Raw genomic sequence first — 288,358 nt, 5'->3', positions numbered from 1 at the left:
CTCTCACCATTACGAATAGTCACTGCCCTGGTCTTCAGTATCTTAAAGGAAAATGTTTAACCCTACATATGTGTCCATTGAGAGATGACAGGATAGAAGATATGGTCTGTGCATGTATACACATATGCATATACATATAGACATGTGCATATACACATGTGCATGCTTACTCAGTCAGGTCCGACTCTTTGTAAGCCCATGGACTGGAGCCCACCAGGCTCCTCTGTCCATGTCCACTCCAGGAAAGAATTCTGGAGTGGGTTGCCATTCCCTTCTCCAGGGGATCTTCCTAATCCAGGGATCAAACCTGGGTCTGCACTGCAGGTAAATTCTTTACCATCTGAGAAACCAGGGAAACCCTCCCCCACAACCAACACACACACACACAATGAAATATTGTGTACATGTGTGCTAAGTTGCTCCACTCTTTGCGACCCTATGGACTATAGCCCGCCAGGCTCTTCTGTCCAAGGAATTCTGCAGGCAAGAAGACTGGAGGGTGTTGCCATGCACTCCTCCAGGAGATCTTCCTAACCCAGGATCAGATCTGCGTTTCCTGGATTACAGGTGGATTCTTTACTGCTGAGCCACCAGGAAAGCTCCAATGGAATATTACTCAGCCATTAAAAATATGAAAGTTTTGCCATTTACAACAACATGGACGGGCCTAGACAATATTAAACTAAGTGAAATAAACTCAGACAAAATCAAATACTGTATGATTTAAGGTATTTGTGGAATTTAAAAAGAAGAATGAATGAATAATCATAACAAAGCAGAATCAGACTTGTAGGCACAGCAAGCAAACGGGTTGGTAGCCAGAGGCAAGAGGAGTGGGTGGATGGGTGAAATACGGGAAGGGGATTAGGAGGTACAAGCCTCCATTTATAGAATAAATAAGTCAGAGGGATGTAATATACAACATAAAGAATATAGTCACTAATAGTGTAATAACATTGTATGGTGACAGTTGGTAATATGACTTATTTTGGCGATCACAATGTAGATAATATATAAAATACAGAAGAATGTATGAAATATAGAATCACTGTGTTGTATGCTTGAAACTAAAATAATATTGTAAGCCAATTATATTGTAATCAAAAAATAATTGTGTCAGGACCACAAAACACTTGGATTCATGTAAATGAAATATGCAACATATATTCAAATCTGTTCTTGCTCTGGTCTTAATCATCTCATTTTACTCGAATATGAAAATTCATATAACCCTAATAACAAAATGCTCACTTGGTGTTATTCTTGCCGGGTCATGTATCATGTATCAAAATCAGTAGCCAATAATTCTGCATAAACAGATTTCATTACTCCAACATTCTCAAATTTAATGAGCCATTAATTTTAAAAAATATGACTAATATTTATTCCTGTGCTGTTTTTACAGAACCCTACTGAGATCTTACTCCATTTGGACTTGACAATTTGATCAGAGTGATGTCTCTCTCTTGCCGTGAGATTCAAATATCTTGACCATTCTATGAATGTCTGAAAATAGACCCTATATACCAGAATTTACCTTTTGCCTTGAAACATCCTGTAAAACTTTATGATGTACCAAAAAATATAAGTGGAAGGATGAAGATTGAGAAATCAGTTATTTTATAAAACAATGTGCAGGAGAAAAACTGCCAAGGACCTACTGTATAGGACAGGGAACTATACTCAATATTTTGTAATAACCTTTATGGGAAAAGCATCTGAAAAAGAATGCATATATTATTCTTATATACATATATGTGTATATATATGTAAATGAATCACTTTGCTGTACACCTGAAACCAACACATCATAAAACAATTATACTTAAAATATAATAAATTTTAAGAAGATGCAAAAAGCATAATAAAAAAATAAAAATTACTGTACAGTATTCTTCATTCACATTTAATCATATTGAAAATCAATTTAGACTAGCTTGGATACCAAGGAAATTCATACATTTGTTGTTCGGTAGCAACCCAATATTAGAGAAAATATTGAACTGAGAAGCTTGGGCCCACGAATAACCTTGCCTCCTCAGCTGGGAATCCTACAAAATTCCAGAAACATGAGCTGATATTTTAGTAACTATAACAACGTTATCAAATACAAACATACAAGGCGTTCTTTTCCAAAGTGAGTCTACAAACATTGGGGTTTCCTCCTAAGACTGTTTTCATTGGAGAGAACTTCAACAGGGTGAAAAGTTTAAACAGTAAGAAGCAACACAGAATAGGATTCTGAAGTCTGAGTATCACAGTCTCAATATCACAAAGTTTTTCTTTTCTTACTTAACTTATTTATGTAGTAACTGACTTATTTTACGATGTAGTGACTCATTTGGCCTCTTCATGCCTCAGAAGGCAATACTTTTGTTGATTTGGTGTTCTATCTTTGTTTATTTTTGAGGTTCACTACCAGAGGCAAAGTACTAAAAAAAGCCATATTGAATAAGATATGAATTTGTTGTTGTTCTATTTATGGGAAACCTTTGAGTGAGTGAGAGTTGCTCAGTCGTGTCCAACTCTTTGTGACCCCATGGGCAGTAGCCTGCAAGGCTCCTCTGTCCATGGGATTCTCCAGGCAAGAATACTGGAGTAGGTTGTCATTTCCTTCTCCAGGGAATCTTTCCAAACCAGGGATTGAAACTGAGTCTCCTGCATTTTATAAGAAACCTTTAGAAAAGCAAAACTGTGGAGACAGAAAGCACTTTAGTAACCCCTGGGGTTGGGGGTGGACCAAGAGTTACTGAAAAAGGGAAGCAGGGACCTTCCTTCAGGGATGGAAGTGTTCCCAGGAAGGTGAGGAGTGTACTGCACAGCTGCATAACTGCACCAAAGTCCACTGAACCCTATCCTAAGAATGCGGAAAGTACTCCTTGATGAAGAAAGAAGCCATCCTCTTGTGTTCCCCTTCCCTCATTGTTAAGGCAAAATCTTCCCCATGGTCCCCAAGTCCTGGCATGATCTCGTCCCCTCCCTGCCTCTCTGAGCTCTCTCCTCTTTCCTCACTCACCCACTCCCTACCCCACAGACCTCCTCACTGCTCCTTCATCATCCCAGGCACCTCCCTGCTCCAAGCCTTTGCACTGGTTGTTCCTTTCACCTGGAACACTCTTCCCTGTGTATCTGCTCCTTCACTCAGAGAAGCCCTTCCAGGCCATTCTACATTGTTACTTTATTTTTTAAAAAATTATTTGGCCTTGCCATTCACATATAGGGGGCTTCCCTGGTGGCTCAGAGGTTAAGGAAACTACCTGCAATGTAGGAGACTCGGATTTGATCCCTGGGTTGGCATCGATTCCCTGGAGAAGGGAATGGCAACCCACTTCAGTATTCTTACCTGGGAAATCCCATGGACAGAGGAGCCTGGCGGGGTACAGTCCATGGCGTTGCCAAGAGTCAGACACGACTGAGCAGCTAACGCTTTCACTTTCATTCACATATGGCTTAGTTCCCTGACCAAGGATGGAATCTGTGCCCCATGCAGTAGAATCATAGAGCCCTAAGCACTGGACTGCCAGGGAATTCCCTAGACTACCCTATTTAAACTACAACCTCAACCTCATACCCAATCTCCCTCATTTATTGCCCTCTTACTGAAAAGTATTTCTTTCCATGGCCTTATTGCCATCTGACCTGCTATATATTTTTATTTACCTTGCTCACTGTATCTTTACTTTCACTGGTGGCTCAGATGGTACAGAATCTGCCTGCAATGTGAGAGAACTGGGTTCTATCCCTTGGTTGGGAAGATTCCCTGAAGAGAACGGCAACCCACTCCAGTATTCTGGCCTGGACAATCCCATGGACAGAGGAGCCTGGTGGGCTACAGTCCAGGAGGTCACAAAGAGACGTGACTGTGTGACTAACACTTTCACGCTTGCACTTTGCTCACTGTGTGTGCTCGTCCCCCTTCCCCTGCCTCACCCCTGCCTTCAACTAGAGCAGAACTCCAAGAGGGCGGGGCCTCTGTTTTGTCATGGCTGTATCCTCAGCATTAGCACAGGGCCTTGCCTGTGGCAGTGGATCCAGACACTTTAGCTGAAGGAATGAATGGCAGGCCTCTGGGCCCTGTGTCTGGGCTTCTGGCTACAGGAGAGGTTGGTGCTGCTGCTGACTGTGGACAGAGTGGTGATTAAAACACCGATCTTGCTTTTGGATCTGTATGTCCAATATCAAACCATCCCAAGGAACCTCTGCTCAGGGACCCACGAGGGCTAAGAAGCAGCTGAGAAAGCTGAGGGCTAGGCAGGTGGCCAGAAGGCGGCCTGACTTTCCCGCACGTCCTCACGGTGCCAGGCAGAGGCCAGGAGGCAGGCAGACTTTCCAGCAGGTCCCAGCTGGCTTCCAGCATCCACCCTCAATTAGCATCAGGGAGTTCCAGCTCAGCCCAGCCTCTTGCTCTCCACAAACACTGAGCTCTTGCTTTGCACACAACCCTGAGCTAGGCAGCGCTGGGGACGCGGTGCTGACAAAGACGGCCTTTCTGGGGCACCTAGGCCAGTGGGGAAGGCAAACTGGTGCCCGCTAGTGGTAATGCCAGGTGGGCTGGGCTGGGTCAGGGGAGCCGGGCAAGCTGTGGGAGCCCAGAGTTGGCACTTGACCCAGTCTGAAGGGCTCAGCTAGGGCTTCCGGGGGAGAGGACGTCTGACATCTGTAGTTATCAGTCAGGTAGAGGGGGGATGATGGGAAAGACTGAAGGCAGGAGGAGAAGGGGATGACAGAAGACAGGATGGTTGGATGGCATCACTGACTCAACGGACATGAGTTTGAGCAAGTTCTGGGAGACGGTGAAGGGCAGGGAGGCCTGGCACGCTGCAGTCCATGGGGTTGCAAAGAGCCAGACATGACTGAGCGACTGAACAACAAGAGGGGAGAAATGTGCAAGGGTATTATGAGGAAAGGGATAGTAAGTCACATTCCTGGAAATAAAAAAGATCCTCCCCTAGTCCAGTGGTTCTCAAACAGGAGTGGTTTTGACGCCCAGAGAACATTTGGCAATGTCCGGAGACATTTTCAGTTATCACAAGTGGGGAGAGGTATGTGTGCTACTGACGTCTAGTAAGCAGAGGCCAGTGATGCCTCCCAGCATCCTGCAACTCATAGGACAGCCCCCCATTCCCTAAACAAAGAACCCAGGTCTCCCTCATTGCAAGCGGATTCTTTACCAGCTGAGCCACAAGGGAAGCCTGAACAAAGAACTCTCCAACCCCAAATCTCAATAGTACCAAGGTTCAGAAAGCCTAGCCTAATCTCAGGAGGAATCCAATTGTGCAAGGCACGTGCTGTTGTTGTGCTGAAGAATTTGTACTTTATCCTGAAGGCAGATAGGCTTGAGAGGTTTTAAGCAAAGATAGGGCAAGAAAAGATCTAGGTGTGTGTGGACACTCAGAGCCATCAGGGCAGCCTGAACCCTAGGCTCTCTGACCCTACCAGTCCCTACCCCCCACCAAGCTCCTACAATAAACAACAGAAATTCAGAGAAAGAAGGACATTCTTTGCATGACTAGGAAGCCCCTGAAGACAGGGATAAGCACCAAGGTGATAAAACATTTCTTGGGTTGCTTTCAGGCCAGGCCCAGGGACCAGATATGCTGGGCTCTTTCACACCAGTCTCATCCCAGGTGACACTGTTTTTCCTTCCTCTGGGCTTTCACAGGCTTCTGTCACCACTCTAGTCATCTAGGACTGTGAGTCTGTTTATACCCATCTCTTCTACTGCACTGAAGGTAGGGACAAGGCCAGAGCCATCTTTGTGGCCCATCATAGGGCTGGACTTCCTGTCCAACCCCTCCACTTACCACTAGAGATGTGAATTCCCAAAGAGGGAAGACGTGCCCAAAGTCACATACAGTTAGCTTCCGCATCATCCCCTGGGCTGCCTCCCCTGTGGCAATGACATCCTAGAGAACGGTCCTGTCATTCCACTGATTCTAGGTGCCTGAAAGGTGGCTACCTGAACTGCCTCATGTGCTCTGCAGCCTCGGTTTTGTTGAGGAGGTGCTGCTCAGAAGTCATCAGCCCCTGGCCTAATGTCCCCATAGGACTGCTGCTGCTGCTGTTGCTGTTGCTAAGTTGCTTCAGTCATGACCAACTCTGTGCGACCCCATAGATGGCAACCCTCCAGGCTCCTCCATCCCTGGGATTCTCCAGGCAAGAAAACTGAAGTGGGTTGCCATTTCCTTCTCTAATGCATGAAAGTGAAAGTGAAGTAGCTCAGTCGTGTCCGACTCTTAGTGACCCCATGGACTGCAGCCCACCAGGCTCTTCCATCCGTGGGATTTTCCAGGCAAGGGTACTAGAGTGGGGTGCCATTCTCTTCTCCACCCCATAAGACTAGTTTATGCTAAAAGCATACACAGCCCTGAGCACCTTGGGTTGGGGATGTCTGGTAACTTGCACAAGGGATGGACCCCACACCTAACCTAGGTGGCTTTCTGTAAGCACCTCCCCTTGGTCTCACTGTTCCTTGGCTTCTCGTCTATAACACAGGGCTACTGGCCTTCACCACCCGTGTCCTTCCCCATGATAATTACCTGATGTCCCCAGAACTAGAAAACTCCTGCTTAATCATTGTGTACACCTCTGGCCCTGCAAGCAAGATCCTGGATGCCAGACTGCTCAAAGAACGGTCTTGGAACTTGGAATCTCTGAGTCAAGACCCAGGATGCCTGGGTACAAGTCTGGTCCCCTTTGTGCCAGTCTCCTCACTCAACAAAGAGCAGAGTCACAGCCACGAGTGTGCAGGGAGCTCCGGAGCATGTGGGGCCCTACTCTCTGCCCTGCCAGCTTCCTAGGCCCAGAGCCCAGAGCCTGGGTTTGGTATGCAAATTCCCTCCAAACAAGATGACCCACTGCCCTGGTATTCTGTGCAAAGGGGCAGGACACACCTGTGGGAGGCCCCAGGTAGAGAAGAATCCCTCAGGCCCACCTCTGCCTTTGAACTGCCTTAACTTGCCCAGTTGGCCAACTTTCCATATTATGCTGTTGTTTAGTCACTAAGTTGTGTTTGACTCTCAGTGACTGCAGCATGCCAGACTTCCCTGTCCTTCACCATCTCCCAGATTTTGCTCAAATTGATGTCCATTGAGCTGGTGATGCTATCCAAATCTCTCATCTTCTGCCACTGCCCCCTTCTCCGTATTATGTACACTGAATTAAAAAAAATAATAATCTACATTGAGAATAAGGCTGTTGGATTGTTTGTTAAATTTCTGAGGTGCCATTCATTAAAAATAAGTCATCCTGTCTAAATTTTAAAATAAAGAGACTTTTCCTTGAGCAGCAATTGATAACGAACAACTCTTCAGAAGGTCCTAGCCAGTAACCTATTCTAAATTTTAACTTTTTGTTATCTACTATTAATAAAGCACCTACGAAATAATTCTCACTGGATCCTCACATGGTTCCACAAAATGTCAGGATGGACAATGTCATTTTTCTCATTTGAAAAACCAAGGATTTGAAGCTCATGAAATTTTGCAGGTTCAAACAACTCATAATGGTGGAGTCATGACTACAGTCTAGAATCCTAACCTTTAAGTGCTCATAAAATAATAAAGATCTTGAATTCTGCAGTCAGAGAAAATGAATTAGAATACTGGCTGTGTTTTACTTGCTGGCAGACCCTGGACAAGTTATTTTACCTCTTCTCTAGTAATTTTTTTTTTTAATCTTTAAAATAGGGATAATAGGGTCCACTTCATACCATGGACATAAGAATTAAATGAATGCTTACATAATGCTTGGCTTGTAACAAGTACTCAATAAATGCTTGTTAATGTAATAAGCCCTGTCCTAGCCTATGGAGGCAGCTTCAGTAACGTGGTCAAAGCTTGGCTTTGGAATGAGCCAGATGATTTCTGTTCTATCACATGACCTTTATGTGATAGACTGTAGACTCCCTGTAGACTCTTCTGGCCAGTTTTTTCTTATGTAAAAGTGTAAGGGATACTCTGAAAATTAAAGTCTTGGTCTGTAGACGAGAAGGCTTAAAAATTTATTTTATTCCACCTTGAACCTCTGCCAAAAAGTTTACTTACCAAGTATTTATTTCTTTACTCTGCATTTTGCCCCTTGTTTATACTCTTTATTAGGCATCCAATAAATTCATGTTGAGCTATGTAGCTCATGCTGCAGGAAAGAGAACTCTCTGCAGCTCATGATGGCCAGAGAAGACTTCAAGAAGGAGATGACAGGATTTAAGTGGATGGTGAGTAATGTTCATGAGAAATGCTGGGCTGGCAGAAGCACAAGCTGGAATCAAGATTGCTAGGAGAAATATCAATAACCTCAGATATGCAGATGACACCACCCTTATGGCAGAAAGTGAAGAGGAACTAAAAAGCCTCTTGATGAACGTGAAAGTGGAGAGCGAAAAAGTTGGCTTAAAGCTCCACATTCAGAAAACGAAGATCATGGCATCCGGTCCCATCGCTTCATGGGAAATAGATGGGGAAACAGTGGAAACAGTGTCAGACTTTATTTTTTTGGGCTCCAAAATCACTGCAGATGGTGACTGCAGCCATGAAATTAAAAGACGCTTACTCCTTGGAAGAAAAGTTATGACCAACCTAGATAGCATATTCAAAAGCAGAGACATTACTTTGCCGACTAAGGTCCGTCTAGTCAAGGCTGTGGTTTTTCCTGTGGTCATGTATGGATGTGAGAGTTGGACGGTGAAGAAAGCTGAGTGCCAAAGAATTGATGCTTTTGAACTGTGGTGTTGGAGAAGACTCTTGAGAGTCCCTTGGACTGCAAGGAGATCCAACCAGTCCATTCTGAAAGAGATCAGCCCTGGGATTTCTTTGGAGGGAATGATGCTGAAGCTGAAACTCCAGTACTTTGGCCACCTTATGCGAAGAGTTGACTCATTGGAAAAGATTCTGATGCTGGGAGGGATTGGGGGCAGGAGGAGAAAGGGACGACCGAGGATGAGATGGCTGGACGGCATCACAGACTCGATGGACGTGAGTCTGAGTGAACTCCGGGAGATGGTGATGGACAGGGAGGCCTGGCGTGCTGCGATTCATGGGGTAGCAAAGAGTTGGACCCGACTGAGCGACTGAACTGAACTGAACTGAGTAATGTTTGGAAAAGATGGTCACCCCTGTGTGAATGGAGAATGATATTCAGGAGACCTGCTCATGATAACAAGCAGCCTATAGAACCTAACCTTCAAATATGGGCAAAAATGATGACTCTTGTAGAAGCTCTAGGGGCAGTATTCTTCAAATCTGACCCAAGAGATATTGAGAGGTCCAAGAAAGAAGTGATACATGGGGCTTCCCTCGTGGTTTGGTGGATAAGAATTCACCTGCCAATGCAGGGGACATGGGTTTGACCCTTGATTCATGAAGGTTCCCCATCCTGCAGAGCAACTAAGCCCTCATACACAACTTCTGAAGACCTAGAGCTTATGCTCTGCAACAAGAGAAGCCACCACAATGAGAAGCTCAACACACTGCAACTAGTAGCTCCTGCTCTCTGCAACTAGAGAAAGCCTGTGGATAACAACAAAGACCCAGAGCAACCAAAATACTAGTAATAACAATAAAATAAATTTTAAAAATAAAAGAAATGATCCATATCCTGGAAGGAACACAGGGAAAAGCGAGTTTTTAGTGGTGGTTTTAGAAATGGGAAAAAGCAAAACTTATCTTTTTCATGTTTTGAAGGTGGTGGAAGAATGGTTTATTAGACTGCATTCATAATTCTGATTTCTGATATAATACAATTTGATCAAAGCCAGTTTTTCTTCCATACGTTTTCCTTACTTTGATTTTAACTTCTGTGTGCATTATAATTATTCCACTGATGTCAACATTATTCTAACATCATTCCAACATTATTCTTTCAACATGTATAGAAAGAACCCTTGGAAACATTGCTATCTTGTAACTATAGGCTGCAACACCATCAGGAGATAGCCTTTTTCAGTTCAGTTCAGTTCAGTTCAGTCGCTCAGTCGGGTCTGACTCTTTGCGACCCCATGAATCGCAGCACGCCAGGCCTCCCTGTCCATCACCAACTCCCGGAGTTCACTCAGACTCATGTCCATCGAGTCTGTGATGCCATCCAGCCATCTCATCCTCGGTCGTCCCTTTCTCCTCCTGCCCCCAATCCCTCCCAGCATCAGAATCTTTTCCAATGAGTCAACTCTTCGCATGAGGTGGCCAAAGTACTGGAGTTTCAGCTTCAGCATCATTCCTTCCAAAGAAATCCCAGGGCTGATCTCCTTCAGAATAGACTGGTTGGATCTCCTTGCAGTCCAACGGACTCTCAAGAGTCTTCTCCAACACCACAGTTCAAAAGCATCAATTCTTCGGCGCTCAGCCTTCTTCACAGTCCAACTCTCACATCCATACATGACCACAGGAAAAACCATAGCCTTGACTAGACGGACCTTAGTCGGCAAAGTAATGTCTCTGCTTTTGAATATGCTATCTAGGTTGGTCATAACTTTTCTTCCAAGGAGTAAGCGTCTTTTAATTTCATGGCTACAGTCACCATCTGCAGTGATTTTGGAGCCCAGAAATATAAAATCTGACACTGTTTCCACTGTTTCCCCATCTATTTCCCATGAAGCGATGAGACCGGATGCCATGATCTTAGTTTTCTGAATGTTGAGCTTTAAGCCAACTTTTTCGCTCTCCACTTTCACATTCATCAAGAGGCTTTTTAGCTCCTCTTCACTTTCTGCCATAAGGGTGGTGTCATCTGCATATCTGAGGTGATTGATATTTCTCCTAGCAATCTTGATTCCAGCTTGTGTTTCTTCCAGTCCAGCGTTTCTCATGATGTACTCTGCATATAAGTTAAATAAGCAGGGTGACAATATACAGCCTTGACATACTCCTTTTCCTATTTGGAACCAGTCTATTGTTCCATGTCCAGTTCTAACTGTTGCTTCCTGACCTGCATACAGATTTCTCAAGAGGCAGGTCAGGTGATCTGGTATTCCCATCTCTTTCAGAATTTTCCACAGTTTATTGTGATCCACACAGTCAAAGGCTTTGGCATAGTCAAGAAAGCAGAAATAGATGTTTTTCTAGAACTCTCTTGCTTTTTCCATGATCCAGCGGATGTTGGCAATTTGATCTCTGGTTCCTCTGCCTTTTCTAAAACCAGCTTGAACATCAGGGAGTTCACGATTCATGTATTGCTGAAGCCTGGCTTGGAGAATTTTGAGCATTACTTTACTAGCATGTGAGATGAGTGCAATTGTGTGGTAGTTTGAACATTCTTTGGCCTTGCCTTTCTTTGGGATTGGAATGAAAACTGACCTTTTCCAGTCCTGTGGCCACTGCTGAGTTTTCCAAATTTGCTGGCATATTGAGTGCAGCACTTTCACAGCATCATCTTTCAGAATTTGAAACAGCTCAACTGCATAACAACAGGAAAAAGTACAACGGTGTTGGTATTCTAGATGGTTATGTTGTCACTGGAGGTGTCAACAGGTGGGGATCTTAGCTGGGGTGATAGACAAACAGCTTCAGATATTTCACTGAGCTTTCAATCTGCCAGGCTCCTTGTCTACAGGTACAGTTACCTTATTGCTAAGTGAAGGCTATGTTTGGCAGGAGTAAAGTGCTAAAGACATGGAAACTGTGGATGTGCCAGAGGTTTCTCAAGGGTGTGGGTCCATGTGTCCTGATTTTGAAATATACTTCTGAGGCTCCCTCCTACAGTGTGAGAGGACAATGATTGCTTTCTCTGTTTGTTCTCATGCTTGAACTAGAAAGGGATGAGGTCTAAGAGTTTCAGGTGCCATTTTGACTACTTGCTTAAAAAGACTCTCTCTATTCATACGCTCTCTTCTTTATTTCTTTTGTAAAAGCAACTCATTTCCAAAGATCACCCTCTAGACCTTGTCACCATAAAGAACTTGAAATCTTCAACTCAGTCATTCTACTCTCTGGTGACAATATCTTTGTCATTTACACTTCCATTTTCTATTCTGGGATTTTCAGAGAACTTGGGATTCCAGGACACTTTTCCTTTATCTTCACCTATCAGTTTTTCTCCCAATAATTCAACCTTCCCCTCCATCTGATTACATGATTCACATTCTAACGTTTCTTTTACTGATAATCTACATCCCAATCTACTGTTACCCCTGCCTGTGAAATTCCAAGCATGGATGAATATCACGTTTCCAGCATGCACCAGCAAAGTAAACTTCTACTCAATGCCTCCCCAACTTTCCCCTTATTCTTAGAACATTTTGAAGGATATATATGCCATCAAATAAGAGACCTCTTACCATCGTGTTTAAGTCAAAATATTCATCTGCATCCATACTCACTTTTCTCTTTTTCTTCTCTTTTAAAGAAATGGTTTTCCTCTTTTTAAAGTTCATCTTTGTACCTGAGAGGCCTGTGCTTCTTCACCTGTTAATGAGCCACCTCTCTCCTATCACATTTCATTCTGTCCTTCCTATCAGTTTTAATATTGCTTCAAGCTCTCCTCTTTTAAGATCAACAAAAGCTTCTACTCATCTTTCTTTCCTAGTAAGTACATCTCTTTGAATGAGTGACCTACTCTCACCACTTCCAACAACCCCTTAGTCTTCATACTTTTCTATATGGCTTCTGCCTCTACAAGTCTATTATAATACATTCATTCTAAGAATTAGTGATTTCTTATAGTTAAATTCAATGGTTAATTACTATTCCATATAATTTTCAGTAGCATTGAACATTGCTCCTTGTTCCTTTCTCTTGGAATCTTTCTTTCCTGGATACTGTGCTATTACATTCTCCTGTTTTCTCTTTTTTTCTCTATTATTTTCCTTGCTGATTCTTCTTAAGCAGTCCATTTCGCCAGCTTGCCATCTGTTGCCTATTTCTTAAATGCTGGTGTTTCCATGGGCTTTATCCTTAGCTGTCTTTATTACAGATACTCTTGCCAGTCAATCTCATTAAGGTCCATGGTTCGATTTTCCATCCGTATGCTGATGACTCCCAAATCCACAGGTCTATTCCAGCAGCTCTTCTGAGTAACAGATTCATGCACACAGCTCCCCTTGTATTTCCACAGGGACGTATTTGCCTTAGTCTGCTCAGGCTCTCATAGCAAAATAGCACTGAATAGCTGTTTTTAAACAATAGACATTTATTTTCTTATAATGGTAGAGGCTAGAAGTCTGAGATCAGGGTGCCTACGTGATTGGGTTCCAGTGGACTCATCTGCTGACATCTTTTCACTATGCCCTGGGTGGTCTATGATGGTGGTCTAGGGAATCTTTTTCCTCCTTTTCTTATAAAGCCACAGTCCTTCAGATTAGGGTCCTACCCTTATATTCTCATTTAACCTTAAACATCTCCACAAGGGAAAGGCCCTATCTCCAGATACAGCCACTCTGGAGGTTGAGCTTAACATATGAATTTGGGTGTGGGGGAGAGGGGGACAATCCAGTCCAAAACAATGTCCAAGACTGAACTCATCAGTTTCATACTAAAATCTGATCCATTTCCTATGTTCTCAATTTTAGTGAATTGCACCAGAGATGGTATAATGCAGAAATAAAGAAGTGGGTGCTAGAGTCAGTCTTCTTGGGCTCAAATCCAGGTTCTTATCTTTTACTAAAAAAATTGCCTTTGGGCCTCATTTGTTTTCATCCATGAATGGGATTATTTTATAGTATCTGTCTTATAGGAGTATGATGAGCATTAAGTGAGTTATAACTGCTCACTTGTAGCATTAAGTGAGTTGATATAATCCTTGAAACAGAGCCAGGCACCTGGATATAATTACAAAATAGCACTCAGGGCTTCCCAGGTTGCTCAGTGGTGCAGAATCTGCCAGCCAATGCAGGAGCTATGGGTTCAAGCTTCCCAGGTTGCTCAGTGGTGCAGAATTGCCAGCCAATGCAGGAGCTATGGGTTCAGTCTCTGGTGTGGGAGGATTCCACATGCAGCAGAGCAATTAAGCCCATGTGCCACAGCTATTGAGCCTGTCCTCTAGAGCCTGGGAGCTGCAACGACTGAACTCACGTGCCACAGCTGCTGAAGTCTGCATGCCCTAGAACCTATGTCCTGCAACTAGAGAAGCACCACAATGAGAAGCCAGTGCCCCCCAACTAGAGAGTAGCCATGCTCTCTGCAGCTAGAGAAAAAGCCCATGCGGCAACAGAGACCCAGCACAACCAAAAATGAATACATAAAATGAAAAGTGCTTGGTAAACACCCACTATTACTATTATCATTGACCTAATGGATTAAACCAAATGCCTGGCTGTCATCCTTGACCTTTACCCCTCCTTTCTCTCTGTTGTTCAGTGGCTAAGTTGTATCTGACTCTTGGCAACCCCGTGGACTGCAGCACACCAGGCTTCCTTGTCCTTCACTATCTCCTGGCCTTTGCTCAAACTCATGTCCAGTGAGTCGATGATGCTATCCAACTTTCTCATTGTCTGTCGCCCCCTTCTCCTCCTGCCCTCAATCTTTCCCTTCTCTAGTATTTATTTTTTCCCTCTAGCATGTCCTTAATTTCTGGGTTCTATAGTTTCTATCTCCTTAACATCCTGGAACTGATTCACATTCTTCATCACCTTACCTTTGTCCCTGTCCAGGAACCACTACTCTTTCCTGAGTTGCTATGAGAGCATATTGACCAGTCTTCCATGGCTGACCTTCCAATCTAGCCTCTCACAGCATACACAGTGTATTTTCAAAAATGCAAATCTCTTCGTTAGTTTTTTGCCTATGTCTATTAAATCATTCCTCCCAAATCTTTCTCATGATTTACAGACCTTTCATGATGTTTCTGTGCTTTACCGTTGGTGTCCTCATTTCCCTCTACTCATTAATTTTTACTCCACACGCTAGCTACAACTTAAACTATTTCTTTGAAGGCAATACTTCCCAAGACATTTTATAATACCCAGATAATTCTATTGTATGTATGGCACATTGTGGTGAACCGACACGTTTACTTGTGTCTTAGGACAACTGGGCTGAGATCTCATCTAGAACCCTCAAGGGCAGGGAATCAGGATTTAAACGTATCTGTAACTCTTTCACAATGTAGCAACATAACTAGGGTACATCAGCTTGAAAGCTGGGTCTAATTACAGATTGCCACACCAGGGCCATGAATTCCACTGTCCCTTCCTAGAGTCTAGTGTGTGCGTGTTTGTGTTTGTGCACTTAGTTGCTCAGTCATATTTGACTCTTTCTGACCCCATGGACTGTAGCCTTCCAGGCTCCTCTGTCCATGGAATTTTCCAGGCAAGAATCCTGGAGTGGGCTGCCATTTCCTCCTCCAGGGGATCTTCCTGACCCAGGGAATGAACCCGTGTCTCCTGGATTGGCAGGTGGATTCTTTACTACCGAGCCATCGGGGAAGCTTCCTAGAGCCTAGAGCCACTACCCAAACTCCTCTTAAGTGCAAACTAATCTTCCCATCCCTCTTTAGAGGGCCCTTCCTCTTGGAGCCCTCATTGCCCTTCATGTTTGTTTTTTTTGTTTTGTTTTGTTTTTCTTCCTGCTCCAAATAGCAGCTATGTATTCTCTTCCATACTGTTGCTATTGTTCAGTCATTAAGCTGTGTCTGACTCTTTTGTAGCCCCATGGAGCCCACCAGGCTCCTCTGTCCATGGAATTTCCCAGGCAAGAATACTGAATTGAGTAGCCATTTCTTCCTCCAAGGGATCTTCCCAACCTAAGGATCAAACCTGCATCTCTTATGTCTCCTGCATTGGCAAGAGGATTATTTATCACTGAGCCACCTGCGAAGCCCATCCCCTTTCATAGCTTGTACAAAAACAAGTTCCTGAGGAACTTCCAACATATAGTAATAATTTTATAACAGTTAAATGTGTAGGATCCAGTGGGAACATAGAAAAATGTGCAGAGAGTTTGTAAGAATCTGATAGTAGTATAAAATTAATTCTCAACAGTGCCTAAAAATTCTTACTAATGCTGTTACTTTCTGTACTTAATTAGGTAGATTCTTCACTGACATGATAAAACAAACACTTTTTACATAATAAAATAATTCCCATTTTAGCCAATGCAATTGCCTACAGTACGTACCAGCATAAACAAGCAAGATAATTGATTTCCTGAAATAAGGCAGATGTAGCTCTGGCTAAGCCTGGTTTTTGGCAGCAGCACCAAAGTGAATCTAACTAAAAGGTAGATATTTACACTGTAGGTTCATTTTTTGGGGCAAATCTAAATGATTCAAAGCATCAGAATCTCTATATACAAATAAAAATTCCATGATTATCTTCCAGAAATAAAGGTGTCTTAAATGCATGATTCTTTTATTGTTTTAGATTCTTGATTCTAGCCTATGTCAAACTCTGTGAATAACTAAGAATTAACTTGACATTTTAACATCTCTGTTCTTGGAAATAACAATGGTTCCACTAGTCCCAAAATGCTTTTTAGAGATAACTCTGTTTCTTTAAATTTCATATCTTGTTGCATCTTTGGGACTAATAATATAAATACACAAACATAAATGAATCCCTGTTCTTCCTTTAAGCTAATTTACCTGATTTTTGAATTACAACCTATTTTAAAATAAAACTTGAACTTAAGAGGAATATTTGTGGTAGGAGAAAAGTGGTTATAGGAACTTAAGATTATAAAGATAAATTCTTCAAAATGAGATAGGTTGGGCTTTCTACTAATATATATCAAAATAATTTCTTTAATGGACACAAATTATACAAGTAACAGCACAGGAAATTTTTTTTAAATTTAAATTTATTTATTTTATTTGGAGGCCAATTACTTTACAATATTGTTTTCGTTTTGCCATACATGAGCATGAATCCACCATGGGTGTACATGTGTTCCCCATCCTGAACCCCCCTCCCACTCCCTCCTCATACCATCCCTCTGGGTCATCCCAGTGCACCAGCCCCCAGCATCCTGTATCCTGCATTGAACCTAGACTGGCTATTCATTTCTTATATGATATTATACATGTTTCAATGCCATTCTCCCAAATCATCTCACCCTCTCCCTCTCCCACAGAGTCCAAAACACTGTTCTATACATCTGTGTTTCTTTTGCTGTCTCACATACAAGGTTATCGTTACCATCTTTCTAAATTCCATATATATGTGTTAGTATACTGTATTGGTGTTTTTCTTTCTGGTTTACTTCACTCTGTATAATTGGCTCCAGTTTCATCCACCTCATTAGAACTGATTCAAATGTATTCTTTTTAATGGCTGAATAATACTCCATTGTGTATATGTACCACAGCTTTCTTATCCATTCATCTGCTGATGAACATCTAGGTTGCTTCCATGTCCTGGCTATTATAAACAGTGCTGCAATGAACATTGGAGTACATGTGTCTCTTTCAATTCTGGTGTCCTCGGTGTGTATGCCCAGCAGTGAGACTGCTGGGTCATAAGGCAGTTCTATTTCCAGTTTTTTAAGGAATCTCCACACTGTTCTCCATAGTGGAAAATTTAAGAAAACTTATTAGGTAGAAAATTAAAGCCAACTAACTAGTTAACAAAGTAGATGTGAAACCTTCATTTCCGTTATTGGCTGCACCACACAGCTTGTGGGATCTCAGTTCCCCAGGGAACTGAACCTGGGACTTGAACCTGGGCCATGACAGTGAAAGTTGACTCTTAACCACTAGGCAACCAGGGAATTCCCCAAACCTATTGTTGCTTTAAGAGTCTGATTTGGGAGTTTCCTGTGGTCCAATGGTTGGGACTTGGAGCTTTCATTGCCATGGACCCTGTTTCAATCCCTGATCTGGGAGCTAAGAGCATGTAAGCTGTGTGGCACAGCAAAAACAAACAAACAAAAACTGGTACTTCCCTAGTAGCTCAGTCAGTAAAGAATCTGCTTGCAAAGCAGGAGACTTGGGTTTGATCCTTAGGTTGGGAAGATCCCCTGAGGAAGGAAATGGCAACCCACTCCAGTATTCCTGCCTGGAAAATCCCATGGATGGAGGAACCTGGCTGGCTACAGTCCATGGGGTCACAAAGAGTTGGACACAACTGATCAAGTAACACTGATCCTTGAAAAAGAATATTGACCAGATGACATTTTGAGTCTCTCCCAGAGTTGTTCTCTTGGTTTCCATCTCCCTTTAGGAAACTTTTCTCTTCACCTATCCTTCTTGACACCATATTTGCCTCTTTGCTGACTTTCCCCTTAGCTGCTAACATATACAAATGACCCAATCATCAAATAACAACAAACAAACATTCCTGGTCCCTACTTCCTGTTCTGGTCACCAACCCATTTCCCTTTTCTCCTGAGCCACACTTACTAAAATGGCAACATTTCTCAGTCTTCTTTATCTCCTCAAATTTTCTTTAATTTTCCACATGCTACAGTTTGCCTTTCGCCTATTTTTTTTCTGCTGAAACTGTGGTCAGTAATTTAAATGGACATATTGCTATTATTAGCTAGGAAATTTATCTGAATGCTCTTCTGCCCTCCGCAGCACTTGATACTATGAATAACATCCCTACTTCTTGATTTTGGCCCTTAAAATGGTAAAAGGCAATGCATCTGGATTCAGGCCCATCAAAAATGGCAGGACAAACAGTTGCTGATAAAATACCACACTCAACTGGACAGAGGACTGCAGTGCCATTTGTCCTGGTACATCCAAGCCATCCCTCTCACTCTCCAGTTGAACTCATGTTCCTGAAGGAGAGAACATGGAAAAGAGAAAAGAGACCCTGGCAGAGGGAAAGGAAGCAAGAAACTGTCTGTGTGTGATTTGTGAGATTATTTTCTCTTCTATTTATTTATGGGTTTCCCTGGTGGCTCAGATGGTAAAGAATCCACCTGCAATGTAGGAGACCTGGTTTCAGTCCCTGGGTTGGGAAGACACTCTGGAGAAGGGAATAGCTATCCACTCCGGTATTCTTGCCTGGAGAATTCCATGGACAGCAAAGCCTGGTGGGCTACAGTCCATGGGGTCACAAAGAGTGGGACATGACTGAGCGATTAACACTTTCACTTTTCACTTTGTATTCTATTTATTAGACTAGCCTGAGCCAAGGGTACACTCAGGTGCCGGTGGAATGCCCAGGGCCATGACAGATGCTTCTACGGCCCCCATCGCAAAATCATGGAAACTATGTAAAATTATACTACCTATGACCAAAGACATTGGATTAATCTTCTTTAGTAAATTTACTGCCACTGCTGAAGACCTCCTTCTGTCCAAGAATCTCATATGATTTATTCAAGCCTGTGTCATTTTTGACACCTCATTTAAATATTTCTTGTAAATTGAAGGGCTTGACTTTACATTTGAAACTGACAATGATCGCAACCTATTTCTCCCAGTACTTTCACATACTCCTTTTTTTTTTAATTGTAGAAAAATTGCTTTAAGTTGTGCTTATTTCTGCTGTACAACAACATGAATCAGTCATTATTATATATATATATATAAATATATATATATAGCCTCCCTCTTGAGCCTCCCTTCCCTTCCCTCATCCTACCACTATTCTTTCTAACTTTTCCTTAAAGTGTTAGTTGCTCACTTGTATCTGACTCTTTGCAACCCCATGAACTATAGCCCAGCAGGCTCCTCTGTCCATGGAATTCTCCAGGCAAGAATACTGGAGTGGGCAGCCATTCCCTTCTCCAATTCCTGACCCTGAGGTTGAACCTGGGTCTCCTGCATTGCTGGTGGATTTTTATCATCTGAGCTATCTAAGGAGAGCCCAACTTTTCCTTAATCATCCTTCATTTTTCTACTCATTAAATATTAGTGTTTTTCTCAAAGTTCCTATTATTTTCATCTTCTCTTTTTCTTTCTTTGTATCATCAATCGAGGTAAACTCATTGTTTTTATTCTGATTTTATGGATCCACCCCAGATCTGTCTTTCAAACTTCAGGCCCAGATAGCCCACTAAATATTAAACATATCCACTGTATGTCCAATGGAGCCCTCAAGTAAACATAGCCAAAAAGACATCCTGTATTTTTGTCTCTGATAACACAGCAGTCTGAGTTAGTAGGAAACTCTCTTAATTAAAAAAAAAAAAAAGTATGGTATAGAATATAAAAACTACGTCATCATACTCTATACACGACTGCTCAAAACAAATAAAAAGAAAATCCAAGAAATGAAAAGAGCATTCACCGTCAGTAATAACAGGCTCACGCCTTTTCTACTATGTCCTTAGAAGATCTTGAATCTGAACATTTGCTTAATGTCTAACTAGCTGTGATTTTAATGTCTATGAAGAAAGCAGGGAATTCCTGGCAGTCCAGCAGTTAGAACTCTGTGCTTCCACTGCAAGGGGCCTGGGATTGATCCCTGGTCTGGGCACTAAGATCCTGCATGCCCAATGGTATAGCCAAAAGAAAAAAGAAAGGAAGAAAGAAAGAATGAAAGCAGATAAAGCCTTGAACCTGCATGAGGCAAGCAAACAGTTGAAAATGAGATGTCTGCCTAAAAGCAGGATTCTGGAAAGAGTACCGCGTTGATGAGAAAGGGGACAGAGCAGAAAAACACAGACACACGTGGGAATTGTAAACCTGCCACGTGGAACACAGATGGTGCAATAGTACCTCAGCTGAGCAGTAGTAAAAACTGGTTCCAGAGCAGCAAAATAAGGAAAATATCGCAACATTCAAAAACTAGGGGTACCTTGGATTCCATAGGAAACAATTCCTATGAAAGACAATTTCGCTATATAAGTAACAAACCACAAACTTGTGACTCAGGGATTCAAGATTCATCTATCTGGAAATACTACCATCGTTAAGAGTCTTTTCTTTTAACTGGATGGACAAAAACGAGAGTGGAGAAAGTATTTGTTGTGGTTGTTTAGTTGCTAAATCATGTCCAACTCTTTTGCAACCCCAGGGACTACAGCCTGCCAGGTTCCTCTTCTCATGAGAATTTCCCAGGCAAGAAAAATGGCGGGAGTTGCCATTTTCTTCTCCAGGGGATCTTCCCGACACGGAGATCAAACCACAACTCTTGCATTGGCATGCGGATTTTTTTACCTCTGAGCCTTTTTTAAATTACCTTGGACTAGACTGACACGTAACTTTTACTTATATTCCATGGTGAGAATTCATCTTACTACACCACCTCGACACTTGTACCAATGTTTAACAGTGTGCCCAGAAGAACATAATGGTTTTGTAAACATATAGCGATTATTTCAGCAGTGGCCACAGGACTGGAAAAGGTCAGTTTTCATTCCAATCCCAAAGAAAGGCAAGGCCAAAGAATGCTCAAACTACCACACAATTGCACTCATCTCACATGCCAGTAAAGTAATGCTCAAAATTCTCCAAGCCAGGCTTCAGCAATACGTGAACTGTGAACTTCCTGATGTTCAAGCTGGTTTTCGAAAAGGCAGAGGAACCACAGATCAAATTGCCAACGTCCACTGGATCATCGAAAAAGCAAGAGAGTTCCAGAAAACCATCTATTTCTGCTTTCTTGACTATGCCAAAGCCTTTGACTGTGTGGATCACAATAAACTGTGGAAAATTCTGAAAGAGATGGAAATACCAGACCATTTGACCTGCCTCTTGAGAAACCTATATGCAGGGCAGGAAGCAACAGTTAGAACTGGACATGGAACAACAGACTGGTTCCAAATAGGAAAAAAAGTATGTCAAGGTTGCATATTGTCACCTTGCTTATTAACTTATATGCAGTGTACATCATGAAAAACACTGGGCTGGAAGAAGCACAAGCTGGAATCAAGACTGCCGGGAGAAATATCAATAACCTCAGATATGCAGATGACACCACTCTAATGGCAGAAAGTGAAGAGGAAATAAAAAGCCTCTTGATCAAAGTGAAAGAGGAAAGTGCAAAAGCTGGCTTAAAGCTCAACATTCAGAAAATGAAGATCATGGCATCCGGTCCCATCACTTCATGGCAAATAGATGGGGAAACAGTGGAAGCAGTGTCAGATTTTATTTTTTGGGGCTCCAAAATCACTGCAGATGGTGATTGCCGCCATGAAATTAAAAGACGTTTACTCCTTGGAAGGAAAGTTATGACCAACCTAGATAGTATATTGAAAAGCAGAGACGTTACTTTGCCAACAAAGGTCCATCTAGTCAAGGCTATGGTTTTTCCAGTGGTCATGTATGGATGCGAGAGTTGGACTGTGAAGAAAGCTGAGTGCCAAAGAATTGATGCTTTTGAACTGTGGTGTTGGAGAAGACTCTTGAGAGTTCCTTGGACTGCAAGGAGACCCAACCAGTGCATCCTAAAGGAGATCAGTCCTGGGTGTTCATTGGAAGGACTGATGCTGAGGCTGAAACTCCAATACTTTGGCCACCTCATGCAAAGAGTTGACTCATTGGAAAAGACTCTGATGCTGGGAGAGATTGGGGGCAGGAGAAGGGGACAACCGATGAGATGGCTGGATGGCATCACTGACTCGATGGACATGAGTTTGGGTGAACTCCGGGAGTTGGAGATGGACAGGGAGGCCTGGCGTGCTGTGGTTCATGGGGTGGCAAAGAGTCGAACACGACTGAGAGACTGAACTGAACTTTGCCACATTGTCCTATCAAATAGATCAGTAAGAGTTATTGTCTGCCTTGGATATCAGCAACTGATCCATCTTCTTTTCCTTCTCAGTGTTTTCAAGCTTGTTTAGGCTATCGTCCTCTTTCATTTGGAATACTGCAATAGCCTCCTGACTTGTTCTACGACCTGTTTTTCCCTATCACTGTTAGAATACTGTGGCTGTAAATAATACTAGCTTTAGGTAACTTTGGAAAAATTGGGAACTAATTATACAGGGCTCTTTATTTAATCTTACGGATCCTGAAGCAATAATAAAGCTAGGTCCAGGAAAGTTCTGGGAAAAGAAATTGAAAGGGTGTCAGGATTGCAACCAATAGTCAGGTATTTCCTGTCAGCCTTTATTTCATTTGGCCTCTCTTTAAGAGAAATTTTTTTCTCCCAATTCACAGTGGAGTTTCCTATCTTTTGGGGGGGCCACACCGCAAGGCATGTGGGATCACTATTTCCCGACCAGGGATCAAACCCATACCCTCTGTTGGAAACACAGACCCTTAACCACTGGAATGGCAGGGAAGTCTGTCTTAACATTGCAAAAAAATATTCAGTGTCTTTTCCATCCTCCCTTATGGCTCAGCTGGTAAAGAATCCTCCGGCAATGCTGGAGACGTGGGTTCCATCCTTGGGCTGGGAAGATCCCCTGGAGAAGGGAAAGGCTCCCCATTCCAGTATTCTGGCCTGGAGAATTCCATGGACTGTGTAGTCCATGGGGTCACAAAGAGTCGGACACGACTGAGCAACTTTCACTTTCATTTTTCCTTCCATATGCTACCATTCATAGACAGCTTTGGGGTGAAAGTATTTTTTTTTTTTTTTTACGTCTGTCTTCTGTCTGCAAGGGCTAGGACCAATCAAAGACATCTACTCCTTTTTATCACCCATGGATCTGACCCTGATGTTTTATGCAATCCAGGCAGAGTGATTGTTCAATAAATATTCAACAAATCAGTGAATGACCAACAACATTATTCTATTTTATTCCACTCAACATATTGTTAGCCACCTGTAATCTAAGAATTATTCTTCTGATTCAGTCAAACTTTTCATCCCTCAAGAAAAATTTGTCATGATGACTAAGCCTCAAAAGAAGGACAATTGCTCCTTTATTTTCTTGATTTTATGCTTCAGGACTTGTCTTATCTGGCTGTGGCATCATAAATCGTCTCCATCTTGTCCTGTGTTCGTTCACCTTCACGGACAGGTTCTGTGTTTTGTCTTTCTTGTAGATCTCTATTAACTTGGAGCTTACTAAATACTTTTGCTCCACATGCACATAGTAATTATTCTGATTTTCAAATTTTTCTTGTAAAAAAAAGGTAAAATATGAATAAAATTCAGCTTATAGATAATTGTATAGTGTCTTAGGAACTATTTGCATCAATAACATGCATTTGTTCTCTGTTTGTTTTGGTTTTACAAAACAGCCCCATAAATAACTAAGGATGGAACTTTTTCCCCAAAGCATTTTCTCGTTAGTATTATCTCAAAGCCCAGATCTGATTTTGTTGCCAAATCCCACATGATTTTGTTATCAGATCCCCTAGGAGATGACTGTCTCAGGTAGCATTCAGTGAAACAGTTCTCTTGGAAGCAAAAACAAATGTCGTCAAGAGACACATGGACTGCAGGCAGACCCCTGGTCATTGAAAAGTGGCAACTGCTGTGCAGCTGAGGCCATTTTAAAGGCCACCCTGGGAAAAAGAAAGTGTCGCGGCATTTAAGGGCGGGGATTTGAGCTGAACTTTTCAGTGCCCTTGCTGATAAAGGGGAATCCTGACCATCACTGTCTCATGAAAACCTTCTCATTAATGAGTCAATTCGGGGGTATTCAGAATTCAATATGAGTATATGAGTCTGTCCCTCAGGAGATTCTGGTCAACCTGTCGTTCAATTGGACAGTTTCTCATCTGTGAACTAAGTGATTTTGAAGAATCAAAGGATAATACAATACCTCTTTTATATCGAATTTTAGCTCATTTCTTGCATGAAACTAAGGATAATATCCGAAATACACTTCTAAAAGGGTCTTCAGTTGCCAAATGCAAATCTTGGCAGACAATTTAGTGGAAGAAAGCAAAAGGTCCCTCCGCTAGGGACTGAACCCAAACCCTCACAGTGGAGGTGCAAAGTCCTGACCAGTGGACTGCCAGGGAATTCCCAGAAGGAATATAAACCTTGACTGTTGTAATAAACTTTTAAGAAACATAAAAAACAACAACAAAAGAAAAATGGATTGTAAATAAATGGTATGCCAGTTTTTATAAAAAGAAAAAAAAATGGAGCATGGTTTACAGGCAACATCAGCTGGTGGTAACAATTCTGAGGCTAAAACCAGATTGGTTAATTTATCTATAAAAATGGCTATAATAATAGTACCTACTTCAGAGTTTCACAGTTTGTTAAAAGGATTAAATTAGGTAATGGATGAACAGTATTTGGTAATGTGTTTAAGTTCACAGTAAACACTTATGCCCACTGGAAAGGCTGAATGGGTATGGGTATAGAGCCCAACTCTGGACCCATGACACTAGAGTTCAAATCCCAGCTCTACCTTTTACTGTCTATGCCACCTTGGGCAACTTCCTTAAATTCTCTGTGCTTGAGTTTTCTCATCTATCAGGGATCACAGTAGTATCTACCTCATAGAAGTGTTGTATAGAATAAATGAATTAATGCCTGGAAAATGCTCGGTAAAGTTATTATAACTGAAAATTGCTTCTTGTTTGGGGAGACGCTCAAGATATTTTCCAGGGTTGAGTACTCATTACAGGTAAGCCTGACCAGTTTTATTGCTGTTTCCTTTGCAGTTGGCAAGTTGCTATGTGTGTATTTAAATAAACTCCAATGTTTTCAAATAAATTTATCATTTTTATTGTTGACATTTATTAAACTCCAATTAAAGTTATTGACCTTACTCTAAGCAAAAAGAAGGTACAGAAAGAAATCATCAATGACTAAACTAGCATTCCATATAGAGCTACTCACCTGTTCAGTGGGAGTGGCTTTTGTTACTAGAAACCAACATTTTCCTATTCTTGAAACTAATATTTTGGTCTGGGGTATCAGACAGGTACAGGTTGTTGCACCCCAGATTCACTCAAACCACTCCAGACCTGGTGTTTCTGTCCTTTTATTGCCTTTTATCAGTGTGCTAGGTAGGTGGACAGATGTTTGTTACCCTGGGGGGTTAAATATAAATAGATAGATGGACAGATTTTCAGCTCTGCTATTTTATTTTAATTTTTGCACATGCCGGTTCTTCACTGCGGCGTGCAGTCTTTCTCTAGTTGTGGTGAGTAGGGCCTACTCCCTTGCTGTGGTGCGCGAGTTTCTCATTGCAGTGGCTCCTCTTTCTGCAGAGCACCAGCTCCAGGTGAACAAGGCTTCAGGAGTTGCAGCTCAGGGGTTCTAGAGCCAGGCTCAGCAGTTGTGGCACATGGACTTAACAGCCACGCAGCACATGCAATCTTCCTGGACCAAGGATAGAACCTGTGTCTCCTGTATCGCCATGCAGATTCTTATCCACTGTACCACCAGAGAAGTCCTTCAGCTCTGTTACTGAACAAAGCTACTTATGCCAGTTAAATGCATGTCCTCCTTTCCCAAATAGTTTTCCAATCGAAAATATAAATGCAAAATTTTCATTTGAATCTATGTTACACATTTATCTGGAGTACTGAAATATTGTCGTATAGGTCCATTTACAAACAAGTGCTGCTTTGGGGGAAGTAATCCTTCCAGAGATTCAGGTTAATGTAAATTAAGTTTGCAGTTATATAAATCATTTTTGAGATAAGGTCTTTCCTTCTATTGTTCTTCCTCTCTTTCCCCCTTTCTCTTTCCCTGTTTCCTTCCTTCAATCTCCACTCAAGTCACAATAACCTCTTTCCTCTTCCTGGAGCACACTAGACATGCCCACTTAGTTATCTATTTGGTTAACTCCCTCACAACTAAGACCCGGCACATCCAAAGAAATAAACAAAAATAAATAAATGTTTTTCAAAATGTATTCTTTTCTTTTCTATCTTTGCATAATCAAAAATAAGGCAGAGACTAGGCAATAAAATTCCCTTTAATGAAAAAGGAGTCCTTGCTAACAAATGCAGTTCCTGACTTGGAAAGATAGTGGGAAGTTGGTTGTTTCTTGCTGCTTATGTAAGACTTAAAACTCAGCACTCAAAAAACTGAAATCGTGGCATCTGGTCTTATCACTTCATGGCAAGTAGATGGGGAAAAACTGGAAGCAGTGATAGATTTTATTTTCTTGGGCTCCAAAATCACTGTGGAATGTGACTACAGCCATGAAATTAAAAGACACTGTTTCTTAGAAGGAAAGCTATGACAAAGCTAGACAGCATATTAAAAAGCAGAGACATCACTTTGCTGACAAACATCTGTATGGTTAAAGCTATGGTTTTTCCAGTTGTCATGTATGGATGTGAGGGTTGGACCATAAAAAAGGCTAAACACTGAAGAACTGATACTTTTGAACTGTGGTGCTGGATAAAAGCCTCTTGAGAGTCCTTGGAGTACAAGGAGATCAAACCAGTCAATCCCAAAGGAAATCAGTCTTGAATATTCATTGGAAGGACTGAAGCTGAAGCTGAAGTTCCGATACTGTGGCCACCTGAGGTGAAGAGTCAACTCACTGCAAAAGACCCCAATGCTGGGAATAAGTGAAGGCAGGAGGAAGAGTTGGACATGAGTTAGCAACTGAACAATAACAACAATAGGCTGATTGCAGCCAGACTCTGAGCTGAAGGACTGTATCTTTTCCTATCTTGCTCTCTGGGCTCAGTAGGCAAGCCATCTATCCTGAGGGATCTTAAGAACCACATAAAATGATGAAAACCAGTCAGGACTTTCAGCACAGAGCAAGTACTGTGAGATCTTGCACTCTGAAGCTTGAAAGGAATCTTAGAGTAATTTAGTGAAAGTCTCATTTTTCTGATAAGGAAACTGAGATCCAGAGAAGGTAATGAATTGCCCTCGGCCACATGGAAAGTATGTGGGCTGACATGAGCCTAGAGGCCAGTTTTCTTCTCTGGAAGTTAGTCTTCTCCTCGTTTGCCATTTTCGTTTACTCATCATCTGTAAGGATCTATTGCTGGTTCCGTAATTGTGGAAGACTGAGCTCTGAGATCAGCAATCATCCTTGTATCTATTGGAAATTCAGATCTTTAGCCAGGCTGGCAGAGTGGAAACTATGGATTTTAGAGTGAAATTCTAGTGCTGCTTCTTGCTAGCCATGTGAGTTAGGGTAAATAACTTTATCTCTTTAGGTTCAGTTTCATCATATGTAAAATATAAGCATCAGAGTATCGTTTCCACCAATCCTGAATATTCAGTGTGATTTGGTTCCTTCCCTTGCTTTGTTCAGAGAAGGCAATGGCACCCCACTCCAGTACTCTTGCCTGGAAAATCCCTTGGACAGAGGAACCTGGTGGGCTGCAGTCCATGGGGTTGCTGAGAGTTGGACACGACTCAGTGACTTCACTTTCACTTTTCACTCTCATGCATTGGAGAAGGAAATGGCAACCCACTCCAGTGTTCTTGCCTGGAGAATCCCAGGGACGGGGGAGCCTGGTGGGCTGCTGTCTATGGAGTCGCACAGAGTCGGACACGACTGGAGCGACTTAGCAGCAGCAGCAGCAGCAGAAGCGACTTAGCAGCAACAGCAGCAGCTTGCTTTGTTTCCCTCCATGAAGTTCCATGTCTTTTGTCACAACTTGTTGAAACAAAACAAGTTAATGTTATGAATATACTACTTTAAATGGCTGCCCTTGGGTGTAAATCTAAGGGGAACTATACTTATAAATAATCATTTAATAATTAATGCACGTTTTCCTTTTAGACAAGGCAGAAAGAAAACATCCCTGCTGTATTTTTCATTTGAGTCTGTAGTATTAGTGACCTCAAGTCTAGTTATAAAAGGCAACTGGAATGGTTTAATAATTCAGGTATAAATGCAAGACATTGTCTGCTGCTGCTGCTGCTAAGTTGCTTCAGTCGTGTCTGACTCTGTGCGACCCCAGAGATGGCAGCCCACCAGGCTCCCCCATCCCTGGGGTTCTCCAGGCAAGAACACTGGAGTGGGTTGCCATTTCCTTCTCCAATACATGAAAGTGAAAAGTGAAAGTGAAGTCGCTCAGTCGTGTCGGACTCTTAGCGACCCCATGGACTGCAGCCCCACCAGGCTCCTCAGTCCACGGGATTTGCCAGGCAAGAGTACTGGAGTGGAGTGCCATTGCCTTCTCCAAGACATAGTCTAGATTTTTCCTTTAATAGGCTCCTATGTTTTAGGAATTTGTGTTATTTTTTTCAGAAAAAAATGCCAACATTAAGCAAGTTGAAACTTTAGGCATACCTTTTTTTTTTATTATACTTCCCTTTATTGCATTAAAAAAAAAATAAATCAAAGGTTTCTAGCAACCCAGAGTTCAGGATGTCTATCAGTACCATTTTTCCCACAGCATTTATTCATTTCATGTCTCTGTCATATTATGGTAATTTTCAAGCTATTTCAAACTTTTAAATTATTGCTATTTTGTTATGGTGATTTATGGTTAGTGATATATGATGTTAATGTCATCAAAGGGACATCACATACTACACCCAATTAGTATTGGGTGCTCCACCCAATTAACTATTCCCCCATCTCTCTCCCTCTCCTCAGGCCTCCCTAGTCTCTGAGACACAACAATATTGAAATTAGGCCAGTTAATAACCCTATGATAGCGTCTAAGTGTTTAAGTGAAGGCAGGAGTTGTATGTCTTCCACTTTAAATCAAAAGCTAGAAATACGATTAAGCTTAGTGAAGAAGATGTGTCAAAAGCCTAGCTGGCTGAAAGCCAGGCCTCTTGGGCCAAACAGGTAGCCAAGTTTTAAATGCAAAGGAAAAGTTCTTTAAAGGAGATTGAATATGCTGCTCTAGTGAACTCATGGATGATAAGAAAATGAAATCATCTTATTGCTGATATGGAGAAAGTTTCAGTAGTCTGGATGGAAGATCAAACCAGTCACAACATTCCCTTAAGACAAAGCTTAATTCCAAGCAAGGCCTTAAATTTCTTCAATTCTACAAAGACAGAGAGAGGTGGGAAAGCTGCAGAAGGAAAGTTTGAAGGTGGTAGAGTCTGGTTTATGAGGTTTCAAGGAAGAAGCCAATTTCATGACATAAAAGTATGAGGTGAAGCAGCAAGTCCTGTTGCAGAAGCTGCAACCAATTATCCAGAAGATCTGACAAAGATCCTTAATGAAGAGGGTACACTGAACAGATTTTTCAATGCAGATAGAACAGCTTTACTTAGAAGAACATGTTGTCTAGGACTTTCATAGCTAGAGAGGATAAGTCAGTGTTTGGCTTCAAAAAGTTTCAAAAAATAGGCTGACTCTTGTTTGGGGTGAATCCACCTGGTGACTTGAAGTCAATCCTCATTTACCATTCTGAAAATCCTAGGGCCCTTAAGAATGATGCTAAATCTACTCTCCTGTGCTCTATAAATTCAACAACAAAGCCCGGATGACAAGCATACATGTTTACAACATGACTTACTATTTTAAGCCCGCTGTTGAGACCTACTGCTCAGAAAAAAAAGAGGTTCTTATCAAAATACTTCTCATTGACAAGGCACCTGATCACCCAAGAACTCTGACAGAGATGTACAATGAGATTAACTTTGTTTTCATGTCTGCTGACACAAAGTCCACTCTGTAACCCAAGACGAAAGAGTTGTTTCAATATTCAGGTCTTTTAATTAAAGAAATACACTTTATTAGGCTATCACTGCCATAGACGGTGATTTCTCTGATGGATCTGGGCAAGTTCAGGGGAAAACCTTCTGGAAAGGATCCACCACTTTAGATGCCATGAAGATCATTTGTGATTCATGGGAAAAGGTCACAATATCAACACTGACAGACGTTTATAAGAAGCTGATTCCAACCATCTTGGACTGGGCTCAAGATTTGAAAGGTTTAAGTTTTCAGTGGAGGAAGTAACTGTAAATGCGGTAGAAATAACTGGAGATCTAGGCTTAGAGTACAGCCTGAGGATGTGACTGAATTGCTGCAATCTCATGATAAAATTTGAATGGATGAGAAGCTCCTCCTTATGGATGAGTAAAGAAAGCAGTTTCTTGAGGTAGAATTTACTCCTGGCGAAGGTGCTATGAAGATTTTTGAAATGATAACAAAAGATTTAGAATATTACATACACTTAAAGCAGAAGCAGTAGTTTGAGAGGCTTGACTCCTATTTTGAAAGAAGTTCTACTGTGGGTAAAATGATCTCAAACAGCATTGCGTGCTATAGAGGAATTGCTCATGAAAGAGTCAATCAAGTGGCAAACTTCATTGTTGTCTAATTTTAAGAAACTGTAACAGCCACCCCAACCTTTAGCAAACACCACCTTGATCAGTCAGCAGCTGTCAACATTAAGGCAACACCTTTATGACTTGCTAAAAGCTCAGATGATGGTTAGCTTTTTTTTTAGTAACAAAATATTTTTTAATTAGGTATGTATATTGTTTCTTAGATGTAATGCTATTGCATACTCAATAGATTGCAATGCAGTTAAACATAAACTTTTACGTGCCCGGGGAAACCGAAGAGTTCATGTGATGAACTGCAGTGACCATTTGAGCTCTGTGGTCTGACACTGAACCCACAATATCCCCAAGGGATGCCTGAAGGTCTTGCGTGCCTCTTTGATTGTAAACACTGGGTACTCATTTATTGTTTCTTGATTTGAAAGGAATGTACAGAATGCAATCCTTACTTGTTTCCACTCAGTTTCTGTTTCTTAAAAGATACTGTCACTTATGTCTTAAGGCTTTCCTCTGTCTGGCTCCATCAGCTGGCCTTTATGTTTTCATCTTCTTTCTTCCCCTTTGCCAAGGAACAGGTTAACTTTTCTTTTAATCTAAGCAAAAATAAAATTAAGACTTGGCTTTTTTTCTTTCACACACCATTTATACATCATCTTTTTCATGTCCTTCCCTTGTTTTTCCTACTCTGAAGTCCATTAATACTCTAATCTCAGCCTCAAACCCTCCACTAAACTCTGCTTGTCAGGAAGACATTGCTATTGTCAATGAGTCTCTCCAGTCCAGTTACAGGTTGGTTTCTCCTTGTGCATTTGACACTCTTCCCTTTCTCTTAATTTTTTTTTTTAGAAAGTTTTTCTTTACAACAAAACCCCAAATCTCATTTTAGAAAATATAAAGAAGCAAAAAGAAACAAAGATCACCAACATTCCATTACCTAGGACAAACTACCCAAAGCATTTCACTATGAGCAAACACACACAGACACACACACCCCACCTTGTACATTCTCCTCCTCCGCCCATGAGAATATGCTATTTATTATATTGGTATTGTTTTTTTCATTAATGTATTGCAAACTTTGTTCCATGTCAAAAGACCTAATTATAATGTTATCAAAGTTTTAGAAGTTATTTTAAACTTTTGTTTATTTGTTTAGTTTTGGCTGTGCTGAGTCTTCATTGCTGCTGGAAGGCTTTCTCTAGCTGCGGCAATCAATCAGGTGCTCGGGCTTTTAGTGAACTTTTTGTAAATACTTTATGTAGTTGCGGTATGTGGGCTCGGTTATTACAGCTCTGGGCTATGGAGCACAGGCTCAGTCGTTGTGACGCACACACGGGCTTAGTTGCCCTGTGGTATGTGGGATCTTCCCAGATTCGTGATTGAACCCACGTCTTCTGCATTGGCAGGTGGATTCTTTACCACTGAACCATCAGGGAAGCCTTTAGAAGTTATTTGAAAATGAACCAAATAAATCTAATGAGTAGTTTCTTACACATTTTTTAGCTGATTGCATACAATGATATGCAAACAACAACACAATAAAACCAATATAGCTACATTAATTTTACATCAGATAAAATTCCATGATAAAATAATACTAGAGATTAAAGTTCATTTTATAATGATTAGAATCAATTTCTTGATTTATTCCATCAGAAAAATGTACTAATATTTAATTTTCATGCTAAGCAAACTGTAACCTTAACAACAGAAAAAGCAAAGTCAAAAGTACAAAGAGACAGAAAAATCCGCAACCACAGTAAGACATTTTAACACATTTCTCATAGTATTTTGTAAAACAAACAGGCACATACAAAAAAATCAGTATGGAGATACAAGATTTGAATAATAAAAGTTAAAAATTACCTACTGAACAAATATGGAACACTGCACACAGTGCAGAATAATGTATGTTTTGTAAGTACACATAAAGTACAAAAAGTTCACTATGTTCTAGGTCATAAAAGAACCTCAAAATTTCAAATATTAAAATATATCCTCTGACTTCATATTAAGCTATTGATATAGTTAATAATAACTATTTTGTAATACCCACATGTTTGGAAATTAACTTATAAATCAAGCATGAGTCAGAGGCAACTGCAAAATAATCACAATAAGCCTGCTGCTGCAGCTGCTGCAACGTCGCTTCAGTCGTGTCCGACTCTGTGCGACCCCATAGAGGGCAGCCCACCAGGCTTCCCCATCCCTGGGATTCTCCAGGCAAGAGTACTGGAGTGGGTTGCCATTTCCTTCTCCAATGCATGAATGTGAAAAGTGAAAGGGAAGTCGCTCAGTCATGTCCGACTGTTAGCGACCCCATGGACTGGCAGCCCACCAGGCTCCTCCTAGCTACCATTTATCACTAGACTTCCCAGGTGGCGCTAGTGGTAATGCAGCTGCCCAAGAGATACGGGTTCCATGCCTGGGTCAGGAAGATCCCCTGGAGGAGATCATGGCAACAAGATCCAGTATTTTTTCCTGGACAGAGGAACCTGGTGGGCTACAGTCCGTAGGGTCGGGTCACAGAGTCCAAGAATTGAAGAAACTTGGCATGCAGGTAACACTCATCATCAAGTGAGAATGAGTGCTAGTCACTCAGTTGTGTCTGACTCTTTGCGACCCTGTGGACTATAGTCCTCCAGGTTCCTCGGTCCATGGGATTCTCCAGGCAAGGATATGGTTACAATTTTTCTTTTCTCTTGTGATAAGGACTTTTAAGATTTATTCTCCTAGCAACTTTCAAATATGCTGAACAGTATTATTAACTCTGGTCACCATCCCCCTCACCATAAAAATGGGAAGAGGAAGAGGAGGGAGTAGGGGGAAGAAGGGGTGGGGGAAGAGAAAAGCGGAACTGACAAGATGATTTGATTTCCTAGAGTTTCCCAGGCTGGCTCTCCTATTGGACTTCTCAGCTCTATAACTCAATAAATCCCCTTTTTAAATGAAGCCAGTATTTCTTTTCTTTTCATTTTCATTCATTTCTATGCATATTTTGATTTCTTGTAATTAGCCTCCAATCAAAATAAATACATTTAAATTAAAAAAAATAAAAAAATGAAGCCAGTTGAGCCAGGTTTCTGTCACTTGCAAACAAAAAGAGCCTTGACCCACTCAAGTGTTAAAGGCACAAAGCAGGAAGTGAATAAGAACTCTCTGCTCTCCAGCCTCATGTCTTCTGTCTCTCTTCTGTTTCCTGCATTGGCAGGTGGATTCCCACCACTAGAGCCACCTGGGAAGCTGTATTATTTTTATAGTGATTATTTCAAAAATAAACAAAGCTTGGTATACATAGATATGGCAGTGTACTGCCACAAAAGATCCAATGTCTCAAAGCAACAAAAAGAGCATAGATTCTCTCTTGTCTTTCCAGTCTGATAGAGGGAGGGAAAATGATTCCACACCCATGACATTTAGTTTAGAATCACATGATAACTTAATCTTTTTGAAGAACTTATCTATCTTATGAAAAAAATTCCTGTTAATACCTTTTACCCATAGTTTTATTGAGTGCTTGTCTTTATTATTAAATGAATTCTTTCTATATTCAGTATTAAAGATAACAATCTTTTATATTGCATGTTGTAAATATTTTAATTGTCATTGATACTTTTGATGTATAGTGTTAATTACTCATTTGTTTGTGTGGATTTCTGCAGTGTTGTGACAATGCAGCATTTTAGAAGTAGGTTAAAAATATTAAGCAAATATGCCAAAGTTTAGATTGAGATTGGGTATGAAAAGACAGAATATGTAATAGATAAAGTGCTCTGCCAGTTGAGTGTTTTAGGCATTCCATCAGTGATTCTAAATAGGGAGATACTGCGTGTGTAAAAGCATTGAACTGAGAGTCAGAACTGAGTCTCAGGTCTGCAATATGCTTGCTGTGTAACTTGGCTTGGTCAGTGCCTCTCCCCAGTGCCTTGAAAATTGCTACTTACAATTTAGGGGTGTCCCTGGGGCTCCAGTGGTTAAGACTTTGCCTTCCATCCTTGGTGGGGGATCTAACATCCCACATGCCTCCTGGCCTAAAACAGACAAAAAAATCAGAAGCAGTATTGTTACAAATTGAATAAAAGACTTTAGAAATGGTCCACTTAAAAAAAAAAAAACCTTAAAAAAATATAACTAAAGTCTCTAGTTTATGTGGTCTTTTACCTCTTTAGAAAATAATTTCACTTGAGATTCAATCTGTAGAAAACTTAGAAATGTCAATATTACCAGTTGCAATGCAATCTTAATTTCTCACCTGTATAAACAATGACTGTCTGGAGCATTCCTTTCACTAGATGGCAAATTTTTCCTGTATAACTTATCTTTCCCTCAGTATCTACACAACTTACTTTTCAAGAAGAAGCTAGCTAAAGCTAAAACAATGGCTATTACACCAGCAGAAGTAAGGAATTTCGAAAATTATGGTCTTAATCTATTAATATCTGTCTGCATGTACGTGTGTGTTCTGGTGCACACACACGTGTGCATAGTTGCTTTTATTTTTTAAATAAAATTAACTTTGTTTCTTTCTTTACTTTTGGCAACTAGACAGGAACTTGAAGCCTGGGCCCTCAAATTAAAAGGCTGATGCACTACCTGCTGGAGCTAGCCAGGCTATCATACTCATTTTAGATGTGTGGAAGGATTTAGAATTTCACCTAAATGCGAAACACAGACACACACACACATCTATCAGATAATAAAGGTTTAAAGAGTTTAAAGAGTCTTTTTAAAAAATGTATACATGCAAGACGTGTTTCTTCTTACAACTCAAAGACCTAAGTGCCATAAACCAGAGCTAGAGCTAGAGTTCTTAGGTGCAAAGTTAGAGGGTGTTTTGTAAAGTACTAACTAAAAACAGGAAAGGGAAAAAATACAGAAAAAAATAAGAAAAAATATTACTAATATTACACGAACTCTTTCAGATAATAAAAGATAATCGGGTAGTATTTCCTAGCTAATTTTGTGAACTCTGTGTTATTCTGATACCAAAAGTGTTGAAGACATTACAAGAAAAGAAAAATTATATAGTAACATTTCTTATAAATATACAAACAATTCTTAATAGAATATAAGCAAATCAAATATAACGACAGAGAAAAGGCATAATACATTGTTGGTTTAACATAAAAGTTCAACAAGTTATATTAATTAAGAAGAAAAGTTATATAATACAACAGATGAAGAAAAAACATTTGTCAAATTTCAGCTCTAAATTATGATAAAACTCTCTGCAAAATAAGAGTAGATAAAACATTCTCAGAAAGGCATATATAAAAATTTCTAATATCATTCTTATTGATTAGATATCAGATGCTCTTCCTCAAACATAGGGAAAAGGCATGGGTAGCCACATTTTTGTTTTAAATAAGGTAGTTTTAGGCTTACAGAAAAATTGAGGAAGCTACAGAGACACATATACCCCTGGTGCTGACTGATGCACAGCCTCCCCTATTATCAATACCTCCCTCCAGAAAGCTATATCTGTTACAATCCATAGACCTATGATGACACATCATATCACCCAAAGCCCATGCTGTACATCAGAGTTCACTCTTGGTGTTGTACATTCTATAGATTTTGATAAAAGTATAATCACATGTATCCATCACTGTAGCATTGTACAGAATAGTTTCATTGCTAAATATCCTCTGTACTGGACTTCCCTGGTGGCTCAGACGGTAAAGCCTCTGTCTACAATGTGGGAGATTTGGGTTCGAGCCCTGGGTTGGGAAGATTCCCTGGAGAAGGAAATGGCAATCCACTCCAGTACTATTGCCTGGAAAATCCCATGGACAGAGGAGCCTGGCAGGCTGCAGTCTATGGGGTCGCAAAGAGTCGGACACTCTGCCTATTTATCCTTCCTCCTTTCCTAAACTCCTGGCAACTACTGGTCCTTTTAATGTTTTGATAGTCTTCCTCTTTCCAGAATGTAATATAGTCTGAAGCATATACTATGTAGCCCTTTCAGATTGTCTTCTTTCATTTACCAATATGCATTTTAGATACCTCTATGTCTTGGCAACCCACTCCAGTACTCTTGCCTGGAAAATCCCATGTATGGAGGAGTCTGGTAGGCTGCAGTCCATGGGGTTGCTAAGGGTTGGACACGACTGAGTGAATTCACTTTCACTTTCACTTTCACGCTTTGGAGAAGGAAATGGCAACCCACTCCAGTGTTCTTGCCTGGAGAATCCCAAGGATAGGGGAGCCTGGTGGGCTGCCGTCTATGGGGTCGCACAGAGTTGGAAACGGCTGAAGCGACTTAGCAGCAGCAGCAGCAGCATGTCTTTTCATGGCTTGAGCATATTTCTTTTTTGCACTGAATAATATTCAATTGCACAATAATATTCAACTGTGATTCAATGTATCACAGTTTATTTATACACTCATCTACTGAAGGACAAGGGCATCTTGGTTTCTTCCAAGTTTTGGCAATTATGAATAAAACTGCTATAAACATTCTTGTGCAGGTTTTCATGTGGACATAATTCTCAGCTCATTTTGGTGAATGCCTCAGAGTGCAATTACTGGATCATATTAGTTTTGTAAGAAACTGCCAAACTGTCTTCCAAAGTGACTGTACCACTTTGTATTCCCACCAGCAGTGAATGTGAGTTCCCATGGCTGCACATCCTCAGCCTATATTATGGGCATATAATATGCCTATAGGTCTAATTGTTTTAATTTGCAATTCCCTAACACCATTTGATGTTAAGTTCATATGCTTATTTTTCATCCATATATCTTCTTTGGTGAGGTGTCAGTTGAGGTTTTCTGTTTATTTTTAAAGTGAGGTTTTCATTTCCTTATTGTTGAGTTTCATGATTTCTTTGTATATTTTGAATAATAGTCCTTTATCACATACATCTTTTTCAAAATTTTCTCCCAGTCTGTAATCTGCCTTCTTAGTCTCTTGCAGAATGTCCACTTTTATGACTTTTATTTAAAGTTGTAATAGAGGTCCTATCTAGCACAAGAAAAAGAGATAAAAGACATACAGATACAAAAGGAAACAACAAAGCTGTCTCTCTGGGTGACATGATTGAACTTGTAGAAATTCCTGTGTAATCTATACAAAGTCTACTAGAACTTATAGGTAAATTTAGCAATATTTTAGTATCAAAGCCAATATGCAAAACTAAATTCTATTTTTATGTTTCTAACACTGGAGAGTAAAATTTAAGATAGCATTTATAATAACTCAAAATTATAAATACTTAGGAATAATGAATTGTAAGACTCAACATGATTAAAGGTACCTCTGAGCCACCAGGGAAGGTGATTAAATGTACAGTTATCCTCAAATTGTTCTATCGATTTTTTTTTTGCTGTATCAATTTATTTTTTAATATAAATTTATTTATTTTAATTGGAGGCTAATTCCTTTATAATATTGTATTGGTTTTGCCACACATCAACATGAGTTTTTTTTTGACAAGCACACACTGCGTTATTTACCTGTGGTTGCACTGGGTCTTTGTTGCTGCAGTGGGATTTCTCCAGCGGTGAGAAGGGGTTGCTCTCTAGTTGCAGTGCACAGGCTTCTCATTGTGGTGGCTCCTTTGGTTGTGGTGCATGGGCTCTAGAGCACAGGCTCCAAGGTTGTGGCATACAGGCTCAGCTGCTCTGTGGCATGTAGAGTCTTCCAGACCAGAAATCGAACCTGTGTCCCCTGCATTGGCAGGCAGATTCTTATGCACTGTACCACTGAGAAAATCTGGTCTATTGATCTTTGTAATCACATTGTTAGCGGACTTTTTTAAAGTAGCAGTTGGGAAGATAATTGTAAAAATTTGTGTAAGTAATTCAAAGAACCTAACAGAAGCAAAAATTATTTTTAAAATAAATGGTGCTAAAACCAGTGGGTATCCATGTGGGGGGAAAAAAAAGCAACTTGACCTTTACCTCAAGTCATATGCAAACATTAATTTGAAATGAATGATAGTCCTAAATGCAAAAGCCAAAACTATGACGCTCCAAGAAGAAAAAAGGGGAGTATATTTGCAAGTTTGTATTGAGTAAGTATTTTCAGAAATGACACAGAAATAAAGCTAAATTTAAAAGAAATAATGATAAATTGAATGTTAATATTCAAAATTTCTGTTCAGCAGGAGACATCACTAAGAAAATGAATATACACACCATAGGCAAGGAGAAAAATACTTGCAACACATATATTTGAGAAAAGGACTGGTATTCAGAAAATAGAGAGTTAGCTACATTTCAATAATACAAAAATAACCCGCTCAGTATAAAAATGACTAGCAGACTTGCAGATACTTCACAAAGAAGGTATACAAATGATTAATAGGCACATGAAAATATGTTCAGCATCTTTAATCATTAGAAAAATGCCAATTAAAACTATCATGTGAAATAATTACATGTAGCCACTAGAAAGGCTGGGCTTCCCTGGTGGTTCAGACAGTAAAGAATGTGCCTGCAATGCGGTAGACCCAGGTTTGATCCTTGGGTCGGGAAGATCCCCTGGAGAAGGGAATGACCACCCATTCCACTGTTCTTGCCTGAAGAATTCCATGCACAGAGGAGCCTGGTGGGCTACAGTTCATGGGGTCGCAAAGAGTCAGACTAACACTCACTCACTCAGTCACTCAGTTCAGTTCAGTTGCTCAGTTGTGTCCGACTCTTTGCGACCCCATGAATCGCAGCACGCCAGGCCTCCCTGTCCATCACCATCTCCCAGAGTTCACTCAGACTCACGTCCATCGAGTCCTTGATGCCGTCCAGCCATCTCATCCTCGGTCGTCCCCTTCTCCTCCTGCCCCCAACCCCTCCCAGCATCAGAGTCTTTTCCAATGAGTCAACCCTTCCCATGAGGTGGCCAAAGTACTGGAGTTTCAGCTTTAGCATCATTCCTTCCAAAGAAATCCCAGGGTTGATCTCCTTCAGAATGGACTGGTTGGATCTCCTTGCAGTCCAAGGGACTCTCAAGAGTCTTCCTCAACACCACAGTTCGAAAGCATCAATTCTTTGGTGCTCAGCCTTCTTCGCACTCCAACTCTCACATCCATACATGACCACAGGAAAAACCATAGCCTTGACTAGACGGACCTTAGTCGGCAAAGTAATGTCTCTGCTTTTGAATATGCTATCTAGGTTGGTCATAACTTTTCTTCCAAGGAGTAAGAGTCTTTTAATTTCATGGCTGCAGTCACCATCTGCAGTGATTTTGGAGCCCCCCAAAATAAAGTCTGACACTGTTTCCACTGTTTCCCCATCTATTTCCCATGAAGTGATGGGACCAGATGCCATGATCTTCGTTTTCTGAATGTTGAGCTTAAAGCCAACTTTTTCACTCTGCTTTCACTTTCATCAAGAGGCTTTTTAGCTCCTCTTCACTTGCTGCCATAAGGGTGGTGTCATCTGCATTATCTGAGCTTATTGATATTTCTCCCGGCAATCTTGATTCCAGATTGTGTTTCTTCCAACCCAGCGTTTTTCATGATGTACTCTGCATATAAGTTAAACAAGCAGGGTGACAATATACAGCCTTGACGTGCTCCTTTTCCTATTTGGAACCAGTCTATTCCATGTCCAGTTCTAACTGTTGCTTCTTGACCTGCATACAGATTTCTCAAGAGGCAGGTCAGGTGGTCTGGTATTCTCATCTCTTTCAGAATTTTCCACAGTTTATTGTGATCCACACAGTCAAAGGGTTTGGCATAGTCAAGAAAGCAGAAATAGATGTTTTTCTGGAACTCTCTTGCTTTTTCCATGATCCAGCGGATGTTGGCAATTTGATCTCTGGTTCCTCTGGCTTTTCTAAAACCAGCTTGAACATCAGGGAGTTTGCGGTTCATATATTGCTGAAGCCTGGCTTGGAGAATTTTGAGCATTACTTTACTAGCATGTGAGATGAGTGTAATTGTGCAGTAGTTTGAGCATTCTTTGGCATTGCCTTTCTTTGGGATTGGAATGAAAACTGACCTTTTCCAGTCCTGTGGCCACTGCTGAGTTTTCCAAATTTGCTGGCATATTGAGTGCAGCACTTTCACAGCATCATCTTTCAGGATTTGAAATAGCTCCACTGGAATGCCATCACCTCCACTAGCTTTGTTCATAGTGATGCTTTCTAAGGCCCACTTGACTTCACATTCCCAGATGTCTGGCTCTAGGTTAGTGATCACATCATCATGATTATCTTGGTCATGAAGATCTTTTTTGTACAGTTCTTCCATGTATTCTCGCCACCTCTTCTTAATATCTTCTGCATCTGTTAGGTCCACACCATTTCTGTCCTTTATCGAGCCTATCTTTGCATGAAATGTTCCCTTGGTATCTCTAATTTTCTTGAAGAGATCTCTAGTCTTTCCTGTTCTGTTGTTTTCCACTCAGTCACTAGAAAAGCTAAAATGAAAAGACATAATCAAATGTTGATGAATGTGTGAAGCAAATAATAGAATATTGTTGGTGGAAGTGTAAAATGATGTATCTATTTTGGAAAACTGGTAGTTTTTGAAACACTTAAACATACTTCTGCCCTATGATCCAGCAAGTCCAGTTTTATTCAAGAGAAAGAATAATATGTCTAAGAAAACTTGTACAACAATATTCACAGTAGTTTTATTTTTAATAGGTCAAACCAGTAAACAGACTAGATTTCCATTAATGGAAGAATGGATAGACAAATATACAATGGGATACCACTCAGCTATAAAAAGGAATAAATTACAGATGCACACAGCAGTATTAGAATGAAAGAATCCTGACATAAAGAAATATATATTGGCATAAACTGGTAGTACAAAAATATTTTTTGATGGTGATAAAAAATCTGACCAAAGCTATTCCTGCTGAGAAGCAATTGACTAGAAAGAGGCATAAGCAGAATTTTCCAGACCCATAAAAATGTTCTATATTTTGATAGGGTGTAGATTACATGAGCTTATCCATTTGTCAAAACTGTATCTTTGAAGTATATCTACTTCACTACAGTAAAATAAAATCTCAATAAAAAAGGTTTAATAGCACAAACCAAATACTAATGGCAAACTAACATTCACAATACAAGATAAGTTTTTCTGTAGATATTCTACTAGGCAGGCAAGCTGTCATAAAGAACTTTCCTTGACCTTCCCTAGGTGGCTCAGTGGTAAAGAATCCGCCTGCCTATGCAGGAGATGCCAGTTCGATCCCTGGTTTAGGAATATCCCCTGGAGGAGGAAATGGCAGCCCACTCCAGTATTCTTGCCTGGAGAATCCCATGGACAGAAGAGCCTGGCAGGCTACAGTCCATGGGTTCGAAAAGAGTTGGATATGACTGAGCACCCTGCAAAAATGCTTGACTTTCCCCATTCCAAACTTTTCAGGATTTGTTTTCCTCTCTTCTTGCCCAGTATGAGACCTACGCAGAACAGAGTACCTCTGACATCCCCACTGGAGGTCAAGATATAGTCAACTTTAGTGAGTCAGTGGAAATGCGAGGAGTACGTCATTTGTTCATATTGTTTTCTGATTCTACTAGTCTATCATTACAGGCTAACTTCAACTCTGACTCAGCACACTTCTATTATATTACAAAGTATAGTTTCCCAATATGAGCCAGGGATTGGTCACTGACTCTGCTAAGACACATTTCTTCCTGGTCCGTAGATTCCTATTCTTTCATGATCACAGTGGTCTTTGACATGACATTTCTTTTGCCGGAAACTTTAAGGTCACAAAACATATGTATAATTTGTGATGCAGGTTTTTGTTATTAATAGAACAACTTGTTCTTGTTACTTTGATCCAGCGGTATGCAAGGAGAAATGAACGGCAAGCTTTTCATTTCCTGGATTACAATAAAAATTCGACTTTAGTACACTCTCACATTTTTTATTACATTTTTCATGTTATTATTTACTCATTGTGTGAGATTGATGGAACAGTACTAACAAGTAGCCAATAGCACCATAAAAACTGTGCCCTAGGTTAATGGTATATATGAACTCTGGCTTGGAAAGTCTAAAAGTGTTTTGTTTTTTTTTTTTTTCATTTTGCACAGATCTAGTCTATAGAGAGAAGATTAGGAATTTGATTGCTGTAATTTCTGAGCATATGCATTGATAAAAGAGACCACATTTCTTACTGGATAAGTTTGACTATGGTACCAAAATGCTCAGTATTACAACAGTTTCCAGGAGGCATTTCTTGTCTTTAGTGTGCTAGTTAATATTGCTTAGGTTTTCAGTATGTGAGCAAATATTTGGAGACCTGAATTGTTTTGGTTACACAGTTAACAACCAGATAAATGAAGTGAGTTTTAAAGACTACTTATTCAACTTCCTGTGAGAATAAAATGTTTGAGAGGTTCTTGTCTCCTGGCAATTCTTGTATTTATGAGTCTTTGGAGAGAGAGAGAGAAAAAAAAAAAAATCACTGAATAAACTCAGGTGTAGCTGACCTGCTGTGATGACCTCTATTAGAGACCTAGCTGGGGAAATTAGATTTGCCCGAAGCTTAACCTCTTGGGAATTATATGCTTGAAAGTTCTGGAACATATTTTCCATTTGACACTAAACACTATGGTTATTATTATCTTTTTAATATTTATGTGTCTGGGCAGCCAAAGCCTGATGAAACTGACTCTCAAGTTGTCTATAGATAAGGTTGGGTGAAAGACGAGTAATTCAAACTTCACATCATCTATCCCATGAACTCTGTTCCATGCCTTTCCTCAGTCCATGCACCCCTACATTTTGTACATATTATTAGATTTCCACTAGCTAATATGTTGTATTTATTTTTATAACAGTTTTTAGATATAATTCATATGCCATAAAATTCACTCCTTTAGTGTGTACGCATGGTGGTTTTTCATACATTCTGAGAGATGTGCAACAATTACTAGAACCTAACTTTCAAACATTTTAAGCATCCTGGCAAAGAAACCCCATTACCCATTAAGTAGTCATTCTCCATGTTCCTCTTCCCCTCCAGCCTCTAGAACTACTAATCTAATTTTGGTCTCTATGTATTTGTCTATTCTGGACACTTCATCTAAATGAAATCATATAGTATTTGGTCCTTTGTAATCAATTTCTTTCCCTTAATATATTTCTAAGACTCATACATGTTGTAGCATGTATCACTTCACTTCATGTTCATTGCTGAATAATATTTCATTGTATACCACTTTCTGTTTATCCATTTATCAGGTTGATGGGCATTTGGGCTGTTTCCATGTTCTGACTGTAACAAATAAAACTAAATATGTATGAACTTTATGAATGAATGCATATGGATATTCATGTACAAGTCCTTTGTGAACATCTTAAAAAATTTCTCTTGGTAGATACCTATGAGTGAAATTGTTAGGTAATATGGGAACTCTGTGTTTAATATTTTGAGAAACTACCAAATTGTTCTGAAAAGGGACTGCCTCATTTTACATTTCAGCCAGCATTATATAACAGCTCTGATTTCTCCACACCCTTGTCAACACATGCTGTCATATTCAGAATTGGAAAGAAGCCGTAAGTTTGAGTGAGGACGGTGAGGAAGAAAATAGCAGTTAAGAAGGCTAGAGCTGAGGTGATCTGGACTTAGGCCATTCAGAACTTCCTAGAACATGTCAAGGAGTCTTCTCTTTATTTGAAAAGAAATGTATTTTTTGAAGAGTTTGCCAGAGTGAGATAATGTGATGAGATTTATATTTTAATGAACACCTACAGATGGCTGGATCAATGGGAAGAGACATCTTACCACCCCCATCTCCATCTTACCATCTCCCCACAGATGAGGGGATCGATGGTAAGAAACAGAAACTATATGGAAAACCAGTGGCTACTCTGGGAGACCTTGTTTGAATTACAGGTGATGACAATGGAAAGCAAGAGAGGTGTACATGGATTTAAGGGATATTTTTAGTTATATCAACAGACCTGATGATGGAGGTATCAATGGTGACAATTGTCAAGGATGACAATCCAATGTGTATGTCATTCACTGAGAAAGGTGGCACTAATCAGGTATGAGACAAAAGTTGTGGTTTTAAGTGTTGTCACACTGAGTTTGAGGTACCTTTGAGAGATCTAAGAGATGTAAAGTAAAGCAGGATACATAGGTCCAACTATGTATCTAAAATTCCAAGTTGGAATTTTAGATAGCTTGAAAGGTAACCTGGGGGAAAGAATTTTAGTCTATAAAATCTTATAAAAAGAAAAAAAAAACCACCCTGCTTATTACAAAGAGTATCTTATAAAAATTAAGTACAAGACCATAGTCATTTGCAAAGTTGTAACAAATTTTCTATGCTTTCATGTGAGGATGTAAGAATAAAAGAAGACTATTACAAATTAATACCTAACTCCTTCAGAGAGCTTGGTCAAACTTTTTGACCAAGTTTGGCTCAGTCACTTTCTTTCTTTTTTAAACTTTTAAATTTGTATTGCAATATAGCTGATTAACTATGTTGTGATACCTTCAGGTGGGCAACAAAGGGACTCAGCCTCATATATATGTGTATCTATTCTCCCCCAAACTCCCTTCCATCCAGGTTTTGGCTCTGTCACTTTAATCACCCCTGTAGACAATTCCTGCAACTTCTCTTCCCAACCTGCTAATTTTTTCCTTGTCTGATGGTCAAGTATTTTTGTGATGCATTCCAGAGCTGTGGTCATTTATGAGTTTGTGGGGTCATGTGTGTTTCTGTTTGTGTTTTTCACACTTTTTCCTTCTATTATAAACTGGAGTTTAGAGTAGCAAAAGTTGTTATTTACTAAAGAAATTATGTAATCATAAATAAGCAAAAGACCCCTGAGCAAAAAATTAGAATTTCTTGAAGTAAAACAGGTAAACAGAAAATCCAACAGGTTGTGTATCTCAAGAATCTTTATAGTTATATTACTATTGTACTTAGACTATCTGTTCACTCACTGAACTCAGTTTGCTTTCTGGTTTCCAAAACATCAGTAAACCCTTACTTACCTTATTCTTTGTTAGGTTCTAAACTTCTTGGGAGGAACAGTCCCTTTCAAAAGATTCCTTATCAGCTCAGAGCCTCTGTGGGAGTTTGAATAGGAAGTCATAACTCATTTTAAATTATGTCATTTGGATTTACGAATGGAACTCTTGACAGGGTTCAACAATAGGAAATTTCACAGGAAGCCAGCATTTTAATTCAGCCACAAGATGCTAATAGAGTGTTCTGTTAAACGTCAATATTTGGTAATTTGGAAGGATGTTTTTATTTTATACTGCACACAATAACTCAATTTCTATACTTTAAAAATAAAACAGCTAAAAGGAAGTTGCTGTGGAAATGAAGTAACAAGTAAGTTAGTCTGAATCATTCAGATAGGGTGAGAAAATCTAGAACTATATGTCAGATCTTCATTCTTGATCTAAAGCTGTTTCCATAATGCCAAACAGTTTCAATAATTAGTAAGACTGTGGTATAAAGACTAGGAGCTGTGTATAAATGTGTTAGATACATCCCTACACAGTGCATCAGAAGCTACCATTTTGTATTCTCGCCACTGCTTCTACCAGTCCCCAAGCCCTTTCACCCAAACTACGTTTGAAATGTCATTCTATTTCATTTCTTTATACTCGTTTGTATCTTTTAAAGGAACCTTCCTACACTGTTGATAAGAATGTCAACTGACACAGCCACTATGGAGAACAGTACGGAGGTTCCTTAAAAAACTAATATCGAACTATGGTGTGATCATAGTTCACCTGATTCCACTCCTGGGCATATATCCAGAAAATAATTATTATTTAAAAAGATATATGCACCCCAATGTTCACTGCAGCGCTATTTACAATAGCCAAGACATGGAAGCAATGTAATGTCCATCAACAGATGAGTGGATTAAAAAAATATGATATATTTATATGATGTAGTATTACACAGCCATGAAAAGAATGAAATAAGGCCATTTACAACAACATGGATGGATCTAGAGATTATTATACTAAGTGAAGTAAACCAGACAGAGAAAGACAAATGCCATACAGTGTCACTCATATGTGGAATCTTACATATATGTCTCTGTGTATATGTATATACATGCTGCTAAGTCGCTTCAGTCATGTCCGACTCTGTGCGACCCCATAGACGACAGCCCACCAGGCTCCCCTGTCCCTGGGATTCTCCAGGCAAGAATACTGGAGTGGGTTGCCATTTCCTTCTCCTATGCATGAAAGTGAAAAGTGAAAGGGAAGTCGCTCAGTTGTGTCCGACTCTTAGAGATCCCATGGACTGCAGCCTACCAGGCCCTCCGTCCATAGGATTTTCCAGGCAAGAGTACTGGAGTGGGGTCCATTGCCTTCTCCGTGTATATACATATATGCACACAAATGAACTTATTTACAAAAGAGAAATAGACCCACAGATGGTTACCAAAAGGAAAAGAAAGTGGGAAGGGATAAATTAGGAGGTTAGAAGTAACATATTTACAACATTACTATATATAAAATAGATAACCAGCAAGAACTTACTGTATAGCACAGGGAGCTATACTCAGTATTTTGTAATAACCTATAATGGAAAATAATCTGGAAAAAATGAGCATATATATATATATATATATATATATATTTTGTGGAGGGGACTGCAAAGGGTCTTCGTTTGTGCTCTAATTGACGTGTATGGGCTTCGTTGCCCTGGTGGATGTGAGATCTTAGTTCCCCAATCAGGGCTCAAACCCACAGTCCCTGCATTGCAAAGCAGATTCTTAACCACTGGTCAACAGGGAAGTCCCCAAAAGTATATATTTCTTGATGCAAATACTTTCAGGAATGGTAATCATGGCTTGGTAGTAAAGAGTCCACCTGCAGTGCAGGAGATACAGGAGACACGGGTACAATCTCTGGGTTGGGAAGTTCCCCGAAGGAGGAATATGGCCTGAAAAATCCCATGGAAAGAGGAGCCTGGCGGCTACAATCCAAAGAGTCTCAAAGAGTCAGGCACGACTGAGCGACTGAGCACATGCAATCCTCCAAATACACTTTTATGTGACTCTCTGAGCACCGAAGAATTGATGCTTTTGAACTGTGGTGATGGAGAAGGCTCTTGAGAGTCCCTTGGACTGCAAGGAGACCCAACCAGTCCATCGTAAAGGAGATCAGCCCTGGGTGTTCTTTGGAGGGAATGATGCTGAAGCTGAAACTCCAGTACTTTGGCCACCTCATGCGAAGAGTTGACTCATTGGAAAAGACTCTGATGCTGGGAGGGATTGGGGGCAGGAGGAGAAGGGGACGACCGAGGATGAGATGGCTGGATGGCATCACTGACTCGATGGACGTGAGTCTGAGTGAACTCCGGGAGTTGGTGATGGACAGGGAGGCCTGGTGTGCTGCGATTCATGGGGTCGCAGAGAGTCAGACGTGACTGAACGGCTGACCTGAACCTGAACCTAAATAAATCAGATAATATCCTCATGGAGTTGTTTGGCCACTAGATGGTAGAAGAAAAAAGTGTCTACTGGGGTGGTGAGGAAGCCAGATCAGAGAAAGAGGCACCATGAATGAGGAAAAGTGCCGAGGGGATCAGGCGACTGGAGACAGGCTTCTTAGTAATCTTGCCTGAAACCAAGGCTTTACTTTTCTTATACAGCACATTCCTCACAAATCTTTTAATCTTTTATGGATTTCCATATTCCAGGACCTCCAGATAAGAGCTGTCTCACAGACAACTCAATTCATAAAACAAATACAGATAAGCTCTATGCAAATATCTCTCACTATGACCTCATATATCATGTCGGATGAAACATCCTTCCACTTAAGAAATATAGGACATTTTGAGCAGATATTATGAGAGGAAATCACAGAGAACCAGAGGTCTTACCCTTTGTTTCTGTTCCCATAACAGATTTGGTAATGATGGAAATGTCTTTAAGCAAATGAGATTTTATACATTCAGACTAATTCTCCAAGCCAGGCTTCAACAGTACATGAACTGTGAACTTCCAGGTGTTCAAGCTGGATTTACAAAAGGCAGAGGAACCAGAGTCAAATTGCCAACATTCATTGGATCATTGAAAAAACAAGAGTTCCACAAAAACATCTACTTTTGCTTTCTTGACTATGCCAAAGCCTTTGACCATGTTGACCACAACAAACTATGGAAAATTCTGAAAGAGATGGGAATACCAGACCACCTGACCTGCCTCTTGAGAAATCTGCATGCAGGTCAGGAAGCAACAGTTAGAACTGGACATGGAACAACAGACTGGTTCCAAATCGAGAAAGGAGTACGTCAAGGCTGTATATTGTCTCCCTGCTTGTTTAACTTATATGCAGAGTACATCATGAGAAATGCTGGGCTGGATGAAGCAAAAGCTGGGAACAAGATTGCCAGGAGAAATATCAATAAGCTCAGATATGTAGATGACACCACCCTTATGGCAGAAAGCAAAGAAGAACTAAAGGGCCTCTTGATGAAAGTAAAAGAGGAGAGTGAAAAAGTTGTCTTAAAACTCAACATTCAGAAAACTAAGATCATGGCATCTGGTCCCATCACTTCATGGCAAATAGACAACAGTGAGAGACTATTTGGGGGGCTCCAAAATCACTGTAGATGGTGACTGCAGCCATGAAATTAAAAGACGCTTGCTCCTTGGAAGAAAAGTTATGACCAACCTAGACAGCATATTAAAAAGTAGAGACATTGCTTTGCCAACAAAGGTCTGTCTAGTCAAAGCTATGGTTTTTCCAGTAGTCACGTATGGATGTGAGAGTTGGATTATGAAGAAAGCTGGGCACTGAAGAATTGATGCTTTTGAACTGTGGTGTTGGAGAAGACTCTTGAGAGTCCCTTGGACTGCAAGGAGATCCATCCAGTCCATCCTAAAGGAAATCAGTCCTGAACATTCATTGGAAGGACTGATACTGAAGCTGAATCTGCAATACTTTGGCTACCTGATATGAAGAACCGACTCATTTAAAAAGACCCTGATGCTGGGAAGATTGAAGGCAAGAGGAGAAGGGGATGACAGAGGATGAGATGGTTGCATGACATCACTGACTCAAGGGACATGAGTTTGAGTAAACTTCAGAAGTTGGTGATGGACAGGGAGGCCTGGCGTGCTGCCGTCCATAGGGTCACAAAAAGTCAGACACGACTGAGCGACTGAACTGTGCTGAACTGATCTGATGATTTAACTCTTCATCACTGACATGTGAAACATGTTCAAATATTAGAAGGATGAAATTAAAGAGAAAGTAGAGTAGATAAAAAATATTCATCTCTCTAAAAAGAAATAATACAAATTAACTTAAAAAACAGAAACAGACTCACAGACTTAGAGAAGGAACTTACGGCTGCCAGGGGGAAGGATGGAGGGAAGGGATAGTTAGGGAGTTTGGGATGGACATGTACACACTGCAGTATTTAAAATGGATAACCAACAAGGACCTATGGTATAGCACATGTAATTCTGCTCGATGTTATGTGGCAGTCTGGATGGGAGAGGAGTTTGGGAGAGAATGGATACATGCATATGTACAGCCGAGTCCCTTTGCTGTTCACCTGAAACTATCACAACATTATTAATTGGCTATACCTCAACACAAAATAAAAAGAAAAAACTTTAGTCATCTGGAGTCACTGATGGCATTATTGTTAAATAATTTTTTATTTGTTTATTTTTAAATTTTTATTGGAGTACAGTTGATTTACAATGTTGTGTTAGTTTCATGGTACAGCAAAGTGAATCAGTTATACACATAGTATATCCTCTCTTTTTTAGATTTGTTTCCCTATGGCCGTTACAGAGTACTGAGTAGAGTTCCCTGTGCTATAGGGTAAGTTCTAATTAGTTATCTATTTTATATGTAGTAGTGTGTATGTGTCAGTCACAATCTCCCAATTTACCCCTCTCCTCTTCTCCCCATGGTAACCACAAGTTTACTGTAAATAATTTTAAAATAATTCCAAATGATCAGTAATTTCTGAGCTGGAATATTCAGGATTTGCCTAGTGTCTTTCCACATCTCAAAGTTGACCATAGCCATTGAGTAAATAATACATTAATAATACATTTTTACTTACTCATAGTATTATAAGGTCAATAATACTATACTTTATAGTGTTATGAAGTTTCTGCCTTATTTTTTAAAGAGATTCCTGTTGATTGTTTCTGAATTGTCTTATTGTTCTTTTCCTTACTCCTCTTCCCTTTCTTCTCCTTCCAATTTACTCCCTCTCCATTCCTCCTCTTTTATCTTGAACTGATTTACTCTTACAATCACACTATGTCAAGTTATTGGTCTATTCATAGATTCTTGTTTATTTTTTCCCCTTCTTGTGTGTAGAAAATATTCTATGTGCAAGATAGTAAAATAGGAAAACATCTTTTATTTTTATTACAGCTTTATAAAAAATCATGAATATTCTTATTTCATGAGTCTTCATGTTACAATGCAAGCAAGGATATTATTGTCTAATGAGTTTGTAATACTTTAGCACAATCCATAGATATATATTCTACAAGTAGTACATGATAGATCAAGACAATTTTAATTGCAATATTATATAATTATTGCATGATATTCAAAGCATAGAAATGTAGATCATAGTGCTGGACTTTGGTCAAAGTGAAAGTGAAAGTGAAGTCGTGTCCGACTCTTTGTGACCCGTGGACTGTAGCCCACCAAGCTTCTCCGTCCATGGGATTCTCCAGGCAAGAATACTGGAGTGGGTTGCATTTCCTTCTCCAGGGGATCTTCCCAACCCAGGGATTGAACCCAGGTCTCCCTCATTGCAGGCAGACACTTTAACCTCTGCACCACCAGGGAAGCCCAACACACCTGCAAATCTTGTTGAGTATCAAAGAGTGACAAAGACTAGTTCATTCCAGTCATTTTAACTTGTTACCAGGTTATTGTTTTAAGGACAATTAGACTGAAGGAAATGTGTAGAGATTTTTCATGCATATAAGATGTTATTGCTCTGTTCATTTTTATTCATATTTACCAGCTCTTCTCCACATTATCTTTAGGACTGTAGATATCCATATCCCCAGATTCACACCAAAGACTCCAAGCTGGCCAGTGTAACTAAAGATGCTATCACGTTTACTGAGTTCAATTAAAAAATATTTTAAGACAATATCTCTCATGCTGTTTTTGTGCTTGCCGGGTAAGATTTTATCTGCTTGATGACATTCAATTTGTACAATTTGAACTGATTATATTTTTGGGAAATCTCTAGACACAGCTATAATGTGATAAAATTCCAAGAATTCTCAACTTCCTCTACATTTCAAATCCCTTTTCTCCTTAACCTTGGCTTATAGCAGACACCATTTCAAGAATATTAGAAACTCTTGAGTCTGTACTCCTAAGAGTTCTATTACATTGAGTATTATCTTTTAGAGACTTAGAAGGATATTTGATTCTTGGATAGTTACCTAATACTGCAGACCTTGAAGATTATCAACTCAATTTTATTTAATTAGTCTTTTCAAGTATATTAGTTTTGTAAAATGTAGGCGATTTCATTAAACTATACAAAATTACAAATATTTAAATATTACAGTGTATAAAAGCCTTTCAGCCTCCTCTGTCCATGGAATCCTCCAGGCAAGAATACTGGAGTGGGTGGCTACTCCATTCTCCAGGGAATCTTCCTGACTCAGGGATTGAACCCTGGTCTCTTGCACTGCAGGTAAATTTTTTACTGTCTGAGCCACCAGAGAAGGCCACATAAATATAAGCATATATATTATGTATGTATTTTACATATGTATATAATAAATATATACATAATAAATGTACACATATTTCCAGTTTTATTGAGATATCCTCAAAGAAGATGCTGTTAAAGTGCTGAACTCAATATGCCAGCAAATTTGGAAAACTCAGCAGTGGCCACAGGACTAGAAAAGGTCAGTTTTCATTCCAATCCCAAAGAAAGGCAATGCCAAAGAAAGTTCAAAGTACTGCACAATTGCACTTTTCTCACATGCTAGCAAAGTAATGCTCAAAATTCTCCCAAGCTAGGTTTCAATACTGTGTAAATCGAGAACTTCCAAGTGTTCAAGCTGGATTTAGAAAAGGCAGAGGAACCAGTGATCAAATTGTCAATATTCGTTGGATCAGAGAAAAAGCAAGAGAATTCCAGAAAAACATCTATTTCTGCTTCATTGACTACACTAAAGCCTTTGACTGTGTGGATCACAACAAACTGTGGAAAATTGTTCAAGAGAAAGAATACCAGACCACCTGACCCACCTCCTGAGAAATCTCTATGCAGGTCAAGAAACAAGAGTGAGCACAACAGTCTGATTCCAAGTAGTGAAAGGAGTACATCAAGGCTATATATTGTCACCCTACTTATTTAACTTATGTGCAGAGTACTTCATGCAAAATGCCAGGCTGGATGAAGCACAAGCTGGAATCAGGATTGCATGGAGAAATATCAATAACCTCAGATATGCAGATGACACCATCTTTATGGCAGAAAGCAAACAAGAAACTAAAGAACCTCTTGATGAAAGTGAAAGAGGAGAGTGAAAAAGTTGGCTTAAAACTCAGCATTTAGAAAACTAAGATCATGGCATCTGGTCCCATCACTTCATGCCAAATAAATGGGGAAACAATGGAAACACTGAGAGACTTTATTTTGGGGGGCTTCAAAATCACTACAGATGCTGACTGCAGCCATGAAATTAAAAGATGCTTACTCCTCGGAAAAAAAGCTATGACCAACCTAGACAGCATATTAAAAAAGCTGAGACATTACTTTGCCAACAAAGGTATGTCTAGTCAAAGCTATGGTTTTTCCAGTAGTCATGTACAGATGTGAGAGTTGGACTATAAAGAATGCTGAGTGCCAAAAAATTGATGCTTTTGAACTGTGGTGTTGAAGACTCTTGAGAGTCCCTTGGACTGCAAGGAGATCCAACCAGTCCATCCTAAAGGAAATCAGTCCTGAATATTCACTGGAAGGACTGATGCTGAAACTGAAACTCCAATATTTTGGCCACCTGATGCGCGGCACTGACTCATTTGAAAAGACCCTGATGCTGGGAAAGATTGAAGGCAGGAGGAGAAGGGGACGACAGAGGATGAGATGGTTGGATGGCATCACCGACTCGATGGATGTGAGTTTGAGTAAGATCTGGAAGTTGATCGTGGACAGGGCAGCCTGGCGTGATGCAGTCTATGGGGTCACAAAGATTAGGACATGACTGAGCCACTGAAGTGAACTGCACTGAACTGAAATCACTGCAGGTGGTGACTGCAGCCATGAAATTAAAAGATGCTTGCTTCTTGGAAGACAAGCAATGACAAACCTAGACAGCATACTAAAAAGCAGAGACATTACTTTGCTAATAAAGATCAAGATAGTCAAAGCTATGTTTTTTCCCAGTACTTCTGTATGGATATGAGAGTTGGACCATAAAGAAAGTTGAGCGTTGAAGAATTGCTGCTTTTGAACTGTGTTGTTGGAGAAGATTCCTGGGAATCCCTTGGACTGCAAGGAGATCAAACCAGTCAATCCTAAAGGAAATCACTTCTGAATAGTCATGAGAAGGACTGATTCTGGAGCTAAAGCTCCAATACTTTGGTGACCTAATGCGAAGAACTGTCTCACTGGAAAAGACTCTGATGCTGGGTAAGATTGAAGGCAGGAGGAGAAGGGGATGGCAGAGGATGAAGTGGTTGGATGGCATCACCCACTCGATGGACATGAGTTTGAGTAAGCTCTGGGAGTTGGTGATGGACAGGGAAGCCTGGCGTACTGCAGTCCCTGGGGTCACAAAGAGTCAAACACGACTGAGCGACTGAACTGAACTAATAGCTTTAAGCTGTACAACATGGTAATTTGGCTACATACATCATGAAATGATTACCACAATAGGTTTAGCGAGCACCCATCATCTCACATAGAAACAACATCAAAGAAATAGGAAAAAAAATTTTCCCTATGATGAAAATTTTTAGGATTTATTATGTTTTAATATAAAATAAATGTACCATGCAACATTAAAATTATTTATTAAAAATTGTTCTTTGATTGCCTTCTGGAGTCTAAACAAGCCCACACAGTTGAACAGTGGAATAAAATAAAAAGGAATATAAATAAATGAGAAGAAATTATGAAACATGGCTGGTACATCAAAAGAAGAATTAAATTTAGTTAGTTAAAAACATATTGGAACTTCCCTGATGGTCTAGTGGTTCAGTTCAGTTCAGTTCAGTTCAGTTCAGTCACTCAGTCAGTCGTGTCTGACTCTTTGCGACCCCATGAATCACAGCACGCCAGGCCTCCCTGTCCATCACCAACTCCCAGAGTTCACTCAAACTCACGTCCATCGAGCCAGTGATGCCATCCAGCCATCTAATCCTCTGTCATCCCCTTCTCCTCCTGCCCCCAATCCCTCCCAGCATCAGAGTCTTTTCCAATGAGTCAACTCTTCGCATGAGGTGGCCAAAGTGCTGGAGTTTCAGCTTTAGCATCATTCCTTCCAATGAACACCCAGGGCTGATCTCCTTTAGGATGGACTGGTTGGATCTCCTTGCAGTCCAAGGGACTCTCAAGAGTGTTCTCCAACACCACAGTTCAAAAGCATCAATTCTTCTGCGCTCAGCTTTCTTCACAGTCCAACTCTCACATCCATACATGACCACAGGAAAAACTATAGCCTTGACTAGATGGACCTTTGTTGGCAAAGTAATGTCTCTGCTTTTGAATATGCTATGTAGGTTGGTCACAACTTTTCTTCCAAGGAGTAAACGTCTTTTAATTTCATGGCTGCAATCACCATCTACAGTGATTTTGAGTCTAGTGGTTAAGATTCCAAATTTCCTCTGTACCTGGCATGGTTTTGATCCCTGGTCAGAGAACTGAGTTATCCCTCACGCCTCATGGCATGGCTTTAAAAAAAAAAAAAGAAAGAAAAATCAGTGATCACTGACTAATTAGGTTGGAGTCACCACATAGTCCATCAATTTGTTTTCTTCACTTTATTACACTATTAATATAACAACAAAACTTGAATGGAGAGGAAGTTATTACAGGCAACACATGTAAACACATACACAAGAAATGCCCCAATAAAGTGCCTACCTGGCCTAGATTGCAAAATGCTGGAAGATACTGATGATGTAGTCTCTTTATATTCCTCACTTGCCCTGCAGACCAAAAGAATACTTCACCTGGGATATATCCTAAATCTCCTTTTTGATGGCATATTTGAGGAATGTCAGGAGAGACTCTCTTATCTTTATTGAACTCAAAGGGAATACATTTTGTGTTTTTTTTTTAAGATATCAAAATATTAAGAACTCTAAGAAAAAGGTATCAGGCAAAAATAGTTTTTATCATTGTTTCTTGTATATCTTATTCAAGATAAAATTAAGAATAATTGTCAAACATCACTTCTACTTCTTCCTTAGCTCTCTGACTATGAGGTTGCTTTCCTTATTGGAAAGATTTTTTGTTTTTTTCCAACCAGTTATAACTTTTCTTTCTCATTTGGGATTCTGAGAGGCAGGCCTCTTCTTTTCTCCCATAGAAATATTAGATCAATCAGTGACATCTTGCTGTTCTCCTCTTCTTCCATGTGAAAGAAGAAACTTGTATAGAAAATGGCCAAGACCATTGGTATAGATGCACTCGGTGGAATTTTCTAAGGGTCTTCTGGAATATCTCCCAATGCAGAGTTATGGAGACCAGACATTCCTGAGTAGCAATGTTGTGAAATAACTTGTTCACTTCCAGCCACTGCTCACATCGCCTTGATCTGTCCTCCACGAGGGAAGTTTTATTCATTCATCCATCCATTTATTTATTTATTTTTAATTTTCCCTGAAGCATAGTTGATTTACAATGTTGGGTTAGTTTCTGTTGTATAGCAAAGTGAATTTGTTATGTATATACATATATCTACTCTTTTAAATTTTTTATATTTTTATTTTATTCTTTTTCAAATTCTTTTCCCATTTGGGTTGTTACACAATATTGAGCAGAGTTCCGTATGCTCTACAGTAGATCCTTGTTGGTTATCCATTTTAAATATAGCAGTATGTATGTGACAATCCCAAACTTCCTCCCCCCATCCCTTCCCCCAATAACTATAAGTTTGTTCTCTAGATCTGTGTATCCACTCTTTTTAATTTTTTCCCATGTAGATCATTACAAAGTATTGAGGAGAGTTCCCTGTGCTATACAGTAGATACTTATTCATTGTCTGTTTTATGTATTATTATAGTGTGAATATGTCAATCTTAATTGAAGTTTTGAAAATAACATTTCTGTCCCTTTGTACTAACCCTTTGGGACAAGATGCTCTTCTGAGTGTCTGACATACGCCAGTTGGGTACCTGCGACATTTTTCCAGTCATGGGATCATACTGTTAAAGGCAGGTATCTAGTGTGGCCATGTCTTTATTCCTACTGTTACCACCTGGTCCAGCCCCTTATTTCTCAGATGGAATACTTTAACATTCTGTAAATGAAAAAATATGAGTATTCAAGGACACACAGATCAGGGAGTGCTTTGAAATGAGAGCAGATTTTGGATTCCTTCAGCTTAAACTCCTTAGGGCAGAAGAAATAGCGGGGTTGAATGGAGAAGAGGGAGGCGCTGGCATAGATGAAACTTAAAAAATAAAATTATCTATTTGGCTGCGCCAGATCAAAATCTTTAGTTGTGGCTTTGGAACTCTTAGCTGCAGCATGTGGGATCTAGTCCTCTGACCAGGGATCAAATCTTGGCCCCTTGCACTGGGAGCTCAGAGTCTTAGCTACTGGACCACTAGGGAAGTCCCAGCCCAGGTGAAACTTGTGTGTAGTCATTAACATCTTTCATTCTAATCCCTTTGCATTCCACTTTTTATTGCCTACAATGACTTTTCAAAGAAGGGGCCATCTGTGGATTACATTGGTTACTCGTAAAAGTGAAGAGATTGATGAGAATGAGTGCGTGTTCTTCTTTACTTATTGTCAGGTTTACTCCTCTTTCCTTAATGAGAGATGAGATTAAACTGTGTGGTCCTAGTGGGTTTCTAAAAGAATAAATACTGCTGAAGTTGAGGGGATAATAATGAATAGGAGTTTGGAGAGCCTTTAAAACAAACATCTCATTTGAAAATTTTGCTCATTGCTGTTTGTTGTTAACTTTTGGAGATAAAAATAATTTTGTCGGGCTCTTCTGAGACAATATCGTTGAAACCATGGTGTGAACGACAAGTATCCAAACTCACTGATGTGAGTATCATAAAATGTGCTGGAAATGAATAAGCCACATTTTTTCCAAAATAGTCTATAAATTAAAGTATTTACGAAAGCGTACCAGAGACCCCATTCAGAACAAGGGAGCTGCCTGCACAATTATTCTGAGTGAGGTTTTCCTACTCAGTATGTTGTCAGAGGACTGGGTTCTAGTAACAGGATTTTGCAATTTGGTAATTCCCTTGGAAAAAAGGAAATAATAATGTTGTTACTCTTTAACCATGGACAAGTTTTGAAATGATTGAATAGAGCATTCAGAAGCATAATCAACTATGCTGTTTCAAGGCTGGACACGGTTATTACGCAGTCATTTTCTGAAGGGTATACAAGGTTATTCACACCATTGCCTCTTGATTACCTACTCTCCCTAGCCCCTGGTTGTTGTATTTTAACCAATATCTACATTGGACACACATAAGAGTGGAAATTTTTAGTGCGATATCAGTGCTTTGAAATAACTAGTTTCCAGCAACGTGTACATAAATCACCCAGCATGTGAACTTTCTTTCAAACATATAATGAATCAATTTGTCATTATAATATCACCAGGCACCTAATATTTTACTTTCACAGTTTTAGGTCTTATCATCTATGTTGAATACATAGAAAATATATATTGCTTAGGTTGACTGTATGTATATAGGTAGATTATTGGATGCAAAGGTAGGATAAAATTAAAACAATTTTGCGCCATACTTACAGATTCCTTTTCTTTGGAAATATTCACCTTTGTTCTGTAGAGAAGCAAAATTTGCCACCGCAAAATATCTTTTCAGTATGGATAATTTTTGAGCTGAAAATAATCAAGGCCGAAAAAGAGAAAGAAACTTTGATCTCTCCCCTAACTGCCTAGAAGAATTTAGAAAGAAGGCCTATTCCTCAAATAGAACTACCACCAGATATATTTGCCAAGAGTTGGGTTAAATGGGCTTCCCTGGGGGCTCAGTGGTAAAGAATCTGCCTGCCTGCCAATGCAGGGGATGCAGGTTCCATCCCTGGGTCGGGAAGATCTCCTGCGGAAAGAAATAGCAACTCACTCCAGTATTCTTGCCAGGGAAATCCCAGGGACAGAGGAGCATGGTGGGCTAGAGTCTATGGGGTTGCAAAAGAGTTGGATGTGATGGTGAACAAGCACCACCACCACCAACACAGACTAAACACGGTGGGGGAAACTTTAGGTAGGGCCTGGAGACCAGAGGCCACTCTGTGTCTCATTGTCTCCCATGGCTCAGCATGCATTTGTTTACCAAACATTTGTTTGTCCACCTCCATGTAAATTACCTTCCTCCTACTTGAGGTTCCAAACCACTACTCTCAACCTCCTCTTTTGTATTTAGCTGAAGGTAGTATTTAAGTGAATTGCTTAGCCATTTTAGTAACTTGCTCCATCCTGGGGTATCTTTCTCATAAATACATCTTATTAAGCTTCTGTTAGTTAATCTGTCTCATGTCTTTAAAAAAATAATTTTATAGATTGATTGATTTTATTTTTGGCTGTGCTTGGTCTTCATTGCTTTGTGCAGGCTTTTTCTGGTTGCGGTGTGAGGGTTTCTCATTGTGGTGACTTTCTCTTGTTGCAGAGCACGGGCCAAGTTGCTCCAAGGCATGTGGGATATGTCTTGGACCAGAGATCAAACCCATGTTCCCTGCATTGGTATGCAGATTGTTACCCACTATACCACCAGGGAAGTCCCTATTTCATGTCATTTTAATTTTTAGACCTGTCAAAAGAACCTAGAAAGAGAAGAATTTCTCCCTTCCTGATTATTTAAAAGTTCATGCATTATACCAATCCACCCCTGGATCCAGATTGCCTGGCCCACTTGAGGAGGAAAATAACCAAGCTGACGAAAACTGCTTCCACAAAGTACATCATGAGAGGGTCAGAGCTGTGTTTATCTATTAACGCAAAAGACATTAAGTAATTAACTTACTTTCTACATTCTGTTAAACACATGAGTTGCTAAAGTTGGTTGAGTTGCAGTCATCTGGGGGAATCAGTAGTTAGTGAGGACAATTGCCCAGATCCTAGCTGTGACAACAGAGAAAGCACAGCCTAGTGTCCTGGTTTCCACTGATGCACAAAGTGAATAGGAAGCTGCTGCTGCTGCTGCTGCTAAGTCGCTTCAGTCGTGTCCGACTCTGTGCGACCCCATAGATGGCAGCCCACCAGGCTCCCCTGTCCCTGGGATTCTCCAGGCAAGAATGCTAGAGTGGGTTGCCATTTCCTTCTCCAATGCATGGAAGTGAAAAGTAAAAGTGAAGTCGCTCAGTCATGTCCGACTCTTAGGACCCCATGGACTGCAGCCTACCAGGCTCCTCCGCCCATGGGATTGTCCAGGCAAGAGTACTGGAGTGGGGTGCCATAGCCTTCTCCCATGAATAGGAAGAGTGCAGGCTTTTCCCTCACTAGCTCCTTCAAATAGCTTTTTCCCCCATGAATTTTTTTAAGACTTAAAAAAATTGCAGGGTTGGGAAGAAAGCTAAATGCTGAAGAATTGATGCTTTTGAACTGTGGTGTTGGAGAAGACTCTTGAGAGTCCCTTGGATTGCAAGGAGATCCAACCAGTCCATTCTAAAGGAGATTGGTCTTGGGTGTTGTTTGGAAGGAATGATGCTGAAGCTGAAACTCCAGTACTTTGGCCACCTCATGCGAAGAGTTGACCCATTGGAAAAGACTCTGATGCTGGGAGGGACTGGGAGCAGGAGGAGAAGGGGATGACAGAGGATGAGATGGCTGGATGGCATCACCAACTCGATGGACGTGAGTTTGAGTGAACTCTGGGAGTTCGTGATGGACAGGGAGGCCCAGAGTGTTGCAATGTGGATAACTGAATCACTTTACTGTACAACAGAAATTAATACCACTATAAATCAGCTATACTTTAATAATATTTTAAAAATAAATTTTAAAATAAAGTTAAAAAGAAAAAAATTGTAAGGTGTTTTATGAGTGAGTGAAGTCGCTCAGTCCTGTCTTCTCCAGCTGTTTTATATTTGCCTCTAAATAAGCATTTAAGGAGAAGGCAATGGCATCCCACTCCAGTACTCTTGCCTGGAAACTCCCACGGACAGAGGAGCCTGGTAGGCTGCAGTCCATGGGGTCGAGCGACTTCACTTTCACTTTTCACTTCCATGCATTGGAGAAGGAAATGGCAACCCACTCCAGTGTTCTTGCCTGGAGAATCCCAGGGACGGGGGAGCCTGGTGGGCTGCCATCTATGGGGTCGCACAGAGTCAGACACGACTGAAGCAACTTAGCAGCAGCAGTAGCAGCAAGCATTTAAAATTTCTTCTTCTTTTTTTTTAAACAATTAAAAATGACAAAATCTCCTAAATCCATCTGTTCCTCACTCACTCTTTACCAGACATGATACACTTGCCCTGACTGTGTGATTCTTTACCAGCTTCCCATATGATATGTTGTGCCAAGATGAACTCTATAGCATGAATTGTGTCTCTTAATCCTTGACTTAAATTCTATTGAGGAAAACTTTGCTTATTTGTTCCAACAACCACTATTCTAAAGTTCTTCTATAGTTACGGTCTGTAATGCTCCATATCACTTGAGGAATTCTATAGTTTTTCCTGGGCTGACTCTGATTTTTTTCTGCTTTTTAAAAAATTTATTTTAAAGAATGAGAAATTTGCTTTAATTCTGTTTTAAAATGAGTTGATTTTTGTGACAGTGATTAAAAAATAGGACATGTTTGTAAAATATATGCTGAGAATTTTAAATAATTTTGTTGCAATATTGTGATTTATAAGAAATATTTATATTTGGTTATATATGTGTGTGAGTGCTGTGTACTCAGTAACTTCAGTCATGTCTGACTCTATGATCCCATGGACTGTAGCTTGCCAGGGTCCTCTGTCCATGGGATTCTCCAGGCAAGAATATTGGAATAGATTGCCATTCCCTTCTCCAGGGGCTCTTCTTGACACAGGGATCAAACCCTGGTCATATATATATGTATATATATTTGGTTAAATATATTTCTCATATATATTTTGTTTTCATCTATAGTTTCTGACTCATAGTTCTCAAAACCTTTGAAATTTCCTTAAAAATAAGAGTATCTTTGGGAGTATCTTTGTTATAATAATTGCTCTCTTATGCTCAGTTTCTGAAAATGCTTCTTTGATGCAAAGGTGAAATGTGTAAAATGGGTGTTTTGCTATTTGCAACAGGCTCAAAATAAGCATTTTAAATTTGTGGGGTTTTTTAACAATTAAAATTTAAAAATCTCTGAAAGCCATCTCTTCCTCACTCATTCCTTATCCAGTCATAACAAGTTCTTATAAGAATACTTCCATGTACCACTGTGTCAGGCCCCATGCTCCACAAGGACAATGCCTCCTTGTGTGGGACCCCCTCCCCACCTCCTTACCACTCTATGTTTCCCTTTGTCTGGCTAGCTCATATCCTTTGTAATAAATCAGTGATTGAGTGAGTGAATGGACTTTCTTGAATCCTGTGAGCCATTCTAACAAGCTAATGAAACCCAAGGATGGGGTCATAGGAACCTTTGATTTATTACCAATTGGTCAGAAGCACAGGTAACTAGTTGGACCTGAGATTGACATCTGAAGTGGAGTGAGGTACGGTGGAACTGAGCTCTTTTCCAGTGGAATCTGACTCAATCTCCAGTTAGATAGGGCCAGAAATGGATTGAGTTCTTGGACACCTTGCTGGCATCTGAGAACTGCTTGTTGGTTTGGGAGAGCCCCGCCACACCCCACCCTGCCCACACACAGGAACTGAGTCCAGGAACACAATTTATTTATGCAGCAATATATTGATTTTCTACACAAGTCTAGAAAGATAGTTCTGAAAACCATAAGGAAACAAGAGATCAATGCTGCTGCTGCTGCTGCTGCTAAGTCGCTTCAGTCGTGTCCGATTCTGTGCGACCCCATAGATGGCAGCCCACCAGGCTTTTCTGTCCCTGAGATTCTCCAGGCGAGAACACTGGAGTGGGTTGCCATGTCCTTCTCCTATGTATGCACGCATGCTACGTCGCTTCAGTCGTGTTCGACTCTGTGCAACCCTATGGACCGCAAAACTTTCCAATGAAATTCTTCCAGGACAGCTGTGACTCTTCTCATTCTATTCCCTTCTAAAATGACAACCCACTCCAGTATTCTTGCCTAGAGAATCCCTCTGTCCACGGGAATTTCACTGGAAAGCTTTGTTCATTCCAAGATCTCTTCTCCAACTGCAGGAGCTTACAGGACGCCAAGAAGGCTGGTGAAGTGACACCCCCTGCTGACCTGTGAGAGAATGCTATGTCATTTCCCTACGTTTCATCTGACAGGCCTTCTTCCTGAATATGATGATGATGATGGAGGACTCATTATGTTCCATCCTCCCAGGTTAGAATGAAATTCAGTAATTGCAGGAAAGTCTAGAGGTTGATTTGGGACTTTTGATCCTTTATTCTAATATTTAGAGTCTATGACACCAAAACTGTCCTATAATTTGACTCGTTATAGCCAGGAATGTGCCGTCTTGGAATTCGACTATACTGACAGCTCTCAGGTCAGTTCAGTTCAGTTCAGTTCAGGTGCTCAGTCGTGTCCGACTCTTTGCGACCCCATGAATCACAGCACGCCAGGCTTCCCTATCCACCACCATCTCCCGGAGTTCACTCAAACTCACGTCCATTGACAGTGATGCCATTCAGCCATCTCATCCTGTGTCGTCACCTTCTCCTCCTGCCCCCAATCCCTCCCAGCATCAGAATCTTTTCCAATGAGTCAACTCTTCGCATGAGATGCCCAAAGTACTGGAGTTTCAGCTTTAGCATCATTCCTTCCAAAGAACATTCAGGGCTGATCTCCTTTAGGATGGACTGGTTGGATTTCCTTGCCGTCCAAGGGACTCTCAAGAGTCTTCTCCAACACCACAGTTCAAAAGCATCAATTCTTCGGCACTCAGCTTTCTTCACAGTCCAACTCTCACATCCATACATGACCACTGGAAAAACCATAGCCTTGACTAGATGGACCTTTGTTGGCAAGTGACGTCTCTGCTTTTGAATATGCTATCTAGGTTGGTCATAACTTTTCTTCCAAGGAGTAAGTGTCTTTTAATTTCATGGCTGCAGTCACCATCTGCAGTGATTTTGAAGCCCAAAAATAAAGGCAGCCACTGTTTCCACTGTTTCCCCATCTATTTCCCATGAAGTGATGGGACCAGATGCGATGATCTTAGTTTTCTGAATGTTGAGCTTTAAGCCAACTTTTTCTCTCTCCTATTTCACTTTCATCAGGAGGCTTTTTAGCTCCTCTTCACTTTCTACCATAAGGGTGGTATCATCTGCATATCTGAGGTTCTTGATATTTCTCCTGGCAATCTTGATTCCAGATTGTGCTTCTCTCACCCCAGGTTTCTCATGATGTACTCTGCATATAAGTTAAATAAGCAGGGTGACAATATACAGCCTTGATGTACTCCTTTTCCTATTTGGAACCAGTCTGTTGTTCCATGTCCAGTTCTAACTGTTGCTTCCTGACCTGCATATAGATTTCTCAAGAGGCAGGTCAGGTGGTCTGGTATTCCCATCTCTTGAATAATTTTCCACAGTTGATTGTGATCCATGCAGTCAAAGGCCTTGGCATAGTTAATAAAGCAGAAATAGATGGTTTTCTGGAACTCTCTTGCTTTTTCGATGATCCATTGGATGTTGGCAATTTGATCTCTGGCTCCTCTGCCTTTGCTAAATCCAGCTTGAACATCAGGAAGTTCACGGTTCATATATTGCTGAAGCCTGGCTTGGAGAATTTTGAGCATTACTTTACTAGCATGTGAGATGAGTACAGTTGTGTGGTAGTTTGAGCATTCTTTGGCATTGCCTTTCTTTGGAATTGGAATGAAAATGGACCTTTTCCAGTCCTGTGGCCACTGCTGAGTTTTCCAAATTTGCTGGCATATTGAGTGCAGCACTTTCACAGCATTATCTTTCAGGATTTGAAATAGCTCCACTGGAATTCCATCACCTCCACTAGCTTTGTTCATAGTGATGCTTTCTAAGGCCCACTTGACTTCACATTCCAGGATGTCTGGTTCTAGGTGAGTGATCATAGCATCATGATTATCTTGGTCATGAAGATCTTTTTTGTACAGTTCTTCTGTTTATTCTTGCCACCTCTTCTTAATATCTTCTGCTACTGTTAGGTCCGTATCATTTCTGTCCTTTATCGAGTTCATCTTTGCATGAAATGTTCCCTTGGTATCTCTAATTTTCTTAAAGAGATCTCTAGTCTTTCCCATTCTGTTGTTTTCCTCTACTTCTTTGCATTGATCACTGAGGATGGCTTTCTTATCTCTCCTTGCTATTTTTTGGAACTCTGCATTCAGGGGCTTATATCTTTCCCTTCCTCCTTTGCTTTTCACTTCTCTTTTTTTCACAGCTATTTGTAAGACCTCCCAGACAGCCATTTTGCTTTTTTGCATTTCTTTTCCATGGGGATAGTCTTGATCCCTGTCTCCTGTACAATGTCACGAACCTCATTCCATAGTTCATCAGGCATTCTGTCTATCAGATCTAGTCCCTTAAATCTATTTCTCACTTCCACTGTATAATCATAAGGGATTTGATTTAGGTCATACCTGAATGGTCTGGTGGTTTTCCCTACTTTCTTCAATTTAAGTCTGAATTTGGCAATAAGGAGCTCATGATCTGAGCCACAGTCAGCTCCTGGTCTTGTTTTTGTTGACTGTATAGAGTTTCTCCATCTTTGGCTGCAATGAATATAATCAATCTGATTTTGGTATTGACCATCTGGTGATGTCCATGTGTAGAGTCTTCTCTTGTGTTGTTGGAAGAGGGTGTTTGCTCTGACCAGTGCATTTTCTTGGCAAAACTCTATTAGCCTTTGCCCTGCTTCATTCCGCATTCCAAGGCCAAATTTGCCTGTTACTCCAGGTGTTTCTTGACTTCCTACTTTTGCATTCCAGTCCCCTATAATGAAAAGGACATCTTTTTTGGGTGTTAGTTCTAAAAGGTCTTGTAGGTCTTCATAGAACCATTCAACTTCAGCTTCTTCAGCATTACTGGTTGGGGCATAGACTTGGATTACCGTGATATCCAATGGTTTGCCTTGGAAACGAACAGAGATCATTCTGTTATTTTTGAGATTGCATCCAAGTACTGCATTTGGGACTCTTTTGTTGACCATGATGGCTACTCCATTTCTTCTGAGGGATTCCTGCCTGTAGTAGTAGATATAATGGTGATCTGAGTTAAATTCACCCATTCCAGTCCATTTTAGTTTGCTGATTCCTAGATTGTGGATGTTCACTCTTGCCATCTCCTGTTTGACCATTTCCAATTTGCCTTGATTCATGGACCTGACATTCCAGGTTCCTATGCAATATTGCTCTTTACAGCATCGGACCTTGCTTCTATCACCAGTCAAATCCACAACTGGGTAATGTTTTTGCTTTGGCTCCATCCCTTCATTCTTTCTGGAGTTATTTCTCCACTGATCTCCAGCAGCATACTGGGCACCTACTTACCTGGGGAGTTCCTCTTTCAGTATCCTATCATTTTGCCTTTTCATACTGTTCATGGGGTTCTCAAGGCAAGAATACTGACGTGGTTTGCCATTCCCTTCTCCAGTGGACCACATTCTGTCAGATCACTCCACCATGACCCGCCCATCTTGGGTGGCCCCAGATGGCATGGCTTAGTTTCATTGAGTTAGACAAGGCTGTGGTCCATGTGTTCAGATTGACTAGTTTCCAGTGATTATGGTTTCAGTGTGTCTGCCCTCTGATGCCCTCTTGCAACACCTACTGTCTTACTTGGGTTTCTTTTACCTTGGACGTGGAGTATCTCTTCACGGCTGCTCCAGCAAAGCGCAGGTGCTGCTCCTTACCTTGGACGCGGGTTATCTCCTCACAGCCGCCCCTCCTGACCTTGAATGTGGAATAGCTCCTCTAGGCCCTCCTGCGCCTGCGCAGCCACTGCTCCTTGGAAGTAGGGTTGTTCCTCTCGGCCACCTCCTAAATCATTTAGGCCAGTATTATTAGATCAGTTTTACAGAACAAGAAACTAACTTTTAGCAAACAAGATAGATAAAATGGTATAGTGTCAAGTCTAGAGAAACGAGTTTTCCATTTGTTGTTTTTTCTTTATTAGACTATCTAGATTTGTGTGGTTGTTATTCACTGATGTCTCCATAAGACCTAAAAATCTTCTATTTTCCAATGGCTAAATGCCTATTTTCCAAATGCTCTCTTACTAGCCACTTCCATAGTAGAATATCTGCTGAACAATCCGTCTTAATAACTCTTGCCTTAGAATTTGAGCAGGCTTTGGGTTTTCTTTTAATGGTTTTACATACTTTAAAATTCTTCCTTTAATACTCCAGCACCCCAAAAGTTAGTGATTTGTATTATGCACCACAAAATAGCACACCTTGGACTAGAGTCTAATTCTGAGCTTAAATAAATTTCTTAAGGATAGGAACTGGGTCTTCCTAAAATTGCTGTAACACCAAGTAGGCATAATTCTCTTTAAAATCCTCTGTTAATTGTTTTGCCAATGGGAGAAACTGGTGCTAAGAACTGGGGAAATTTCATTCTACTTACAGTCCCACAAAAATATTGATTTATTACAGTTTACCAGTGTGTATCATTTGAAAGTATATACTTTAGATCTCAAGTTACTGAGAGCAATATGACAAAGCTATAGTAATCAAAATAGCACAGTACTGGCATAAAATCAGACATACAGATTAATGGAACAGAATGGAGAAGCAGAAATAAACCCACACAGACCAAGCCAGTTAATCCCCAACAAAGGAAGCAAGAATATACAGTGGAGAAAAGAAAATCTCTTCAGCAATCAGTGTTGAGAAAATTGTACAGCAAAATGCAAAAGAATCAAACAAGATTGCTTTCTTATTCCATGCATAAAAATAAACTCAAACTGGACCTAAATGTAAGATCTAAAACCATAAAGCTCCTGGAAGAAAACAGGCAGCACATTATTTGGTGTTGATCTTATAGTTTTTTGGATATATATTCTCAGGCAAGGGAGACAAAAGCAAAAATTTTAAAAAAACTAAAAAGCTTTCATACAGTGAAGGAAACTATCAACAAAACAAAAAGGCTGCCTATTGAATGAGAGATTTTTGCAAATGATATATGCAATAAGGGGTTCATATCCAAAATATACAGGAAACTCATATAATTCAACATCAAAATAACAAATAACCTGATTAAATAATGGGTAAAAGGAATGAATAGACATTTTCCCAAAGAAGACACACAGATGGCCAACAGGTACATGAAAAGATGGTCAGCATCACTAATCATCAAGGAAATGCAAATCAAAACCACAAAGAGATATCACCTTACACCTGTCATAATGATTATTATCAAAAAGTTAACAAATCACATGTATTGACCAAGATGTGGAGAAAAGAAAACTCTTGTACGCTGTTCGTGGGAATATTGGTGCAGCCACTGTGGAAAACAGTAGGAAAGTTCCTAAAAAAATTAGTTTGCTGTAGTCCCATTTGTTCATTTTTGCTTTTGTTTCCCTTGCCTGGGGAGATATATCCAAAAAAGTATTGCTAAGACTAATGCCAGAGAATCAGTCCAGCCAGTTGATTCCTGGATATTTATACAAAGGGAAAAAAGTTCATTCTAAATGATACATGCCTCGCTAGGTTCACTGCAGCTTTATTTACCGTAGCCAAGATATGGAAAGTAACTCAGTGGCCATCAGTAGACACATGGATGAAGAAGATACAGACTGTATGGTTTCAGCCAGGAAACAAAGAGTCTTGCCATTTGTGAAAACATGATAGATAGATCTAGAAGGTATTATCTTAAGTGACGTAAGTTTAACAGAGAACGACAGATACTGCATGATCTCACTTACACATGGAATCTAAAAAACAAGACAAAGGAACAAACATAACTAAACAGAAACAGAATCATAGGTACCAAGACCAAGCCAGTGGTTGCCAGATGGGGGAGGGTGGGGAGATGAGAGAAACAGGTAAGGGAGATTAAGAGGTACAAACTTCCAGTTACAAAATGAATGATGGTTATACAATGTACATTATGGGAAATATAGCCAATACTTATACAATATCTTTGTATAGTGACAGATGCTAACTAGACTTCACATGGTGATCATTTTGAAATGTATAGAAATATTGAAACACTATGTTGCATAGTAGGATCAAATATAGTGTTGTAGGTCAATTGTAAGGCAAAAACAAACACAACTCATAGATAAATAGGTCAGATATATGCCTGTTGATGCAGGAGATACAGAAGACATGGGCTTAATCCCTGGGTCAGGAAGAACCCTTGGAGGAGGAAATGGAAACCCACTCTAATATTCTTGTCTGGGAAATCCTGTGGACAGAGGAGCCTGGTGGGCTGCAGTCCATGGGGTTGCAAAGAGTTGGACACAACTGAACATGGACACACATAGTTACCAAAGGTTGGGGGTAGGAGGTGGGAGAATTGGGTGAAGGTGGTCAAAATGTATAAACTTCCAGTTATAAGATAAACAAGTACTATGGGTGTAATGTACAACATGATAAATATTATTAACACTACTGTATGTTATATGACATTTAAGGGAGCAAATCCTAAGAATTCTCATCACAAGGGGAAAAAAATCTGTATTTTTTCTATTTCCTTAATTTTGAATCTACATGAGATGATGAATATTCTCTACACTTTTCATGATAATCATTTTAGGATGTATGTGAGTCAAAACATTATGCCATACACTTCAAACTTACACAGTGCTGTATGTCCATTTTCTCAATGAAACTGTATGGGAAAAGAGTTACTGAGAGCATTTACTGGATGTGTTTTGTTAAAAAGTATTATATTCTTCCACTTTGACACATTTAAAATTCTCACTGAAGTAAAAATGACGTCACATCCAGATGTAAAATAACTCAGTGCTTAGAATAGGTCCTGGCAAATAGGAAAAGTCCATAAACATCAGCTATTATCAGATGTTCTAAAGCAACAGTACTTAGGGGTCGCCCATCCCATTAAGAAGTCTATAAGGAGAAACATTTTCATCACAATGCTAGGGTAGTAATTGCCCATTATTCATTTAACCGTTGTGTTTAGTCACTAAGTTGGGCCTGACTCTTTTGCAGCCCCCTGGACTGAAACCTGCCAGGCTCCTCTTTCCATGGGATTTCTCGGGCAAGAAGACTGAAGTGGGTTGCCATTTCCTTCTCCAGGGGATCTTCCTGACCCAGGGATCTAACCAGCATCTAGTGCATGGCTGGTGGATTCTTTACTGCTGAGCCACCAAGGAAGCCCTATTTAACCAATTTTAGAAGTCACTGTACTCTTCACTGCTAGTGCTGCTGCTGCTGCTGCTGCTGCTGCTGCTGAGTCGCTTCAGTTGTGTCCGACTCTGTGCGACCCCATAGACGGCAGCCCACCAGGCTCCCCCGTCCCTGGGGTTCTCCAGGCAAGAACACTGGAGTGGGTTGCCATTTCCTTCTCCAATGCGTGAAAGTGAAAAGTGAAAGTGAAGTCGGTCAGTCATGTCCGACTCTTAGCGACTCCATGGACTGCAGCCCACCAGGCTCCTCCGTCTGTGGGATTTTCCAGGCGAGAGTCCTGGAGTGGGGTGCCACTGCTAGCACTAGTACTCATTATAGTCACGGAATCCTTTACTACCATACAATCTCAGTTAAAAAAAAAAAAAGCCAGTATTACTGAAAAATGCCCTTTAAGAAGTTGTAAAATATAGTAATTTTGTTATTAATAAACTCAACTTTTGAGTATATTCCTTTTTAATATTCTGTGTGATACAAACAGAATACATAAAACCATTCTATTCCCTGAATATGATGGTGTCTCAAGGAAAAAGCTTGTGTACAGTTGTCTGAGCTTTGAGCTAAACTAGTCACATTTTTAAGAAACTACCATTTTTAATTGAAAGGCCCACTGGTTGACAGATTATGGTTATTTCGGCTTTAATTTTTGGCATTCACTCTCTCAAAAATGAATGAAGTGAGACTGTCACTTCAAGGAAAACAGCTAACAGTGTTTGTTGACAATAACTCTTGAAGTTTCATATGAAAATCAGAATTTTGGAAAGCTTATATCCAGCACTGTGAGCTTGACAGTTTCCAAATACCTAAACACTTTTCTGATGAGATAGGTAGTAATATTAACAAATGTGACCTTTCGTTTTCTATAATGAAGTGTGCCAATGTTTTAAAGAGTGTGTGACTCAATCAACCAATATTTTCCAAAGACAAACACATTTGCCACAAAATCATGCATGAGTAAAAAAATCTATTCAAGCTTAAGACAAGCCAATGAATTTGAACATAAAAAAAGTACAAAAAGTTTATTGATATTTGGTTTCAGAGTCCACATTTCAACTCACATTTAAGAATATTATAGTGTGGTGTGGTAGCAAAGGTAATTGTTTAATTTCATTTATTTATGTGTTTTTGGCTGTGCTGGGTCTTTGTTGCTGCATATGACATTTCTCTAGTTATGCTGAGCAGGGCTATTCTCTAGTCGCAGTGTGCAGGCTTCTCATTGTGGTGGATTCTCTTCTTGCAAGAGCATGTGCCCTAGAGAGGGGGTTCAGTAGTTGTAGCAGAAGGGCTTAGATGCTCCATGGCATGTGGAATCTTTCCAGAGCAGGGATTGACCCCATATCCCCTGCATTGGCAAGTGGATTCTTAATCACTGCACCACAAGTGAAAGTGAAAGTGAAGTCGCTCAGTCATGTCTGACCCTCAGCGACCCCATGGACTGCAGCCTTCCAGGCTCCTCCGTCCATGGGATTTTCCAGGCAGGAGTACTGGAGTGGGGTGCCATTGCCTTCCCCGATCTTAATCTTACTGCTACCTTATTCTTCAGTTTCACCTTAGAGACAGTTGACTACATCCTGAATTAATCCTTTCAGCACAGAATTTTTCAATAGTCTCAAATGTGTGAGGGATTTACAAATGTGATTAGTAGTAATAGTAGCCAGAATCATAATGCCCATCACCAAACCATGGCTGTTTTAATAAAAGCCATATATATAAAATACTTCCTTGTCAAGAACACATATCTGTGATTTTATTTTATTTGTAACACCCTGTAAGATACGCTGTTTTTAGCACATAAGCAAAGCACTAGGTTTATACTGTTCTGTAACCTAAACGGGGTCTTCTTCTTGCCAACCCAGCCCAGAGATAGAGAGATTTGCTTCAGGAAAAGGAAACAAACAGCAACTAACATTCATGTGATTACTAACAAAACTAAAAGAAAGGTCTCTTCACAATGATGCGCACAAGCTATGCACAAGGAAAAGTGAAGTTCAGTGTCATTTAAGCTAATCTCTATTCAAACCTCAGAGATAAAACCATTTGAACAGTAATTTAGGACTGAATTAACTTGTTTTTTCCCTCCCTGTCTTTGAAGCTTTCATTATTTAAGTGTTTCTGCAAGAAGCAAGGTCCTCTTCTATTCAGAAGCTGATGGTGTATAGTAACCTCTGCACAGCTCAGCTTATCCCAGGCTGATAATCAACAAACAGCCAAATACATACCACATCTGACATACAACCTTTTCCCCCAAGACTGTCCCCAAATACTCCATGATAATCAAGTGTTCATATCACTGAATTTTGTGCTACAAAGCCTTCCAGTAGCAAAAACTGAACTCTGCAGAGGCAGTATACCAGTTGAGGGAAAAAAATAAATAAATAAATAAGAGAAGAACTGTGGCAGATATTCGTATCAGATAAAAGCTTTGCAAAGAATCCTTCAGATAACAAGTTTAGCAGTTAGACTGAGAAAGATTTCATTTTTTTTCTTAAGCCAGTAACAATTCAACCTGGATGTAATCAACTAAAATGCAGCAGCCTTGATAGAGGGAGAAGCCTGTGTTTAGAAAGGCAGTGCTGCTCCCAAAGCCAACACTAATGTTAGCTAATAAAGACCTGGGCTTCCCTGGTAGCTCAGCTGGTAAAGAATCCGCCTGCAATGCAGGAGACCTCGGTTTAATTTCTGAGTTGGGAAGATCCCCTGGAGAAGGGGTAGGCTACCCACTCCAGTATTTTTGGGTTTCCCTGGTGACTCAGCTGGTAAAGAATTTGCCTGTAATGAGGGGGACCTGGGTTCAATACCTGGCTTGGGAAGATCCCCTGGAGAAAGTAACTGCTACCCACTCCAGTATTCTGGCCTGGAGAATTCCATGGACTGTATAGTCCATGAGGCTGCAAAGACCTGGGTTTTAGTGCACTTCCTTCCGGCTCCCTGGGGTAGGAACTTCTTAATAACTGACACAGCACCAAGAGCATGAGCACGAGTTGCTCCTCTAAGGCTGTGTCTTTTGGAATCTTCAGAGAGGCTGATCTCATGTGGGCCAAGTCACCAGTTCCAGACGAAGCCCCCTGACTCTGACTCTTCCAAAGTCTTCAACTCCTCAAGGCTTAACATTTTGACCAAAAACCTTAACTTAGCCAGCTTGTAATTTGTTAATTCAATTATACTGTTTTCAAGCTATAGTAAATGTCCGTATTCCAACACACACTGCCAAACAGGCATAATACACTTTCAGCACTCTAAGGTTTAAATTTTTCATTAAAATATTGGTGATAATATCTACACACTGTGGCTTACTGGAAAGAAATAGAGTCATGTCTACACCTGTAAAGCAGAAAAAGAAACGTCTGTGTCGGCATACATTTTAGATAAGCACATATTAGTTAAACTGGAAGATGCAAAGGAAAGAGATTTATTCTCAAGGTGGGCAAGGGGATTCAGCCGTTCTACAATTATAATCCAAAAGAGTTAAGAGAAAAACTGAACAGAGAGCAGATTTATACAAAGGCAACCAGCTGAAGGCTGATCAGTGGAACCACTTTCTTCCTCACTTTCACTGGAGAATCACCAGTCTTCCAGTCTCATTAGGACTGGGCTGAAAAGTAATAAAAAACGAGGGAAGTTAGAGAAGGAGTGAAAGAGCAATTGAGGAAGGAACAACCTAAAGACAAAACAGTGTGGATTCTGAATCTGGTGCGAGGAGCAAGAATGTGAGATCAGGCTTTCTGCTAGGGCAGTGTTATGATCCTGTCCAGGAAAAAATTACAGCTGCGGTTGCTGTTGTTTAGTCGCTAAGTCGTGTACAACTCTTTTGCAATCCTGTGGACTGTAGCCCGCCAGGCTCCTCTGTCCATGCGATTTCCCAGGCAAGAATACTGGAGTAGATTGCCATTTCCTTCTCCAGGGATCTTCCCAACCCAGGGGTTGAACCCATGCCTCCTGATTCTTAACCACTGAGCCACCAGGGAACCCCACAGCTGTGGAAGGTGGACTTAAGTTCTGACTCACAGAGGCTGGGAGTAGGGAAATCAGTAGGGAGCTTCTGCTAGTAAAACATGGTGTGGAGAGGATGTTGAGGCGTCCCGAAAATATAGTAGAGAAATAATCAGCCCCGTTTTATCCCATATTGTTTCTGTACAAGGGTGAAAGCTAAGGAAGAGAAAAAGAAGACTCCAAATTTCAGGGCCTTGGAGACTAGGATGACCAAAGGTAATTGTTAAAGAGTTATTAAAATATTTCTTTTTTCCCAATGGCATATCTGAGTGAAGCTGGATTTTCTTTGTACACTTTAACTGAAGCAATATATTGCAGTGGACAGACCAGGGACAGTATATAGACATCCTCTCTTCAGTGAGACAGTACAAAAATTTGCAAAAATGTCCAATAATGCTATTCTTCCCACTAATTTTTTTTTTTTTGCTGGAGAATCTTATTTATCCCTAAAATATATTTATGTTCTTATTAATGAAGCTATTATTCTTATTTTTAGATGAAGATATAGATAATTGTCTTAAATGTTTCTGTTTTAGTGGCAAAGGCTTTGGTTTCCTCATATGTAAAATAGGCAGGGTAATATCATCCATTTCACAGGATTATTGTAGGATCAAATAAGAGAATGTTCCCTAACAATGGTAAATCTCCATAAGAATGTTGTTGCTATTGTTATTATTATTCTCATCACTATTATTGTCATTACTTTTTTAAATGCATATATGTATTTTTATAGCCCCAATTAGATTACAAGCTTTTGGAAGGAAAGTATTGAGTCATTCTTTACTTCAATATTCCTTCTTGGTTACTGGTATGTAATAAAGGTTTGCATAAGGCTTATTGAATGCATGAATAAATTTTTACAAAAAGGGAATTAAGAGGGCTGTGGCAATCCCCAAATACACTTTTGTTTTGTTAAGAGAAAAAATACAGGGTGGCAGCCTAGCAATGTGAAGATTACACTGCTTTCACTGAGAGATTGCCTCATAGTGATGAAAATAGTCTTACTACTGAAATCTTTCGAGCCACAAGAATTTTTAAAAGATTCCAAGATTAATAATTTATAGCTCCTCAAGGGAGACTGAGGTCAAAATTCTACAGGAAAAAGGATGAACCAAAAAAGAAGAGATTTGAGTATGAATCAATATGAAAAATAGAAGTATAACAAAAAATGGTGGTTCTGGATTACTTGCTAAATCATCTCTGACTCTTGCGATCCCACGGACTATAGCCTGCTAGTTGCTGCTGTCATGGAATCTCCAGGCAAGAATACTGGAGTCCTGCACCCAGGAATCAAACCCAAGTCTCCTGCATTGCAGGCAGATTCTTACCGACTGAACTATGAGAGAAGCCCATGATATAAAATAAGTTTAGCTAAATTCCGGGCCAGTAGTTTACCTCTTACACAAGATAATGGAAAAGAGATGAAAGTCATCTATATCAGTGGTGCCCAGCCCTCTAGGCACCAGGGATTGGTTTCACAGAAGACAATTTTTCTACCAACTGGAGAATGCGGGCAGTGCTCTTGGGATGATTTTCATGTGGAGCATGCATTCTAGATCCCTCACAGGCGCAGTTCTCAGTAGGTTCAAGCTCCTGTGAGTAGTCTCTTCTGCACTGGCTGTTGGATTCTTTCCCACTAGTGCTACCTGGGAAGCCTGGTCTATATAGTTAAGCTCTTAATAGTCAATCAACTGAATGATTGGCAGGTTATATGAAGAAAAGCTATGACCAACCTAGACAGCATATTAAAAAGCAGAGAAATTACTTTGCCAACAAAGGTCTGTCTAGTCAAAGCTATGGTTTTTCCAGTAGTCATGTATGGATGTGAGAGTTGGACCATAAAGAAAGCTGTGCGCTGAAGAACTGATGCTTTTGAACTAAGCTGTTGGAGAAGACTCCTGAGAGTCCCTTGGACTGCAAGGAGAGCAAACCAGTTCATCCTGGAGGAAATCATCCCTGAATATTCATTGGAAGGACTGTTGCTGAAGCTGAAGATCCAATACTTTGGCCATCTGATGCAATGAACCAACTCATTAGAAAAGACCCTGATGCTGGGAAAGACTGAAGGCAGAAGGAGAAGGGGATGGTAGAGGATGAAATGGTTGGATGGCATGAGTTTGAGCAAACTCTGGGAGATGGTGAAGGATAGGGAAGCCTGGCATGCTGCAGTCCATGGGGTTGCAAAGAGTTGGACACAACTGAGCAGCTGAACAACAGCAACAACAATGAGGGATTATGGTTCTATAAGGAAACCAATGTTAGATGAATACACTTTCAGTGCTTTCAGAATTACAAGAAATTCTCTTAAATTTCTAATAAGAAAATACCATCTTGAGTTAATATAACTAAAATTAAATTCTGATCCAATGAGAATATTCAAGGTTAAGATCAGTCTTATAAGAAAAAGAGTACAGCACCATACATGTGTAAGTGGGAATAGAGAAGAGCAAATGGACCTCATAAACACAGGGATCAAATGAGTATGGTCCAACCAGAGGATGCACCCAAGAGGATAATATCTTGCCTGTCTCCTTCTCATTTCCTTTTTCCGAACTTTATAGCTGGGCTTTTTTGACACCTACGGGCACTTCTTGGCTCTGCTTCAGACTCTGGAACCAAATCAAGGAAAACATAATAAGCACTAAAATAATAGTTTGTTAGCTCAGTCTCCAGCAAAAAATGTTGCTAATCTCTCTCTGACTTTGAGACCTACCTAGTTCTCATCTTCTGCCTCTTACTATGATTGAAGTGACCCCTCCTTTGTTTTCTCTATAGCTAAGCCCTGGCTGAGTTGGGGTCTTATACAGTAACATGTTACTCTTCACCACTTATCTGTCACAAACATCACTGATTCTTCTAAATCTGGGGTCTTTTTGCCTTCTACACAATATGGGAAAATAAATTACAGAACTGTAAACAAGATACATTGAAAAAGCACCTAAAATATTACAAATCTGCTTTTCGCCTATTGAGGAAAGAATGGAGTTTCTATAATAACAAGTAAGAGAAAGCTAAGAACAGTGGGCCTTTGATGTTTTGGTGCTGAACCAATGAGACCCACAAGCACAGCCATCTGGGTCAATTCCACTAAGCAAGCACAGTCCAACTCTGTGACAATTCCATGGACGCCAAAGCAGTGGATCCAGCACTTCAGCGTCACAGCCTAAGCTGTTGGTGGAGTGAAAGAGCTAAGCTGTGCCCCACAACAACCTTTGGAAACATGATTAATTTATTTTGGTCTTCAGTGACATTGAAAATAAATTCATATTCTAAAGCTAAGATAGTGAGTTGTGTTAAGGGACAAGGATAAACATTAGTAAGTTTGGCTGAATGATGACAACTAAATGTTGTTGGCTAAAGTAGAGGGGTCAAATTGCTGATTTAATAAAGTATGAGTTAAGGGTTGAGATAGGTAAAATAATGGATGATCTTCAATTATAGGCTTATGTGGATCTAGGGACTTGTATGGCAACCAGTGGGGCAGATCGAAAGAGAAAACTAGAAGTGAACTGAAAGCGAAGGAATCTTACTGGCCTTGAGAATCTGGAGAGCAGGAATTTATGGTCAGCTGATAGAGATACTCATTCATCCATTCATTAATCTTATATTTACTGATAATTTACTATGTTCCAAAGAATGGTCTGGGCAGTGAGGGTAGGAGGAGAAGGGGACGACAGAGGATGAGATGGCTGGATGGCATCACCGACTCAACGGACATGGGTTTGGGTAGACTCTGGCAGTTGGTGATGGACAGGGAGGCCTGGTGTGCTGCGGTTCATGGGATCGCAAAGAGTCGGATGCGACTGAGTGACTGAACTGAACTGAACTGAACTGTGGATGCAACAGGGAGTAAAACAGACATGGCTTTAAACCTCATGGAACTTACACCTTAGTGGAAAGAGTCAGAAACATATAGTAAACACATGGGAAAAAAATACCAGATAACAATTGCAATGCAGAAATTAAAGTGAATACTATGAAAGAGACTGAGTTTGAGGTTTTCTTTTAAATCTGGAAATGGGGAAGGGAGGTGAGTAGGGGAGGGCCCTTTGAAGATGTGATATTTAAGCAAAGACCTGATGTCAAGGAGCCACACACATATACTGAGTGATGTGTGGCTGAAATGAACTCATCTGGTGGAAAAATTTCAGCAGACAGACTAATTCCAAAACCCTGGGAGGCCAACGTGGCCAAGAAGGAACAGACAAGAAACAAATGGCTAGGCAAGCATGGTAAGGAGCCTGTGAGGAAGGATCTCAGGAACTTAAACCACGATTCTGAATTATACAGAAGCAGAGAAGCAGTTCAGAGAGAACGTGTCCAGAGCTGGGTACCGGGGTAAGTGTGGGATTCAGTCACAGACAAAGTGGGCAAAGTTAGAATTCAGTACAGTTTGCTATAAGTAAGGATGCAGAAGTTAACTTGGATCTGAGGCAGTGCTTTCTGGTGGAGATCTTTATAATAATAATAACCACACTGACAACCACATTGTCACAGTAATCGACCCATATACCCCTGACAGCCTTTTGTTCTCTCTTTGCCTTCATAACATTAACTCATTTTTGCCTATTGATTGAAATCAGGTGTCCCATTCTCTTGACCCAAATTTCAAAGTTTTAAGCATGCATTTATTTATTCATTTGGCTGCATCGTGTCTTAGTCATGGCACGCAGGATCTTTTGTTGCAATGCCTGGGCTCTAGTTGTGTCTGATGGGTTTCAGAGCACACAGGCTCAGTAGTACTAGCATTTGGGCTTAGTTTCTCTGGGTATGTGTGATACGAGTGATTTTAGTTCCCTGACCTAAGGGATCAAGGCTGAGTCCCTGCATTGCAAGGTGAATTCTTAACCACTGCACCACCAGGGAAGTCCCTCAACTTTCAAATTTTAGCTGAGTTTAAGAGTCTACCCTCAGGGATCCACCAATGCACAGTGTACCACTATTCTCACACAGGTGTATTGCTTTATATTTATATTTTTACATTTTGATACTATGTGAGTTTTTTCAGGGTGAGGGATTACATTTTATTCTTTATATTACAAATAACTGACATAATGTCTGACACAAGGAAGTGTTCAATATATTTGGTTAAATAAATGAATTTAAAAATGAGTAGATGATGGCTTATTTAAATCCTTTGTGAAATCAGGCAGGGCAGATATATAAGACAGTAGCTATAAAAAGTGTGAGTGTGTTTAATGCATGCCAGGTGCTATACCTGTGTTGTTGCTCACATGCGACTCTTTGCGACTCCATGGGCTATAGGTTTCCCTGTCCTTCACTGTCTCCTAAAGTTTGCTAGAACTAATGTCCATTGATTCAGTGATGCCATCCAAAAATCTCACACTTTCATTATGTCTGTTAATTCTCACAGCAAGTCAATGTGGTGGAGAGTGAAATCATTTACAAACTGCAGCTCAGAGCAAATAAAAAGCAGCAGGAAAGTCATACACCTGATGATGGGCAAGGCTGGGAAATGATGTCTGGGTTCTTTCCACTGCTGTGCTTATCTTATCCAGTTAGCCCAAGATCCCAGCAAGGATGGTGTTGAACGCACAGACATGTGTGCAAGAAGGGGAATTTTCTGTCCAGGTGCAGATAGTTCCTGATTGCTATGGATGTTTTCATTTTACTAGGCAATGGAGAACTATTTAAGATTTTAAGTGATACAATAACATGTAATATGCTATGATGGAAATGATCCTTGAGATAATAATTTTCATTGCTTTGGCTACTTTGTACAGGCTGACCCAACAGAGAGATCAGTTGGTGCTTATCACAGATCTTCTACATGAGGAATTATGGAGAATTAGAATTGAAGGTGTAGAACTAGAAAAGAAAAGAATAATATAGGAGATGTTGAGTAGGGGAAAAAAAATGACAGAATCTCATTAAATGTAGGATAACATGGAGAGAGTTCTTACAAATTTAACTCTAGGAATATGAGCCTATGGCTCTTAAGAGCACTAGGGAATTTGGAATAGAATCCAATTTTAGGAATGTGCTAAGGGCTGCTTAAAATTCATTATATTTTTAAGGTATCCTAAGGGTTCACTTGGGCTTCCCCAGTGGCTGAGTGGTAAAGAATTTGCCTGCAATGCAGGAGATGCAGGTTTGATCCCTGAGTCAGGAAGACCTCCTGGAGAAGGAAATGGCAACCAACTCCAAAATTCTTGCCTGGAAAATCCCATGGACAGAAGAGCCTGGGTGGGGGTGGGGAGGCTATAGTCCACAGGGTCACAAAAGTGCTGGATATGACTTAGTGACTAAACACCAAAATGATATCTTTAAATATCATGGACTGGGTGAATGTAAATTAGAGCAATTCATATCTCAGTTCCTCATATTTGAATTGACGAGAATTTTCTTAGTTGATTTTGAAGGTCATTGTCCCCTAAATTTGTAAGTTTCTTGTGAATTGAAGCAGTTTCCTTCTTTTACATTCCCCTCCCCTTCCTTCCCTCTTTTTATTTCAAAATGATGGTCCTGAAAGTGACCATTATCTGAATGAACAAATATGTTTAAAAACAAGTATATAATCTGAAATCTTTCCCAGGTTCTACACACAATAGTGAATTTTTTTAGTCTGCAAGGCCTGAAAATGTTTGCGATTGATTCTTCTCTTCAGTAAGCATTGTTTCACACAACTGCCTACCATTTTTTCTTTTTTAAAATTTAAACAACATTTAAAGTTTTAAAATTTATTAATATTTATATTTAAATGACAACTTAATCCATAGTTATGAGATGGTCTTCTATTGTGGTTTCCTTTTCCTCCACAGTAATTTTTTGACAAAATGCTTTTCCTGTTGACTTTCAACCATTTCACCATATCACACCTTCAGAAATGACAAAGAAGCCCTACTGCCATCAATCATTCAGTTGAGGTATGTTGCAGAGTCTTAAGACTTCACTCTAGAACCTTAATATGAGAAATAGAAGCATACTAGCTTGTGTTATTACTGGTCCTGTATTCATTGCAGCTTATCTTAAAAAAATTAAACCAGAATTTGGGAAGCATAACACAGAATTTGGTAACACAAAGAAGAAATGTTACAGGAAAACATGTTATTATCATATATTAAATGCAGAGCAAACAAAGATCATGGCATCTGGTCCTATCACTTCATGGGAAATAGATGGGGAAACAGTGGAAACAGTGTCTGCATTTATTTTGGGGGGCTCCAGAATCACTGCAGATGGTGACTGCAGCCATGAAATTAAAAGACGCTTACTCCTTGGAAGAAAAGTTATGACCAACCTAGACAGCATATTGAAAAGCAGAGACATTACTTTGCCAACAAAGGTCCATCTAGTCAAGGCTATGGTTTTTCCAGTGGTCATGTATGGATGTGAGAGTTGGACTGTGAAGAAAGCTGAGTGCCGAAGAATTGATGCTTTTGAACTGTGGTGTCGGAGAAGACTCTTGAGAGTCCCTTGGACTGCAAGGAGATCCAACCAGTCCATTCTGAAGGAGATCAGCCCTGAGATTTCTTTGGAGGGAATGATGCTGAAGCTGAAACTCCAGTACTTTGGCCACCTCATGAGAAGAGCTGACTCATTGGAAAAGACTCTGATGCTGGGAGGGATTGGGGGCAGGAGGAGAAGGGGACGACAGAGGATGAGATGGCTGGATGGCTGACTCGATGGATGTGAGTCTGAGTGAACTCCGGGAGTTGGTGATGGACAGGGAGGCCTGGCGTGCTGCGATTCATGGGGTTGGAAAGAGTCGGACACGACTGAGCGACTGAACTGAACTGAGTAGAACCTTGGAAAGTCGGATACTGATTTATCACATTGTCTCTTGAATGAATTAAGATCAGTTATTGAAACTAAAAGAATAGAAAATAATCTGACAAAAGACCTGAGAAAGCTAAGCAGAGAGAATTCATTCATTGAAAATATTTATAGAGTTAATTAATAAATTATTGAGTTAACTTAATAAATAATTTAATATCAACTTATTTAGGTATCATGCTTTACATTGGTTCTATCAGTCAGTTCAGTCACTTAGTTGTGTCCGACTCTTTGCGACTCCATGAATCGCAGCACGCCAGGCCTCCCTGTCTATCACCAACTCCCGGAGTATACCCAAACTCATGTCCATTGAGTCGGTGATGCCATCCAACCATCTCATCCTCTGTTGCCTTCTCCTCCTGCCTTCAATCTTTCCCAGCATCAGGATCTTTTCAGATGAGTCAATTCTTCACATCAGGTGGCCAAAGTATTGGAGTTTCAGCTTCAGCATCAGTCTTTCCAATGAATATTCAGGACTGATTTCCTTTAGGGTGGGGTGGTTGGATCTCCTTGCAGTCCAAGGACTCTCAAGAGTCTTCTCCAACACCACAGTTCAAAAACATCTATTCTTCGGTGCTCAGCCTTCTTTATAGTCCAACTCTCACATCCATACATGACCACTGGAAAAACCATAGCCTTGACTAGACAGACATTTGTTGGCAAAGTAATGTCTCTGCTTTTTAATATTGCTGTCTAGGTTGGTCATAACTTTTCTTCCAAGGAGTAAGTGTCTTTTAATTTCATGGCTGCAGTCACCATCTGCAGTGATTTGGGAGCCCCCAAAATAAAATCTGTCACTGTCTCCACTGTTTCCCCATCTATTTGCTGTGAGGTGATGGGACAAGATGCCATGATCTTAGTTTTCTGAATGTTGAGCTTTAAGTCAACTTTTTCACTCTCCACTTTCACTTTCATCAAGAGGCTTTTTAGTTCCTCTTCACTTTCTGCCATAAGGGTGGTGTCATCTGAATGGCTGAGGTTATTGATATTTCTCCCAGCAATCTTGATTCCAGCTTGTGCTTCATCCACCCATCGCTTCTCAGGATGTACTCTGCATATAAGTTAAATAAACAGGGTAACAGTATACAGCCTTGATATACTCCTTTCCCTATTTGGAACCAGTCTAACTGTTGCTTCCTGACCTGCATACATATTTCTCAAGAGGCAGGTCAGGTGGTCTGGTATTCCCATCTCTTGAAGAATTTTCCATAGTTTGTTGTGATCCACACAGTCAAAGACTTTGTCATAGTCAAGAAAGCAAAAGTAGATGTTTTTCTGAAACTCTTGCTTTTTGATGATCTAACGGATGATGTCAATTTGATCTCTGGTTCCTCTGCCTTTTCTAAATCCAGGTTGAATATCTGGAAGTTCACGGTTCACATACCGTTAAAGCCTGGCTTGGAGAATTTTGAGCATTACTTTACTAGTGTGTGAGATGAGTGCAATTGTGTGGTAGTTTGAGCATTCTTTGGCATTGCCTTTCTTTGGGATTGGAATGAAAGTTGACCTTTTCATTGGTTTTACAGCAGAGCACAAAATAGACAGTTCCTTTGCTCCACAAGAGTGTAGTCCAGAGCATGAAACTATAGGGAATGTAGGCACTGCATAATAACTTGAAGTTTTAAGATGGAGACACCCTGGTGAAATAGAAGGAAAAGGGGAGAAGCCTGGTTTTTCTGGGCAGAAGAAGGGAAGTGTTGACCTGGTTAAATCTTTTCGGAAAAAGTAATGTTTAAATTGAACATTGAAATTAACTAGATGCCAGCATGGCAGAGATGATGAAAAAGAAATGGAATGCATGGGATGATAATTAGACAGTCCAGAGTATGAGATATTCTTTGAACTGAAAGAAGTCTACGTAGACATGGAGCAAACAAACAAAAAAACCTACAAATAGAACTGTCGTTATGACTCAGAAATCCCATTGCTGGGCATATACCCTGAGAAAACCACAATTCAGAAAGGCACATGCACCCCAGTGTCCACAGTAGCGCTACTTACAATACTCAGGACACAGGAGCAATCTAAGTGCCTGTTGACAGATGTATGGATGAAGAAGAGGTGGTACATATATACAATGGAATACTACTCAGCCATGAAAAGGAATGAAATTGACTGATTTGTAGAGACAGGGTGAAGTCAGAAAGAGGAAAATAAATATATATTCATGCAACTATGAAAAACAGATGATGATTATTGGGTCAAGATATTCTGAGATGGTGTCAAAGAGAATGGGTAGCATCCCAAAGGAAGTGGGGAGCCACTGAAGGAAAGTGACAAAAGATATGTGTACCCCAGTGATCGTGATCTTGTTGGATCCTATTGGAGAAAGCTTTGGAAGGAAAATGAATGCAAGCGGGGAACATACGTATGTATATCTATATGTGCCTCTGGGAAAATATGTCTACCAGATAATAAGGTAGATTGTATTAACTACAGCAAAAGCAAGAAGAAGTTTGGTATGATGATTTATGCAGCCTGGGAAGTCTTCTTTCTTGATGACAACACTCATTGTGAGATTTTAAATGTTTGTACTGCTGGAAGCATTTTAAGAAAGCAAGATTTTCTAGCCTTTCTGGAGAGGGTTCAAAATTTTTGGTTCTCAGACCTTTGGATATCAGGGATCAAAAATTACTTCCCTCTCCCCTCCAAAAAACGAAACAAAGCAATAGCCCCAATAAAAATTTGGATTGCTATTTTTAATTTTAAAATTTTTTAAAATTTATTTTGTTAATCATTTTTATATTGAACTATTTTTTGCCACATCCCACAGCATGCAGGATTTCAGTTCCCTAACCAGGGACTGAACCCACACCCCATGTAGCGCATGCATGGGAGTCCTAGACACTGGATGGCCAGGAAAGTCCTTAACACCAAATTCAAAGAGCACATAATCTTACAGTAAATGGCAAGGCTTTTCATTCCTGTGAAAGGACAGTTAATAACATTTTTGTGTATATTATTTTTCTAGTTATATAGTTCACAAAGCTATAACATTTTGTCTTATTCACAATGGCCCAAAAACTGAATTTGTGTATGCCTCTGCCCTGGGATTTCTTTGGAAGGAATGATGCTAAAGCTGAAACTCCAGTACTTTGGCCATCTCATGCGAAGAGTTGACTCATTGGAAAAGACTCTGATGCTGGGAGGGATTGGGGGCAAGAGGAGAAGGGGACGACAGAGGATGAGATGGCTGGATGGCATCACTGACTCGATGGACGTGAGTCTGAGTGAACTCTGGGAGTTGGTGATGGACAGGGAGGCCTGGCGTGCTGCGATTCATGGAGTTGCAAAGAGTCAGACATGACTGAGCGACTGAACTGAACTGAACAGCTCTACCTACCAGAGAGACAGGATAAAAACCCAATGTTGCCTTTACTTGTGAATCAAACATACCCTAAGTCACTTTAAGGGTTTGACATATACCTTAGGTCCACAGCTGTGTCTTTGGCTTGGGGTTTCCCTGGTGGCTCAGGCAGAAAAACCTGCCTGCCAATGCAGGGAATGCGGGTCCGGAAGATCTCCTGCAGAAGGAAAAGACAACCCACTCCAGTATTCTTGTCTGGGAAATCCCACGGACAGAGGGGCCTGGTGGGCTATGGGGTTCCAGGCCATGGGGTTGCAAAGAATCAAATATGACTGAGCCACTAACAACATCAACCAGGGGATTAACCTCTCTTACCCAGAAAGCAATATTAGTTGCTTATTCATTGAAAGAGAGCAGATGTTTCTGAGTTTTCCTTTGTTTGATAGCTACTAGATTTGTAAATATTCCCCTAGAAGACACAACACAATTCTGATGAGTCATCATGCTTTCATTCAAGGGTGCTGAAAAGTAACCCCAGAATAGGAACAGAAACTTAAAACCTCTTAAGACTTCCGTGACTTGTGGCATTTTTCTAAGGAACAGACACCTAAAATAGCTGCATATATATTAATTTATATTGAAAATGTTTAGAAAATAAAGATCCAGTGAGTGAGCATCTCTAAAAATGTTTATCGACATTATATTTTCACTTTCCTTTTATTCTTAACTAAAATAGTTCATCTGGGGGAAAAGAGCTTTGGAAACATAAACATGTAATTTTCGTCTCTATATAAAGCAGGCTTAAGAAGGTCTTTGTGTTTAGTCTTCACCTGGAGAGGAACATGCAAGCATGCCTCTACTAGCCCACCAAGAAGAGTATTTCCAGATATTTGAACTTCCTGCTTCCTTCATCATTTCTTACATATTTTAGAGCAGAATAAATGCTATTATTATTAGCTAAAATCTTGCCTATGTACAGTGTTGGTCAAACTTGTTTTAAGTTATCCACTTTAAAAGAAAGAAAAAAAAAGCAATTAAAAAAGCCATGGGCTTTGAAATCAGGAAAACTTGAATCTGGATCTCTGCTCTAACACTTACTAACTTAACCTTGGGCAATTTAGGTAAACTGTGCCTTAGTCTTTCATTTATATGCGAATATTATTAATTATTAATTAATGTGGATAATACCTTGTCACAGTGCAGCTGAACATGAATGAAAGAGCATCAGTATGTTTTCTGGACCCTCAATAAATGGTTGCTATTCTCTTCTCAAGTTCATTCTTCCAGTTCTAGTGTACAACGCTTCCTTTCTACTTAGATCCCTTTGAATATATAGGATGGTGGACATCCATCTGCCTGATCTAGAGTGTTCTCCACAAGGATACATGCAAATGTTAAATTTCCTATTGCTTCTCAAATAAAAGCTTGCCTCTTTGATTAATTCTTTATTTCAATTGAGTTTTAGTTACAAAAAATTTATCAGAGCATTATTTATAACAGTGAAAAGTGGGAAACAGCATATCCTAAAATACTTATCCTTTAAAAAAAATTCTAGTGTACCATATATTGTAATTCTACACAATTGTTAAAAATTGCATGTTAAATATTTCCAACATGCTCTGAATAGGGAGAAATAGAAATAAAACAATGTATACAGTGTAATGATATGGAAAATCACATGCATATGCATAGAATAAAAAACCAGAATGACAATACAACAAATGTTAACCATTGTTAACTCTGGGTGTTACGGTGTATGATTTCTATTTTTTTTCTTCTATATTACTAGGCTATGACTTCTATAAGCCAGGATGTAAGAAATACCATATTTCTTCTATTTTTCTAGTCAAAGTTAAGCTGTTCCCAGTTGCCACCTGGCTAGGACATTTAATTTCAAATACTGTTGAAACTTATTTCCTCTTAAAATTCTCCAAGTTTGTGCAAATGTCCTGTGGATACTGTAACGTTCCAAACTTTCAAATAGAATCTTCAGCTTTTGGCATATTCTCATCATCCATGATAAGCCCAGCATGCCTTCAAATCTAAGAATTGTTCTCATGCCTCTGTGCCAAGCTTGAGTCCCGTGAACTCCTGCAGATATAGTCCAACGTTTACCCTGTCATTGTACATTTTGTAATCCCAAATCTCTTCATGCTTCCTCAAATTTTTTTTCTCATTTCTTTTTTTGGTGGTGCCACATGGCATGTGGCATCTTAGTTCCCAGACCAGGGATCGAACCCATGCCCCCTGCAGTGGAAGCCCTGGGATGGTGGAGTCTTAATTACTGGACCACCAGGGAAGTCCTGTTTTTCTCTTTTTCACATGGTAAAAGTGGTTCTCACTAAGAATAAACTGGCTTTTTTGTTTAAGAATTAATTCATGATGTGTGTAAATTTAAAGATGAAATCTAAAAATACGTGATCAAATGCATACTATTGTGTATCACTGTGTACTACTTATGTACTACCATAATATCATAGTAATAATAATATCTATTACTTACTATGTGAAAGCCGCTAAAGTCCTTAATTCTAAATGGAATCTCTGAACCAGCAATCCTACACAAATTATCTTCTGTTATGTGGCCGGGTAGCCATTCTGCAGAAGTCTTGTTACCTGCTCTTTATCTGAGGCATGGGGTTACCAATTCTCTGTAAATACACAAATCACCTGGATCCCTTCTACCTTGTCTTCATGTTTGTTCCCTTTCATAATTCCCTACAAGAATTTGTGCTTTTCAAACATAATTGGGAAAAGACATGGAGGAAAGCGGGGAGTCCACAGTAGTAATCCCCATGCTTTCTGGTGGTTGCTTTTACTTCTCAAAAGAGTCTTTATTAAGGGAACACAAAATCATGACTTGGAATAAAAAGAAAAAAATACCCACAATCATGAGGGATAAACAAAGAAGGATGGCACATACATTTTTCTAAATGTTCAACAGTGGAATTGTTACCTTTCTAATGTGAATTAAAAAAAAAAAAGTTATCAGGGAACAAAGCAAGCAGCTGTAGACAAAAACTCAGAAACGTTCCCATTTCCTATTTATTTGGGAGCTTTTTCTTTGACTTCTAAGGCTCAATTAATTTATCTGGGAATTTATTTTGTTCAGTCTCTAAGTTGTGTCTGACTTTTTTGTGACCCCATGGACTGCAGCATGCCAGGCTCCTCTGTCCTCCACTATCTCCCAGAGTTTGCTCAACTTCATATCCACTGAGTCAGTGATGAGCTATTTAATCAAATGTGAACAAGCAATGGGAAATGGCTATAGATATGTAATTTGAGGTCAAAGGTTTGGTTAAACTTTGATGTTCAATTTTGGGTACATCTTCTACTTTACAAGGTTGGGGTAATGCTGCAAAGACCCCCCCCCTTAATCTCAGAGTTTACACTCCATCAGAAGACCTCAGGATACTGGGGTGTTAAAGAAGAGTTTCTTCTTTAAGCAATCATGTCTGCCCCTCCTCTGAGGACTTAAAAGCAGAGGATACATTTTATAATCCTAAATCTCCTTTTCCTCTAAATTGTTTTTCACAACTTTCAGATGGCAAAACTGATCCCAACTAAGAATAAACTGACTTAACTTGTTCAGACATAAATATATGAAGTAAGAGGCAATTTGGAGATTATATCTTCAGTTGCTCAGTTGTGTCTGACTCATTGCTTAATTCTTAATAAAACACTGTTAAATACATACCACGTATAAGTCATTAAGTCTCTAGATTGAGTGTTTGAATCATCCATCTGATACAGATTATCTTCTCATATCAAATGGCCTGGTTTATTCCTGTAGCTGAGTTTTGTCAAATTGCCTCAACCTAGTCTTTCTCATTTTGATAATTCTCCTCCCTTGGGAATTGACCATTCCTTTTTGACACAGTAATAATTCTGGGTTTCCCTTCCCCACAGGGAAGTCTCCATTCTTCAATCTCTGCCAAGTTAATAATGTCATTCCTTTACTAGGCCAAGAAACCAACACCCATCTTTGACAATCAACTACCAAATTCAAAACAAATTAGTGTAACCAACTACTTCCATCATTTGATAGCTGAGAAATTTCTTTTTTTCTTTTTTTCGAATTTGCCACATTCATTTATTCTCTTTGTAAAAAATTTTTGTTGTTGTTGAAGTATAGTTGATTGACAGCTTCTTGGCTAGTTTCAAGTGTACAGTAAAGTGATTCAGTTATACATGTATATCGACTCTTTTTCATATTATTTTCCCTTACAGATTATTGCAAAATATTAAGGATAGTTCCCTGTGCTATATAGTAGGTGCTTGTTGGTTACCTATTTATATGTGGTAGTATGTACATGTTAATCCCAAACTCCTAAATTATCCCCCTTCTTCCACTTCGGTGATACCAGGGAAGGTTTCTTTCTTTCTTTTTTTATTAATTCATTTTGGACTGTGCTAGGTCTTCATTGCTTTCATGAGGGCTTTCTCTAGTTGTGGCAAGCAGTGGGGTTGGGGGGAGGCTATTCTTCCTTATGGTGCATGGGCTTCTTATTGAGGTGGCTTCTCTTTTCCCAAGCACAGGCTCTAGGGCGCTTGGCCTCAGTGGTCATGGATTGCAGGCCCTCAAGCTTGGGCTTAGTTACCCCTCAGCATGTGGAATTTTCCTGGACCAAGGATCAAAACTTGGTCCCCTGTGTTCCCTGCATTGGCATGTGGATTCTTATCCACTGCGCCACCTGAGAAGTCCAGGAAGTTTCTTCTTCATCACAGGAAAATGTCTAAATTCCTCCATCTGTTTTTCATGAATTTTTAAAGTCTGACCCTCAGTGTACATTTCTGAACTGCTCTCTTCACAAGCTCTTCTCTTTTCTTAGAATTGCCTTTAGACTTCCTCTCAATTGTTAATTCCTCCCTTTACCTTTGCTGCTTAAATTGATCACAGCTACTCACCAAAATCCAATCCTAGTTTCATGGCCCAGTTTGGACTTCAGGTTTGATTTGGTGCTTTCTTGTCTTTTCCTTACTGTCATATTTCCTGTTCAAGACACTCGTAATTGCTTTTGGTCATATACGTCTTTCATGGTTCATATGATGATCCAGGTTTCTATGCTTGTACTTGTTGGTTCTGTCTGAAACTTTCCTCTCACATGGTTTCATGGTTGGTTGGCGTATTCTCATTTTTCAAGTCAAAATGTATCCTCAGAACAGCCTTTTCTGGACATGTTTTTATTTTTTTTGGTCATTATCATGTTTATCTTGCTCCTTGTCTCCTGCCTGTGCTAGGATGTAACCTCCATGAAAATATGAACATTGTTCACTCTCTCCAGTGCCTAACCATATGCTAGGCACAGGGTAAGTAGGCAAGACCTCTGGGGACTGGCTGTATGGAGCCCTTGGTAAAGTTGGGTTATGTTTCCAGGAATTCTCAGGCCCAATCTTGGCATAGAGGTAGGGTAAACGAGTCTTATTTTCAAGTGATTAAGTGACTTGGCCACTTCAGTAGTAATTCTGTGCTTACTGAGTTTAATTTTTGCTTCCCCAAGTATATTACAAAATTTGTAAAGGATTTCCTAGCACGGACATTTAAAAACTGTTGTGAATGAGGGACCAAATGAGTGAATCATATTAATTGGGTGAACTGATGCTGTTTACTAAACACACATTAAATCCAAAGAGAATGATGTATGAGAGTTGGTGGAACATTCCAAAATAATGACGATGTATAACATAAGTCGTGGGTTTATTACAAATAGCAGAATGGCTGTTAAGGAAAGTAAATAGAACCATCTAGAGAGCCAAATGAAAAGGAGAATGTTTTTCTAGAACTATAATTTATAGCAAAATAGTTGTACCTTCTTTCTTCCTATTTTAGTGATAAAGGAAAACATTATCTGATATTTCAATGCTTTCTTTAAATTTAGCAATTTATAAGTGACAATGGACATACAACTGTTTAGGATATTAGTCTAAAATTTTATTTTTAATTCAATTACTGGACCACTGCTATTTTCAGGAAAGCAAAAATACTTCAGTAGGGTATTAATTAGGGAATGTTTAAATTTGTTGCATCAGCACTGTTTTCTTTAATAGTCCTGTCTATATGTAGAAAACAGTTGGATCATTTTGTTAATTTGGAATGAGTTAGATTAGCAGAAATTTTTTTTTATAACTTCTGGATTTTTGTTATTGTGGTTATAAATGATCAAATTTTACTCTATCTGAAAAAATAAAGTTGGAACTAACTGGACTTTAAGGCTAAATTATAAAAGTAATGAAATTAAAATTTGTTATGTGACTATTTTTGTTATTTGGGTGAAGATCAAGAGTTGTCTTTGTTGTATTTCCAATCAGAGAAAGACTATATATATATAGATTCTATATATATATATAGATTCATTCTTTATATATATGTAAAGAATGAATGAAAACATATTTTTCCAAAAAGAAAATGTTGGTCTTGACAATATATTTAAAAAGTCAAATAGCAAAAGTGCTTTTGAGATGCTTAGTCACAGGTTTTATAAACATAAATATAGAAATGCTGTTACCATTCTCTAATGGAAACCCTCTACTGACATCATCAGAGCTCAGTTAATTGAGGAACTCTGGACATTTGCTTAGCAGTAATTCTTCCTAATCAAGATTACCTTCAAAGCAAAAGACATGGATTCAACCTCTTGCATGACTGCCAGTACATTTAAATTCCAGAGGCACAAGAATTTTTAAATCCCTATAAAGTGTCTGCAAGTCAGTTTCTGAGCTGTGTGACTGGGTTTGTGCCCATTCTGACAGAAAGGCTGAAATTAGACATAAGCTTACTTTACCAAATTTAGTGGGATCTTGAAGAGAAGAAAATAGCTTGTACATTATTGCCACAAGTAAGTCAAATGAATTAGGATGACTTGGTTTTGTCAAAAGTTCCTGAACATGTTCTACTGTGTATTAAGTCATATTAATCACTGAAAATATGACTCCATTTGTACAACATAAATTTGTAAGTCAGGGGTTTCACTGACTTGGAATAGGCTGAAAACATGGTCAAACAATACTTGCTATAAGAGATGGCATGATACACTGAAATAATTGTCAGACAGGCTTGGATTGAAATCCTGGCTTCACTACTGATTTTGTGTGCTTAGGGTTCTAAATAAGGACAATAATGCCTAATTTAATATGGTGGTTAATGATAGTGCAAGTGTAGTGATGAAACAAAGCACGTGGCCCAGCACTGGCTCTAGATAAGGAGCAACAATGATATGACTGCTGCTTTATCTGGTGGTGTTGTTGTCATTCAGTTGTTAAGTCATGCCCGACTCTGCAACCACATGGACTGTAGCATGTCAAGCTTCCATGTCCTCTCCCAGCTCCCAGAGTTTGCTCAAACTCATGTCTATTGTGTCGGTAATGCAATACTATTATCTGGTATAGTCCTCTGAATATATTTTAAAAAACCATTGAGGAGGAAAGTTTCATAAAGTAGTAATAATCTCCCTAACGTGTTCAATTAAAAAAATAGTAATTGAGAGAAAAATATCACTTCCATTTTTTAGGTCAAAATATTGATGCAAACATGGGTACAGTAAATGTACATTGAAAGTATAGATGATAACCTCTAGTAGGTATTTAGCTATTAAAATAGAGTTCTTATTGTTCATAAATATACTCTCCCTAGATCTATGCTTTCATCATGACATTTAATTTTTATGTATTTTTAAAAATACTGATTTATTTTGGCTGCACCCTGCAAAGTCTCGGTTCCCTGACTAGGGACTGAACCCAGACCACGGTGGTGAAAGCTCAGAATTCTAACCATTAGGCAATCAGAGAACTCCCATGATATCTAATTTTTAAATTAATTGTAAATATATATTTAAGTAGGGTTCATTTCATCCTTGTCTCTGATTATCTTCATATTTCCAGGAATTTTATTAGTGTGTGTGTGTGTGTGTGTGTGTGCGCGCGTGCGCACGTGGTGGGTGGTGGTGGGGGACATAGGGCTTCCCTGGTGGATCAGCAGTAAAGAATCTACCTGCCAATATAGGAGACACAGGTTTGATCTCTGATCAGGAAGATCCCCTGGAGAAGGAAATGGCAACCCACTGCAGTACTCTTGCCTGGAAAGTCCCGTAGGCAGAGGAGCCTGGCCAGTTACAGTCTGTGGGGTCACAAAGAATCAGACATGGCTTAGCAACTAAACAACAACAACGTAGGGGCATTAAAAAATTAACATTTTCTTCTTTAATAATGATGAAAATGGCAGTGACAAGTAGGGTGCTAATTGGGTGTTAGGTTTAAGACGTCTTTGAACCTAATACCATCAATAACAAATTCAACAAACATCCTTTGAGCTCCTAATATGTTATAGACTTTGTGTGGAAAAGGGGTTTACTAAAGTAAAGGTCTGTTTCTTACCATCATAAATATTTTTTATGAGCATATTTTACCAGCATAAAATATTTTTTCTTAGACAGCCAAGTGTGATGCAAATTTATAGTGCTTTAGTAAGTGTTCATGTTGAAATTGAAAGAATAATTCTGCTGGAAAGGGGAGTGGGTAGAGAAACTTTTCAGACAAGGTATAATTGAGGTAAGCCTGGCAGAATAAGTAGGATTATTTTAGTAGAGAAAGTTGTGCTAGGAGATTAGTTTCTGTGGCAGTCTGAATGAAAGATGGGAGTTAATTAGCTGGATGCCAAAAAAATTCACAAGTGAGAATTACTTTCATTTTCTTTGATTGGGGTGTCTTATTAACTTGATTTTGTTAATACATAAAGAGAGGAATGACTCATTAATTATATTCACAGACAGATAAACAGTGACAATACCAATTTATTGTTTTACTATCACTATTGTTACAATATGGAGTAGAAGACCCAAGTGAAGCAGTATACGAGAGGGACATATTATTATAAGTAAATTGGTTCACTGGTGACGATTTAGAACCTTCTCTATTCTATCTGCAATCTGTATTAGAGTCCTCTATTCAGGTCTCTCTAAAAGCATCCTGTGTTGGCTAACAATTTTCATTGGATGTATGGATTAAACTATCATATAGTACCTATTCCTCAAGCCCAAGGTCATGGGAGACTGATCATTTTCATGTGCATAGAATATAGGAAAGGTGAAGTAGAAGTCGTGAAAAAGAGAATAGAAAGCGACTGCGCATTAAAGGAAGAAAAATCAGTCATGAAAACATCAGTCTTCTTTTCTGCTTTTAAGCCATGGATTTTGATAAGTAACTACTTTCTTGTAGTTAATTCAGCAAGTTCTTAGGCTGTTCTTTTTGTTTACTTATCTAGTGATTAAATTACCTTATTATCTTCTGTCTAAATTTTTCAAAATTTCCATAACTAATGGTAAAGGATCTGAAACTTAATGACTAGTAATAATGCATAAGGTGGGATTGGACTTAAAGAGGCTGCTACATACAATATTGCTCAGTTTCAATATATTCCTATATTCCTTCTAACAAACCTATATTCCTTCTAACAAACCTTGATGGGCAGGCCCAGTACATAGGATGAATAACAGTCTTCACACCTAATTCATCCTATATATTGAGACAGGCTATGAAAGCAGGGACTGTATTACCTAAGGTGGAGATTCTTGGAACTAGTAGGCTAACGGAAATATTTTTGGAGGAACTAGGACAAAGTGAGGATAGCCAATTTGAATAGGCATCATTCATCAAAGAGTCTATGTAAACAATGAGATCATAGGTAGGGAGCCAAACTGAATAGAATGTGGGCAATGGGAGGTGATCTGACATCCATTCCAGAGAGGAAGAGACATATCTGGAGTAGATTATTCACTATAAGGATGGAGTTAAGTCAGCCTGATTTAGTAAGGGTGGAAAGAGGCAAACATCTGCCCATACATTAAAAAAAAATTAATTTATGTATTTTAATTGGAGGCTAATTACTTTATAATATTGTAGTGGTTTTTGCCCGTTGACATGAATCAGCCATGGGTGTACATGTATTCCCCATCCTGAAACCCCCTCCCACGTCCCTCCCCATCCCATCCCTCAGGGTCATCTCAGTGCACCAGCCCTGAGCACCCTGTCTCATGCATTGAACCTGGACTGGTGATCTATTTCACATATGGTAATATACATGTTTCAATGCTATTCTCTCAAATCATCCCACCCTCGCCTTCTCCCACAGAGTCCAAAAGTCTGTTCTTTACATCTGTGTCTCTTTTGCTGTCTCACATAGAGGGTCATCATTACCATCTGTCTAAATTCCATATATATGCATTAATATACTGTACTGGTGTTTTTCTTTCTGACTTACTTCACTCTGTATAATAGGCTCCAGTTTCATCTACCTCATTAGAACTGATTCAAATGCATTCTTTTTAATAGCTGAGTAATATTCCATTATGTATATGTGCCACAGCTTTCTTATCCATTCGTCTGCCACTGGACATCTAGGTTGCTTCCATATGCTGGCTATTGTAAACAGTGCTGCAGTGAACACCGGGGTACATGTGTCTCTTTCAATTCTGGTTCCTTGGTGTGTATGCCCAGCAGTGGGATTGCTGGGTCATATGGCAGTTCTATTTCCAGTTTTTTAAGGAATCACACACTGTTCTCCATAGTGACTGTACTAGTTTGCATTCCCACCAACAGTGTAAGAGGGTTCCCTTTCTCCACACCCTCTCCAGCATTTATTGTTTGTAGACTTTTTGATAGCAGCCATTCTGACTGGTGTGAAATGGTACCTCATTGTGGTTTTGATTTGCATTTCTCTGATAATGAGTGATGTTGAGCATCTTTTCACGTGTTTTTTAGCCATCTGTATGTCTTCTTTGGAGAAATGTCTGTTTAGTTCTTTGATTTTTTGGTTGGGTCATTTATTTTTCTGGAATTGAGCTGCATGAGCTGCTTGTTTATTTTTGAGATTAATTCTTTGTCAGTTGCTTCACTTGCCCATACATTTTGTTTGCTTGTTTTGCCATACTGTGTAGTATGTGGAAGCTCCCCAGTAAGGGATCAAAACCGTGCCCTCTGCAGTGGAAGCACAGCAGTTCAACCACTGGACCACCAAGGAAGCCCTCCCCATATGTTTTAACCCTAATCATAACATACCCTGAAATTCTCTTTAAAAGCATTTAATCAAAACTTTTTTTGATTAAATGTTTTTAAAGATGTATGGATGTGAGAATTGGACCATAAAGAAGGCTGAGTGCCAAAGAATTGATGCTTTTGAACTGTGGTGTTGGAGAAGATTCTTGAGAGTCCCTTGGACTGCAAGATCAAAACAGTCCATCCTAAAGGAAACCAGTCCTGAATGTTCATTGGAAGGACTGATGCTGAAGCTGAAGCTCTAAAATTTCGGCCACTTGATGCGAAGAGCTGGCTCATTAGAAAAGACTCTGATGCTGGGAAAGATTGAAGGCAGGATGAGAAGGGGAAGACAGAAGACAGGATGGTTGGATGGCATCACCAACTCAGTGGACATGAGTTTGGGTGAACTCCGGGAGATGGTGAAGGACAGGGAGGCCTGGTGCACTGAAGTCCGTGGGTCGCAAAGAGCCAGCCACGACTGAGCGACTGAACGACAGAATCAAAACTTTTATCTCTAACAGGTTACACACTGTTGGCTATCCCCTCCAAATCCTGAAGTACAATTTTTTATTATCAAACTGATCTGAGCATGGTGAAGCTGTTTTTCAGAGGAGTCTTTCTTCACAAGAGTCTTAGGATGTATGCCATGAAAAACATACTCTTTTTTTTTTTTACCTTGGGAAAAAGGTAAAAAAGAAAAAATAGTAGTGTGCTCTCTGTTCCTCTACTTAGCATACTTAACCTTCAGAAATTCAGAATCTTCTTTGGAAAGAAAAAGATCTTGACTTTCTGAGACACCACAGACCTTTTTTTTAGGAAGGATAGATTGATGATATAGCAGTTTGAATTTATGGGAGAAAATCAAGACAAAAAGAAGTTGGATCTTGGGCTACAGAAAGCAAATAATTTTCCAGAATATTTAATGATGGCATCTACAGAAGTTATATTCTTTGGAAATGTTTTAAAAGAGTGTGCTCAATATGAAAGATAAAACCTAGAGCTTGTTATACCGAGTGAAGGAAGTCAGAGAGAAAAACAAAATTCATATACTAACGCATATATGGAATCTAGAGAAATGATACTGATGAACCTATCTGCGGGGAAGCAGTAGAGACACAGACATAGAGAAAAAGCTATGGACACAGTGGGGAAGGACAAAGTGCGATGAACTGAGAGAATAGCACTGAAACATACATACTACCATACGTGAAATAGATAGCTAATGGCAAATTGCTGTATAACAGAGGGAGCGCAACGTGGTGTTCTGTGACAGCCTCCAGGGGTGGGATGCAATAGCCGGTGGGAGCAAGTTTCAAGAGGGAGGGGACATATGTATACTTGTGGCTGATTCACACTGTTGTATGGCAGAAACCAACACAACATTGTAAAGCAATTATCCTCCAATTAAAAATAAATTTTAAAAAGACCACATTAGAAGATCCCGTGTTTGAAAAGCAAGATATACTAAATGAATAGGTCAGTCTTTAAAGACACTAATTGATTCTTATGGAATTTGGATAAATTTAATCTATATACCTTCTTTGTTACAGTGACATCAGGTATTTGAATTTACTTTGCATATTTTTTATTTAACCTGATTTGATTTTTTCCCCCCTAAATCTCAACATCTGTATTACACTTCTTTGGTATGTCTTTAACCTTAAAGTTACAAACACGTGGTTATGAACTGGCCTTTGGTGTTTGGGGAGGAAATATTTAAATGGATTTCATTTTTAAAGTGGTCTAATAGTTCATCTCCAAAATGTGTAGCCTATATTTTAGGATCATTATAAACTTTGCTTTTGTAAAGAGGAAAAAAAAATGCTCTGGGTTATTCATCTTTTCAATTGAGTTCTTGTTTAGAAAAAAAAGGAGGAAGCAGTAGCTACTTAAGGACAAGAAGTGTTTTCAAACACACACACGCGTACACAGCATCCACGAAATTTAGAACTGGTTAACTTACATTTTACTTGTGCATGTTGGCTGACTTCAGCCTCCTAGTTCTAAACAGTAAACGTTTACATTTAAGATGTTAGCTCCTCCAAGAACAGCGCTTTCCCTCCCTTCCTTTTTAATTCCACCTTAAGGCATCTGCAAAGACGAAAGGAAACCAGCCCACATTTTAGCCCCTCCTACCAAGGATAAGACTTGAACTTCTCTGTGGTCCCGGGCTAAGAAAGGATCCCGACCGAAAACTAGAGGCGTAAAGGAGCCCGAAGGATCTCACTGTAACTCTGGGAACTGTAAGCAATCTATTTACTCTCTCCCTACTCCCACCCCCGCTCGCTCCAGGTCTCTCTCCCACTCTCGCTAACTTTTAGTTTCTACCTTGCTTGGAAGGAAGAAGGGACGGAGGGAAGGCTAGGAGTCATCGCTCTCTCGAAAGTCTGCATGCCCTCTGCCTTTTGCAATGAGACACAGATCGGGGGACCTTAATTTCCTTCTAACAAATGCCAGTTTGCTTTCCGAGGGCTAGATGCGCTGTGGAGTCCGAGATAAGGCGTTTCCTTCTTTTACAGCCCGGAAAGAAAGCTAACGTTCAGAACCGCGGCGAGTGATTCTAGCTAGAGCTCCACGTGAGGTTGTGGCCAATGCCCATCCTCGAGCAACCTGCTGTTTGACAGCCCTGAGGATCTTTAGCGAAGGAATTAATCGACTCATTTAAGGTTTAATTGAAAAATGGTCATTTCGGTTACTTATGCAAAGCGTACCCGGGTATTTAATGTGTAGCAGTGTTACGCGAAAAGACGGACAACATTGAAAAACTAATTGTACAATGACTGGCCTTCTGATTCGTCCTTCTAAGTTATTGGACATGCCAAGAGGGCAGAGCTTGAAACTAGATGTGGAAAAGATTTGCTCAAATAAGAAAGTTAAGTTTTGAGTGTGAAACTATTTTAGTAATTTCGTATTGAAAGCATTCATTAAAAAAAATAAAAAAGCCACTTGGATTTGAAATGATAGTGGTTTAACTTATTTAAGTCTCCTATACTGTATTCATTTTAGTCTTAGAAATGACCTCAAAAAGTAAAACAAGAAATGGTCTTCAGGTTGGTTGATGACGTAAGCACTTATTCATCTAAGGGAGATGGAGCATACTGGAGGCAGACCATTTGGATGTATGTCAGTTTCAACCTATGATATTTGCATGCATAACCTTTTGGATTCAAGGGGAATTTCTGTTTTGTTTGATTTCTGTTTGTTGCACAAATTTGAAATTGTGGCCTAAGAGAGGTTTGCAGGGAAGAGTAATGAAGCAAATCTTGCTTAAGAGTTTTAAAATTATATTCCAGATATCTCTAAACCTTGCTGATCAAATTGAATATTGGGATTAAACAACAGGTATTTGGTTCTTTCATTGTGCAAAGAAAGAGTTAAATTTTCATTTAAGCAATAATTGTGAAATGCACAGAGAAGTGTTTAACCTGCATTTGCTCAAAACTGCTTTACAAACTTCCTGTAGGGGAAGCACATTTCATGGGTCAAGAAACTAAGAAATCTATTTAATAATTTTCCTTTTCTCAATTAAACATAAATGAAAAATATCTCAAAAGTGACTTGCAATGTTAATTTTTTCTTTTTTTTTTTTACATTTTACATTTATCAGCTTCTTGCTAACAGTACCTGATAAAGCTCATCCCACAGAGGTAATTTGCCTGTGTTTTTAACCTATCAGTATCATTCCTAGTGTCTGCTTAGAAAGCAAAGTCATAAAGACCAAATTGTTTGCATATTAAAAAAATATGTTCCAGGAATAAAAAAGAGGAAGACAGAATTAGCTGTGGTTCCTTTTCCTCTCTTATGCCTTTCATTTACCATTAGTTTTTTTCTTCCTCTTGCTTTCAGAGTTAAGCTTTAGTCATTCTCAACTTCTTTTTTATTTTCACAGACCCTTTTACAAATCTTATGAAAGCTATAGACCCCTTCCCTGAATAATGACATACGCTCCTCTAAAATGCACAAATTTTTAAATACCTTTAGGAATTTCAGATTCTCCAAATGATTCATGTCATGTGAAAACATAGTATTTCATAGAATTTTGGAGTTTTCTGACAGTATAAAATAATTAGCAAATTATTTCCCTTATAAGTAAAGAACTGCCTTATAGTGAATATTGCATTTATTCAGTTAGTGTTTCAGAACTCTAAATAATTGGTGTAATGGAAAAACTACTTGCCTGGAAATCAAATGACCTACATTCTAGACTCCACCCCAATAGTAATTAGCTGTACAATCTTAAGCTTGCCATTTTTCTGTAACATCTGATATTTCTTATCGCCAAATGCAATCAGTAAAACATAATAGGGAAGTAAGATACATGTTTTTTTTTTTATAAGATTGTAGGGCATCTATATTTGCTACTTTTGCTCCAAAATTCTTAATGACATTTCCCAGCATAAGTATGTTTTATCATATTCTTATTTATTACAAAGATAATTCACGCTTATTGGTTAAATCTTGTCAAATATAGAAATTGCAAAGAAGAAAAGGAAAACTGTACATACAGTCCCCCTAAGGGGTAACTACTTTTAAAATGTCATTTATTCAATCAGAAATATTTATTGAGTAACTAGCATGCATCAGCGTAGAGACAAGGAATTCAAGTATATACATCTCTTTATATTATTAGACGTTTTTCTATAATACATTTATCCATATGTAGATTTCACAAAATGGTGTTGCACTTGTTAAAAGATAAACTGAGGCATATTAAAAATATTTGAGTTTATTTCAGGAAAAAGTGATTGGCATGAGGCAGTGCCCAACCAGAAGTGGTTAGGAGTGGTTAGTGTGGAGGAGAGATTTTATAGAGGAAAAGCTGAAGCAGAGTAAGGAATTTATTGATTGGCTACAGCTTAAAGCTTAGTTGGCTGTTTCTGAATGATTGTCCTTAGTTTTCGATTTTGTAACTTTGAGGCATTTACTGGCTTAAATTTTGGTTTGCTGATGCAGGTTGTGGTGGCATTAGGGTCACCTTAGTCTAATGACCTCCATGTTTAATTAATTTAATGCACTGTTCTTGCTGTTTTGTAACATGCTTCTCCTCAGTCATGAAATTTTCTCACAAGACATTTTTATAGTCTTTAGTTTTTCTTTAATATTCATTCATATAGTAAACAAATATTAGTGAGCCCTCCTATGGGTCAGGCACTATGCAAGTGATGGCAATCCAGCCATGAGCCAGAGAGTATGGTTCTAAGATCTAATTTTTTGTCGGTGGAAATTCTGTATTAGCTGATTATAAATTACTAGATCTTTACATGGATGAAAATTTTCTGCTGTTATTAATAGTGTTTCACTTAGGACCTCTTAAAACAAATGTTTGTTGCATTTGGATAGATTTTCACAACTCTATTTATTTATTTGTTTTCGGTTGTGCTGGGTCCTCATTGCTGTGTGCCAGCTTTCTCTGGTTGCAGCGAGCAGGGACTATGCTTCGTCGCAGGGTTTGGGCTTCTCGCTGGCGTGGCTGCTCCTGCGGAGCACGCTCTGGAGCACGAGGGCTCAGCAGTTGCTGCATTGGGGCTTCAGCAGTCATGGCGCACGGACTTAGTCGCTCCGTGGCATGTGGAATCTCCTGGACAGGGATCAAACCAGTCTCCCCTGCGTTGGTAGGTGGATTCTTATCTCCTGTGCCACCAGGGAAGTCCTGGATAGATTCTCAACGTGTATTTTTCAAGTTCTATTAAAAGTTCTCCTAAGTACAGGTGAGATTGTTACGTCAAATGCTTAATCAAAATGTTCTTTTGTCAACTGTAAAAGGTTAATAATAATATTTATTGAGTATCTAGAGGATTTAAAAAATATTCAGCAAAATATTGCGGAGTGCTAGTTATTATTTTTGCCATTTTTCTGTTGATAAATATTGTATCCATGTATAAATAGAATAAGAGTATAATTTCCTTAAGCCAACATGATGTTAATATTCAAACAGAACAAATAACAGCAAATCAAAAAGCTGAGACAATTGTTATATGAAAATGGTATCTTGTTTAAATTTGCATTTCTTTCAGAAATAAGGTTGAACAGTTTTCATGACAGCCCCTTCTGTCTCTGTGTTTATGAATTGCCTCTTTTAATGTGATTTTTTTAAATCTTTTTTTCAGTTTTAATTTCTAACATGGTAAATATCAGTGGATATAACTTATATAATCAAAGGCCCTTGCAGGTCCTCAATAATTCTGAAGAGTGTTAGGGGTCTTAACATTAAAGGTCAAATTTTGAAATAGAAATAGAAATTCTGTAAACATTGCTTTTTTCGAGTTTAGAGGATTTATTCATATTGTTTCCTGATAACTTTTCTTAAAAAGTGGGTGAGATGCATAGAAAAATGAAAGCAAGTTTTTTTATTCTCATAGACTGTCATTTTCTACAAAATCAGGGAAGTAGAAGAGGTTTCCGAGAAGAGGGCCAAAACTTTTGTAGAATCTCCCACAGCTTTAAGAACGTCCAGACTTGCTTAATGCAGAGAAGATGGAGACAGGACTAAGGGTTACAGATAATTCTTGCTAAAGGCTTTGTAAGAAAAATGGTGTCCATGTTTGTCAAGAACTAACTTAGAGACAATGAATTTAAGCTTTAGCTATTCATCGTCTGCTCCTTGCCACTAGGGCAGTGACAGTTGGGAGAACCAAAGAGTTGGTTCTGGAGTTCTTTCCAAAGAAACCAGTGCAACAGAGCTGATTTTGTTGCTGTCTTTTGATGCTGCCATACACCTGAGAAAAAGAGATGCGCCCAAATTTTGCTACCCTTGCCAGTGTGTGATTCTCACTTTTTTTTTGGATTCTCTTTGATTCCTGGTCCAGCCTTAGAACATTCTTTGAAAATATAATTTATTTCTCCATCATACAAATATAATATAAGCTTAAATAATTCAGTGCTCTCCATAAGCCAATTTATGAAGCTGCACCACCAGTTTGATTGCTTATTGAATGAGCTGAAATAGCTTTAGTGAAACTCAGCAATAGTCTGTAAGTGATCCCTGTCAGAGTTTAATAACCACTGAGTCAAAGATGAAGGACTGGGACCACATTGCACTCATTTCCCTTGCTTTCCCTTTTTATAGGGAGGAGAGTGCACTTGTAAATCAACTGCACCCTTTTCCTTAATATTCCTCATTTGCTTGACTTCTGAAGTCTGCAGGGAAGTTTATGCATTTTAGGTAATAGTCTGTTCTGAGTTAGAAAACAAATATCCATAATATGTGTGATTTCAGTCTTCCATAATATGAAAAACTCATTTTTGTAACACTGAGCTTTGTTTTTCATTTTATTTAATTTGCAGTCTGTTTTCTGATTACCTAGTTTGAAACAAAATATCAGAGGGACAATAATACCTTTTGTTTACATAGCATTTTGTGGTTTATAAAGAGACTGCTTAAGAACTTTGTTCACATAATAACCATGTAAGTTAGCAGAGCAGATATTCACATTTTACACATGTGAAAGAGGTGTGGTTGGACAGTTAAATACCATAAGTCCCTGATATACAAACCTTCAAGTTGTAAACTTTCAAAGATGTGAACATATGTTGCAGCCCCTGTATGCCAGCGTTATACCATACTACTGTACATTTCAAAGTACTGTACTGTAAGATTTAAAATGTTTTATTTTTTGTGTTGATTTTTTTAATGTATATATTATTTGTGTGACAAATATTATTAATATAAACCCGTGACAGTACAGTATTATATAGTCGCTTGTGTTAATTGGGTACCTAGGCTAACTTTGTTGGACTTATGAATAGCTCTTGGAACAGAACTAGTTCCTATGTTGGGGACTTGCTGTAGCTTATTTAGTATCCAAGTCTTATGATTTTCATTTTGATGTATTTTGTATGCTTCAATTGACTAATTGATTGGTTTATATTTCCAGTTTTGGTGCATGTTATTTAAGACTGTCCACCTCTTCCTGTTTGTGTTAACATCAGAAAAATTATAGGGAAGAACTAGAAAGTACACATCCCAACAGTTCCCCTATTCACTATTCTGTTCTTATAATGGGATTACTGATCGACATAGTAGAGGAAGTTGCATAAACATTTAAGAATGATTGAAGAAATAGTATATGATATATTTATTTGTTGAATTAGCTCCTTTTTAATGAAAAAAACTTTTTTTCTTTTTTTTTCCCATTTAATTAATTTATTTATTTTTGCCTGAGGCACCACAGGGCATGTGGAATCTTATTTTCCTAACTAGGGATTGAACTTGCACCCCTTGCACTGGAAGCACAGAGTCTTAACCACTGGACTGCCAGGGAAGTCTCAAGAAGTATTATATAATTTAGAATTTCTTACTTTGTAACTATTTAGCCTTGTATAGAGATATATGCTACTTTAAGAAAATAAGGTATATGAAGTTTAATCCAAAAATACAAAATAGACGTATTATGAGTTGTACAGAAAACACTAATTCTACTGAAGGTTTTACTTTTATTTGGTAATAGAGCATTCTTTTAGAATATTCTGAGTACAACCTGCAGAGCCTATGGTTCTTTTGGCTTCATTAATATTGGTGGTTAGCTTAAAGCATTTGTATCGAAATAGTTACTCTGACTTTGGATTTATCATTTGTATGAAAACCTCATCATTATTTTACCTTTCCAAGCAACTCAGTAGCTTACCTAAACTAGATTTTTTTTTTTTTCTGGAGTAAAGTCAACTTTAGTTATAGAATGGCTTATTACACACATATATAAAACTCCATCATAAATAATACACAGTAGGTCAGGTTTGACTGCTGGATGAAACTGTGCCACTTGATACATTAGGTCAGCAGGTAGCTTCTGAATTTCGGTCAGTAAACTGACACACTTCCTATTTGCCCCATACTTTTATGTCCACAGCTTCGACAAGATGAGTGCCGTACCTCAGCAGTAAATTGAGATGTTAGACCCTTTATGTATTCTTGCGAGATTCTTGCATCTGTAATCGTAGAAGAGACAGTGTCTGCCTGGGACTGTTTAAGGGGAGATAACTGGTGTCTGTAAGTTTTCTTCAGCCTCTTCCTGGCATGCTGGATCTTAATTCCCCAATCAGGAATCGAATTGATGCCTCCAGCAATGGAAGCGTGGAGTCTTAACCACTGGAATGCCAGAATTGTCCCCAGGCTCTCATTTTTTATTTCTTGAAACAAAAAGGTAGTCCATTTTATGGTCTTTTTATATGTAGTTGATGCAATATTATGTGAGTAGTAAGAAAAGTGCATGTGTGTACACATGCTCAATTGCGTCCAACTCTTTGCAACCCCATGGACTGTAGCCTTCCAGGCTCCTATGGCCATGGAATTTTCCAGGCAAGAATACTGGAGGGAGTTGCCATTTCCTCCTCCAGGGGTTCTTCCCAACCTGGGATCAAACTCATGCCTCTTGTGTCTCCTGCATTGGTGGGCAGATTCTTTACCACTAGCGCCATCTGTCCAGTAAGGAAAATAACTTAGAGCAATTAAGTAGGAATTTCTAGAGGAGCATCCTGGGAGAAAGTATCTAAAGATGCATATGGCTTTGAGGACATACTAGATTCCTGCATTTGTAATTAAGATTTCTTAGTATCCATCAATCCCTGTTATTATCTACCTCAAACAGGTATCAACTTCCTTTCCATGCAACTGTCATGAAGAAGTGGCAGACAAGTTTAAAGCTGGTTGAGGTTGTATGAACTTAGATATCAAAGAGACAATGCTACGGCATTTCTGTAGTTCATGGAATAGTTTTCAAAATCATTGCTTTCAGTGTACAATGGGAATTCATGTTCAAATATGACTTCAGAATATCATTATATCATTGATAAGTGTGCCCTTAACATATTTTAGGATGATTTCTCACAGCAAAAATTCTCGTTTAAAAAGATTTCTTAATTAAAAATTTAGTTGCAAAATATTAAGATGTGTGGTGCTTATTTTTTGAGGCAGTGGCAATCAGGGGTTTATATTTAAACTATATAAATGTTCACAATGTTTATATGAGATTTTTTTCTTATTTTTATCACTAATGACCCCTCTGTTGTCAGTGAAAAGCAATAAAAGAACCAGTTTTTTGAGACTTATTCAGTGTTTGCAGAAAATTTTACTGTCTGCTTAAATTATGTGTTATATTGATAAATTGGCTTGGTTGATTAATACCTTATGAGCTATTGTCACAATGAAAAGCACACTCTTGTAGAAATTATAATTTTCTGTGAAGAAAAGAATTTCTAGATACTGTTCATGAGTATGATTTTATCCCTGGGTTGGGAAAATCCCCTGGAGGAGGGCATGGCAACCCACTCCAGTATTCTTCCTTGGAAAATTCCAGGGAAGAGCTGGAGCCTGGTGGGCTACAGCCCATGGGGTGGCAAAGAGTCGGACAGGACTGAAGTGACTTAGCACACACATGCATTCATTAATATATGTAACATGCTTAAGAAAAGAGTAGGAAACATACACCTTTTTAAAATTCTTCAAAGAAGAAGAGGTATTAGAGAAAGCATATTAGATAGTCTGTACTCACTTTTTCACTTAAGAATTTTACCTGCTGGGTCAAGGAAATAAAAAGGCAGATGCTAGTATTATCCAGGAATGTTTGATCTCTGGGCTATGCACATTTTTTCCTTCATGAATTCAGTATGTTTTAATTAATACTAACTACATGCTAGGCACGGTGCTACGTTTACAACATACCTGAATAAAGAGTTAATTCCTTCTTGGAGGAGAGAGATAATAATTAAGCAAATAATAAACAAATAATAAGAGGAGCAAATGGACTTTATTACTACAGGCTAACCTGGGGAGGTGAAGGAAAGGTTTCCTGGGGAGGTAAAATTTAAACTGGGATGTGAAGGTTGAGAAGCCAGGCATGAAAGGGGAAGGGATTGAGGGTGGTGAAACTCAGATGGGAGCTTCAGACAGAGAACAGCATTTGCAAATAAGCCTGCAAAGGAACAACCAAGAAATCTGATGGAAAACCAGTAGTTAGGATGATGTCATGGAACCAAAAAAGCAAAGTGGTTCCAGAGAAACAGGATAGGAAAGTTGACAACCATGTTTGAAAACTTGGAAGTCATTAGTGGTGTTAATAAGAGCAGTTCCAGTGGAGTGGTGGGGATTCGATAACACGGCAGAGGGGATGGGAGGTGAGGACTCTGAGGACATGAATAGATACACTGGGAGCAAATGGCCCTTTCAAGAAATGTGTCCAGGAAACACAACATAAAAATGGAGACATACTCTTGGCAGAACCTTGAGGAGTTCAGTTCAGTTCAGTCGCTCGGTCATGTCCGACTCTTTGCGACCTCATGAATCGCAGCATGCCAGGCCTCCCTGTCCGTCACCAACTTCCAGAGTTCACTCAGACTCACGTCCATTGAGTCCGTGATGCCATCCAGCCATCTCATCCTCTGTTGTCCCCTTCTTCTCCTGCCCCCAATCCCTCCCAGCATCAGAGTCTTTTCCAATGAGTCAACTCTTCACATGAGGTGGCCAAAGTACTGAAGTTTTAGCTTTAGCATCATTCCTTCAAGAATACCCGGGACTGATCTCCCTTAGGATGGACTGGTTGGATCTCCTTGCAGTCCAAGGGACTCTCAAGAGTCTTCTCCAACACCACAGTTCAAAAGCATCAATTCTTCGGCACTCAGCCTTCTTTATGGTCCAACTCTCACATCCATACATGACCACTGGAAAAACCATAGCCTTGGCTAGGCGGACCTTTGTTGGCAAAGTAATGTCTCTGCTTTTGAATATGCTATCTAGGTTGGTCATAACTTTCCTTCCAAGGGGCAAGCGTCTTTTAATGTTGGGCATCTTTGGTACTGATGTGGTCACAGAGTGTAGAAGTGGGAGTTTGTCTTTTGAGAGACCCCAGACATGTTCATTGATGGAAGAAGGGGGTGGAAAAATACCAGGGAGAGGCCAGTCTTTGACACTGGAAAACAGGTTGGAAGGGATTTTTTTTTTTTCAGCTTTATTTGGTAATTTATTGATATTTTAATAGTAACCATAACTGTTTTTCTAGTCGTTAAAGCAAGTGAGTGGTGTCTTCCTACTATTTTTTAAAAAATGGAAACATGAAGGGAAAAGAAATGTGAAGTCAGGGGGAGACTAACACAGTTTGCCAATCAGATGATCTAGTAGAAAGTAAAGTTTGATAACTTAGAAAAGAAAGGCATGGCCATTAGAGGGAAGTACCTGAGGAAGATAGAGGGATTTTGTGTCTAGAAGCCTCCCATGGGTCGCAACAGGAGGAGGAACTCTGCCTCCTTCATGACAGGGAGAAGGAGAACCCGAGTGCCTGGGCAGAGGAGTTTGCAGAGTCGCTGGTGGGAAGATGGGGGAACTTCTGTCCGCTGCCTTCTGTTTTTTCAGTGAAGGGAAATGAGGTCACAGCCAAGAGTGAGGGTGGGGTCAGGTGAGAGACTTGAAGGGGAGAAGAAAGTCTTTCTAGCGTTGGCATACAAGGGCACCAGAACAATTTAGAAAGATGCTATGTAGTCGTGAGAGCCTCTCTGAGATTTGAGAAAGTGAACCTAAGATTAAAAACCAGTTTGCCAGGTTAGGTGGTTTTTCTCCAGCTATGTTTAAATGCTAGGAGCAAACCTAGAGAAGCCAAAATGGCTTCAGTTTTTCTGGATAGCTTTGTTTTGTTTTGTTTCAGCAGGAGTGAAAGAAATCTAGAGAGAGTGAAATCTTTAAAGAGTGAAAGAAAATCTAGAAATCCTTAAAATAAACCACCAAATACACAAAGAAAAAGAAAAAAACACCTAAAACAAAAATACATAGACATTCATGAGCTTGTAGAATACACATCCTTTTTTCCAGGGTAATTATTAACTAGTAGGGAGTAGTCACAAATTAGCTTGATTTCCAGCATCTGATTGGCAAGGATTGAGTCTTTGTTCTTTTATACTCTTGGCCTCTGGGCTTAGCCAACTGGTAGGCCTGGTTCTATACTTCAGTGGCCCTCAGTGCCTTTACCTATTTCCAGGAGCCATCCTGCTGGGCTCCTTTTCCTTCCTAGTTGATAGATTGTTAAGTTCTAAAAGTTTTAACTCTTGCCATGCCTACCTTTCTTGGATGTCTAGCTGGGTTCTAGTGTATGGTTTATATCTTACTCCTCAACTCCTGCAAGCTCCTAAGGCCACCTCAGTGCTCCCTAGAAGGCAGTGGTTATAGACTTGGAACCATTACAACTGCGCAATGTGAAGAGAGCTGAAACATTAAGTGATTGTAATCCACTACTGAAAAGAAGGGTCTTTTCATGTACACACTGCCATATTTAGAATGGATAACCAAAAAGGATCCGCTGGACAGTACGGGGAACTCTGCTCAATGTTATGAGGCAGGATGGGATGGGAGTTGGAGGGAGAATGGATACATGTATATATATGGCTGAGTCCCTCCACTGTTCACCGTGAACTATCACAACGTTGTTCATCAGCTATACCCCAATATGAAATAAAAAGTTTTATAAAGGTTATTTAAAAAAAGAAATACTGACTCTTGTATTTCCTCAAAGTTAAAAAAAATCTTGTTTTAATAAATTTTTGATTCAATAGCCATTTTTCATAAATACTTTTATTGAAGCGCTCTGGTTTTTCACTGTTGATGGCCAGGTGATTCCATGAATGGAAGCAGTGAGTCTGTGTGTGTCAGGCTGGGCAGGGAGGTATGGAGAGGAAGCTCGTTGTGATCAGATGAACTTGAGTGTGCTTCTGGCTCAGATGTTTCTCAGATGCCCGGCCTGGCACTCAGGAGATGCCTCTTTGTCCTCCTTTCTTCCCTGTTTCAATGACACATGTCTAACATGTGTTGGAAAGTCATCCTGGACTTTATTCCTGGTGCTGCCCAAATTTCCTTAGGCTGTGGTTTAGTTATCAAACTTTTTCCTGTCCAAAATGAAGAGAAGAGTGTAACTTTGCTTTTGGTAATTTTGCATTTTTGCAAACCCATTGAGGCATAATATTTCATGTGTGGAAGCTCAACTGAAACATTATTATAGGTTTTGTTAATGTCCTCGTCTCTGTTCTCTGCTGTTGATCAAAAGTTGAGGAAATGTAAATTTCATAATTTGGAGCAAATGAGTATTTCTAGTTCATTTTAACCTGTGCTTATTATGTGTGTGTGTGTTAGTTGCTGAGTCATGTCTGACTCTTTGTGATCCCATGGACAGCAGCCCTCCAGTCTCCTCTGTCCGTGGGCTTTTTCAAGCAAGAATATTGGAGGGGGTTGCCATTTCTTTCTCCATGTGCTTATTATATGTAACCCCTAAATATTCAGGTTGGGTTTACATGTTTATTACAGTGCTAGCAGAGGGAACAAAAGCAATTTAGTTTTCTATTGTTTTACCCCTTACAGTTCTGTAAGTTCTTCTGTCTTCAAAAGTTTTACATTGAACTTTAGAATTATCTGGGTGTATTCCACAGAGGTAGCGAGAGAAAATGCAAGCCTTCAAAGCATACATAAATACCATTTAAGAGGTCTACTATACTGCATAGATTCTATGTATTTCAATATAATTGGTTTCCTTTGTAGCCCAGTGTTTTCATTTTAAGAATTTTTCAGTGTCAGACTATATCATGGGGTCTGTAGGCTTCACCAGACTGCCAAAGAGATCCAAGACACAAAACATATTAAGGGCTCCTGAGAATTCCTCCTCAGATGCACACTTCCTATGAACAGAGTTCTTAATCCTGCAAAAGACTAAATTTCTGGATTATTTCAAAAGTGAATTGTCATCACAGTGTTTATAAGCCCCTTCTAAAACTTCTAACAACCTGAAAACAGAATGGTGAACTTGAACCCATATTAAATGTTACACAACCCAGGATTTGTAGAACGCTCATGTCATGCTTCGTGGTTTAGCTTCCCAGTAACCCATGAGATGGGTGGGTATACTGAGCCTCTGATCTTCCACAACTCCTGCTATTTTTTCTTTCATTTTTTTCCACTTCAAGATCATAGTCAGCATCCCACTTTTAATTATGAGATCAACCTCAGTGGCTGCTTTAAATAGTTACAGTGTGAGTTGAAAAGTAAAACTTCTCCAGAATGTTATAACTCATCCAGTAATAAAATGGCTTTCATGAAACACTGAAGCCAGCATGACGGTTTTCCTGGGGGTTTTCCCTGGACTGTTTTCTTTAGAAAAAGATATGGCTTTCCCTGCTGTGGCAATCTTGAGTACGTCATAAAAAGAGGCATCAATTAAAGAGGGAGTGGAGCCCTCAACAAAACACAGATACACTCTAGGGGGACATATTTGCAAACCGTCTGGTCTGGAGAGAGAAAATTGTAGAAATAAATGCACTTTTCAAAACCCATTCCTTTCCCTGGCATTTTGTGCCACGCTGTTAGGTATAGTTAAGAAGCGTTAATACTGATTCCTCTCCATGATCGGTTTCTTTTAAATAAAAGGTGGAACATTTTCTGAAAATGAGCGTAATATAGTTTGTTCAGTGTCAGTGAGACATTATTCCATAGTGGTCCGTGTGGGGAAGAAAATTTTTAAAAACTTTTTTTTTCATATTTTATTTTTGGAATATAATTGCTTTACAATATGATACTAGCTTCTGTTGTACATCAAAGTGAATGAGCTGTATGTACACAGGTGTTTCTTCCCTCTTAAGCTTCCTCCCCTCATCCCACAGCTTAAGATCATTACAGAGTACCGAGTTGAGCTCTCTGTGCTACACAGCAGGTTCCCATTAACTGTCTGTTTTACCCGCGGTAGTGTATATATATGTCAGTGCTACCCTCAATTCATCCCATCCTCCCCGTCCCTCTCTGTGTGCACACATCCGTTGTCTACATCTGAGTCTCTATTCCTCACCTGCAAATAGATTGATCTGTACAATTTTTCTAGATTCCATATATATATAAATATAAATATATGATGTTTTTCTCTTTCTGACTTACTTCACTCTGTATGATAGACTCTAGGTCCATTGTGAGAAGAGGAATTTTTAAAAAACCATCCATGTAGGATTTATAAGTCAGCGTCTAAAAACTATGATTCAAATCTAAAAAAGTATAAAAGGTGAAAATGGCTCTTTTCCAGCTTTATTTAACCAATCACAGAGAGAAACTCAGTTATTCCTTTCCTTCAGATTCATATCTTAAGCCTGCTTCACACCACCAAAACATAGCTTAGCAACTTAAAATAGTGGTCAAACTAAGTTGTATACAAATGCTCTTCTAATTTTGGCTCTATTATCTTTTTAGCCTGAGTGTTTCAGGGGAGTGGAGGGAAAGGAGAGGAAGGGATGCTGAAAGGGTGTAAAGAAAGGGCCCCAGCTTGAGAGTGCAAGATGAGTTCAGCTGTTTCCGAAGCTGGGTGAACTCTAGGTTTGTTTATATCTTTAGACCTCAGCTTACAAATGTGCACAAGGTCTGTCTAGGTGGCGATTATGACTGCTTCTTTTTTGTGATCTTAAAATAGAGCCTGAGTGGCTCCTTATTTTTTGCCACCAAAGTGGTGAAACAATGGAAAAATAGCAGCAGACTGTGAGGACACATTATTGCTTTTTTGTAATGCAGCGTGTGAAACTGGGCTAGCCAGTTTTCTGGTCCTTAAAATAGTTTTGTACTTCCCAGTCATGAAGGGGTAAAATAAACTACACTGTGTGTGTGTGCGCGTGCGCACATATGCACATGTGCACGTATGGGGTGTGGTTTTGTTGTGCCCAAGTCGCGAAATCTCCCAGTGACCACCAGGGAGCCGATATCCAATGCAAAAGCAAGAGAGTTTTTATTACCAAGCTCGAGTTGGGGCTCCCACTGATACTGACACAGCGGCTATAGGGAGGAGCCCCGAGTTCTAGGTTACATTGCTTTAGGGTATTCTCATGTGAGAAATTTGAAAAACAGGAGTTTCCGAGTTCGGAGACATCTGATTGGTTACCTTCTGTGGAAGGGTTAGGTGTTGGTTTCTGATTGGTTTTTATTTTCCCAGGCTGGCCCCGGGTTCTGATTGGTTCCCATTACCTAGGTAGACTACGTTAAGTCAGGAGATTTTGGTCTGGGGTCTGATTGGCTCGAGGGTGGTGGGGTGAGGTCAGGGGATTTCCAAAGGCTCTTGGATTTTCAGAGGCTCTTTTCCTGGAACCTTACAAAATGGAGTTTTTCTGTTAACAAAATGGAGTAGCTTAGGTCCTTCATTCCCCACTTCTCTAGGATCCAGGACAGACCCAATCATGGGTCAGGGGTCAGCTCTACATTGTCTCCTGCTAAGGGGGCCGTTTGTAGGGCCGCTTATTGGGATCTGAGTACCATGAGTTGCACCGTGTTGATGTGGCTTTTAATGAAGGCCACCAATTTGTTTAGTAAGCGTGACCCGAAGGTGAGCAATAGTAACAAGATAATCAGGGGCCCCACCAAGGAAGATATGAGAGTTGCGAACCAGGGGGATGAATTGAACCAGGATTCAAACCAGGTTTGAGACATTTCTCTTTCTCTTTTTCTCTGACTCAGCCCTTCTCTTATCTTGGCCAGGGACTCTTTGACTACCCCCGAGCGATTTACATAAAAACAACATTCTTCTCCTAACGCAGTACATGGGCCGCCCCCCCCCACCCCGCCCCATGGAGAAAAACCAAATCTAATCCCCTTTTATTTTGCAGTACCACTTCTGCCAGAGAACTCAGTGACTCTTGGAGGTGGATGATTGAGCTTTCTAGTCTTTCGATATCAAGATCAATGGCTGCTCTTAGGCTAGAATAGTGTTGATTTTGCACTATTAAGGAGGATATCCCAGTTCCTGCCCCGGCTGCCCCTAACCCCAGTAGGACTGTGAGGGTTAAGGCCGAGACTGGCTCTCTCTTGGACCGGTGTGAAGCTTCTAGTTTCGGGAGGATTTCATCATTGGAGTGATAGAACAGTCGGGGGACTAATAGTACCAATACGCAGAAATCTTTGGAGTCATTTAGCACCTGCCTGTGAATACAAGGGGCTAAGCCTGTGGAGCAGGCCCACCAATTTTCCTGGGGAGGCACCAGGTACCTGGTTGTCGCTATAGAATCTGTAGAATTGCAGAGGTGTTGGTAGGTTTGGGGGACATCTCCTATGCAAAGGCCCTGCCCGGTTACTCATTGGAGGGTTAATCTGGCATCTCCTTTCTGCTGCCATTGGCAAGTTTTGTGGTTTTTGGTTTGAATGTAAACTCCCGGGACAGCTATACCTTCATAATAGGCGGGGTTTGATGTCATAACATAACCAGCAACTGCCAGTCAGGTCCAGGCGAGTGGAATTTAGGACCCGATAGGAGTTGATTATCATATTAAATAACGGGTCCTGATCGTCTTTAATGTTAGGTCCCATAAGGCTAACTTGAGGGGAGTTGCTTGTGTTAGTAACGTAGGGCCCGGGAGGCGTTTGGTTAGGTTCTTGAGCGGGGATGTGGGCGGGCCGAGTGGGGGCATGGGTAGGCTCTCGTGGCACTAGGACTGAATTGGGCCCTATGCCCCGATTTGGACCAATCTGTATGGTTCCTACTTTCAACCTGACGGTGAACGGCAACCCATTGTCATATCCTGGCTGATATAGCCGGAGGCCCCAGGATTGTCCGGCTTCCCAACCGGGGAACTTTTTTCCTTCAGTTGAGAATTTGAGCCTCACCGGATTGCAAAGAAAGTTCATACAAGGCCCAGTTATGAGGGCCCCCCCTTCTATGTCCCCCAGTTGACTCAGTGGGCCCTGGAACGCGACCCAAGGTAATCAAATCACCACGAACAGGGGGCTCCCAATCAACCGTCCCCGTTGACTTGCATCCCCAATCGGGGCAATAAAATTTATCAGCCCCCCCACAGTTATTGATGGTTGCCCAGTCCCGTCTCCCTCCTGGGCACACATAGAAGGGCATTTCCCGCAAGCTTGCCCGTTGGATGTAGTGGTTGCATCCAGGCCCTGAGTTAGTGGGGGGCCGAGTATTACACCTATCAATGCCAGCCCCACATTTGGGCTTGCCGGGCATCTTTACCTCCTATTCGCCAATGTCCCACGATCCCGCAGCCAGAAGACAAAGGTCGAATTCCAAGTCTGGCCACCAGGTGTTTTGGGGATGAATGGCCGAGGTGGAGTTAATTACTTCTGTAGTTGCGCTTAGAATCATCCAAGTCAGGTTCATTGGTTGATGAGGGTTAGCGGCAGCACTAAGCCATAGAGACAACAGTATAAACAGTACTTTTATTGTCTTTGTAGCTTGAGTTTGAGTGGATTTGTTTTGTCCAGCTTGGTCTTCCATTGGGGGAGGAACTCTTCCCTTAGGGCGAACAGGTCCACAGGCCGTACGAGGGTGTAGTGAACCCAAGTAGATATGCCGTCAACCTTGAGAGCAGTGGGTGTCGTCAAGACAACTAGGAAGGGCCCTTTCCACCTGGGCTCTAGGGTCTCTTGACGATGGCGGCGCACGTACACCCAGTCTCCTGGCCGGTAGCGGTGGGGTTCAGGTGGTGGGCCTGTTTCATATAATGCCTTGAGCCTCTTCCACGTGTCCACATGGGAGTATTGTAAGGACCGGGGACAAAAGAGTAATCTTTGATCATCTATCTCTTTTAGCCCCTCTGTTTTTAGGTTAGGAATTATTGGGGGAGGTATCCCATACATAATTTCGAAGGGGGTAAGTCCCAGTTGGTAGGGAGCATTTCGCACCCGGTATAGGGCAAAGGGGAGGAGAGCCACCCAGTCTCCGCCAGTCTCAGCAACTAGTTTTGTTAATGTTTCTTTGAGTGTTCTATTCATCCTCTCTACTTGTCCTGAGCTCTGGGGCCTATAAGCACAATGCAACTTCCACCTAGCCCCCAAAGTCCGGGCTACCCCCTGGCTTACCTGAGATACGAAGGCTGGCCCATTGTCCGACCCCACCTGTGCAGGAAACTCAAACCATGGCAAGATGTCTTCAATCAGCTTTTTGGCCACCACCTGTGCTGTTTCTCTTTTGGTGGGGAAAGCTTCTACCCACCCTGAGAAGGTATCTATGAATACCAGTAGATATTTGTATCCATATTTACCCGGTTTTACCTCAGTGAAGTCCACCTCCCAGTATGCTCCTGGTCGACTCCCGCGTTCTCTAGACCCGTGGTTGGCTGGGTGACGGGCAGTGTTGGTGAGCTGGCAGGCTTTGCAGGTTGATACATTTTCTATCGTCGATCTGACGTCTCTCATGGTAATCTTGGCATGTCTAATCAGGTCCTGCATCTTGCGGGTTCCCAGGTGAGTGGCGTGATGCATCCTCAGTAACACCTGCTTTCCTAGTTCCTCCGGGACGATCAGGGAGCTGTCTGCTGCCCGCCACCACCCAGCCAGTTGTTGGGTCATAGGCAAACTTTTTATCCAGTCTAAGTCTCTTGGTGAGTAGTTGGGTAAAGCTGGCAGCACAGGGCTCCCGGGGTTGGGCAATTGAAGGGTGGCTTCTATCACGGTGCCCTGGGCTGCATCTCGGGCTGCTCTGTCTGCCAAATTGTTTCCCTCTGAGGTCAGGGTGTCTGACTTTTGGTGTCCCGGGCAGTGTATTATGGCTAGTTTTTTAGGCAGCCATAACGCCGCGAGGAGGGTTTTTATTTCTTCTTTATTTTTGATCGTTTTACCCTCGGCCGTGAGGAGGCCTCTCTCTCTGTAGATGGCCCCGTGTATATGGGCAGTAGCAAAGGCGTATCAGCTATCCGTAATGATGTTAAGTTTTTTGTCCTTTCCCAACTGGAGGGCTTTTGTTAGGGCGATTAGTTCAGCCCTTTGAGCCGAAGTGCCCGGAGGTAGTGCTTCCGCCCACACGATTTGGGTTTCTGTGGTTACCGCTGCCCCTGCATACCTGAGCCCATCTCGGAGGAAACTGCTTCCATCCGTATACCAGGTAACTTCAGCATCTGCTAGAGGGCGATCTTGCAAGTCCTCTCGCGCTCCATGTACTTGGGCTAGTATGTCGCTGCAGTCATGGATCGGGGCTTCCAAATCCGGGTTGGTAAGCAGTGTAGCCAGATTGAGAGCAGTAGGCTGCAGAAAGATGATTCTGGAGGGGTTTAGCAGCAGTCCCTGGTAGTGGGTCAGCCGAGCGTTGCTGATCCACCTATATGGGGGTTGTTTTAGGATGCCCTCAATGGCGTGGGGGGCGGTGATATGCAACTCTTGCCCCAGCGTCAGTTTATCTGCATCCTTGACCATTAGGGCCACTGCTGCAATCATGCGGAGGCATGGGGGCCAGCCTGACGCCATGGGGTCTAGGCGTTTAGACAAGAAAGCCACCGGCCACTTCCAAGGTCCCAGGTGTTGCACCAGTACCCCCTTTGCTACTCCTTGGTTTTCATCTACGTACAGGAGAAAGGGTTTTTTAACTTCAGGCAACCCTAGGGTGGGGGCTGACAGCAGGGCCGTTTTAATAGTCTTGAAAGCGGTCTCCATCCGCTCCGTCCGGCCAGTTCCGCATAATTTGGGATCCAAAGATGGCAGAACCCAGGGGACCCCAAAAATTCACCCCTCGAGGTGAATCTGGGGTAGGGATTTTGAGTACCGTCTCCTTTCGTGCCTCTGACAGCCATCTCTGTCCCTCCTTTAATACATACCCTAAGTAGGTGACCTCTGGTTGGCATATCTGAGCCTTTTTGGCTGAGGCTCGGTACCCTAATTTTCCAAGGGTCCGCAATAGTTCTCGGGTGCCCATAAGGCAAGTCTGTTGGTCCTTTGCTGCAATTAAGAGGTCATCTACATATTGTAACAAGGTTAGTTGGGGGTGTTGCTGTCTGAACTCACCCAGATCCTCATGGAGGGCCTCATCAAAGATGGTAGGAGAATTCTTAAATCCCTGTGGCAGCCGGGTCCAGGTCAGCTGGCCGTTGATTCCTTCTTCTGGGTCAGACCATTCAAAGGCAAAAGGGTCCTGGCTCTTGGACTCCAGGGGGAGGCTGAAGAAAGCATCCTTTAAATCTAAGACCGTATACCAGTGATGGTCCGGTGGGAGAGAGCTCAGGAGGTTGTGTGGGTTCGGCACTGTAGGGTGAATATCTAAAACTCGGCGGTTGACTTCTCGTAAATCCTGCACTGGGCGATAGTCACAAGAATTTGTTTTTTTGACAGGGAGCAAGGGGGTGTTCCAGGCCGACTGGCAGGGTCTCAAGATTTTCTGGGCTAGGAGCCTGCAGATATGGGGGGTAATCCCGTCGGGCCTCCAGGGTCATGGGGTATTGTCGGACCCAGACGGGGTCAGCCCCTGGCTTAAGATCTACATATACAGGAGGGCGGTGTTCGGCAAAACCGGTTCCCCCTGTCTCGGCCCACGCCTCGGGGAATTCATCTAGCCATTTTCGAATGTCTACCGGAGGCGGTATAGGTTTCTGGTGCAGCCGATATTCATCTTCTAATTGAATGGTCAGTACTTGGATCGGTCTGCCCGACTGGTCGAGTATTTTGGCTTCCCCTGGGAAGAAATGAATCTGGGCCCCCATTTTGGTCAAAAGGTCTCTTCCCAACAGAGGGAAGGGGCATTCTGGAATGACCATGAAAGAGTGGGATACCTGGTCCGCACCCAAGTCCACTGATCTTTAGGTAGTCCATTGGTATTGTTTCATTCCAGTAGCCCCCTGCACCCAAGAGGTCTTTCCGGCCAGTTTTCCCTGGGGCTCTAGCAAAACTGAATATTGAGCCCCTGTATCGACAAGGAAGTCAACTGGGGTCCCCTCCACTCTTAGGGTTACCCTGGGTTCGGGGAGGGGCGCCAAACCCCGTCCTCCCTAATCGCTCAGTTCTTCGATGGCCAGGATGGGGGTCTTTCGTGGTCCCCTCTTTTTCTTAGGGCATTGCTTGGCCCAATGTCCTTCCTCTTTACAATATGCACATTGGTTTTTTCCTAATGCTGGTTGCGTACGGGAACGGTTCTTACCTTCAGCAGCCAGGTGGCATAACTGGCGCTCCCTCTCTCCCGAGTCAGGAACTGTTGCAGCCAGCAGGATGCGTGCCATGTTACGGGTTTGGCGATCTGCCGCTTTGGCTTGTTTTTCCTCGGGGGTTTCTCGGGTGTTGTAGACTCTTTCTGCTACTGTTATTAAATCCTGGATACTCTTTTCACCCAGGTGTTCAAGTTTTTGTAACTTCTTCCTAATGTCAGGAGCCGCCTGGTTGACAAAATGCATTATCAAAGCAGCCTGAGTGCCTTCTGCTTCTGGATCCATGGGGGTGTATTGTCTAAAGGCCTCCATTAGCCTCTCCAGGAAGGCTGCTGGACTCTCGGTGGGGCCCTGCTGAACATCTCCCACTCTAGCTAGGTTAGTAGGTTTCCGTGCAGCTGCCTTAAGCCCCCCCAAAAGAGTCTGGCGGTAGACCTGGAGCCTCTCCTTACCTTGTGCCGTATTATAATCCCAGGATTGATGAGGCTGGTTTCCTGCCTCATCGGGGGGGCTGGCCACTCGTAAGGGGAGGACAACAGTTGAGTCTGCCGGCCCCTCCGGGGACCTGGCTCGCCAATGGCGAGTATTTTGTGCGGGTCCCCCTAACCCTGTGTTTCGTCCCTGGGTGAAGGAATGGCGGGGGCTGGTGGCGGTTTCGGGGGGTTGGTAAGGGGGAGGAAAGAGAAGTTCTTCTTCTGTTCTCCCCTGCAAGATAGGGTATAGCGGCGCCGTTGGTTCAGATTCCTTGGGATTCTTCAGGTTCTTTCCTACACATGTCACCAACACCTGAGCGGTAGAAAATTCCTGTGGAGGCAAAAAAGGTTTTACCCAAGAAGGGGGGCACAATATGATATTTTCCCATACTATTATAGGGAACTTGGTCAGGGTGTCCGATCCACGGTCGGAAGATGATATCCTGGACTCGGTGTACAGTTCCCAAATCGAAGGTGCCTTCTGAGGGCCAGCCTACATGGAAAGTCGGCCATTCTGTGGTGCAAAAAGTGATTAATTTATTCCTTTTAATTTCTACACTGAGGTCATAAGTGCATATCTTGACCTCCTTAAAGTTATCAGTAACCAAGGATAGAGGTGTGGGGCTAGAATGGTGTTGCCCCATCGTCCCGGGATTAGTCAGATGTTGGTAAATTAACACAGACAATATGAACAGCCACACAAACAGACAGAGAGGCAGGAGAAATACACCTCCGGGAGTCCGGAGGTAAAACCGAACGACGGCTTCCGGCCGTTCAGCGGGAGCGACCCGCTATCGTCTACAGAGAACAGGGGCACTCCGCGTCCCCCCATGCTAGGGTCAGGGACGTCTCCCAACGACCCTCACCAGTGACTCTGCGGCGCGTCCGCCTGAGTCGTATACCAGTCTCAGAAACCAGGCCCTACCAGGAGTGAAAAGAAAGACAGAAAAAAGCTTACCGGCTGCAGATGACTCTCCGATTGGTCTTCCCGTGGAGCTGGTGGGAGATCCCGGAGGAGCCCCCAAATGTTGTGCCCAACTTGCGAAATCTCCCAGTGACCACCAGGGAGCCGATATCCGATGCAAAAGCAAGAGAGTTTTTATTACCAAGTTCAAGTTGGGGCTCCCACCGATACCGACGCAGCTATAGGGAGGAGCCCCGAGTTCTGGGTTACATTGCTTATGTAGGGTATTCTCCCGCGAGAAATTTGAAAAACAGGAGTTTCTGAGTTCGGAGACATCTGATTGGTTACCTTCTGTGGAAGGGTTAGGTGTTGGTTTCTGATTGGTTTTTATTTTCCCAGGCTGGCCCCGGGTTCTGATTGGTTCCCATTACCTAGGTAGACTACGTTAAGTCAGGAGATTTTGGTCTGGGGTCTGATTGGCTCGAGGGTGGTGGGGTGAGGTCAGGGGATTTCCAAAGGCTCTTGGATTTTCGGAGGCTCTTTTCCTGGAACCTTACAAAATGGAGTTTTTCTGTTAACAAAATGGAGTAGCTTAGGTCCTTCACTTTCAAAATAACCAGATGAGGGAGGCTGGTCTATCTAAACAGTGCTGTGCTCTCTTCTTTATCTCCTCCCAGTCCTAGCTGAGGTGCCCATTTTATGACTTCTGGACCTCTCTGCTGGTTACTCCTCCCTTCTCAAATGCCACCCTTTTCCATTAACAGTTGTATGCCTGTTTATCTGTTGCATTTATATTACTGAACTGTGATGTAGACTAATTTGTGCCCCTCCCCATTCATATGTTAAAGTCCTAACCACCCCCACCCAGGCCCTGAGAACGTGACTGCTTTTGGAGATTAGGTCTTTAAAGAGACGACTGAGTTAAACGAGGCCCTCAGGATGGGCCCTCATCAAACTGACTGGTGTTATTATGAGAAGGGGCTTCCCTGGTGGCTGAGACGGTAAAGAATCTGCATGCAATGCAAGAGAGCTGGATTTGATCCCTGCATCAGGAAGATCCCCTGGAGAAGGGTATGGCAACCCACTCCTGTATTCTTGCCTGGAGAATTCCATGGACAGAGGAGCCTGGTGGACTATGGTTCATGGGGTTGCAAAGATTTGGACGCTCAAAGAAACACCAGGGGAACATGGGTACAGAGGAAAGACCATGTGTGGATTCAGGGAGAAGATGGTATCTTCAAACCAAGAAGAAAGGCATCAGAAGAAGCCAAACCTGGGACTTCCCTGGTGGTCCAGTGGCTAAGAATTCACCTTCCATGCAGGGGTCATGGGTTCAATCTGTGGTTAGCGAGCTAAGACCCCACATGCTGTGGGGCAAGTAAATCTGTGTACGGCAAGTATTGATCCCTTGCGGTCTAGAGCCCCTGCGCCACAAGCGAAACCAGAGCTACAACTAGAAACTCTCACGTACTGCAACTAAGATACAGCAAAGCCATAAAACCCCACACCTGCTGGGCATTTTGATCTCAGTCTTCTGGCCTCTAAAACTGTCAGAACATAAATTTCTGTTGTTTAAGCCATGTAGGTTGTGGTGTTTTATTCCAGTAGCCCTAGCAAGTGAATACAAAGTGTCCCCTCCACTGTGTCCCCTTTCTCTGCCTGTGCTGTGGGTTCTTCTGTAGAATGGCAGAATGATGTGGAAAGAGAATTTGGCATGAGTGAGAGGGTCAGGATTCTAGGACCAGCTCAACATTTGAAGCCGGACGAGCTGGGAAACATTTCTTAGTCTTTCTGGAAGTCAGTATTCTCTTGTAGAGTATATGAGGGCCCATCTGCCTCAGTTTGAGTTGTCAGTGATTTTTAAACTGATTTTAAACACTCACCCTTTATTTCTAAAATGGCAATAGCAATCCCTCTCTTATTATGAAGACAAAACAAGATGATATATAAAAATCACTTAGCACAGCATCACTGGCATCTAGCAAATGTTTAATGTGAACTTTGTAGATTAAGTATTTAAATTAGTAATTGCTGAGATATTTTCCAGCTTGTCATTCCAGGTTCTATAATTAGGTTCTACTTCTCCTTACCTGTTACTCAACACAGAACCTCATCTGTGGTCTAATCAGTTTCCCCCTATACTCCATACAAATCCCCAAGTTTGTTCATTTATCCTTTAATAAATATTAGTTGAGTGATCACTTGAGGTCCAAAAAGAATACAGGAAGAGGGAGACAGAATTTCCCTCTTGTTGCTCACAGCTTGAGGAGACATACCCTCTAAATCATGGCAGTAGAGTACATAATGCTGTGGTAAGAGATATCTAGGAGAAATACAGGGTCCTAACCACGTAGATAAAAGAGACAGTTTACTTCAGAGAGTGAGGTTATACAGAATCCTGAAGGACAGGCAGAGACTCTGCTGTGCTGAAGGCATGTGGGGGAGGGAGTCCTTGGTAGTCCAGTGGTTAAAACTCTGTGCTTACACTGCCAAGGGCCCCGGGTTTGAGTCCTGGATCCAGGAACTAAGATCTCACAGACCATGCATGGCAAGGCCAAGAAGGTATGTGGAGGGGGTAGGAAGGTTTTGGGCGGCATTTTGGGGTGGCTGAGTAGCACCGATGAGAGCCTGGGATGGGATGGACATCTCCACTGTGGCTGTAGCTTGCTATTTATGACCTTTTCCCACAGCACATGTTTTCATCCTCCCCTTTCTAGACATTTGGGCCCTTTCCTGGTTTCAAATATCAGCTCAGTTTTTTGCCTTCTCCAGCAAGCCTTGTCTGTTTTAAACCACAGATATCTTTCTCTGTTCTGAAACTCTAGGAGATTTTCCGTATAAACTTGTCTGAATAAATAATGAACTCTCAATAATGAAATTTTGAGAGACAAAGAAACAGAGTCAGTGGTCTAGGAATAAAAATAGAGTGGAAAAAGTCAATTCAAAAGGAATATTGTGGATGAACATCAGTGAGGGAGCCAGTATCTCACTGCAGGGCCCAACAGGCACAAACCATACTCTTCGTTTCCTGGCTTGAGAAATAGACCCAGTTCATTAATCTGTGCCTTTGTATCTGGTGGCATGCTTTTCCATTTCCTTGGAAATGGGAGAGTTATTTTAACAGATTTTGTGCGTGTGTGTGTGTATGTTTATTTATGTAATTTTGGGCTGCACGGTGTCTTTGTTGCCACACAGGCTTTCTCTTGTTGAGGGGTGCAGGGAATACTCTCTGCCTGTGATGAGGGGCCTTCTTGCAGTGGCTTCTCTCGTTGCAGAGCACAGGCTCTAGGTGAATGGACTTCAGTAGTTGTGGTGCACAGGCTTAGTTATTCCAGCACATGTGGAATCTCCCTGGACCAGGAATTGAACCTGTGTTCCCTGCATTGGCAGGCAGACCGCTATCCAATGTACCATCAGGGAAGTCCTTGTATTAAAATTAGGGTTCAGCCTAAGAGACAGGCTTCCCAAGTGGCTCAGTGGTAAGGAATCTGCCTGCCAGTGCAAGCAATACGGGAGACACAGGTTTGATCCCTGGATTGGGAAGATCACTGGAGAGGGAAATGGTAACCCTCTCCAGTATTCTTGTCTAGAAAATCCCACGGACAGAGAAGTCTGGAGGGCTACACTCCATAGGGTTGCAAAGAACTGGACATGACTTAGTGACTTAGCACACACACAGCCTGAGAGACAGTTCTAACTTAAAGCAGCTCATTTACTTAATTCTTATTGTTTCTTCATTCTTCTGTGCTTGTTGGTGATGTCTAACTCTTTTCTTAGCCTAGGTTTTAGGAAAGCAACAGCAAAATAATTTAAGGATTTAAAACTTTACTGATGTCTTAGTAACTGTGTGTGTGTATTTATATTTATGGATGATGATGGAAACAGTAATGAACTACCCTTAGTGCTTTTAGAACATGTTTTTATATCCAGAATAATGGAGAAAGCTTTGAATTTGGAAGCAGATAAATCAGAATTATATATATATATATATGTATATATGTATACACACACATATATATGTATGCATATGCTGCTGCTGCTGTTGCTAAGTCGCTTCAGTCGTGTCCGACTCTGTACGACCCCACAGATGGCAGCCCACCAGGCTCCCCTGTCCCTGGGATTCTCTAGGCAAGAACACTGGAGTGGGTTGCCATTTCCTTCTCTAATGAAAGTGAAAAGTGAAAGTGAAGTCGCATACACATACATAAATTGCGATGGATCAGAAATAGCAGTACTTTTTAATCTCCATTAAAACTCATTGCTGAGTATTGCAAATACACAATCTTTATAGAAAAGATGTTCATCAACCTTGCCTACTTGAGTTTCTTAGAAATCTTCATAGAGCCAAATCGATCTCAGGAATTTGGGAGAAAGCATCAGTTTCATAACTAATAATAACAAATGATAAGTGTGTATACTTATGACCTCTTAGGTACCGTGCATAATTATTGACATACATATCTTCAGTTCATCCTCCCATTGCCTCTGTGAGGTGTGGGAACCATTTCTCCCATGTTACAGATAAAGCAACTACTATCATTGTGTGGAGGCTCCACAAACTGCACCCATATAGGACAGTAAACTTGGTCAGTATTGTGTGTGTTCTGAAGACTCTCTCCGCTCTGTCCCTCTCATCAGGTCTCTTTAGTCCCTAAGACACAACAATCTTGAAATTATACTAGTTAATAGGCCCTACTGTGGTCTTTAAGTGTTCACATGAAAGGAAAAGTCACATGTCTCTCACTTTTAAATAAAACACTAGAAATAAGGTTAAGCTTAGTGAAGAAGGCCTGTTGAAAGGTGGGATGGGCCGGAAGCTAGGCCTCTTGTGCCAGAGTCCGCTGAAGTTGTGAAATGCTCAGGAAAAGTCCTTGAGGAAATTAAAAATGCTACTCTAGTAAGCACATGAACGATAAGAAAGCAAAACAGCCCACAGCCTTACTGCTGATATGGAGAAAGTCTCAGTGGTCTGGGTGAAAGATCCAATTAACTACAAAATTTAATTCAGCTAAAGCCTAATGGTGAGCAGGGCTGTAACTCTCTTCAGTTTCATGAGGATTGAGAGAGGTGAGGATACTGCAGAAGAAAAGTTTGACTCTAACAGAGCTTGGTTCTTGAGGTTTCAGTAAAGAAGACACGTGCAAGGTGAGGCAGCAAGTACCCGTGTAGAAGCTACAGGGAATTATCCGAAGGCTCTAGCTAAGGTAATCACTGAAGGGGGCTGAACAATGGATTTTCAATGGAGATGAAGCGACCTTCTATTGGAAGAAGATGCTATTTAGGACTTCAATAGCTAGAGAGGAGAAGTCATTGACTGGCTTTAAAGTTTCAAAGGACAGGCTGATTTTACAGTTAGGGATTAAATGCATCTTGTGATTTTAAGTTGAAGCCGGTGCTCATTTACCATTCCAAAAACCCTAGGGCCCTTAAGAATCTACTCTGCTGTGATCTATAAATGGAACAACAAAGCTTGGATGAAAGCATATCTGTTTACAACATAATTTATTGAATATTTTAAGCCTATGATTGAGACCTACTTCTCGAAACAAAGACCTTTCAAAATATTACTACTGTTCATTGACAATGCAATTATTACCCAAGAGCTCAAATAGAGATGAAATTAATGTTGTTTTCATGCCTCTTGACACAGCATCCATTTATTTGACTCAAGTCTTGTTCTTTAAGAAGTACATTTTATATGGCAATTGCTGCCTCTGATTGGTCTGGGCAAAGTCAACTGAAAACCTTATAAAGGATTCTCAATTCTGGATCCCATGAAGAACATTTGTGATTCATGGAAAGAGGTCACAATATCAACATTCACAGAAGTTTATAAGAAGTTGATTCCAACCCTCACGGATGACTTTGAGGGGTTCAAGATTTTGGTGGAGTAAATAACTGTGGTGGAAATGCTGGTAGAACTAGAACTAGAAGGGAGCCTGAAGATGTGACTGAATTGCTACAAGTCTGATTGATAAAACTTGAAAGGATGAGGAGGTGCTTCTTATGGATGAGCAAAGTGTTTTCTTAAGGTTGTATCTACTCGTGGTGAGGATGCTGTGAAGACTGTTGAAATGACAGTAAAACAACTAAGATATTACATAAACTTAGTTGATAAAGCAGTAGCAAGGTTTGAGAGGATTGACTCCAGTTTTGAAAAAGTCCTACTCTGGGTAAAATGCTCTCAAATAACATTGCATGCTACAGAGGAATTGTGCTTGTGAGGAAGAATTAATTGATGCGGCAACCTCCATTGTTGTCTCATTCTAAGTAATTGCTACACACACACAAAAGAAATTGCCATAGTCAGCCCAGCCTTCAGAAACCACCATCCTAGTCAGTCAGCAGCCATCAACATTGAGGTGGGACTTTCCACCAGCAAAAGGTTATGACTCACAAAGGCAAACTATTCAATATTACAGTAATCAAAGTATGTGCCCCAACCACTAGTGCTGAAGAAGCTGAAGTTGAATAATTCTGTGATGACCTACAAGACCTTCTAGAGCTAACACCAGAAAAAAATGTCCTTCTTGCTCAGTTGGTAAAGAATCCACCTGCAATGCAGGAGACCCTGGTTCGATTCCTGGTTCGGGAGTATCCACTGGAGAAGGGATAGGCTACCTACTCCAGTATTCTTGGACTTCCCTTGTGGCTTAGCTGGGAAAGAATCCACCTGCAATGTGGGAGACCTGGGTTCGATCCCTGGATTGGAAAGATCCCCTGGAGTAAGGAAAGACTACACAATCCAGTATTTTGGCCTGGAGAATTCCATGAACTGTATAGTCCACAGGGTCACAAAGAGTTGGACACGACTGAGTGACTTTCACTCTCATCATAGGGGACTGGAATGCAAAAGTAGGAAGTCAAGAGAAACCTGGAGTAACAGGCAAGTTTGGCCTTGGAGTACAAAATTAATCAGGGCAAAGGCTAACAGAGTTCTGCCAAGAGAATGCACTGGCCATAGCAAACATCCTCTTCCAACAATACAAGAGATAACTCTACACATGGACATCATCAGCTGGTCAATACCAAAATCACATTTATTATATTCTTTTCAGACAAAGATGGAGAAGCTCTATACCATCAGCAAAAACAAGACCAGGAGCTGACTGTGGCTCAGATTATGAACTCCTTATTGCCAAATTCAGACTTAAACTGAAGAAAGTAGGGAAAACCACTAGACCATTCAAGTATGATCTAAATCATATCCCTTATGATTATACAGTGGAAGTGACAAATAGATTCAAGGGATTATATCTGATAGAGTGCCTGAAGAACTATGGACAAAGGTTCGTGACATTGTACAGGAGGCAGGGATCAGGACCATCCCCAAGAAAAAGTAATGCAAAAAGGCAAAATGGTTGTCTAAGGAGGCTGTACAAACAGCTGAGAAAAGGAGAGAAGCTAAAGGCAAAGGAGAAAAGGAAAGATATATCCATCTGAAAGCAGAGTTTCAGAATAGCCAGGAGAGATAAGAAAGCCTTCCTCAGTGATCAATGTAAAGAAATAGAGGAAAACAACATAATGGGAAAGACTGGAGATCTCTTAAAGAAAATTACAGATACCAAAGGAACATTTCATGCAAAGATGGGCACAATAAAGGACAGAAATGTTATAGACCTAACAGAAGCAGAAGAAGAGGTGACAAGAATACACAGAAGTATACAAAAAAAACCTTGATGACAAAGATAGCCATGATGGTGTGATCACTCACCTAGAGCCAGACATCCTGGAATGCAGAGTCAAGTGGGCCTTAGTAAGCATCACTACGAACAAAGCTAGTGGAGGTGATGGAATTCCAGCTGTGCTATTTCAAATCCTCAGTGATGATGTTGTAAAAGTGCCACACTCAATATGCCAGCAAATTTGGAAAACTCAGCAGTGGCCACAGGACTGGGAAAGGTCAGTTTTTATTCCAATCCCAAAGAAAGGCAATGCCAAAGAATGTTCACCCTACTGCACATTGCACTCGTCTCACACGCTAGCAAAATAATTCTCAAAATTCTCCAAGCCAGGAATCAATAGTACATGAAGAGAGAACTTCCAGATGTTCAAGCTGATTTTAGAAAAGCTAGAGGAACCAAAGATCAAATTGCCAACATCCACTGGATCATAGAAAATGCAAGAGAATTCCAGAAAAATCTACTTCTGCTTCACTGACTATGCTAAAGCTTTTGAGTGTGTGGATCACAACAAACTGTGGAAAATTCTTGAAGAGATGGAAATACCAGGCCACTTTACCTGCCTCCTGAGAAACGTGTATGCAGGTCAAGAAGCAACTGTTAGAACCAGACATAAAACAACAGACTGGTTGCAAATTGGGAAAGGAGTATGTCAAGGCTGTATATTGTCACCCTGTTTATTTAACTTACATGCAGAGTACCTCATGTGAAATGCTGGGCTGGTTATCCAGCACTAGCTGGAATCAAGATTGCTAGGAGAAATATCAATAAACTCAAATATGCAGATGATAAGACCCTAATGGCAGAAAGAGAAGAAAAACTGAAGAGCCTGTTGATGAAAGGGAAAGAGGAAAGTAAGAAAGCTGGCTTAAAACTCAACATTCAGAAAACTAAGATCTTGGCATCTGGTCCCATCACTTCATGGCAAACAGCTGGGGAAACAATGGAAACAGTGAGACTTTATTTTCTTGGGCTCTAAAATCACTGCAGATGGTGACTGAAGCCATGAAATTAAAAGATGTTAGTTCCTTGGAAGAAAAGCTATGACCAACCTAGACAGCATATTAAAAAGCAGAGACATTACTTTGCCAACAAAAGTCCATCTAGTCAAAGCTATGGTTTTTCCAGCAGTCATGTATGGAAGTGAGAGCTGGACCATAAAGAAGGCTGAGTGCCAAATAATTGATGCTTTTGAACTGTGGTGTTGGAGAAGACTCTTGAGAGTCCCTTAGACTGCAAGGAGATCAAACCAGTCAATCCTAAAGGAAATCAGTCCTGAGTATTCACCGGAAGGACTGATACTGAAGGTGAACCTCCAATACTTTGGCCCCCTGATGCGAAGAACTGGCTCGTTAGAAAATACCCTGATGCTGGGACTGATTGAAGGCAGGAGGAGAAGGGGATGACACAGGATGAGATGGTTGGATGTCATCATCTACTTGGTGGACATGAATTTGAGCAATTTCCGGAGTTGGTGAAGGACAGGGAAGCCTTATGTGCTGCAGTCCATGGTGTCGCAAAGAGTCAGACATGACTGAGCAACTGAGCTGAATTGAAAGGCTGAGATGCTAGTTAGCAATAAAGTATTTTAAATTAAGGTTTGTATATTGTTCTTTGGACTCAATGCTACTGCACACGGAATAGACTACATTACAGTTTAAATATAACTTTACTATGCACTGGGAAACCAAAGCATTTTTTGTGCTTAGTTTTATTGAAATACTGCCTTTGTGGTGGTGGTCTGGAACCAAACCTGCAACATCTCTGAAGTATGTCCATGATTGGGCTTCCCTGGTGCTAAGACAGTAAAGAATCCACCTGCAATGCAGGAGACATGGGTTTGATCCCTGGGTCAGGAAGTTTCCCTGGAGAAGTAAATGGCTACTCACTCCAGTATTCTTGCCTGAAGGATTCCATGGACAGGGGAGCCTGGAGGGCTACAGTCCATGGGGTCCCAAAGAGTCAGACACGAGTGAGTGACTAACACCTTCAGTTCACCTTCACATGTCCATGATAACCCCTTATTTTCCTGTTTCCCATAATTCTAGGCAGGGAAAAGTGTTAGTCAGTCCTGTGTCTGACTCTGCGATCCCATGAACTGTGGCTGGCCGTACTTGTCAGTCCATGAAATTCTCCAGGCAATAATACTGGAATGGGTTGCCATTTCCTTCTCCAGGGGATCTTCCCCACCCAGGGATTGAACCTGGATCTCCTGCATGGTGCAGATTCTTTTAACCACCAGAGAGAGAAGCAGAGAATGACAAAACCTTCTAGTCTGTGGGTATTTTTTTTTTTTCACCTTCCCAAGAGAAGTCCATCTCTCCTGCCAACATGACTAACAGGGTTTTGGACAGACCACACACTATGAAGCATTTGCTGAAAGCCAACAGTTACATCGCACAGGCAAGTGTGTGTTGAAAAGTGTATCTGCATTTCCCCCTCATTAGTGTTCAGGAAGTATCTAATTACAGAGGAGGGGGAGAAGGTAAAGAATAAAAGAAACTATGAGCTTCATATTTGTTGCTTCAGACTTAAAAGACTGTACACTCACCAAGATTGGTTATTCAGCGTAATTAGTAAAAACAACCCTCCCCTCCACCCTGCTCCCCCCTATCCCACTCCAAACTGTTGTTTTATAAGCATTCATGATAGTGGTTATGCAAACTAGTTGCAATAATGTTTCCAGGCTATGCTAGTTGCAAGGGGTGCAGTGGTGGGGGGGAGGGGGGAGGGAGGAGGTGGCATTTTCTCAGTGTTTAATGTGGCTGGGTGGACAGAAATGTCATAATTCCACAGAAACTGAAGATATCTATTGCTACTATTAACAGTGTAGGGAGGTAAAATGATGAATGGGTGCCTATTTGTAACTGGAATGGAAAATGTCATCACTGTCTGGCAGTAATAACCAATGTTTTTTTTCGGAAGAAAGTGAAACTTACCCAACAGTTTTCCCATATGACTGATGTTGCTTCTCTAAGTTTGGAATGAAAATTGTATGTATAAATTGCACCTATTCACATATAGTGGACTTTTAAGATATATTTTTTATTTTGAAATAATCTAAGTCAAGAAACAGCAAAAATTGCCATTTCCATATATTCATTACCCAGATTTCCCCAATATAATATCTTATATTGTTCAGTTGCTAAGTCGTATCCGACTCTTTATGACCCCGTAGACTGTAGCACAGCTGGCTTCTCTGTCCTTCACCGTCTCCCACAGTTTGCTCAAACTCATGTCCATTGAGTCAGTGATGCCATCCAACCATCTCATTCTCTGTCCTCTGTTGTCCCCTTCTCCTGCTTTCAATCTTACCCAGCATCAGGGTCTTTTCCAATGAGTCAGCTCTTCACATCAGGTGGCCAAAGTATTGAAGCTTCAGCTTCAGCATCGATCCTTCCAATGAATATTCAGGGTTTATTTTCTTTAGGATTGACTGGTTCGATCTCCTTGCTGATCAATGGACTCTAGAGTCTTCTCCAGCACCATCGTTTGAAAGCATCAGTTCTTCGGCACTGTCTTCTTTATGGTTGAACTCTACATCTGTACACGACTACTGGAAAAACCATAGACCTGGGCAGTTAGCTATTGTATGCATGTTGCCTACTTTTGGCTTTAATATGGAGAGAGCCTCTATCTAGGTCCTGATGCAGGACACAGTAGTGACAGAAGTGGTGAAGAGTTAGGTGGTAATCACAGGGGTTATAAATGGAGTTGCTAGAAATGGAAAGAGGAAATAAAGTTACTGAAACCAAACTTTGGGCACCAGCAACAAATTTCCTCTAAACATTTGGAGTACTAGCCTCACTCCTCGGATTTCACTTGTTCTGATTTTTTTTCTTTTAAAATTAGAGATGGATATTTAACATCCTTTTACATTAAGAATAGTTAGGAATGAAAAAGAGGGAAATCAAAAGAGAGTACCCAGTACTATTCTGTGAATTTCCTTCATACATAAACCTGAAATTATGTAATATTTATCCATCCATCCACCCATCTATCCAACAAATATTTATCCTCAACCTATTATATTTTGGGCACAGCACCAGGCAATAAAGATGGATAACTCTCTGAACAAGATAAATATGGTCGCTGACTTTATGCGTCTTTAGTTCTCTCAGGGAAGGCAGACATTGTATAAGTGGAATGAAAGACTTGAAAAAGAAGTACAAGGTACAAGTGAAACCGGGAACAGGCAAACCAAACATACTCTGAACATCATGAAAGTCTTCTCAGAGGAGGTGACATTTAAGCTGAGTCTTGGAGAGTGGCTGAGCTGTATCTAGGTGAATAGTTGCTTCCATAGCCTTGCATGATCTGCTCCTCCCCATATTTCCAAACTCATCATGAGCCACTTTTGCTCACCATTCACCAGCCAGTGTTTTCTCTCAGTTCCTCAAACGGCCTGCCTGGAACTCTAAATTCACCCTCAATAGTTGCTCCTTCACTGAGACCAAGTTCTCAGTTGTTCTCTAGTTTCACTTGCTTGTTTCCATCATTTTGTACAGCACTATTTCTAATCACTTAAACTTTCATTTAATTGCTTTCAAATTAAGCTGGAACTTTAGAATGAACAAATCATTTATTTTAAATAATCAGCATTAAAAGTTGAGATTTAACATGAATATGTGTTTAAAACTCTTAACACATAGCTAAAATGAAAACATTCCTTTTTTAAAATTGTGAATGTGTGTAGTACTGATCCAATTAAGAAAACAAACCGTAGCAGGTGGCTTTTTGATTATAAATAGTACCAAAATAATTTTAATTTTCCATAATTGCAATAAATTTCTCATGAAGTACTTGGGAAATGCAAAAAAAAAAAAATCCTGGAGTTTCCTAATAATTACTCACAGAATAAATTTGAACAAATATGGAAAGTAAGCAGTAATAGTAGAATATGTTTATCCTTTTCTAAGTGATGTGTGTATACCCACAAGTATAAACAATTAAGGAGCTCAATCTGCACAAGTCCCCTTGGGTAGAATCTTACTTCCTAAGAGTCATATCCATCATCATTTAAATCTTGTAAATGCATCCAAGAAAAGGCTTAACAATAAGGACTGTTTATTTTGTAGGTTTTAAAGAAGCTAGAGTGCCAAAGAAGACTTTTGAAGTGTGAAGAGATTTCTCGTAATTGAAACCAACATGTCATTTATAGATCCTTATCAACACATTATAGTAAGTCATTTACTGCTTATATATTCTTCTGGGAAGGGGTCAGACATACTTTTGTGCGTGAGTATCGCTGATGTTTCTTGTTAAGTGTCAGTTACAAATTGGCACTTGCCATGGGCACTTGCCGTCTACCTACCTCTACAAGTATTAAATCATGTACTTCTGCTGAGACTTTCAACCACCCCTTGAAAGGAGTTTAGGGTAGAGAGTATACATGAACCAGGTAGAGAGTCTAAATGTGCTGGAGGTGGGTGGGGGTGGGTGGGGGGGAACTGGCAGAATAGGTCTTTAGATAGATATTTTCAGGAGCCCATTTTATGAGCCTGATTCTTATATCTTCCATGTCTAGAAAAGCATTAAAATCCTTCATGGTGACAACTGCTCCTTGTGACTAACAACACCTTCACAAGACTAGTAGAAACCTTCTGGAAAATATGTGCTTGATTGCATGTATTCACCCTTCACCAAAATCACATATACACTGACCTCTTTGGAGCAGATTCTTAGAGCTATCTGAGGTTCTGTCTCCTGGGTTGCAATCCTCATTTTGCCCCAAATAAAACTTAACTTGCAGCTTTCTTTTAAGTGGACAAAAATATAAAAATCTATGAAAAGTCTTACATTTTTAAATGAAAATTATGTGAACTTACTGTGGTTCAAATAAGGTAGAATCTGTAATAAAACTAACTCATCTCTTCTTTTTATCACTGTAAGTTTCCAGAAAAGAGGGATGCGGAGGGGAAAATGCCAAAATATCTGAAATAGTATTGAATGTTTATGAAACAATAAAACGTGTAGTTCAGTTCAGTTCGGTTCAGTCACTCAGTCGTGTCCAACTCTGCGACCCCATGAACCACAGCACACTAGGCCTCCCTGTCCATCACCAACTACCAGAGTCCACCCAAACCCATATCCATCGAGTCGGTGATGCCATCCAACCATCTCATCCTCTGTCATCCCCTTCTCTACCTGCCCTCAATCCTTCTGAGCATCAGAGTCTTTTCCAATGAGTCAGCTCTTCACATAAGGTGGCCAAAGTACTGGAGTTTCAGCCTCAGCATCAGTCCATCTAGTGAACACCCAGGACTGATCTCCTTTAGATGGACTGGTTGGATCTCCTTGCAGTCCAAGGGACTCTCAAGAGTCTTCTCCAACACCACAGTTCAAAAGCATCAATTCTTCGGCACTCAGCCTTCTTTATGGTCCAACTCTCACATCCATACATGACCACTGGAAAAACCATAGCCTTGACTAGATGGACCTTTGTTGGCAAAGTAATGTCTCTGCTTTTTAATATGCTGTCTAGGTTGGTCATAACTTTTTTTCCAAGGAGTAAGCATCTTTTAATTTCATGGCTGCAGTCACCATCTGCAGTGATTTTGGAGACCCCCCCAAAATAAAGTCTGACACTGTGTAGTTTTCATTTATCAATTGTCAACCTGCACTCTTCATATGAAACGACAGAGGGAGAAAATAATTATTGCATTAAGGACTATACTTTGGTATGCATTTTCAAGGTAATTAATTTTGTAAACTACCCTTTAGTTAGATATATTGTGTGTGCTCAATCTCTCAGTCATGTCTGACTCTTTGTGACCTTATGCACTGTAGACCACCAGGCTCCTCTGTCCATGGGATTTTCCAGGCAAGAGTAATGGAGTGAGTTGCCATTTCCTATTCCAGGAGATCTTCCCAACCCAGGGATTGAACCTACACCTCCTCTATCTCCTACATTGGCAGGCAGATTTTTTACCACCAGCACCACCTGGGAAGCCCAAGATATATTTAAACAAATTCTTTCATGGTTGGGTAATTTTTAGTAAAATGTTGAGTATTTCAGATTTTAGTGTGGAACTTTCCAAATTCCATTAGAAGTGTACTCTCTCTTCTGATCATAGAAGCAGAGGAGAAAAAATTTCTTTGCTAAGTTTAACACTTGAGATCCAGTTAGATTTATATGGAATAGAAATAGTTTTTATGGATATTAAGGAATAATGCAAAGCCTCATTTCTATTTAAACTGAACCATTCTTCTCTTACCCAAAGCCTCACAAGCTGCCATCCTCTCTCTCCTGCTTGGATAGCAAGGATTACTGTGCTGTAACTTTTTGTAGTTCTTTCTTCCATTCACAACTTGAATCATTGAAAACTGTATTCAGCTTTTCTACTTCCCAAAAAGGTCTCATCACCAAGGACCTCTTTGCTGCTGAATTAAATAGACTTTTCAGGTACCCTTCACCCCCATCTCTGCTGGTCATTTTCTCTTCTTAAAACTCCTGAAAAAGTTTTTTTTTTTTTTTTTTTGCAACCTTCTTTTAATGTTTGATTTTTTTTAAAGAACTGAAACATAAGATATATAATGTGAATAAATTTTAATTGTTCAGCTTGATGGATTTTTGCACATGTATTTCACCCATGAAACCATCATCCAGATAAAGGTATGCATTATAAGTACCCTGAAAGAGTTGCTCATGTCCCTTCCAGTCCGTAAGCTCCACAAAACTAACCAGCTATTTGTCTTTTATTACCAAAGATCAGTTTTCCTATTCTTGACCTTCATTAGATGCCTGCATTCCACTCTTTGTCTGTGAGATTCGTTCATGCTGTTGTGAGTAGCAGAATTCCACACTTTTACATTGCCGTGTAGTATCTCATTATTTGAATACTTTGCTCATGCTTGCCAAGTCTATTCATTCATATCTGACTCTTTGCCACCTTGTGAAAGGTAACTCACTAGGCTCATCAGTCCATGGGGATTCTCTAGGCAAGAATACTGGAGTGGGTTGCCATGCCCTCCTCCAGGGGATCTTCCTGACCCAGGGATCGAACTTACGTCTCTTAAGTCTCCTGCGTTGGCAGGTGGGTTCTTTACCACTAGCACCACCTGGGAAGCCCTGAATACAGCAAACTTATCTAGTCCACTGATAACCCTCATGCCCTCACTAAATGGCAATGGTACCTTTGCTAATCAGGCGATGTCTGATTTGGTTTCTTTTCAGTTCTATTGGTCTTTGTTTGCCCCAATACCAATCCACTTTAATGTCTATGGCTTTGAAATAGTAGTGCAAATCCTCCAACTTTTTCTTCTTTGAGATTTCTTGTCTTTTTTTAGGGTTCTGCATTTCCATATAAGTTTTGAAATCACTCTGTCAACTCACACACACACCACACATATGCTGGGATTTTTATTAGAACTGAAATTATTTTGTAGGTCATTTAGGGGAGAGATGACATGATAATAATATTGAATCTTCCAATTCATTTCCAATGCATGAAGCGTTAGTCTCTCAGTCATATCAAACTCTGCGTGACATTATGGACTGTGGCCCACCAGACTCCTCTCTCTGTGGGATTTTCCAGGCAAGAATATTGGAGTGGGTTGCCATTCCCTTTTCTAGGGGGTCTTCCAGATCCAGGGATCGAACCTGGGTCTCCTGCATTGCAGGCAGATTCTTTACCATCTGAGCCACTAGGGGAGCTCTCAATGCATGAAACTAACGTTAAACTAATGTTCAACTAGAAACTAAAATACTAATGTTGCATTTATAGGGAAATAATTTTTGCAGATGCAGTGAACTTACTAAATTTCTTTATTAATTCTAATAGTTTGTAGGTTCTTTTAGATTTTTAACTTGCACATTCCTGCTATTGGTGAATAACTCATTTTATTTCTTCCTTTATAATTTTTAATGTTCATTTATTTTTCCACTTTACTGATTGTAGATCATCTATTTTAGGTATAGCTTACAAGTTTGAAAATATTTTATTTTCATAATTGTTCAATTAAAAGCATATTCTAAATTTTATTATTATTTTTTGACACATAGATTAAACATTTATTTCTTAATTTTCAAACATTTGGTAATATTTTTGTTTCTCTTTGTCATTAATTTCTAATCTCGTTCCTTTCTGTTCAGAGAATGTACTCTATAATTTTTGCTGTTTCAGTTTTTACATGAGACGCCCTCACACATTGTCTATTCTGGTAAAGGTTCCATATACAACAATGTGTTTCAATTCAACTTTTGCTTTATGAATTTTTAAGATATATTATTAATGCATATAAGTTTTGTATTGTATATATCTCTGTTTAATTGATGTTTTATCATTATAATAGGTCTTTTTAATCTCATTATTAGAGACTGAATTTTTACTTTGTCTTTTACTAAAATAATCCCTTTTAATTTCTTTGATAAGTGCATCCTTTCACTTTCAATTTATATTTTCCTTATATTTAATGTGTAGTTCTTGTAAAAAGCATGTAATCAAGGTTTAATTTGAGATAATCTTTGTTTTCTGAAACAATATCCTACATTCCTTCCAGCATTATGGTTTTTTATAGATGAATTAAAACAATGAAGGTAGGTTCTTTTTCACTGGTTTTTCATAATGATGACATTTCTATGTTTTTTGTGGAAATTAGTTTTTTTCCTCACTCTACCATCTCAAGATATATGGATAGTTTCTGTAACTCAGAGAATACAATCAAAGTGTTGACATGAACACTTTGGCACTTGAATCTGAGAAGAAAGATAAGGTTAAAGTGTATAACCCTGAGCTTGAGACGAAGACCAATGATAATTCTAAATCTTAACATTTGGACTTTGAATTCACTCTGACTCCAAATCTATTTTAATATATATTTTTGTCAGAACACTTATCATCATTTATTTTATTTTTTAATTTTTATTTTTTTGGTTGCAGCTTGTAGGATCTTAGTTCCCAGACCAGGAATTGATCCTAGGCCCTTGGGAATGAGAGTGTGGGGTTCTAATCACTGAGCTGCCAGGGAATTTCCTTTATCATAATTTATTGAACGCCCATTGTGTTCTAGTCCCTGTCAGTAGGCACTGGGAATCAAAATAATCCCTGAATTGATCTTATAGTGCTATATTGGTGCTCAGTCACTTAATCGTGTCCAGATTGAGCTTATATCTGGCAGACAAACAATCTATAATAATCGTAACGACTCTGATAGGAGACGATGAAGATTACTCTGGAGATATACAATGTGAATAACTAATAACAGGAATCCTTCTGGAATTCCCTGAGAAAGTGACATGTAAGCACAGATCTGGAGGTTAGGAAAAGAGTGAGAAAATGACTGGATTGGAAAGGGCAATGTGTGACGTAAGTAGTCTGGAGGTAACAAAGTACATGCCATTAGGCAATGAAAGAAGTTAGGTATGGTTGGAGGATAATACGTTTTGAAAAACATTAATACAAATGACTTTCGCTTTTCTACCTCATTTGACCAGGACTTGCTATTAACGCCTGTGCAGACCCACAGGTCTCATGGCAGTTGCCCATATTAACTGGCCATTTAGTTTCTCTCTTTTTTTTTTTTTAACAAGGGATAACATATTTAAAATCAAACTGTATCTGGATAGTTTAAGGCTCATTTCTGTCGTCTTTCCTTGCAGATTTTGTTAACTATAGCCAAATATGTAGGTCATAATAATTCTTTCTCTCTCTCTCACTTAGTCGTGTCTAACTTTGTGACTCTGTGGACTGTAGCCCACCAGGCTCCTCTGTCCATGGAATTCTCCAGGCAAGCATACTGGAGAGGGTTGCCATTCCCTTCTCCAGGGGATCTTCCTGACCTAGGGATCATACCCAGGTCTCCCATATCGCAGGTGTATTTCTTGCTCTTGGAGCCACCAGGGAAGCCCAATAATTACCTATATGGCACCTTAATATGATGAAATGTGCAAAAGCCACATATTTGTATCACATTTTTCTTGACCTTCCCCAGCATCAGAATTGGACGCCCCATCAACATTCCAGTGTATAGCCCTTTTCTTTTTAAAAAACTTTTTATTGTATATTGAAATATAGCCAGTTAACAATATTATGATAGTTTCAGGTGGACAGCAAAGGGACTCAGCCATACATATACATGCATCCATTCTCCCCTCAAACTCCCCTCCCATCCAGGCTGCCACATAACATTGAGCAGAGTTCCCTGTGATTGCATAGCCCTTTCAAAACAGAGGATCCTAAGAGCTTTCTGGTATTATTCATGCTTGTTTTTGTTACGTGTTTTTAAAAAACAAACAACTATGTACGTTTGTGTCTGTATGTAAATTGCTTTTGTGACAAAATTTCCTGCTTTAGTTTTCACAGAAAGATACTTTTCACAATATACAGGTGAGTGCACTCAACACAGAACAATTTTATTAAAAAGGAAAGATGTGGAAAGCCAAGCCAACTTACCTGTAGTGAAGGGTGCCAGATGGGCCAACGCAGTTTCAGCTGCCTCAAGGCAATGAAGATTGGACTCATCTTCACCATACCTGTGATGCAGGGACATGTTGGAGAATCCTGTGGGCTGATGCAGCAAGTTCTCATTTTCAGTGGTGCCAACTTTTAAGAATAGAAGAGAAAGTTGAGTAACACATCTATAACAGAATGCAATGTCACAGGTCTAGAGCTGTTCTGAGGTTCTGTCCAACCTGAAGGGTCTTTATGTCTCCACAGTCTATTGAAGTTGTCCTGGATCAGGAAAATATCAGTGTTACAAAGATAGATCAAGTATAAAATATTTATTAAAAAATTTCTGTCTTTTTACTCTGAAGGGATGAGTCACTTCCCTGGAGTGAAAAAAATCCAGAGCTCTTCCCACCACCTATTAGCAATGGAGGGCCAGGGCCCCATATCCACAGAAAACTGAGGTTGTGTCCACACTGAGGTCAACCACCTGGGTATGCGAGCATGACTGCCTGCTAAAATACAGGGACCTTTGAAAAAGGTCATTGTAGGATGACTGGAAATGTTACCAAAAAAGTACAAAGCTATTATTCTAGATTATTATGGTAACATGGGGGGGTGGGGTGGGGGAAACCACTGAGTAGGTCATCAAAGAACTAGTGTTTTAGAGCCAATTTCAGACTTCGGTTACGTGCTTTTGAGCACTTAAACTTTTAGCTGCTTCACATGTAATATGAATAGTACCTGTATGTCTGTTCCGCAGGGCTTTGTAAATAATAAATTGTTATGTACGTAAGTGTTCTTTAGAAACTTAATGAGGTAAGATATTTCCAGAGAGCAGCAGGAGGTGAGATACTGCTGCTGGGAAATCAGAAATATAAAGGTGACAAAACTATTACAGAAATACAAGTACAGTGCACAGAGGAATAATGAGGCTTATGGCAATAGCATATTTTTAGTGAGCACTAGCCAATTCTAGCAAAGTGAGAAAGAGGACGGTTAATGATAAGCTTCTGCTGTTTTTCTGATACCAGCCGTTCCCTGCCGCAAGCCTTTCATTTGAGGCAAAAGTATGTGCATTTAAAGTAATGTCCCTATTTCTGCTTCTTCACCACAGAGCACAGGCTGGGAATCCCTAGAAAGTCACCAGGCTTACTTCTTGGTTCTTGAATTTTGATTTGGTTCTTTTTCAAAACTTCTGAGACTTTTTAATATATATATATAGTTTAATATAATCATACTGAAGTTTGACTTCAATTTCCTTAAACATGGTCAGTGTAGTTTCACTGTTTCATGGAGAGGACTATTTCTGTGTCTGTTGATTAACTGTGCTGGTTTGTAGTCTTGGTGTGATACCTCCTCGTGTTCCTAATTACCTTTGATTTTGCTGAACATCATTATAATGAAAAATCATCTCTAGAAATAATTCTTCAGAATTTTATCGGTTTTCATCAGGCTCCTCGGGAAACTAGCCGTCTGGGATAAAGGTAATCCCAGTTTCAGGTTACTTGTTCTCTGGGTTTCCCGAAGGACACTAAATCTGGCTGACAGTACGGGGCAGGGGGCGTTGTACAAAGTTATTCTGTGGAGTTTTAGGCTTGAAACAAAGGAGTTGTTTACTAGGTTATTTATCCCTAGATAAAGGGCTTCCCTGGTGGCTCAGATGGTAAAGCGTCTGCCTGCAATGCTGGAGACCCAGGTTCGATTCCTGGGTCAGGAAGATCCTCTGGAGAAGGAAATGGCAACCCACTCTCGTACTCTTGCCTGGAAAATTCCATGGATGGAAGAGCCTAGTGGGCTACAGTCCATGGGGTCGCAAAGTCACACGACTGAGTGACTTCACTTCACTTATCACTTATCCCTAGAAGGCTCCTAATCCCTCAGTTTCTCAGCCCCCTCCTCTTTGGATCAGCAAACGTCCTGTGGTCAAACTGTGCTCATCCCTGTGTTTCTCTGCACTTCTTGATCTCTCTCATGGGAATTAAGGATTCCTATCTTGTTAGTTCTTTGTTACTGTAATAGTCAGGATCTCTGATTAGAAACAAAACCAAAATGAGATAGATAGAATGTCTTAATTTGTTTGGGCTGCTTCCCTGGTGACTCTGATGGTAAAGAATCTTGCCTGCAATGCGGGCGACCTGGGTTCGATCCTAGTATTAAGAAGATCTCTTGGAGAAGGAAATGGCAACCCACTCCAGTATTCCACTTTAGTCTTCCACTCCAACCCACTCTAGTATGCTAATATTCTTACCTGGAGACTCCCCATGGACAGAGAAGCCTGGCAGGCTACAGTCCATGGAATCGCAAAGAGTTGGACACGACTGAGCGACTAATAACAGGCACTGCACAATGCTACAGACTGGTTGGCTTATAAACAATAGAAACTTATTGCTCACATTTATGGAATCTGAGATGTCCAAGACTGAGACATGAGCGTGGTTGTATTTGATGAGGGCCTGGTTTGTAGCTGCAGTGTCCACTTTGTGGACGGGGCAAAGCATCTCTCTCAGTTCTTTCATAAAGGCACTTATCCATTCATGTGTTTTTTTTTTTTTTCCTTCCCAAATGTCCCATCTTCTAATACCACCATCTTTGAGGGTTTAAATGTCAACAGGTATTTTGGGGGGACACAAACATTCAGACTATAACAGATTGATCTAGCCATGGAGATATATTGCGAAGAACTGTCTTATGAGGTTATGGAGACTGAAAAGTTCCATATCTACCATCAGCAAACTGGAGATCCAGGACAGACAGCAGTGTAATTCAGTTCAAGACAGGAGATAAAATGAGATGTCTCAGCTCAAGCAGTGAGATAGGAAAAAAAAAAGGCAAATTCTTCCTTTTATTCTTTGCAGGCTCTCAACAGATTGGATGATGCCAACCCATTGGAGATGGCAATTTCCTTTCCCACCTCCAGTGATTCAAGTACTCATCTTATCCGCAGACACCCTCAGAGACACACACAGAAATGATGTTTAATCTGGGCACTTTGTGGCCAAGTTGACAAATGAAATTAAACATCAGAGTTACTTTTAGGAAAATGCTTACTTACCTTGTAAAACCTCATTCAGTTTTTATTTATTTTCTGTGGGAAGTGGTAACTCAGATTATTTAGTCTCCCACCATCACAAGTGGAATTTAACGTCTTCCTTTTACTCTAAATCCGTGTGCTTCTAGATAATTCCAAGAAGATAATCATCTTGTCTTAAAAGATTTCCACAGATGGTAAAATTATCCCCCAAACTTGACATTCAATATTGCCGTGTGTGAAATTCTAATGTTGGAATCTGGGTTTGTAACAGGGGACCCTTGAGAAATCCCAGGTAGTTGGTAATTTTATAGTTGCCATTTTACAGATGAGGAAACCGAGGCTGCAAGGGGTTCCTGGACCTAGTTCCAAGATGTGTGTGAAGGCTTCTCCACATCAACAAACAATTCTTGGACACTAGCAGAGTGACCAAGAATTCAACTCAATTCTATGATTATAAAATGCATGATTATATAATTATAAAATTGTTATGATGATATATGTATATTTGATTATCTGCATAACCAAATATATATATATTTCTTATAAATCAGCACTGCAGGGGTAGAAAATGAAGATGGAAAGGACAAAACACTATGTTATAAATACCTTTCTGACTTTTGCCTGTGTCTTTTAGATATTAATCACTTTACAATTAATGCTTAAGGGAAAGAACAAGTAAGACAAAGAGGTTTTTAACAAGTCCCTTAAAATAAGGGTATATTATCCAAAATAGTATCTGTAAATATATTCATATTTTCAAGTCTGTTGGGTCTACTAGACTTAAAGTTCACCTCTGAAAATCATCAGTGCAAAGACATCTTAGATTTGAATGGACATGACATATCCCCTAGGTCAATAATTCTAAACCAAATTAGTATCTGACAGCCAAGGACTTTAAGGACTTATGGGGAGAACTTTTCACATGCTGCTTCCTGTGCTCTAGTGAGCCCCTCCAGGAGGGAAAAGGTGTATCTATACTTCACAGGCCTTAGCTTTGCGGTAATTACTCCTAGGAGAGTGTAGATTTTTTTCAGGATTATTGTTACCTGAAAACTGGGTGAATGTTGAACCAAAAGACACAATCAAGCAAAAGATCAAGAAAAGGAAGGATTTACTATTTGCGGCAAGTAAGGAGAATGCCAGTCTTCTTTCCCAAAATAGTGTTTCCCAAACTGCAAAATTGGGGAAGTTTTAAACTAAGGGTACATGCATCTTCATGAAGGGGCTTGAGCCTTTAGTTTGGCATAATTGCAGCAAAGATTGTTGACTTAAGTCACAAAGGCTAGAAACAATGCTGCTGCTTCTGCTGCTAAGTCGCTTCAGTCGTGTCTGACTCTGTGCACAAGTCATATTTCTGATTATAATTTTCCTTAATGATGTCTGCTGAAGTTAAATTTTGTTGCCAAATTTGATGTTTTGGACGTTAGGGTAATTTGTACATACAGCCAATCCATGACTAGTAGTTCTTAAAGCAAGTTTAGATAGAACTGTTGATTTTAAATAAACTGATTGCTCTTTTCTTTAAAAAAATGTAGGAGAATAGTGTACAAGGTCTGTGTCTCTTAAATGTATTAGAATGAAATCACACTAGAATGTGACAATGAAAATAAGTATTTTATCTAAACAAGCATCTTGACTCTTGGATGACATCAATGCAGTGATTCTTTTCAAAATTGCTGAGATCTGTTTGAAGTTGCCTGTGGCTGATTATGGTGATCACAATCTCTGTGTTCAGTATTGAGATTCTGTAGTCCTGATCATCCTAACAGCCTTTAGTTTTAATTTCAGTTAAAATTAGGCAATGGCAGTTGAACAGGAAAAAAAAAAAAAACGTGTGTGTGCAGAATCTACCTTTTCTTCCATCAGATTTCTTTCATGATTGTTCTTTGCTTCTTCTTTGTGACTGTAGAACTTTCAACAGATTAGGATAATCATCAAATTGATTTTGTATAAACTGATTAGTTCTTTTTTCCCAATCATTTTAGTTACAGATGTCAATATAATTCTCCAGGATGAATTTAATGCAGTAGCAGTTTTCATGATGACTTGGGAATTGTAGTTGTGGGGAAAAAAAGGAGGGGGGGGGTCATGATTTTCACTATGAAAAAGATTTTAGATAACAAAAGACACTCAGAGTAAGGTAATCCAAGACCTGAAGGCAAGGCTTAACCTTGGTGACTGAGTCAGGGCATTGAGCTTATATTTGACATCTCACTTGAAATATGGCCTCTCTTTTGTCAACTACCAAGTAGCACAGTGCTGAGTCATTAGGTTCCCCACCGCACAGCAGGGAACACTGGTTTTGTATTCAATAACATTATTTCCTCTGTCATTATTCCTGAGACATAACCAAAAGTCTCTTATCCAAGTTAGAAGCTAGCCTAGTCCATACTAGTTTGAAATTATATGTGATACTGGCCCCAGGAAACATGGCTCTTTACAGCACTTAAAAAGAGCATAATTTTGACACTCTTGTTTTGAAGGTGATTTACTGGTCATTTGAAGATTTGTGATGCCTCCAAAATTAACTTATAAAAACCAAGAAAGTGGTTGCTCCTTATCTTCTGTGAGCAGTGTGTAAGTTCATATATACAAGTTCTGATTGTAGTTAGTAAGATAGAATTGAGGCCAATGGAAATAAAAACAGATTAAAATGGAGAGTTGAATGATAGAGAAAATTACCCAGTTACTAGAGAGACTTTAGATTAACTTCAGATATAATAGACTAGATTGTAACTATCTGTAAAACTTTAATAAATGGAAGTAACCCTTTTTTACTATCAGGAATCAGTGTTGGTATTATTATTCTCTATAAGTAAAGGGATATAGAAAGAATAAAGACACTGGGGACAGGAAGACTGGTTTCTAATTCAATTTTAGCTTTTATTGTCTGTGAGATATGGGAATTACTTAATATCTCAGAATCTCACTTACTCATCTGTAAATATATATAGTAGCATCTATTTTGTAGGATTATTGGGAAACAGAGTTTGCATCTATTAAAATATTTGACATATGGTTCATTCTCAATGAATCCTTATAATAACAATATCATCTCTTTGCACATGTTATTAATAAACATTTGACATGAGTACATATGTAGCAATTTCAAAAATTGTGTTAAATAATAGGTGAGTATTGATAATCATTTTTATCTTACAGGAAAGGTTTTAGACATTTGAAAAATCTTGTAGTATTAAAAGTTCTAGGATATGCAGTCTAAGCACAGAGTCCTAACCCATGGACCACTAGGGATTTCCTTTGATTATCTTTCTCTCTCTCTTTTTTTTTTGGTGGGAGGAGTGTGTGTGATTTTTGGTAGTAGACAATATGCGTATTTTTAGGCATTCATTTTTTAAGTGTGATAATTTCATTTATGTGGAATAACTTTGGCTCTTCAGAGCTCTTCTGAATATGGAAGGTATTTCTCTTTGACAAGAATCTTGAATAAGAATTATCTTGAAAGATTTTATATGCTTCTGTCTTTTTAAACAAGATATGCTTATTCATGACTTCATCTCATCTGCCTCCTTGTTTTTAGACTCACTTCTCAGTATTGTCAGTTTCTTAGCTTCTTTTAATTAGTTATGGACTTTTCAACCAGTTTAGCAAGTCTATTAAAATTATGAAAAGTAGGAGTAACTTGGGTTTCCCAGGTGGGTCAGTGGTAAAGAATCTGCCTGCCAATGCAGGAGACATGGGTTTGATCCCTGGGTCGGGAATAGCAACCCACTCCAGTATTCTTGTCTGGGGAATCCCATGGACAAAGAAGCTTGGTGAGCTACAGTCCATGGGGTCACAAAGAGTTGGCTATGACAGCATGATGCATGCACATGTGTGCATACACACACACACACACACACAGTTCAGTTCAGTTCAGTTCAGTCGCTCAGTCGTGTCCGACTCTTTGCGACCCCATGAATCGCAGCACGCCAGGCCTCCCTGTCCATCACCAACTCCCGGAGTTCACTCAGACTCACGTCCATCGATTCAGTGATGCCATCCAGCCATCTCATCCTCTGTCGTCCCCTTCTCCTCCTGCCCCCAATCCCTCCCAGCATCAGGGTCTTTTCCAATGAGTCAACTCTTTGCATGAGGTGGCCAAAGTACTGGAGTTTCAGCTTTAGCATCATTCCTTCCAAAGAAATCCCAGGGCTGATCTCCTTCAGAATGGATTGGTTGGATCTCCTTGCAGCCCAAGGGACTTTCAAGTCTTCTCCAACACCACAGTTCAAAAGCATCAATTCTTCGGCGCTCAGCCTTCTTCACAGTCCAACTCTCACATCCATACATGACCACAGGAAAAACCATAGCCTTGACTAGACGGACCTTAGTCGGCAAAGTAATGTCTCTGCTTTTGAATATGCTATCTAGGTTGGTCATAACTTTTCTTCCAAGAAGTAAGTGTCTTTTAATTTCATGGCTGCAATCACCATCTGCAGTGATTTTGGAGCCCAAAAAAGTAAGTCTGACACTGTTTCCACTGTTTCCCCATCTATTTCCCATGAAGTGATGGGACCAGATGCCATGATCTTCGTTTTCTGAATGTTGAGCTTTAAGCCAACTTTTTCATTCTCTACTTTCACTTTCATCAAGAGGCTTTTTAGTTCCTCTTAACTTTCTGCCATAAGGGTGGTGTCATCTGCATATCTGAGGTTATTGATATTTCTCCCGGTAGTAACTTATAAATGTGAGTCTCTCCTAAAACAAAAATGATTGAACTTTTAGATAAAGACTGTAATCTTTTCAGTTGCTCAGAGAATTTTGTGAATTCCTGCTTTCCCATTCTGCTTTGGTGAGTAGAGTTATTTGAGAACTAATTTCCAGTTAGGTGTTTAATAAAGTGTTTAATTAAGTCTTCTTCTACTTCTTAATATTTCCTATGTGCATACAAGCTATTAGGCTAATAGAAACTTTGGACTTTGTCATGTATAGTTTTAACAGATATGTTAAAGTTAAGTAGTTTGCTGGTTCTTGTTTTACATCCAAAGAATTCTGAAAACTGCTCTGGAAATGTTATACCAGAAAAAAGAGTTTTATTGAACAGTAACAATAAAAACAAGCAAATTTAGATAATGCAAACATCTTCCTCTGCACTTCACCTTTCTAAGGCAGGTCTTACTTATCACCCAGTACAAAGCCTGATTGTACACCGAGAGAAAGCCTGCAGTCCTTATTTACATTTTTCCTCAGGGCTTGATAAACCCTGTAAAGTAGGGACTGCAAAGCTGTTCTAGCAGTCAAGCTGTAGGGACATTTAAAGCATGATCTAAACATCTCAGTCATCTGTGCTACAGAGAGGAGAGGATCAAAAAAGGAAGAACCTCAAGATCGAAGAATCAAAGAATGTTTCTGGTATGCATGTTACTTCCTTTCAACTGGAATATTTTTGATTTATCTCAAGGAAGCAATGAGAACAATCTGCTTGAATCCTATATTTCAGGCTTGTTTGAAATTCATTATTGTTTATTTTCTTCCAGGTGGAGCACCATTATTCCCACAAGTTCACAGTAGTGGTGCTACGTGCCACAAAAGTGACAAAGGGAACCTTTGGTGACATGCGTAAGTTCTCTTACTTGCTCTTCTGTTGAAAATACATAAATATGATTCACTCTTCAGTGGCTTGAGTTCCTTGACAAGCCAGGGGCTGTCCCTTCTTCAGATGTGATTATCTTTGTCTACAGCTTTGAATGGTAACATTTCGAATGGTTCTCTGATGCTCTTTTATCTGTTGGAATAGTGTTCCATGTTGACGTTACATCAGTTGTGAGTTCAGTTCAGTTCAGTTCAGTCACTCAGTCATGTCCGACTCTTTGCGACCCCATGAACTGCATCACTAATTCCCTGTCCATCACCAACTCCTGGAGTCTACCCAAACCCATGTCCATTGAGTCGGTGATGCCATCCAACCATCTCATCCTCTGTTGTCCCCCTCTCCTCCTGCCCTCAATCTTTCCCAGCATCAGGGTCTTTTCCAATGAGTCAGCTCTTCACATCAGGTGGCCAAAGCTGTGAGTACTTGGAGTCAGATAAAATGACATACAGAGTTTCAGATTTCAAAGACATTTGTATTCTCCTTTGGAAAGAGGACTGAGTCAAGAATTTAAGTTACCTGCATCTGTGAGATATTGTGCCTATAGGATTTTTTTTACAATGCAGTTTATCTAATTCTTACTCCTTTAAGCTGTGTTTTTTATGTGTGAAAATAGCTATAGAAACTGGTGTGGGACAGTTTGAAATGATGTGAACAAAAGTCTGAGGATAATTTTGAATTAACTTGTTGGCAGCATCCTTCTCTATGTTTTAAAATGCAGTTTTCCTGGTTAATCTTACCATTCAAATGACTGGGAGTCATGGATGTGGGAATACAAAGAAAAATGAATAAGTACTGTGATGCTGAATTGGGTAAAGTTAGTTGTAGATTATTGCTAAAATATGGAAATGGCAGTCTACCTCTCAGAACGGGTTCTGAGGAAAGATGGAGATTGCCATTAATCAGTCTGGGAAACAGGGAAGTCTTTCCTGCTGAAATGGCATTTGAACTGGTACTCGAAGGAAGAGGATCTAGTGCGGAGAGCAGGGAGAGTCTCAGGCAGAGAAAATAGCATATTCAAGGGCGAGAGAAGGGCAGAGTACTTGTGAGATGGTGAGCTGCTGGACACACAGCAAAGGTGAAGGTGAATGAGACTAATTCAACAAGACTGCAGTTTTATCAGAAATGCAGCAGGAAGAACTTGATGGCATTTGAGTCACAAGTCACATGATTCGCCCTTTATTTTAAAAAGTATTTGTTCTGCTTATGGTTGCTGGGGGAGGGGGGAAGGATGGCGGGAAACGATAGTTAAGGAATTTGGGAGGGACATGGGCACACTGCTATATTTAAAATGGATAACAAACAAGGTCCTGCTGCATAACACAGGGAACTCTGCTCAATGTTATGTGGCAGCCAGGATGGGAGAGGGGTTTGGGGGAGAATCGATACGTGTATAAGTGTGGCTGAGTCCTTTCGCTGCCCGCCTGAAACTATCACAACACCATTGATAGGCTATACTCCAACATGAAATAAAAAGTTAAAAAAAATGATCTTGCCATAGTATGTTAAATATATTTGAGGTGACTGTAGGATATGCTTTTTATATTTAAAAATAGGAGTGACTTGAGCTTGTTGATCACAATGAAAATGGGCCACGAGAGAGAGAGAGAGAGAGAGAGAGAGAGGTTAAATACTAAGGAATGAAGAATTTGAGCTCAAGCCTCCAGTGATTGAAGAAGAGTGTCCAGGAAGTTAGTAAAAGTTGGAATAAGGGAATGACCAGGAGGTGGATCTGATGAGCAATGCTTCTCAGGAGACATGATGGAACAAGGACAATTTCTTTACATCTAATCTGATCAGAGATTTATTTTCTAAATTTTATCTCATACACTGATACACTTCAATTAATCATGCCTCTGCCAGTGTTTTTATTGTTATTCTTCTTTTGCTTTTTATACTACTTTGAATTTTCATCAATTCAATGAGAGTTCACTAGAAGAAAGGTATCTGTGAAAAAGAAGCCAAATCAGATGCCATATTTAAAATCTGGTAGCCCTGTGACCTTGAGAAAAGCACATGCCTTACAACTCTAGATGTACTGTTAGTTAAAAAAGCCATTTATAATCCGACTAAAGGCTGTGTCAGTGACTCATCAGCCATGCAAGTTACTGACCTAATTTGACTTTAAAAATTTTAGTTATCTCTTATACAAAGTAGTGTGGGCTTCCCAGGTGGCTCAGTGGTAAAGAGTTCACCTGCCGAAGAAGGAGACACAAGAGACGTGGGTTCAGTCCCTGGGTTGTAGTTCCGTAGGAATTACTTACCTTGGAGTAGGAACTGGCAACCCACTCCCATATTCTTGCCTGGAAAATGCCATGGACAGAGGATCCTGGAGGGCTACAGTCCTTGGGTTTGCAAGAGTCAGATGCAACTGAGCACAGACATATAGCGTAGCAGCATCCTTTTCTGTTATATCAGTGCAGAACTCTGTCCTAGAGAGACAAGGATCTTTATTATGCTTGAGGTGAGGTCACCAGCCGTTTAAATTCTACTCTGAATCTCTTCAACTGGTATGGATCTGATTTCTTAGCAGTCAGTACTTTCTCCATAATCCTCAGGCACTTTGGCGGTGCTTATTTATTGTAGTTCTGGAGAAGGAAATGGCAACCCACTCCAGTATTCTTGCCTGGAGAATCCCATTGACAGAGGAACCTGGCAGGCTATGGCCTATGGGGTTGCAAGAGTTGGACACAACAGTAACTAAGCACACACACACACATTTATTGTAGTTAGGACTGGAAAGAGAGTAATGTCACAAATGTCGTTTTAAACCTACTTGAGTTGATATTGCTAACATTGTTCAAAAATAAACATGAGACATTAATTCATCTCACAAACTAGCCAACAGGTATGTTTTGGATCCCCATAGTGTATACAGCACAGGTTGCACTCCTGAATTCCAGAAAGCTTGTTATTTATTTATTTACTTATTTATTTGCTGGCCATGTCAGGTGCCTTGTGGGATCTTAGTTCCCTCACCAGGGGTTGAACCCAGGCCCACAGCAGTGAAAGCATCGAGTTCTAACCTCTGGACCACCAGGGAATTCCCCAAAGCTTCTTTTTTAAAGTGAAGGACCCATGAAAAGAATAGTCACCTGACATTAATCACTACTGGAGAAAGGATTGTGTTGTGAGATTCTCTTAACATTTTTAAACAGCATTTGTCATTTGACTTTATCTTGCTTGAGTTATCATCTTTTTTTGAGGGGGAGGAATTGTTGCCACCCCTTGATGTCACCTTGATGAGTTTACAGAAAGAGAGTCTTAGAGAAATAAATTCAATAATAAGGTTGGTAAGAAAAAGTAGAGGGACAATACACAGTGCCAAACTATTTTCGAGAAATTATAGGTGATTATTGTGAGAAAAGGCATGGGCCAGCCTGAGCTGTCACTTAAGAGTTTTGATGGCGTTGCTTGGTGAGCTTGATCCATACAAATTACCTAGTAAACAGAGTTTGGCATGTTTGTACATAGAAGTTCTTTAAAGATAGCTGAAGATAGAACTATAAAAAATGTCCTAAGATCTGCAAAGGATGACAGGAAACTATGCCCACTTCTGTTGTTGATAGTGTCTACATTTATTTAAAAAGGCAAATTTCCATATAGTTTTGCATGTTGGTAGAGAAGCATGACGGAGAAGGCAATTGCACCCCACTCCAGTACTCTTGCCTGGAAAATCCCATGGACAGAGGAGCCTGGTAGGCTGCAGTCCATGGGGTCGCTGAGAGTTGGACACGATTCAGTGACTTCACTTTCACTTTCATGCATTGGAGAATGAAATGGCAACCCACTCCAGTGTTCTTGCCTAGAGAATCCCAGGGATGGGGGAGCCTGGTGGGCTGCCGTCTATGGGGTCCAGAGTTGAACACAATTGAAGCGGCTTAGCAGCAGAGAAGCGTGGCCGATTGCTATTGGATTTTCCAGTTTTTCCTGTGCATGTGGCAGCTGCACAAATAGCTGACACCTCACAAAATACCCATATCTGACTTTTTAAAAAATCTAATACTAAGATTGTATCTATTTTTTATTTTGTCCCTTGTAAAGCCCTCCTATTCTAACTAGCTTCATTTCAGAATACCATCCCGTGTTGCTAAAACATCATCATACCATCAAGAGCACCCCACAATCTCTCTTGAGGGAGTAAGAGCTGACATTTGAATCATAACATCTCACTCATTTCCTTTAAAAAATTTTTTTTAACCTCAGAGCACTGGGCCAGCCCCTTCCCAGACATCACTGTTAATCTCGGTTTGTTCAAATGTATCATTAATACCCAGGGCTTCAGGGCCAGCCTTTCCCGGCCTTCTTATGCTCATGCCATATGAAGAAGTAGTTTGAAGTTCAGATACGCACCTGACTCACCATCTGTTGCTCAGTTGCTAAGTCGTGTCCGATTCTTTGTGACCATATGGACTGCCGCACGCCAGACTCCTCCGTGCTCCACTCTCTCCTGGAATTTGCTCAAATCCATGTCCACTGAGTCAGTGACTCACCATAGACTTATTTTTTAAAGAGTAGTTTGCATTAATTTGACCTGACCAGGAGCCAGTTGTGCCAGTGCAAGCGTTGATTGGATTAGTTAACATTGTATTAAATATGATATTAAACTCTGTATTTTGCATTGCTCCTTTCCTCTTCTAACAGAAGGTATGTATTTGTAGAATGAGCACAGCAACAGTACAATTTCAGTTGGTTATTTAGTTTCCTTTGTGCATATATGAAACAAAGCACACAGCCCTGGCCACAAATCTCATTTTATAACCAAATAAGACAGCTGGCACAAAGGCTGTAGCTCCTTCCGTGAATTTCTGTTCCTTTAAAGAAGTTGGGGAAAACAGATCATGTATGATAACAGGTGATAATGGAGGCTTGTCTCAGAATTCAGAACTAGGTCGATGAAATCATTGACTAAGATGAAATCCCTAAGGATGATATCAGATAATAAATATCATAGTGTTCTTGAAACAATAAAATGCCTTATCAATGCTCAGTGTTTTTAATATCCTAATTATGCACATGTACTGAGAATTCTTGTCTCCTTGGATGCTGAACTCTTTACAAAATTAGCACCGTAAACACTAGGGCTTCTAAGGACAGTTATAGAAATGCAGATAGATCTTCTTTCAGCATTCAGGAGACAACAAAGCTTGATGCCAACATTTAAACTCTATGAAGAAAATAAAAATATTTGGGTGAATTGTGAACTCATTGTATTTAAACCAATTTTTACAAATTCTTCCTGGTTAATATTTTAAGGAAACTTTTCAAGGTTCTTTTTTTTTTTTGTTTTAAGTATCCCACACTTTAATTTTTCATAATGTCTTTGTCTATGGGTAAAGTGTATTTTATTTCAGAGAAACTCAACAAGATCTGCATAAAATTCTTCATTTTTAAATAGCAGATCTGAGGCTGACCTAATCTCTCCAGATAGTGCTTCTCAAACTTTAATGTGGCTATGAATCAGCACAGGATATTGTCCAAAATGCAGATTCTGATTCAGAAGGTCTAGGGAGTAGATTCTAGCACACAAATGATGCAGACATTGCCCATCTATAGACTGCATTTGGGGAGGCAAGGTCTAGGCAGTTTCTTTTATGTTTGCTGATTCTGAGTCTGGGGCTTCTCAGGTGGTTCAGTGGGTAAAGAATACACTTGCAGCGCAGGGGGTGTAAGAGACGGGGATTTGATCCCTGGATCAAGAAGATCCCCTGAAGAGGGGTGTGGCAAGCCATTCCAGTATTCTTGCCTGGAGAATCCCCACAGTCCATGGGGTTGCAAAGAATCAAACACAACTGAGTGACTAACACACACACATCCCGAGTCCACAGTGCTTAAAAGCTCAGAGAAAAGAAAAAAAGATCGAAACTTTAAGTATTCCAAAATGGGCAAAGAGTCTGATGTTTTGGGGTTTCTGCTGATTTGCCTTTTCTTAAACGAAATAACCATGAACACTTTAATACAGTTTATTTTTAAAATTCCTATAAAGGATTAATTACATGGCTCAATATATTATCCTTGAGAAAAATGATAGAAATAAACACAAACATCTTAAACGTCCACCACAATTATATTATGAAATTCTGAAATTTACAATATAATTGCATGATCATTCTAGATGAAAGCAATGAAGAGAGTAAGGCATCTATTTTTTCCATTTCAAAAGGTCAGGTCAGTTCAGTTCAGTCACTCAGTCATGTCCGACTCTTTGCAACCCCATGAACTGCAGTATGCCAGGCCTCCCTGTCTATCACCAACTCCCGGAGTCCACCCAAACCCGTGTCCATTGTGTCAGGGATGCCATCCAACCATCTCATCCTGTCATCCCCTTCTCCTCCTGCCCTCAATCTTTCCAAGCATCAGGGTCTTTTCAAATGAGTCAGCTCTCTGCATTAGGTGGCCAAAGTATTGGAGTTTCAGCTTCAGCATTAGTCCTTCCAATGAACACCCAGGACTGATCTCCTTTAGAATGGACTGGTTGGATCTCCTTGCAGTCCAAAGGACTCTTAAGAGTCTTCTCCAACACCACAGTTCAAAAGCATCAATTCTTTGGTGCTCAGCTTTCTTCACAGTCCAACTCTCACATCCATACATGACTACTGGGAAAACCATAGCCTTGACTAGACAGACTTTTGTTGGCAAAGTAATATCTCTGCTTTTTAATATGCTGTCTAGGCTGGTCATAACTTTCCTTCCAAGGAGCAGGCGTCTTTTAATTTCATGACTGCAATCATCATCTGCAGTGATTTTGGAGCCCAGAAAAATAAAGTCAGGCACTGTTTCCACTGTTTCCCCATCTATTTGCCAAGAAGTGATGGGACCAGATGCCATGATCTTCGTTTTCTGAATGTTGAGCTTTAAGCCAACTTTTTCACTCTCTTCTTTCACTTTCATCAAGAGGCTCTTTAGTTCTTCTTCACTTTCTGCCATAAGGGTGGTGTCATCTGCATATCTGAGGTTATTGATATTTCTCCTGGCAATCTTGAGTCCAGCTTGTGCTTCCACCAGCCCAGCGTTTCTCATGATGTACTCTGCATAGAAGTTAAATATGCAGGGTGACAATATACAGCCTTGACATACTCCTTTTCCTATTTGAAACCAGTCTATTGTTCCATGTCCAGTTCTAACTGTTGCTTCCTGACCTGCATACAGGTTTCTCAAGAGGCAGGTCAGGTGGTCTGGTATTCCCATCTCAGAATTTTCCACAGTTTATTGTGATCCACACAGTCAAAGGCTTTGGCATAGTCAATAAAGCAGAAATAAAGGTCAGAGTACACACTTTAAGTGAAATGACCAAACGTATGGAAGGTACTGTATACCTGTACAAATATAGTGCACTCTTTCTCTCATGTACATCAATATAGTCTCCCTGTCATATACACAAATATATTCTCTATAAATATTTTAATATGTTTTAATGCTCAACTTAGTAATCTGTGATTTTATTTAGGACATTTCTAAGAACCCAGGCAGAGTAAATTTAGGTACTCTGCTTTTCATTGCTATAACATTGTGAAATACTATTTCTCTCTCTGCAAAGAACTTTGATTGAGATGTGTACTCAAAGTGTGTTGACTGCAAGAAGTTTGGATAAAAGCTTATCATTACTGAGAACTTGGCTGTTCTTCACAAAAGAAGTTTCAATTGTCATCTTTCACTTATTGTCAAAGAATATATAAAAACATGGTGATTCAAAAGGAATGGAAGACTTTTAAAATATTCTGGACCCCCTGACTTCTTGTGGGGATTCTGGAAGAATGTTGGGTTTGTACCCTTTGGTCATCTTGCGGAGAGAGGAAGCACACACACTTGGGGCTTTACTCCTACTTTCTAGGGTGGCGTGGAGTTGAGGGTCAGCAACAGTACTGATGCAGGGCTTGTGATCTGAGGCATGCAAGTGGGGCATCTTTAGATGGTCTGAACTAAAGGCAGACGTTTGTTTACACTTAGTCATATGTAAAATAGGCATCAAGTACAGACGCTCACTCCTTGGAAGAAAAGTTATGAGCAATCTAGGTAGTATATTCAAAAGCAGAGACATTACTTTGCCGACTAAGGTCCATCTAGTCAAGGCTATGGTTTTTCCAGTAGTCACGTATGGATATGAGAGTTGGACTGTGAAGAAGGCTGAGCGCCGAAGAATTGATGCTTTTGAACTGTGGTGTTGGAGAAGACTCTTGAGAGTCCCTTGGACTGCAAGGAGATCCAACCAGTCCATTCTGAAGGAGATCAGCCCTGGGATTTCTTTGGAAGGAATGATGCTAAAGCTGAAACTCCAATACTTTGGCCACCTCATGCAAAGAGTTGACTCATTGGAAAAGACTTTGATGCTGGGAGGGATTGGGGGCAGGAGGAGAAGGGGACGACCAAGGATGAGATGGCTGGATGGCATCACTGACTTGATGGACGTAAGTCTGAGTGAACTCCGGGAGATGGTGATGGACAGGGAGGCCTGGCGTGCTGCGATTCATGGGGTCGCAAAGAGTCGGACACGACTGAGCGACTGAACTGACTAACTGAACTGACTAATTGTTTGCAAGTGTTCAATTCCTTTTGAATCATTCTGTGCTGCTTTTTATGTTTTTCAGTCCTATGGAGTAATTACTCTGAGAGTTCACTCATCTCTGTGTAGTGAAACGACTATTCTCCATGCTAATGAAGTCCGTAAAATTTCATCTTTTATGATTTTTCTAAATCACATTAACTTTGGCTCTGAGCCCCTGGGTCACAGATTAGGTGGCAGATTAAGGGTGATCTCCCCCTCCTCAGGGTCCTTGAGGTATTTTAGTCACTTAGTGCCTAGTTTCTCAGTCGTGTCCGACTCTTTGCGACCCCATGGACTGGAGCTCACCAGGTTCCTCTACTCATGGGATTCTCCAGGCGAGAATCCTGGAGTGGGTAGTCATGCCCTTCTCCAAGGGATCTTCTTGACTCAGAGTTCCGATCCGGTCTCTTGCATTGTAAATGGATTCTTTACCCTCTGAGTCACCAGGGAGGCCCTCAGGCACTTAGAGTTGCCTGTAAATTAGGAGTGGGGCCTGCCATAGGCCTTGGTGGCTGCTGTCGTTGGTATCAAACCTTCAGCTAAATGTTGTTTGCATGGATCCAGGCTTTCCCCTAGGACAGGCGCTAGGACGTCTCAGAGTAGTCTTTCTGGTGATCACACGCCACACCAGAGAGAGACTCCACTCCTGTGCTCAGGGCTACAGTGCTTACAGACCAGACTCCGTGACCATCCCATAGTCATCACGCTGTGCACAGAACAGCAGAAGCATGACTTTTCAACTCTTGTAGAAACTGCAGAAAATCGAAACTCTTTTGAGCTTTAGGACAGGTAGCCCTCTTGTCTCTCCAAAGCAGCAGTCTGAATTCTGTCACCTCTAGACCATCCAGAGGATTAAACTTCTTCAAAGGATGTGACTCCCAACACAGTGTTAATAATTCCCTGGGAAAGGCAGTCAGAACTCATCCTTCCTATTTCTAAATGTTGGGCCGAGAGGCAGGGTGTTGGGTCTGTATGTAGAGAAACATCACCTATTCAATCTTTTGACAATCTTCATTAGAAGCAAGGGCAATGTAGAAATTACTATGAAAATACATTATCCTCTCCTATAGCCATTTTTTTTTTCCACACCATAGGGGATCTTAGGTGAGGTGAAGTCACTCAGTCGTGTCCGACTCTGTGACCCTGTGGACTGTAACCTACTAGGCTTCTCCGTCCATGGGATTCTCCAGGCAAGAATACTGGAGTGGATTGCCATTTCCTTCTCCAGGGGATCTTCCCGACCCAGGGATCGAACCCATGTCTCCCGCATTGGAGGCAAACGCTTTAACCTCTGAGCCACCAGGGAAGCCCATAGGGGATCTTAGTTCATGACTATAAGAGATCTTGGTTCCCAAACCAGGGCTTGACCTCAGACCTCCGATAGTGGAAGAATGGATTTTTAACCACTGGACCATCAGGAAAGTCCCTTCCTCTAGCTGTCTTTGAGTTCCACAGTGATCAGAATCTCCAGAGAGGAGGCAGGATGTATTTGTGAAAGAAAATGGTCTTCAGGGGCAAAACGCTACTCAGCAGTCTTGTGTCTTCAGGCAAGTTTCCTGTTTTTTTTTTTTTCTCCTCATCTTAGAGATGCTGAGAGAATTCAGTGAGCTAATACATGTGATGCATTTACATGCCTCATGCATAGTAATTACTCAATGAATATTATATATTATTGTTAAAATGATTTTGGATATGAATGTAAGAAGACATTAATTTCTTATGTATAATCTTTATATGAATCAAAGAATTTTCTGTTTAGGTAGATTGTTCACTTGACATAATTTTCAGTTTTTCATCTTGGAAATAGGAAATTTCCATTCTGAATTTCTGTGTTGAGCAGATGATTGGATTCTTGCCACACACCCTCCCACCCCGCCCCCACCAACACTCTGGTCTTTTTTTTTTAATTAATTTATTTTTTGATTGAAGGATAATTGCTTTACAGAATTTTTTCTGCTTTTTTTTCCCACTGTCTTATTGATACTCTTGGGCACAATTCACTCCTTTGCTGCCTTGACAGCTGTCCAGGCCTCTGTTTAACACTTATCACATGCAGAAATTCCCTGGTGGTCCAGTGGTTAGGACTCTGTGCTTCCCCTGCAGGGGACCAGGGTTCAATCCCTGGTCTGGGAACTAAGATTCTACAAGTCACATGGCATGGCCCCCTAATGAAACAAAAACAGTCCCTTCCCGCAAAATACTTGTCACATGTACTTGTAAGGCAGGGGCCTCTATCTTACTTTTTAGAAAATAAGCACTTGAGTCTGGAAGATCTCAGAGAATTTTGGGTGAATGAATAAACTGCATAAATATATATAACTATACCTTTCTTCTTGGATATTATTTCCTTTTTTGCCTCACTAGAGAGAGAATTAAAAAAACAATTTCATACTGCATTTTTATAGATTATAAACACTTCTGCTATTTTTATCCATAGCTATCCAAAATTTTCATAAGTTTCAAACTTGTAACACCTTGGATTGATTTATAACATAATTAATCTTTTCTTTGATTAATTATGGAATTGCAAATACTTCTTTTTATAAATGGCACTGCTGTTGTCATCTCTTCTGAATCAAACTTCTCCCTAACATCAGTTGTGATTGAACATGAATTTTGGTTTACTAAATATTTTTGTAATATTTTTGAGTTATCCACCCATGACTCTAAAAATTCTGAAATATTTCCCAGTGGGCTTTTTATGGAAAATAATTTCAAGATGAGCAAAGTATTCTGGAACACACACATCTGTCTCTTATCTCTTATCTAGTATTTTCTATGTGGTAGGAAAGTAGAAATGTACTAGAGAGGCTTTGTTGTTTAGAACTTAATTAGAATGTCATGCAATTTATTAAGTTGTCAAATGGTTTTGTGAGTATGGTTAGTCTTTTTCCTCTCTATCTAAATTTCAATGGATTTTTTGTTTGTTTACAGGTATATATTTGTGTGTTTTAGGTAAATGTAGTGAATGATATTATTTTATGATATTTTGTTAACATCAATGGATCCTTGGTGGATTTCACCACGTTTATTCAATAAGATAAATGGAGCTATATTCCAGTGGTATATTTGGCAGCCATGCTTTTGTGAGATAATTTACTGGCAGGTTCCTGTCAAGGTGAAGAGTACATTACCAGTAGTAGTAGGGACACAACCCATGTGTTCTCTTCTTATTTTTTTAAGACCTATCAGTAGTGGATCCTGCTCACCTAGTCTTCCAGGGAATTCCCTCATTTAGTTCTTTATTGTATATATATCTTATACTTGAGCTTCTTCATCTTAAAAACACTTTTTATGTTTTCCATACATGTTATTTAACATCTCAGTGTTCTACAAAGTATCTTTAATTTTCTAAAGTTAAAGGAAAAAAACCCTAATTTTTAAAACTGTTTTTACAGCTGAGTGATGATAACCTTCTTGTTATGTGCTAAGTAGACACTCTTTGTCCAAAATGATATACCACTTCTATTAATATATTGAACCACTGTGATTAGTATGTAGTGGAATTAAATTAGAAAACAGGTTAAATGTTTCTTAAATTTCCAAAGAAAAGCATACTGTTAAAGTTTTCATTTCAAAGAGAGTGGCTCTGCTAGTCTAAAATTTATGGGAAGACACTTATCATATATATTATTTTAGTATATTTTATATTTTAACTTTTTTCTTAAAAAGAAAATTGTATGATGCAGAGATTGAAATGACTAGTTAAAATTCACTGAGATCTGGTATGAGGGGTTTTGTAGATTTTGCTACTCTTTGGAAGCACTTTTACCTTCTCACTCCTCCTTTGATGTATCAGTACGTTTTTCATAAAATGTTTTAGATAAAATCCTAGACAAAATTATTTTAAGTTGGTGTTCAAAGCGTAATCTAAACTTCCAGATGCAAAATGAAATAACAGTTCTGAAATTTCAACTTTGGAAAAGAAATGTTACACATAACCCAGTACTTATCCCAGCATTATTAATGTCATCAATGCATGCTGAATCAATTATGCGCATGCACACACACACATATATTATTTTTTCAGATTCTTTTCCCTTATAGGTTATTACAAACTGTTCCCTGTGCTATATAGGAGGTCCTTGCTGGTTATTTATTTTATATATGTTAATGGTAGTGAGTTTATGTTAACCTTAAACTAATTTATCCTTCCTCCCTCCTAGACTTTTTTTAATGAGGATTAAATGAGATTGTGAAATGCTTAGAAAAGTGCTTGATGCATAATGTACACAATGTGTTTTTTAAATGAATAAACAAAAATGCTAAGCAGAGTTCTTAGGATTTTATATTTCATATACCCATTTCTGTAGCACTGTGAGATATGTGATGTTGTTAATTCTACCAATGTAGGGATTTGTTTAAAGACATTAAATGAATAGCCCCAAATCACACAGCTGTTCTGTTTTGGGGCGAGAGCTCAAGCCTGTCTCATGCTGATGTCTATTCGTGCAGCAGCTTTGCCTTTGAGCTATTTATAACCTAGTTGGGAAGATGAAACGAGTGTAAATAGCTCAGAGATTGTGTGTTTAGATTACACAGTATTACTAATTTTGAAAAGTGTTGACAGTAAGCTTCTGAGAAGACTTTACAGCTTGAATAGAGGTATAGATGGGTTTTATAACTTAAGTAGAGTTTTAATGTCTGGAATGGATATGGATGTGGGATATTTCAATTTGGAAAAAATATAAGAAAATATTTAAAAAATAGGATTGACATAGCCCATTCAATTACACTGCTTAGGGAATTTGGCTAATTTCTAATGATTTATCCCAAGAATAAATATCAGATAGCAAGGATAATGCCCTCTAGAGCAGTGGTTCTAAACTGGTGATTAGTTTTGGCCCCAGCCACATGGGGAAATGTCTGGAGATATTTTTATCTTGATTTATTTTTTATTTTATTTTTAAATTTATTTGGCCACCCTGTGAGGCATGTAGGATACTAGTTCCCTGACCAGGGATCAAACCTGCACCCCTTGCATTGGGAGCATGAAGTCTTAACCATCAGACCATCAGGGAAGTCCCTGGAGACATTTTTACTTGTCACAATTGGGAGATCCTCCTGGCTTCTAGTGGTTAGAGGTCACAGATAGTGCCCCAGAGCAAAGGATTATCTATCCTCAAATGTCAGTAATATCAAAATTAAGAACTCCTGTTTTAATGAAAAATAATTATTCTTGTACAGAATGGAATTATATATACATATAATATATTGATAAATCCACATAGCTAAAATTAATGATATAAATATATTAATATGATTTATAATACTACAGAAGAATTTCTAGAGATTTACTCTCTCCAACCTAAAGGGATTCCAAGAAACATCCCTAGTTTATGAATCCTTAAAACATTCCAAGCAGAAATACTGATAACAGAAATATTTTTGTTTTCTTCCAAAAAGGCATCATAGAGATTTAATTAAGAGGGCAATGCAGGCAACAGCAAAACTTGCTGTTCTGTTTAAGATCTATGTTTAGCTTTCTTTGGGTCATTTTCCATGTATCTTTCTTCTTTCATCGACACCAGCATTCTTTACAGTAAGTTGTTTTTGCTGTACGCGAGGTGGTAACTTACTTCGTTACTCTAGTAAGTCAGTTAGTACAAAATGTACCAAGTCAATTGTGGGTAGATGTTATTGGGCTTTCTTTCTGACATCCATTTGGCTGATGGTACATTCTGATAGTTTCACGTTCATTTCAAAAGGAAACATGTGACGCTGAGAAGACACCATGCAAGATCAGAGGCTGTGAGAAAAAAGGAAAATGAAAAATAGGAGGTGTTCAAATTGGAGACTCTGCCTGATAAAGGGATCTCTAAACAGTGTTAATAAAATGGCTTCATAATTTCAAATGAAGAAAAAGCATTCTATACTTATTTGAGTTCCAGACAGTGCTGCCTTAATTATAAGGGTTTTGCACATTTCCCCCCAATGTATATAGAATCACTATCAAAGATCTGTTTTACTAAACCACATCAAATTCTTCACTAACTTTTCCAGCTTCTGCATTTCCAGCAGTTTGCAGGGGTTACCCTTCAGCACCTATAGCCATAACAATTCTAATTTTGAGCCCATTCTGGAGGGACTAGGGGCTGCTACTCATAAACCCTTAGCACTTTGCCCTATTTTTTGAGTTGGTAAGGAAGGCACTCTGGGATTTGAAGATTTGCTTATCTATTCATTTATATTTGTGTTTACTACTTGGAAATAAAAATTAAATTCAAATGCACTTGGAAAAAAATAACTGACATTGATATTTGTGTATTAAAATACAAATAAATGGGATAGGACAAAGTACTAGAAAGTATGAAACATACTAACAAAGAGTAGAAAGAAGTTAGAGAGGAGAGATGGTTGTGCCTATAATAAAGGTCCCCACTTCTACAGTATTGCTGAGAACTAGTTAAAGATTATGTGGAATTATTTTTATTTTATGAAGACGAGGCCACTAGGAGACATGATTGGCAGTGCCCAATGTAACCCGAGAGGAAAATAGAAGTTGACTTATGAACTAGATAAGGGAAGCATAGAGAGAACATCTCATTCCATGCATCTTTTAAGTGACCCTTATCTTGGATAGTCTTAGGACAAGGATAAAGATGAGACGTGAATAACATTTAGTTATGAATGACTAGTGTTTAGTTATCAGCTAAACTGTCCAATGAAAACACAATGATATGCTTAAGTAAAAGAGAAGCAATGTTCTCTTAGATAGAACAGATGCTTCTGCCATTAATGTGACTGTGCAGCATGTTTGAAATATGTGGAGTCCAGATTTGCTCCATGGCCTGAATGTTCTAGTGCCTGTTGGAGGAGGGTCACTGACCAGAAAGAAACCTGGGGTCCAGTTTGGGAGGCCTTGTAGGCCTGTTATCACAATGGTTAGGCTTGCACTGAAGGTCAAAAGTGTTTCACAAAGATAAGTATGGCAGCATTATGTAGAGTGGCTTGAATGTGGGAAGATAAGCAACAAACAAAATTATGTGACTAGTCCAGGTGACTTAGTTGAACTGGGTAGGTGACATTTCGAGAGGAACTGAGGAGCCAGCATATTAAACATGAAATAGGTAAAAACTGGAAACAGGAGCTATGAGGAAAACAGAATGACTCTCAGGTTTCTGCCTCAAACAGCTAGAAATGATGGTACTATTCAATAAAATAAGAAATTCGGGAAAAATAACACATTTTTATTTTAGTTTTTTTGGTTTTGTTTTGCTTTGTTTTTTCTTTCCTTTTGCATTTAGGGAAAGAAATTCAAAATGGACTACCTAGCAATAGATGATATATGGGTGTATAATGAAGAATCTTGTATTTGTCATTTCCTTAAGGCTGCAAGGAGGAATGTATGATGATTGCCATTTAAACCTGAAGATGATTGGCTTTAGAGGATCTGAGAATAGTTATCCTATAGGATTGATATGGGCCATGTGACTTGAAGGGTGCACACTGAGTATTCTTAAGACTGTATAGGACTTCCCTGGTGGTCCAGTGGTGAGAACTCTGTCCATCCACTGCAGGGGACATGGGTTTGCTTCCTGGTCAGGGAACTAAGACCCCACATGCTGTGTGATAGGGCCACAAAAAGACCCCGAAACTATATAAGTAGCTGTGATAATTCCTTTTCAAATGTTTTTGACTACGTTAGCACTAAATGTTTTAGAGTTCACTTTCTTCTAAAACATTCTAATGGAGATTTGTAAGACCAATGAAGAGAAAGTCCATAGTTTAGTGGTAAGCTGGGGGTAAAAGATTTCAGATACAATGAGGAAACAGAGATATAGTTAGGGAATCAGGAAAAAAAAATGTTTTGAACACAAAAGAAGATAATTGTGTAAAGGGCATTGCATATATGCCAAATCAAATGAAAGTTGAGAAGAAAAACTTACTGAATTTGACACTGAAGTTATGACAGGGGCATGGTGACTGTCAGGAGTTAATGAGAGGAGGAGGTTGATATAGAGAAATGTTTGTTAAAAAGTACACACTTCCAGTTATAAGAAGAATAAGTTCTGGGGCTGTAATGTACAGCATGCTGAGTGTAGCTAATAACATTGTACTTTGTTTCTGGGACTTCCCTGGTAGTCCAGTGGCTAAGACTCTGCACCCCCAGTGCTGGGGACCTGAGTTCCTTCCCTGGTCAGGGAACTAGATCCCACGTGCCACAACTAAGACCTGGCACAGTGAAATAAATAAATAAATCTAAAATTTAAAAAAAAACTTGTATTATGTTCCTAAAATTAGCTAGGAAAGTAGATCTCAAACGTTCTTACCATAAAAAAGAAAAGGCAATTATGTTAGGAAATGGAGGTGTTAACTAGCTCAACTGGTAATCATTTGGCAGTAGGTATGTGTAGCAAATAATCATATTGTATGCCTCAGACTTACACAGTGTCATTTGTCAATTACATCTCAATAAAATTGTGAAATAAGAGAGAATAGACTGATTATGGTAATAAAATAAGGCAGAGCATAATAGGTTAGGAGTTTATGGGTAATGGGACTTAGAAGCAGTAAATATAAACTATATTATTTTTCCAAAAACTTTGATGGAAGAGAGAAAAGATCTTGAGGAATTGGCAGAATCAATTAAAGTTGTATTTGTTTTTTAGAATAATCAATGTTTGTTTATATTTATAGGTTGAAAGGAAGTAGCCATGCCCACATAAATATATACAAATTACATTTGGGGTTGAGGATAAATAAATGAGAAATCTCTGAAAGGAGGTGGAATAGTCTGAAATTGAGAAAACAGTACATGGAAACTTATTCTTCTAAGACATCAGGGAAGAATTTAAGTATGAATAAATATAATTTCATATTATAAATATATTTTTTAAATTGTGAGGGATGGGGAAGAGAAACTAGAAGGGAACATTTAATCCTCTCCTTCTTGTTTTCCTAGTGAAGTGTGAACCTGAGTTGTTTTCTTAGATGAGAAATAGTGAGTAGGGTAGGGGACTCGAGAAAAGCAGTAAATGTTTGAACAACCACGTGGAGGATGGAAATAAAAAAGAATAGGGATTAGTTATATGTTTGTTCAAGTTAATAGTCAAATGATTGGACTATGCTGAAGCAACTAACAGTGGAGCATTTCTTCTCCTAAGAGCAATTTAGAAAATACAGATTAAATTAATTTTTAAAATGTCTGAAAGATTGAAAAGCCACTGAGTCAACTGGGATTTGAGGGACTAAGATCTCAGTGGGAAGAGAAGTCGTTGAATTAGGTCCAGTATTCTGCTAGCCACTTCCCGCTCAATCCACCGTGCAATCTCAGTGGGTATAGGGGTGATGGGGATGTGAGATGTGGCCAAGTAGTGAAGAATCCACTAGAACTTTGGCAATCTCAAAGGACTTGGGGATATGAAAGCTGGATTTCAGAACCAAGTCAGTGAGAATTTGAGGGGCAAGATCCCCGAGAGAAGAGAAGCATAGAGAAGCCCAGAAGTCAGCGCCTGAACCATGTGTAGGAGCCAAATTTGTAATTTATGCAAGACAACAGGCTAAGAAGCCAACACAAACTATGAGAAAAGCAAAGCAGTGTTGTTGGCAGTGTTGTAGTGCTAAGAGGACCAGACAAATGGGTATTAGAGCTGCCAGATAAAAGGGGTCAAGGAAACACCCCAGGCTCTCAGTTGAGAGGTTTTGGATGAGAGTAGATAAGAAGTAGACTGAACTTTAAAAATTCTGGGTTGTAGGCTATACACATCCCCAAATGTTCAAGATAATGCCTTCCTAATGATTGCCAACAAAGGTCCATCTAGTCAAGGCTATGGTTTTTCCTGTGGTCATGTATGGATATGAGAGTTGGACTGTGAAGAAAGCTGAGTGCTGAAGAATTGATGCTTTTGAACTGTGGTGCTGGAGAAGACTCTTGAGAGTCCCTTGGACTGCAAGGAGATCCAACTAGTCCATCCTAAAGGAGATCAGTCCTCGGTATTCTTTGGAACGACTGATGCTAAAGCTGAAACTCCAGTACTTTGGCCACCTCATGTGAAGAGCTGACTCATTGGAAAGGACTCTGATGCTGGGAGGGATTGGGGGCAGGAGGAGAAGGGGACAACAGAGGATGAGATGGCTGGATGGTATCACCAACTTGATGGACATGAGTTTGGGTGAACTCCAGGAATTGGTGATGGACAGGGAGGCCTGCTGTGCTGTGATTCATGGGGTCACAAAGAGTCGGACACAACTGAGCGACTGAACTGAACTGAACTGAACTCAAGGAATTTGAAGAGAGAGAATTAGTAAACTGAATAGGCCAGTAGAAAGTATCCAGATTAAAATACAGAGAACAAAATGTGAAATAAAATATAGATTAAAGTATAATGAATATCTGGGGTATGATTTAAAAATCTCTGGGGAAGAGAAAGAGAATGGGGCAGAAATAATATGTGAAGATATAACAGCTGAGAATTTTCTGTAACTGATAAAAATGCTGTTATGAACTCAAGGGTAAATACAAAAAAATCAGATATTATGCATATTGCATTAAAACTGTTGAAAACTAAAGGCAAAGAAAAAACATCCTAAAAGCTTATCCAGAGGGGAAAAGACATATTCAGAATAGCAAGAGCTGACTCATTGGAAAAGACCCTGATGCTGGAAAAGATTGACAGCAGGAGAAAGGGGCGACAGAGGATAAGATGGTTAGATGGTATCACGACTCAACGGACATGAGTTTGAACAAACTCTGGGAGATGGTGAAGGACAAGGAAGCCTGGTGTGCTGCAGTCCATGGGGTCGCAAAGAGTCACACACTACTGAGCAACTGAACAAGAGAAAAGCAAAAAACTGAAAGTAAATTCCTCAACAGACCAGATCGAAGCCATGAGGTAACAGAATGACATTTTTTAAGTGCTGAAATAAAATAAGAATAATAATTTATAGTATAATCATTTACTATAAAATGCAATAATAATTATCATAATAATTTATTATAAAACCATTATTTATTATAAACTGTAATAATACTAATTGGAGTTGCTACAAGCTTAAATGAATACAGTAGACAGTCTGTAAGTCCATAAACACTTATACAACCACTTGATTAACGAAATGTTTATATTGTAGTATTAAAGGGTTAAAGACATCATTTCTAATAAATAATGCCAAGTTTATTGGACAAGATTTTGAGTATGTCTTTTACTCAAGAACATATCCAACAGACCAATAGAAACACATAAAGAATTATTCAACCTCAGATAGTCATGCAAGATGTGTGAATTTAATCTATAATGAGATATTGTTACATATCCACCAGCTGTTTAAAATTACAAAACTGACAATATTAAATATGGAAATGATTTCTGCCATGTTAGTATTAACATCCAGACGTGCAAAGGCCTAATAATTCCACATCCAAGTAACTGCATTCTTAAGAATTTCACATCAGAAACATAAAAATGTGTGCACCAAATGTCACGTCCAAGAATGTTCATAGCAGCACCATTAGTAATAGCCCAAAGTAGAAACAATCCAATGTCCACCAACGGTGGAATGGATAAACATTTTATGAAATGCTCAAATAGTAAAACAGTTTACATTAATAATGAATGAATGTGTTATTCTACACACGTCAATATGGATGAATCTCACAAACTTAATGGTGAGCAGAGTAAGCCGGACTGATACGTACAGGAGTACATACTGTTCTTGATTCTATTTATATAAGGATAAAAATTAAAAGTAAAAATATTCTCTAGTGACAATGTAATAATGGTCACCCTCCTGGAGGAGATGGGGAAGGCTTTTGGAGTGCTGGTATTGTTCTGTATCTCGATCTGGGTGATGGTATCATAGATGAATTCATTTTATGAAAATTCAGCAAACTGTATGATTAAAATCATCTATTAATAATTTTTCTGCATCTATCTTATCCTTCAATAAAAATATTATATTAAGAAAGGGACTAAACTGTTACTGAAATTCATATGTTTATAGTGGAACTAACCATCACTATCCCAGGGTTTATATTAGTAAATGAGCTGGCATAGTTCAGGGAGTGCTGAAGAAGCCTGAGCCCCGAATTGATGCATTCAAACTGTGGTGTCGGAGAAGACTCTTGAGAGTCCCTTGGACAGCAAGGAGATCAAACCAGCCAATCCTAGAGGAAATCAACCCTGGATATCCATTGAAAGGATTGTTGCTGAAACTCCAATACTTTGGCCACCTGATGTGAAGAGCTGACTCTTTGGAAAAGATCCTGGTGTTGGGAAAGATTGAGGGCAGGAGGAGAGGGGGTCGGCAGAGGATGAGAAGGTTGGATAGCATCACCAACTCAACGGACATTAATTTGAACAACCTCTGGGAGGTAGTGAAGTACAGAAGAACCTGGTGTGTTGCAATCCATGGGGTTGCAAAGAGCCAGACGTGACTTAGCAATTGAACAACAAAAAGTGTGGAAATAGCGAAAAGGTTGGCATCATAAAACATTTATGTTTTTAAACCTTTAAGTTTAAAAGCGTTAAGTTCTCCATCTAATTATTATTCTTAAATCATAAATGTTTAAACGAGTGACCCCATTGCAGAATAGTATTCAGAGGCATTTTTTCAACAAATTATTATTTAATTTTTGGTCTTACTGTGGCATTCATACTTTGGTGGCAACTGAAGCAGAACACTTGAATATTAGTCCATCACCTTAAATAGATTGCCAGCTCACACACTCTCATGTACTTTATTCTTGGGTTTGTTTTCATTTGGTCACTTGAAAACATATTTAATGGCTAGAGAGAAACAGACATGAATTAATTTATTGTGCTTAATATAGTCTACAGGCAGAATAACTCCATGATGAAGTCTGGTGAGCGTGTTGACTTCTCAATGCCAAAATGTTTCTACTTTTTTGTGGGTGTTATTAAACCATTGTTCTTTATTTGATTGTCATGTCTGTGCTATCTGCGCAGTTGTGTTCGACTCTTTGCAACCCCATAGACTATAGCCCACCAGGCTCCTCTGTCCATGGAATTCTCCAGGCAAGAATACTGGAGTGGGTTGCCATTTCCTTCTCCAGGGGATCTTCCTGACCCAGGAGCCAAACCCAGGTCTCCTGCATTGCAGGTGGATTCTTTACCATCTGAGCCACCAGGGAAGCTGGTGATACATGATTGTCATAATGTACTTTAAACCCCACTTTTCAAACTTGTGTGCCTAAGTATCATCTGATAAAGTTGTTAAAATGCAGATTTCCAGGTCCATGCTGAAGACTCTGAAAATGTAAGGTGTCTGCATTTTAACACTCCAGGTGATTCTGTGAAGAGACTTTAGTGGACTATGTTTTGGGAAACACTACTTTAAGTTCATTGTCAGTGGATTGCAGCTATTCGGAATGGGATTTTTATTTTTTAATATATTTGGCTGCCTTGGGTCTTACTTAGATGTAGCACTTGGCCCTTTTGTTGCATCATGCAGGATCTTTCTTTGCGGTGTACAGACTCTCAGATGTGACATGTAGGCTCAGTAATTGCAGCTCACGGGCTTAGTTGCTCAGAGGCATGTAGGATCTTAGTTCCTTGGCCAGATATCCAACCTGAGTCCTCTGCATTGAAAAGTGAATTCTTAATTACTGGACCACCAGGGAAGTCCCCAGAATGGGATATTTTACTGTAGATTTGGGGGGGGTCACTTTTCCTTTTTTTGTTTGTTTGTTTTGCTGCATATATCACGTGAATTGTAACATTATGGGGCAGCTGTGGGCTTCACCAGTGGCTCAGCAGTAAAGAATCCAGCTAGAATGCAGGAGAGTCTGGACACTCGGGTTTGATCCCTAGATCAGGAAGATCCCCTGGAAGAGGGTCTGGCAGTCAAATCCAGTATTCTTGCCTGGGAAATCCCATGGACAGGGGAGCCTGGCGGACTACAGTCCATGGGATTGCAAAGAGTCGGACACGACTGAAGCAACCATGCACAGCACATGGGGCATCTTTATTCGAAGCAAAGGGTTTAAGGTGCTACTGAGCAAAGTGGATACGAGAAAGCAAATGGAGCATATTTAAAATCAAACTTGGAGTTTGGAAGCTGCCACCAGCTCCTGTGATGAATCATATATGACTCAGACAAAGCTGAAATGACAGATGGCCTTGTTATGACTTAGGCGGGCACTCCTTCAACTACTGAAGTTTATGAGAAGTTTTACAGCCCGGGAATTCTGAAGTTATTTCTGATGCGTGTAGTTTCATGTCATCTTTATGGGAGCAAAAAAAAGATCTATATCTTACATCCCCAACATTTTTGTTAGTCACGATTCAAACAAAAGGATACGATGTAAGAAAGTCTGTGCCCACACATTGCATCTTTACCACCCGTTTCATTGGAGCTAATCAAGGTGAAGCTGAATCAGTGACTCAACAACACCCTGTTAATCTGATAGGCATTAATTCACAAAGGCATGAAATAAAGTTTTTTCCATGTGTTTGACTTTTTCTCCCCTTAATGCATTTCTAGGAATTACTCTAAAGTATGGGCTAAGTTTTGCTGTCAAAAATGGACTGATGTCCCCTTTCAAAGCTTCCTGCCAATGAAGATTATAGATTATGGTGTTTTTTTTTTTTAAGTGAGCTGAGATATGTAATTCTCTTAATCCAATTTTAAAATAGCTTCTTAAAACTTCCTTTCATCCTGTGTTGTCCACCACTGCTACAGCTGTTTCTTAACTTGCAAAGATAAGCAATGATGCAGATTGCAGTATCACGGTTTGCAGCTGTCAGTGGTTTTCCACTGTCTAGCAACTTTGATGTCTCCTCTTTGATGTGTCTTATTAATGAAGCAAAACTAGAAAAACCAGTCTTGACAAAAACTTTTAGAGTATTGACTATATTAAAAAGTAAAAATAAGAATCTAAAATGACAGCTTTGCACCAGATTTCAATCTTTTCTTTTTCAAAAAATGTCTGTTGGACTTCCCCGGTTGTCTAGTGGTTAAAACTAGACTGCCAATGCAAGGGGCATGGGTCACTTCCTGACTGGGGACTAAATTCCTCATGCCATGTGGCATGGCCAAAAGATTAAAAAAAAATCTGTCGATGTTCTGACATATAAACACAGGGCTGGCATCATGTTGTATGGTATTTTCTTAATTACTTGGCAAGAGTGAGAATCTGGAAAAGCATATGACCCAATGAGAGTCCAAAATGAGAAGATGGTAATATCACTAGTTGATTCATGCCACTTCAATTTGCTGCTTCCTGCCTCTATCTAGTTCCTCACAAAGAACTTCACTTTCTACTTTCTCTTTCTTGTTTGACTGGAGAAAACCTGTCCCTCCTCTTTTTCAAAGATTCAAATAAAGCTCAAACCTCATAAGGCCATTTCTCCACCTATGACTTAACATTATGTATGTGTAACAACCTGGGTGACTGAGTTACTAGTCACTAGTTTAGTGTAGCTGCTTGTCTTCCTTACCTCTAAAATTAGGCTATTAGCATTTGACTCACTTCCACGTTTCAAATCTGCACTTTCGTGTTTGGCTCCCTCCAACTGCTTCTTGATGGTCAGTCCCTGGCATTTAGGAGGCACCCAAATAGTTGTTGAATGAGTGAATGATATTTACCATGTTTACTTCCCCTTCCTGGCATACTTTTTGTTTTCCAAGATTAGCTTTTGCTTGGTTTTTTGTTTTCCAATATTTTCTTGTTGTTGTTAAGTCGCTAAGTTGGGTCTGATCTTTACGACCCCAGGGACTGTAGCCTGCCAGACTCCTTTGTCCGTGAGATTTCCCAGGCAAGAATACTGGAGTGGGTTGCCATTTCCTCCTTCATTTCTAATATTTCAGGGGAGTGGGGAAAGAGCATTAGTCCCATAAAAAACTAAACTTATGGGATGAGGAAGGGCTATGTTTTTATACATTTAATGTGAAGTGCCATTGCATATTCTCCTTAAGAGTATGTATTTACTTCTACTCAGAAAAGGAAAGGTATTTTTCTTTATAATCTTCCACCTCATGCTATTCTAATAATTTTATTTCGTTATTTTTGGCTGCTCTGGGTCTTCTTTGCTGCGTGTGGGCTTTCTCTAGTTGTGGCCAGTAGGGACTACCATCTAATTGCAGTGCATGGAATTCTCCTTGCAGATGCTTCTCTTGTTGTGGAGCACAGGCTCTAGGATCAGGGGCTCCGGTAATCGTGGCTCTTGGACTCATTGGTTGTGACACCTGGGGTCTAGCACACAGGCTCAGTAGTTATGGTTCCTGGGCTTATTTGTCCCACGGCATGTGGAATCTTCACAGACCAGTGATCAAACCTGTATTCCCTGCATTGGTAGGTGGATTTTCAACCACTGGACCACTAGGGAAGTCCTCTACTTGCTATTCTAAATATGTAGTTTTATTTGTGGTTTGCAGCCCTGAGCACTGGTGACATGGCAGAAACATGGTTAAGGAAAAGAAACAGTCATCTCTTGGTCGAGGAGTGAGTTGAATCCCCTTGAAGCATGTCCTTCTTTTCTTTGGCCCATTTTCTCTTCCATCCTTCCTGCCTAGCCTTCTGTTTTCTAATTTGTCTACCATTGACCTGTCGAGAGAGAAAAGCATCAAGTTAGAAATTGCTATGTATAAATGTTCTAAACCAATACATTGTGTACCTTACACAATGTTACATATCAATTATATCTCAATAGGAAGACATATATAAATTCAATGAAAATAACTAGCTATTTCCTTCTGCCTAAAAGAAAGATATCAAAAGAGTGAGCAGACATGACCTCCTCAGATCAACTGAGTAACTGTTTAAAAATGCAGATCCTCAATCTCTCTAGAGATCTGATTATGGGTCTTATGGAATGAGGGTCCAAGTTCTGTGTATTTAATCAAAACCCTAGGCATTTATTCTATACTCTCAGTTTTAAGACTCAGCTGCCCTTGACCAATGATACATAAACTGCAAGTGGAAAAATTAACTAAATGACAATCCCCAATGCTTATTCTTTTGTAGATCTTCTAACTTAACAGTAAAAAAAAAAAGCCCACTTAAAAAGTATGATAACCACAGAGAAGAACTGTGATGGGCATCAATTACATTATTTGACCGTAACTATTGTAAAAGGACAAAGTATATTTTAAAAAGTTATTCATAAAATTATTCTTTGAAAGCCAGTCATTTAAGAACCATTGTTTTTGATTTTGCTTTTTTTCAATGTTTGCATCTTTTTCTGTGTGAACTTTTGTACCTCTCTCTCTCTTTCCACCCTTACCCTCTCTCCGTTTCCACTTTCTCTCTCTTCCCTTCCTCCTGTCTCCCTTCTTCTTCCCCAAAACTCCTTTCCAGCCCCTCTTGCCTTGGCAAGCCACCCATTTGTCATTGAGAGAATGACCGTTGCAGTCGCATCTTGCTCTGATACTTACTAGGTGTATGATATTAACATTTCTCATTTCTTGTTGCCTCAACACTAAAAGTACTTTATAGTGCTGTTTTGTAGGATTAGAATGAGACTCCTGCGTGTGAAGTGCTCAGCAGAAACCCTGTCAGTCATCACTTGATGGCTGGTTTTCGTGGTTATGAGTTATAACGGCCACACAGGAAAGGATGTGTTAAAGAGAAAAGTTGAGTCCTTAAGTTGGGGTACCTTAAACACTGTGATAGTTGTTAGATTCTGAAGATACAAAGAGGAGTTCCTAACCTCATGTTGTTCACAGTCTTGTAGGAAAAGTGCAGTAGTGTAAGATGAGGATTCAGAGGAGCCACTCAAGAGACAGTGATCAATATTTCCACACACAGGGTCAGTTGCCTTGCTATGAAATATATATAGAGAGAGGGAGGAAATTTAAACAGTTCATTGCAGTCATTTCTCTCAGTTTAAAATGGTAACCATATCATGTCCTGACTCAGTGGGTCTTTACATGCAACTGAAAACGCTGTCACTTCCATCGGGTTGAGTACCATAATAAATACAGAAATATGTATTGACTACTATTGTAAATGCCTCCCCTTAGAGTTTTTCAGTGTACAACCTGTACAACCATCCAAGGCAGCCTTATAACCTTAAACAGTATTTATGTCACACTGGCTTTCATTATTTGGTTTGGCAAATAACATAGTTGGGTAATTTTTCTAATACAAACAATCATGATGATCCTGAGCTCATAATCTTGTCATCATTGTAGTCCTGGGGTAGAGGTTATGTTGTGGTTAGCTAAATGAGATTGTTATCATTGTCTGAAGTTGGACTGAAATGTTGATTTCAGTGACCACGCCCTCTAGGCAGAGAGAGGAGTTCTGAATAGGTCACCTAATAAATGATTCCCTCTCAAAGGACTGGTAGGAAGTACAGGGGCATAATATGTAGAAAGCATATAACCTACAACGTTCTTCCATTATATATTATTTGTTCTCAGACATTTCAAATATGTAATTGTAGATTCATTGAAAATAACCTGATAACACATGTCAATAAAAATCAGTCAGAATTTAATCACATTTTTGCTTCCTTCTCACTTGTGTTTAATGTCTACAGTTGACACTCCAGACCCCTATGTGGAACTTTTCATCTCTTCAACCCCTGACAGCAGGAAGAGAACAAGACACTTCAATAATGACATAAACCCTGTGTGGAATGAGACCTTTGAATTTATTTTGGATCCTAATCAGGAAAATGTTTTAGAGGTAAGTGAGTCATTGGGGGATAGTGGGTCAATGGGGGTCAAGTGAGTCACTGGTGGGGTGGTTATCTTCAAGTTGAGCTTGAACGCATCAAATTTTTCCTCTCACTGCTTTCATTCTTCTCAGTTAGGTGGTTGGAGTACAGCTGTGCAGTATATGGTAGATGAGCTTCTAGCTGCCACACATCAAGCTATATGAGTGTCCAAATGCAGAAGTTACGAGGGGCTAGAGTCTTTAATCCTCACCATGTACTTTGCTACAGTCCATGGGGTCATAAGAGTTAGACATGATTTAGTGACTAAACCATGCCAATCAATTGCACTTTGGAGAAAACATTCTTTCTGTTTTAAAAGGGAGGATCCAAGTACAAAGGATAAAATATTGCCGATTAGGACATCAAAATAAGTTAATTTTCTTAAATTTGAAATAGTTAGCTTTAAAATAAGTTCACATAAGTCTTTTCCAACAGTTACATGAGTTTTCTACATTAACTTCTTTCTCATATTCCAAAATAACATTTCCTCTGAGAGGGAGAAATTTCATTTTTCAAAATGTGATAATGAATAGGCCAGTCACAAGAGTTAAAAAATGAATGATTATGTTAGAAACTCAGAAAAGACAAAGTATTGCTAGTAGAATATTTAGGATTTCAAGTGACTATTAAATATTACTTGAAGTTTTTCATTTTTTTAAAGTGTGGTGGAGATTTTAGATATAATTTCCAAAGATCCCAGAAAAATCTGATATCTGTGCTCTATTTTTTCTCTCTACAGATCACGTTAATGGACGCCAACTATGTTATGGATGAAACTCTTGGGACGACAACGTTTCCCATATCTTCTATGAAAGTTGGAGAGAAGAAACAGGTTCCTTTTATTTTCAATCAAGTAAGCAACACAACAGAATTATTTTTCAACCTTATATCAGATAAAATCTAGTTAATCTGGAAAGTTGGAGTTTAATGTTTGGAAACCTTTCCCTTCCTTCCTTTCTTTTTTCCTTAGGTGTGCTGCATTTCTCAGATTTCAATAATATTTTTAAGAATAATAAAACTTTAGAAAAATTATATACACTGCGCAAACATTAGAGTCTTTTTACAGGAAACTAGTATTTTACAATGAGAAATGTAAGCAACAGGTAGACCAGGATTCAGAAAGCTTGTCAATGCATTAATTTATTCTTGTTGGGTGCAGCTCAGTGTTTTTGTCCCTTCAAATGATTTTCCAAATCTCTCTCCTCTCACCTAAATGTACATATCCCTTAATCTTACCTCCTTTCCTAACAGTTACCATGCTGAATTATCTCTTTCTTCGTGAACCTCCATGATAATTATATATTGTTAATTGGGACTGAATCTTTTAACCTCTGCAAACTAAAATCCTGTAGGCCAGGAATTTAGAATAGTGGTCATGCATGCCTAAGAAATGACTTAAGCCCTGAGGACTACCTGACCAGTTCATTTAATCAGAGGAACTCTGGTGCCTTCTGCACACTGCAGTCACGCACTCCCCACTTATCGCTCTAGCTGCTACAGGAAGCATGTCTTCTATATACTTTCTGTCCAGTGCCAAGAGATACACTGGCCACATTTTAAAGTTATTTCATTCATTCCTCTTCCAAATGTTTACTGGAGGCTACCCATCATTGTGTTGTGTTCAAGGCTTCTAAAGAAGAATAAGATATAGGAAGCTTTTCCCTCAATTATCTTCATCTGGGGTGGAGGTGAGGTAGAGGTTGGGAAAGCAAATGGATATAGGGAGATATATGTGATGAAAAGAAATCACCACACAGCAAGATTAAGTATCAGTGAGGCATATACAGAGTGCAGTGGGAAGACAGAATGAAGAAAGATTGTGTTATGAGACGAGGCCAGGTGTGGATCCGTATCAGTAGGTGATTTTGAGCAGGTCAAACAGTGAACATAGCTGTTAACACTTTGTCATTTGAAGCCAGGTTGTTTGGTGTTTAAATCCTACCTTTGTTTCTTACCATCTGTTTCATCCTGGCAAAATCACTTAGCTTCTCTGAATCTCGATTTATTCACCTGTGAAGTGGAGATCCCTTGAGGAGGAAATGGCAACCCACTCCAGTATTTTTGCCTGGAAAATTTGATGCTCAGAGGAGCATGGTGGGCTACAGTCCATGGGGTCTCAAAGAGTTGGACATGACTGAATGACTGAGCATGCAAAGTGGAGATAATATCTCATAGGAAAATCACTATGATTAAATGAGTTAATTCTATTTATATATATCTATATAATTTATATGTAATGCATATTACATTTAAATATATTCTGATATAATTGTTCAGTTCAGTTCAGTTCAGTCACTCAGTTGTGTCCAACTCTTTGCGACCCCATGAATCACAGCACGCCAGGCCTCCCTGTCCATCACCAACTCCTGGAGTTCACTCAAACTCATGTCCATTGAATCGATGATGCCATCCAGCCATCTCAGCCTCTGTCATCCCCTTCTCCTCCTGCCCCCAATCCCTCCCAGCATCAGAGTCTTTTCCAATGAGTCAACTCTTCTCATGAGGTGGCCAAAGTACTGGAGTTTCAGCTTCAGCATCAGTCCTTCCAGTGAACACCCAGGACTGATCTCCTTTAGAATGGACTGGTTGGATCTTGTTGCAGTCCAAGGGAGTCTCAAGAGTCTTCTCCACACCACAGTTCAAAAGCACCAATTCTTCGGTGCTCAGCTTTCTTCACAGTCCAACTCTCACATCCATACAGGACTACTGGAAAAACCATAGCCTTAACTAGACGGACCTTTGTTGGCAAAGTAATGTCTCTGCTTTTAAATATGCTATCCAGGTTGGTCATAACTTTCCTTCCAAGGAGTAAGCATCTTTTAATTGGCTGCAATCACCATCTACAGTGATTTTGGATCCCCCCAAAATAAAGTCTGACACTGTTTCCACTGTTTCCCCATCTATTTGCCATGAAGTGATGGGACCAGATGCCATGATCTTCATTTTCTGAATGTTGAGCTTTAAGCCAACTTTTTCACTCTCCTCTTTCACTTTCATCAAGAGGCTTTTTAGTTCCTTTTCACTTTCTGCCATAAGGATGGTGTCATCTGCATATCTGAGGTTATTGATATTTCTCCTGGCAATCTTGATTCCAGCTTATGCTTCTTCCAACCCAGTGTTTCTCATGATGTACTCTGCATATAAGTTATATAAGCAGGGTGACAATATACAGCCTTGATGTATTCCTTTTCCTCTTTGGAACCAGTCTGTTGTTTCATGTCCAGTTCTAACTGTTGCTTCCTGACCTGTATATGGGTTTCTCAAGAGACAGGTCAGATGGTCTGGTATTCCATCTCTTTCAGAATTTTCCACAGTTTATTGTGATACACACAATCAAAGGCTTTGGCATAGTCAATAAAGCAGAAATAGATGTTTTTTTTGTAACTCTCTTGCTTTTTCATGATCCAGTGGATGTTGGCAATTTGATCTCTGGTTCCTCTGCCTTTTCTAAAACCTGCTTGAACATCTGGAAGTTCACGGTTCACGTACTGCTGAAGCCTGGCTTGGAGAATTTTGAGAATTACTTATATTTATATAATTTTGTATGAAATATGTTTATATATTAGTTTATACATTAAGTATATAACATTACATATAAAATGTGCTCCGTCGTGTCCAACTCTTTGAGGCCCCATGGACTGTAGCCTGCCAGGCTCCTTTGCCCATGGAATTTTACAGGCAAGAATACAAGAGTGGGGTGCCATTTCCTACTCCAGGGGATGTGCCCAACCCAGATATTGCACCCATGTTTCTTGTATCCCCTGCATTGTCAGGCAGATTATTTACCATTAGAGCCAACTGGGAAGCCCACATATAAAATATATAACAATAATTGATTATAGAAATATATATAATACTCAGATTCCCTGGGGCTTAGAGGGTAAAGTGTCCACCTGTAATGCGGGAGACCTGGGTTCAATCTCTGAGTCTGGAAAATCCCTTGGAGAAGGAAATGGCAACCCACTCCAGTACTCTTGCCTGGAAAATCGCATCGATGGAGGAGCCTGGGAGGCTGCAGTCTGTGGGGTCACGAAGAGTCGGACACGACTGAGCGACTTCATGTTACTTCACATAGATTATCCATCCGTACATATAATACTTAGTGCCTCATACATGTGTGTGTGCCTACTAAGCAGTATATAAATGTTTGTAAAGAGTTGAATTTCAGTAGGCAGAGAAGCAATTATGAGCATTCTAGTTTCTAGTAGAAACTGCCAAGGCATGGAGTCTTGAAAAAAGAAAGCAAGCTGAGGCATGACAAGTTACACAGCTTGGCAAGTACATGCTGGTAGGCAGTGGGTAGAGAGTTAGAGGTGGTTAAAGGCTAACATTACCTAGGCATGTTACTAAGGTCAGTTCTCAGCAGACCCTTGTTGAGGGCTTTGTAAGCACAATGGGCCTTACCGAAATGGAACGTTTTTTCCTGCTCTTCAGTCTATGACTCAAAGATTGATTTTAAGAGAGGAAACTGTAGGAAAACATGCATTACCTCGCCTGTCATTTCCTATGCTCAGTTGTGTGGCTGCGGGCTCTGAAAAAGACTTTCTGCATTCCTGAATTTTGAGTAGCTTATATAATTATTTTCTTTAACGTGCTTGAAAAAACAGTTGGCCAAGCAACTTTTTTTCATTACACCATTCTCGAGTCCTTTGTAGTTTCAATCTGAATGAGAGTTCTTTTTTTTTTAATTAATTGATTTATTTCTTAAAATTTATTTCTTTATTTTTGGCGGCACTGGGTCTTCGTTGCTGCCAGCTAGATTTTCTGTAGTTGCAGCGAGCAGGGGCTGATCTCTAATTCTGATGTGCAGGCTTCTCATTGTCGGGGCTTCTCTTGCTGCTGAGCACGGGCTCTAGGAGCGTGGGCTCTATAGCATGGCCTCAGGAGTTGTGGCACGTAGGCTTGGTTGCTCTGAGGCATATGGAATCTTCCCAGTCCAGGGCTGGAACCGGTACCTGCTGCATTGGAAGCAGCGAGTCTCAACCACTGGACCACCAGGGAAAGTCCCTCCATTAACTTACTTCTAGATACTTTTTAATTCATGAATTTCTCTGCACTAGAAAGAATGTCTTGTTTATCATTTGACTATTTTTACCCAGAAGTTTTCAATGCTTCCCATTTACAGATATGGAGAATGATAATGTAATAATTAAAATCTAATAATATAATAATTAAAATCTAATGATAATGTAATAATGATATTTAATGAAAATGATAATGTAATAACTAAAAAAAATCTTTTTTATGCATCTTTGAAGTATTTACCTAGCCATAGCTTATTTTTTAATATGAGAATCTGAGTCTTTACAGTGTACCTAAAACTTTGTTTAATATCAGGAAAGCTATCAAAAGTTTCATTTTCAAGGAACTAATAGTCTGTTTGGAGGAGTAAGCATTCATGATAGGCTGATAAGTAATAGAATAAGTAGTCTCATGATGCATCTATTCATTGATTGACTTATTCAACACTGAATGTGTTCCAGAGAATATTCCAGGTGATGGGCAGACAACAAAGGACATGGTGGATGATGGTTCCCAGGGAGCTTGCATGTTGATGGGGAAAGTAAATAGGCACCAAGAAGCAAAAGGATAATCAACATAACATCAGCCAGTGATAAATGCTATGGGGAAAATAAAATAGAGGGGTGTGATAGAGAACAGTTGGTGGGCAATGGAGTTTATATAGCCAAAAAAGGCCTTTCAAAGGTATTATTGTTTTCTTTAAATTTTCTTATCAAAATTTTCAAGCATGTGCAACGTTGAAATATTTTTACATTGGATACCCATATATATGCTACCTAGATTCTACAATTAACATTTTATTCTATTTGCTTTTCACATCTTTCTCTCTGTCCATCCATCAAACCATCTTGATACATACTTATGTATGTGTGTATATATATATATTTTTGTGGCTATAATAAGGCTTGTGAGATCTTAGTTCCCTGACTGGGGATCAAATCCAGACTCTTACATTGAAACTATGGTGTCCTAACCACTGAGCATCCAGGAAAGTCTCCATCTTGATACATTTGAAAACAAACTGCAGGTCAAGAGGGATGGGACATATGTATACCTATTGCTGATTCATGTTGATGTTTGGCAGAAACCAACACAATTCTGTAAAGCAATTATCCTTCAATTAAAAAATAAAAAAATTTCTAATTAAAAAATAGACTGCAGACAACAGCCTGTTTCCTCCCTAAAGACACTTCAGCACATCAGCAACTAGAGTTCAGGATTTATGAATTATAATTGCAAGTACCAAATAAATCATGTAGACAATGTAGACAATGAGAATTATTCATCCATTTATACATTTTGCAAATAACAATGGAGCACCTGCTGTGTGAACAGTCTTTAGGCACTACCTATTCAGCAATATACAAATAAACAGGAATCATTCCTCTCCTGGAACTCATATTCTATTGGATTGGCCAAAAAGCTTGTTTAGGTTAGTCCCATAACAGTGTACAGAAAACCCAAATGAACTTTTTGCCTAACCCAATACCTAGTAAGATAAATAAGTAAAGGATACTTATGTTGGATAGAGAGCTAAGTAAATCAAGGAAGGAGGAGAGGGGAGTAGGCATATGTCTGTGAAGAGGGTTGCAAAGGCAGTTTCAAAACTGTGACTAAGAACAGCATCTGTGATGCTATCTGAAGGTAGAAGGCGCTCTGGGTGGGAAGGTCTTGAAGCAGAAGTTTGCCTGACTTGTGAGAACAGCGAGAGGGAGAGCATGGCTGGAGCACAGAGTTGCAGGGACGGTGGCCGGCTGGAAACAAGGACGGGCCTGTGGCCACAGTGGACCCTTGTGGGTCAATGACGGGGGCTTGCTCTTAAGGGAAGGATGCGGTTGGGTCACTGAAAGGTCAGAAGGCCATTCTGGTGGAGAGAAGAGCCCTGGGCCTTTGCTCACAGTTCCAGGACTAGAAAGGACAAGCATGTTCAGGAAGTGGCGTCTAGACGAGTACCGGTGGAGGTCAGGGGGTGGGGTGGGCAGAGCATTCATGTGTGAAGGAAGAATAGGTACGTGGAGATCAAACCTTAGCAGGGCTCAAATTCAAGATGAAATTCAAGTATTATCTTACTGATATCAGTGATTCATGGAAGGTTTATGACCAAGTCATGGGGGAATTTAGAGCAAACAGGATTTGGCCTTTTCCTCAGAAGTATTACTAAGTCAAAAGTTGGTAGGTAAAGATATAGAATGTTTGATATTGAAAACAAGAAGGTTGATACAGCTTTAACAGACTAGCTCTGTTGAAAGTGGCAGGTATAGATGTGAGGAATACAGGGTGACATGAGCAAACAATAAGTGTGGCATTAGCTTTAATGTGTCAGGAAAAGGAGAATGGAATGATTGCTCAGTGACAGAGAGAATCAACTGAAGTTGGAAAGCAGGAGGTTTTCCAGCTTTTCCCGAGGCTATGATTTATCATTCAATTCAATTTTAAAATGCTCTCTCTCTTTTTTTTTTTCGAGGAGAAAACCAATTTGAGCCCACAGTTTTGTTTCCCAGCTACCACTCATAAAATCTGGGTTAGGCTGTGCTTGTTGGAATCATAAGTTTGGAGAGAGTCAGAGTTGTCTTGCGAGCGAGACTGGTGAGACGTGCAGCTTTTCAGACCCTAGGCTCAGAGTCAGACAGACAGCCGTCTGGGTTGGAATCATGATTTGGCTACTTATTCACTGTGTGATGTTGGATGAATTTTCTTTTTCTTTTAGCCATGCATTTCTATTTGTGAAGCAGAGTTATCCGTAGTACCTACCTCTAAACGTTGTGGTTATGGGTAAATGAGTTAATAGATGGAAAGTTTTAGAGCAGTGCCTGGCTCACTAAGCACCAAATAAATATTAAATATTCTCATTATAATTATACTGGCTGGATTGAAGTATTTGTCAAATGCTTCATGAACCTGACTTAACTATCACACTTGCTGATCTTACTTACTGACCGAAATGCACTTCTTTATATACAGGTAGAGACTGTACATTTAGTGATCATTGTTTCAACCCAGTTCAGAATCAAAAATGCTCTAATATAGTCACCCATTACTGAATATATCAAGTGTGACATTTGTTGCAGTATCCCATTTTTAAGTGGAAACACAGGGTTTCTTCTGAGTTTAATATGTTTTGTGTAAGCAAAATCACCCACTTCAAGAAAATCATGAACATGCTGAGGTTTTGAAGTTAGATGGGTAAAAATTATACTTTTAAAATTCTCTAGATGAATCTTTATCTTGGCCAATACTCTGAGGAAGGTAGTCTTGGATTTCCTGCTGTATGCTGTTTCAATTGGACATATTTATTTAGAAGTTAGTGTTATTGTTTTAAAATAGCCATATCTCATGGTTTCTGTGGTATCTTAACTTTGACTGAATGTTTCCTTTGGTTATTGTGCATTCCTGATTGTGACTTGAAAATGAATGAGAGAGTCCTATAGAAAAGATAGTGACAAAATTAAGAAAAGGTAGTTTTGATGGTGAGTTAGTATCAGAATGATTGCATTGGAAAACTATGTATTGATATGTGAAGGCAAAGACTATGATTTAGCACAGTGAGTGAGACAGAGCAGACTTTGGAGGGAAAGCAAGAGAAATATATAATTTTGTGGGAATTTGGGAGATCTTCAGCCAAGATGTGAATGCCATTGTATTAACACAGGGCAGAGTTCAGACATAGGTCAAACAATTCCTGACTTCATGAGAGAACGCATTTGTATTTCGGCGTACTAGCAATGAAAACTTACATGAATCTATTTTGATACTTCTACAATTTATAACTTTTAAACGTCAGGGCATCTGAGACTGTTCTTGCATCCTTGGGGTCCTCTTCTGGACCGAAGCTCCATCAAGAACTAGAACACTTTCAGTCTGTTTAATGTTACTTATCTTACCTGACAGGCATCAGATACTTTCATCTTTGAATGAATGGGTAAATGAATGTGGGAAATACAGGAAACCTGGAAAGTGCCCAGACGAGCATAATGAAAGTAAATGAAGTTTAAAAAAGAGAAAAACTTAAGAGCATGAGAGATTCCCATTTGAAAAAGAGGTAGTATTTTGGTTTCGTAGTAGTGCTATAAGAAGTCTGATTTATTGTATGATAGCTGATGGTTACACAGTTCTTTCTGAATTTCCAATCTCCATGTTTAAAAAAAAAGGGACTTTATGGAAAAAGAGACTGTTGTCAAATGTAGACAGGAAAACTCTGTGATAAAGTGGAACATGGCTAGAGAAATAATAGTGTATTTTTTTGTCTTTCAAATCTTTTAAGACTGCCTGGGATATTTTGGGGGGTACAACTGCCCTGAATTCTTGGGTGATAGATTATATGATTCCTGGTAGTGAATGCAAATTTAATTTTGTTAAGAAGCTATATTTGTTAGCAAGACTTACTGTGGTGATCCTACTGCAATATATACAGACACCAAATCGTTGTTATGTACCTGAAACTAATATAATGGTATATGGAATTACATCTCAATTAAAAAAATGTTAGTTTGCAGTGATATCAAAAAGTCATATGTATTTAAAAAGATGATTTTAGCAGCATATCATTCAATTTAAAATATGCAAAATTTATTTAGATGTGACTAGTATTGGTGATATTATAATTTCCCCTCTGTACCTGGATTGCCTACTTTTCTACATCCACATCTGATTCCTTCTTCATAGGATGAAGTTACAGTTTATGTAGACATGATTTTTTGTAAAAATGACCCTTATTTGTTGGTATAATTTTTTTGTTATCTTGCATAGGTCAGGTAAATACAGATAAAGTAGAAAATATCATGTAATTCTCCTGAAAGATGTAATGATTATTGAGTCAACACGGTGATAAGCTGCTCTTTGTTTCTAACAAGGTGGGGAATGGGTAAATTGACTTAGGAGGGATCAGAATTCAAAATCAGTTTTATTGAAAGTAAAGTTTGTAAATACTGGAGTGTTATAATAAGTGATGGCATGGCATATTTGAAGAGCTCTTTACTAATACGATTGGAGAAGGAAACAGTAACCCACTCCAGTATTCATGCCTGGAAAATCCCATGGACAGAGGAGCCTGGTGGGCTACAATCCATGGGATCGCAGAGTCGGACACGACTGAGCGACTTCTGTGTGTGTGTGTGTGTGTGTGTGTTACTAATATGATAGATTTTCAAGTTACAACTTATTTGACTGTGTGCATCTTTTGGAAATAATTCTAAAGGACTTTCTTAATGCTGGGCACTGTGCTTATTTTTTCACTTTATTATTTCAAAATAACCCTGGGAAGTTTGCAAGAGAATTAGTGGGTTAGATACTTTAAAAGTTATTTTTAAGTCTGAAATGGCTTTAGAAAAATAGTTTCTCGCCTATAGTTCCCCTCCCCTGCCTGCCCCAACTGAACATCTTCCATTATAAACATCTAAAACTGTTTTACATTGTGAAATTCAAAGAAGAGATTGTTGTTTATCCCTAGAGTATGCAGTGGGTATAGCCTGCTTTTTATATTAGTAATTCCTAGAAGAGGTGGACTTCTCATTGTCCTGGCTAAGTGTATTTTGGGGTTGAGGAGCCCAGGGAGATTTGACCACCATTCCCTTTAATAGCCTTGATAATGCAAGCACCCTGGAAGAGGGTGATGCAGAACTGCTTCATGCGATGTGTGGGAAGGAGTCTTCAATAGTTGTTTAATGCCTCACAGGAAGTACATATTTTTGTGGCTCTTTTATCTGTAATGATATGTTCCAGGTGAAAGATGCAGAGAGATTGTGAATGTCTATCTTCATAGCATGTCGGAACATAGAGCATCAAGTAGGAGAATTTAAAATTTCCTCCAGGTTGTGGGTGGTCCTCTGGGGCAACAGATGGAAGTAGGGACCCGAATCCACGTGACAAGAACCATGGCAGCACCTTCTATAATACTCCAAATTTCAGAAAACTCATGTCCTCTCTTCTCCCCGCCTGCCTTCATTTAAAGAGTCTTATCAGTCTGTCTAGGATCACGAGTGTCTTAGCTAAGAAATGTTGTATTTGGATATGGAAGGGACATTCTCATGGAGAAAACAAATACGACCATAAACATAGCAGTTAATTTTCCTTTTATTATTGTTGGGACAAGTAGGCATTAGATATATTCAGGCATCAGATTTTTTACATGTAAAATATTTAGAGAGCTACCAGTTGAGAAGCCAGCTTTTTCCCACTTTCTGTCATGAGGTGGCATATTGAAATGGGAAGCCCATTCCAACTTAGAATTTTTCCATGAGTTAGAAAACTCCATATTGTAATCTTGTTCTTTTAATCTCCATTCTTTCTTGGGGCTTTTGCCCCTTGTAGATAAAAACAGTAAATCTAGTCTCATTTTAATACCAGTTTTCATGTATTTTATTTTAAACAAGCAGACCGTGTTTTATCCACTTGTTTTTCTTATTGAATATCCGAAAAAGTAACCTCACTCAGTGTAAAATGTTTTCCAAGCCCCTCTTTGAAAACGACTCCATTTGAAATGTGGAAATGGACATGTGCTGAAATGTGGTCTGAGCAGTGCTTTCCTTCATAGAATGCACAGCAATTACATAAATTGTTTAGAAGCCAATCACCTTTTTGACTTAAAATTGAACTATAATTTATCTAGGCATGAATAATTCCATTTGTACTGGGATTCTTGATTATTTTATCAACTTCAAAGTAATACTGAATATTCATAGGATTCCTTATGAGAACTGCTGTGTGGGTGGGACCAGCCTATGATTTTTTCCTCTAGTAGCAGTGAAATATTTCTTGACAGGAAATGATACCTTATATGCTCCTCTTCCACACGCACATGCACAGTAATTCAACAGATACTTATTGATTGTGTGTTGCATGCCAAACACTGTGCAATGAACTTGTAACAGAGACCTACTTGAGACAGAGCTTACAGCCTAGTGGGAGAGGCAAATTTTTATACAGATAATTTCCATGCCTTTTTCTTACTCATAAAATTCGGTACTGAGAATTATCCATGAGATTATTTTAACATTTGGAAAGCTCCGTCTAGTTTGTTTTATTCCATCTCCTGAAACCAAAAATAGAAAAAGTCAATAATCTGCAGCATTATTGACTCAAAAAATATGTCTCAAAAAATATCCCCTTCCCATGTTAAGAGGCATATCCTAGTTCTGTTCTGTTTGAAGGTATTCAACACATTCATTCAAACTATTTTCTTAAAATAACTGAGGTAATAAAAATAAGAGCACCATCTTACAATTGTGCAGCAAACTTTGAAACGTTCTCATTTGGTTCTTGTAACAATCTAAAGTTACATCGTTTATCACTAATGGCTGGGATAATATTGAGAAGGTCTTTCTATACAATATATTTATAGTCTCTGGAAAGACATTTTTTAATACCCCTTTTCTCTGCGGATGTTAGTCATTCTTTTCTTCATTAAACCCAAATCGGCCTGTTGGAAGGATAGAGTCCTCCCATAAGTTTGGTTGGTTCACACAGTATTGAAAAAAACAAAAACTTAAGCCCCATATCCCATTTCAGACGTTTCTTACACTGACCACAGTTGGCTGGCCCTTAGGTCTTGCTGTCCACTTTGGACAGGCATTCTGTTTCTGGTTTACTACAGCGTACATTTGTCACAAATGCGCAAATGTGACTTTTCATCCAGGTTTTCTTTAACTTTGACCCCTGATTTTGAGGCCTGGGGATAGCCCCTAAATAATGGTACACATCTCTGTAGTTTTAAATCTTAGGAAATTTTTATGATTTTTGAAAAATGATTTTTAAATGCACTGCTTTTTTTTTGATGAAAGAGGATAACAACTCTATCAAGGCAATTCTTATTCTTGTTAAAATCACATATCAGACTTCTCTGGTGGTCCAGTGGTAAAGACCCTGCTGTAGGGACAAGGGTTCATGCCCTCCAGTGGGATCCCTGTTCAGGGAGCTTGATCCCACATACCCCATGGCACAGCCAAAAAGTAAAAGAAAAAAATGATTATAAAGTAGGCTTATCTCATGAAAAAAACAGCAAAAAATTATTTATTGAAATATACCTGTAATTTAGGATCTTAATAGAGCTATGGTACTTTTATTTTTACTATAGTTTTAGGTTAAAAGTCATCTGTCGCTTAAAAATTATTTTGACTTTGTTTGCATTATAAATAACACACATACATTTTATGACCTAACTGACTAATTTATCTGTTCTAGGTCACTGAAATGATTCTGGAAATGTCTCTTGAAGTTTGGTAAGTGCATTTATTTCACTGGATAGAAAATATTGTGAGTGATCCACAGATTTTAATTGTTAAAAATTATGCTTTTAATAGATGAAGTAATTCTGACAGCTTTGAGTATCAAAAATGCACACTAAATGTACTTTGCTTTTCTTTAGCTCTCTCCTAAGAGCTACAGCAAAAGGGGGATGTATTTTGTGGAACACTGGCCTGACCATTTACCTAAAGCAACGTCACATATTAGTTGCAATGAAAGCTTGTGGGACTATTAGATTGGTACAAAAGTAATTGCGGTTTTTGCATTGTTGTAATTTGCCATTTAATACTGGAAGACATTCATAATAAATGTGGTTATGTTATACATCAAAAAAAAAAAAAAAAACCCCAAACCTAATATTCTTTGCTCAAGTTTCCAGTAATTTAGTGGTTAAATGATAATTGTCAGAAGAAGAGCCTTTAGAAAGGGCCCTCCATCAAGTTAAATATCTATTCCCATAGAAAGAAATACAGCTATTGAAGCTGATTTTTCATGGTTGATTCAGATGGATATTAAAAACCATGAAAGTGAACATACACAGAAAACTGTAAGAGGAAACACTGAAAATTGAGACTGCCTTTGTTCATAAAGATCAGCCGGAAAACAAATGATGAAGTTCCACGATGTGTGTTGTGCTTTCAAAGTGGCCTCCAATAATGAATGTTGGAAATCCAATTTATTCATTTTCAAATGGTGAGCCTTAGGGGAGTCAGGCCTGCCTTGAGAATAAGTTCATCTCTGATCTAAGACTGAGGTCAATAGATGCTGCCTTCCTCAAGCTCTCTGCATCTCATTGAAGTGGGTTTTTACCAAAGTTACTAATACACAGTTTATTTACATGAACACCACAGAATTAGTGTAACATTTTATATCTTATAATTTGCTAAATGAATGAATATGGATACATTGACATTGGGTTTATATATTTTTCTTATTTTGATCCCTGGATAATGTGGATTCAACTTAGACAACTATTACATAAGTTACTGCTGCCCATCAGTAAATAATCAGGATGTATCAAAGGACAGCTTTTTTACTTCTGTTATTTTGCATTATATCTATTCTCGCTTGTAAGTGATATATTTTGGCATGAGATTAGAAATAGTTTTGCTACTTGACTATGAAAGTAACACTATTCATTTTAATGGGAAATGGTCTCCATTGGTGTAATTAATACACTATTAGCTTTAGCAGAGCAGAATTATCAAAAATAATGTAGGAGAAAAACTGCAGCTAAATAGCATACATAGGTCTAGAAGCAATTTACTATATTTCTACAGTTAAGTTTAATCAAACTCTAGTGTTACATGTTAATTTGTCTTGATCCTAAAATGAAATGCTCTTTAAAGAAAAATTCAATTTTTATGGAATGTCTTCAATTAAATAAAAAATAAAATCAGGAAAGAAATGAATTAGAGAGCTTAAAGATGGTACAGAAGATATGAACCATACTTCTGTTACTATATTTGCCAAATTATTCAAAATGTTTCTAATTTTCTTTTACATATTTTCATACTGATATCTTCTAAACATCTATGTTCATTACTTTATTTGTAGATCTTTAAAAAAATCATGCTTCTTGTGCTTAACGTAAAATAATGATCAGTATAGTATGTTACAAGGAACGTGAGTTGTAGAATGAGAAGTCCTGGATTTAAGTATCTGCTTGCTAATTTTGCTAATGGTTGAAATATTTCTAATCACTTTTTTACTTACTTGTAAAATAAAAGTACTTTATAAGTATATCTGTTGTGACAATATAATAAGATGTTCTTTCTAAAGAGCATTTCTTACCAGAAACTTTTTCACACGTTTGTGGTAATACTGCTTATAGTAGTTAAAAACATGGACATAACACCAATACTTATGGATACATAAATTGTGTAATAATCACATAATGAAAATGCCTCAGAGTAGTAAAGATATTTGAATTAACTCTACTTATAAACACAAATGAATCCTCAAAAAAAGTTCAATGGAGAAGGTGATTTGCAGAATACATCAGTTGATAGCATTTACAAAAAATATTAAAAACCTATAAAATGACTCTATATTATTTAGACCTAAATGTATAATGTAAAATTATAAATAAGTACATCAGAAAAAGAAAGAGCAAGTTTAAAGTAGTGGTTACCTGTGAGGAAGAGAAGAGGAGATAAAACTGAGGAGTGTCCCTTGGATGTTTCTGTGATAAGATACAGTGGCATCGTTTTATAATTTCATTTCGGATCCCCTCCTAGGAAACGGCTTGAGGGAAGAAGTGAGAATGTATCAGTTTAGTTACGGGGGCTTGAGGGAACTGGATGATGTATAACAAGGCTATAGACTTGAGGACATTAGTTCATTATCTCTGTTTTATACGCAGTTCATCCCCAGACCTCCGATTTAGTATGGCTCTGTGTGACCAGGAGAAAGCTTTCAGACAACAGAGAAAGGAAAACATAAAGGAAAACATGAAGAAACTGCTGGGCCCGAAGAATAGTGAAGGCTTGCATTCTACACGTGATGTGAGTTGGAAATTTTTCAAAATGGTTTTGCAATTTAATAACAATTTTGTTTGTGCTTTCTCTCAAGTTCCTCTCAAATGTGAAGATATTGAGACTGAGTATTATTTCTCTATCTTTCTAAGGTAAGGTGAGTGTTTCATAAATGGAAACTCTTTGAGGAAGATCACCACAAGGACTGCCCATATGTGGTAGTATTTATCAGATGTAATTTTTAAAAGAGGCATAGGCATACTGATGCACAAACAAGATGTTCATTTCATTTGTAGGAAAAGTTTAACCTGTAAACGGGTCATTGAATTCATTTTAATACAAACGAAGATTAAATAATTGTCGAAATTATCATTACTGAGCCAGAACAAAATGTTATAAATCTTAATGACAACAACAAACAAAATGTTTTTCTTAAAAGACATGAATAGAGGAGATAAAAGGAAATGTTTCCAATTATTACTATTTCATATCAGAGAGTGAAAAGATATCCAAAGTTGACCAGGTAGTTAAAACAATGATCTCCACATGTGAATATTTTTCATGATTCTAATTACAAAGAGATGTTAAAATTTAAAAAGTTTGTCAACGAATATTGAAAGTACAATCCTTCAATTGTACTTTAACTCCTTTTTCTTCCCTTAAATTCCAGCAAATTAAATGGCATTTATTTTATTCAGTAACATATTATATAATCCAGTTTTTGTCTATCTACTTACCCCTTCTCTGATTTATGTATGTATGTATGTATCTACCTGCCTACCTACCTATCTACCTATCCATCCGTCCATCTACCCATCCATCCATCTATTGGTCTATTCTTCTTTCTGAAATCTGCAAAATAAATTTCTGCCATGGTTAATAATTCTGTGTTATATATTTTAAAGTTGCTAAGGGTAGATATTAAAAGCTTTTATCACAAGAAAAAAATTTATATATGTATAGGGACTAATATTAGCTAGACTTATTATGGTGATAATTTCACAATATATACAAATAACAAATCATTATGTTGTACACCTAAAGCAGTTATGTCAATCATACCTCAATGAAACGACATTTTAAAAAGTGCTGTAGTAATGTTCATCAAATGATAATAATGGAATTTCTTCTTAATGGCATATCAGGTAATACTTTTTACTTGTTGCTTTGAGCTTTTCTGTTAATTGAATATTTTAGATGAATATAATTTACTTTTAGAAAGATATTAAATGCATGAAAGTGAAAGTTGCTCAGTTGTGTCTGACTCTTTGAGACCCCATGAACTGTATAGTCCATGGAATTCTCCATGCCAGAATACTGGAGTGGGTAGCCTTTCCCTTCTCCAGCAGATCTTCCCAACCCAGGGATCGAACCCAGGTCTCCTGCATTGCGGGTGGATTCTTTACCAGCTGCACAACAAGGGAAGCCCCAAAATACTGGAGTGAGTAGCTTTTTCCTTCTCCAGGGGACCTTTCTGACCCAGGTATCGAACTGGGGTCTCCTGCATTGCAGGGGAATTCTTTACCAACTGAGCTATTAGGAAAGCCCCTATTAAATGCATAAATCAATATATATCTATAAGCATGCATATTTATCCCCATGCATGTACTCACAGATCGGATATTCAAGATTATTATAAATTAAGGACCAAATGCAATTGGAAATGAGAGAGAAATTCTGAGTAAGGGGACCAGATGTGTACTTGTTCCATATGTGATGACAGAGTATCTACCTGTGTTTCTAGGTGAGTATCGGGGTCAAAAGCCGTTCTGCTGATGCTGAAATGGCTTTGCTATGATAGGAACAAACTATAAGATAAGATGTTGCTGATTGGCAGTTTTTGCTAAAAGGAAGCTTGGAGGAGGAGCAAAACCACCATGGATGTTTCTGTTTAAGAAAAAATGAGAGACTTCTCTTCAGTCCCTCATCTTGTGGTTGACTATTGTCTCAGTTAGCGTGAGTTCCCTGGTGGCTCAGACGGTAAAGCATCCGCCTACAATGCGGGAGACCTGGGTTCGATCCCTGGGTTGGGCAGATCCCCTCCAGAAGGAAATGGCAACCCACTTCAGCATTCTTGTCTGGGAAATCCCACAGATTGAGGAGCCTAGTAGGCTACAGTCCATGGGGTTGCAAAGAGTCAGACACAACTGAGTGACTTCACTTTTTTCACTTTTCATTGTCTCAGTTAATAAGTCCTTGAAGACACATCCTTGAGTACATATTACTCAGGAGTTTCTGGTTTCCTGGAATGTCTTTATGATCTTGTTTTCTACCTTTTTTCGGCAGTTCTACACCTTCTTTTTGTCCCCAGCCTTGTCCGACACTGTTATATCCTTGGAGCAGAGAAATGGTATTTCAAGTTATTTTTCTTTTCTGCCATTTGTCATTCATTGAGACATTGTGCTAGGAACTGAAGGTGAACAAAGCTGAAATGGTTAATACCAGTCACTTTCCTTGGTGAGGTTTAAAGCCTCGCTGGAGAGAAAGACATTTAAGCAGAAAAAAAGTGATGGAAATGGGTATCTCTGTTAATTCATGGCTCTCAGCTTCATCTGGGAGACCCTTTCTGGCTGTCTCAGTGCTTCCTCACCTTGCTGCTTTCCATTTATTTGCAAATGGAATGAGAATGTTTCTTATTCCCAGCCGCTTATCCACCCTCTGGCTCCCTCACAATGGATAGACTTGCCTGCTAATCTGGGAAATTAAAAGTCATGAGATGATAAATCTTTCATTTCTTGCCAGAGGATTGACATATTCCATAGCCCAGGCTTAGCCTTTGCCACTTCCCTCTGAGTTCAGTAGAAGAAACCACACCTTTTCTTTCCAATTCAGTCACCTCACACCACAGATAGGGATTGCAAACCCCGATTAGGAATCCCAACATAGCAACTTTCCAGTCCTCCCAGGACCACTCCCCACCTCTATTGTTGGCCTCGACCTCCGCGTGAACTTTTCCTATAAAAACATAACCATGCTCTAAACTCTGATACATTTAGGAAAAAAAAAAAACAGAACCAGAAAAATCCCCCTGGAACGGACATTCCCTTCTCTTTTCTGCTCTGCTTCTCTCCTTATCTTCACAAAATTTCCCAGTTTCCTACACAACCTCATTCTACTTCCTTGCTTCCCTCCGGCGTCTGCTCTACTGCAGCTGCGCCACTAGTCCCCAGTACCAAGGAACACGTGCCAAAGGACCTTCTGGCTCTGTCTTACACCTGATTTGATAGCTGCAAGTGACTCATGTTTTCTGCTATTTGAAACACTCACTCTCCTTCACCTACTGTCTTCTCTCTTTTTTAAAAATCAGTTTTTGCCGGAGCATAGACGCTTTACAATGTTGGTTAGTGTCTGCTGTACAGCGAAATGAGTCAGCTGTACATACACATCTATTCCCTCCCTTTTGGGCTTCCTTCCCATTCAGGTCACCACAGCGCATTAAGTAGAGTTCCCTCTGCTATCTGGGTTTCCCTGGTGGCTCAGATGCTACCGAATCTGCCCGCCATGCAGGAGACCCTGGTTCCGTTCAGTAGGTTCTCATTCAGTTCAGTTCAGTTCAGTTCAATTCTGTTGCTCAGTCGTGTCCGAGTTACCTATTTTATACATAGTATCAATAGGGTCTATGAGTCAATGCCAATCTCCCAAGTGTTCTCACCCTTTCTCCCCTTGGCATCACTATATCTAGTGTCTTCTCTTTATTTTCATCATGCCTATTTGGTTCCCTTTACCAGATCTTCTTTCTCTGCGCATTATTTATGAGTTCTTCAAGACTCAGTCCCAAGCCCCTTTTTTCTTCATTCTGCACTTTTTTCTCTTCCATGTTTCACCCAACACCTTTGGGCTGAGATGGTGTTGTTTCTCAGTGACTTAGAACCTCCCTTGCGATCTTCAGACCTAAATATCGGTACCTCCTTTTGCTGATTCATTCACTTGTATTCCTCACACCTCACACTCAGCATATCTGAATCCGAACATCAAATCCTCTCCTCCTTATAGTTCTACTGATGCTTGTCCTCCTTCTTTCCATTTTTTGTTCACACTGAAGTCTGAATGATCTTTCCAAAATACAAATCTGATTTTATCAAACTCAAGCCTAAAATCCTTCCCCTGCTCTTAGGACTGGCCTCAAAGCATCTTTCCAGCTTCACATGTTGCTGTGCCTGCTGTCACTTCAGTCGTGTCCAACTCTTTGCATCCCTGTGAACTGTCCTCCTCTGTCCACGGGACTATCCCAGGCAAGAATCCTGGAGTGGGTTGCTGTGCCTTCCTCCAGGGGATCTTCCCAATCCAGGGATCTAACCTGTGTCTCTTATGTCTCCTGCATTGGCAGGCGGGTTCTTTACCACTAGCACCATTTGGGAAGTAAAGTATACAGCAAAGTGTGGACTTCCCTGCTGATCTAGGTGGTTAAGATACCCACGTGCTGCTAGTTCATCCCAAATCCCCTCCACCCCCTCCACTGAGTACCTCTTGGCTCCAGATCTCGCAGGACCCTTTCCCAGTTTGCATTCTCGTGTACACATTGTTGCTTCTGTCTGTCTTTGCCTCCCCATCCCCCCTTCCTCCACCCCACCCCCTTTTCAGTGAACTTACAGCCTCTCATTCTTGAATCAGATCACGTGTTACTCAAGCAGTCTTTGTCATTCGCTCCTCCATCCTTCTGTCTCTCCCCCTGGGTCCAAGTTAGGTCTCTCAGTCATATTCTTTTACAGCACAGATATATGTACATTATCTTCTCTGGATTTCCTGCAGTCAAACTTTTAAAATACTTGTACAAATTTTCATTTAATGTCTGTTATTTTTTTTCCGTTAGAATATAATTTTCATGAGGAGCAAGGTAGTGTCTGTGTTTTTCGCCTTTATATGCCCAGCACCAGCTCAGCTCCTAGCTTGCAGTAGACCCTCAGTAAATGTGGTGTTGTAATGAAAACAGGAAGGAATGGGGCAAGGCACAACCTTTAAAGAATGACATAGCCATAAGGTACGACAAAAAAAACCCAACTAGGTTCAAGGTGGTCACATATTCGATTTCCAGTGGACCCTGAGCCTTATTATATGCTCATTGTAATAGTTAACTAAATGATACACCAACCAGCGCCATGACATTTGTGAGGCTAACCATCAGAGGCCAAAAAGTGAACCATGGCATCATTCCTGGAAATCTCTGCCCCTTCTCCCAAATAATTGGAATATTCCTCCCACTGATTAGCCTGATTAGTCAGCCCATTAAAACTAACCACACTATTTTTCAGTGCTCTCTAGCTTTCTGAGATGGTTCATACTCGGTGGAGTGTATTTTTCTCTAAATAAATCCACTTCCGAACTATCACTTTGTGTCTCACTGATTTCTTTCACAGTGAGACATCAAGAACCTCAAATTCATCAGAACAGTGAGAGTCAGGGCACAAATGTAGGCAGTGGTTTGGCATTTCAGCTAGGGGATGGGTTCACTAGAGAGAAAGAGCAGGGACTCATAACTGAGGAATATTTGATCAGGTTATTGGGGAGGAGGGGGTTTCTCAGGTGGTGCTAGAGGTAAAGAACCCGCCTTCTGAGGCAGGAGCTTCAGGAGATGTGGGTTCAGTCCCTGGGGTGGGAAGATCCCCTGGAGAAGGGAATGGCAACCCATTCCAGTATTCTTGCCTGGAGAATCCCATGGACAGAGGTACAGTCCGACTCTAACAAAGAGTCAGACGCGACTGAGTGACTAACACAGACTGGGGAGGAGACAGGTTTGGATGAAAAGATTGCAGTTTGAAGGGTTGAATTGAAAGTCTATGGGGCATGTTGCCACAAAAGTCCAGTGGCCTTGGTCATAGGTTTTCCTTTTCAAAAGGAAAATTGCTGCCTCATCTCCTAGGCACTCCTGTTGTGAAAAGGAGTCTTTCTGGGAAAATGAAATTTGGCCTACTATTCATACATATTGACTTTTCTGCAGCAGATGGAGAATGAGGTAATTATGCTTTTCTCTGGGCTAGTCTTCAAAAATATTAAACTCATGTTTTTGGTAGTCATTCCTAGAATTAAAACTTTTGATGTTTTAGTTGAGACTTTTTTCTCTTGGCAGAAATCATCCACTTAGATGTATTTAGCACCACCCATTCCCATAACACAAGTATCATTTTCCTATTTTGTGTTTCTCCTGAGCCAAGGGCCTCTTAAGCTCCCATTTCCCTTGCTCCCTGCCAAGATCTTCACCTTCGATTCAGTACTGGCTAGTTGGCCTCCTGAAGGTAAAAGGAGCAGACTGCAATAGCAGTTTGTCTAAGACAGAACAGTCCTACTCAATATTAATGCGGAGATGTTACCTGTCTTGTTCCCAGTTTTCAACAAATATTTTGCAGCATCCAGTTTAGGATACCAATGTCGACTTAAAATGTAGAATGAATTTTGGCAGAAGGAATTTGGGTCCCTTGCTTCTTCTCTGTGTTTCACTTGTAAAATAGAGACAATGTCTCTTATTCAACTAAAAGGATGAGTATAAAGGCTTGTAAACCAGCCCAAACAATGTGTAAGGCACATCTTGGTTACTTAATACTATAGTAGCACTTAATACAATAGTAGCTATTAAACCAATATGTGGGTATTGCTGTTACATAACACCCCAGGGCAATGTCAAATTCAATAAAACCTTAGCTTTTCTACTTGGATAATGCTGTGTTTAGTCATGCAGTCGTGTCTGACTCTTTTCGAGTCCATGGACTGTAGCTCGCCAGGCTCATCTGTCCATGGAGATTCTCCAGGAAAGAATACTGGAGTGTGTTGCCATGCCCTCCTCCAAGGGATCTTCCCAACCCAGGGATCGAACCTGCATTGCAGGCAGATTCTTTAACATCGAGTCACTTGAATAAGTCAAATAGTTAACGTTTTGAGTAACCCAAGAGTTTCTTCTCCTCAGCACTAAGACTTAAAAAAAATTATTCTTGATAATAAAAAGTTCTAAAATGTATTGATTTTAGTCATTTGGATGAAAAGTTTCTAAAAAGCATAACTCTTTGCCCAGACTGAAGTGGTTTAAATGCTCTCATGTCTGCAGCCACTGCGATCAGCTGCCATTTCTCCAAGCTCTATGTATTCCCTAAAAGTAATTTCTTCAAATCATCCCTTTCTCTTTCAACTTTGTTTTTGTGGAATTAAAATCTGATAAGTGAGCTTATTGTTGGAACAGTGTCTCTGATGAATATAATTCCTCCATAAATAAAAAGGGCTGAGGTCTTTCCTGTGAGTAAGATCTGTGACACTTTGTGTGTGGGAATTTTTGTCATATTTGGATTATTTAAAGGCCAGTTCTTTTCAATGTTCTTGTTCCAAAATAGCTTTTAATCAGATGAAGTTTCCAGATTAGAGTCTCTTATTTGAAGAGAAATGCTACTTAACAGTTTTCATGTCCCCACATAACTGACTATAAAGAGAGCAAGAACTGGTTAGGGGACTCAGATTTAAAATTAAAATAGCAGGGAAATGAGAAAAGGAAATTTGTTCCAACTTTCATGGAAGAATAAAGATGGAAATGTTCCTTCTTAAGGCAGAATATAAGGAATACACAGACAGATAGCTTTGTATGAAAATAAGAGTATAAGTAGTCCTTAAGTAATATATTCCTATATCTAGACTACTATTATGTACTTAAGTTTGTCAGATAAATTAAGTGAAAAACTAGAGAAAGAAGAGACTGTCTAGTGACAGAGGGGGAGAAAAAGCCAAATAGTTTCAAAGAAGGAGGTAATAAAAATCAACCTTGGGTTTTCAGTTAGAAGTTTTATTTCTTTGTTTATTCGATTTCCTGCATTAAGAATATTCTTCCTCTCGCTTCCACCTTCATTATGACAATAGCACTTTCCCGTGTCAATTCCTGTTCCTTTTAGTTGTAAACATGGTTGGACAATCAGTTGGAGCTCCCCTTAGCTAGTTTTGAATGGGGTCCAAAACAAGAGAAGGCTCTACAATAGGACTCAGTTAAGTTGTGAGCTGCTCTGCCCTGAGGGCCAGATCTGTTGCTGCTTGAAATGTGTGTGGCAGATAGGAATGCTCTTTCCAGGCTGGAGTAGGTACTTGCAGATGAATTGCAGCACAGGTACCTTGGGTACAAGACCTTGCCATCCTCTTTGATTAACTACTGTCCTTCGGAAAAGTAGCTTTTGGCCTCTTACTGGGCCTTAGTAGAGATTGCATGCTTAACTATAGGTCACCAAGTTATCATGTGACCTCAGCTGACTGTCATGTTATCTGACCCACCAAGCCATAAAGTTGGGTGTGCACCGATGCACTCCATCATACTACAGAAAGAAGTTTTATATATGAAATCAGGCTGACCAAGCCCTGAAGATACACATAAATTCCATTAAGAAGTGGCCCAATTGCCCACGTGTCCCACTTTTGTTACCTAACCTCTCTTTTCCATCCTGCATCCAGAGCCTCATAAGTGAGTCAGTTGACAAGAGGAAAGAACATTTGTTTCTTGTCACAGGTGATTTTGCAAATTTTTTGGTACCACCTGAAAGAGGACAGCTGCAGGACCCCAGTCCCTTTCTGAGATACCCTTGAAGGAAAGTTGTGAAGGGAAATCTTCCCAGAGGGCAGAGTTATAAGAGGGCACCTACTCTTTCATTTTGCTTGGGTGGGGAAATGGCCAGACATGAAATTATATACTGATACATGGCCTGTGGCCAATTCTTGGGCTGCTCGGTTAGGGACTTTAAAAGAACACAATTGGAAAACTGATGACAAAAAAGGAAAAGATTGTACAGGAGGTGTATGAATTGATCTTTCTGAATGGATGGAAAATAGCTGGGTCCTAGGTCTATGCCCACCAAAGAGTGGCCTTAGCAGAGAAGGATTTTATTAATGAAATATATAAGATGAACTGTTTTGTGGATACCAGTCAGTTTCTTTCACACGTCATCTCTGTCATCACCCAATAAGATCATGAAAAAAGTGGCCATCATGGTAGGGATGGAGGTTAGGCTTGGATTCAGCAGTGTGGACTTCCATCTGCCAAGGCTGAACTGGCTACAGCAGCTGCTAAGTACTCAGTTGGCCAGCAGCAGAGACCAACACTGAGTCCCCAACATGGCATCATTCCTATGGGTCGTCAGTGGCAGATTGATTACACCAGACTGCTGCCATCATGGAAAGAGCAATGTTCTGTGTTTACCTGAATAAACACTTACTCTGGATTCAAATTTGCCTTCCCTGTACTCAAGAATTTTGCCAAAACTACCATCTGTAGACATACAAAATGCCTTATTTACTGTCATAATATTCCATACAGCATTGCTTCTGATCAAGGAAATCGCTTCTCAGCAAATGAAGTGTGGCAATGAACCATGTCACGGAATTTACCTGCTTTACCATCTTCTCCACCATCATGAAGCAGCTGCTTTGATGGAATGCTAGAATACCTTTTGAAGACTCAGTTACAGTGCCAGCTCAGTGGCAATACCTTGCGGACCTGGAATATGGTTTTCTGGGAGGTTTAAATCCTCTGAATCAGCATCCAAAATTGGTGCTATTTATCCCCAGGATTCATGACTCCAAGAGTGGAAGTGGTTCCACTCACTATTACCCCTAGTGACCCATTAGCAAAATATTTGTTTCCTGTCTGCATGACCTTATACTCTTCTGACTTAGAGGTCTTAATTCTGAGGAAGGAGTGCTTCCACCAAAAGTGCAACAATGATTCCACTGAAGTATAATTTAAGACTGTTCCCTGACCTTTTTGGCCTCTTCTTTATTCAGCAGGTAAAGAAGGGAACTACTCTTCTGGTGGGGGTGATTGATTGCTGACTATTAAAGAAGGATTGAACTCCGGGAGTTAGTGATGGACAGGGAGGCCTGGCGTGCTGCGATTCATGGGGTCGCAAAGAGTCAGACACAATTGAGAGACTGAACTGAACTGAACTGAAAGAAGGGAACTACTATCCTGGTGGGGGTGATTGCTGACTATTAAAGAAGGATTGAACTCTGGGAGTTAGTGATGGACAGGGAGGCCTGGCATGCTGTGATTCATGGGGTCACAAAGAGTTGGACATGACTGAGCGACTGAACTGAACTGAACTGATGATGTGGTAAGGAAGAATATATCTGAGATACAAGAGATCCTCTGTGGTGTCTGTCTGTTAGTATTACCATGCCCTGAGTTACATCAATGGAAAACTCTAAGAACCCAGTCCAGGAAGGACTGCTAATGACCCAGAACTTCAGAAATGAAGGTTAGATCACCCACCAGCTGAGGTGCTGGTTGAAGGCAAAGAAAATAGAGAATGGATAGTGAGGCAATGGCACCCCACTCCAGTACTCTTGCCTGGAAAATCCCATGGGCAGAGGAGCCTGGTAGGCTGCAGTCCATGGGATCGCTAAGAGTCATACACGACTGAGCGACTTCCCTTTCACTTTTCACTTTCATGCATTGGAGAAGGAAATGGCAACCCACTCCAGTGTTCTTGCCTGGAGAATCCCAGGGAAGGGGGAGCCTGGTGGGCTGCCGTCTATGGGGTCACACAGAGTCCGACAAGACTGGGGCGACTTAGCAGCAGGAGGTAGTTATAAATACCAGCTATTACCAGATGACTGAAATGAGATTGTATTTGACATGAATATTTCTTCCTTAATTTATTATGAATGTGAGTGTGTGTGCATGCATACACAGAATTACAAAAACAGATTCATATTTAAGTTATGAGGTATCAAGGAGAAGAATAAGCATATTTAAGGACTTTGCATTCTTTTCTGGGGAAAGGATTAGTGCATTTCCATTTGCACACAGGATATCTATATCATGTTCAGTTCAGTTCAGTTCAGTTGCTCAGTCGTGTCTGACTCTTTGTGACCCCATGAACCAGGCCAGGCCTCCCTGTTCATCACCATCTCCCGGAGTTCACTCAGACTCATGTCCACTGAGTCCGTGATGCCATCCAGCCATCTCATCCTCGGTTGTCCCCTTCTCCTCCTGCCCCCAATCCGTCCCAGCATCAGAGTCTTTTCCAGTGAGTCAACTCTTCGCATGAGGTGGCCAAAGTACTGGAATTTCAGCTTTAGCATCATTCCTTCCAAAGAAATCCCAGGGTTGATCTCCTTCAGAATGGACTGGTTGGATCTCCTTGCAGTCCAAGGGACTCTTAAGAGTCTTCTCCAACCCCACAGTTCAAAAGCATCAATTCTTCGGCATTCAGCCTTCTTCACAGTCCAACTCTCACATCCATACATGACCACAGGAAAAACCATAGCCTTGACTAGCCAGACCTTAGTCGGCAAAGTAATGTCTCTGCTTTTGAATATACTATCTAGGTTGGTCATAACTTTTCTTCCAAGGAGTAAGCGTCTTTTAATTTCCAGGCAATAGTCCTGGAGTGGATTGCCATTTCCTTCTCCAGGGGATCTTCCCAACCCAGGGATCGAACTTGGGTCTCCCGCATCGTAGACAAACGCTTTACCGTCTGAGCCACCAGGGAAGTCCTATATCCCGTTAGGTAGGCGTATGACCTTGTTGTCTTTATTTGGAGATTAAGTATGGTTAAAGGGATGCATATAGCTGCTGAGTTGAGAAGGGGTGGACTTGTGATAGTCAATTTTCATCAGTGTAGAGGATGTTTTTTTATTCGATTAGTATTTATTTATTTATTTGGCTGCCCAGGTATTACTTGTTGCACATGGGATCTTTAGTTGCTGTATAAGAATTCTTGGTCACAGCATGTGGGAACTAGTTCCCTGATCAGGGATCAAACCTGAGCCCCCCTGCACTGGGAGCATGACGTCTTAGCCACTGCACCACCAGGGAAGTCCCTTGATTGATCTTCAAATCAGTGAAATTTGAATAATCAAGTTGTCATCTATAATGTGGGTGGGCCCCATCTAATCGTTTGAAGGCCTATATAGAACAAAAGGATCAACCTTTCCAAGCAAGAGAATTCTCCAACAGACTCAGGCTTCACCTGAGTCATCCGCTCTCTTGGTTCCTTACCTATTGGCATTTGGACTGCAACTGCAAATCGGGACTTGTCATTCTTCATAATTGTGTGAGTCACTTTCATACTTAGATAGATTACCTTCCTACCTACCTACCTACCTACTGGTTCCATTTCTTTGGAGAACTCTGACTAATACAGGAACCAAGAAGGCAAAAGTCTTGTATAATTGTTGGAACTTAAAATCTATTAAAACATAAAAAAATCTTTGAGCATCTTCAAATTTTATTTTGCAAAGGAGGAAATTAATAATATCCGCAAGCCCATGCATGAGAATAATGTAATCAAAACACAGGGTTTTGGTAATAAAATTCATTTCCTGTAATCGTATGACAGAAGTATGAGAAATAGTCATTGATATCATTTATACACAAATATTGGTGCAATTAAGTCTAAATATAACCTAAAATCTCACAGCAACTTTTATTTTTTTTTCATTTTTTTAGACTTAGAGCCAGGACTAACATCTGCACCTTAGAAGTCCCCCATTATTCTTTGGAAGTTATTTCAGAATGACTACCCCTATTAAAACATCCAAAGTTAGTCTTTATTTGTTACATAAAATTGTGCTCACGTCTCAAGTGATGCATAAATCTGAAATGTAATTTAGGGAATTCCCTGGTGGACTATGTGCTTTCACTGCTCAGGGTGCAGGTTCAATCCCTGGTCAGAAAGATCCCAGCAGCAATGAGCCATGGCAAAAAAAAAAAAAGAAAAAGGAATTTAGCTAAATACCAAATGGTTTCTCTCAACAAGATTACTCTAATGGGGAAAAGGAAAGAGCAGGAATTATGTGCCCGTGACTCTGCATCTCACATTCTGATTATCAGCAATATGGATGCAGATACGGTATAACGTGTGCACTTAAATCCCTCCTCAATTGAGACATGAAAATAATAATAATCTCCTTTTGAGGAGGTTTCCTAGGTGGTGCAGTTGGTAAAGAATCCGGCTGCCAGTGTAGGAGTTATAAGAGACACAAGTTTGATATTTGAATCAGGGCGATCTCCTGGAGTAGGAAATGGCAACCCGCTCTAGTATTCTTGCCTGGAGAATTTCATGGACAGAGGAGTCTGGTGGGCTACAGTCCATGGGTTGTAAAGAGTCGGACACAACTGAGCACACACACACACACACAAGATTAAATGAAATAAAATTTCTTCGTAAGTCTAAATTTCCTTTCTATTTATAGTTAATAAAAATTTTAATTTTATATTTTAAAAATGCATATTCTGTATGACTTATAGAATCCAGAATGTTACCGGTATTAATCCTACCCCCAAATTTTTTCAAAAAGGATTTCCTTTGCTAAGGAAGTTCAAAGAGAATTTCCTTTGCTAAGGTCCCCGTAGGTATGGGGGAATCTTTCCAGTGGAGCACAGTGAATTTAAAACTTCAGAATCTGACAAACCCAGCTTTAAATCCACAGGACACCACTTTCTGGCTTTATGACTGTGGAAAAGTGATGTTTCTTGTGTTTCAATGCCTTTATCTTTAAAATGGCAATAAGATATATCTCATAGAATTGCAAAAATTAAATGATACACAAAAACATAGTAATTCATGTGCCATAAATAAGGTTGTAAATTGTAATCTGTACAGTTCAGTTATTTCATTATTTAATTTTCATATACAAATAATATGGCATTTTCTTTCAAATGATAGCAATCCAAATTTTTGACCTGAAAACCTCTTTGCTGCTAAGTGACTTCAGTCGTGTCCGACTCTGTGCGATCCCATAGATGGCAGCCCACCAGGCTCCCCCTTCCCTGGGATTCTCCAGGCAAGAACACTGGAGTGGGTTGAAAACCTCTTTAGGGTTACTGTAAAGCAATGATGAAAACTGAGTTACATGAGTCCCAGTTTAATAAGTGGCTGTTTTCAGAAAATTCCTAACATAAGATTGTCATCCATAATTATGTGCTGGGCTCCTGGCATGTGAAGAAGGACATCTGGAGAATTGTTTTCTTAGGATTAAAGAGGTCTTACATTCAATTTTCCAACTTCTCTTATGAAATTTCTCTTTGAACAATATTGTAGATTTTGTATTATATGTTGAAATGAAACAGTGTTACCTGTTACTTTTACTCTGAACTACCTTATTTGTATTGGGCCTAACGTTATTTTCAATAACACAGTGTTGCAAGTAACCAAATCAACAGAATTAAAAGCCCCCACATAATTTTGAATGTAAATAGTCTTCCTCCTTCTACAATATCAACCCTGACATTTTTTTCCCTTTAAAGTCTTTCATAATCTTTTTTTCCTAGCTCCCTAGTATAGTCCTACTACTAAGGCTGATCTTTTCATCTCAGAATCACATACCTTTTCTTATTTGTGGCTATTTGGGGTCGCTAAGGGTTAGACATGACTGAGCAACTTCCCTTTTACTTTTCACTTTCCTGCATTGGAGAAGGAAATGGCAACCCACTCCAGTGTTCTTGCCTGGAGAATCCCAGGCATGGGGGAGCCTGGTGGACTGCTGTCTATGGGGTCACACAGAGTCGGACACGACTGAAGCGACTTAGCAGCAGCAGCAATAGTGAAGTCGCTCAGTCGTGGCCAACTCTTTGCGACCCCATGGACTGTAGCCCACCAGGCTCCTCCATCCATGGGATTTTCCAGGCAAGAGTACTGGAGTGGGTTGCCATTTCCTTCTCCAGGGAATCTTCCTGACCCAGGGATTGAACCCAGGTCTCCCGCATTGCAGGTAAATGCTTTACTGTCTGAGCCACCAGGGAAGTTATCTAGTGTTTGGCACATAGTAACAGTAAATGGTTTATTATTATCATTATTATTATAGTACCTATAAACTCAGCCCTTCATTCAAGGCCCAACTCAAATCCCTTCTCCTAGTTTCTAACGTGGCATGCTTACAACTACTCTTGCTTCTGCTGCTGCTAAGTCGCTTCAGTCATATCCAACTCTGTGCGACCCCAAAGACGGCAGCCCACCAGGCTTCCCCCTCCCTGGGATTCTCCAGGCAAGAATACTGGAGTGGGTTGCCATTTCCTTCTCCAATTCATGAAAGTGAAAAGTGAAAGTGAGATTGCTCAGTAGTGCCGAACTCTTAGCGACCCTATGGACTGCAGCTTACCAGGTTCCTCCACGCCTGGGATTTTCCAGGCAAGAGTACTGGAGTGGGGTGCCACTCTCTTAATACTGTATTATACTCCATTCACCCACTTTAGTTTCCTATCTTAGCTTTCATCCCTCTCCATATAAGTTTTTCAAAACTTATATATTTTACTTTATTTACAATTTAAAAACTGTTTCAGAGCATTCCATTCATCTAAGTATACACAAGTTCAAAGCCATTTCAATTGCTTCATTGCACTGTGTTTTCATGAATGAGGGCTTCAATTGGCTTGAAATTTGATAGCCACCAAGTACTACAGAAGAGCTCTGGATTAAGAAATCAGTTCTGGTTGTCCTGCCATTCAGTTTTCTACCTCCAGTAAGACCTAACCCCTATAGACTTCCCTTTCTATATGTAAGAATTCTACAGGCTTTTGGTCCTTTTAGTTCTCAAAAAATGATGTCACGAATGTCTATATTTATCCCACTGGTGAGTGAACACCCAAGCGTTAGGATTTAAGTGCTTGAAACTCAATGCAGGTCATTCTGTGTTTTTAAATTCAAACTGTTGCTATTTCTAATATCATCTAGTCTCTGGAAAGTTTCATTTTACACTCATGAGAAAATGAGAAGGAAAGAAGGAAAGTAAGATCTTCTTGTTATTATGAAAAGACTTTTGAGTTTGTGAGCCCCCTGAAAGCTATGCACACATGAGATAAGGTATGCTAAGGGCCGAGGGTATGACTCTTGACTCAGCTGTGCTAATTATTGGTTGCATGACTCTACACAAGTTTTCCAAATAAACACGCTGTGTTTCAGTCATGTTACAGACAGTCTATGCCTGTTTCGCTGCAAGTACTCCTCATTGGCCTATGCTGTTCCCATTCCCCAGAACAGCATTCTCCCTGGTCTTTATCCCTCCCTATGGGATAATTTTGCATCTTTAACACCAAGCTCAGGTTTCTTGGTCTGTGAAGCTTTCTCCACCACTCCAATCCTTTTGATTGGAACTGACCACACCTTCTGGACCCGATGTGCTGCTAACCTGTAGCCCTTGACTTTAAGGCATGCTGCCACGCCGAGCGTATGACTCTTGACTCAACTCTGCTACTTATTGGTTGCATGACAAGTTTTCAAGGCCTGGGTTTCCTCACTTGTAAAATAGAAATCTCATAGAGATTTCGTGAGGATTAAATAAGGCAATGTCTATAAAATATTGAGAACAATTCCAACCAGATAATAAGAGCTCAATGAATGCCATCTATTCCTTTTGTTGTTGTCATAATTGCTATTACATTTCTGCCTCACTTAAATTAACTATATTCCCCAGATCCACTGTGGGGATGCCTGAAACACAAAGGCCACTTAATCGGATTGATGAATGAATTAAAGATAGAAGCGATAAATTTTATATGTCATTAAGATGATTACGTTCTTTTTGATGGCTTCAATAGTAGCATATTTTTTGAAGTGAGTCAGCATAAAGGATCGCTAAGAATTCTGGATCAAGAAGGCAAGGTGCTTACTCAACTACAGATTACCAGCTAATAGATCTTAAATAAGTAATAGCATCCTTTCAGAACTTCCATCTGAAAAATGACCAAATACTGTTTTTGTTCATTTACAGCAATTTTGAAAGGATCAGTTAAAACAAAAAGTAAACCCAAAAGCAAGCCCCAAACTGCAAAGAGTCAAGCAAATATAAAGGACTGCTGTTGCTATTATTATTGTTTTCAAATAGGGTTAGTTGGTCATTTTAATAATGTCTGCTTTCTAATAGACATTAATTCTTGATTTTCTTAAACATTATTTTATATTTAACAGATAATATCAAAATATGAATGAACTTATAATCCCTATTACCAAATGTGGGACATATCGAAATGGAGATGAGCATGACATATTTTATGACTTTATTTGATAAATAATCCTGTGTTTCCTCATTCCAGGTGCCTGTGGTGGCCATCCTGGGCTCAGGTGGGGGATTCCGAGCCATGGTAGGATTCTCTGGTGTGATGAAGGCACTGTATGACTCAGGGATCTTAGACTGTGCTACCTACATTGCTGGACTTTCTGGATCCACATGGTTAGTATACATTTTACATCTTGGTTTTATCATCCTAAATGCTTAGCATTTATCTGCCTGAAACCAGAAAAGAGTATTTTAAAAGTTGACATTAACTTCAAATTACTGAAATATTCCAGCTTGATGCAGAAATTTGTTTCTTAAAAATATTTTTAAGGCAGATTCATACCTACTGATGCCTCTCATCATCAGTTTGCTCCCTTTAAAGCCATTTGTGACTTAAAATGTGATAGTTAAACCTAAAACAAAAAATAGATCAATTGAAATAATTCTATAGAAATATCTCATAAGTGGAATAACGTACTCCACCCATAATTAATTTAATCTTCCTATAATTTACTGATTTGTAATCTTGCAGTGATCATGTCTAAGTCTGCATGATTCACTAGGCATTCATTTTCTTCTTTAGGGCAAATAGAGTGAAATGCAAGATACTTTAGTATACAGAAGAAGGAAGACAACTTTTGAATGAATAAATGCAATAAATTTCAGTGATTTATATCTGACTAATAATAAAATTAATCCTTCAAATATATCTAAGTTCAACTAAATTTGGATGGAGTTAAGGCATCAGTATGTAAAATATTTGTAAATATTTGTATACTATAGGTCTGCCTTTTCAAAAATATATTTGTAAAACATTTTCAAAGATGATACTGTGTACCTTTTGGTGTGCTTACCTCACACAGGCACACTGAAAATCAAGTGTCTTGCTTAGCTGTCTCAAATAAAAGTATCACCTATTACAGAATGGTTTACAAGGCCTTTTAGTCATTCAGCCTGTGGTAAAACTTATCTTTTATAATATTGTATTATATATAATTATATAACATAAGTATTATATAAGTATATATTATATAATTGTATTATATATTAATATAAGTATATATTATATAATTACAACATATATATAATAATATATATTATATATGTCTGTATTTTAAAATTTCTATATCTTCTCATCCCGTGAGTTGGCTATGAGCTTCTTCATTTTTCAAGCAAAGAAAATATGACTCAGAAGTCAATTGATTTGTCCAAATCATAGCAGAGCCAACATAGAAACTCAGGGTTTCCATCTCCTATTTCTGGATTCTTTCAACTCAACCATAACCTTCTCTTGTACATCTGTCTATTCTACCTAGAGAGTCACATTTAAAAAATCTATAGTTTCTTAAATATTTTGACCCAAATTCTTTAGATGAAAAACAGGAACCTAAAACCATGGTTGCCATCTATTTTTTCTGTACCCTCAACATGATTTATCTCTTTTGAAAGAAGGGTGTAGCCCATCATTATTCCTTCCTTTGAAGGAAAGAGCAGGCACCTGCCTGTTTAATGAGTAATATGAATATGATGGAAAAATTTGGACCCTTAGATTAACTTCACCTACTCAGGCATTTTATTATTACTCTTCAGATAATTTTCTTTATCTAATCATTATTCTTTTTAGATCCCTTTGGTCCAGCACTGACTAATACATTGCAAGAAACTTGTCTTAAACTCATCTAATAGAGGAAGACCAGACCTTCAGTGGTATTTGCAGGGTATAATGGTGTATATTTGGGCTTAATTAGAGCTGCAGTCATTGCTTTGGTTATACATTTAGGGACACATCTAAAATCCTGTCAGGGTTCTGAAAAAAGAATAATCAAGGGAATTTTAAATATTACAGCCCAATCATTTAAATATTGTAGGTCACTGTTTTATACATACAGCATTTCTTCTCTATCCATTAGTGTCTGATTTCCTCAGATTAGCCTTCTTTTATTTATTCTATTTCCTTAAAGGCCATGTACTCCTAAGGGCTTCGCAGAGGGCTCAATAGGTAAAGAATCTATCTGCAGTGGAGGAGACACAGGAGATGTGGGTTCAGTCCTTAGGTTGGGAAGATTCCCCGGAGAAGGGCATGGCAACCCACTCCAGTATTCTTGCCTGGAGAATCCCATGGCCAGAGGAGCCTGGTGGGGTACAGTCCACAGGGTCACAAAGATTCAGACTGAGCATGCACAGCGTGCACTCCTAAAATTCTTACAATCCTTTTTTACCTGGAGACCACATAATTTCCAAATATAATGGTGTCTTTTGAAGTTATTTTCCTTGACTTCTGCAGGGAGTCTGGGAAGATGAGGCTGGGAGTTGAGACATTTCACACATTGAATTGTCCCTCTTTCAGATCCCACCTATCTTGCCCCCCCCACCCATCCTCTCTGATTGCTCTCTCTTCATTGTTGTCTTTTCTGCTTGTACTACTTTTCCCCTTAAAATGAGCTTTTCTCCGGGACCTCCCTTTTGTTCTATTATATTTACGCATCTTCCCTTAGTAATTTCACCACCTTCTACCACTTCAGTTATTATCATCAGTCATTCCATTTGTAGATCTCCAAAACATCCAAAAAGTTAGTGGGCCAAAAGAAGAAGAAGAAGAAAACAATAACAGACAGTGCAAAGTAGCCAAGGATGGGGAGTGCTTCACAAGTAGTGTATATTTTAATAGAGCAAAAATCTGTGAGAAGCTTCGCTTAGAACTGGGTTTAGAGTTTCCTTGGTTTTAGCAAAAATTAAGGTAGATAAGGTACATGAAGGGCACCTTTGATCATGAAATTACCAATAGGAAATGAATAGAATATGAAAGGAAAAAGATGGAAATGTGAATCTTAGTAGGAGCCATTTACTATTTCAAGAAGGGGAATATAGGACTCAGGAAATGTTTTTGCTTTGTTTTCAGAATATAAGAGACTAGAGTGTTTATGTAGAAGTCTGAGATAAAGGAAATAGTGTAGAGGGATAGATGAAAGATAAAGAAACGGATCATGGATAGAAAGATTTGGGCAGAGAGAGGATAGGGATAAGATAAAAAGCTGTCAACCATGGAGAAGACATACTTCTTGAGACAAAAGAAAAAGTGATCAGGATGATTCATATTAAAATTTTCTTTTGAAAAGTACAGGTGAGAAGGTAGACAGTTTGAAGGAAGGGATTCAGAAAGACTTGGAAAAACAAATTGCACTCTTGTGTAAGTTTTTATATTCTGCTGATACATGACCATTCCCTGGCACAAGTTAGGTAATACAGGAATATCTGGAGAAGGCTGGGACCTCCCATAATGTTGTCTGTGAGAGAACTTTATGTAAGACATATGTAATGTTTACTGAAAAGAACTTTATGTAAGACAAAAGCTTCTTTGTAATTGCTGCTACCTTTATAGTAATTATTTCTGAAATGACTTTTGGATGATGGCTGTTATTCATTAAATAGGCCTGAGTGAACTAGTGACAGTGAGCCTGTGTTCCTTACTCAGTGAACACAGCGCTCTCCCTCAGCACAGCTGTTCATCTGGAGTATCAAAGGGCTGTTGATTTTTTTCTCCTTTTTTTCATTAATAAATTAATTTCTATTGGAGGAGAGTTGCTTTACAATGTTGTGTTAGTTTTGCTGTACAGAAAAGTGAATCACCTATTCGTATATATATATCCCCTCTTTTTATTTTTGGATTTCTTTCCTATTTAGGTCAGCCCTGAGTATTGAGTAGAGTTCCCTGTGCTACACAGTAGGTTCTCATTGGTTATCTATTTTACACATGCTATCAATAATGTATGTATGTCAATCCCAATCTCCCAATTTATCCCAACCTTTCTTCCCCTCCCTTGGTGTCTCTATGTTTACTCTCTACGTCTGTATCTTTATTTCTGGTCTACAAATAAGACCTTCAATACCATTTCTTTAGATTCCATGTATATGCATTAATATACGATACTTGTTTTTCTCTTTTTGACTTACTTCACTCTGTGTGACAGTCTCCAGGTGGTCCATCGACGTCTCTACAAATGACCCAATTTCATTCCTTTTTATAGTTTGAATGATATTCCGTTGTATATGTATGCTTCACCTTCTTTACTCATTCCTCTGCTGATGAACATTTAGGTTGCTTCCATGTCCTGGCTATTGTGAATACTGCTTCAGTGAGCCATGTCTTTTGGAATTATGATTTTCTCTGGGTATATGCCCAGTAGTGGGATTGTTAGATTATTGGATATTGACTGCTGTATTTGTATGTCATTATCACTGAAAGGAAAAATGAGAACAGTTCTGTATCTATAGACCATAGGACCTGATTTGAAGCTATAAAATGGGATTCAAGAATGAAAACTCTCAGTTTAACAGTCTGAAGAATTTGTGGGACATTGGAAAATAAACCAGTTTTAAGAGAAGTTGACCAATAAGAAATGGTAGACTAAAAGATAAAGATTATGTTAGAAAAATATGTTGTTTGAGGTGGGGAATACGCTTATTTTGTATGCCTATGAACCACTCCCACTTGTCATATACTTAATGACAAAATGAAGATTTGCATAGGTAATTGCATTTGGGGGAAAAATGAATCTAAGGATTTCTTTAGGGTTTCAGGATATTTGCTTCACAGTGTTGAGGGTCTTGTCAAGACATGTGCAGCATTAGTTGCATATGAGAATTACTTCTGGAACTTTTTTAAGCACAGAAATTCTAGATCTTTATCCCTGAAGATTTTGATTAGGAAGGTCCTGAGGCACCAGGCACTAATATTTTAAAACATCGACTCTGTGATTTGGCATCAGGAATTGAGCTGAGAATTCCTTGCTCTCTGGAATAATTTTGTTTATTTATTTAATTTGTATTTAGCCTAAAAGGCATTCATATGGAGAGAATGAGGTGGCCTATCATATAAATATGTTGAAAACCATAAAAGTGAATACAAAAGTTTAAAAAAATGCTATTTTAGGAAAATTGACCATTGCCTTCTAATCCATTTTTAGCCATCACCAAAGCAAAAATTCAAGTCATAGATGTCACCGCTATGATGTCATCAAAGGTCTATCCAATTCACACTTGTTAATTCTAAGGGCAATGGGTTTATAAATACTGAACAAGCAGAAAACATTAGCTCCAGTGCAAATGGTTGAGGTGTTGTAGGTCTTTCTGTTTCTCTAAGGGACTTGTATACTTGAGCCAATCTTCTGATGAGAGAGGAAGAAAGAAAGGGGAAAGAGACTCCCTATGTGAATGAGATAACTTCAAACTTTAGAGAGCAGAAAATGAACTGCAGCCATTCTACATGGAGCAAAAACAGAGAATTGAGCTGACATCCATATACATTTCACCTCTTATAAAGACCTACCTCTGAAATTGGGGCACAGAGTCCTAGATTTTGAGCAATCCCTTAACCTAAGAGGATGGATTTTCAGTCTAGATCCAGTGGCTAACACTGGGAGGAAGGAACAAGAAAAGAAGAGGCTCCAGGTTTTTCTGGAGGAAATTTATGAGGCTAAGGTGCCTGTTAAAATCATACATTAATTCACTGAAAGACCAACTAAATATAAAGAAGTCTTAAGTAATGTAAATGAGATTTGAGTAATTACATCTTTCTGCTGAACTGTTAAAAACAACTTCCAATAGCAGAATTATCATATTGTTTCCTTTTCACCTACCTTTAAAAAAACTATTCTGTGACTGAGTTGATTTCTACTGACATCATGTAGATTCTTTTCCTTTTCCTTGTTTTTAAATCCTGCTTCATTAAGTAAATGATTTAATATAGTTTTACAAGTAAAGTAAAACTATTGATTTCATACAATAAAGACAGAAGTGGGAAAAATGTATCAATATATGTGTGTTGTATGTATATATGTATAGAACTATAAATTAAATTAAAAATTCATGCTATAACCTGTAGCTTTGGGAGGCATGAGACATAGGCTTGGGTTTAAGTTTTCTAGAATTCAAGGCTAAATCCAAACAATCCATAGTTACATAATATACATTTTTTATAAGTTAAGGGCAAGCCAGTGGTCCATGGATGTAGAACTTATTCTTGATAATAACTGAGACTAATAAAGGATTTCTTAATGTTATCATAAAGGATGAAACACATTCTGAATAGTGCCAGAACTGATCACTTAGAGACTCAAAGAGAATTTTTGTTTTTCCATTTTTATTGTATCTTTAAATGTAAACCAATATCTTTACAGCAATATGTGCATTTATTGAAAAGTATGGTGAGGTCCAGAATTGGTGGCTCAGATGGTAAAAGCGTCTGCCTACAGTGCAGGAGACCTGGGTTCGATCCCTGGGTTGGGAAGATCCCCTGGAGAAGGAAATGGCAACCCATTTCAGTATTCTTGCCTGGAAAATTCCATGGACAGAGGAGCCTGGTAGGCTACAGTCCATGGGGTCGCAAAGAGTCGGACACGACTGAGTGACATCACTTTCACTTTATACAGATGAATCATGCAGCAGAACTTGGATCAGCTATAGAAGTGAATGGACTCTCCATCTTTCTAGCAGCGTCAGCTGTCTCTTTAGTAGATATGTGTTGATTATACCAGGCTTGAGTTCAGAGTTCGCCTGTTTGACTTAATCTTTGTTGCTGTGTTCAGTCTCTAAGTTGTGTCTGACTCTTTGTGACCCCATGGACTGCAGCATGCCAGGCTCCCATGCTCTTCACTATCTCCTGGATTTTGCTTGGATTCATGTCCATTGAGTCAGTGATACTATTGCATGTTATGAGAAATGTTAAGAATCCTTATCATTAATGTTAAGAAATGTTTGTGTAATAAATCTCTTTTAAGAATTTTAAATTTTTTTGCAGAGCATATGTTCCATTTTCAGTCTATAATCACTCTCCATTTGTTAAGTTATGGTTAATATCAGTTTGTCTCTAAATAACTCTGAATCCATCAAAAAATTCCAGTTCAGTGTGTAGTGGGAATCATTTGGTCTCTAAGACTTGAAATCATTTTAAAGATTTTTTAAGAAATAAAACCTATCAATCAGGGGAGATTTAAATTTAAATTTAAATTTGAGTTCTTCTGTTCCTAATTAGGGAACTGTGGAAATATTATAAATTCATCAATCCTCTGCTTATCTTTAAAATAGAAGAATTGAAAGCTATTGCAAGTCTTCAAGACAATACCTTGTGATCAATTAGCCTGCTCAGGCCTAGAACATACCAGAGTTAGTTTTTTCTCCTGTATGAAGGGAAAATAAATCATTGTGGTGGCAATTTGACTTGAATATAAGGAAACAGGAGATTTAAATATATTCACTATGTTCTCTTTGGTTGGATGAAGTGGTGGAATATTTCATTATTTTGTGCTCTCAGTTCAACAGTTCAAAACAATCATGCTTGTCATATACTAGGCATTGGCTAATCATTGAGATAAAAACAGATATAAATAAGTAAAGCTTTCCCTGATGGTGATCACAACTAATTAAGGGAGACAGTTAAGAAAACTAATAATTAATATTTAGTATGAGAGCTACAGTAGTAAAGATACTGGTTTCCAGGAAGACTGTAACTTCATTTATCATCTCAGTATCAAATACTAAGCTACATGTTGATTTCCAGCATCACCTTAAGTGGCCAAATGGCTGGTTCCAGAATCTTCACAAGAAGACATTTACCTGATAGCACTATTCTCTCTAGGATTTCACCATTAGATTTGTATGCTCAGAAATTCTGAGACATACAGTTGGCAAGACTTGGGATTTTTGTCTCGTTGGCCAATGGACAATTAAAACAAAAACCACATGTATCCAGAGACTTAGGCATTCACAATAGTCTGGATAGCACATTCTCTACCTATAGATAATCACCATGGAAAGTGAAATTATCAGATTGCTTGGCTAGTATTATATACAGAAAAAAAAAAAGTTAAGTGTTAATCGCTTAGTCGTGACCAACTCTTTGGGAAGCCATAGACTATAGCCACCAGGCTCCTCTGTCCATGGAATTCTCCAGGCAAGAATACTGGAGTGGGTTGCCATTTCCTTCTCCAGGGGATCTTCCTGACCCAGGGATCAAAGCCAGGTTTCCTGCATTACAAGTGGGTTCTTTACTGTCTGAGCCACCAGGGAAGCCCATTATATCCAGAAAAGTCCCATTTATTCACATGGTTCTCAATGTGTTGTGTCATCAGTGTCTGATGGTCAGATAGGGATGCCCATTCCTGGAGAAGAGAGAGTGGAGAGTGAGCCCAGTAGGCATTCTCTCCTCTGGACTATGCAAGGGAAGTTCAGTGTTTCCTCTGAGATCTCCCCTTTACGTCTCTTGTAGAACAGCTATTTTCTGATTGATGCATTCTTTTCTTAAATGAGTTAATATCTTCAATCAGATGGAGAAGTCAATGGCAACACACTCCACTACTCTTGCCTGAAAAATCCCATGGATGGAGGAGCCTGGTAGGCTGCAGTCCATGGGGTTGCTAAGAGTCGGACATGACTGAGTGGCTTCACTTTCACTTTTCACTTTCATGCATTGGAGAAGGAAATGGCAACCCACTCCAGTGTTCTTGCCTGGAGAATCCCAGGGAAGTGGGAGCATGGTGGGCTGCCATCTATGGGGTCGCACAGCGTCAGACACGACTGAAGCGACTTAACAGCAGCAGCAGGTTCAATCAGAAGATCAGTTAATCAAATACTTCCATTATTCTTTCTTTTTCTGATAGCAGAGACGCCTGCTTTCTTTGGAGACTACTTACTATGTGATACCCTTTATTCTGATTGATTATCTTTTATTTTCTTTACAGGTATATGTCGACCTTATATTCTCACCCTGATTTTCCAGAGAAAGGGCCAGAGGAGATTAACGAAGAGCTAATGAAAAATGTCAGCCACAACCCTCTTTTACTTCTCACACCACAGAAAATTAAAAGATATGTTGAGTCTTTATGGAGGAAAAAAAGTTCTGGACAACCTGTCACCTTTACTGATATCTTCGGGATGTTAATAGGAGAAACACTAATTCACAATGTAAGCTCTGTCTCGGTCTACAATCCTTTTAATGCAAGAAGACCATGTATATCATGTTTTTAAATAAAACAAAATGTGATGCATTTTTGTAAAAGTCAGTTGACTGCCATTATACTATAAACATGCACTGAGTACATACTCCCTGCCAGATATAACTCTTCTACTTTTCATGCTACAATTGTGCCTACTAATTTATTCTAGCTATGTGTGTCAATTATATGTTGTTGTTGGCTGTGCTGCTTGGCTTATGGGATTTTAGTTCCCCGACCAGGGACAGAACCCACACTCTCAGCAGTTTGAGTGAGGAGTCCTAACCCCTGGACTTCCAGGGAACTCCCCATGTGTCAATTTTGATGTATAGGGAAATACTTTTGTATTCTTTTTCTTTAGAAAGCTATACATTTTAACTCTCAACTGCTCATTCTGCCCAAGTAGCAATATTTTTAGATAAAGAGGTGAATACAAGCAATATTTAAGTGGCAGAGGAAGAATGGAGGTTGCCTGGAGAGAGCCAGAAAAAAAGGATGAATCACATGGCAGAAACACATTTGACATATGACCATAGGGTGATATTTTATCTGAAGATGAAGTAGGCGTATGGAGCCTGTGCCAGAGAATCTGGGGGCTAAATTCCTTCTGGGCTCCATTGCTGCCAAATCATTTTCCAGTTCAACGTAGTCCCCAGAGTTATGGCTGTTTTTTGGAATGAAGATAATTACTTCCAGTGAGATTTTATTTTTTTTCAGGATCAAAGATTTCTAGGTAATAATAAGGCTAATTTTTATCATAAAATTTTAAGGGTCTTGATTGGAAGCACTATTTTACATAGATTTTTTTTTTCTTATCTGTAACAGTTTATATATGTAATACCTTTTCTTACTTCTGTGGACAGAGAATGAACACTACCTTGAGTAGTTTGAAGGAAAAAGTTAGTACTGGACAGTGTCCTTTGCCTCTTTTCACCTGTCTCCATGTCAAACCTGATGTCTCAGAGCTGATGTTTGCAGGTACGGAATTTCATCTTGCAAAACATTTCCTGGAAACTTGGAACTGTGGTTCTTAATGATTTTTTTTAGAGGAAAATCATAAGCTATTTTAGTTGCTTATTTTAATATATTTTCTGTAACATAAAACATTTGAAAATGTAAGAATATTTTACACTAGATAATTTTCTGGTTGCAGAGATATCCTATGAAACTGGTTACTAATATGTCTTCATTCAAATCAGTGGGAAAGGAGATATATAAAAGTAAATCATGAATGTAGTCAATATTCAGTCTTAATTATCCATTTGTCGAGGATTTTTAACAAAGTACCTTGCCTATTTTAGGCAATGCATATCTTTTTGCTTGCTGCTTGTCTGTTCATTAAATTGAGTTACATGACATATGTTTATAATTTAAAACTCTATTCTAATTTTTATAATTTAGCACCTTAAACGTATCAGTCTGTATTTGTGACAGATGGTGAATAAAATGCCTCATTCTGTTAAGTCTCAGATATAAACATTTATTTCTTCTGTAGCTCTGCTTCTTGGTGGGTGCTATCAAAATACATGACTCTCTACTTCTTTCTGGGGGCCACTGACAGTCCTAGTTTGCAGTGTGGCACATCTATGCCTGTGGTTGGTAGGGTTCATTATATTTTTAGGAAAAGTACCTCAGTGACGTTAGTCACATCATGAGCTTAAAAAAATCATTGTAAATGGCATGAAATTAATTCTAGATTTATATCTAGAATTCTTTTGCATTTTTCTAACTCTCACTTTTTCTTCAACTGACTACCCTCAAGCAAGATTTGGAATAGTTTATAAAAGCAGTACACCTGGAAATCATTCATTCAAGTGTCTATCAGTTATCTTGACTAAAATGTTTCTCATGCATATGGTTCAGAAAGCACTCGTCATATTTATTATCTTATTCAATATTAACTATAACCTAGGGAGGGAGGGAGATGTATTTAGTATTTCTTCAAAGAAGAAAAAACAAAATTTCAGAAAGATTCGATGATTGCCACATACAAAGTAAGTAGAAGAGCTAAGAATTGGTCTTGAAATACTTTGTTCCTTTTATGAAAGTATTGATTTCTCTGATTGCTGATGATGTAGAACGTAGTGCTCCAGGCATGAAGTATGAATTCTCTTCCCCTCCACAGTATGTTACCCTTTTCCTGTAAGACCTAGTAAACTTTTTGAGAAATTTACAGCAGTTATTAAAGAAGTTAAGGCAAAAGAAGAGCAGAATGGTACTATGCACTGTTTCCTTGGCCAAATTATGATATCTTTTAGCCTGTTTCCTCGTCTGTTAAAGTGAAGATGAGATTCTCATAGTTTTTGCTAAATAAATGAGATAAAGTATATAAAGAACTTAATTGTAAGCCCAAATGAAGTTTCAGTAAATCTTAACAATTTGGAATCTTCTGTGAAAACTGTATGAAAAAAGTTAGAGGTCTGGATTTTAAAAATGAATGGAATTTGTATATGAAAGCAAATTTAGTTGTCAGATGGAGACTAAGACGTTCAGTTTTATTCTAGGATACCCTAGGATTCTAGGATAAGCATGGCATACTCAGCAGTAATAAGGAACCACATTTTGTGAAAGAGATCATTGTTGTTGTCAGTTCTTCAGTCATGTCCACCTCTTTGCGACCCCATGGACTGCAGCGCACCAGTCTTCCCTGTCCTTCACTGTCTCCTGGAACTTACTCAAACTCATGCCCATTGAGTCAGTGATGCCATCCAACCATCTCGTCCTCTTTTGTCCCCTTCTCCTCCTGCCTTCAATCTTTCCCAGTATCAGGGTCTTTTCCAGTGAGTTGGCGTTTCATATCAGGTGGCCAAAGTATTGGAGCTTCAGCTTCAGCATCAGTCCTTCCAGTGAATATTCAGGGTTGATTTCCATTAGGATTGACTGGTTGGATCTCCTTGCAGTCCAAGGGAGTCTCAAGAGTCTTCTCCAACACCACAGTTCAAAAGCATCAGTTCTTCAGCACTCAGCCTTATGTATGGTTCAACTCTCACATCCATATGTGACCACTGGAAAAACCATAGCCTTGACTAGATGGACCTTTGTTAGCAAAGTAATGTCTCTGCTTTTTAATATGCTGTCTAGGTTTGTCATAGTTTTTCTTCCAAGGAGCAAGCATCTTTTAATTTCATGGCTGTAGTCACCATCTGCAGTGATTTTGGAGCCTGAGAAAATAAAGTCTGTTACTGTTTTCGTTGTTTCGCCATCTATTTACCATGAAGTGATGGGGCCAGAGGCCATGATCTTAGTTTTTTGAATATTGAGTTTAAGCCAGTGTTTTGACTTCAGTTCCTCTTTGCTTTCTGCCATTAGGGTGATGTCATCTGCATTTTGAGTTTATTGATATTTCTCCTGGCAATCTTGATTCCAGCTTGTGCTTCATTCAGCCCATCATTTTGCATAATGTACTCTGCATAGAAGTTAAATAAGCAGGGTGACAATATATAGCCTTGATGTACCCCTTTCCCAAGTTGGAACTAGTCTGTTGTTCTCTGTCTGGTTCTAACTGTTGCTTCTTGACCTGAATACAAGTTTCTCAGGAGGCAGATAAGGTGGTCTGGTAGGTTTAAGAATTTTCCATAGTTTTTATGATCCACACAATCCAAAGCTTTAGTGTAGTCAATGAAGCAGAAGTTGATGTTTTTCTGTAATTCTCTTATTTTTCCTATGTTGGCAATTTGACCTCCAGTTCCTTTGGTGTTTCTAAATCCAGCTTGTACATCTAGAACTTCTCTTGATTCACATTCTATCATATATGAAAAGAAAAGGCCATGATACATTGTTTTTGTTGTTGTTGTTTTGTTTTCCTTTAGCTGGTGTCTTGTGAAGTCTTGGAATGCTTGGAAATTGGTTGGTAAATATACACCTTAAGTAGGTCTATTACTCTCTCTGATTCTTATTTTCATTATTAAAAAAATATTAATAAATCAGTTTATCTTACAGAGCTGTTAAGACAATTGAATGAGACATGGATAATACTGAATGTGAAAAAGACACATTAAAATATAATAAATTTTTTATTACTGTTATGATTCTTAGGGCATTTTCACAGTTGACTCTTTTTATTCTATACTTCCAGTCAGTGGCCATTCTCAAGAGAAAATCTCAGTAAAATAATTAAAGAATGAATAATATTTTAGCGAGTGAATATTTTTGATTTATTTAGAGTAGGAAAAGGCTGCTTTATGTTCAGTTAGTAGTCTTTCAACATGAACGTGCTTGATTTGGGCCAGCTGCCTAACTGAGATATCGTTACCGAGATAAGAGAAGCCCCATTAACCTTCACTGTTAAGCTCCTATGATAAGGAGGTTCAAGCGGTTTCTTCCAACAGAGTTGGACAAAACCATGAAGCATTAGTTATGTGGATCTTGTACACAGATAAGACATTCAAAGGGGCATGTTATGAATGTTCAAAGAGCTTGAGTTGTGGAAGAAATAAATGAGAGACATGTCTATACTTTATGCCTTTAAAATTTGCTTGGATTAAAATGGGTCAGCTATTCAGGAAAAAAGTTAAAATATTATTCAAATTATATTATAAAAAGTCAAAGATCCTAGTTATCTTAGCTTACAGAAGTTTTATCAACTTTATTTCAATAATACTAGAGAATGTTTTTCTTCCCTCTTAGAAAAGTTTTAAGCATGTTCACCTTTTGAAGACTTTAAACAAATAAACGTTAGTTGTTTAAATGGTTACATATTTTTGACTCCTCTACTTCACTACATCTCTATGATAGGATTTCAACCTTTAATTTGCGTTGTCAGTGAATTGCAATTACTGAGCACAATTTACAACTTCACATCATGTTAAGTCCTTTAACAGACATTACAGAAGAAAAACATAGTACTCTTCCTCAAGAAGATTCCATTCCTATTGGCAAGAAAAATACACATAGAATGCTGTTGTCTGTTAAAGTATATAGACCTGACATAAACGTGTAAGATAGTAGAGATTTAGCGTAGTTGTAAGAAAGACTTCATAAAGGTGGTAGAACTCAGGTTCAAGTTGAACTTGGAAAGATCTACCAATTGGGGGTGAAACATCATCTTTGTGTAAAACAGTATAAGAAAATGCTCAGAAGGGAAGCCAAAGGTGTGTTTCAGGGAGTAGTAAAAAGACACTAGATTTGGTTAATGTATGAACTGGTGAAGAGTAGATGGTATATTTGGAAAAACCATTAGTGTCAAGCTATAGAAAGATTTGACTTCCAGATAGAAATGTTTCTATTCAATTATGATAAGGGGAAACATTTAATGATTTTTGGTAGGAAGCTGTTTAAGTTGTGTTTTTGAAAAAAAGTATTTTAATAGTTCATATGGGTAGATTGGCACAGAAACAAACTGAAAGTAGTGGTATTACTATATTTTTGTAAATAAGGGCTTAGAACTAGGGAGATACTGATAAGGAAAGAGAGGAGAAGATGGATGTGAAAAACTTAAATATTACCAGTGAAATGTGCGATGGATGGATGGATTTGAGGTGAGTGGGTCTAAGAGTGATTTCGGATGAGAGTTTTTTCCTGGGCTGTGATAGCATGATTTATAGAAACAGGTGAGCTAGAGCAGGAAGAAAGGTGATGAATTCCTTTCCAGGCAAGTGTAGGGTGATGTGATGGCACCATACCCAAGTGTAAATTCACAACAGGGTGTTGGAGATGAATAGATGGAGGTTCATGAGAGAAATTCAAGTTTGAAATGTACTAGTTCAGCAGCAGAGAAATAGTAGTCCAAATACCATGGTGACTTCTTCAGTAAGGATCAGAGAGATCTGCCTCTCAAAAATGTGTGCACAAAACCACAGCATTAAACAAGAAGAGACTGCTGGAGAAGTAGAACCAGGAAATCTTTGTTTCAGTACTACGGATAAGGGTATGAAACTCACAGATAAGAAATTACTTGTGGTGATATAGAAAGTTTCCTAATGGTCTCTGATTCATTGTTAGTCATATCTCACTAACTCCATGTAAATCATTATAAAACATACCACTTTGTCATGAAGGGTATATGTGCCATTTGGCTTTGATCTGAAATGAATTGCATTGTGTTCTCATCACAATTGTGGTTTATAACTTGTTTCACAAAAGTAGAACGTTCTATATTATTGAGTAAATAATAAAAACATACATATCCATGATTTTTTCCCCACAACTTTGAGGACAAGTGTTTTAAAATTCAGAATATTTTAGATTTTGAAGTTATAAAATATACTTACACTATATTACATGTGCTTATACTATATATTATGTAATGCCCCACTGGGGTCTTATAATCAAATAGTGATTTCTCCAGTGGGATGTATTGATATTCATATTGAGTGAGATATGTAAAGATTAAGCCTCATGTGAAGATTAAGATTAAGACTGGTTTTCTACTAAATGAATTCAGGGCAAATTTTAGCATCAAATGAATGGCAAAGGAACTGCAAAATCCAATAGCAAAATCCATGTGAATTTTGGAGTTATTTGGATTTCAGATTGTTGGATAAGGGGTTAAAGATGCAAAAATTTTAGAAAAGAGAAAACTGAGATGAAAAAGGAGGACAGAGGGTTTGGGGTTAGGCAGGGATGCATGGTAGTTGCCTTCCATAGAAAATGGTCAACAAAGACTTTGAACTAAAGGGTAAGAAGGAGCAAGCCTTATGATTACAGAAGGAAATAGGGAGCATAAGGGCTGCAAGGTGGGAATGAGCTTGGTTTCTTGGAGGAAATTAAGAAGGTATGTGGCTGAAGTGAAATAAGCAAGAAAAAATGTGCTAGGAGACTGTTTAGGACACGGGTCAGTCAGGGAGCATGAGCCAGACCATCGTGAACACTTCTTGACCATGTTTTTATTTCAGTAAATAAGAAGCCATTGGAAAGTTTTCAACTGGCATTAGTATGCTGTGATTTGTGTCTTCAAAAATTCATTCTGGCAACAGGGTATCTAAAAGATAGTAGGGGAATAGAGAAAATGTTTTAAGAGGCTATTGTGAAGATCCAGGAGAGAGTATGGCAGCTTATGCCAGTATGGTCTTGGTGACCAAATGGGTCACTAGCCAGTTTCTAATCACATCTGACGATAGAGCCTGCAGAACCTGATTTTTTTCTCTTCGAGATATAAGACAAAAAGGACCATCGAGAATAATCCTAGGGATTTCTCTGGCAGTCCAGTAGTTAAGTGATTGCCTTCCAGTGCAGGGGGTGTGTTTGCTATCTTGTCAGGGAGCTGAAATCACACATACCTTGTGGCCAAAAAAGCAACATTTAGCAATCTTGTAATGAATTCAATAAAGACTTTAAACTTGTTCCACATCAAAAAAGAAATCTAAACTCTAAGAAAGAGTTATTCTAAAGTGTGGTAAGGATATTATGGATGGTGGTATGAATATATGAAAAGAAGTAACATTTACGAAGAAGGGGGAGATTGAGAAACTGACAAGGAAGTGAGATTCAGAGCTAGGAATTCTGTTTGGATAGATTAAGATTCAGATGATTTTTAGACATAGTTATAACCACAGCAATATATGAAATATAATAGTGGCTACTATTTACTGAGTGATTAAAATGTACTATGTCCTCTTCTAAGTTCTTTAAGTTTCTTAACTCATTGGTTCCTCCCCAAAATCTTGCAAACTATCTACTGATTTTATTAGCATTTTACAGATAAAGAGACTAAGACACAGAGAACACATGTAATCTATCCAAAGCTGCATAGTTAGTTAACAACACAACAGAATCTGAGCTCAAGTTTCTGGCTGCAAAGCCTCTGCTCTGAGAAAATAAACTCTGTTGGCTCTATTCTTATGCATTTCTGAATATATACAGTATAAAAGCTTTGCACTGTAATTTTGTGTGTTAGAATAATGGTTAATAAGAAAAATTAAGGAAAGATGAAGAAAAGGCAAATGTTAGACATCACTTTCTTCCATTTTTATAGTCTGCTTCCATTATCAGAAAGAGTTTAATTTCTTTTGTCTCCTCCATGGATTTTAAACATCTGAGTCGGCAGTTGTAAAACTGTGTGTAATTAAGATGGACTTTATAAAAGATGTCTGAGTTTTTAAATGCCAAAGGGTATTCAATTTGTGCAAAGTAAGGAATCCTTTTGTGTTCTCATTCATCTTTGAGCTTCATCCCCAATATCTATATAATGTCATACACATGGTTGTTCGTTGTTGTTCAGTTGCTAAGACGTGTCTGACTCTTTGTGGCCCCATGGATTGCAGCATGCCAGATTTCCCCGTCCTTCACTATTTCCTGGAGTTTGTTCAGACTCATGTCCATTGTGTCAATGATGCCATCCAATCATCTCATCCTCTGTCACCCCAATCTCCTCCCGTGATGACTCAGACAGTAAAGAATCTGCCTGCAATGTAGGAGACCCAGGCTCAATCCTTGGGTGAGGAAGATCCCCTGGAGAAGGGAATGGCTCCCCACTCCAGTATTCCTGCCTGGAGAATTTCATGGACAGAGGAACCTGGCAGGCTACAGTCCACGGGGTTGCAGAGTCAGACACAATTGAGTGACTAACACTTTCACTTTCATATACATGATAGATATTTGTTAATGTTTAAAAATATTTTAAATGAATGAGAATAATTATGCCAGTGTTGGAGTAATCGGTGTGTATATCTCTGCAGTATTTTTCTACTAATGGATTGCATTTTTAAAAATCATTTCAGATTGGGTTGAATTTAGTCCGTTTGAGATTGGCATGGCTAAATATGGTACTTTTATGGCACCTGACTTATTTGGAAGCAAATTTTTTATGGGAACAGTTGTAAAGAAATACGAAGAAAACCCCTTGCATTTCTTAATGGGTAAGTGATCCAAATCTACCATGAGTTTGTTTGACTGTTTTAAATCTTGGTACATTCTAAGTCATATTCTGTTTTTGCTCTCCTTTAGGTGTCTGGGGTAGTGCCTTTTCTATATTGTTCAACAGAGTCTTGGGAGTTTCTGGATCACAAAGTAAAGGTTCCACAATGGAAGAAGAACTAGGTATTGTAAAAACATGCTTGCATTGGTCATAATTATGCTATATTGATTAGCACATACATACAAAGTTAAATCTTCATAAAATTGTAATTTTTCTAATGCTATCAATATTTTAGATGAATCAACATAATTATTTGCTAAAAATACATGCTTTTACCTCTTAACTATCGTTTTGACATTGAGGTTGTAGAGTTCATAGAAACTGCTGATTCCTGAGAATCCTTTTTTTTTTTGCCCCTTAATTTTTTTAATTGAAAGATATTTGCTTTACAGAATTTTGTGGTTTTCTGTCATACATCAACAAGAATCAGCCATAGGTACACCCATGTCCCCTCCCTCCCAAACCTCTCTTCCATTTCCCTCCCCATCCCACCCTGCTAGATTGTCACGGAGCCCTTGTTTGAGTTCCCTGAGTCATATGGCAAATTCCCACTGGCTATCTGTTTTACATATGGTAATGTAAGTTTCCATCTTGCTCTCTCCATAAATCTCACCCTCTCCCTTCTCCCCTCCCCTTCCCTGTGTCCTTTAGGTCTGTTTTCTGTGTCTGTTTCTCCATTGCTGCCCTGAAAAGAAATTCATCAGTAACATCTTTCTAGATTCCATATATATATGGGATCTATGTATATGACATTTATATTTCTTTTTCTGATTTACTTCACTCTGTGTAATAGGCTCTAGGCTTGTCTACCTCATTAGAACTGACTCAGATGCATTCCTTTTTGTGGCTGAGTAATATTCCAGTGTATATATCTACAGTGGAATCAAAATTACTGGAGCATCTTTACTCCTTTTAGTTATTATATATCAAAACATACTATTCATATTAGAGAATACAAGTGGTCCCTGACTTACTATGTTTCAGCTGACAAGTTTTTACCTGTACGATACTGCAAAAGTCATATTACTCAGTAGAAACCATACCTCAGATTTTGAGTTTTGACCTTTTTCAGGCTAGCGATAAGCAGTACATACTCCCTCCCAATAGCAAGCTGCCACTCCCAGTCATGTCAGCCACGCGATCACAATGGTAAACAACCCATATACTTAAAACCATTATGCACCCTATCAAGCATTCTGGTTTTCACTTCCAGTATAGCATTCTATAAATTATGTGAGCTCTTCAACATTTAATATAAAGTGGACTTTGTGGTAGATGATTTTGCCCAACTGTAGGCTAAATGTAAGTTTCTGAGCGTGTTTAAGGTAGGCTAGACTAAGTTGTGGTGTTCAGTAGATTAGATGTATTAAATGCATGCCTGATGCATCTGACAAAATTTTCAGCTTACAGTAGGCTTATTGGGATGTAACTCCATCGTAAGTCGAGGGAGATCTAGTCTCCTTTTATGAATAAGGGCAGCTTTTGGATGATTAGATTCATCAACAGTTGAACACAATATGATACTTAAATTCAAGCTTGATAGTTTATTTACCTCTTCAATATTACCTTATTAGAATTCTATTAGCTTACCAGTCTCCTCCATCCATGGGATTTGCCAGGCAAGAGTACTGGAGTAGGTTGCCATTGCCTTCTCCTCTTATAGCCAATTCATACCAAAAACATGAAAAAAATATTTCAAATCACAGCTAATAAACTACTGCTAATAACTTTCTTCAAATCTAACTCATGAGCCCATAATAAATTAAAAGTAATTTTTATACAACTTGTAAAAAGTAGAAAAACTCAATTGAGGACCAGTAGTTTTCATTTGTTATAATATTAATGCCACAGAAACATGTTATCTTTAATGAATAAATTTGATCTACACAAAACATACATTCAGGTTCTCTCAAGTGCCGTGCCATCTGTATCGTAGTCAGCACCGAATTTTTGTTGTGACTATTTTGACTGGAAGTAAGAAGGGTCAGGGGAATGCTGAATTTGAATTTGGGGCCAGCCCAGCATGGTCTGGGAAGGATCCTGGAGATTAGCAACAAAGTACCTCCCTACCTCCTCTTCTGTGCCTCTGAAGTATCCCACATCTACTTCAGAGTTAACAGAACAACAGAAATGACTTTTTCAACAATCTCTTTGAAAAATACTTGCATGTTAACAACTTACTGTAGGGTTTTTTCCTAATAAACTGTCCTTAGTTATTGTAGACAATGACAGCTGATTTAATTAAGCTCTATATGCAAACAAAAATACAATTATAACTTTAATTGATGTACCCCAACTTGACTTTTAAAAAGTGTGAAGTCACTTTTCCTGCAAGAGTTGATTTTCGATATGTGATATATATATATTAAGTGCAGCAACTTTCTATAGTCCTTAATATTTTGGGTGTAATTCTTAATAAATAATGTGAAACTGATCTTATGATTTCCCTAGAGTCAAAGACTTTAGAATAAAAATAAAAACAACCAAAGAGGCACTTTGTCCTTTAACTTGCTCCTGTCTTTTGAGCATCACCCAGGGAACAAGCAGCCAAGGTTGGAACTTCGGAGCGTTCTCTGACCTTAACCGCAGGGCCACATGCTCCAAAGGGTAACTGCAAGGCAAAGTGTTTAATGCTGAAATGCTCTGATGTGACTTATTTTAATGAACATTGTATCCCAGATGAATATCCTGTTCTCACCTTTAATTTTGTGGGTATAGTAAACTCTTCTCTAAGTTATGTGAAGATTTCAGGCAAGAAAAAAAAGGAGACAGCCAGAACAGAACTACTGCCTTTTGTGAGGCTTGCTTCTCTTGCTCTTCTCTCTTGAATAATCCAGATAAGCCCACGGTTTGTTGCTTTTTCCTCCTAAGATAGGAAGAGAATAGGGCTGAAGCAACACATCTGAGGGTGAGTGAGACAATAGCTGAAGGCTGATGAAAAGCAGAATGTTTATATTCAACATTCTTGAGAATATTCTTTGTTGTTAGATGTCCCCTTTGAGACCAGTGGTTGGCAGCTTCTTTACTTTCACTGTGTGTCAGAGTTAAGGGGAATATTGTGTCCTGAGAACCCCCAGCTGGCAGGATGCATGTTACCTCAGATTAGGGAAGGGTTTCCAGGAATGAGAGCGGAGAGGTGAGTGACTGAGGGGAATCTGAGGGCTCCTGGTGACCCTTTTATCCATTAGCCAGCTAAACTCTGCCTCTTAAAGGCATGCTCAGAGGTGGTTTTAGTTTCATTTTTCTCTTTCAAAGAAAGATTTTAAGGTCAATTGGAGTGTAATATGAGCAAACCATGGAGAAGGCGATGGCACCCCACTCCAGTACTCTTGCCTGGAAATTCCCATGGACGGAGGAGCCTGGTGGGCTGCAGTCTATGGGATCGCGAAGAGTCAGACACAACTGAGCACCTTCCCTTTCACTTTTCACTTTGCTGCATTGGAGAAGGAAATGGCAACCCACTCCAGTGTTCTTGCCTGGAGAATCCCAGGGATGGGGGAGCCTGGTGGGCTGCCCTCTCTGGGGTCACACAGAGTCGGACACGACTGAAGTGACTTAGCAGCAGCAGCATGAGCAAACCAAATATTATACCTATATTTTTCTGAGTTTAAAAGCGCACATGGTTCTATCACTGAAAACTATAAATTTGAAGTCAGTCAAAAAAAACAAAAATTCTATTGACTAATAGAAGGGAAAAAAAGTCACTCTACAGAAAAGGATTTCATGTAAATGTCCCCTCAAAGTTTAATTTTTCTATAAATGATGATTATAAAATGGTCTGTGTATTCCATAATTTGGGTACTTTTTTACTTGAAAAAAGAGAGCTAGGAATAATGATAAATTTCACTCTTATCTTTAAGGCTTTATGGTTTCTATTTTAGTTTTTATAACTGTTCTCTTAATACATTCTGAGGAAGCACAAGTCGAAACCAAAACACACATTTCAATAGATAATATTCATTATTATTAAAAAAAAGTCCCCTCATATTAGTAACTTCATTCATCTTAGTAAAACTGTTGTAGCCCATTGTAGATTTTGGCTTTACCCTATATTGACTTTCATAAACGTCATTTCAGCATATTTAATTAAAGAAAAATGTATCTTTTGGGTAATAAGAATTCTGTAATCAAGCTGTTCTTCCTGTAAGAATTAATGTAAACAAAAATTCTTCCCTTTAAATCACATATGAATAAATTCTAAACTAATTTTTCATGCTCTGGGAAATTTTGTTTTCCAATGAGAAATTTGAAAAATACTAGTAAATCTAATACATTAAAATTTACTAAATTGATCTAGATTTACACTGATAAATCTAGTAGAGCTCACTGTGGTTTTGCTGAGAGTACTTCCTTACAGTAAATTTCACTGTGAGTCTTGACACCTGAGATTCTTTCATTGTTTTGTTTTCTTTCCACAGAAAATATTACAGCAAAGCATATTGTGAGTAATGATAGCTCAGACAGTGATGACGAATCACAAGAACCCAAAGGTAAGAGAGCTGGAAACTCCTCTGGCAGAACTGCATTAGAAAAGACTGTGAGTGTTTTGTCTGATTTTCTCACTCAAGATACTAATGGTAGTCTCTGCTTAAGGCATGGAGTGATAGAATTGTAGCTTTCAATTCAGAGACAGAATCAATGCCATATATGCAATAAAATATGCAACATGTAAGTATGCCTTATTCCATTTATTTTATATACCTCAAGAATTTTATCAGTTGAACAGAGAACAAACTGAGATGGTATAACAGAAATACCAAATTCTGTGTTAAATCTGATTAGAGCACTAGGTTTCTAAGCATAGAAATGGTGATGTCAGAATATTTTTATGTAGCTTTAATAACTAAAGTTTCATCCTTTAAAATCTTATTATTAAGTAACATTTGAAAAATTAAGTTCTCACTCCATTCCTGAGCTTTATCCCATTGCCAAAATTCTCTCTCTGAAAGGGGATCAGTGATGGAGTAGATTTATTGAGAACTTTTTCTTTCATGTATCACTTTGTTGTATAAACGAGTTCTTTCACACCTTGACAAGGCAGTTTTCACCTTGTGTGGATCACAATAGTCCGTGTGGAGTCAGGGAAGAGCTCTGGAAAAGATCTGCCATATTTGTTGCAATTGTTATGTGGTAAAATGGAATGATTTTACATTTGGACAGAGCCATTTGGGCAAATGTTCCCAATAGCTCAAAAACCAAAAAAAAAAAAAAAAAAAGGAGAATATTTTAAAACTAGATGAACATGTCCTGTTATAGTTTAAATAAAATCATCTGGATTTTAAAAGAGATTAAATACTTTTTTGTCCAAAACTTAATTACTCCATCAGCTAAGGTAAGGCTATTAGAAGAGGCTGTTTTATCTTTGCTGAATCAACACTGAAATTAAAGTTATCTTTTCATAGCCAGGCTGTTATTTTTCAGTTGTTCAGGTCTTTTTTCTTCTGTTTTGAATTTCCTTTTAATGAAGGGGGATAGAAAAAATGATGGACAGCATATGCCTACCACTCATAGAATTAATTTTGTATTGATGTTGGGACCATCAAGTAGATTAATAGTGGCTTACTGATTATTAAGTAAATTGCCAAAAGCATCAGTACATTTGATCACCTCTACCGGTACTGGCAGATTATCTTAAAGCTGAGAAGCTCAAGGACCCTCTGAATATGGCTGCTTTGGTTTCAATACCAGCCAACATTGGAGAATGGTATTTAGGGTGTTTTTGAGGATTTCTTATTAGCTCTTAATATTCTTTTTTTCTTTTTAAATAACCTTTGTTTATTAGAGTAGTTTTAGACTCACAGCAAAATTGAGCAAAAAGTAGAGAGAATTCCCATATATTCCCTGTATCCACACACATTGCCTCCACCACTTTCAACATCCTGTGCTAGAGAGGTACATTTATTACAGTCAATGAACCTATACTGACATGTCATTATCACCCAAAGTCTAAGCTTTCGGGTTCACTCTTGATATTGTGTGTTCTACAGGTTTTCACAAATGTATAATGACACATATCTAACATTATAGTGTCATAAGAGTAATTTCACTACCTTTAAAATTCTCTGTGCTCTAAATATCCCTCTGTTTCCCTCTCCCCACCCCCTTGGCCACCCCATCTTTTTACTGTCTCCATCATTTTGCCTTTCTGGAATGTCATCTAGTTGGAATCATGCATGGATAAACTTTTCAGATTGGCTCCCTTTGCTTAGTAATATGCATTTGAGTTACCTCCATGTCTTTTCATGGCTTCATTTCTCTTTAGCATTTAATAGTATTTCATTGTCTGGGTATTACACAGTTTATCCATTCACCTACTGAAGAACATCTTGGTGGCTTTCAAATTTGGGCAGTTATGAATGGCTCTGTTATAAAACTCCATGTTCAGATTTTTATGTGCATATAAGTTTTCAACTCCTTTGGGTAAAAATGAAGGAGAATGATTGCAGTATCATGTGATACAAGTATAATTAAATTTTGTAAGAAACTTCCAAAGAGGTTGTACCACTTTGCTTTTCCACCATCAGTGTTTGAGTGTCCTGTTGTTTCAAATTCTAACCAGCATTTGGTGTTGTCTGTTTTGGATTTTGACATTTTTAATAGGTGTGTAGTGTCATCTCGGTTTTATTTGCATCTCCCTGATGACATGTGATGAAACATCTTTTCATAAACGTACTCATCATCTATATGTCTTTTTTTTTTAGTTTTTTTTTTAATGTGGACCGGTTTTAAAATCTTTATTGAATTTGTTACAATATTGCTTTGTTTCCTGTTTGGTTTTCTGACCTGGAGGTATGTGATGTCTTAGTTACCCAACCAGGGATTGAACCTGCACCCCCTGCATTGGAGGGTGAAGTCCTGACCATTGGATTGTAAGGGAAGTCCCCTTTTTTGGCAAGGTGTATGTTAAGGTCTTTTGCCCATGTTTAAATCAGGATGTTTGTTTTTTTATTGTAATTTTTAAAAAGCTCTTTGTACATTTTGGGTAATACCCCATTATCAGATGAGTCTTTTGCAAATATTTTCTCCCAGTCTGTAGCTTGTCTTCTTCTCTTGAGGCTTCTTTGTATTTAGTCAAGTGATTTTGAACATGATTTTAAGACATTTTCAGGTTCAGTTTTTTTCAACTCTCTATTGGCATCATTTTGCCTCCTCTTACAGAATTGCTGTAATCATAAAACTAGCAAATGCATACTCTTTGCGGCCCCGTGGACTGTAGCCTACTACGCTCCTCCGTCCATGGGATTTTCCAGGCAAGAGTACTGGAGTGGGTTGCCATTTCCTTCTCCAGAGGATCTTCCTGACCCAGGGATCGAACCCAGGTCTCCCGCACTGTAGGCAGACACTTTACCGTCTGAGCCACCAGGGAAGTCAAATGCATACAAAGGACTTTACACTGTGAAAGGCTAATAAATAGAAATTTACTGTTAGTATTAAAGCTAATAAGCAAGATATTTATGTTATCTTTATTGCCATTTATTTATATATATTTATTTATATTTTATTGTTATATTTATTTATTCATTTATGTTATCTTGTTGCCATTTCCAAATATGTCATATGGAAGGTAGACCCATCACTGGTATAGAAGTGAGATAAATTTGATAACAATAATAGTGATGATGAAAAAGGAAAAGAGGAAGCACCAAATCTTTGGGAAATAATTGAGTATCTTATTCACATCCTGTGTAACTGAAGATATAAATCATTTATTTTAAAGCTTGATTTGTTCTAGTGAAAGATTTTCTTTGTCATATTTGGCATTAGAAAAGCGTGGGAGTAGAAAAGAGTGTATATTTGTTTTTTCATGACCATGCAGTCATCTGGATTGGTTATGGAGAGAAAGAGCCTTTCACTTACTGAGCTCAGTTAAGCTAATCTTTTGAAGATATTATGGTTTGATGTATGTTTAGTTAACATTTATTGAAAATTATGAAGTTTGAATATAGATTCTCTTTTTCCTCTCTCAACACACACACACACATATAGATTTATATATGCATGTATATTTATATTCAAAGTTCCCAGAAATCTGAACAGAAGTGTTCTAGGTAAGGGGATTATCCTCTACCATACAATGTTCTTAGATTTGACTTATGAATGAAGAATATTGATGATGACGATTACGATGCTGCTGCTACTACAGCTACTTCTACTACCAACTAGTGTTTACTGAGAATTTAACGTAGGCCAGGCACTTTTCTAAGAAATTTGCATGAATGCATTCACTTAGTTTATCCTCATAAAAACCCAATGAGGTTTACTGATGAGGAAATGAATACTGAAAAGGGTCAATTAACTAGTAAACAGTGGAGAGAGGATTGGAATCTGGGCAGTCTGAGTTTGGAACCAGTGCTCTAAATAATGACACAATATGGCTTCCCAGTAGTAGTGGCGAGAGCATCGATTTTAAGGAAAAAGTCATTGAAAGCTGCTTCTTTTGGAAGATCGTCAAATTCTAAAGCCATTTTAAAACATAAATTTAAATTACAGACTTTTAAACCCCAAGCTTTATAAGCAAGAATGCAATGACATTGCAGAGGGTGTTTATAGAGAAGCAAATATATGTTGAGTCCTTCCATTGTCTGCTCTCAGTTGGCATGATTTCTGGATGTTTCTCTAACATGACAGGGAAGGAAACTTGGGAAAGGAGTGGGATTCGCTACTATGGATATTCCCTCTTATGCATAGCCATAGCCAAGAAAAGAGAAGAAAAGAATTGGGGAAAGGGGAAAAAATGGAAAAATAGAAGTTTCTCTAGAAATCAAAGAATAAGCCAAGTAACACTGTCAAGAATATAGCCTTTAGACTGACTATAGGTAAAGGGCAGAAAGAAAAGTGAAGTCCGACTCTTTGCGACCCCATGGATTGTAGCCTACCAGGCTTCTCCATCCATGGGATTTTCCAGGCAAGAGTACTGGAGTGGGTTGCCATTTCCTTCTCCAGAGGATCTTCCCAATCCAGGGGTCAAACCTGGGTCTCCCACATTGTAGGCAGATGCTTTTACTGTCTGAGCCACCAGGGAAGTTGGTAAAGGTAAGAACAATTTAAGAACAAAAATGATTAACTGAAATATTGACTGTATTAACTTACATGAATAAACATTTGTTGAATAAAAACCTGGAGGGATTTCCTTGGCAGTTCTGTGGTTAAGACTCTGTGCTTCCACTGCCAAGGGGCATGGGTTCGATGCCTGGTCGAGGAATTGAGAACCTGCATTCCCCTAATGGTAACACTCCATAGACCAAAGATCTTTTTTCATTTTTTATGGATTTTGGACAATGTATAATGATCTTTTTCCATAGGCACTGAAAATGAAGAAGCAGAAAGGGAATATCAAAATGATAATCAAGCAAGTTGGGTCCAGCGTATGCTCATGGCCTTGGTGGGTGACTCAGCTTTGTTCAATACCAGAGAAGGACGTGCTGGGAAGGTACACAACTTCATGTTGGGCTTGAATCTCAATACATCCTATCCAATGTCTCCTTTGAGAGACTTCACCACGCAAGAGTCCCTGGATGAAGATGAATTGGATGCCGCTGTCGCAGGTAGGTACACAAAGTGTAACCCACGGAAGCTAATTCAAGAGATTGTTCTTCCTTCTCTGGAGAGGAACATTTTAATTATTGTTACTAGTAACTCATTTATAATCCAGTTTTAAAACATGCATTTAATGGGGGGCGGGTAGGGAATTCCCTGGTGGCTTAGATGGTAAGGAGTTTGCCTGCAATGTGGGAGACCCGGGTTCCATCCCTGGAACCAGATGAGCCACTGGAGAAGGAAATGGCAACCCACTCCAGTATTCTTGCCTGGAGAATTCCATGGATGAAGGAGCCTGGCAGGCTACAGTCCATGGGGTTGCAAAGAGTCAGACACGACAGAACGACTTCGCTTCCTTTTCTTTTTAATGGGGGAAGGACCATGAATTATTGGTTTTTTGGAAGAAAAAATACACTGGACAGGAAACAGCATCGTCATGTCCGCATAAACAATTTTCATTGAAATACTGAGAGGGACTTTGCTTCTCTGTGTTGGTCAAGGCTCACTCACTGGAAACAGGAAACCCTCTCTCTTGTTTAAGTGAAAGGGGTTTAAAGAAGGGCACTGAGTGCTTACAAAACTGTTCTGAGGCGTGGAGGAGCAAGCTCCAGGCTAAGCATCTAGGAATGATTCCAAAAACACTTCAAAATCACCCCCACAAACGCCCCCACAACAGTGCTTGGCAGTAGAAATAGCACAAATGCAGTCTCTGTCTCATTTCCTCCTTCAAATCTCATGTGGGTGTTTCTCCTTGGCAAAGGAAGTAAGTCTCAGCAGACCCAGAGCTGGAAGGGAATCTTATGTATGAAGTCCTCCCCAACCCCTGCCCCCTGCCCCTAGGAGTGCAGAGCAGTAATGCCTGCCCCCTAGGGGTGAGAGTCAGCTGAGTTTACCTATTTGCAACATCCCTCTGCCAATCGAAATTTTTAAAATTTATTTTTAGTTGGAAGACAATTGCTTTACAATATTGTGTTAGTTCCTGCCGAACTGTCAACATGCATCAGCCATAGGTAGACATATGTCCCCTCCCTCTTGAACCTCCCTCCCACCCCCCACCACATCTCACCCCTCTAGCTTGTCAGGGAGCACCAGGTTTGAGTTCCCGGCTTCATGCATCCAATTCCCACTGGCTATCCGTTTTACATTCGGTAATACATGTTTCAATGTTAACTCTTTCCATTCGTCCCTCTTCTTTCTTCACCCACAGCGTCTACAAGCCTGTTCTCTCTGCGTCTCCATTGCTGCCTTGCAAAGTAGGATCATCATACTATCTTTCTGGACCCCATAGAGTTCCTATTATACACAGTGAAGTAAAGGCAGAGAAAAAGGAATACCATATATTAACAGGCTATTGAATTTGTCCCTCCAGTTCTCTGAAAGATTAGGTAACTTTCTTAAGGCCCCTTAAGAATCCCACTAAGAACCCACTCACTTTCAGGATTGTCAGTTAGCCAAACTAAAGAATACTTCCAATTCTTCATTTCCATGGGTGTTCCAAATTAAAAGTTAAATTTGCCTTGTTGACTAATCACTACATAATCATCTTTCTTATAATGCTCCTGTCATCATAAACTTTTTCGACTTCATCATGCTATCTTTTTCCCTTAATTGCCCAAATGTCATTTTGCAATCATTTCTGCCTAAGAACGTTGACAGTAGGCTATGAAAATGTAAATGGAAAAATTTCCAAAAATCTTCCTGCTACTCTTTGTTGAAGGATTCTACCTATATTTGTCAAAATTAGGACATGGCTTTAGATCTTTTTGTTTAGGTAATGTTGTTTGTTTGTTGCTTGAGTTTAAGGGAAATTGCAGAAGCAAAATTTACCCCTGTTTTTAAACAAGAAACTCACTATATTTTGTATTATGTTTGTGGCATCAAAGTCTAGGATATGAGTTATATCTGATTATAAACCTGCCATGCAAACCCTTTCATATGAACTATAATAAAAGTCTATGAATATTTGTAATAAAGTCAGTATCTTTTGAAAAATTCATCCAAAATAAAAACCCTTGACTGTACAATCAGTGATGTTATTTGTGTGTGTGATACTTACAATTTTACTTATTGCTATTGCAATACCAGTTAAATGCATCTTCTTTAGAAACAGGCTTTATAGATGAGTGATGATGGGCTTAATTAAAAAAAAACCTCACAGAGCATTTAGAACCAGAAAGAATCATTAGTATTTTACTCCATAGAAAAGGAAGATCAAAGGAGTCAGCATCATGTTTGCCTAGAATTGCTCAACTGAACTGGAATTGGGACACTTGAATCGGCCTCTTGACATTGCTCAGAAGCCTTTCCCTTCTGCTCACTCCCTTCCTCATAGCCTTTGGTTTTATTAGTCATTGTCTTGCTGATGTAAAAATGGAAGTTTCCTTGTGTGTACTTATTACATTTGTTTTATGTTACTACTTTGATCTTTCTGTGGTTTACACAGCATGGGCTCTGCACTCAACATTTTAACAACTTCCTGGTGATTTCACAGTAGATTTGGAAGTGTTAAGGTTGCTAGGTAAAGCACAGTGCTCAGTTAAATTTGAATTTCAATTCATATATATATAGATATATATCTATATATATATATATATAGAGAGAGAAAATAAGTATACTCCTTTGTAACATTTGGGACATTCTCATATAAAAATCATTTGCTATGTATCTGAAATTCAAATCTAACTGGACATCCTACCTTTTTATTAGATAAATTTGGTACCCTAAGGAAGTGTGTCTCTTTCAGTATGCTCACCTTATTTCAGAGTGTTCTTCATTTTCCTCTTTCCTCTTTTCATCCTAAAATATGATATTACATATTTTAATATTGCAATTAAAATATAATATTAAATAGACTAAATATTTCTTTTGTTGGGAAATTTTGATTTGTTCTAACCTAGAATTATGAAAGTATTAGTAGCTCAGTTGTGTCTGACTCTGCAACTTCATGGACTGTAGCCCACTGTAGTCCATGGAATTCTCCAGGCAAGAATACTGGAGTGGGTAACCACTCCCTTCTCTAGGATGTCTTCCCGACCTAGGGATCAAACCTGGGTCTCTTGCACGGCAGGCAGATTCTTTACTGTCTGAGTCACCAGGGAAGCCCCAAATTATTTTAAAGTAATGAACTTTGGAAGGAACTTTAAATATTGTCAGTGAATATCTCATCAAATTATACTTGTTATTTTGTATTTTTCTTTTTATTTATTTATTTTTTTATTAATTAATTTATTTTTTATTTTACTTTACAATTCTGTATTGGTTTTGCCATACATTGACATGAATCCACCACGGGTGTACATGCGTTCCCAAACATGAACCCCCCTCCCACCCCCTGTATACAGAATGTTGACTAGTCAAAAATCTAGTCAGAGGAGTGACAAGTTCATTCAAATTTATTGATTATAAACCAACATTATTAAAAATGACTACATTTTAGACTAAATGTACTAAATTGATTAGTGCTTTTTCAGATAAAACTTTTACCAGGATGGACTCCATTTATCTCCTTCTGGTTATTGCCAAGTTTTAGAATGATTGTATGTTTGGAATGAAAAGTTTCAAGGTTTAGCATAAATGGTAGTCAACTTGGTTCATAAAGTCTTCATTAAAAATTTTATTTATTATACAATTAAAACACCACAATTTAATTAAAACATTAAGGTTATTCCTCTTTTAAATATAGAGTTTTTTATCTTATCTATATATTATGTTGGAAATTTTTCATATTTGCTTTACTATTTTATTTAAACAGATTAAAATTTGAGCATCTTAAAACAATCAACCTAAAATGAGAAAAAGATAGTGTGCTATTTTTGTGCTTATTACTTCACCTTGCAGTCCCTCTTTTGAAAACAAGAGAAATCAGATGATAAAATTCCCTTCATTTGTTTACTTCTAAATAGTTGTATACCTGTGGAAACTAATTTTGGATAAGCTGGTCATTAGTTACGTGACTTCTTTCCTGTTTACTTTTGTGTTTATGTTATTTTCTGCAACACACGCCATCTGGAATAAGAAATCAAGACATGACTTCATCTAGGGAAGAGTTCAAAACACAAACATCCAAATATTTGTGCATTATAAATGGAATCAGTTGATGTATTTGTAAAATGACCATCATAAAATTTCCACAGCAGAATTGCTTTAAGGAAATGGTTCATAATTATAAAGAAGGGCACGTTTCCATACCTATCAAAGAACCTGGTTCACTCATTCACAGGTTTGGAAACCATGTATGCTTTAATTTATGGGAGGATGTTCTTTCAGAGGGGCACTTATCAAACTTTCTGTAACATTTTAGTGGATGGTAATAAGTAGGGATCAAGTTCAAATAAGTTTGGTAAAACTAACAACTCCACATCCCACTTAACAATGCAATGGGGTGCTCTAATGAGTTTGAGAGGTCCTACTTAAAGACTGCTCAAGTATAGCTCTTTAAAAGCAGACTAGCTGTATCTGTGGAGAAGGAAATGGCAACACACCCCAGTGTTCTTGCCTGGAGAATCCCAGGGACGGGGGAGCCTGGTGGGCTGCCGTCTATGGGGTCGCACAGAGTCAGACATGACTGAAGCGACTTAGCAGCAGCAGCAGCTGTATTTGAATCCCAGTTGTGTCATTTATTAGCTGGACAGTCCTGTGCCATTACTAGCATAACCTCAGTAAACAACAAGAGAAAAGTAGAGTGAAACTAAAAACCAGCACCCTGATCCTGATGAACCTGTAGGTTAGTGAGTATGCAGTAGTCCTTACTGTTTACCCCAAAGGTTGACTTTAAAATAGAAAGTTGTTAACTGTCTTATAGAGTTATTGTCAGGATTAAGTAGCATCTCCTCTTAAAAGTGCTGTTAGTCCAAGGCATAGTAAGGAAAATAGGGAACACACATTATAATTTGCTGTTACTTTAAGTTGTTGAATCTTGTATTTCTCAAACCTATTTAATCATGCAACTCTTATTTTTTACATAGAATATCTGGTAATATCTTGCAAAACTGTATTTTTTACAACACAGTTAAGAAATGTTGTTTCCTGTCAGTTTAGGTGGATAGTTGGAATCATGGTGGTTAGCTACATGCCAGAGCTGTGAGTTGGTCTACATAAAGACTTTTCTCTCAAATGTAATCTTGGATTTAAAAGAGGAAAAAGGAGACTATCAGTTTCATGATGAGAGGGAGCAAATCAAATAGAATAAGAGAGAAATAGTTTGTTACTAGTTAATCTTTTAGCTGAAATTTAAAGCATCAGTTTATGAAACCAAAAACATTATTTGTGAATTATCATTGTCGTTTTTTAGGGAAAATCACTGCATTGTTAACAAATATTCCCATTAATGTTTTTAAATTTTTATGCTTATTGTGAAATATGCATATCAATATGGTTTTCATGATTGATAGATGCATGTGTAGATTACCTCTGTGCCTTGCATTTATTGCGTTTTTAAATTACCCATTTCAAAATTCTTGAGTCTTATGGCTGTGCCACTCACTTTCTGAAGTGACAATGTGACGCTGTGTTTAGGGTTTAGACTTTGTGGACCAGGCTTTGAGTCTTCATTCTTATTATGTTAAACTGGACCTATTAGGGCCTCATATCCTTATCTTTAAAATGATATAAATGATATTTCCTTTGTCTTCTGGTAAATCTTATATATGAAATTACTAATATATGGGCTTCCCAGGTGGCTCAGTGGTAAAGAATCTCTCTGCAATGCATTAGACACGGATTCGATCCCTGGCTCAGGAAGATCCCATGAAGAAGGAAATGGCAACCCACTCCAGTATTCTTGCCTGGGAAATCGCATGCACAGAGGAGCCTGGAGGGCTACAGTCCATGAAGTTGCAAAGAGTCAGACATAGCTACGCAACAGAGCACTGCTACTATACAATATATTATATACACGCAAATAAAGCTGCTTTTAGGAGGAATAAAAATACCCAAGTAAAAATTTTCCAGCTTCTTAGTAAAATATTTTAGAACTTACACAGACTCACAATTTTTTTACCTTATAAAATTGTTAAACAATAAAAATTTCAGAGGGATACATGTTAAAGTTGGGTTTGATAACATATATGTAATGTAACAAAGGGGCTTCCCAGGTGGCGCTAGTGGTAAAGAACCCACCTGCCAGTGCGTGAGATGCAGGCTTTGTTGCCCCATGGCTTGTGGGATCTTAGTTCCCAGACCAGGGATTGAACCCATGTCCCCTGCATTGGAAGGCAGATTCTTAACTGCTGGACTAGCAGGAAAGTCCCTGAATCTGTCTTAAAGTCTCCATCTCAGACAGGTCTCTCCTGACCATCCACCTGAAGTTCTTCCCTACCCTACTGTTGTTGCTGTTGTTTTTCCGTCACTAAGTCGTATCCATGGTTTCGCAGCCCATGGCCTGTAGCCCACCAGGCTCTGCTCTCCATGGGATTTCCTAGGCAAGAATACTGGAGTGCGTAGCCATTTCCTTCTTCAGGGGATCTTCCCCAGATCAGAGATCAAACCCATGTCTCCTGCATTGGCAGGTGGATTCTTTACTATTGAGTCACCAGAGAAGCACCACCCCATCCCACCTCCAGCCCCACATTCCTATTACCCTCTATTATTTTTTCCATTCCTTTTATCAGTGCCTGAACCATCTTTTAATATATTTGTTTACCGACTTACCAGCAGTGTGCTCTATTGGAGCAGAGTTTGCATCTCTTGTTCAGCACTTAAGTAGTGCCTAAATAGTAGCAGCCGATGTGTGTTGGCTCAATTGCCTGGACTATTCTCCGGGACTTCCATCACCTAGAGAGATGCTTGTGGGATCCTTCAGACTCTCCCACTCCCTAGTTATGCCACTTTAGAGATGCATTTTATGTATTTCGTTCTCCATTTATAGTATCCTCTATCTCACATGTCTGTTCTAAGTCTTAAAAAAGATAATGCCTGAGGAAGTGTTTTTAAATCTGTAAAGACCTATGTAATGTAAGTAATCCTAGGACAGGGCTCATGGTACACAGCTTAAACTTACTCCTAGGGCCTGAGCCTTGCTTGCATTTTCAATATTTTGTCCCACTTAATTCTCACAGCAGCAACTTCCCTGGCAGTCGAGTGGTTAAGACTCAGGGTGTGTGGGTTTGATCCCTGGTCCAGGAGTTAAGATCCCACATGTCTCATGGCCAAAAAACCAAAACTTAAAACAGAAACAATATTGTAACAAATTCAATAAAGATTTTTAAAATGGTCCACATTAAAAAAAAAAAATCTTAAAGAAATTCCTCACAGCACTCTTACTGATAGAACATTTTACTCTGATATTACAGATGAAGAGTCTCCAAGGCCTGAGGGTCTAACCGTATGGAATTCTTCTCACATATATACATAACAAATACTTTTAAATTCTAAATAATGTTAAGTGATCATTTAACCCATTCTGATCGTTTCTTTCCTTTTTAAAGATCCTGATGAATTTGAGCAGATATATGAACCTTTGGATGTCAAAAGTAAAAAGATTCACGTGGTGGACAGTGGCCTCACATTTAATCTTCCATACCCTTTGATCCTGAGACCTCAGAGAGGAGTTGATCTCATCATCTCCTTTGACTTTTCTGCAAGACCAAGTGACTCCAGTCCTCCGTTCAAGGTAAGGAGAATTTATATGGCATTCCATCACCTGCCACATTCTTGCGCATATCTTATAGCTATCTTTGTCTTCTGGATCCTGATTTCTTATCCCTTTAGCCTATTTTCTACTTTATTATGAGTAATATTTCTAAAACACAGATGAGATTGAATCACTTTTCCACTTAACAAAGCCTTTAATGGATTTCCCAAGCCTCATTCAAGTTCACAGTCCTGAGCAGGACAAGAACAATGCAATACGTCTGAAGTCCAGAAAGCAAATTAGCCTGAAATTTGAGAGTTAGCAGGTAAAAGATAAGTAAAGCCACGTAAAGCCATGCATGGGCTTCCCTGGTAGCTCAGTTGGTAAACAATCTGCCTGCAATGCAGGAGACCCCAGTTCCATCCCTGGGTTGGGAAGATCCCTTGGAGAAGGGATAGGCTACCTACTCCAGTATTCTTGGGCTTCCCTGGTGGCTCAGCTGATAAAGAATCTGCCTGCAATGTGGGAGACCTGAGTTCGATCCCTGGGTTAGGAAGATCCCCTGGAGAAGTGAAAGGCTACCCACTCCAGTATTCTGGCCTGGAGAATTCCATATAGTTTAGTCCATGGAATCGCAAAGAGTCAGACATGACTGAACAACTTTTACTTGCCTTTTCAAAGCCATGCATGGGGAATGTATACCATGAGGAGAGAAGAGAACATGAAATAGTATCTTGATGATTCAACAGCAGTATCTGGGGAAAAGGACAAAAATGAAGGGAGTATGCAGTATTATAAAACTAACTGAAGATATTTAACAACAAAATGTCTTTGGTTAAGTGGATGAGAGCAGTTTCAATAGGACCGAAAGAGCAGATGTCATACTGCAGTGATTTGAAGGTTAAGTGGAAGTTAAGAAAATGGAGACAATCCTATAAACCATTCCAGGAAGAAGGAAATGGACTATATCTGCAGGAGGATGTGGGGAATAGGAAGATTGTATGTATGAGGAGGGGTGGGTTGGAAACACTTGAGTGTGTTTAAATGTCTTGATGTCTAGGACTTGTGAGTGAAGCAATGTTGTGGAAGATGGAGAGATGATGTATACAACAGAATCACATCCCTGGGAGATTGTAGGGGCGGGGAGTGGAAGGGAGATACAAAAATACAGCTGGAGAGGAGTCTAGAGACATCCATATTGGGACAAGAGAGAAGGGGGATGTTGTGGTTGTGGATGGGAGGCACAGAGTTGTAGGTACAGAGATGGGAAGATGGGAAAGCACTCATGCGATGACTTCTAACTTTTAGAGGAATTCGGAGTCAGCACTATCTTTTGAGTAGAGAGGAGGTAGAGCCAGGAGTACAAGGATAACAAGTCGGCCTGTCTGAAGACACAAGGAAAATTTCTAACTAGGGTCATGTGGAAAGACTGCTGGGCAGCATCTAAGTGAGACATGAATGTTGTTTGTCCCCTTGACTTCAAACTTCCTTTCAATATAGCTCAAATATTACCTTTCTTGACCTCCACAAGTATAGTTTTAGTATGAAAGGCTTAGTAAATTCTCCTAACACAGCAATTTTCATGTTGTCCTGTCTATATTTGTTTACTTCCACTCTCTGTGAACTCTCTGTGAACTCGTTGGAGACTAGAACATTAACTTGTGTGTGTGTTTGTGTGTGTGTACATTTGTGTTTTGTTTTAATCATTTGGTTCTAATTGCTATATAAGTGCTAGCCCAAATTATGGTATGTAGGATATGTTTTATGGGTGAATGAAGGAAATATTATAATAGAGATGAAGTTACTATCTCCATTTCATAGATTACGAAACAGGTACTCACAGAGATCAAGTGAAACATTTCACCATCTCCCAACCAGGAAGAGTTAGTGATGACCCAAGTCCTTGGACATGTTTTCATTTCTATTGTACTCTTAAGATGTTCTCGAGACCCAATAATGGTTATAATAACTCTTTAACATATATAAATCTCATATTTTAAAAGTGCTTTCATATTTCACCTTTTTTGAGGCAGTTGGTAGTATTCAGAGAAGGAAACAAGGATTGATGAGATAAGAAATCTCATCACGCCAAGAAATTAAGTAAGATAATGGGTGAAAGGTCTTCTCATTAAGCCATTAAGAATCTGCTTGCAATGCAGGAGACATGGGTTCACTCCCTGGGTTGGGAAGATTCCCCTGGAGTAGGAAATGGCAACCCACTCCAGTATTCTTGCTTGGAAAATCCCATGGACAGAGGACAGACTACAGTCCATGGTGGTCATAGAAGAGTCGGATATGACTGAGTGACTAAACGACAACAATGGGTGAAAAGAACATAGCCCAGGGGGCTTCCCCAGTGGTCCAGTGATTAAGACTTTGCCTTCTAATGCACGGGGCATGGGTTCCATCCCTGGTTGGAGAACTACGATCCCACATGCCTCAGGCCAAAAACCAAACGTAAAACAGAAGCAATATTGTAAAAAGTTCGACTAAGACTTTAAAAATGGTCTACCTAAAAAAAAAAAGAAAGAAAGAAAGAAAGAACATAGCCCAGGATCTGACTGAGGAAATACTAGGTAAGTAATGGTCAAGGTGGACTAGATTCCAAGGATCCAGGGTGAGAATCTAACACTTTTCACTTCACTAGCTGCCTGGCTTTATGTATACGATGTATATTCTTTTTGTGTGTGCTGTGTGCAGCAGTTAGTGGTAAAACATGGTTCTTGATGTCTAAAACATTTTAGCTTTTGGCAGGTGAGGAGACTTCTAAACACAAGTCATTTGGAAGGAAATTGAGAGATTTTCTTGTTAAGTAGTTTATATAACTATGTACATTATGTGAATGTACACAGCTATGTGTGTTGGGCTTCCTTGGTGGCTCAGTGGTAAAGACTCCACCTGCCAATGGTTCAGGAAGAATCTGATTCAGTAAGATCCCCTGGAGAAGGAAATGGCAACCCACTCTAGTGTTCTTGCCTGGAAAATCCCATGGACAGAGGAGCCTGGTGGGCTACAGTCCATGACATTGCAAAAGAGTTGGACCTGACTTAGCAACTAAACAACAACAATAACTGTGAGTGTTATAGGAGACCCATTCAAAAATAGATTGGTGTGTTCTGGAGTAGATAAGCAGGGAAATAAGTGAAATTGGATGAAAATGGCACAGAAATGGCAATGAGCACATCTGAGGAGTGATCTGATTAAAGTGATAGATACTACACTCCCACTAGGAGGGATTTAAAGAAGAATTTATGGTTGGATGATAGCAAATGGAAAATCAGTGAAGGATTTCCAGCAGACAAATGACTTCATGAAATTGGAATTTTAGAATGATTAATCTGATAACGGAAAAGTGGATGAATTGGGGGATGGAGAGCAAAAGGTTAAAATTAAGAGGGATTTACTGTAATGTAAGTGTAGGACAGTGAGGTATGCACCAGGGAGGGTGACTGTGAAAACCAAGAGCAGGATTTGATGATGGATGAGCAGCAATGGGGAGGTGAGTTTCAACGCATGACTCCACTGTGACAATTTAGGAGCTCATTCTGGAGGTGGAAGAACCTGATTATTCATTTCACCAATGGAAGTATAAAATGTCAAAGTCATCATTTTATACATGAATCAGAGCTCCACCACCTTAATGAACTGATATTAGAAGGTTTTAGAATATTATGTTGTACCTCTGAAAAGAACCATGGTACTTTGTTGTAGTTTTTAAACATACTTTGATTCACTATTTCTAATTAAAAAGAATACTCATAAAAATACATCAAGTGCTTCTGCTATTCAATAGCTGCTGATATTTTGTTTCTATTTTTTTCTCTCTTCACTGCATGTGTGCATACATATGTGCGTATGTTGTATCAACACCAGGGTTATATGTTTTTGCAATCTGCTTCTTTCTTCTTAAAGTTACATTGTAAGCATTTCCCCATGCCATTCAATATTTTCAGAACATAATTTTAAACACAGAATGATATCTCTGTATATGAAGAAGCAAGAATTTATTATCAGTGCTCTGTTTTCAACTTTTAGATTATTGCTATCTTGTCAATTCTTTCTTCTAATTGTCATCTTTGCACATGAATCTTTAATCACACTTTTCATTATTCCTTTACTTGGATTCTTAGATATATATATGTTAAGATTTTTAATAAACATTTCCAGATCACTTTCCAAAAAAGCTGTACCAGTTTATATTACTGTATTAGATTGTACAGGCAAATCCTTGTTTTACATGGCTTTACTGGCATGGAAACATATTACAGCTGTTTATGCTCATAGATGTGCTTTAGAATGATTTTGTCAATTCCTTACACCTTACCCTCTTCCTCCTATGTGAATATATCCTTTAACTATTGGTTTGGTGTAGCATGAAGCCTTTCATCCTAGAATTAATGAGCTGTATTTTCAGAGACTTAATATAAAAGAAATTTCAATATATTATATCTGATACATTTTCCTCCAAAAATGGACTTCAGAAAATTCAGAGTGAGTGAAATGAACTTTTCAGTCTCACTTGGAATATTTAAAATGATTTTTTAAACTTATGAGTATTGTTATATAGATTGTCATTACAATAATATGCATTTCAATATGGACTTAAAAGATTACTCAAATATAATTTTTAGTTTAATAAAAAATATTGTTCAGTTCAGTTCAGTCTCTCAGTCATGTCTGACTCTTTGTGACCCCATGAATTGCAGCACGCCAGGCCTCTCTATCCATCACCAACTCCCGGAGTTCACTCAGACTCACGTCCATTGAATCAGTGATGCCATCCAGCCATCTCATCCTCTGTCATCCCCTTCTCCTCCTGCCCCCAATCCCTCCCAGCATCAGAGTCTTTTCCAATGAGTCAACTCTTCGCACGAGGTGGCCAAAGTACTGGAGTTTCAGCTTTAGCATCATTCCTTCCAAAGAAATCCCAGGGCTGATCTCCTTCAGAATGGACTGGTTGGATCTCCTTGCAGTCCAAGGGACTCTCAAGAGTCTTCTCCAACACCACAGTTCAAAAGCATCAATTCTTCGGCGCTCAGCCTTCTTCAGTCCAACTCTCACATCCATACATGACCACTGGAAAAACCATAGCCTTGACTAGCTGGACCTTAGTTGGCAAAGTAATGTCTCTACTTTTGATTATGCTATCTAGGTTGGTCATAACTTTTCTTCAAAGGACCAAGCGTCTTTTAATTTCATGGCTGCAGTCACCATCTGCAGTGATTTTGGAGCCCAAAAAAGTAAAGTCTGACACTGTTTCCACTGTTTCTCCATCTATTTCCCATGAAGTGATGGGACCGGATGCCATGATCTTCGTTTTCTGAATGTTGAGCTTTAAGCCAACTTTTTCACTCTCCACTTTCACTTTCATCAAGAGACTTTTTAGTTCCTCTTCACTTTCTGCCATAAGGGTGGTGTCATCTGCATATCTGAGGTTATTGATATTTCTCCCAGCAATCTTGATTCCAGCTTTTGCTTCTTCCAGCCCAGTGTTTCTCATGATGTACTCTGCATATAAGTATAAAAATATTGTACTAATAATACTAAAGTGGAATACTTATTATAGGTATGATATGTACTAAGTTGTTTCAGTCATATCCGACTCTTTGTGACCCTATGAACTAGCCTTCCAGACTCCTCTGTTCATGGGAGTCTCCAGGCAAGAATATTGGAGTGGGTTGCCATGCCCTCCTCCAGGGATCTTCCCAACCCGAGGACTGAACTTGGGTATTCTGTGTCTCCTGCACTGCAGGCAGATTCTTTACTCCTGAGCCATAAAAATTGAGTTGTACATAAAAGTTTTTGATAGCAGAGAAGTTCCAATGCAATACCTGAATATATGCAATATGATTTTTTAAGGTGATTAAATAATGAATAATTTTCTATTTGGGTGGCTTGTCTGGTGGCTCGGTGGTAAAGAATCTGCCTGCCAATGAAGGAGATATGAGTTCAGTCCCAGGGTCGGGAAGATCCCTTGAAGAAGGAAATGCCAACTTACTCCAGTGTTCTTGCCTGGAAAATCTGATGGACAAAGGAGCCTGGTGGGCTACAGTCCATGGGGCTGCAAAGAGTCAGACGCAACTTAATGACTAAACAGCAATGGCAACAAGTGTCCTATTTCTTAGACTGAAACTGGATACCATTTGAAGTTAAGGAGTAGAGCATAAATCCTGAGCAAAAATTTAGAGCCAGTAACTATGTTTCTTAGGCATTTCATAAATATAGTTAAATCTCAGGTTTTGTCAGGGAGATATAGAATGATGGATATCATGCCTTTTGATAAAGGCAACACAGTTCATATTATATCTACTTTATAACCAGCCTAGAAAGTTCATGACGTCAATGTCAGTGATAATGAAGGATTTTGTTTTTTGTAGATTAGTGGCTACACACTCTAATAATAGTCCAAATATACAGAACCTCATAACTCTAAATAGTGTTATTAATTGATTTAAGAAAAATAATTTTGGGTTTCAATTTATCAAGTTCTTTTTGTTAACCATTTAATAACAGATGTATGCCATGCAAATTTAGTTTACCTGTAGGGTTTATCCAAGATAAATTTTAATAAGGTTTGTTCTTCATATTGGTCATAAAAATAATCCAGTACCTTCATAGTCAAGTCTTCAAAATAAATAGGTTGAATTTAAAGGAGGGGGAAAAGCTTTGGATGTTTTGAGGAATAAGCAAGGAATACAGGGAAGTTTAGAGTTTACCATTCTAGATTTTTTTCCTTTAGCTTATAAAGTTTTATGTAGAGTAATGGATTTGGATTGTTATTCTATAAATTATGTTACTTTATGCTGCCAAATATTGGGCATGAATCTAGCTGTATTTCAGTGCCCTTTTAAATACTTAGTGGCTGGAAGCCAGAACAATGAGTTCATCCTCTCAAAAATAAAAGGAAAGAGAGAAAGAAGGAGAAAAGGAGAGAAGGAAGCAATGAGGGAAGCGGGAAAGGACAAGAAAATTAAAAGGAAGTTTGAAAGTAGCTAGTCTTTACAAATTATAGAAGTAATGTATCTAAATTAACTTTATCAAGGTCAAATTCTCATTTACCCACAAAAAAAGGGCTTCCTTTATTCCAAGAGAATCCATCTGCAATGCAGGAGACCTGGATTTTTCAAACCCTGGGTTGGGAAGATCCACTGAAAAAGGAAATAGCAACCCACTCCAGTATTCTTGCCTGGAAAATCCCATTGACAGAAGAGCCCTTCAGACAACAGTCCATGGGGTCACAAGAGTCGGACACAATTTAGTGATTAAACCACCACCACAAATAATACAAAAAAGAATCTGTATTTTTCAACGCTAACCTGATTTATTTGTTGACATTATGGCGTGCTCCTTGGTTTAGAACCTCTGTATACATTGTACTTAGATTGTTAAGTTGGGTCAAACCATCATGGCCAAACCAGTCCAGGTGTTAGCTCTGTGGGCATCAGTCCAACATGGCTGATGAAGGGAAATGCATGTTATTGAGTGTAGCCTTTATAGGCTTACGGCTTAAGTTCATTTCTGGGGTTATAGAGTCGACACGATTGAAGCAACTTAGCAGCAGCAGCAGCAGCAAATTGCCACAAACAACAGAAATGTATTCTTCTCTCACAGTTCTGGAGACCAGAAATCAAGATCAAGGTGTCCTCAGGGCCACACTCCCTCCAAAAGCTCTACAGGAGAATTCTTCCTTGTCTTTTCCAGTTTCCAGTAGTTCCAGGCTTTCCTTGGTTTATGGCTACATAACTCCAATCTCAGCCTCCGTCTTCCTATGGCCTTCTCCTCTGTGTGTGTGCATTTTCATAAGAATATTCATTGTTGGATTTTATGGCCCACCCAGTTAATCTACAATGATCTCATCATCAGACCCTTAACTTAATTACACTTGCAAAAACCTCTTCTCCTAATGAGGTTGCATTCACAGGTCCTGGGGGGTTAAAGCATAGATTTATCTTTTGGAGGGCCACCAGTCAACCCATTACACCTGTTTGGTCATGGAGGATTAGAGGCCTTGTCATGAGGAAATATACTCAACATTAATTTCTCCTTACATATTTTTGTTAATGTATAGTAACCTCTCAGTGAAGAAGAACTAAGGAGAAATGTAAAGTGCTCTGTACACTGAATATTCTTATGAAAAGCTCTTGGGACCTAACACTTTTTTTGGAAGTGAGAATGATCATAACCACAAAATAATGAATTCTAAATTGTTGTTTCTACCTATTGTATTTTACATTAGTTTCTTCAAAAATTTCCTAGAATTCTGTAAATTTATTTACACAGTTATACTCCTCTATCCAATCTAAAAATAGATTTTAAATAATGAGGAAACACATGCCCTAGGTATATATAGAAAAAAAACTTCATTTCCTCTGGAGAAAAGCTAATATAATAATTTAAAATATATATTTATCTACATGTATAAATAAATAAAATGGCATATATATGCCATTCACACTATAGTTTGTACATATTTTTATATTATTCAGATTGTTTTTCCTGTCTTTCAAAGTGTTTTCAGTTCAGTTCAGTTGCTCAGTCGTGTCTGACTCTTTGCAACCCCATGAATCACAGCACGCCAGGCCTCCCTGTCCATCACCAACTCCCGGAGTTCACTCAGACTCACGTCCACCGAGTCAGTGATGCCATCCAGCCATCTCAAAGTGTTTTAGTACTCTTAAATGAGTACAAACATCCTACAAAGTATCACTTTGAAGGATACTTTCAAATTTTTATCTTCACAGAAAATCATTTTAGTTAATACTATGTAAGTGAAGTGAAGTCGCTCAGTCGTGTCCAACTCTTTGTGACCCCGTAGACTGCAGCCTGCCAGGCTCCTCTGTCCATGGGATTTTGCAGGCAATAGTACTGGAGTGGATTGCCATTTCCTTCTCCAGGGAATCTTCCCAACCCAGGGCTTGAACCTGGATCTCCCGCACTGTAGACAGAGGCCTTACCGTCTGAGCCACCAGGGAAGTAATTTACCATGAATTAGTCTGTGAAAATCTGAGGTGTCAAGCAGTAACCAAAATGGATGGTTAGAACTCAGTTCTGCTGTAATTTGTGGAATAGCAATTTTTTTTGCTCACTGCATTCTTTTAAAATATTCTTTTCAAACTCGTCTGTTCCACTCATAGTTGTGTCATTGTTTCTCAGCCTTTACAAACAGTAAAAGGAGACATGGGAGGCGAGGAGACGGTTTTTCCATCCTGTAATCACTGCCTTTATAGTCATCAGGTTTTAATCCTTTCCACATCAGGCTCATATAAGGAAAGGGAAAGTTTCCATCACTTCCTGATTCCTGCATAAAATATCTATCTAAAAATAGCTTGGTCTTTTACCTCAGGCGATTCCCTTCTCCTCTTTCTCTGCGCACTCACACGTCTTGGTCACACCCTTGAGTCACGTTTGTAAACACTGGAGAGCCCTTCCTTGCCTTTGTTCCCATGCAGTTCCACAGTGTGAACTTTTGGTTTTATTTTGATGTTGAATAATTGTTAATGAATAACTGTGAACAGTGCTAGACAAGAAATAACAGCCTGAATAATTCAGCTGAACAGGAAGATAAAGGATTTAGAGATAATTCTCAAGTTTCAAACACACAACTGTCCCTGTGTACATATGGAATTTTAAGTGAAATATAATCACATTTAGCTTGACAGTTTATGGAACAAATGTTGTAATATAAATCTGTTTTCCCAGATTTTTATTCCTCAGTAAATGACATTGAGAGAGTCAATCAGCTTAATGTTCACACTCCAGAAGCATCAGGAATAGTGAATGCTCAATGAAAAGCAGGTTTTTTTTTTTTCCTAAACTTAAGGTGCTATTTTAAAGTAACTATTTTCTTCACTAGGTTAACACAACTTTGTAAAGCAGTTTTCATCCAATTATAAAAATAATTTATGGGGGAAAACTCACATATAAATAAATACTTTTCTTAAATATAAATTACTGAGTTTTTAAAAATACATGATCTCGCTTAATCCTCACAGCAATGCTCAGGAAGATAGTAGTATCAACTTTATTTTACAGCTCATTTATTTACAAATAAGTTGGTGGGAAATAAGAAACAGCTGATATGTAGATAAACTGGGATTCTGTGTGTGCTCAGTCACTAAGTCATGTCTGACTCTGTGACCTGATGGACTACAGCCCTCCAGGCTCCTCCGTCCATGGGATTTTCCAGGGAAGAACACTGGAGTGGGTGCCATTGCCTTCTCCAGGGGATCCTCCTGACCCAAGGATCGAACCCGGGTCTCCTTCAGCTCCCACACTGACAAGCAGATTCTTTACCACTGAGCCGCCTGGGAAGCCCCAGAATGGGATTGGGAGTCTGCTACTTCAAACACATACACAACCTGGTCCTTGTGTGCTGGTCGTTACTTATGCCCCCTGTGGTGCCATTAGAGAAGCATCACTGCATTTTTTTTTTTTTCTTTTTGTACACAAAACCATGTCTTCCGTATGGAGCTATTGTGCTAAGCAGTTTGTCTCAGATCACCCAGCTTGCAAGTCAAGATAGGCTGGGCCTTTCAGGCTGCACAGCCTAGGTATGAAGCCATCCGTCACGTTCCCTGTCTCTTTCATACTGCACTTGTCATGTCTATTCTTTATCTTCCCCCTTAATTTATGATCCCTAAGTATTCAAGGATAGCTCCTCTCTTATGCCTGGAACATAGGTGCTTCGTCATAATGTTGAGTGAATTAATATGCACTGTGAGGAAATAGTCCAGGTACGCTGCAAAATCTCATGGCAACTAAATACTTTACTCATAGCATTTGCCACAGTTTTAAACCTAGAGGGTTGTTTGATTACTGTCTCTCTATGTACATCCTGTAAGAATAAGAGTTTTACTTACCATTATGTCCCCACCTCCTAGCATAGAGCTTAGACTGACAACTAATGATTATCATTGAAGGAATCAATGTGATGACAAAGTAGTTAAAAAAAAAAACAAACTTAAGATGGTAGTGGTCATTTCTCCAAAACTTCTGCTCTTTAGGGATTTCCCTAATAGTATTGCTCTCTCTCTTCCTTCTTCTTCTTTTCTTTCTTCCCTTTTTCCCCTTCCATATCTTTTCCTCTCTTTACTGACTTTTATTTGCCAAACGTGTATAGAAAGTAACGTGACAGGCATGCTACTAACTATTGCAACCATGCTAATTGATTTAATTCTAATAGCAGTCTTATGAGATATGGATTATCTTGACTGTCTTTATTTTATATTTGAGGGTATTGAGTGTAGAGGCCTCAGGGGACATGCCCAAGGTCCCCGAGCGTGCACTTTAACTCAGGCAGTCTGGCCCCAGAGTCTGCACTTTCCCTCTACCACAGTCTGTTTCTTACTTGTCCCCTGTGACTTTAACCTGCATTTCAATAGAAATAAGCTCTATTCACTGCACCTCTCGGTACTGATTTATGTTTTCCAGTTTGAATTAATTATTTTTTGTGCTTACCTTCTGTGCTAGTCATCCTTGAGGCGAAAATAAGCCTAAAACCTCAGTGAAGTGAAGTGAAGTCACTCAGTCGTGTCCGACTCTTTGCAACCCCATGGACTGTAGCCTACTGGGCTCCTCTGTCCATGGGATTTTCCAGGCAAGAGTGCTGGAGTGGGGTGCCATTTCCTTCTCCAGGGGAACTTCCCAACCCAGGGATCGGACCCGAGTCTCCTGCATTGTAGGCAGACGCTTTACCGTCTGAGCCAAGGGAAGCCCAAAACCTCAGTTCAGTTCAGTTCAGTCACTCAGTCTTGTCCGACTCTTTGTGACCCCATGAATCGCAGCACACCAGGCCTCCCTGTCCATTACCAACTCCCGGAGTCTCCATTGAGTCAGTGATGCCATCCAGCCATCTCATCCTCGGTTGTCCCCTTCTCCTCCTGCCCCCAATCCCTCCCAGCATCAGAGTCTTTTCCAATAAGTCAACTCTTCACATGAGGTGGCCAAAGTACTGGAGTTTCAGCTTTAGCATCATTCCTTCCAAAGAAATCCCAGGGCTGATCTCCTTCAGAATGGACTGGTTGGATCTCCTTGCAGTCCAAGGGACTCTCAAGAGTCTTCTCCAACACCACAGTTCAAAAGCATCAATTCTTCGGCACTCAGCCTTCTTCACAGTCCAACTCTCACATCCATACATGACCAATGGAAAAACCATAGCCTTGACTAGACCAACCTTAGTCGGCAAAGGAATGTCTCTGCTTTTGAATAAGCTATCTAGGTTGGTCATAACTTTTCTTCCAAGGAGTAAGCATCTTTTAGTTTCATGGCTGCAGTCACCATCTGCAGTGATTTTGGAGCCCAAAAAAGTAAAGTCTGACACTGTTTCCACTGTTTCCCGATCTATTTCCCATGAAGTGATGGGACCGGATGCCATGATCTTCATTTTCTAAATGTTGAGCTTTAAGCCAACTTTTTCACTCTCCTCTTTCACTTTTATCAAGAGACTTTTTAGTTCCTCTTCACTTTCTGCCATAAGGGTGATGTCATCTGCATATCTGAGGTTCTTGCTATTTCTCCTGGCAATCTTGATTCCAGCTTGTGTTTCTTCCAGTCCAGCGTTTCTCATGATGTACTCTGCATATAAGTTAAATAAGCAGGGTGACAATATACAGCCTTGACGTACTCCTTTTCCTATTTGGAACCAGTCATTTGGTTCATGTCCAATTCTAACTGTTGCTTCCTTACCTACATACAGATTTCTCAAAAGGCAGGTCAGGTGGTCTGGTATTCCCATCTCTTTCAGAATTTTCCACAGTTTATTGTGATCCACACAGTCAAAGGCTTTGGTATAGTCAATAAAGCAGAAATAGATGTTTTTCTGGAACTCTCTTACTTTTTCAGTGATCCAGCAGATGTTGGCAATTTGCTCTCTGGTTCCTCTGCCTTTTCTAAAACCTCAGTAGTCAACAGCAAACGTACTTCTTGGTCATGTTACATGTCAACAGAACAGCTTCTTTTCATAAAGAGAAGCAAGAAAAAAAGAAGCTAATTCAGAGCAGTTCAACTGTTTTTGCATTCATAAGATGTATTCATTTTTAATCAGTTTTGTGGAGAAAATGCAGGTAAAAATTCAGTAACAGAGTGCTCCTCATTCTGCCTCAACAGATTTTTTTAACTTTGAAGGGTTAAAAAACATTCACATGACTTGTAAATGCCCAGAACCCATTGTTGTTGTTGTTGTTTAGTCGCTCAGTTGTGTCCAACTCTTGCGATTCATGGGATTTCCCAGGCAGGAATACTGGAGTGAGTTGCCATTTCTCACTCCGGCTATCTTCCCTGAGCCTCCTGCCTTGCAGACAAAGTCTTGACCACTGAGCCACCGGGAAAGCCTACCCAGAATCTCTAGCAATTGCCTCAGTGTAATTTCAGTCAGTTCAGTTCATTAATAATTTTTCCAATGCCTCCTATGGAACTAGCCTTATATAAAGAACTAAAAAAATGATCGCGAGTTTGTTTATGGAATAATTTTGTATTTCTTGAGATTGATAAGTTTCTTAAGAACAAGATCGTTACTCATCTTCAGCAAGGAACATACTAACACATGGTAGATAGCTAATGAATAGTGAATGGTGAGCAGACCAGCTGAACAAATGACCTTTCCCTCTCTTCCATAGGAACTTCTGCTTGCAGAAAAGTGGGCTAAAATGAACAAGCTCCCCTTTCCAAAGATTGATCCTTACGTGTTCGATCGAGAAGGGCTGAAGGAATGCTACGTTTTTAAACCCAAGAATCCTGATGTCGAGAAGGATTGCCCGACTATCATTCACTTTGTTCTGGCCAACATCAACTTCAGAAAGTACAAGGCTCCAGGTACATCAGGACTTATAGTCTGTAAGGCAGAAAGCTGATAAAGCATAAGAATGACATTAAGGTGCTTCATGCTGGCACTGCCATACCAGCTGTTACAACATTGAACACTTCCTTTACCTTGATAAATGGCTACCATCCTGAGACCCCAAGCACTACTCCCCTTTCTCACCCTAGAGTCTCCTGAGTTCCTCACAATCCAGAAACTGAAGGGTGATTAACTAGCTTGATAAAACCTCTGGGGCTTTACTCCGCAATCTCAGGTTATATTTGTTCTGATGGATCGGTGACCTTGTCATAGGCATTGTTAAATATTTTGATTGCTACCTTTGTAAGGGAGGCCTTGTTTCAGAAAAAATCATGCAAAAAATTGTGGGAATGTTAACTGACCATAAAAATTCATGAAATCTAGCAGTACAATATGGATAGTAATTTCAGGTCCACTATATTACATTCCTTTAGAAAAAGAGAATCAAGTTCAAGGCACCAGCATTTTGTTTTGCCACATCCAAAGGAGTCTATGGACTCTTCTATATCCTGGAAGATACTGATTAACAAAAGGAGAGCTAGAGATTGACCGGCAAGATAGTAAATGTCTCAACGTTATATTATTTTCAGACCAGAAAATGTAGCTGTTAAAGAAAAGATGAAAAAATAGCCATGGAAGATTTGAGACTATGGGGAGGAAAGTGATCTTCTACATAGTGGACGAAGTCAGAGAAAAGGTCAATAGAGGTGGAGGTTCCTGAGTCATGCTTCAACACAAAAGAAGGAAGGATTAGCTGGAATTTTTAGTTATTGAACAGTGAAATACCTAAAGCATAAGAAATGTTGAATTTCCTGTCACTATTAATTCTCAAAAACAGGCTGTGGAGGGGATTCTTGTGACATGAAGACAATGAATGAATGTCTGGGTTTGGGTTCTACCAGAAGCAAATTCCAAGCAAAGGGTTCAAGTGCAAAGAGTTTATCTGGGTGAAGTAGGAAACTTTAGTAAAAGAGCTGAGAACTGATAAAAGGAAGAAAGGCAAACAACAAAAGATGTGTCAGTAAGCCTGCTACCACAGGAGAACCTGATCCTGCTGGGAAACTCTAGGATATGAAATAGAATCTAGTCAGATCATGCTTTCCACTTACACAGCAAGTGGCAAGGGAACCAAGGAATTTATATACCAATACCATAGAGTCTTTGGTTGACTGCTTCCTGGGAAAGAATATTATTGACTGGAACTTCCCGCCTGCTGCTAATGAGCAAAGCAGCCTTGAGCAGTTACAGGGAGGGGTAGAAAGCCTTCAGGGCCTCCCAGGTGGCTCAGTGGTAAAGAGTTCACCTGCCAAGCAGGAGACACAGGTTTAATCCCTGAGTTGGGAAGATCCCCTGGAGAAGGAAATGGCAATCCACTCCAGTACTATTGCCTGGAAAATCCCATGGACAGAGGAGCCTTGTAGTCTACAATCTATGGGGTCACAAAGAGTTAGGCACGACTGAGCGACTTCACTTTCACTTTCTTTCCTGGAGAAGCAAATGGTAACCCACTCCAGTATGCTTGCCTGGGAAATCCCATGGACAGAGGAGACTGGTGGGCCACAGTCTGTGGGGTTGCAAAAGAGTCAGACACTACTTAGTCAGACTAAACAATAGCAGCAGAAAGCCCTTAGGCACAGAGATGCAGGTACTGGCAATTGGAAGGTGCCCAGTCAGAGTACACAGAAATGGTCAAGTCCAGGGTATATGAGCAGAGGCCTCATAGTGTACACTAAGGATTCTATGACTCCTGAAGGGTCTCCCAAGGTTGTGTTTATGGCTATTTGAATGTTTTATGCCCTGCACTTTAGAGATAATTTGTGGTTTTCGAAATAAGATCATTTGAAACTCTTCTTATATTTAGGTGTTCCAAGAGAAACTAATGAAGAGAAAGAAATAGCTGATTTTGATATTTTTGATGACCCTGAATCACCATTTTCAACCTTCAACTTTCAATACCCAAATCAAGCATTTAAAAGGCTGCATGATCTCATGTACTTCAATACCCTGAACAACATTGATGTGAGTATCTCCTATGATCATTGACAATGTCCAATATTTCCATATCAATGAACATAGCAATACCTCATTTTAATTCATAAAAAATAACTTTTATGAATGATACCACCCCAAAATTTACCATTTTCATTTTTGTAAATTCTACTAATCTCCAGAAGAACCCCATAAAATTCACAAATAAGGAACCCAGTGCCTCCAAATTGGCAGAGCCCACATTTTATGCTATTGTTTGAAGGATTAGTTAATCCTCAGCTTCTTTCCCAAAGTATCTAGTAGGTTTATCATATGATAAAGTAAACTATAAGTTGGAAAAAAGTGATACAATGGAAATATGAGTAGAGAAGTGAGTGCTACCAGAAGTGCAGTTAATCTGCAAAAATAGCATGGATTTTAATGAATAGACTTATGCCTTTAAATGTCTTTTTATTTTTGTGGATCTTGGAACTGTCTCCAGAAGTAGCAGTTTCTCGAAGTTTAGCCCTGGAGATATCAAGTGTGCCTTGCTTCGCAAACATTAAAACAAGTCATTCTCTTTAGTGTTATTCCTAGCACTAGTATATCTGCTGCTAAGATTCTCTATCTGTGTAAAATTCTTTAGCTGCTAACTCACCATTTGGACCACTGTTGTGTAATTGGATTCATGTTGGCTTGTGGTTCCACATCATAGCGTCTGACAAATGATGATCAGTGGTAAAAGCCCAAGTTCATGAGCCTACTTGGATTTTGTACATTAGAAAAAAAGCATAAAAGGAAAAGAAAGAAAAATTAAATGGAGAGGAAAAGGCATCACCCGATTTGCCAGTCCTTTTGGAGATTGTATGAATGGAGTAAAAGAATGGACCATGTGTGAATGAGTCTTCTGTGCATATGAGATTTCATTCGATTTTTGTGATCTAATAGAATTCTGGCACGTCTAGTTTGTTTGTTTGTTTAGTTTGGTCTGAGACTTGTAATGATCAATTGTGTGCAGTTGTGACAGTTATACCATAATATATTTATTAATCAATATCTTTAATTTTTTAAAACATATGAAAATTTCCCAATAACCTTCAGCTTCTGCAACTCCAAAGTGTTTCTTGTCAGTGTTCATTTGTGAATAATATGTGATAGTTCAGGTAAAACATGGATAGCAACATTTATAGTACATATCATTTTTGAAATGGATTTATTTCTTTTCTTTTACCTTATTATTCAGTGAAAATCTGAAATCTGCATGCTACATTGTTTCTGTGGTGATGGTGAAAATTTAAAGAATAATAGAAGAAAATCAACATTTTAATCTATGATTTTAGGAATGAAACAGATATTCTCAGAATAGAGTTGTATTTTATAAAACCTCATGCTGTTAAAAACAAAAAAGAACTAAGGGTTACTAAAGCAATAGCCCTATGTTTCCAGTATGAAGCCAGTAAAAAAATAATTATATTGTCTTCTCATGAGGATGAAATGTATTAGACTTGGTCAGTTGTCCTCAAATGGATTAAAAAAAAATAGATTATAGGAATGTATAAATACCCATTGGATTTGGGAAAATTAAAGGATACATACACAAACATACAAGTATATCTGTATATTGACATATATGTATATATTCATGTTTATATATATGACATATATATATACATATAGGTGTATATAATTTACACAACTTCATTTTTCTCATTGTTTTCAGTTCTGGTTTATATAAAACTCACAAAGCTATTTAGGGAATGATATAGTTCTGTTTATATATTTTACAAACATTCTTCAAAGTATGAATAATTCATCTTTGTTTGACACATAGATGAAAAAGTTAATGCCTAAACAAAACCAGACTGAATTCTAAAATAACTGTCCTGACTTAGAGCTCATCAAACACAGATTTTTCACAAGCCATTCAATTAAACAGGTTTTAATTACGCCTAAGAACTTACTTGACACAGTAAATAGAAGCAAGGTCAAGGACTGTATATCATGTTTAGCTCTTAGATGGGCTATTTTTATGACTTTGAATAAGGTACTTAAACTTTTTGAGCCTCAATTTCCTCATCTCTGAAACAAGTGTAACAGTACCTACCATGGTGGCAGTAGTGAATTTTCAGTCAGGTATTCAGTTCAGTTCAGTCGCTCAGTCGTGTCCAACTCTTTGTGACTCCATGAACTGCAGCATGCCAAGCCTCCCTGTCCATCACCAACTCCCGGAGTCCACCCAAACCCATGTCCATTGAGTCGGTGATGTCATCCAACCATCTCATCCTCTGTCAGCCCCTTCTCCTCCTGCCTTCAATCCTTCCGAGCATCAGGGTCTTTTCAAAGGAGTCAGTTCTTCGCATCAGGTGGCCAAAGTATTAGAGTTTCAGCTTCAGCATCAGTCCTTCCAATGAATATTTAGGACTGATTTCCTTTAGGATGGACTGGTTGGATTTCCTTGCAGTCCAAGGGACTCTCAAGAGTCTTCACCAACACCACAGTTCAAAAGCATCAATTCTTCTGTGCTCTGCCTTCTTCATAGTCCAACTCTGACATCCATACATGACCACTGGAAAAACCATAGCCTTGACTAGATGGACCTTTGTTGACAAAGTAATGTCTCTGCTTTTGAATATGCTATCTAGGTTGGTCATAACTTTTCTTCCAAGGAGCAAGTGTCTTTTAATTTCATGGCTGCAGTCACCATCTGCAGTGATTTTGGAGCCCAGAAAAATAAAGTCAGCCACTGTTTCCAGTGTTTCCCCATCTATTTGCCATGAAATGATGGTACCGGATGCCATGAAATGATGGTACCGGATGCCATGATCTTCGTTTTCTGAATGTTGAGCTTTAAGCCAACTTTTCCACTCTCCTCTTTCACTTTCATCAAGAGGCTCTTTAGTTCTTCTTCACTTTCTGCCGTAAGGGTGGTGTCATCTGCATATCTGAGGTTATTGATATTATTGATCTTAGCTCTCCAACCCAGGATCGAACCCATGCCCCTGGCCTTGGAAGGCAGTGTCTTAACCACTGGTCCACCAAGGAAGTCCCTCAGTCAGGTGATGGATGAACAAACAGTTCCCTACAAGCAGAAGCTGCTTAATAAGTGGGAACTATACATCATGAGAAACACTGGGCTGGAAGAAGCACAAGCTGGAATCAAGATTTCCAGGAGAAATATCAGTAAGCTCAGATATGCAGATGACACCACCCTTATGGCAGAAAGTGAAGAGGAACTAAAAAGTCTCTTGATGAAAGTGAAAGTGGAGAGTGAAAAAGTTGGCTTAAAGCTCAACATTCAGAAAATGAAGATCATGGCATCCGGTCCCATCACTTCATGGGAAATAGACGGGGAAACAGTGGAAACAGTGTCAGACTTTATTTTGGGGGGCTCCAAAATCACTGCAGATGGTGACTGCAGCCATGAAATTAAAAGACGCTTACTCCTTGGAAGAAAAATTATGACCAACCTAGATAGCATATTCAAAAGCAGAGACATTACTTTGTCAACAAAGGTCCATTTAGTCAAGGCTATGGTTTTTCCAGTGGTCATGTATGGATGTGAGAGTTGGACTGTGAAGAAAGCTGAGCGCTGAAGAATTGATGCTTTTGAACTGTGGTATTGGAGAAGACTCTTGAGAGTCCCTTGGACTGCAAGGAGATCCAACCAGTCCATTCTGAAGGAGATCAGCCCTGGGATTTCTTTGGAAGGAATGATGCTAAAGCTGAAACTCCAGTACTTTGGCCACCTCATGTGAAGAGTTGATTCATTCGAAAAGACTCTGATGCTGGGAGGGATTGGGGGCAGGAGGAGAAGGGGATGACAGAGGATGAGATGGCTGGATGGCATCACTGACTCGATGGACATGAGTCTGGGTGCACTCCAGGAATTGGTGGTGGACAGGGAGCCCTGACGTGCTGCGATTCATGGGGTGGCAAAGAGTCAGACACGACTGAGCGACTGAACTGAACTGAACTGATACCTGTATATGTCTATATCCTGCACCATGATGGATATATGTCAAGACCTTTGCAAATGGTGAGAAGTAAGAATAGAAATAAATGAGTACAGGTAATAGTAGCCTAGGCAGTAAATGCATGTATTTTTGAGTGAATGAATTTAGGCTTCCCTCTTAAATTATATAACCACTGAGATTTTTCTTGGGTGTGTATATGTGTGTATGTGCCTCATACCCAGGTAAGACTTCTAGTTTTCACTGATATGTATCTCTCCTTTGATGACGCCCACTCCTTGTTTTTAACCAGGAAAGCATATTTTATCAGAATCAAAGCTTCTTGATAAGTGATGAGAAATAAAGAACAGCCGAACTCTGAGGTGGGCTGTTAGGTCATTAGGCTCAGTCATGAGCTAAGTCACTCGCTCCCACACCATCTGACGAGAGTCAGTGACTAATTCAGACAGCAGCAACACAGCACATGCTTCCTTGCCATAGACTGTCAGAGTTGCTCACCCGTTGTGGACACTGTGTATACAAACTCTTCTAATGCAGACATCTGACTGCCCGTCCCACGGAGGCAGTTTTCAACTTTCTGGCCATGGCCGCTGTGATTTCAAGGGGAATTTTCATCTTCAATTCACATTCCGACTTAAACCTTGACTCTGAAAAGACCAACCTGTCTCTGACAGCTATGTGCTTCTGTTGCTTCATTTTCCAGAGATCTCAGGGGGCCAGCCTCACTGAAGCGAAATTCCAGTTCACTTTAAGTGGCTTCTGTTTCTTTTCACTTTGTGACAGCAGGCTGGGCTTCTCGTTAGCGTCAGGTTTCTGCACTTACTCAGTCCTCCCAAATTCTTTTTCGCTGAACATTGCTCAAGTGCTTTTCGGTGGCAGCATATCAATTTTGGGGGTCTTTTTTTTTTTTTTTTTAAGGAAACCTAACATATAGTGAGTTACACTGGTAAACAGGTGGTATGTGGAGAATGCAGAGGCTTTGGAGTCAGGCCAAATTTGGTGCTCAAATTTTTGCTGTGTGACCTTGGTCATGTTGGTTAATTTTTCCAAATTTTACTTTCCTCATTTGTAAATGGAAACAGTGATATATATTTTACAAGATCAGGATGAGGATTAAAGAAAAGAATATAATTTAAGAGCTTAGCATGCATGAGACACTCAATAAACTGAAACGGGTAATATGATAAGTTGTTAATTTTTATCCATGTTCATATTTATCTTCTGCTTTTAATTATAAATGTAAAACTTTTAAAAGCAACGGCTTGCCTTATTTACCCTGTATCCTCCAGAGATACTGATCACAGTGGCCAGTACCAAAGTAAATATGTAATAAAATGTCCACAATTCGTTTAGAAAATGTTATCGACTTACTGGCTGAAACTGTTGAAGAGTTTTAATATGACAGGATAAGGGGGTAGCGAGTGTCAGGATATAGGACTCTGGAGGCAGATGCCTGACCGTGGAGTAACTCCATGAAATGCATGCTGACCAGGTAATGTGGTTACACGCTCTACCCATAAACTGCCACCTTGATCTGGAGGTAACACACCTTCTGAGGTTTCTTTTCCAAGACCATGATGATTCAGTTATCCCAGTAAAATTACTGTTACACAGTTTAGCTCATTCAGTGTATTAATTTAGCAGGCATACTATAAAAACAGTGACAGTTTATTCAATATACACCAATGCTGCGTAATCATGAGCTTTTAAAATTCTTTCTTCAATGATCCTATAAAGTATTAAATATTAGGTGTTAACTAAAATGAAGAAAGGACTTCCCTGGTGACTCAGCTGGTAAAGAATCCACCTGCAATGCAGGAGACCTAGATTCAATCCCTGGGTTAGGAAGATCCCCTGGAGAAGGGAAAGGCTACCCACTCCAGTATTCTTGCCTGGAGAATTCCATGGACTGTATAGTGCATGGGGTCGCAAAGAGTTGGACACAACTGAGCAACTTTCACTTTTCACTCAAAATGAGGAAAAACATATATCCATAAGTATTTGTATCTACTTCTTTGTTTGTTGATATTTCATCATCATGTTAAGAGTATTTAGGTATAAGTTAAAGTTTTTATCTTTTACAAAATAATGTAGAAGTTTGTTATATATCATAGCCTTTTAAAAGTGTGATATCTCTAGGCATTTCTTCGTTTTTAAATTGAAGTATACCTGATTTCCCTAGAGAAAGGAATGGCTACGCACTCTAGTATTCTTGCTGGAGAATTCCATGGACAGAGGAGCCTGGTGGGCTACAGTCCAAGAGACTGAACAGAGTCAGATACAACTGAAACGATTTAGCAAGCATGCACGCATAGCTGATTTACAATGTTAAAGTTTAAGTTAGTTTCAAGTATATAGCACTCTGATTCAGTGTTCTCTCTCTCTCTCTCTCTATATATATATATATATATATATATATATATATATACGTATCCTTTTTCATGTTCTTTTTCCTTTTATGTTACTACAAACTGTTGAGTGTAGTTCCCTGTGCAGTATACTAGGTTCTTGTTGGTTATCATGACCTTAAATATTAGGCCCCAATTCATTTACTTTTAATGCTACCTATAATCTTTTTTACATCTTATTTATTTATTAATTCAACACGTATTTATTATCTACTGGGCCGGGCACTGTTTTAGGAACTAAGGATAAATAATGCACAACATGAAAAGAACAAAGAAAAGTTTTGAGTGCTTGATATAAACCAGATACATCCTTTTCAAAGACTGAGCACTCAGAGCTGGCCTATGAGGTAGGTACTTTTTTTTTTTTTTTCTATGTGAGGCAACTGAGTCGTGGATTATTGTGGCTGACTTCTGGAAGACACACAGTTTTGTCGAGGGGGCTGAGATGGGGCCATAGGTTGGTTTGTTTTCTTCCTCATTCTTTCCTCACTTTTGAACCATCTGTCTCCCAGGCAGCCTTATTTCCTAGTTACTCCACACATGGCCCCCTTCCCAGCCAGCCTACTTCCCAGGCATTTCCTGTACATGCCCTCAGCCTCTTTGTGAAACTTTCCTTTTCCTGACCAGCCCCTGTCTTTCTACTCCATGTATCAAATCCTGCTTGTCCTTCGCCTCAGCTCAAGTCTCATTGTCCCCAGGCGTTGAGCTTTATCCTGTTTAATTTGATCTCCAGTGAGCACCTTCTGGACAGTCATTAATCTTACAAATAGTTATTTTTCCCTTCCGTGTTGTGCTGGAATCAAAAATGAGAAGACTAAGAAGACCTTCGCCTTCATAACACCAGTTTCTATTCAGAAGGCAGGCATTAACCAGCAAATCCACAGTAATTTAGGCCAGACGATCCTCTTGCCTTTTGTTATATTTAGAAGTCTTATTTCTATTGCAGAATACACTGTAACTTTCTTCTAAGGCTGATTTTAAATTTTCTATTCTGAGAATTCAGTGCTTACTTGTGGAATGCTTCCAATCTCATGTTTCCAAGTTTGTTCCTTTTGGGGAGTGATGACATTTTGCATGTTTTCTTACTTTTTGCCTTTGTTGCCAAATATTTAAAGTATCTGGCAGATTGGGAGACCATTAAATGGTACCAGAAAATTGACCCATGTCTTATTTGGGAATAGGTGATGGGGATGGAGGAGGTTGATTACGAGGATCTGTGCTAGAATGACACTGATGGGAAGGCTTTGGAGTTCAGTGACTCTCAGAGAGGAATGAAAAAAAAAATAGATATGAATACTATTTACAACAGGGGCTTTCCTGGTGACTCAGACGGTAAAGAATCTGCCTGCAATGCAGGAGACCCGGGTTCGATCCCTGGGTCGGGAAGATCCCCTAGAGAAGGAAATGGCAACCCACTCTAGTATTCTTGCCTGGAGAATTCCATGGACAGAAGAGCCTGGTGGGCTACAGTCCATGGGATTGCAAAGAGTCGGACATGACTGAGTGACTATCCTACTATTTATAATTACTTAGTCTAATAAAATAGAAAGGCTTAAATATAACTTAATGCCTCTTTGAACATGTCTAATTGTACCACATATCCTGCCAAAAGGTTTGAATTTAGCCACTGATGTAGTATTAAGCTCAGCCATTCCTGTTGATACATCACAACCAATGAGTATTTTCTGCAATAGTCTGAAAATCTGGTTAATGGTTTCACAGTGTTAATGTGCCACCTAGTGGTTCAGATCGCACATTCTAATTGCATACGATTGCGGTTTTTCAGGACTTCCTGGTGGCTCAGACGGTAAAGCGTCGGTCTATAATGTGAGAGACCCTGGTTTGATCCCTGGGTTGGGAAAATCCCCTGGAGAAGGAAATGGCAGCCCACTCCAGTACTCTTGCCTTGAAAATCCCATGGATGGAGGAGCTTGGTGCAGGCTACTATCCATGGGGTCGCAAAGAGTCGGGACTGAGCGACTTCACTTTCTCTCTTTCTTTCTAGGTTTTTCAGAGTTATAAATGTGGATATCCATTTTCCTTGATAATCATGACCCTTTATTAAAAGTATCTGCCAGATTCCAACTATGATAAACCCACTAATTTGTGATATTCATATTGTTGTTTTTGCTCAAACATTGATATGTTTTTTTGTATTCATGAATTCATTGTAAAGGGGTTGACAGCAGTCATTATTAGTGTGATGTCCCCAGTGATCTTTTATATATTTTAAAGGTTTTTAGTTATTTGGGAAGTAAACAGTTGATTTTTAATTTTACTTGGTTCTCTGCAATGAGGGTTGCTGTGTCTCATGTTGCTTTGGTGCTCTTTTCAGAAGGAGAGCCTAACTCAAAACTTGCTGACATGATTTCTAGAATGACAGTGAGATTAATTAAAAGGAGACCTAGTAGGGCACATTTGATAGTGTAATGGATTTGCTGACTTTTGTCAGAAAAAATCTGCTATTGGCTATATATGGTGGGTTTATTTCTAGTAAATATTACAGCCTCCCATCTAAGGTAAAGCTCCTAAATTTTCTCATGTATGGTTAGTGAAACTACCCAATAATAAATAGATGCTAGTTGTGAAATGTTTCCTATGTGCTAGGCATTAATAAATGATCTCCAGTTCCCACAGAAGCCCAGATTAACGTTATTATTTCCATTTTAAAGAAGAAGAAATGGCTGGGGGATATAAGTTAATTCCCCTTGATATCCACAGCCAAGAAATCCCTGTGCCTGGAGGCCCTCTAGCATGCTCTCCATCATAGACCTGAAGCCCCCTCTTCTATTTCTGTAGAATTATGTTTCCCTTACTCATGGGAAAGATGGGATCAGTGGATATCTGCTTTACTTAAAAGACTCAGTAACATTTGAACTCATCTTTTTCAGTAGACAATTATATAGAGATTGTAAAATTATAATTAAATTGTAATTTTTAATTATAATTATAAAATTATAATTAAATTGGAAAATTATAAAATAAAGCTAAAATTAAATTTAAATTGTATATATAATTGTCTTCTGGGAAAAACACATATAAAATTAAAAATCACAAAGCAAATAAAGGTGTCACATTCCCATGATAAATCCCTCTTCCTAGAATATGACAGTTTGTTTAAAGTTACCATTAGAGAACAGAGGGCCCTGCCCCAGTGGGTCTCACATAAGTCACAGAAGATTAATGTAGGTTAGCACCACCCAAGTCACATATTTCTCTTCTCCTGGCTTGCCCATGGAGATTAAATGAGGAAATGGGAAAACCCTACTGTGTACACATCTCCAAGGCCAAGTGGGCCACACCAGCTCTGGGTGGGAGGAGCTCTGATGTTGTAAACTTCTCAGACTTGCCTCATTTATAGATATATAGATAGATGATTGGAGAAGGCAATGGCACCCCACTCCAGTACTCTTGCCTAGAAAATCCCATGGATGGAGGAGCCTGGTAGGCTGCAGTCCATGGGGTCGCTAGGAGTTGAGCATGACTGAGCGACTTCAGTTTCACTTTTCACTTTCATGCATTGGAGAAAGAAATGGCAGCCCACTCCAGTGTTCTTGCCTGGAGAATCCCAGGAATGGGGGAGCCTGGTGGGCTGCTGTCTATGGGGTCGCACAGAGTCGGACACGACTGAAGCGACTTAGCAGCAGTAGCAGATAGATGATGTGATAGATGGATGATGTATAGAGACAGATAGATAGAAATACGTATGTCTTGCCCAAACAACTGTTTTATTGAGTTCTGAATAACACTAATTATACATCTTTTGCCTCTATTTGCAGGTAATAAAGAATGCTATAGTTGAAAGCATCGAATACAGAAGGCAGAATCCGTCTCGTTGCTCTGTTTCCCTCAGTAGTGTTGAGGCAAGAAGATTCTTCAACAAGGAGTTTCTAAGCAAACCCACAGCATAGTTTGTGTACCGGAAAGGGTAGCAATTTCTGATGCGGAGGCCATTTGAAATTCCACGACAACTGGATTTAAAAGCCGAGGACAGGTATTAGCACTGATCTTAAGAGACTGGTTGATACTCAAAGTTGCAGTTACTTAGCTGCATGAGAACAATACTTGTAAAACTTTGCTAGATTGATAGATGATGTCGATTTTGTAAAAATATAGCTCAGCTACATTTTCTATCAGTATGAATTTCCTGATGCAAATGTAGGGACATATACGGTATTTTTTTAGACATTCCTCACCAACTAGCTATGTGTCCTCTTTTTTTAAAAGGTGGTTCCTTTTTTAGAATATTTAACGGTTCAATCTTTAAAAGACTTTGTATTGTGTGTGAGTGTAATTCACTGACTGGATCTATTCATGCCATGAGACAACACTATTTTTATTTATGTATGCATATATGAAATAAATACATCTGTATACAAATGAGCAAGAGGTAACTGAGTTTTTGTTTGTTATCTTTAATGAACTATTGCGCTGTGGATTCATGGTTTTCAGACACAAAAATTGTTAACCCTAAACTCAAATGTGAAACAACATTTTAAATCATGGTGATTTTTCTTAGAAGAGAAAGTATGTGGTTTTTGAGCAAATGGTTTATATTTATTCAGAATATAGGAAAAAAAATGTTACCCCTTCTAGTTTATTTGCTGATACTATCCTATTTGTGTGACAGACAGCAGTTATCTCAGAGAAAAATCCAGAAGAGTGACAAGTGCTGTATCTGTAAGACTTGTCTTAGGGACAGTCTGTATTGCATGACTGTGGCTTGTTACTATTGAACCACTAAGGTTCAGAGTTAGTATCCCAAATAGAAGGGCTTCCTTTTCTTGCTCTGAGTCTACCGTTCTTTAATCTCTCTGTTCATGTGTCTTTTTCCCTCTCACCTGTCATTCACATTTCTACCTGTGAGGAAAGACAAGGTGACCGGAAGCCCCTGAAAGTTCATTCATTGGTTGATCCATGCCCATGGCAAATGAGTGCCCTCTACAGGCCATCAGGCATGTTGCAGGGTCTGAGGACACAGCATTGGGCAACAATGACGAAAGTGCCTACCTTCAAGGACCGTGGGCTTCCTGGTGGCTCAGGTGGCAAAGAATCTGCCTGCAATGCAGGAGACCCAGCTTCAGTCACTTTCACACTTTTAAGGACCTTACTTTCTAATGGAGAGGACCAACAATAATCTGTACCAATGAGTTCCTGGAATGTTAGCCCTAGGGAAGATCACAATGAGATGATTGTTGCTGCTGTTTAGTCGCCAAGTTGTGTCCAGCTCTTTTGCAGCCTCTTTGACTGTAACCCGCCAGCCTCCTCTGTCCACGGGATTTCCCAGACAAGAATACGGGAGCTGAGTGGGCAGGACCTGTGGATACTTAAGGGAAGAACATAGCCAGCAGAGGGGATAGCAGATGCATAAGCTGTCAGGTAGAGCGCCAAGCATGTTCCAGGAATAAGAAAAAGACCAATGTGCCCAGAACAGAGTGGGAAATGTAAAAAATTAATTTTCACTTAATTTTTTTCAAGATGTGACAATACTGTTTATATTTCATTTGTCTTTCAAAATACACCCTGGGAAGTAACAAGACCAGAAAGCTTCCCTTGTAGCTCAGTCAGTAAAGAATCTGCCCACAATGCAGGAGACGTGAATTCGATTCCTGGGTCTGGAAGATTCCCTGGAGAAGGAAATGGCTAACTTTACTCCAGTATTCTTGCCTGGAGAATCCCACGGACAGAGGAGCCTGGCGGGCTACAGTCCATGGGGTCACAAGAGTTGGACAGAACTTAGCTACCAAACCTCCACCAGAGAGCTTAAGAGACTTGTCCAAGGTTACTAATGTCTGAGCTGGTGTCCTATGCCCTTGACCTCATGGCATCTATATCATAACTGATGGTGCTTCCAAGAAATTAATTAGATGGAAACTTTAAAAACTAGTGAATTATAAAACTGGAATGATCTAGGATCCTTGCTTTCTCTTCGTTCACAGGCTTTCAGTTTCTTAAATGCCATTACAGAGGCTCCTTAACTCGTTCAGTGTTAACAATTTGCTCATTTATAAATTTGCTAGAGTTCTGATTTTATAAAAACACACTTTGATGGCAAGTTAAATCTATAAATGTGTTTTTTTCATCCTATCTCTGACTCAGTGAATGACTGATAAATGAGATGTCCTCTGTCTTCCTGCAAACTGTCCACATGCACCAGTAATTTTGGCTTAGTTCTTTGCTTTTTGACATAAGCATTTGCTTGTAGTTCATGTTCTTGACTGGGATCCTACTTTACTTCACCCAGTACAGGCTGACAAATTTCAGGTAACTTTCTTTGTTGTTAAGTAATAAAAACACTAAGATGAAGTTTAGTGTGTGTGCATGTATTTGTGTGTGTGTGTATACTTAGACACATATTTCATTTCTCTGAAAGAGATAATTTTAGACACAATTGCTTAATTCTGATATTGAAAACCTTCATAAAAAATTTTGGCGATCGTTCCTCTTTCTTTTCTTTTCCTCCTCCTCTCTTTTTAATTCTTAGACTATTTCATCCTAAAGCCATCAAGTGGGGCAGAGACAGGTAGGCAGAGATGGTGATGGTCATAGAGCCACCATGAATCAAAGTAAGACATCAGAATAAGCACAGTGTCAGAAGACATCCAGATAGAGAAAGAGCACTGCTGGTGTGAATGGGTTCCACACCTGGAGATTAATTAAATGTGCTCAGTGTAACAGAAGCCAGGTTTCTCATCTCAGAGGACGAATGAAATTCTCAACAAATATGAAAATGAAAACCAGAATGTATTCGGTAGCATTAGGTTGAAATGGAAAGTATCAGCATCCTTATCTATATCTACTTATTGCGGACAGATCTTCTCCAGGCTCCTTGGGATCATCTTCAGGAAAAGTCTCTGAGTAACACTGACTTCTCACGGTTCACTGATGGTTTTCTTTCTTAACTCAATTTTATTTTTTTAAATATAAATTTATTTATTTTAATTGGAGGTTAATTGGGAGCCTGGTGGGCTGCCATCTATGGGGTTGCACAGAGTCGGACACGACTGAAGCAACATAGCAGCAGCAGCAGGAGGTTAATTACTTTACAATATTGTATTGGTTTTGCCACACATCAACATGAATCCGCCACAGGTATGCACATGTTCCCCAACCTGAACCCCCCACCCTTCTCCCTCACCCTGTATGCGAGACAGCAAAAGAGACACAGATGTATAGAACAGTCTTTTGGACTCTGTGATGGTTTTATTTAAAGGGTTACAATGGTAAATATTGTGCTGGATATGCTATTGCAATCCTGTTGATATTGTTGAGGCAGCGTACTTACCTATGACCATGTTGACCCAACAGGATGAATTATATACTCTTACATGAGTTTGTACTTTAACCAAGGGCAAAATTGCCAATATTTTCACTGACAGTGGACACATTTTGAAGTCATTCATGATTTGGAATGTTGTGGAAGTAACATGTCTTCCTTCCTTCTAGCAGAAATAAAATCTAAAATGGCCTTTGTGGCCAGGAATTATTGAATATGATACTGTTACCTGCCGTTTTAGCTCTTAGTAAGATTCTGGGGCATTCTATACTTGACCTTCTGGAAGCTAGAGGAAACCACCTTGCTAACCTTTCTACAGGATTGCTGCCTTTCAAGGAACCATCAGCGGCCAGGTCTCTGTCATGGTCTGAAGGGCTATGTCCTCAAATGATAACGTAAGAAAAATTAGCTAGAAAAGCCCAGTTATTGGTCTCAGAAAAGGAAAAATGAGACTGTAAATTCAAAAAATACTGGTTTGAAAGAAGAGAAAGAGAGAAATATTGGTTTAGATCAAATAATAACCTACCCCTACTAGAGGTGCTGAAACCCACCCCTCCCCCACTGTGAATGCATTAAAACCTTGATGTGTCGAGAAAATGAGAGGACTCCTGAATCGGTGCTGGGGGCGGGGGAAGGGGGCGGGAACATTAACAAGGCCAGAAGCGTGCCTGCCTCACTTGTTCTGCCTGTCTGAAACACAACCCGAGGAAGCCTGATCATCTGCTTCCTGACGTTTCAAATTTGCCCATTTCAAATGGTCCATCCAAACTCATACAACTTCCTCATTCAATGGGCAGAATTTGTGTTAGCCATGGTCTGTGTGTTTTCGTGGGCTTCTCAGGTGGGTGGGTGAGTGAGGAAGAATCCATCTGCCAATGAAGGAGACCCAGGTTCGATCCTTGGGTTGGGAAGATCCTCTGGAGGAGGAAATGGCCACCCACTCCAGTATTCTTGCCTGGAGAATCCCATGGACAGAGGAGCCTGGTGGGCTACAGTCCATGGGGTCACAAAAGAGTTGGACAGGAATCAGCAACTAAACAACAACAACAATAATGATCAGAAACGTTTAAAGGCTACTTATTTTTAAAAGAGTAATCACACCACTTATTTTGTCTGGTGATTCTGTACCTGGGAAAGCACATTTTAGGGATTGGCACAGTATTTTTTGGCTGATGGGATAATGCATGGGAAACAAAATAAATTCATTTTGAAGGACACATATGAAATGAAGACCCCTGTCATTAAGGAATTTATGATACTTTTGTTGAGTGAAAAAAGGAACAAATATGAAATACCTTTAGGATTTCTGAATTATGTGCTAGTTATCATGTACATTTTGGGAAGGGCAAGGAATATGGACTTTAGCATTTACAGGTGGGTTCATGAAGCCATGAGAAGTTAAGAGAAAGTTCTAAGTCTGAGTCACTGCATGAACTGAGGTGCAGAGATGAAACTGACCTTGGCCCATTTGTCAGCTATGAGGTAACTCACTCCTGGCTTAGGGAGTGTGTGTTGATCAGCAGGTGGATGGAGTGGGGACCACACAACTAGATGTAACTTACTGCCACAGTCTGAAATTTCATATTCGCTGTTATGTCCAGAGGTGCTTATTACATTATTAAATACACACATGCAGGCATATATACATATTAGAAGAGAGCTATACATGGACCAGGCTTCCCTGGTGGCTCAGACGGTAAAGCGTCTGTCTACAATGCGGGAGACCTGGGTTCAATCCCTGGGTCGGGAAGATCTGCTGGAGAAGGAAATGGCAATCCACTCCAGTACTCTTGCCTGGAAAATCCCATGGACAGAAGAGCCTGATAGGTTACAGTCCATGGGGTCGCAAAGAGTCGGACACGACTGAGCGGCTTCACTTTCACTTTCACTTTCATACATGACCAGGCTTCCCAGGTGGCACTAGTGGTAGCCACCTGACAATTTAGGAAGCATAAGAGATGTGGGTTCGCTCCCTGGGTGGGGAAGATCCCCTGGAGGAGGGCATGGCGACCCACTCCAGTATTCCTGCGTGGAGACTCCCATGAACAGAGGAGCGTGGCAGGTTACAGTCCATGGGGTCGCACAGAGCTGGACATGACTGAAGTGACTTAGCACACATACCCGCATACATGGACCAACCATAAAAATGCCATGAGCTAAGGATTAAGATGAAAGCAATTCTGTGATCTTGAAATCCTTTATGGGAACAAAACAAAACAGAAATAAAAGCAAAAACACACCAATGCTTTGCAAGCCCAATGATCCAAGAGCCTTACTTTATATACCCATTAATAAATGAGAAAACGGAGTATAGCTCCTGTGGTAGAAAGTAATCCTCCTCAAACTGGTAATTTGCTCTCATTCATTTCCCTGATGAATTGCAAGCAGATGTGATGTAACTTATTGCTGAATCAAGATGAGAAGTACTATTTTCTTGTGTGAAATTCCTGAGATCTAGGAGTCATTACGCTGGCATTAAATAGCCTATGCCGACTAATACGTTACATTATGAAAACCCTCACATCTTCCAAATTCCAGACTTACAAAATTGATATGATTCACATCACATAAAGGATTCATAGCTTTACCAAGAGAGTTAATGATGAAACAAGTCTGTAATGCATCGAGAAAATGAAACATTCAAGCTGAATTGTCCTGATATGAGTCAGTTTTTTGCATGATGCCCTTGGGGTAAATTTCTTACTCTGTTATGTTTTTGTTTGCTCACCTATAAAAGGGGGAATAAGATTAAACACTTTTATATTCTCATAAGATGACTATGAGTATCAAATGATAAAGGGTGTATAAAAACTTTAATTAATCTCCAAAATGTACAAGCAACACATGCAGCTCAATTCCAGAAAAAAGAACAACCCAATCAAAAAGTGGGCAAAAGACTTGAACAGATATTTCTCCAAAGAAGACATACAGATGGGTAATAAACACATGAAAAGATGCTCAACATCACTCATTATTAGAGAAATGCAAATCAAAACCACAATGAGATACCATCTCACACTGGTCACATCAAAAACTACAAGCAATAAATGCTGGAGGGGATGTGGAGAAAAGGGAACCTTCTTACATTGTTGGTAGGAATGCAAACCGGTACAGCCACTATGGAGAACAGTATGGAGATTTCTTTAAAAACTGGGAATAGAACTGCCATATGACCCAGCAATCCCACTGCTGGGCATACACCCTGAGGAAACCAGAATTGAAAGAGGCACATGTATCCCAACGTTCATTGCAACAGTATTTACAATAGCTGTCCTCTTTACAATAAGACATGGAAGCAACCTAGATGTCCATCAGCAGATGAATAGATAAGGAAGTTGTGGTACAGTTACACAATGGAATATTACTCAGCTATAAAAAGGAACACATTTGAGTCCGTTCTAATGAGGTGGATGAACCTGGAGCCTATTATACAGAGTGAAGTAAGTCAGAAAGAAAAACACCAATACAGTATACTAACACATATATATGGAATTTAGAAAAATCGTTCCGACGGTCCTACATTCGTGGCAGCAAGGGAGACACAGATATAAACATTTGTACTCATTGGAGAAGGCAAGAATGGATGATTTGAAAGAACAGCACTGAAACGTGTACATTACCATATGTAAATAGATGACCAGTGCAATTTCGATGCCTGAAGCAAAGCACCCAAAGCCAGTGCTCTGGGACAACCCAGAGGGGTGGGGTGGGGAGGGTGGTGGGAGGGGGCTTCAGGATGGAGGGGACACTTGTATACCTGTTGCAGATTCATATTGATGTATAGCAAAAACCATAACAATATTGTAAAGCAATTATCCTCCAATTAAAGTTAATTAATTAAGAATTGACAACAACAAAACTTTAACAAATACAAGGTCTTTCTTTGATGACTTATTTTTTCTTTACAGAAGCTATTTCCTCAAGAATCAAGAGACCAGGTGCAAGATTTAATTGTTAGCACCCCCAACAACTGAAAATAAAAAGATTATTAAATATTAATGAATAACAAGGTATTTAATCAGTATATAAAACTCATAAGAAACACTGAGAAATACATTTGCATGTAAGTGAATCAATTCATAGCAAATAGATGGGGAAACAATGGAGACCATGACAGACTTTATTCTGCTGCTGCTGCTGAGTCGCGTCGGTCGTGTCCGACTCTGGGCGACCCCATAGACGGCAGCCCACCAGGCTCCCGAATCCCTGGGATGCTCCAGGCAAGAACACTGGAGTGGGTTGCCATTTCCTTCTCCAATGCATGAAAGTGAAAAGTGAAAGGGAAGTCGCTCAGTCGTGTCCGACTCTTCGCGACCCCATGGACCACAGCCTACCAGGCTCCTCCGTCCATGGGATTCTCCAGGCAGGAGTACTGGAGTGGGGTGCCATTGCCTTCTCCAGGCTTTATTTTTTGGGGCTCCAAAATCACTGCAGACGGTGACTGCAGCCTTGAAATTAAAAGATGCTTACTCCTTGGAAGAAAAGCTATGACCAACCTAGACAGCTTAAAAAGCAGAGGCATTACTTTGCCAACAAAGGTCCATCTAGTCAAAGCTATGGTTTTTCCAGTAGTCATGTATGGATGTGAGAGTTTGATTTCTAAAGAAAACTGAGAGCCGAAGAATTGATGCTTTTGAACTATGGTGTTGGGTAAGACTCTTGAGAGTCCCTTGGACTGCAAGGAGAGCAAACCAGTCCATCCTAAAGGAGATCAGTCCTGAATATTCATTGGAAGGACTGATGCTGAAGCTGAAACTGCAATACTTTGGCCACCTGATGTAAAGAACTGATTCATTGGAAAAGACCCTGATGCTGGGAAAGATTGAAGGCAGGAGGAGAAGGGGACGACAGAGGTAAGATGATTGGATGGCATCACCGACTCAATGGACATGAGTTTGAGCAAGCTCTGGGAGTTGGTGATGGACAGGGAGGCCCTGCGTCCTGCAGTCCGTGGGGTCTCAAACAGTCTGAAGCGACTCAGCGACTGAACTGACTGAAATTCTCAGTTTGACCACTAGATGGAAGCATTCTTCCAAAAATTGTTCTACATTAGTACGTCTTAATCGGAGAAGGCAATGGCACCCCACTCCAGTACTCTTGCCTGGAAAATCCCAGGGACGGGGGAGCCTGGTGGGCTGCCGTCTATGGGGTCTCACAGAGTCAGACACGACTGAAGTGACTTAGCAGCAGCAGCAGCAGCAGTACGTCTTCATACTATAAAGGGAGAAGGCAATGGCGCCCCACTTCAGTACTCTTGCCTGGAAAATCTCATGGATGGAGGAGCCTGGTGGGCTGCAGTCCATGCGGTTGCTAAGAGTCGGACACGACTGAGCGACTTCACTTTCACTCTTATGCATTGGAGAAGGAAATGGCAACCCACTCCAGTGTTCTTGCCTGGAGAACCCCAGGGACGACGGAGCCTGGTGGGCTGCCGTCTGTGGGGTCGCAGAGTCGGACATGACTGAAGCGACTTAGCAGCATACTATAAAGAATCCGCCTGCAATGCAGGAGACCAGGGTTGGATCTCTGGATAGGGAAGGTCCCCTGGAGGAGGGCCTGGCAACCCAGTCCAGTATTCCCTGGAGAGTCCCGTGGACAGAGGAGCCTGGTGGGCTACAGTCCGTGGGGTTGCAAAGAGTCCGACACAGTTGAGTGACTAACACTGGCACCTCAATAGGTCTGTTAATGCAAATGTAGTTACATTTCTAATGAGAAATAGAACTTCAGAGCATATCCTGCACTTAGAAAACATGTATAATATTATGTAATTGGATTATAATAGTGTAACACATATTTTTAAAAATGATTCTACCATCTTTTTGTAAATTTTGTTTGCTACTGTAAATAATTTAAAGATACCCAGGAATAAAATGGAGTAATGAGAAAGACATAATGAAAACCTGTAAGTGGATGATTTACCCAACTCAGAGAATTACCTTCCCATTTTTAACACATTCTCAACCATGCCTTTACACATATTGTCCCTGGGCTTGGAGTTTCTGCAAAATCCTAGCTTTTCCAGGTGCTAATTGCTCTTAGCTTTTTTCCTGACCTTCATCCTAAGGGCAAAAAAGACCCATTTCTCCTCTATGTGTCTTCCCTTCACCTGCACTCCCTGTGCTTATCTGCCCTGTAGCACTCCCCTATAGATGACTGTCCTTTAGACGACTCAATGACTATACAACAACAGAGTTGTAAAAGCCCAGAATTTCTTACATTGTTTTGTGAATGTGGAAATGTTCTTTAAAGCTGTTAATTTTATAACAATGTTGTAATATAAAAGGATGTATATAATCTTATTTCAGAACTTGCTTGAACTCATTGTATGACTAATATCTAATGATATTAATAAAAACAGATAACCTGGAGTTAGGGAATTTGAACAGGTCTGGACCACATATAGGAAATATACCCCTGACTCCTTGCAACACTTTCAAGAAACTTTTATGAAATTACTGCTGCCACCTGCTGCTCACGGAGATGGCCTTCTAGCCAATTTTAAAGAGCAAAGGTCTAAATGTATTACCATGTTAGCTCCTGTGAGATGTGAGTTAGCTTAATCTCCTTTGTGTACAGTGTTTGGATTTTCTGAAGGTTTATCTAATATCAGAATTACTGTCACATTATCTTCAAAGCTCACCTTCTGTAACTCCAGATCTGTTTTGCTACATGTAATACATATGTTGTACTTAGTGGAGACTCTTTACCAAGCCAATAACATTGCATCCCTAAATGATAAGATATCAGTAAGAATTGGGTGATTATGCATTTTTCCAGACTGGTATAAAACTCCTAATTTTGAATGAGTAATTTAAAATGGACATTTTAGCTTAGGTTACAGTTATCAGTTTATTGCATTTTGAAAAACAATGATTAAACTTCACCACACTATCAAAGTGTTCTTATGTTGTGGTGGTAGAAAGAAAATAATAAAACAGCGAACATGTATAGTACTTCACAGTCTGTAAAAAGGTATTTAATATGCTATTTCATTTGATTGATAGGAGAGAGTCTCTAAAGACAAGCAAGGGGAGTAGGATAAATTTATTTACAAAAAAAGAACTAGAAACTCATGGATTTAAGTGACCTGCTTACCACTGTACAACTAATCAGACAGAGATTAGCTTGCAGTCCTGGTCTCCTGACCTTTGACCCCACATGTTCTCATAATCATCCAAATGTACTGAATGCAACCCAGAACCCCAGTCTGATTTCTGTCACTTAAGTGCCATATAAACATTAGTACCTATATAGTTTGAATTTTATTCTCCTTGGTTGAAAAAAAAATGAACATTACTACCTCTTCTGTTTGACAAGATTACTGTAAAGTCCCTCCAACCTGGTATTAATGTGATTTCTGAAAAATATGTGTAGTAATTGATCCTTTTGGCCTGTGAAGCCAAGGTCACTAGTTATTGCAGTGGTGGTGGGAGGAGGAGGATGTCTTTTAGGTTATACAGGCGTTTGCTCACATCATAGATTATTGAAAGCATAGAACTTAAAATCAGATAAAAGTAAAATTTAGTACTGCTCATCCATTTACCAGTAGTGTGACTTTTGGCCTTTAATTAATAACAACAAATCATCACACGTGTCTATTTTAAGAGAATCTTTGAGCTAAACTACTGATAGATTAAATTTTTTTATTTTAATGTGCAGTTATGGAAGAAATTTTAATAGCAATAAAGTAATCCTATTTTCGGAGAAGGCGATGGCACCCCACTCCAGTACTCTTGCCTGGAAAATCCCATGGACAGAGGAGCCTGATAGGCTGCGGTCCATGGGGTCGCGAAGAGTCGGACACGGCTGAGTGACTTCCCTTTCACTTTTCACTTTCATGCACTGGAGAAGGAAATGGCAACCCACTCCAGTGTTCTTGCCTGGAGAACCCCAGGGATGGGGGAGCCTGGTGGGCTGCCGTCTATGGGGTCACACAGAGTCAGACACGACTGAAGTGACTTAGCAGCAGCAATCCTATTTTAGCTTCAGAAAATTTTTTGGTCAAGCTTATATGAAGTTAGGTACTATAACCACACTGTGGCACTCTTTACTTACTTATAACTTTTCAATTCACATTTTGTCAGTAAATTGTGTTGGTCAATGCAGTACCATATTATTCCTGGGGAATTCATTGTCTTTTCTTACATATTCTTTCGTATTGTAATCATTTATCGCAAGGTTTCATAACGATTAATACAGTAACCCCAGACAATTGAAAAGCAAAGACAAAAAAAATTATTATCTTAACATTGTAGCATCAAATTCTTGAAACGCTATAGCTTCTTGGTTTTGATTGCATAACACAATTGTGCACCCACACAAAACAACTTAGTAATGAAAGAACAAACTCAGTGACATTCCAACAAACTACTTGCTTGACCATCTGAGCCACCAGGGAAGTCACTTCATTAACAGTCCCCACAAAACCTTGCATACCAAACAGAAGACTTAGTTCCCAGGTGACTTCATTCCCAGAGGTGTGTTGCCATAACGTGCTCTAAGTTGAGATGCGGAAAGTATGACTTATCAGGCAGAGAAACAAAATGGTAGCCTTAGCCGAGAGAAGATAAACCCAAGCAACAAGTATTAACTGAGGATCTTATTATAGTTAAACCATTGGAATCCATTACATCCGGATGTGACCCACATGTCCCCAACAATAAGATGTTCAAAATTTTTTCCCACCAGAGACTCTCCATGAATTATTTGGAAGAAGAATAGGCAGTGGTACTGGGAAAAATCTGAAACAATCTGGACGGGAAGACATACTGGCTTGCTAGATGGACAGGGAGGCCTGGCGTGCTGTGATTCATGGGGTCGCAAAGAGTTGGACACGACTGAGCGACTGAACTGAACTGAGAGGGTGAAGCAGATAGAAGAATGACCTCCTTAGGAAATCTAACCAAGAGATACCCCGGTGGGGTAGAATAGGTCAGTGTGTCCCAATTTGCTTTGTCAAGCACCCAAGAGATCATTCTCCAGTGGCTTCTATTGCATTTGGAACAATACCTGATGGCTAAAAGCCACCGCATGACTGGGCTACTTTTTTAACCTCATTTCCTATGATTTTTGTGTTTTCTCCTGTAAATGTTCTCCTTCAGCCATGCAGTCTGGAAACTTACCAGGTCCTCTCTCATTTTCTCCTCTGCTCATCATTTTCTTTGACTGGATTTTTTTCTCATTCAGATACTTGCTTAGTCTTCCCCACTTGAGGATACAATTGCAGTGTGCAAAGTAGCAACTGTGGGCTACTGCCTGCTCCTCTTCAATTCTTTTTCTCCATAGGACTCATCACCATTTGACATAATGTACTATATAGTGTGGACTTCCCAAGTGGCTCAGTGGTGAAGAATCTGCCTGCCAGTGCAGGAGACACCAGAGATGGGGGTTTGATCCCTGGATCAGGAAGATCCCTTGGAGGAGGAAATGGCAACCTACTCCAGTATTCATGCCAGGGTAATCCCATAGACAAAGGCTCCTGGTGGGGCTACAGTCTATGGGGTCACAAAGAGTCGGACATGACTGAGCATGCATACAGACGCAGATGAGAGAGTGTAGACAGTATGTATTTTGTTGATTTTCAGTACGTTCCAAGATGGCAGCTTGCCTTGTCCCCTTTCATAACCTCAGTGACCAGAATAGTAAATATTTAAGGATGGAATTGTTGTGAATATTTTGCTAAAAGTGTGGACAGTTATTTTCTTCCCATTACCATTGAAGGACCATGACGTATTCAAACAAATAAGTTTCGCACACAGACCGTATATGCTAGACACAGTAGCAGGTGTACAATAGCAGTGATCAAGACAAAGTCCCTTCGAGGACTTTGGGCAAGTAAACAGTTAATTACATACAGAGTAATAAGATGATTCATTTCCAAGGTGCTCTAGGTGAACATAATATGAGCACCTAGCCCAGGTCTAAAAAGTCAGAATATATATCCAAGAGGAGATGGCATCAAAGAGGGGCATGAAGGACAAGTAGAAGTTAGCCAAACAAAGAGAAGAGGGAAGAATATTACAAACGTGCAAAAGGCAAGTTGTGCCAAATGGAAATCACAGGAAAAAATGTCTTAAAATTATCTTTTGTTTTTCCTACTAACCAAGGATCTTGAGTTGCAAATATCTTAACAGACTCCCACTATGCATTTGAGTGGAATGTCTCCTCAATTTCCTGTTGCTTAAAAAGAGTCACTTCCTGGCCTAAGAGGAGAGTCAAGTGTTGTGAACAACAGACCTGGATTTGGAATCTTGTTTACTTAACAGTTGAGTGTTTGAGCCAAGTGTTCTAAGCCTGAATTTCCAATTGTAAAACAAGAATGCCATTACCCACTGCATTAGGTGGCTGTGAGCATTCACTTGTTCAAGCCAAAGATCCCGCTGGAGGCCAGGAACAAATTTAGAACCAAAGCTGCAGTTGCAAAGATGGGTAAGAACACTATCCTCTTGCAGTTATACCCAATTTAAGTGTCTATGCGGGCTAGGCGGAGAAGCAGACATTTAACAAATAAATTTAAACGGAAGCAAGTGACATAGAAACACGAACATGAGGACAAGATGAAATACAGAAGTGGAGTGGGGGGTTATTTTGAATCACGTGACCATGGATATTTTCTCAGAGGAAATATAATTTCACTGAAAACCTAAAGAGTAGGAAGAAGCAATTGCAGGAATTTGTGGGGGATGAAATTCTAAGCAGAGTCAACAACCAGTATTAAGGCCTGGGGCTGAAATGACTTCAGGGTGTTTGAGGCAAAGAATGTAAAGTGTGTATTGGATGGAGGCGATGGATGTCCCATGCAGCTCATACCTAGGATGAGATATCAGGTCAGGAGGGCAGGTGAGGATTAGATTAGGATCTTCCTACCAGCTTTATGGAGGCATAATTGACAATTAAAATTGTAATATATATAAAGGGTACAATGGGATGATTTGATATACATTGGGAAATGACTGCAATCAAGTTAATTAACACATCTTTCATTTCACATACTAACCTTTTAATTTTTTTTGTTTGCTTGCTTTTTAAAAAATCATATCTCTTCCCACTTTATTTTTTAAATGATTTTATTTATTTATATATTTTTGGCTGTTCTGGGTCTTTGTTGCTTGCTGCACACAGGCTTTCTCTAGATGCGTTGAGCATGGGCTTCTCACTGTGATGACTTCTCTTGTTGCAGAGAAGGGATCTAGAGCACAGGGCTTTATTAGTTTTGGCTCCCAGGCTCTAGAGTACAGGTTCAGTAGTTGTTGTACAGGGGCTTAGTTGCCAGGGGACAAGTGGGATCTTCCCGGACCGGGGATCAAACTGTTGTCTCCTGCATTGGCAGGCAGATTCTTTACCACTGAAGCCCTGTTTGCTTGTATTCAGTGAGAACACTTACAATCTACCCTGTTAGCAAATTTCAAGTACACTATAATAGCCTCTAGTGACTATGCTATACACTAGATACTCAGAATACTCATAAAAATTAATATTCTTAATTACAGTGTCAATTCCATCTAAATTTTTAGATGCCAGTAAGAGTTTCTATTCCTTTTGCAAAAGATTCTTATTTGGTTTACTTACCAAAACATCAAGGGACTGCAATTAGTCGTATTACCAGGAATTAAACAATCATGTTTGTAGATTCACAGTCAATGATAAACACATCACAATTTCAACATCACTGACAGTGACGCCAAGACACCAGTGATTAGAAGATGTCAATTTTGAAGATGTTAAAATTTGCAAAATGTGCAGTTTATGAATGATGAAATATAGAAAGTGAAAAGATAATCTAACTTTTGAAACTGAACATTTCTTGAAAGTGAGGGTCGCTCAGTCGTGTCTGAATCTTTGCAACCCCATGGACTATACAGACCATGGAATTCTCCAGGCCAGGATACAGGAGATTGCAAGACAGTTTCTTTGGATACAAATTTTTACATTGAACATTATTTTATCTTAGCATTTCAGATATTCTATCTATCTACAATAGTGGATCTTAAAAATTTCAACAAATACAGAAGAAACATAAGCTCACAATGTGTAAATTCGCTAAACACATGAGAAACAAGTCACCATAAGTAAGATTAGCAGAAATTCAAACTGAAAAATCAGATAAAAGTATTAAAATTCTTAGATACAGGATATACTTGATATATTTAAAGAAAGAAAAAAGAGAATTTCAAGTATGGTGAAATTACAAGAGACTGTAAAAATTAACAAAGCAAATATCAAGAAAGTACTTTTATAAATAAATGTTGGAAAAAATAAATTTGTTAAGCATGCTAAATTGAAGATTAGACAAAACCAAGGAGAAAATTAGTGAATTGGAGTATAATCTTAAGATATTACACAAAATCTAACATAGAGAGATAAAAATAAAGCAAATCAAAGAGAGAGTGAAAGAAATAAAAAATAGAAGAAAAAGAGAATATTCTGAACAAAAGAAAAGAATAAGTGGGCGAAAGCAACATGGGAAGAAAGAATGGCTGAGATTTTTCTCAGAATTTAAAAAAAAAAGGCATCACAATTTATATTCAAAAACCCAAATGAACTCAAGTAGAATAAGAAAAAAAATCTATATATAGATTTTCTGCAGTGAAATTGAGAACCTCAGAGACAAACAAGCATATATAAAGTACCAAAGAAACTGTAAAGTAGAAAAGAAATTTTGAGGGCTGCCAAGTACATTTATGCAAGATGTATACTCTACACTTGTGGTTTGCAGCCATGAAATTAAAAGACGCTTACTCCTTGGAAAAAAAGTTATGACCAACCTAGATAGTATATTCAAAAGCAGAGACATTACTTTGCCAACTAAGGTCCGGCTAGTCAAGGCTATGGTTTTTCCAGTAGTCATGTATGGATGTGAGAGTTGGACTGTGAAGAAGGCTGAGCACCGAAGAATTGATGTGTTTGAACTGTGGTGTTGGAGAAGACGCTTGAGAGTCCCTTGGACTGCAAGGAGATCCAACCAGTCCATTCTGAAGGAGATCAGTCCTGGGATTTCTTTGGAAGGAATGATGCTAAAGCTGAAACTCCAGTACTTTGGCCACCTCATGCGAAGAGTTGAATCACTGGAAAAGACTGATGCTGGGAGGGGTTGGGGGCAGGAGGAGAAGGGGACGACAGAGGATGAGATGGCTGGATGGCATCACCTACTTGATGGACATGAGTCTGAGTGAACTCCGGGAGTTGGTGATGGACAGGGAGGCCTGGTGTGCCGTGATTCATGGGGTCGCAAAGAGTCAGACACGACTGAGCGACTGAACTCAACTGATGAATTGTTTCCTTGGGAATTCAACAGTGATTATTCTGATCAGTCTTGTGCTGCATCCCAGTGTCTGCAAAAAGTGGTGACTAAGTTGACTGCGAACTTGTCACTGGCAACAATAAAAATTATAGCTGCTGAGCTATTTAATAGCAACCTGGGAGGATTGTCAACCTGAATCTACTCCAGGCTAAACTTTTGACTTGCAGTTTTTTGGGCCACATTCATAAAATTTGTGTCACATGAATATCACCCAGTGGTTTATGCCTTTTAAGGAAGACATTTTTCTTTTCAACTCCAGTCTACCCAGAGCCAAATCTGAGACTAGAAGTCACTTTCTTTGTGGCTGCAATTTACCTGGATCTTACATCGACTGTGGAATATCTTTGGGTATACCAGCTTCATGAAGCTGTCTCATTTTAATTTCTATCTAGTCATACCTCTATATTTTTGTGGTCATTGAGTTGCAGACTCTAGACTACCTGGGATTATCAGAAATCTTAGTCAAGTAAGTGGTTTATTTTTTATCCTTATGAGACATCACTTCTTGTTTATTTTCACTAATTGTTCCCTTGTTGCCATAAACCACTGGTCAGACACTTTCTTGTGGAGTTTTTAAAACTCTATAAACTTGCCTCTGTAACCAGATATTTCTGCCTGGTTTCCTTATTATATATATATATTTTATGGTATCTCTAATTATTTGTGATTCTTACTTGCTTCCCTGTATTCTCCCAATTGATGACTTAAAAGTACAGGAAGTGTTTTTTTCTTTTTTTTAATATATTCATTTCTATGTCTCTAGGACCTCAGACAGAGTCTGGCTCATAATAATTTGGTGAATGAGTGAATGGATAATGAATGAGTCCCGTTCTTTTCTCGTTCTGTGCCTTTGCTCATACTGTCCCTGTGTTTGAGATATTCGTTTTCTTTGAATAGCTTCCATGTTGATTATCTGCCTCAGATGCTACTTCTTGCTCACAGCCTTATTTGAAAGGAAGCTGTTCTGTATTGCCATGGTAATGAATTACTTTCACATGGTCCTTGCCCCTTTATGCTTTGTTTTATAGTGACTGTTTCATTCATTGCTATGTTCCCCACAGTACCTGACATAATGCTAGACTTCAGGTAGATGCTTAATAAATGCTGCTTGATTTAACAGAAAAAATTGTGTCTAGATAGCAGCTTATTTCAGGGTCAAATTTTAAATCACATTATCCTGACCATTTATTTAGTCTCTTGTTCCAGATATCTTTCTCCCGTCCCCAAATGTTCTCATATTGTTAAAAGCTCAAACTCTGGCATTAATATTATGAATAGTAACAGTTTGTGGTATTTATTGAGTGCCTATCTTTGTCAGGCACTGTTCCAAATGTCCCACATGTATTAAGTAGCGTAATCTTCCCTCCAAAGGCAGTGGGCGATTTATCACTTTTAAAAATACAAATGCTCTAGAAAGCTTAAGGAACTGTGAGTATTCCAAAAATAATGAAGCAGAAAATCAGCTTTATATTTGGATTTGATGAATGACTTTAAGTAACCAACTCTTTGTATTTTGGTACCCAAATCTGTAGAATTAGAATACGCTATGCTAGCTTTATGCTACTTTTGCTCTCCCAAATAATATTTTTGTAACCTGCTTCTTTATCTGAGAAATGAGATTAACACTAACAATATTCTTCTGAAAATTAAGGTAATGCATTTGAAAGATGCTAAAATGGTGCTTGACACACAAAAAGTATCAAAATAATTCTTGTCAGGTTTGATATGCTGCAATAATCTCTTCATTTCTGGAATCTAAATTCATCTTCCAATTTTTGTTGTCACCAAACACAGATATTTCTTAAAATGTGAAAGTTGTTAAGAAGGTTGTTCATTATCACCTTTCTCAGTGACAAGGTACTTCTCAACTTCTCTTTAAGGAGGAATTTTGAGCCGTTAAAATTATGTGAGTGGATTGCTTTATTTACTCTTTGCTAGAGGTCTAATGTTAGGGACACCAACTAAGCCAAAAAATTGAAGATAAAGAAGAATTTGCAAAGAAATTATAACAACATGGCCTAAATCTGTGCAATTACAGACCCCTCTGCCCTAAATAGAGTATTTGAGAAACTGTGAAAGTTGTTTTGACGTCCCGTTTAAATTCAACCATTAATAAGATGGAGAGCTTAAAGCAAAATCAGTTTACCAAACACTCAGAAGAATAATTTTTATCCTTTGGATACTGGGCAATGTACCAAGTTTAATGGAGCCCTACAAAGAATTTAGTACCCATGTTTCTGTTCGCTTGACTATGCCCCCTGGGACCTCCCCCTCCTGCCAAAATGTTTATCAACATAGTTTTTAAAGAATACATTCAAAAAAAATAAAAAATAAAAAAAAAGAATACATTCAGTATTT

The 288,358-nt window shown here is 39.4% G+C and overlaps 2 protein-coding genes across 2 annotated transcripts; one reads left to right on the top strand and one right to left on the bottom strand.

Annotated features, from left to right (window-relative positions):
* The first annotated feature begins 98,645 nt into the window (after positions 1 to 98,645).
* Positions 98,646 to 269,807, top strand: PLA2G4A (phospholipase A2 group IVA). The gene is made up of 18 exons (XM_040263791.1): positions 98,646 to 98,771; positions 133,505 to 133,607; positions 148,328 to 148,409; positions 175,429 to 175,577; positions 176,348 to 176,461; positions 188,806 to 188,843; positions 191,234 to 191,375; positions 208,333 to 208,469; positions 217,031 to 217,253; positions 218,146 to 218,260; positions 225,940 to 226,077; positions 226,166 to 226,258; positions 230,555 to 230,626; positions 235,439 to 235,681; positions 243,098 to 243,282; positions 256,857 to 257,052; positions 258,939 to 259,096; positions 269,204 to 269,807. Exons 2-18 carry the CDS (start codon positions 133,575 to 133,577, stop codon positions 269,333 to 269,335), a joined length of 2,250 nt encoding a protein of 749 aa, XP_040119725.1. The 5' UTR covers positions 98,646 to 98,771; positions 133,505 to 133,574; the 3' UTR covers positions 269,336 to 269,807.
* LOC120880437 lies at positions 115,682 to 120,672 on the bottom strand. The gene is given in 7 exon segments (XM_040263787.1): positions 115,682 to 116,771; positions 116,868 to 117,900; positions 117,903 to 117,965; positions 117,968 to 118,644; positions 118,646 to 119,214; positions 119,338 to 120,171; positions 120,571 to 120,672. Coding segments are annotated over 7 exon segments (4,368 nt in total).
* Positions 269,808 to 288,358: the final 18,551 nt, after the last annotated feature.

Source organism: Oryx dammah, unplaced genomic scaffold (genome assembly GCF_014754425.2).
Source record: "Oryx dammah isolate SB20612 unplaced genomic scaffold, SCBI_Odam_1.1 HiC_scaffold_21, whole genome shotgun sequence".
Classification (NCBI taxonomy): Eukaryota; Metazoa; Chordata; class Mammalia; order Artiodactyla; family Bovidae; genus Oryx; species Oryx dammah.
This window is presented reverse-complemented; position numbering and strand designations above follow the sequence as displayed.

What these genes read in the sequence shown, in the direction of transcription:
- PLA2G4A (XM_040263791.1), top strand. Translation starts at nt 133,575, where the DNA reads ATGTCATTTATAGATCCTTATCAACACATTATA. An exon ending in TTCCTTTTATTTTCAATCAA is followed by an intron (nt 176,462 to 188,805) that starts GTAAGCAACACA and finishes TATCTGTTCTAG; the next exon opens with GTCACTGAAATGATTCTGGA. An exon ending in ACTCCAGTCCTCCGTTCAAG is followed by an intron (nt 243,283 to 256,856) that starts GTAAGGAGAATT and finishes TCTCTTCCATAG; the next exon opens with GAACTTCTGCTTGCAGAAAA.